The sequence below is a fragment of the Canis lupus genome, chromosome 32 (genome assembly GCF_048164855.1).
Source record: "Canis lupus baileyi chromosome 32, mCanLup2.hap1, whole genome shotgun sequence".
NCBI classification, from domain to species: Eukaryota; Metazoa; Chordata; class Mammalia; order Carnivora; family Canidae; genus Canis; species Canis lupus.
In genome coordinates this window covers 17,232,735-17,521,092 of record NC_132869.1, presented here as the reverse complement: position 1 = coordinate 17,521,092, position 288,358 = coordinate 17,232,735, and the positions used below count along the sequence as shown (strand labels likewise).

Here is a 288,358-nt window from a genome sequence, read left to right as displayed (position 1 = left end):
ACATTACCTGGATGGATAATAGTGACTCTAACCTAGATGCAATTTTCTATTGTGAAACTCAATCATCCTAGACTGTAAGATTCTACCTCCCAGCACCTAGAGTAGAAGACAGACCAGGTGGAATGTTCTTTTCAGAAGGACAGGACAAGGTACAAGAGTTCATAGAGAACAGTGATCTGGGTCAGACCCCCAGGGATTCTGTGGAATTAGGTTCCCACCTGCATAGCTTCTTCTGTGAACCAAATCCAGCCTGTGTTCACACCAGTTCCAGAAAGCTGTCCCTCATGTCACCGGATCAAAGAACTGGCTTATTCTTAGGCCAGAGGAGCAAAATCAGATTGGGAACTAACTCTGAAACACATTGCACGTAGCCTGGATTCCCTTGTCATGGTAGGCCTGGAATTTCTCTTGTGCCCCAGACATTTAGTTTGTTTTTTAGCTCTTGTTATCAGAAGATCTTTGATAAAGTACTATATCAGACTTCCTTGCTCATTTTTCTCATAGTTATGTAGTGCCTTTCTGACATAGTTAAGTATTTGTGGTTAGTGTTCTTAGACTTCACAAACATAGAAAACAGCTCTTAATTTTTAGGGCACAAAGTCAGTGAATGGCTAAAGTCTCCATAATTATTTGCAAGTAATTTTGGATATGCATATTTTTCTAGGGGGAAGAACCAATGTTCTTAGTCAGATTCTCAAAGCAGTCATTGACCCAGAACATATCATAAATCACTGATCTAGGGAAAGCTTTCTTAACTTTGATGGCTGATTAGTGACTGATAGAGAACAGAATTCAATTATAATGAGAGAGAGAACAGAGAGTGAGAAGGTAGGAGGTGATCTCTCAGCAAAAGAGGTGATTCTCTTTTGCAAGATTCTCTTTGCAAGATCCCTTGTGTATGAGTAGTATAATCATGGACTTGACTCAAATGGGATGCATTTTGGTTTTTATGTTTGTGTCCTGGCTTCATAAGACTTCATTCCTTCATTCTGCATTGAGTTTCTTATGAAAAGATTTGTCCAGAGAAGCACCTCTCTTTGATCACATGTAAAGTGTAATTTCACAGACTTCTCATGGAAGCAAATGAGAGGGTCTTGCATATTAGAACAGTGTTTTATTCTGGCAAGACATGGTTTTTCTTTCACTAAATAAGAGGAACTCCATTGCTGTTACCCAATCTTTGTGTGTAACTAGTAACTAGACAGCAAAGAAGCACAAAGCAAATGAGAACTACCAGAACCCAAATAATCCATCAAAAAGCTATAGAGAAAAGAAATAACTCATAAAACGGAAGAGAATAGCTTAAAACTGTCCTAGATAATAAATTCAGGAAGATTAGAAAATATACTTTAAAAAGATTTGAACACTATGTAAAAAGATATACTCAGAGAAAAAGAAAAAAGAAAAGGTTCCTACTAATTGAAACACATTACCAAAAGTAAAGAAAAAAATCAAAGGATTAAGTCTAAGAAATTTCTCAGAAAATAGAGAAAAAAGACAGAGAGAGGGGAAATGCAAGGAAAGGTAAGAGAGATAGGGAAAGGAAACATCCAGAGAATTCATTCTGGATCAATAAGCTCCCTAGAAAAAAAGAACTGGGAAGATAAAGGGAGGTAAAAAATAAGAAAATAGATTTTCCCAGAGCCAAAATACTGGGATCTTCCAATTGAAGTAGAAGCACTTCAGGTACTGTTTCCAAATAATGGAAAAACATACTTATCTAGAGATAGCCCTGTGAATTCAGAACACCAAGGATAAAAAGGAGACCCCTAAACCTTTCAGAATTTCTCTTAAACATACAAAAAAAAAAATATGACTGACATCACCCTTCTCAAAAAGCAACTTTAGATGCAAGAAGACAATGGAGCAAGCAACTTCGAAGTTTTGAGGAAAATAATGTTCGACCTAGAATTTTATGTCCACTCACGTGGGAAGTCTAATTAGAAACCTCTTCAGATAATAAAGACCCAGAAAATGGCACAGTTGGTTAAGTATCTGACCCTTGGTTTCAGCTCAGGGTGTGATTTCAGGGTCATGAGATCGAGGCCCATGATAGACTCCATGCTCAGAGTGGAGTTGGCTTGGGATTCTCTCTCCCTGTCCCTCTGCCCCTCCCACTCATGCTCTCTTACTCTCTCTCACATAAGTTAATTAAAAAAAAAAAAAAAACCTGCGCATCTTATGACTGGCAAGTTTGAAGTGTCAGATTGGGGAAAGTAGAGAATAAAAGATGGCTAAACAGCCACCAAAGGGTTGCCCCAATTAGATCACAATTCAGTTGGGTGGGACACCACTCCCACCTCTACAGAGGACTGAAAACATGGCTTGTGCTGCTGCTGCTGGCCCTGGACACTGGACCCTCACTTTCTGTCTTAGAATCCACAGAAACTCAACATTGTCCACTGTCACCAACACCACCATCCCACCCAGAGTATGTTTTCCATGCTCCCTGTTTCTTTGAATCCCTTGCTTTTAAATCAGTCCTGAGTAGGGAAATCTGATGGGCAAATCCTAGGTAACTTGTCCATGCAGAGGGGATTAGAGAAATGGGTTGTAGGCATTTTGAGGTTCCAACAGAAGAACTTGAGCTTTGACCTCCAAAGACTCAACCAGTAGAAAATTCTCCGTACATAAAAAGAGAGTTTATATTCTGGGTAAAAAATTTCATAATTTGGCCTTTAAAAAATTAAAGGCCAAATTGCAAACTAATATAAAAAATAAAATTGGAAACTCCAAGAAAATAAATGAACAAAAAGCAAAGGAGCATCATGGTCCCACTGTGGAGCAAAATAGAATACTTGATTTTATGTAATTGATTGAGTATAATGGAATAAAGTCCTTTTAACTTTGATGCTAGAAATTTTCTACCAATGACTCAGAGATCCGGAGGTGAGATCTGGAAGAAAGAATATAATCCTGGTGTGCTCTTTAACACTGCAAGGAACAAAATCTACACAATCAAAATAATGTTAACAGGTTTTCCTTGTTGTTATGTTTCATGTTTATTATCAGTTTGTGAATAAAGCACACTTGCTTGTGGTTGCAACACAAAATGCAAATGTGACACTGGAAATGCCAATGTGTGGGTGACTGAGAGGGGGATGTAGAGAGTAGGAGAGAGGGTGGAGACATAGGTAGGACGCAAATATCCTCCCCTTACAAGCAGAGTATCAAGAAATATGCTGAAATTCAGTGGGACAACAAATAGAGCATTTAAAGCTACAAAGGAAACACTGGGAATTTTTTAAAACAAATTTAACTATCAAATATTGAGAACAGAAGAGAAGGGGGCAGCATAAGTGACTCAGATCCTCATCTTTCATATTTGGAAGTCAGTAGAAAATTTTCTAAATTTAAGAAATTGAGACATGGTGTGACAAGCCTATCTCCAGGGGTATGGTGATTACCTCAGGATGGCTGAAAACTGGCAAGATTTGAGATTGGAGTAAAGATACTGGACTGGAGTAAAGAGACAGAAGACAAGGAGTCCTGTTTTCTATCATTATCTCTTGGATTGTTATTACATGCATATGAAACGTGGATAAATATTAAGTTAAAAGTAAATAAATAAGCATCTTTGATGGAAAAACAACCAAAATGGCATCCATTTATTTCCTTTATTTGATGAGTAGGAAAAAAAATGTGATGTTAAAAGCAGATTAGAAATTATGATTATTTAAAAAACAGCTTATGGTATTTCCCCTTATTTATTTTTGTGAAGCACACAATTAAAGAGCAATGGTTTATTTTAATTTTACTGAAAACTATTGCTACAAAGATGCTGAAGAGTGCAGCCCCAGTGACTTAGCAGTTTAGTGCCGCCTTCAGCTTGGGGTGTTATCCTGGAGACCCCAGATCGAGTCCCATGTCGGGCTCCCTGCGTGGAGCCTGCTTCTCCCTCTGCCTGTGTCTCTGCCTCTCTCTGTGTGTGTCTCTCGTGAATAAATAAATAAAATCTAAAAAAAAAAAAAAGATGCTGAAGAAACATTTTAGATAGGTGATATATGTGAGCTCATTGTAGAAAATAAAACAAGTAATAAGTTTTCAAATTCCTTTTGGCAAGTATAGATTTGTATGGAGCAATTTTCTTTTTCTCTTTCTAGTTTGTTCTCTTTTTCTTTCTTTCTCTCTCATGTTGTTACCTTCTGAATTTCAATTTTAGAAGACACCAGCAAAGATCTACAAAAGAAAATTATATTTTCAAACAGAGAACCTTAGTTTGACAGAAGTTTTTGAATTCCGTAATTAATTCTTGTCTGTAGATCAATGGATTGCATAAATGGCAGATCAACCTTGACAAGACAGAACAAATGCAATCATTAGTGAAATCTTAACAATACAGAACAATTGACTGTGAATTTAGGTCAGTTTGTCTGCCTTGAAACAATTTTCCTTGGCACTGTTTCATACATGATGAATCTTTATTGTGTGCTTGACATCTTTTGTAATAGTTTGTAGACAATTTTAAATAATCTTTGTTTACTTAAAAAATATTTGCTTAAGAGATGTGAATGTGTAGAACACTGAGAGCACGGTTAACCGGAGATTTTAACTCACTGTAGGAAACACAATAGCATATGTATTCTGAGATTCTAGAATAATACTTATGGCTAGAATATGAGGTGGGTGGCAGGATGTGTGGGGTGGAGGACTGGTCTGCTGAAAGTATGGGGGTGGGTGGCATTCTCTTTCCAGGAGACATGAAAATTTGGACTTGGGGTATCTTGCTGAAGAATTGGAGAAGGACAAAAGCCAAGAGGAACCTAAGTGGCGGGGCATCTTTCCCATAGGAACTTTGGATTTGGCAGGCAATGGGCTCGCAGAGAGGATCTTCTTTTTCATATAGAGTGGTGCCTGCCTTTTTTCATCATTAAGAGTCTTCCATCACCTTCCATCTGACTGAACTTCTGTACTGCTTCCTTCTTCCCATGGAGCATTCTTTGTGGCTCTAAGAAAGACACGACAGGCTTAGTCATATTTGATTTCCTGGGAGGCTAGTGGACTTGCAGTTTTCACAGGGTCTCCTTTATGTACAGCAGCGTGGTGATTAGGAAGCCCTCCAGGTATGCCAGGCAGGCATTTACTCTTCTTACCAACCAGAAAACACAAAATGATCTGGTTTTTATAAGCTTCCCAGGAGGCTCGTGCTTATGAGTAAGAGGCTTTCTAGTATTTTCACTTTTACCTAATACTGCCTCTTCACTGTTACATTCAGAATTCCTAATCATTTTTACAAACATTTGAGAAAAAGGTCTGAAGGCAAATTCAAAGCTTGCTGGATGGTGTCAGTGCTACCAGGTTTAATTCTATCACAGTCAGAGGAGCAAGCGTTCCCTTGGGCAGGGAGTCAGACAATCCTCTCGGAAACACAGGCTTGGTACAGAGATGGCTCATCCCACTTGTGAGGAGGGTCATGATTATTACTCGCCACTCTTCACATACCCTTGACCTCCACCTTCTCCCTGACACCTTTTCATCACAGTGGGTGCGAAATGCTAAGAACAGAGTCTTTGGACTTTCTAAATGTGATTCTCGATCTTTCTCTTCACCGCTCCTTATCTGCCCTCTTCCACCCAGTGCCTGCATCTTCATCTTTCCGAGTGCTGAGGCCAGAAGCCGGTGGGCACTTCTTGTCTCTATGTTTTTATCACACACTCTATCCAGTTTGTTCCAAGTCCTATAGACTTTATTTCGAGTTCATCCACGCTCTATGTTTCCATTCCCACAAGTCTAAACACCCATCCACATCTTTTTTTCTGGACAAAATAATTGTACTGGTCTCCCTGATTCCTTTCTTAGACTTTTGTAGTCCATTCTGCACATGGCCATTAAAATGATCTTAAAAAAAAACATAACCTATAGATTTCACCAAGTTACTATTGAGCCTGTAGGAAACACAATAGCATATGTATAAGGTCCAAATTTCTTAACATATTTTATGGGGCTTTTTGACGTGGCTCCTGATTCTATTTTCCAGCCTCCAGAATATGCCCATGCTCCCTCCTGATTCTCATACTCCAGTTACACTGGCCTTCTCCCCATTAGTTGAATGTGGCCAAGCTCTTTTTCACTGTGAGGCCTTACACTGCTGAAAAGTTCCTTCCCATTTCCATCTGAATGACTCTTTCCTACCTTCCAGATCTTCCCTTTAATGCTGCTTCTTAAAAATCCTCTCTCTGATTTCCTTTATAAACTCACATACAAAGTTGCTTCCTCTATAAACAAAAATACCTTGTATTTTTATAGGACAGCACAGCTCTCGGGGTGTGGCAAATGCAAGGCTAGCCTAGCTCTGGCTTTATCTTTGCCTGCTTCTGCCTTTCCCCAGTCCTACTAGCCCATGGCCCTTGCTCTACATTTTGCAGCATGTCTTGGCTTTGTCCTCAAGAATGTCCAATCAAATATCAAATTTTTATATGGCTCCTCAGTTGAATACTCTAAACTCACTCAGAACTACATGTTTGAGGACTCTAATGAAGCACAAATTGGTCCTGGATATACTGAACACAATTCGCTGAAACATGCAAATTTTTTTTTTTTTTTTTTTTTGTAGCTGTGATATGCCAGGTACTGTGCTAAGTATTGGGAATAGAGAAGTGAACGAAGTGGTTTCCTCCTGCATGGAGATCATGCTTGATGAGTGAGGCAGATATTAAGCAAATGCATAAACACACAGACATACATATGCACACATGCATGTATAATAACATACTGGTATAAGTTGTTGTAATTTCTATGGTGAAAGTATTGTGACTGGGGGATCGAAGATTTAAAATTCTCTAGTAACTGTATTAAAGAAGGTAGGAAACAAACTGGTGAAATAAATTTTAATTAAAATATTTTTATTTATCCATATCCAAAATATTACTTTTCAACATGCAATCAATATGGAAAAATAATATTTTCCTTCTTATGTATGAGTCTTCAAAGTCTGCTGTGTATTTTGTACACACTGCATGTCTCAAATCAGACCAGCTGTATTAGAAGAACTCAAAAATCACATATGGCCATGGCTACCCTATTGGATGGAGCAGCCATATAGATTCTCAAAGGCTTATTGGTGCTGACCATGAGCTTGCCCTAATTTTCTCACAAAGGAGTTTTATCACTCAGGTAGGGTATGACTTGACTGCTTGAGTGGCATACTCCTGACAATTTTAATTCCACTTAAGGCTGAAGGTGGTAGGTAAAGCTGATATATAAAATTAGAAGTTTTTGTATGGCTCCACTATGTAGAACTAGAACTGAATTTCAAGGAGGCAGTTTTAAACTCAAAACTTTAAACACGAACTTTCAGGAAACAAATGAGACGCCCTGTCTTGTACTTTTTGTCATGAGACCAACCAAGTAAAGGCTGATGCCCACTTGGTCTAGGATTCAATAATTCAGTGAAGGCTACTATCAGATGATCTCTCAAGTTCCTTTGAATCATGAGATTCTGTAATTGAATTAAACTTGAGATATTCTTCCAACAAAGTATGGTATTTTTTTCTTTTTTGGCTCTTATTTAGAAAGCACTAGAAAATGCTTCTGAAAGCATTTTATTTTCAGAGGAAACAAGCTTTCACCTATAGCTACACATACAGAAAGAATTTAATAATTTAGGCAACCATTCAAATAATTTTAGAGAAATGATGAAAATATTTTGGTAGGGTGAAGTAGAAATCATCTCTTTAACTCCTTGTTTCTTAACTAGAAAGAAAGCCTGATAGTATAACTATTAGTATAAATTAGGCCTAATGAATTTTCACCCTCTATAGCATGTTGGACTCATCTATAATCTTTTTTTTAAGATTTATTTATTTACTTGAAAGAGAGAGAGAGAGAGCAAGCACAAGTGGAAGGGAGGAGGAGAGGGAGGCAGAGAGAGCAGCAGATTCCCCATTGAGCGTGGAGTTGGGTACAAGTCTCTATCTCACACCCCAAGAACACAGCCTGAACCGAAGTCAAGAGCTGGACACTCAACTGACTGAGCCACCCAGGGACCCCTCATCTATAATCTTATTTGACTGAATGATGTGTATTAGTGATGGTGGATTATCTTACAGTGGAATTATAACTGTTCATTTATATATGGTATTACAAATTATAAATCGACAGATTTTCTATACTGTGGAACTCAGTGGGCCTGGGAAATGCTGACTTATTATAGTCACTTCTCCACAAATATTAAATCAATACATTTTGCTTCCTGTTTGTTGGCAAGAATGGCCTTCATGAGTCTGGGCCTGCTTGGGGCTGAATAGTTACCTCCATAATGCTGATAAGACAAAACTCTGCTCAGCCAGACAGCTAGGGATTCTCTCTGTTTTTAACCCGGGAGACAAAAATTAACATTTAAAAATATTAAAGCACTTAATTTTTTAATATATAAACACCTGGGTGGCGCAGTCAGCTAAGCATCTGACTCTTGTTTTTGGCTCAAGATCTCATGGGTGGTGAGATCAAGCCTTGTGATAGACTCTGCCCTCAGCGTGGAGGCTCTGCTTGGAATTCTCTCCCTTTGCCCCTCTTCCTACTCTTGCAGGTAATCACGTGTGTTCGTTCTGTCTCAAATGAATAAATAAATCTTCAGAAACAATAAAAACATATAAAATTGCTTACTAGAGGGGAGGTGGAGGTGTTGAATGAAGTAGGTGACAGGGGTTAAAATAAATAAATAAAAGCATATAAAGATATAAAGTTATCAGAGAGGAGGACAAACCATGAGAGACTCCTAACTCTGGGAAACAAACTAAGGGTTGCAGAAGGGGAGGTGGGTGGGGGGATGGGGTAACTAGATGATGGGCATTAAGGAAGGCACGTGATGTGATGAGCACTGGGTTTTATACTATATGTTGGCAAATTGAATTTAAAGAAAAAGAAATAAAGTCAATAACTTGGAGAAGAGTGAGATAATGTATTTCACAGTAATAAGCATTCATTTTTATTTGCTTTTTAAATAATTAAGGTTAAGGTTGTTTCTAGAAATCTGCAGATTTTTTAAATTTTGGTATTTGTGTTATGATTATTTTCAATGTGTAAATGCTTTCTATGGATCTTCTCTTATTAACCCTATCTACTCCAATCTATCCTCCCTCTGCTCTACACCCCTCATTTATCCCCTGCCTCCTACCCCAAATACACACATTACCCTCACGCATGCCTCATTTGAGCACATCAGCACATACACACACACACACACAAACACACACACACACATGCAGAGCAATAGATGAGTCCACTCTTTTAAGGCTGCAAAGTTGTTCTCTATGTTCCCAGGTGAAGTAAGAGTGCCCTTAGGCCTCATTTATGTCTTCTTGGGCTCTTTCTGTCCTATCTGTTGCCAGATTCCTCTGAAACTAGTTTAAAGCCATTAGTTCTATGCTCAAAGAATAGTTTAGGCCATAGAAGAATGTGCAGAGTGCTAAATGGTATCCTTGTCTTATTTAGAAAGTATTTCACTCAGGTGAAAATGAAAAAAATAGAGAGGTCTTTCCTTTTTTCCTTACTGTTTAACTTACCTATTTAGTGAACATTATTTCTGAATGCACGCTTCACCCCAGCCCTGTACAGGAGGGTAAGCCCATTCCATACTTACTTAGTTCACAAGTAAGCAGAGGGACGCATTCATCAAAACACTGGCTTTTCTACCATGTGACAAATTAGGTAATGACAAGTGTGTGAGCTATCATGGCGTGGGCATGATGGGGAGGGAGTGACAAGCTCTGCCCACCTCTCTGAAGAGATGGTATTTGGGCCAGGCCTTCAAGAATGCTGTGCACTTCTGGCACGTGGCAGGGGGTGGGGGAGCTGCAGCCCAGCCAGAGAGAACAAAGTAGAGAAAGCACAGGGCAAGTGTGGGGAGCAACAGGTGGTGTGAAGTGACTGGCTAGTTGGGAGTCAAGGCCACAAAGCCAAGAGTGGTCATGTTATGAAGAGCCTAAGGGCTGGAACTGCCCTGGAGACTTTCATCCCTCTCTCTTAACCTTTGGAATGTTTTTCCAAAGGTCGAAAGATGGAGACTAGAGAGTCTTCCAGAATACTAGATTGGAAAATATGAAAAACAATCAGGCTACATTTTGCTGGTGGTGGCAGCAGGCAGGGGTGGCTTCTTGCTCCTCCACCACTTCCTTCTTCTTCTCTAAAATAGCAAGAATGCATCTTTTTGTAATAATTTTGCGAACAATAGTGCATAGAATGCCTAGACATAGGGAAATTCGGGTACCACTCTGTACTAGTTTTCTATTCAAAAACAAAATGCCGTTATCTCATAGACATGAAATGTTAATGAGCTGTGTTTCTGTGCCCACTGGGAGCCACCCATGGGCCAGTGCTGCTGTGGAGAGTGCTAGAGATTACTGAGTAGAATGTCAGAATTCAAGTGACCTCAAAGCCCCATTGTGACCAAATGGCCCTTTGCATGAATGGGGATGTTCACACTGTGGCCTGTGACCACAGAAAAGGGAGCTGATACACCATCTCTAGACGATTATGTAGTTTTTCACCAGACTACTCCTGAAATGAGGCTGAGGATCCCATGGGAAACCAGAAAAATCAAATGTTAAATCTGTGGCCTCCCCAGGTTGTAACATCTGAAAAGCCACCACGATGGAAAGTGACTGATTAATCTTGTCGACTCTGGTGAGCTGGTACTCAGATGTTAAGAGCCAAGACCACATTAGTATGACAGTCAGACTAGACTAATCAGGGTAGCCAAGTTATTTTGTGCATATAGACACAACCTGGATTCCAACAATAAATAGTATCTTGGCCTGACTTTTGATAAGGCACTTTCTGTATATAGGGTTAATTTGAACCCTTTCTTGCTAACCTAAGCACCCTACTCCTTCAGCCTCTAAAGGGCCAGGGTAGCCAGCATCCAGACTTGCAAGCTCGCAGCTACAAACATTTTTCTGAGTTCATAAAAGGCCATCCCAGGATCACCTTCATGCATTTCAGAAAGGGATGTAAGAGATCAATGAATTGAATTTTGGCAAACTTAAGCTTCTTATACTTAAACTAATTTCTCCAAAATCTGTCTCAACTTCTCTCCACCGTATCTGTAGTTGGATATTTCATTTTTGGTCCCTACCTCAACCCCTCCACTCATCCACAAAGTTTGTTACTTTCTGTTCACTCAGACTTTTCTCCCTTTCTTAAAAAGTCAGCTTTTTCTCTTACCTAAACCCTTATCCTGGTAGCTCTTGTGGCTCTGCCTTGTTTTTCCTATTATCTACAACTCTTTCCCCCACAATCTCAAGAAAACACAAATAACTCACCTTATTTCATTTTCATTGTAGTAAGTATTTCTTGAGTGCCTACTGTATGTCAGTGTTGTGTGCTGTGAAGAATATCAAGGGAGGTTAGAGTCCCTGCCCTGAAGACCTGACAATTTTTTTTTCCCTTTAAAAAATTTTTTTTAATTTATTTTTTTATTGGTGTTCAATTTACTAACATACAGAATAACACCCAGTGCCCGTCACCCATTCACTCCCACCCCCCGCCCTCCTCCCCTTCTACCACCCCTAGTTCGTTTCCCAGAAGACCTGACAATTTAAACAAGGAATTGGTGAAGTGGACAAGTATAACAGTAAGGTGTGGCAAAGTATGTGCCAAGCAAAGTTGAAACCCTGTGTTTGGGGGACCTTATGGAAAATGGGACCATGACTGGAGATAAGAGACTCCACAGGGGCTGCATTTGACCCCCGTCTGATGGTGCCAATGGTGAATAATCTTTGATTTCTGATTGTTTTCAGTACTTGTGCAGTATCTGGTACTGCAGCACTTAATTAACACGATGCATTTAATAATGTGACAGTCTTTTAAAATATATAATTTTTTTCATGCCTAATTTTGTCACCTATGGTGGATCTGGTCTCCCTGGCAGAGAGTAAACCCCCTTGGTGCCAGCTCTTCTATTCCTCAGGGACATAGCACGGGCTTAATTAACCTTGGCTGGGTCATGATGACCCATGATGGGTCAATAGATTGGTTACTTCAAACAATCTGACATTAAGAACCCAAGACCTCCTTTAAATCAGGGCCTGGTGTTTAGAATCATAGTGCACCGCCTGATACATTTCGAAACGCTACAGCCCTCTTTAAAGCTGTACTCCACTAGAGTCTGCCTAATGCTCCCAAAGGACTCTCTATAGAGAAGCTTCTTTAGAGACACCGAGATCTTTGAAACTAAATTTAGAACCAAAGTAACCTGATGTTGGTGGCCACTTATCAACCTTGTCCAGAGCACAGCTAGCTCTGCTCTGTGGTCTGGTATGATTGAAGGGGAGGAGCCTGCAGAGGAAGTGGGCAAAGCCCACATGGGAAATCTGAGCAGTCTCTGCAGCCTCCAATTCCAGACCAAAGCAAAAGTTTATCACAGAGGCATTTTTCTTTATTTCATGAACTTGGTATTCGGTCAATACTTGTTCTGTTACATGGTAAGCTATTTATGGACTCAGGGAACTCTGGCTTCTTGACTGATGCCATTTCCTAGGGGTTGTTATAGCCAATCTTCTTGCCTGATAGAATTGTTGGAAAGGATGGATGAATTGTTCATGAGCAATCCCAAACATTAGACAGTCTGTACTGTAGTCACCTCACCCCGATGTCAGGATCACATTCATCTCAAACTGGATGCAGTATCCTTCCAGGTGGCTTCTTGCCTGGACCACCTCCCTTAACCTTCAGAAGTCAGCAAAGCCAGATCTTGGCTTATCAGACATCAGCGTGTGATGATTCCTTCTGCCTTCCCACCTCATACAACGGAACAGAAGGGAAGGCTGGCCACTTGAATTTCTCTTCATCACAGTGTTTTCAAGATTTCAGTTATCACTCTCATGCAGCAGTGCCCTTTGGATCCAGGAAGCCTTGCTGTCTAAGGACTTGATTTTCTGGACTGCTAGCTTGTGTTCAAGGATGTTCCTTTCTCAAGCAGGGCACTAAGCAGTTTTAGGAAACGCTGATACAACTGTAGCAATTTTCCCCAATTTGTTCCTGACAAAGAACTCTCCTCAAAATTGAGTTGGCTTCTTTTCTTTTGTTCGAAAATGCTGGTAAACACAATTAGCCTCATTAACCTCAGTTTCTGTTTCATAACTGAAAATTAGCCTACAATCACTGGTTTGCTGGAAAGCACAGTTGTAATTAGTCTTTAACAGACTGATATGAAAAATCTGCCTCTTCTTTAATTTCTTTGACATCTCCATGCATTTGAAAACACGTCTGAACTCTCTCATAGTGGCACTGGGGATGGAAGTAAAAATAAATCAGGGATTTAAATCAAGGATCCCAAGCTGAGACGTTAAAACCAATATTCTTGCACATGGAAATTGGATACGAGGAGGCATTTGTTGAGGAGGAGATGACGAGAAGATAGATCCTATGAAGTCTATTCCCAATACCGCTTCTGACATGTTCAAAGAAAGGGCCAGTATGCTGATGAATCTGTCATCCGTAGGCAAAATCAAATGATTATTGGCAAAAAAAGATAGGGGAAAAATTAGTTGCTGTCTTGGCACACGTGAAGAATCATGATATCAACTCTCAAAAACTATATTGTTGACCAGGTTTACAATGCCCCCTTTTGTGGGCAAAAAAGTCACATTTCATGAGCAGTCTTGGAACTTGTTCATCTTTCAGTCCAACACCTGAAGGCTGGACTTCCGGGCCTTGTGATCAGACAGCTGGGATTATGAGTCTCATCGAGAAACTCTATGGCCATCATCCTTCAGTGGACAGGAGCCTACAGAAAGTGTCCAAAAGGATGAGGAAGTTCATTTCCTTTTGATCAACCTGCAATTTGCTGAGGTAAAGGGAAAGTAATTTGAAGTAGTTCAACCAGGTCTGTCTCTGGGCCTGAGTTAAAACAGGATGTGATCCGGGGAGCCTGGCTGCGATGGACATCCATTTGGTAGAGCCCATCAACCTGGATTAGTCCCTGAGGTAGCAAATCAAACGCATATACTGATGTGTGCTCTTCTGGGTTGCTGGCTTTGGGGATGGCATGATGGAGATGAATGCTTCAGTGCTCAGGAATCTGAGGCCAGTGGGATCTGGTGTGTGTGTGTGTGTGTGTGTGTAGGGGTAGGTGATATAGGGCACATCCTTAGGCTGAAGCATGAATGACTCCAAATGAGGCTCATTGTGTAAGGTGCCCTGAAGTAGAAGATGGGAGATCTATGAGTGGCAAACATCTTTTCCTTTATTGGCCTCAGTTGACTTTTGGTGGAATGAGGAGTTAGGAGGTTATAACCCCTAAGACCCATCTAGTTCTGGCACCCTTTGAGTGGATACTAGGCAAAGTCATAATCTCCAGCCTGCACAAACAAGTATTAGATTCCTTAATATAGACATAATTCTTTTCTTTGTCTCTTCACCTGCTCCCCAAACTACTTTATTGTCTTAACCTCCACTAAATGTTCTTAATTCCTGACTTGTTTTTCTGTGGACTTCAACAGTGCCCCCTGGCAGGCACATGCTCAAAGACCCTGAATTGTGCTCCGCACCCATGTGGGCCCTGGCTGGAGGGCTATGAAATGGAGCCCAGCTGTTCTATCTGAGTGCCCAAACTGCAAATGAGAAATCTTATAATTCAAATTGAAGTTCTCCTGTGTCACCCCCTGCACTTCTTATAGAGTCCCATAATACCGAAATAAAATAGTCACTAAGTCAGGAAATAATCCAGGGCAGTAAAGTAGCTTTTATTAGGCACCTAAGGCATCAGATGCAAATAAAGTAATGAGAGAGGAAATTAATATTATTTTCTCTGTGCTTGTTGGAGAAGGCATGTGTGACACTTGACTGAGTAGCAATATCTCTGAAACATCTTCCTTATTCTCTTCGGCATTGTTTATGCAAGAGTCTCTGGCTGTGCAATAAGCAGGCTCAAATGGTCATGTGGTTGGGCAAGATAACTGGGTCTAATTACTGAGAGTCCCTGACAGAAGTGTCTGAGTTGAGAAATCCATCTGAAGAATTCCCAGGTATGTACTTTTTAGGAACCGCTGTATTCCAAAGAATGACACCGAGACTCCTACTTGCAGGGATGTGTTTGTGCTTGGCTGTCCCTTACCCTGTCTCACTTTCTCTAGCCTCACAGCCATATGCTTTGTCTGTTTCATTTTCTATTCATTTCAAACAGGCATCATGTATCCCACAGAAAGAGTAAGATTAGGGGTGGTTATTTTGACAAGACATTTGGGAATAGGCACCTCCCTCTTCCTTTGGCATTCATTTCTTGCATGTTTCTTTTGGGTAATTAAATATGGAAAGGTCACCTAGCATCCTGGCAAGTACAGGAAATGGGAGGGGGGACATGAAGTAAAAGCCAACAATCAATATGAGAAAGTCAACACTGTGTTTTTGTTTTTCTTCCAGTTTCTCCAGAAAGGGATTAGTGAGGTATTGATTATTCATATGCCACCTACTTCCCCAAAGATTTTTGAGGCAGTCCAATGTGAGAGCATCTCAGTAACACCTGCATGCTCCTAAATTTAATTTCTTGGCAAAATAACAAAAAGCCAATGCAGAAATATGATTTGTGTGCTTCTAAGTTCCAGTGGAATAAAAAATTTGTCTCAGGGAAAACATCTGTATTCACTTGTTCCAGTTCTTTGTTCCACCATCCAGTCACGTTATCTTCATTTCAAGAAAATATTTGCTTCCCTGTCCTGCTCAGATGTACGTGTCAAAACATGTGCAGCTACAAGATTTGGAGCTTTCCATTTCTTGCACCTTCTTGGCCCAACCCAGCAAGAAGGGCGAACTATATCCCACAGCCCCCAGCATCTAAGGGGGCTTGTGTCAGAATGAACCCTCTTTCAACAGAGCTACTTCTCTAGAGGATTGCCACCCCCTCTGGATCAGTTCTGATAGTTGACATTACAATTGTGACCATTTGGAAATTCTGAGCTCTACTCATAAAACTGGGTTGTCACTACTGTGAACCTATCCCAGGCTTTCTCAGTCCCTGGTTTTCTTTGTGCTATTCCTTTGGCCCGAAATTCTCCCTATTTACACTACCTGTCACAATCCTCCTCATTTTTCATGGCTTGAAAGACTGCTATTTCATGAAGGCTTTGGTATCAATTGTCATGATAAACCTGAGTAACAAGTAATCAAACTGTAATAGCAAACTACAGTAAACACTGATTGATCCCCACAAGTCCATAGGTCAATTGTATGATTCTTATGGTCTCAGTTGGGTTCATCCATGTAACTGCAGACAGCTGTGTGATGACAGAAAGGTATGTTAATCTTGGCTGGGCTTTCTCACATATGAGGTTGACTGGCTGTGAGGAGGCCTAGGGTAGCCTTAGTTGGGACAACTGTGCTTTCCTCCACATGGTCTCTCATCCTTCAGAAGGTTGGCTTGGGCCTGGTCTCATGACAGTGTCGGGGGCTGAGAGACAGAGGCAATGTGCAAATTCCCCTGAGGCTTAGGCTCAGAACTGGCAAATCATCATTTCTGCTGCTTTCTGTTGGCTAGCTCAAGCCACAAGCCCAACTCAGTTTGAAGGAGTGGGGAACTAGATTCTATCCCTTATAGAAGAAACTGCAAAATCACATTGTAATGGGCATGGAGAGGAAGAATGAATAATTGGAAATTTTTTTTCAGTCATTCGACCACAACTTTTCTGATCACCTGGCTTGAAGTGATTTTGATTTATTCTTATCATTTGGATAGCAATTGGAAAATAGAATATTATTTGGTCACTTGCTTTGTCTTCCTTTATGACCCTTAAAGTGAGAAATCATGTCTCATTCATTCTTTAGGCTTCAAGTTGCTTCGTTCGCTGACTTGCCCCTCTTAAGCATTATGCATATTTAAACATAGAAACAGTCTACAAATAAAGCAAGATAGAAAACATAAGCACACAGAATTTTCAGTCTGGAATGACCTCGAAAGTTCATGCTGTCATTCTGTCCGGTAATAGTATATAAGCTGCTCTAAATAGAAAGCTGATAGAAAAATGGTCTCAACATGTAGAGAAGCCCCTCAACTAATCAATGCCTGTTGCAAACATCTGTGTACCCTAATATTCCAGGTTTACATTTCCTACTTCTCAGCAGAGAAAGAATGGCTACTTTCTCATTTTCATCCTAGCCTTTACTGTCTGCCTTCTTCCTCTCACTATGATTCAGCTACATACTTCATTAACAACAATGATATCCACTCATCATTCCAAGTTGAAAGCCTAAGTGTCAAGCAGTGCCTTGCACCTAATGGGTAATCAATAACTGCTGTCAATGGAAGAGATTCCTTCCACCTTTGTGTTTCAAGGTCCCACCTAATCAAGGGTTCTCCATGAGAACTATTATATGATCCTGCAGGAAATTCTGGCTTCTCTGATGTCTTTCTTGACTTCCTTCCTGAAATATGGCTCCCGAGAGAGTCAGTACACCTCAGACCTTCAGCGAATACTAAGTCTCCATCTGCTTGAATCTTCCAACCAGCCTTTTGGCAAGAGTTGGATTTTTCAGAAAACAAGCCCAATCCAGTTGGGGATGGGGGTGATGGTGGCAAGGAGTGAACTCTGCTCTGAAGAGAAAGGGAAGATTGAGTGCTGTATTGATTCCTTCATCTTAAGTGCTCTCCACTCTGCAGAATGGAATTCAATTAATATTTCAGATTTTTAATGAAACTTGTTCTCACCATGACTTTTCCTGTCACCATTGATTTGAGTTCTAGGTTTGTAGACCTCAGTATTAAAGGTCTTTTATAATCTGTATATACTCTCATAGTTTTCCTGTTTGGGTTTGCTTCCTCAGCCAAATCACTGACAAATAAAAGCCTGTTTTTTCTTTCACTTTAGGAACAGTTTTTAAAGAAAGCCTTTTTAAGTATACAATTCTGTACCTTTTATTGTTAGTTATAGGTTAGTATGTTAAACCTCGGTTTATAATACAATGTATCTTTCAGATTCTCTCTGACCCATTTTCTTTGAATCTGTTCCTGTGATGGTTAATTTTATGTGTCAGCTTGACTGGATCTCAGGGTGCCCAGATATTTGGCTGAAGATTATTCTGGGTGTGTCTGTGAGAGTGTTTCCAGATGAGATTAGCATTTCACTCTATAGGCTAAGGCAGATTGTCCTCCTTAGTCCTGGTAGACATTATCCAACCTGAATTCTCTCTCTCTTTCTCTCTCTCTCTGCCCGACTGCTTGAGCTGAAACTTCAGTCTTTTGCCTTCAGACTGAGACACCATTGGTGCTCCTGGTTCTCAGGCCTTTGGACTCAGATTGGAGTTTATATCACCAGCTTTCTTTCCTATGTCCCCAAATCATGGACAGCAAGTTGTGGGACTTCCCAGCCTCCACAATTGTGTGAGCTAGTTTCTTACAATAAATCTCTTTATATACATCCAATTAGTTCTGTTTCTCTGGAGAATCCTGACTAATATAGTCCATTATCGTGATATGACTATGGCTTTTTTAAACTTAGGACAACCTGATATCTGGTTCCCTCTGGCCATTTAGCCTCAACTGCCAGCATTTCTCAATCAACAGAGGTCAACAGAAGTAATCAAATTGACAGCCCCCTCTGCCCTTTTACCTTTCAGGATGGTCTGCTATTCTTTATGACTTTCAAGATTCTATCTTTACTGATTTCCTTGAAATTTGGTCTTCCTTATCAGAGGAGGACAGCTTTTCACTTTTGCCTTTCAAAAAGAAAGAAGAAAAAGAAGGAAGGAAGGAAGGAAGGAAGGAAGGAAGGAAGGAAGGAAGGAAAGAAAGGAAGAAAGAAAGAAAGAAAGAAAAGAAAAGGAAAGGAAAGAAAAAAGAAAGAAAAGAAAAGAAGAAAAGAAAAGGAAAGAAAAGAAAGAAAAGAAAAGAAAAGAAAGAAAAGAAAAGAAAAGAAAAGAAAAGAAAAGAAAAGAAAAGAAAAGAAAAGAAAAGAAAAGAAAAGAAAAACTTTCCAAAATCATTTCTTTCTTTTCCATAGTCAGGGTCTTTTTGAAATTTTATATAGTACTCTCTTAAAACAGGCTAGAAATGGTTACCAGACTTTCAATTTAGAGTAATAAATTATTGGCCAAAATCTTCCCAAGTGTTTGTTTCAAAATGTTTTAAAATGAAATCTCAAAGGTAACTTTAATGTAACTTTTTACTTTGTAATTATTTATTCCTTATATTCTCTCAGAGATTTCAAATAATAATAGATTTCTCTTTTCTTTGTTTGTCTTTATCCTTTAAGAGAAACCTCTATTCTTCAGGCAGTTAAAACAACATTGATCGAGCGACTGCTAGATAACTGGTGCTTGTACGGGGGACTGAGGATCCAAATGTTCTCAGGCTGTGCAAGGAATATATATTTTTTTTTTTTGCAAGGAATATTTTGTGTGTCTTCCCACCAAAAGCCTGACCAGGAGCCTGATCAGGATCCTGAGGAGACTGACTAGGAATGCTGGGTAGGCCTTTCCTTCTTTCGTTTTGCTCCCTCTGATTCCAAATGATGTTTTGGGCACTTGATGTTCATCTAGTTACTGAGTAAGATATTGAACAGATTTCCTTCTTGTTAGGATGCAATTTTAAATGGAAATATTTCTGTTTTTTAAATTATTTCTGCCACTTTTGAATACTAGGCTGTGGTCATTCCAAACCTTAGGTCTCATCACATTCCAGGTAGTATAATCCTTATACCATCAACTATTTATGCCTCCTTACATTTTCTGGCTGTACTTTTTCCCCTCCTAAAGTGTATTCCTATTTCCTATCTGCCAGCCTTTCCCATGAATGCTCAGATACAGAATTTCTTTCAGTTTTCTGTAATCTCAGTTTCTAACACCAATAAATAATCTACCTATCACTCTAAGGACTTACGAACTTCCCCTTCTTATCAACTTGACATATTTTTAATTTTTGTCTTTAGTTTTTACATATCGTTGCTTCAGTTCTCTGATGTGACTTCTTTGCATCCAGTTCTACACACTAGCTACCTAATTTTTGCTTTTCAAACCCTCACTTTTCCTTTCTTGTTCTTTGCAGAGGCTCCTCCCGCCCCAGGCTCTTGCTCCAATGCTTACTTCTCTGGCCTTTCTCACCAGGGGTCTGCTGTCTGCTTAGCTGCTTGGCTCATAGCTTTTCTTGGAATCCATTCATTTACCTCTGTGTCCTTACCTCCTCCTTCTCTTGCCTATGCTCACTAAATTTCTCTTACCTAATTGTGCAAAACAGAATTTCCAGAAATTGGAAAGTCTCTTTACCCACCCCACCCCAACCTCAGTCTCCATCACCATTCACCATGGTGAAACAGCAGGATCTCACGAGAGGTTGATTTAGTTGGACAATACTGTGAGCAATTTTGGCAATGCCTTATGGCCTCTCCCAGGCACAGTGTCCCCTTCATGCTTCTCATCCTCTCTTTATTGGTTACTGGAAACCTCTCTACCATGCAAAGAGATTTGGTTAACATTTTATTTTGACAGTTTCAACTTACAGAAAAGTTGCAATAATAGTAGAAAAACTTCCCATGTACTCTTGACTCAGAGCGCCATTCAAGTTTTGATAAATGTCTCATCAACATCCCTTATAGCAGAAGGTCCACATGAAGTGCATCCACTGAGCCAGTTGTCAGTATCCCCAGTCTTTTAATCTGGAATGTTCCTTAGTCTTCCCTAATCCCCATGACCTTGACATTCTTAAGACTGTAGTCCAGTCGCTTTATAGAATTTTCCTCAGTGTAGGTTCTGTAGTGTTTCCTCATGATCTTATGGAGGGGATATCATAGATGCTGTGATAAATGCATTGTGGGTTGATATTTTGAGACTATGTAAAATCCTATTTCTCATCCAATTTTTGCCCACAAGTTTTAGAATCCTTTGGTGTATTTTTTGCCTGAATTGATTATTACTGTGATGGAAATTGCAGGTATTCAATAATACCATTCCTTCTACATTCATTAGTTGATTTCTTATCCTAAAAAAATTTTCCTTTTCAGCTCATTAATTTATTCATTCATTTATTTATATCGGTGTGGGCTCAAGGCTTCCTATTTTATTCAATATGTTGTAATGCACTCTCATAATATCTATTTTGATGCTCAAATTGTCCAAGTTTGGTCAATGGAAGCCCTGTATATGGGAGCTTTTGGCATGTCTCCATCACTGCCCTATCATTTCCTCGGTTTCGGTTATTAAAAAGATGTCCTGGACTCATCTTGTTCTTTGCCTGACCCAACCCTGGAAAACCAGTCATTTATATATATATATGTATATATGTGTAAGTGTGTATATATATGTGTGTGTGTGTATACCTATGTGTGTATACATACACGTATTTATTCTCCTTCTAACTATATTGAAAACTATGGGTGCTCATTGATACTTCTTATTTTTTTAAAGATTTATTTATTTATTTATTTATTTATTTATTTATTTATTTGGGAGAGAGAGGATGCAATCTGGGGGAAGGGCCAAGGGAGAAGGAGAGAATCTTCAAGAAGACTCCCCACTGAGCAGGGAGCCTGATATGGGGCTGAGGCTCTGAGATCATGACCTGAGCTGAAATCCAGCATCGGACACTTAACCTGAGCCACCCAGGTTCTCCCTCACTGATACTCCTGATTCCAGTACAACACCACAGGGTTTATTCTAGCTTCCCATCTTTCTATACTTATACTTCCTTTCCCTGACAGTGAGAAGGTTGGCACCCTGTATTTCTATTCCCCTGCATGTAACCAATCTCCTGACCTCACCTGGCTACTGCGCTCCTGGTACAAGCCCAGCCTCTTCCTGGGCCTGGCCTCCTTCAGATCACCTACATATTTGTGACTGCCTTAGTGTCTTTTTGTTAAAGGAAATAAATAAACCAAGAAATATCTATTTAAAAAGGGAAGGCAAAGAGTGGAAGCACAGTGCTAAGAGTTTTTATCCAAACCATGTTTGTTATTGCCATCTCTCATTGAAATTTGGCAATTACTTCTTTACCACTTATGAACTAATCAGAAATAATTTAAAAATATATCTTTGACTTTTTTGCTCTAATATTTATATTTGTTGACAACATGTGCTGTTGCTACCAACAGTTACTAGCCAATTGTCTTTGAGAATAGATGGGAATATAAGATACCCAGTTTTGAGCTGTGAAGAGAATAATTTCTATTTTGATCCAAATGGGTTGTTAGGATGTACAAACAAGGATCCTCAAAATCTTGGTGGCTTAACATAGCAAAAGCTTAGTTCTTTTTCGTGCAATATGCCCAAAGAAGGTAGACAGATGGAGATCTCAGAGACCTAACCTGATGGAAGCTTTATTTCTAAATGTGTTCCTGTGATTTCCAGAGTTATAGGAAGAGATTGTGATCAATTGCACACTGGCTTTAAAGTTTCTACCAGGATGTGAAGGATAGCATTTCTGCTCACATTTCACTGGCCAAAGCAAATCATATGACCATTACTTCCCAGGAGATGGGGAATTCCTGCCATGTGTCTTGAGAAAAGAGAGTATGAAATATTCAGAGACAAGCACTAATGATTCTCATAGTGTCCTTGGACAAGGGACATCAAGGCCAGCACTGTGACTTTGGCTCTGCCTTTTATTACCAGTTTTACCTTGTATTGTTTCCATTTCTTTATCTGTAAGGAAGGAAAAGTTAGCCTATGTGGTTATTACAAAAGAATACTAAAAATGCTTTACAAACTGTAAATACTTTAAGAAGCATGAGAGCATCATGGCTACTCTAATAAATGTTCCTGGATGGCAGATAAGTTCCCTGGGAACTTCCATATTCCAGGTGCTGAGGAGGATAACCTTCTGATCTCGTTGTAAAAGTAATAGGCACTTGGTGTTGAACATTTGCTAATACAAAAACACATAAATAAGAAAATACAAATACCCGTTATTTCAAAACAGAGCATTATTTACCTTTTGGTATTCAACTTCCCCTTTATTTTCTGTGTATAGTTTAAGTAGTTGAAATAATGCACCATATTTGGCATTATTACATCAGTGTGCATTTATTTTCAAATTATAATTTGAACTTTATATTCAATATTTTTCTATATTTTTACTTAAACATTAAACTTTTTCATAATTATGAATTTCTTTGAAATAGTGTTTTTTGAAGCCCACATAATATTTTGTAATTAAACATTTATCTACTGTTGGGCGTTTAGACTGTTTTCACACACATGATATTCATGTTTACTTAACTCTGCCAAAGATGAAAGATTTCCTTGCCTCCACACTGTACCCATTCTGTATTTCAGATTCATTCCTCATCCCCCTCTGCTCTGCTCCACATTACAGGCCCCCAGGTCAGTTGGCTGCCGGCTGAACTTACCTGGTGGAAGACACTAACAGAAGGCTGCAGAGCAGGGTAAGAAAGATGCCCAGCTGTTTCTTCCCTTTACTCTGTCTTGGATGTTTTCTCTGGCAGTAGCCATGTCTCCTCCTTGACTCTGGCTCTCACCAGATAAGATTCCCTGGACATGACCCAACCTCTTACTCCGGTAACACTCCCTTCTCCCTTTGTCTCTCTTGCCTGGGTGTGATACTGGCTTCCTGCTGTTGCTCATCTCTCGTTATCTCCTGGTTGATACTTAGCTGCTCCATCACTTGGGTTACCAATTCCCTGCATTAAATTCTCTCTGAAGAATGGCTGCCTAGGAAGACCACTGGGGCCTGAAATGGAGAACAGTTGGAAGGAGTGAGGGAAATGGACCAAGGGATGGACACTGAGTATTGACGTTGGTGATTTTTTAAATTTTTAAAAAGACTTATTTAATTATTTAGAAAGAGAGAGCAAGTGTGGTGGAGAGGGGCAGAAGAAGAGGGAGAGAGGGAATCTCAAGCAGATTCCCCACTGAGCAGGGAGCCGGATGTCCCTGAGATCATGACCCGAGTCCAAATCAAGTGTTGGACACTTAACTGATTGAACCACCCAGGTGCCCTGGAGATGTTCTATTAGTTAAGCTGGATGATGAGTAGAAGTGCATTCATGTTATGATTACCATCTGAACGAAGTTAAAATGTATACTTGGGCAGCCCGGGTAGCTCAGCGGTTTAGCACTGTCTTCGGCCCAGGGCATGATCCTGGAGACTTGGGATCAAGTCCCACGTCAGGCTCCCTGCATGGAGCCTGCTTCTCCCTCTGCCTGTGTCTCTGCCTCTCTCTCTTTTAAATAAATAAATAAATAAATAAATAAATAAATAAATAAATAAATCTAACTATCTTTAAAAAATATGTATGCTTACATATGTGATATACTTAGTAGAATAAATAAAATGTACATATAAAATATACATTGAATATATAAGACATATAATATGGAAAATGGAAATACTTCTAAAGCTCAGTTCATAATTGGCCAAACCTTAATTTTGAAGGAATAAAGATTTTAAAATGTGTTTCCCTTACTCTGTATCCATTATTGCTGGTGCAGAAAACCATGCATAGCTATAAATATCCAGGTTTTTTCTGCTCTAACATGAAAACTCTTTATAGAATGATTGCTGTGAAAAGTCTCCTTCTTCTTACTGCTGTGATGGGAGGTTACTGTAAATTTTCTTATCTTCTTGATGAGAAGGCTCATCATTTGTGAGGCTCTTTCTTACGACTCAAAGGTCCTGATTCCACAGCCCTTTCCCGTGTCACAACATCAAGCCTACCACCAGGCCACAGCAGCTGTGGATGAAATGCATTCACTTACTATCTCACTGGGCTTTGGCTGTTTAATGTTAAATTCCCACTCCACGTGAACACCCTATGCAAGATGTAGTCGGGGTCACTCCATCAATCACTCCCTATTGACTGCTATTCTGCACCCTTTTTCTATAGTCTAAATGTCCATCTTCCGTCCTCTCATCTAGTCATTTTTAGGAAGAAGGTGACTCTTGATGTTCCCCAAAATGAGAATATCGGCAGAGCTTCTGCTCTTATACACCATGGGTTCCTCATTTGTAGTGTTTATTTTATTAACTCCTACACATGCATATCTGCGCTTTTATTTATATCAGCCACAATTTGGAAGTCAGGTCAGGTTCTACTGTTAGTCGTGGCCAGCGACTCTCTGATTTTTGTGGCCAGATATCCCTCAAAATGTGGCGCCTTTCCAATGTCCCTGAGAATAGCCCTTCCCCAGGGGTTCACCTCTTGCTGCTTGTTTTTCTTATAGTATTTGCAGTGATCATGCAGGGAATCATAATAGCTAGCGAGAGCTGATTGTTAAATACTCAGGAATTTTGCAAGTCACTTGTGAAACAATTGGTAGCATAAAATAAATCATTGTGGGAATGTTTACACCATGGAAATTGGCAAATGCTACGTAAATCAGGGCTTCTTTTCCTCCCCCTGCCCAAGAAAGCCAATTTACTAGCATATGACCACATTTGGGTCATTAAAGTGAGAATAATGAAAATAAAGACATACTTTGTGAACATAGGTAATCAGGAAATTTTTATTATTGAGTATACTCAGATAATGTTCTCTAGGAAGTTTCAGAAAAGGGACGACTGGGTGGATCAGCAGTTGAGCATCTGCTTCGGCTCTGGGTGTGATCCTGGAGTCCTGGGATCGAGTCCCACATTGGGCTCCCTGTATGGAGCCTGCCTCTCACTCTGCCTATGTCTCTGTCACTCTCTCTGTGTCTCTCATGAATAAATAAATAAAATCTTAAAAAAAAAAGAGAGAAATTTCAGAAAAAAATCACCCAAACAGGTAAACAAAGAATTTTCTAAAGTAAATAAAAAATGCTAAATATAAAAGAGTTGATAAATTAGACTTTATCGAAATTTAAAAATTATTTTGAAATACTGTTAAGAAAACGAAAAGATAAGCCACAGACTAGAGAGTATATTCACAACATGGCAAAGGGCTTGTGTCTAGAATATATAGAAATTTCTGTAAATAACAAATAATAAAAAGACAATTTGATAATGAAGTGAGGAAAATATTTGAATAGACACTTCTCAAAAGAAATATGCTAGTGGCCAATAATCACATGAAAAAAGGCTTAGCATCATTATCATTAGGAAAATGAAAAATAAAACCACAATGAAATGCCATTTCACATCGACTAGAATGGCTTAAGTCAAATAGTATATCTAGGATAGGAACAACCAGACTCTGCTGGTGGAAATGAAAAATGTCATACCACTTTGGAAAACTATTTAGCAGTTCCTTATAATGTTAAACATACACCTACCCTTGATCTTGCCATTCTACTCTTACCCAAGAGAAGGGAAAACATACCCACAAAAACACTTGCATAAGAATCTCTAGCTGCTCTATTCATAATAACCTCAATCTGGAAACTACCCAAATATCCATCAACAGGAGAAGGACTATACAAATTGTAGTACATATATATAATGGAACACAACTCAACAATAAAAATGAGCAAATTATTTACACATGCAACAACATGGATGAGTATTCAAAACTTATTAAGTAAAAGAATTGAACACTAAAGACCATGTACGGTAAGTTTCTATTGATATGAAGTTCAAGATCAGAGAAAACTAACCTTTGTAATCAGAACAGTGGTTACCATTCAGGGGACGGAAATGGCTGGGAATAATCAGAAAGAGACACAGGCCGCTCTCCGGGATGATGAAGATATTCTACACCTTGATTAAGGAAGTGGTTACACAGGTATATGCATTTATCAGAACTCCTTATCTGCATGTTAATCCAACCCAGTAAAAAGAAGAAGAACAGAAAAAAAATTGCCCCCAATATCGCAACTTAAAGAACACAACCAAAATGAGACTTTCATCAAGTCTCAGGACAATGAAGTAATTTTCTCTGGTTTTAGTGATGGAAGATATATATCATGAGATGATATCACAGAGTATCAGACCATAAGACAAAAAGAACAGAGAGCAGAAAGCAATTTAACCTTACACCGTTACACATTTAGCATGAGATCACATGAAAACTCTTCCACCGATCATTTTATTTCATTTTATTTCAGCTGATGGTACGTCAGGAGTAGTAGTTTCATTGCTGGCCTTTAAAAAAAATTGTTTGGCCTGTTTACTCATATTGGTGGAAATAATACATCTAATAAATCATCACAGCCTCCCACGCTCCTTGGCGGGGGTAAGTTGCTGACTGATGGCGTGGCCGCCGGCTTGGCAGGCCCTGCACCCACTGGGCCTGCTAATTGCTGCGCAGCCACAGGGTCCGAGGGAGACACCGGAGGGAGGAGTCAGGGAGTCGAGAAGCCTGCCCAGGCATTACACGACGGCAGAGGCAGTAAATCAGCCTTTTTTGAGCTAGACGTGGTTAGTCTACCCTGCCACGCTTGGTCCTGTGGCCACCACCGCGCTCACACAGCAAAGTGGCTTCTAGGAGGAGCACTCAACGGTCAGGGGACACAGTATCCAGTCCTAGACGGGTTCCAGGTTAGCTTTAGTTTTACTATTAAAGGAAGATAAAAAAATAAAATAAATAAAATAAAAAAATAAAGGAAGATCACTCCAGCCCACCCTTCATCTTGGCCGCCACTCTGTAGTGTCCTCCTGGACATTTCTGAGAATTCCTCAGTGGTCCCCGTGTGCCATGGTGTCACCTGTGAGCGGGCTCTCCGACCCTGGCTCACTTTTCTCAGTCCCCTTCGGCCTCTGGGGTCCTGCGACCCGTGAGCACAGCTCAACGCAGTGGTGGTGTCACCGGGTGGACCTTCAACTTAATGGCTCATCAAGCTCTGGAGAAGGCCCGAGGAAAGGCGGGGGGGGGGGGGCAGGTAGCACAGGCTGGAGACGCCCGATCCTGGCGGGGGGCCCCAGGGCGGCTGAGGTCTCAGGGTGGGGCTCCCCATCACCGGGAGTCCTTTCACAGGAGCTCCTTCCTCGGCCTCTGGCTTCCCCATCTTCTCGCTGGGACCCAGTCCCCCCCCCCCCAATCTCATCATGGCCTTACCGTGCAGGACAGTTAACCTTTGCCTTGACAACCCCGTTCCGCACCCTTGTCCCCCTAACAAACACCCCAACGCCTGTCCGTCCTCGCTCATGATTTCCACACACGTGGAAACCGCCCCCCTTCAGGCTGACAAACTGCCTTGGGTTTCCCCAAACAGTATTTGTTCCTTCCCTTCAGCTCTGTTTATTTTAAGCTTCAAATTCGTTTTCCTGCCCTTGGTGCCATTCGGGCTAGACGTTTCTGGAAGCTCAGCCTTCTGTTGATACAGGTACCCACTTACTCCCATGTTGTTACTTGTTTTGTGGTTGTTCTTGTTGTCCTTCCCTTGCTCCCTTCTCTCACAGGGGGTTGGCTTCCTCTAGATGTACTTGGACACTCTTCTCTTTATAAACTAGATACACTTTGCCTGTGTGCTACTGGCTTTCCATTTGTGGTGACCATCAGGTTGGTCTAGGGAGCTGGCCATTGGGGGAACACAGCATAACGCAGGGCTAGATGGACACTGGGGACAATGCAGCCAGTCCGTGCCCTGCCCGCACGTCCTCTGGCCTGGCTGTGGAGTCACCTACTTTCCCAATCTTACGAGCACTGTGGTTAGATGAGCCAGCGGCTGCCTCTGCCCGTTAGGGCCCTCCCTCCAGCCGCGGAGCCCCAAGCGCAGCAACCCTGGGAGCGCTGGCCGCACACAGGAGCCCGCACGTTTGCCTTAAAGGCTTTGCATCTGCCCAGCGGCTTTCACGCGGGCTCCCCTCCCTGGTCCTGATGAGGCCTCCCGTGAAGGACCCACGGCTCTCCTTACTGCCAGGTGGAGCCTCATCTGGTGCTTCCTGAGACTGCTGTTTTCCAAAGGCTGGTGTCTCCTAAAGCGGTTTGGGAATAAGCTTTGCTCCCCCCACCCCCCTCCCCCCCATATAAAATAAGAAGACACCAGGGCCATTTGCTGTTAGCTCCAGCGTCAACTGCCCTTGGTTTTACACTCTGGCAAACTCTTTCTATGAGACTTCTGACCCATAGATGAGTCTGGAGAAGAAAACAAGGTCACTGGTGGCTGCCTGGCTGGCTGCAGGCTGAGGCCAACTATCAACAAACCTGGATTAGCATTTTCAAACAGTCTCCATAAGAAGGATAAGTATTCAGGACAGAAGAAAATCCTACTGGTTGGAGCCCTCTCGGGCTGCCTTTAACGTTCGCCCATGCCTTTGTCCTCCGTTCCAGGTGCTTATTACAATATTTACAAAAAAAAAACTGAGCATGAGCGTCGGGCCTGTGAAGCTCCGAGGTGATGAGGAAGCTCTTTCTTCCACTGTAAGGAATGAGAAACCGGAGCTGAGAATGAAAATCTTCACGAGCATTTTCTACACCAGTGCACCAGAGGAGATGGCAATGGCTCTTCGTTCTATCCTTTAGTTTTATTTATTCCATTTTTAAAAAAAATTTTAAATAACTAGCACTGGGAATTCCAGACATCCAGCTCAGCTTGGGGCAACGTTAAAAGCCCACCGCCAGATCCCCACCAAGATAAGCAGCCCCCACGCTGAGACGTTCCACCATCAACTAGGAGAGATGACTGAAGCTGATGATAGGAAAGAGGAGAGATGCTTTTACAAAAATAACATAATTTGGCTCTCTGAGAAAAGGAAAGGCAAAATGCAGGTTGTGTTCCTTCTTCTCTCCCTGGCTTGCTACCCTGGGTGGAAGCATTAATAGGCTTAGTGCTTATTAAGGTGAAATCAAAATGAGAGAAAGACAGAGAAACTGCAGGAACAATATTCCTAGAGACCTGAAGTTTGAAGCTTTCCAGCTGGCTCATTTCCTTCACGAAAGGCGCTTTGGGGAGTGCTGGAGCCTCTCTCTGCCTTCATTTAGCTTCAAAAGGAAGAAGGAGGGAAGAAGTCGATAGCTAATGTAGAGGGTGTGATCCAAAATGATGGTAACTATTCCATCTTTTCACTTCAGCAAATATTTATTGAATGCTTGTGATGTGCCCAGTGCTGTGCTTCCACCCAGGGTAGCAAATTAAAAGGACTTACTCATAGCTGCCCCTCTTCATGAGATAATTTAATCTCTCTGAGGATGAAGCTGACCTCATCTTGGTGAAAGAAGGACTTCCACTTTGTGGATTGCTGAGACAGCCTTGGATGAGTCAAATGGATCAGATGCTGGCAATAGTTAAAATGTCGTGTTGTAGGTCATTTCTGGGTCTCTGCAGTGGGGTTGCTGTGGAGATTTTAGGATCAACTAAGCTACTCTAATTTGGGAGTTGTTTATCTTTGCCTTCTTTCCCGACATCTTACATCTGAATTGTTTGCATCATACTGACATCACTGATGTGAAACACAAACTAAATGTCTTTCCCGTATTCGACCTCAGTTTCTCCATCCACGTCGTTACAGAATCATCTGGTTCCAAGTCATTCAGTGTCTTGGCAGAAGCTCAGTGCATTTGAAAGCTAGTGGGTGCTTGTTTCAAGTCCTTACGGCTCAGTCCTCCCTGTCTGCCATTCAGGTGTATCTGCTTAGTATCTCAGTGTATTATGTCTATAAAGGTGCCTTATTAGAAAAAAAAATCCCTGGAAATACTCACCAGCATCATAGTCTCTTTTCCAGTAATTTGACATTGTTTTCTGTTTAATGAATACAATGACTTTAGGAATACTGTGCATTTAAATTCAAGTTCAGGACAGACTGACATTGAAAAGATCTTCCCTTTGGAAAAGAATCTGGCTATGTGATACTATAAGCAGTGGGAGGAGGCCATGTTATCGTCGTTGCCTTTTTGAAGCCTAGCAGTGTGTGTGTGTGCATTGGGTGGGGGGAGGTTTGAAAAGTTGGAATGGAAATGACACTAGACATTTTTGCAGAAATTAAGCAATTACTATTTGCTGATATAATGTCAGTTCATAAATGATCCTTTAATTGCATCAAAGCAGATCACTTGGAAATTAAAAAAAAAAAAATAACCCCTTTACTGAGCAAGCAGATGTATTTGTTTAGGTAAAACATCCAGGAGTTACTTAACCCCGCAGCTAACCCAGGCTGCAAAGAGACAGCGCCCCACGTGCCCATCAGCCCTGGGAAGGACTCGGAAACCTCCATCGCCTATGGCCTATGGGTTCTGACAGCAAAGTGAATCACTTCTGGGGAAGACAATGACTTGTTTACTTTTCAGTGAATTGAAAATTGAAGATATTTCATAATAGGATCTGGGAAAATTTGCCAGATGTTTCATTCCACTGTGTTCTGCTGGCAGGTCTACAAGATATAATGCTGAGAAAGGCTAATAAATCAAGGTAGGTATGAAAAGCTTAGGGACAAAATTCATAAAAACTTGAACTGCGGGAGGACACCTTTTCCCTAGCTGCTAGAATATGAAATTTCCTTACTTTTTTTTGGTGCTTCACAGACAAGCTAATATAAACTATAGATCTTACCTTTACTCATTTCTCTCTCCTCTTTTCCTCCTTTCCTTCTTCCCTTCTGTTCCAATTTTGCCAATCTGAGGATTTCTAAACCCAGAGTAGGAAAATATGTCCTCTAAATTACTTGAAGGATGATCACATGAATAAGTAACCACAGCTTTGGCTATTGCTTCAATGGGAGGGCTTTTTCACCTGGCCCAAGGAAAAATAGACTGGGACAAATTTTGAGATGTCTTAAATAACAAACTCATCTTGCCAAGAACAAACACTGAATGGAAAGCTTTTGGCTCATTTTCTTTGTATTCCTCTTCAAGTTTTTGAGGTGCTAATGAACTGTGGCATTAAGTAGAGGAACATCGGTTCAGACTTATTAATGGTCATCTGTTACTTTGGACACAGTCTGCATCATAGTGACTACAGTCCTGTTGTTGGAGATATTTATTTCTGCGTAAACAAAGCATCCTAAAACTTGGTGTCTTAAAACTGTAGGCATCTTGTCTCACATTTCTGCTGGCTGGTCAGAAATTTGCGAGTGGCTTAGCTGGGTGGTCAAACACCGAGTCTCTTGTGAGGTTGCGATCAGGATGTTGACTGGGACTATGGGCAATGAAAGCTTGACTGCAGCTGGAGGATCTGCTTCCAAAATGGTGTACTCACATTGCTGTTGCCAGAAGGTTCAGTTCTTTACAGTGTGGACAGACCTCTCCATAGGCTGCCTGAGGGTTTTCATGACATGGCAGCTGGCTGCTCCCAGAACAAATGTTCCAGGTAGGAGAATGAAAAAGAACAAAAGTAAAGCCACAGGGCCTTCTATGATCTAGTCTCCAAAGTCACTCTGTGTGCTTTATTCTGTTTGTTAGAAAGCTCTAAGGCCAGTCCATACTCAAGGAGAGGGGAATTAGTCTCCGTTTCTGAAAAGGAGGCATATGAATGAATTTGTGGACATATTTTAAAATCATCTCGCTGGTTGAACAGAATTTCTTATTTGTGCAGTTGATAGGAAGTTATCAATAAATATCATGCCAAAAGAAAAAAAAGAACAGAAAGAGAAAGAAAAAGAAAAGTACAACTCTATGCATGTCACTCTTTATTCTGCTCCACCAACTTCCACCCCAAGCTCCATGCCGACCCCTTCTCCCATTGTTACACTACTCAGGGCTTTAACTAGCTTCTCCTAACTCCAGTTGTCGATCTTACAATTGCTGAGATCTCACAACACTGAGGTCTTTCAACATCTTAGGGAAAAGAATCCAGCAGAGGCAGAGGCCTGGGTACCCCTAAAGTCCGGAGTCATAAGGAAGCCACAACTCTATAAATTCAGAGGACAAAGGTGAAGCGATAATGTAAGGAGGAGAGACATTCTCACAGATGTGATCCTTTTTACCTGCCATCTCCTGGAGTTCTGGGAGGCATTGCTAAGGCCTCCCAGAGGATCCCCTCTTCTGATGATGGGAGCAGGTACTCTCACCTGCGAGGGGCCAGCATGTCTGCTTTCTCACTCATCACTCCTCTGTAGCTCCTCTGAGCTTCCGGGGCCCGGTACTTCCGGCCTGCACTAAGCAATAATCACAGCACTAAATCACTCTCTGCCCGTTATTATCCAGAGTTTGCCCATGGACATCTTTATATCCCACCAGGAAGCCTGTTCTGATCAGCTGTTCACCGACTTCCTTTCATACTTAACAACAGGCAAGAAAAGTGGCTTCAGGGACTAGCAGCTCAAGGGACGTAGTCAGTCCTAATGGCCTTATCACTCGGCTACCTGCTTCTCCTTCCCAAAGGGAGCACCAGTTAGTGTATGTGAGCCAGAGAGTCTGGCTGAGCCATCCTATTACTGTTTTATATAAAGCACTTACTGAATTCCTAGAGGAAAGAGGAGTCTCCAAGGGGGATTTGTCTCATTAAACTGCTGCCTGCTTTCCAAGCAGCCAGAGAGGATCTAAAAGGTGATGAGCAGGGAGGCAAGACCTTTGTGGATCTTGGTGATGCTAATGCACTAACCTCTGGGCGTGTGGGCAGTGTCAAGGGGGAGTAACCTCAGAGGAGAAAACCAGAAATGTGCTTTTCTCCTTTGTCCCATTTAATGGAGTTGAAGAAGAAACAAAGACATTTTTATAGAGTGATAAAAATATGCCCAGGATCAAAGCTTCTAGGTTCCCGTACCTAAAAATGCTTTATGACTCCTTTCTTTCTTCTTTCTTTCTTTCTTTCTTTCTTTCTTTCTTTCTTTCTTTCTTTCTTTCTTTCTTTCTTCTTTCTTCTTCTCTTTCTTCCTTTCTTTTTTTTTTTATAAAGAAAACTCTCCTGTCTGCCCTATAGAATTCTCTACTTAGCCTTGATAGATAAAGAAAATGGCTTCTGAAGATGTGAGCTTTTAAAAGCTTGGAGAAGAAAGAACAGAAATTTCTTTAAAAGGCCTCTGGCCATGATGTCTTTTAACTCTAGTTTATAGGAACCATTCACAGGAACCCTCTGGAAAAATGGCTTTTTGCTAAGAAAGCACCACAGAAAACAAACCAACTCCCAGGTTGACGGGATGCTGTCTGCAGGGAACTTGGGGATTGCATTTGCAAAGGTTTCCAGACAAGATTGATGCATCTAGATGCAACGGACTCTGTATGTCAAATCATTAGGGATTTCTTTCCACTGCTGAGGCTAAGACTGCAGAAACAGGAGAAGGAAGCCCTCGGCACGGTGTAGGACAATTAGGACATGATTTCTGAATGCCATTCCACTCCAAAAGGGGCCTGGGAAGCATTTCTTTTTCCCCATCTTTAGCTCTTCAACACAGAGCAGGATGTCCAATTCTCCTCCCTCTTGTATGGGGGGTTTAAATAATGTGTATACGAGGCAACCCAAGAAGGAGTGAGTGTAAGAAACAATGGTAGTTGTAGTGTGTTATGCTTGTGCAGTAGCACCTTCCAATATCTGAGAACCCCTAGGTATCCACTGTGACCTGAGACAGGGCCAGTTGTACATAGAATAAAATGTATACTGACTTTCCATTCCCAGAATATAATTGCTTTATTTGGTGACAGTGCATAGAACCTGTCATTAGGGCTGAAAGCAAATATTTTTTTTAAAGATGTATTTATTTATTTATGAGAGAGAGAGAGAGAGAGAGAGAGAGGCAGAGACACAGGCAGAAGGAGAAGCAGGCTCCATGCTGGGAGCCCGACGTGGGACCCGATCCCAGGACCCCAGCATTGCGCCCTGGGCCAAAGGCAGGCGCCAAACTGCCAAGCCACCCAGGGATCCCCCTGAAAGCAAATATTCTTTTTTTAAAAAAATATATCTATTTTTTATTGGTGTTCAATTTGCCAACATACAGAATAACACCCAGTGCTCATCCCGTCAAGTGCCCCCCTCAGTGCCCGTCACCCATTCACCCCCACCCCCCGCCCTCCTCCCCTTCCACCACCCCTAGTTCGTTTCCCAGAGTTAGGAGTCTTTACGTTCTGTCTCCCTTTCTGATATTTCCCACACATTTCTTCTCCCTTCCCTCCTATTCCCTTTCACTATTATTTATATTCCCCAAATGAATGAGAACATATAATGTTTGTCCTTCTCCGACTGACTTACTTCACTCAGCATAATACCCTCCAGTTCCATCCACATTGAAGCAAATGGTGGGTATTTGTCGTTTCTAATGGCTGAGGAATATTCCATTGTATACATAGACCACATCTTCTTTATCCATTCATCTTTCGATGGACACCGAGGCTCCTTCCACAGTTTGGCTATTGTGGACATTGCTGCTAGAAACATCGGGGCGCAGGTGTCCCGGCGTTTCATTGCATCTGTATCTTTGGGGTAAATCCCCAGCAGTGCAATTGCTGGGTCGTAGGGCAGGTCTATTTTTAACTCTTTGAGGAACCTCCACACAGTTTTCCAGAGCAAATATTCTAATACTCCTTTAGGACATTTGGTTGAACTATTTTCCATCAACCCCTTTGAAATGAGCTGTGGCCATCTGACTTGCTTTGCTCACTAACATGTGGATGGAAATAATTGTGCCACTTTCTGTCGAAGCTTTAAGAGTTATAAAGCACCTCTTCTCTTACCTGCCAAGGTGACTGGCAGTGATCTGGTGATGGCTGCTTCCAAAGTGAGGATGACTTGGAGTAGAGCCCCTGCCAACCCTTGATGCACATAGAGGGAGCGTAAGAAACAAGCTTTTACTGTTATAAGTCACTAAGATAATTGTCTTGTTATCTTAGCATGGCCTCTTCTGTTCTATCTGACTCTCATAGTCTCCTATGGGAAGAGGGGGGCTTCTAGCTTCCGAGAGAAAGAATCTATGGTCCTAGTTCATAAAAACATCTCCACAGATGACTGTAAAAATCCTTCACACTTCCAGCCCAGGAAAATATATATTATCTAAGACCACAGGAAAAAAACAAGTTTCCATAAAAATTGAGCTGTGTATAATTTTACCTTGGAAAGAGAATTCATCAGTTTTTTTTATTGCTTTGTTAAAGTTTACTACTAAACTAATCTGTCTTTCTAGGCCTGTGTGCAACCTAGGATGCAGATGCATTCCCACTTTTTATCTGAATGCATTTTATCCCTTGAACAGAATGAGGGTGGAAGATCATGAGTTAATCATGCTTCAACAGTGATAAAAACCTGGCAGCATTCTTGTCCAGAGCAAAATTATTTTCTTAACGAACTTATACATCTGCCCTCTACAGGATAGACTTTGGGGAAGATCTACCTTAGGACCCTTAAGACTAAACAAAGGGTTATAAGCAGTTGCCTTTCTGAATTTTATTCTCTTCCTATGGCAAGTAAGAAGTATTGTGAGTGAAAGTGTGTGTAATAAGGTTTGGTATATATGAGCTATGATTATGAGGATGATTGATTTAAAAGTAGGGAAAACCCTTGGATATGTGTGGAACTGTTGCGTTCCCTGGGACAGAGCTTAAGGCAGGGTTTAATGCCGACACTTCATCCGGAGGCGTATGATTTCAGGGCATAGGGAGTAGGGCAAGGGAGGCAGGCAGAGCAAGTCAAAGGTGGTGCTTTCTGAGTGGCCCACAGCTCCACAAGAAAACACGGCTGGTTGCTACAAGGGCTCTGCAGACGTCACAAGGAGCCACTGCACCTCAGAACAATCTATTGAGTAGGGGGGTACAGAAGCAGAGTTTTCCTGTTGGCTGCTTTCTGCCTGCTGCCACTTACTGGTCAGATAATGTCTTACTGGGTGTTAATCCCACCAACCTCAGCCCCTGGGCACACGTGCACATGTGCATACCTACAACACACCTTACAACCACGTTGTGTTAGGCCTTCTGAGAAAGGGTCAAACCACCACCTCATGCTGCTTTACCCATGTCCCAAAATGAAGAGGGCCTGAACCTTTGAGAATCCAATAAAGTCTGTATAGGGCACTTGAGTTTCTGCCAGTGGTGAAAGAAAACAGGGTGACAACAGCCAGGGATCTCCAATGAGCAAAATCCAAGACCTTGAGACATGAAGGGCAGAGTAATCTGGAGAGGAGCATAAAGTGAGTCCAGCATTGCATCAATAAACATTGCTATTTAATCGAAAGAAGTATATGTCTACATGGAGATAATGGTGAAAACAGTCGTTGAAAAATTATTATATGTGGACAATTAAATGCTTGTAATTATAGATGGCTGACAACCTGTTTGGGAGGGCTGCGGAAAGCAGCATGGGTAAGGTTTAATGTTGAGATGTTACAGGATGTTTCAGAATGCCTTGAATGCCCAGATTGTTGGAAATCATGAGGCTCCTTTAGCCTACTGCAGCCTTCATGAAGCTGAGATTTGAATCAGTTGTGCAAGAGTGGTCAGTCAGTCCTTTGTGGCAAACTTTTCAAAAACAAAGGTCTAGAAATGACATCATATTGCAACCAAGTAGGGTTTGCCAGCATATAGGCATGCACGTACTCAAAAAACAAACAAAACCAGGGTCATTTGGGTGGCTTAGTTGGTTAAGCTGTGGACTTTTGATTTCAACTGAAGTCTTGATCTCAGGATCGTGAGATCCAGCCCCACGTCAGGCTCCATGCTAGATTATCTCTCTCACTCTCTCTCTGCCCTGCCCCTCCCCTTCCCTCCCTCATGTGAGCTCTCTCTTTGTCTGTCTGTCTATAAAATAAATAAAAACAAAAACAAAACAAAAACAAACAGAACTGAGGCACTAGGTTACTAGTCACTGAAATAATTTGAATTGTAGGTTATGTTTACTTGATACCAAAAATCATCCAAATATCCAAATAGTGGATGTTGTATACACCAACGAACATGTCTTTTGAGAGTGCTTTCCAAGATGCAAGATGATCTGGAAGTAAAGACCTATATGATCATGTGTGTTTGGAAGTGTTACAAGCATTGCCTTGTCTTGGAACACTTAAGTAGCACTAGGCTTTAAGATGTCTTATTATAAAACAGTCTGCTACCATAGCATTCATTCCCCTAATTTCTTTCATCATAGACCACTTTCTTCTGTATGACAAGTATCTACCTTCCAAGGAATGGGAAATCCTTAGAGAACACATAAGCAAACTCTAGACCATTGAGAAAGGTCATGTAATTTGGTAGAAATTCAGGCAGCTAAGAGCCTGAGAAGTGTGCTGTAGGACAACTTTTGACATTAAAGCTCTGTGACTTTAAATCCAAATCACATAACCATGCCTTTCCTCTGTATCTTTGTTTTTCAAATAGAGGTAGAATGCAAGGTAGCAAGTAGCCGGGTAGCATGTTATATGGTCACCAGGGTGACTTGATGAAGGAATGGATGTGAAGGCATTTTGGAAAACGAAGAGGGAAGAAAAAACAAATGAACTGTCCACTTTTCAAATGAATGTTTGATTGGCCTACAATTGATTCAATAAGCACCTCCTTTTTACGGATGAGTCCTATGCTGATCTGAGCAGACTTTGCCTTTTTCAACAGGTTTTCATACAATTCTGCGAATGCTGAGAGACAAGAAGAGAGTGGGTGCCAGGATGAAATGAGGAAGCACTCCTGCCAGCTTCTACCAAAAACTAGGTGCTTAGATCATGTTATCCAAAACCAGTTCTTTGAAGGCACTAAATGCTGAATAAATATCACTAAAATGTGTGTTTAGCTTCTCTGCTTTGGAGGCAGAAAGTGAGTAATAGTTTAGGGTATACTCCATACACATCTCTCTTCTGCATGTTCCTTCTGGGTAAAAATGGAAAGTGTGAATCATCAGCTCCTAGGATGGTAGAGCATGAAGGGACTTTCATTTAGCTCACCTTCTCCATCTCTCCACTTGAGAAGGGAGTAAATTGAGACCAAGAGCTACACAAACTTATCCCCTGTCCAAAGGAGTACTGGTAATGGTACTGGACCCAGTTCCCCTTCATTCTGAGCCAATATTCCTCCACTACAGCACATAACCTCATTTTCTCCTCCCCAGTGATCTGAAAACATTCCCACTAAAGACCACACTAGCCCCTTAAATATAGATGAGCCATGGAGGAAATTTGGTTGGATTACATAAAACCTCCAAAGGGCAGCCGTGCAGCCAAGCAGTCTCTCTACTAGCTCTAGCTTTTCTAGAAGGGGAATGACAGACTGAGCAGAGATGAGCAGAATAAGCTGGGTTCCTAGAAGCAGAGCCTGGCACAGGATAGAGCAGGAGAAGAAGCCTTAGCAAGGATGTGGTCTTGGGTAAGGTCTTGCCTTGGTCTCATTCATGGGAGAAAGGTTCTGGAATGTGTGCTACATAGAACACATGTTTCTTTTTAGGCAGGGAGGTCACCCTCCTATAGCCCATGTACATCAGGTATTGGCTGTAGGCCTCCAGGGAGGGAGTTTATCTTCCCAGGTGAGACAGTTTCTGTCCTCCAGGGGCCGTTCTCCGGGGAAGGGGTAGCTATCTGTGAGTCATTAGCAGCCACCTCTCACAGCAGGTAGGGTCTGAGCACTGGCTGCTTAGGGGGATCAGGGCCCAGCCTACAACATCTGCCGCAGGAGCAGAGTGTGGGTATGGAAGAGAGAAAAGGTTTAACAGTGGGCAGAGAGGAAAAGTCAGGTTTAATGTCATTCCCTTGGAGACCGTATTTGTTCAGACCCATCAAGACTGGGCAGAGCAAGTGAAACCACCAGAGGAACATGGCTTTGCTGTGGTCATGGTCAGAGAGCAAGGACCCTCTCAACTTCACAGTTTCTTTAGGGTTTCTCCCACATTTCATATTCTAATCAAAGAAAGTAAAGAGACAGACAAGTGTGACGATCTCTCTCAATGCATTGGCAGCCCTCCTTGACCCTCGTGCTGCCCAGAGAAGCCATCCAGAACTTCCCCATCTGCAGAGTGGGAGGACAACCATGGCAAACACTCAGGGGATAAACATGGGGTGTGATACTCTCCTGCCTTGATAAATTAGAAAATATTTCTCTCATACCCCTTCTCAGTTCTCTTTGGTATGTGAACTTGTGGTTCCAGGCCCAATGAGTAGGTGGAGATGGCAATATGAATGTATTTGCACAAACAAGTGTCAACACTTCTTTAAAAAGAACAACCCATTCTTATCATACTATGAAGGAAATATTAATTCTTCACTTTGGAGAGTTTGGGCCACAGTGCTCTGTCACAGCATGTTATTGTTGGGAAAGGCTTTAGGACAATTCTTGTCCAATTTCCTCATTTTAAAGTGGGGGAAACTGAGGCAAGAGAAGTGGAAATGATTTCACTAAGTGCACAGAGCTAGCTAATGATAGAAACTGTAAGTGTCATTCTTTAAAAACATACAAACAAACAAAAAACTATTAGGCTTCTACACGATGCCAAAGTGCCCAACCTTCTGCTGGAAGCCAAACATTCCAAGTTGACTAGGACCCAGTGGTCACCCTCTAGGAAAGCACCACATACCATGAACCCTAATGAACACTTTACAGCATGTGCTCATCCTGAAGTCCTCAGGATGCTGGAGAATACCGGCAGGCAGATACAATGAGCTCTGTCTGAGGAATTTGGGGCAAGCCTTTGCAGAGGAGGGGACATTTATGTTGGAACTAAGAGAGAAGGGCCACATTTTGAAACTCAGGAAAGGGAAGAAGAAGGATAAAGAAGGTACCCCTACAAAATAGCCTAAATGAAGGCAGAGAGGGAGAAACGACTGTCATTTTTTTAGGGGATGAGACAAGTGAATCTGCATCACTGTACCCAAGAGCTGGAATGGACTTCAGAGGAGAAATGGTGTGTGAGCCTTGGTTTGGAAACTGGATCTGGAAGAGGAGGGAGGCGAGAAGGGAATGAGTACTAATGAACTCCCAAAGCGAACTTGACTTAGGAGAAGTGATTTCAAGAACAAAGATTAGGGCCTCTTAACTACAAAATCTCTCTCTGACCCTATCCAGTACCCCTTTTCAGTCATGATACCTAAAATTCACTGTTCAGAATTCATTTCTTTGGGTACTGACGATGTCTTAAGCAAGCCCTATGAGAATGTAGTGCTTCTGAGTGAGATGAGTAAAATCAGGTAACACATTTGCCGACAACCAAATGACAGCTAGCTGAACAGAAGATCTGTAGGAACTAAAACAGAGGATGCATCCCTGGGGGAGGAAGCTGGGTGGTAAGAAAGAGGGAAAAGTGTTAAAAGGGGAGGCTTTGCAACTGTGCTAGTGGCTGGCCCTGCCCAACAACAGCAAGTGCAGGCCAGGCAGGAAGTCAAAAGGAACTTTGGCTTCAAGACTGATAGGTGGTGCTCAGGCCCCAGTTCTGAAGGGGAACGCAATATGCTTTCGCCAAGGGTCTTCAGGAATGAGAGCGTGGCTTCCCAATAGTCCACCTTATTTGGTTTGAAGGGACAAAGAGGGAGTGCCACCTCATGGAAGACTCCAGCTTCTCTTCTGCTTCTGGAGAAACATGATGAAGGCAGCCCCAAATCTGGATATTCTTGGACTCTGTTAAGAATCTGCTTGCACATCCCACAAACTGGTACAGACTTTACATTAAACTTGCTTCAGTTTTCTGCAGGGTATGTGTGGCACTTTTCTCCAAATTTGGATTCTATTGGCTGCCCATTCTATAATAGCTGAAATGTCACACAGCTCACGGTGAGACAGCTAAAAAACTAAAAAGTGAACAGGGGGAGCATAGAAAAGAAATGGAAGAGAAAAATCAAACCATCGCAAAGAAGACATCCACATAAAGAAAATACAAAAAATAAGAAGTTGGATGGAAATGTTGTCAGAGGCATGGATAACAGCCCTGAGGGAATTATCATGATAGAATCCTAAGATACAATTTTGAAAAATAAAGTGATAGCAATACAGTGAAAAGTGTGAAAGGCAGACAAAGGCAATCATATGTACATGAAAGTAGATGTCCATTTCATAGGTGTTATGCACTGAATGTTTCAAACTCATATATTGAAGCCCTAACCCCTAGTGTGGCTGTGGTGGAGATGTGTCTCTGAAGGAATAATTAAGGTTAAAAAAATTAGGTCATAAAGGTAGGGCCTTGATCCAATAGGATGTACCCTTACAAGAGGAGACCCCAGAGAGCCCTCACTCTGTCTGCCTGTCTCGCTCTTGCTCGCTCACTCTTGATCCTGTGAGCACACGGTGACAAGGTGGCCATCTGTGAGCCAGGAAGCTGCTCACCAGAACCAGTGATGAGCCACGATGGCTCCCTGAGCTCATACTTTCAGTCTCCTGAACTGTGAGAAACTAATGTCCATTATTTAAGCCACACAGTCTGTGGTATTTTGTTACAGCGACCTAAGTCGACTTACACAACAGGTGAGAAAATTAAGGTGCAAGGAGATTAAGTAGCTTAGCCAAGTTCCTTTAGAAGGTAAGCAGGAGAGCTGATGTTTGAAACCTGCAGTCTCCTTCCAGGATCCGTGTGCTAAACTGCCCTCCTCTACAGCCTTATGGGATACAAAACAAATGGAGTCTTAAAATATTTAAAAATATAATAAAAGAAAGTTTTGTTGAAATGTTAGAAGTAATAGTAAAATATCACATGGCGTTTGCTGTGTGCCAAGCTATACAAAATAGTTTACTGTGCCCACAGAAAACCTGATAAAGTGACCTATATCAAAGTAACTCATGATAAAGGATTTTTAAAAAGGAATCTTACAACACCCAAACAAATCATAAGTATGAGAAAAATACTTGAGTATTTTCTGAGTATGAGTGACCTCGCACCACTCCATGCCAACATTTAATAACAAACTACATTGACCACTCGTGAAAAATCCATATGAAAAATAATTTTGATTGCTTTATTTTATGTTTACCTTAATTTACACTTTTGGCCCAAACATTTGTATATATTATATGAAAATTGCATTTTATGCTAATTCTTTATCTCACTACTGTAAGTAGAATAAAAATCATGTGAAAATCTCAATTATAAAAACATAATATGTGACTTGGCTAAAATACAAAAAATAAATACCTAATACTTCATAAATTATGCATGTACTTTATCACTTATTTAAACATCGAAACACATAAGTAGGAGGAAAAATAATTATGTTCAATTGTCTTTGATATTCGCCAGCTTTTAGCCATATGCAGAAACTATAGTTTTATACATTTTCTAGTTTTGTCATTATAAAGGTATATTTGTCAAAGTAGATAAAAGTAGTATAAAGAGTAGTATAAAAGTAGTATAAAAGTACTATAAAAGTACTATAAAAGTAGATAAAGAGAATTTCATTTAACAGTTAGCATTTATAACACCTAAATGTTTAGGCACTGGTTAAGTGAGTTTTAATTTTTTTAATTTTTAATTTTTTTAGATATTATTTATTTATTCATGAAAGAGAGAGGGATAGGCAGAGGGAGAAGCAGGCTGCATGCAGGAAGCCCGACATGGGACTCGATCCCAGGACTCCTGGATCACACCCTGAGCCAAGGCAGATGCTCAACCACTGAGCCACCCAGGCGTCCCAGTGAGTTTTTATTTTACTGTTACTTCAGACGTCACAAATGTTAGGGCCAAATTGACTAGCATAAATAATAATAATCATGAGGTGCAGAGAAAGAGCAAGACATTAATTTCCCTTATGATTTATATGAGGGATTTGATAAACACTGTTGAAAGTCAAAATAGGAAGTTTTGTAAAAAAAAAAAAAAAAAAAAATCTCAATCTATTCGTGCTATCCATAATCTTCACTTTCAAATTCTAGGCATATTTTAGAAATTAAAAAAAGATAATCTGAAGACCAATATGTTTTGTTTTATTGGCTTTTATCCTGTTAACATTTAGGTAGATTGAACTGAATACATTTTAATAGAATAGCTTGCATAGTAACTTTGCTTTTGTAAAATTTGTCTTCCAACCTTGTTTCTTCAATCTGTATATTTCTTCATCATTCCATCACTGGAATGATGTTCCCTGAAGTTCCCTGACACCTCCATTAAGGGCTATTTCTACTAGAGGTGTCGTCACATGTTTTTTTTTTTTTTTCCTTTGCTCTTTGAACTCTATATTGCTTGATTTTTTTCCCTCACAGGAAGCAAAAATTTTCTCAAAAAAAAAAATCATAAAAGTGCATGTGTCTGTATGTGTTTAGAGCAAATAATGACAATTGTATCAGCTTCATCTACCAAGGCATAGTAATTGTTCTGCGATTTGTTGGATTGGGGTTCCCTGGTTTGATGATATCAGCCTGTGTCATCTTATTTAGATTCCCCATCTGAGCTGATTTGCATCATCCTTGCTGATTTGCATAGCACCATATGCTGCCCCGACTGAATCTTTGCACAGTATGAAATAATTCCTTTTGACAAGATAACCACTATTACAGCAGGTAGGCCAAACTAGGGGAAAACTGTAATCAAATTAAGGAAGCAGTAACTAGACAATTAGGTTTACCCCACCACCAAATGCTGGCATTAATCTGCTCAGGATATCTAGAGAGCATTTGGTTGTGAATGGCTCGAGGGCCACTTAGAACATTACTGCAGTGTGAACATGAGACCTCCTGAAGGTTCTTATTCATAGGCTGTTTAGGCCTTATTGGTGCTTTTATGTCCTGATTTTTGCCATATTTTGAAAAATGAACAGTTTAGTCCATGCCTCAAAACCCAAAGGTATAGCCCCAGGACCAAGAATGCAGCTACAAATTGGCTTTTCTGTTTAGCCCAATGGCCTCACGCATTAGTTTAATAACCATGTTTTTAAATTTTAGTGTCAGGGGTCAGCGTTTAATTATCTGACCGGAAGATAGAGTTGCATACTCTGAAATGTAATCCTTCCTGTCCTACAACCCTGACATCTTCCCTCCACATCCCTTCTGTGCTGTCAACAAGTAAGCTAGAAAATTGCTGCTTTCCCATCTTCCTCAATGTGTGCACTTGCACAGAACAGAAACCCTCAAGCCAAACTGAAGTGTCTGAGTTGAAGAATTTACTCTGGAAATGATGGGATGAGAGACATTAGAGTTCTGTTGGACAACTCTTCTGGGAGTTAGAGAAGCTTCTGTTCTCAAAGGGGCCGAGCCATTTTGTAGGATGCCATGGAGGTGGGAATGCTTTTTAATGTCTCCTGAAGTCTGAAGGACAGAAACTCAAGGGTGTAATTGTGGGGTCTGATGGCTTTTTTATAACCTGGGTCTTTAGGAACAGTCAATTAAGGTTTACCTGCTGGAGCATTTTGCAAAACAAATCAATATCTCATTTATTAAAAATTAAGGACCCATAAGCTTTGAATACAGAAGTGAAAAATCAGGGAAACTATGTAGCAATGAAGGCTTGGAGGACTAAGGGAAAAAAAGCATGGCATACATTTATGATTTTAAATATACCACAAAGTTCAGAATGTTGTCATGCTGCACTGCATGGTATTAGCATAATCAAGTTTGCTTACTTTTAGTTTATGAGCTATGAGTGACAGTTAGGCTTGATTTGTATTTTGTTTCTTCTAGATCACAGGCTCCAGCTCTGAAAGGAGAGGAGTTAAAGAAGGGTCTCACAGAGGCTGGAGAGGGTAAACAAACTAGTGGCCTTCTTTGAAATGGAACAGGAAACAGAAAACATGGCTGAGTGGAGACTATTTTTTTTAAAGATTTTATTTATTGGGATGCCTGGGTGACTCAGCAGTTGAGCCTTTAGCCCAGGGCTTCATCCTGGAGTCCTAAGATTGAGGCCCACACCAGGCTCCCAGCATGGAGCCTGTTTCTCTCTTTGCCTGTGTCTCTGCCTCTCTCTGTATGTGTCTCTCATTAATAAATACATAAAAATCTTTAAAAATTTTTTTTACTTATTTATTTTGTGAGAGAGAGAGTGCTTGAGTAGAGCAAGGGCAGAGGCAGAGGGAGAGAGAGAATCTCAAGTAAACTCCATGCTTAGCATGATGTGGGGCTTGATCTCAGGACCAGGAGATGATGATCTGAGCTAAAATCAAGAGTGAGACTCTTAACTAAGGAGCCATCCAAGCACCCAATGGAGATTTTCTTATTGAACTTGCCACTTGTAAAATTTGAGCGGGTCTCTTCACCCAAAACATCCTCATCCCCAGAAAATAGTTCCTCTCCCCACTTCCATGACATAACTTTAAGAACAACAGGCCATTGGCATTCCAAAAATGCTCTTGCCTGCCCATTCCACAGCTCACAGGTCAGATAATTAAACGTTGACCCCTGATTGGCTCATCCTGTTAGTACCTGTAGCCACAAGTTCTCAAACTTGCTTATTCATTTGAATCACCTGGAGAGTTTCAGAAAACACTAATGCCTTGGCCTCACCCCACAAAAATTGTTAAATAATAGGTATGGGGCACAGGTTGGGCAATGGGTTTCTTAAATTCCTTGAGTAATTCTGATATGCAGCCAAGTTTGAGAACCACTGAAAAGAGTTGGTGCCTCTCAAAATATGGTCCTCAGACCAGCAGTATTAGGATTCCCTGAAGTTTATCTACCACTACCCTTACCAGTTATCTCTAGGCTCTAATTGTCCTCTAACTCTATGAGCTTTGCACTCCACAGAGAAGCAGGCTGATCTTTCATCAACTTTTCTCAAATTATCACCATTGCTTTCCCCCTCAGTGCAAAACATTCAAATGGATTTTCGATAAAAATCCAGACAGAGCATTGTGAACTTTGTCCTCTGTCTTCATCTCTGACCCCCCCTTTCCATACTTCCTCTACTCTAGCCACAGGAGCTCATCTCATCTGTGGGCCTCTGTACTGCCCTTTTTCAACATCCAGAACTCTCTTCCCCCAGAAAATTGCAGGGCTATCTTCCTCTACTCAAGGCTAAATTCAAAGGTCTTGTTCTCAGAGAGGTCTTCCCCGGACCACAGTCTCTGAAGCAAGTTCTCTTCTCAACAATACTCCCAACATTTTGGCCTATCACTATCTGAATTATCCTGTTAATGTTTTTTTTTTTTCCCCCTTTTGTTCCTTTGTGTGTATCACCACCAGAATATAAATCTAAGAGAGCAAATATTTGTCTCTTTTGTTTTTTATATAATGGGCCTTCCATAAATCAAAGAGAATGGTGGCAGGACATATGACCTATGTTATCTCCATTACACTGTTAATTCATTTAGTTTTATAATAGATATAAACAAAGAAAGATGATGAAACTAACTGTGCAGATTAGAAAAATCCATATAAATGGACCAATACTTGAACCATCAGCCATAACCCCAGTGAGCTGGGGTAACGGGTGTTGCAATGGGAATGAATCATGACTACACTCTGCTCTCTTTTTTCAGACCGTGCCTGTACACTGTGCTTTAAGACCATATTCAGGTATATGATGTTTTCCCACATTTCTTGCTACCCAAATGTATCACACTGAATTTGCCACTCCCTCCTTAGTATGATATCCCTATGCTACAGAAGGCACAACTGGTAGGAGTCCTATTATTTCACCTATCATTCTATCTTCATGACAGACTTATACAATTAAATGACAAAAAATCCCAAATAATCTGATTTAAAAATAAGAAGAGGACTTGAATAGACATTTTTCCAAACGTCGTACAAATGACTAACAGGTATATGAAAAGATGCTCAACTAACATCATTAATCATCAGGGAAATGCAAATCAAAACCACAATGAGATATCACCTTACATCTGTTAGAATGCTATTATAAAAAAGATAAGAGATAACAAGTATTAGTAAGAACATGGAGAAAAGAGAGCCCTTGTGTACGTTGATGGGAATGCAAACGGTGCAGCCACTATGGAATATAGTATGGAGGTTCCTTGAAAATTAAAAATAGAACTAGCATATGACCCATCCATTCCACTCCTAGGAAATGAAATCACTATCTTGAAGAGATATCTATACTCCTGTGTTCACTACACCACTATTCACAATAATCAAGACATGAAAACAACTTGTATCTACTGACAGATGAATGGATAAAGAAGATGTGGTGTCTAAATAGACAATGATATATTATTTGGCCATAAAAAGAAGAAACTCCTGACATTTGTGATAGCATGTGACAACATGAGGGCATTATGATAAGTGAAATAAGACAGAGAAAGACAAAAACTATTATGATATTACTTATATGTGGAATCTAAAAAAGCCAAACCCTTAGGAACAGAGAATAGAATTGTTGCCAGGGGCTGGGAATTGGGGGAAATGTGAAGATGTTTGTCAGAGGGTACAAACTTCTAGCTGTAAAATGAATAAGTTCTGGGGATCTGATATACAGCATGGTGACCACAGTTAACAATAGTATATTATATACTTGAAAGTTGCTTAGAGAGTAGATCTTAAATGTTCTCATACACACAAAAAAATAGTAATTATGTGGGGTGATGTATGTGTTCACTAACTTTACTGTGGTAGTTATTTTACAATATATATTTTATCAAATTATCACATTGTACACCTTACACAGTGGTTATATATCAATTATATCTCACTGAAGTTGAGAAAAGTTTAATGATTCTGGGATATTTTGTGTGTTCGACCTACGCAGTGACTAATGGTCTTTTCCTCAGTTTTTATTTTCTTTTCAAAAGATGAACTAACTTTTCATCATGTTATCTGAGAGATTTAGTTTCATACAAGGAGTGGTTAAATTGGCTATTAATATTTTCTCTCCTTCTCTACACATATGTATGTATACAGATACACACCTGTGGTTTCTCAGTATGTCCTCTCTCACCTCGGAAAATTTGATCCGTAAGGTAATTTTTAATCTAAACAGTTTGTACTCTTCTCAGTCCTATAGTTGTTCTTAAATAATACATCTAAATATTATAAGTTTTTTTCTTTAATTTTATGAGAAAGTCGTCTTACAAGGAGGAAGGAGAGAAAAGAAAATACTAAACACAGCACTGCCTCGAGTCCATTAGAATTCACAACACTGTTATTAAAATTTTGCCTCATTAATGGAAACCGAGCTACATTATAATTCAAATTGAAGTTTAAACTGAGATCATCCCAACCAATGGGAGATACGTGATAAAGCAAGTATATTAAAGATGTCAATGGTGGAGTGCCTGGGTGGCTCAGTCAGTTAAATGTCCAACTCTTTATTTGGGCTCGGGTAGTGATCTCGGGGTTGTGAAACGGATCCCTGTGTCAGGCTCTGTGCTGGGTATGGAACCTGCTTAAGATTTTCTCTCTCTCTCTCTCCCTCTGCCCCTCCAACCCCATGCTCTCTAAAAAAAAAAAAGAAAGAAAGAAAGAAAGAAAGAAAGAAAGAAAGAAAGAAAGAAAGAAAGAAGAAAGAAAGAAAGAAAGAAAGAAAGAAAGAAAGAAAGAAAGAAAGAAAGAAAGAAAGAAAGAAAGAAAGAAAGAAAGAAAGAAAGAAAGAAAGAAAGAAAGAAAGAAAGAAAGAATGGAAGGAATGATATAATCTTGCTGGATATGCAGTTGTTCACAGTGAGTCTTCCAAGTTTGTTGTATGCTTAAAATTTTAACATAAAAAGCTGGAAGAAAAAAGAAGAAGGAGGATCAGGAGATGGAAGATTATTTCATCAAATAACTTCTCTTTCCTTATTTCTCCCCTTCATGGAAGTACTATTTATAGTGAAATGCAGTATTCATATCTCTGAAAAATAAAGAAGCAGGACATGATTACAAATGATGCCTCCATTAAGAATTTCCATCTTTTTCATGTTTCAGGTTTAAATTTATGCACTTATGACTCAGGGAAAGAAAGAATGTAGGTGTAGGGGTGCCCCACTCATTTCTAGCCTGAAGCAGGACCACTCTGTGCACACCCCAGGGACCTCTACAAAAGCCTGTACCTGGCTCAGGAGGACCTCCTGCCCCTCCAACTAGGACTGAAACACAAACTATTCACATGGAGAAGGAAGGTAAAGGAGGAAGGAAGGGAATGATTTTGCCACACTCATTTTTTTTACTTTGCTTTTGCTAATTCAGGTGTCAGTAGCTAGCTGTTGTTTCATTTTAACTCGTTCACTAAATATATATATATATTAAATTTTAATATAAATATATATATATATTTGTACTCTTCTCAGTGCTATAGTTGTTCTTAAATAATACATCTAAATATTATAAGTTTTTTCTTTAATTTTATGAGAAAGTCGCCTTACAAAGGAGGAAGGAAAGAAAAAAATATTAAACACAGCATATATACACAAAGGTATATACGTAAATATATATATATATTTTTTTTTTAACAAAGAAAAGAAAAAGGAAAAAAAAAAAAAGAGGATCCCACCTACGTAATGTGCCCATCTCAGGCTCCACCAGCCAGCTGTGAGCACAGCTGTTTGAATATCCAGATCTCAATGGCTGCAAGCCTCTGATGTATGTAACTGCGTACCCCACCCCACCCCACTTCCAGGGTGACCAGTCCCTAATGATTCATTTCTACCACTTTCTAAACTTGTACTCTATGTCATGGAGACTCTGCAGTCCTGCCCTGATGTTTCCAGAGAGAGAGCATTCTGATTGTAGAACACAACACTTGTCTCAGTTGCTGTTGCCTGAATCCTGCAGAAATTGGAAATTAACTGTTCTCTGTGTCAAGGAAACTGGAACAGTACCTGACCCTGAGGGCCGGATATCCTTCTGGGAAGGGGGGGCAGTAATGTTGAGGGTAGAAGACAGGATGTCCTGCGGAAATTCAGCTGGAGTCTCAAAATATCACTGCAATTAGTAATCTAGCTCTTTCCTCTTCTGTAGGCGAGGAATACTCTCCCCACCAGATCAGTGGCCCACAAGTCAGCAGTTCCTCAGAGATACAGGTCTGAGGTGGGAAACTGCTTGTATCACGGTGGTCGTGAGCACCGCTGTTACCTAGCTGACATCTAACATGCTGTGCCAGATGTGCTGAGGGCAGCACTTTCAGAGAAAAGGGCAGAAAATAATTGCATTTTTAGCTTTGAAAAAGAGTAAGGTTCCCAGCATTAGATTACATGAGCAGCCCTCAAGTATTTGGAGTTCTGGTTTTCTATTGTCCATACACTCACACACACACACACACACACACACACACTGGTAGTGAGTAGCTGGATGTGGTAAATTGGAGATGTGGGCAAACTCTCTGATGTACTTTTGATAAGTAGCATCCCAGTTGCCTCCCTATGAATCTGGCTGGCCCATATTTGGCTGAGTACAGGGAAAGTGGATCTACCGTGGATCTGTGCCTGGTCTCCAAGCTTCCCTGACCTCTTGGGGCACCGCACCATCATGGAAATTCAACCACCCTGCTGGAGAAACTGGGTGGAGGGGGGTGGGTCCTACTGAGGCCAGCCTCCCAGCCATTCTGCCAAGGCCCCAGGCAAGCTAGCGAAGCCTCTGCCCCACTTCAGATGAACCCAGTCACTAGCTGAATACCACAGGGTGACCCCAGTAATGCCACCTGATGTGGAGGAGTTGGCCAATCCCTGACCTGTAAACAATGGTTGTTGTTTTAATTCACTAAATTGGGAAATACTCTATAATGCAAGCTATTGATTTCCAGAGCCCTCGATAAGGACCATCACTGCAGGTACCTCTAAGCTGTGTTCAGAAGTAATTTCCTCTCAAGACCTAGATCCTATGCCTTATCTGACCCTCCTCACTAGACTCTTTTCCACTGGATGCAGACCTCTGGGCCCCCCCGAAGTACAGTCCTCATGACACCAATCAGATGTCATTAGATGAAAGTCAACTTAACTCCCACTAGCAATTGTAGGTACAACTACAATATGCACAGAGACACACTCAAAATATTGGAGCCTTATTCTCTGCTCATCCAGGATACCCTGCTAGGATTATTTTACTAGTCAATAATTGCTATTTTAAAGCTTTTTAAAAAAGATTAGTTGATGAAGATCAAACAGGAGAAAAGGTAAATTCTTTTTTCGTACAATTTGAGTTGAAGGAAATATTCAAGGATGGAAAGTGCATGAACAATTATGGTACATTAATCTTTCCTTATTTTTCCTTTGTAACTATTATGTTTTCTCTTCCTCAAGTTCCAATTCCTAAAACCTGTGCTGCATTTCAGGATATAAATCCAAAAGTGTGTGATTAATATTCTCCATTAGAGCTATTTTCCCCCGATTTCTTTTTCTCTTCCTCTGCTAAAATTAGTGTTCCTAGCTGGGATCCGTAGTTAACTCAGTGTGTTGCTCTAGTTCTGAGTCAGACGCTAAGAACACCTTTCAATCTGGTTCCCAGGGTGTTGGCATTGATGTTGTATGCGGAGCATCAATATGATGTTCAGTGATGCATAGTTCTTTTGGTTCTAAGGGCTACATTTGACTGTTTTTAGAACAAGAAACGGACTAATCTTCACCTGCTGACAAAGTGAAAGTGGGTGAGATGCTTCTAGATTCATGGTAGTGATGCTCGTGACCAGTGATCAGCTGAGGTTAGGTGTGGCTTACAGGAAGCAGGAGTTTACTGCATCCTAGATCCTCAAATGGTCTTTTCATTAGATTTGTGCATGAAGAGCCTTTTTCTTAGCTGGCTGAAAGGAAGAAAGATTCAGGATTTTAATGTGTCAAAGTTACCATGCTCCACTTATCAGGGGATCTTTAATTATTTTCTGATCTTCTCACATCCTCTTGCATGGTATTTGTGAAAAGTATAAAAAAAGAAAGTCTAAGAAAGAATTGAATGGGTTAGTTAGGACTTGTTATTTAAAGTTATAGAAAGACTTCAGTGGCTATGTGGGATTTATTATCCAAACTAAGATATTTTAAGAGTGAAAGGAGGCATCACTAATAATTATTCCAGGACAACAGGTATGAACTTGTACTGTTCTAGGCAAACGGGACACAATTTCACCCTTAAAATACCCCAATTCAAATTGACTTAAGCAATAAAGGAGATTCCAGTGGTCCATATAACAAGAACTACAGAGGCTGAGTGGGCTTCAAAACAGCTCAGCCAGTTTCTTCCAATTCCTCCACTCTGCTTCCTAGAGGGTAACTTACCCTTCGACTGTTTCTTCCTGTGGTCATAGGATGAATGTCTGTATAATTGGAGCATCATGCTGCTGCTTTTTACATTAAACAACAAGGAGAGCACTTCTGACTCATCCTTCTAAGCAAGATTTTTGAGGTTTAGACATTTATGTCACATGCCCACCACTATATAAAGACATGGCCGAGGAAATGGAAGGCCTTGATTGGTTTCAACCAATAAGGTCCCACTGTGAATGGGGTCAGCTTCTCACAAGTACTGGATTAATCTGGGGATCAGTGACTTTTGTTCCCATTAAAACCTGAGTAATTTTAAGAAATGAGAGGGGGATGAATACTGACTCAATAACTAGCAAACACTTGCTCTATTGGAAACAAACCTGTAATATAATTGTTTTATGCTGTGATAGTTAAGAGACCTGCCTAGGTGTAAATCCAGGTTTTACCACTTAATAGCCACGTGAATTTGGACAAGTTGTTTAACTTCAATCTCATTTCCCCAACTTGGAAAATGAGATGATAATATTAACTGGCCTTATATGGTTGTTATGGTATTAAATAGATAATGTAAAGGGCTTGTGACATTGTCCAGCTTATAGTAAATGCTTAATAAATACGACTTTCTACTGTAATGGTCATTTAATTGACTCTTGGGTGGGGGTGTTCATGGGAATTTGTAAAGAAACATTAAAGTATCAACAGTGGAGAAATCCATTTACTTGGTTGGAGGGGAAATAATGAAAGCAAAAATAAGAGCTGGAGGAAAGATGAGGGCTGCCTACAGGGGAGAGGAATAATCCAAACAAGCAGATGAGTGAAGTTGGGTTTAAGAAAATTTAAAACGGTTTCTGTCCAAGGTGAGTCTATCATTCTCAAACATTACAAGACTCTCTAAGGAGCCTTTTCCAATGTTTCATGGTCAAGAAATTCTCCCTTACATTCAAAGTAAATCTTTCCAGGTGCCACAGAAGCCCATTTTATGTCTTCACACAGGATAAAACATGGGTAAAGGTTTAACAGACTTGGAGATCGAGGATGAAACTTTAGACATGTTGCAGAGGAAAAGTGACAAGGCTTAGTGACATCTATTTCTTCATGATGGGGAGAAAGGGGTAGTGTCAGATGTAGGCTTGTGATAGTGAGCATGAAAGATGAGGGAGACAACAGTGTTTCTGACACAGAGGGAAAGGGAAGAGGTTGGTTTGCCTGATAAGGAGTTGGATTTATAAATATAAGGTAGTGGTATCACCAGAGCTTTGATAGTAAAATCAAAATGGTGCCAGAATAGTAAAGAAAACGTATCCTCTTCCTCTCTGCCCTCTCCTAGATACGTAGACAGTTAAAAAGACAGGAGAGGGGGAAATGTTGCAACAATGAGAACTTTTAACCATCTGTACACATTCTGGCAAGGTTTACTCATTAAAAAACATCAAAAACAGATATTATCAAGTCCTAGTTTTTGGCGTGTGTGTGTGTGAGGGAAGGATGTTTTAGAGATGGTATATGTAAAAGAAATTATATTTTCTTATGACTGATTTCGACAAAAGACAAACTCGATTATCCAAAATTTGATTGCTTATTATATACAACTGCATTAACTTATATAACTGCATTAAATGTAACTTCTCCAACAGTTAAGTACATTTTCATTATAAAAAGATATCTGTGGTCTCGTAAGTACTTTATTTAACTTGCTATGCACATAGCATCTGGTAATCATTTTGCATCAAAAATAACAGAGTAGAGGTCTACATCTGAAATTTGTACATCGATTTGGGAAAAGAAATATCTAGTATCACTGGTAGAAAATTGAAATCCTAAAGAGGATTGAGTCCCATGAAAAAGAAAGATTAGGAAAAGAATTTGCTTTTCTTCTGTTTTTGCTCTCCCAGCATTCTTATGCCACAAATTATGGAATTTTTTATATTACCTTATCTCCACTATCAAGTAACGTGCAAGTAACGTGCTTTTATTTACAAATAGTAGTTGTTCAAAAGGTGATTGTAAATGAATGAATGAATATATTATACTTGAGAAGATAACTCAGAGTTCTGAATTTGTCCATGAGTTGCATTGAAATATTATGTGTCTTGATGCAAATTTATGGGCACAATAAACTTGCATTTTATATTTTAAAATTATCTGACCCTAATTTATTAATATGTTTAAGAATTTAATTCTTGCTTAACCACTTGACCTACCACCGTCCACTACTCGCAATTACTTAACAACTTAAACTGACACTTAATAAGTATGTAAATGGAAACCACCCTAACGTAATCCAGGTATCTTGCTAAGTGCCAATTATATGCCTCTACCTTCCCTTCAATTTGAATGTGTTAGTAAGAATCTAATTACACTGGTTTATAGCTGATGGAATTACAGAAGGAGAAGATTTCTCTCCTACATACTTATTAGACCTCAATAAGTGTTCCTTTGCAATCTGTTGCTATTCAATTACCAAGTAATAACTGTCTTAATGAATCTAATTGAAATGCTTATTTCAGACTCCTATCACAAAAAATAAAAGAGGCTTTACTTAGAGTGATTCCACTAGATGGGACCTGACTTGTTTATCCAGAAAGAAGTAACTTCACTGAAAGAGCTTCACATTTGTGACAGTTTTTGCAGAGTTTCAAGGACATTCACTTCTTCATCAACCATATAATCATAAAACTAAGCCCCTCCACAAACTTATGCCACTCAAACCCATGCCTACAAGAACACTCGCACAATCATTGGCCCTACATTTTTCCCTCACAATGAGACTTTGGATTAGCTTTCCTCTATGAAGACAGAATAATAATTAAAATTAAAATATCAATAGCTAATATATAGAGAGTATGTCCTGGTGCGGATGCTGCCTAAACACTTTATATATAGAAACTCATTTAATCTCTACAAACTCCCTAAGAGGGGTAGAGACTATTTATATGCCCACTTAATAGATGAAACTAAGGATAGTTTATTTTTTAGGGAAGGACATATCTGTACAGTATATAGGCTAATAAATGGCAAAGATTATGGATCAACCCGGGGTCAACTGACTTCAGCAGTATAAACTCACAAAAGTTACACTTGAAACATGTTAGAGCTTAGTTGATAGAACCTCTTGTTACTTTAGGAAATTGAGGGTTTAGAACTCATGCAGCAAAACCAAAGCAATAAAATAGTTAAAAAACAAAGCATCAAAACGCTTTGAGTTAGATGTTCTAAGTGACACACCTTGCCCCTTTCTTCTGCCTTTTTTTATAACTTTTGTTTGGATCAGCAACTGTTAAATTCATTCATTTCAACATAAGAATTTGTTTGGATTTTGAGTGGATTTGAGTGGCTCCAGTGGTTGAGGGTCTGTCTTTGGCGCAGGGCATGATCCTGGTCCCGGGATCGAGTCCCACATTAGGCTCCCTGAAGGCAGCCTGCTTCTGCCTCTGCCTATGTCTCTGCCTCTCTCTCTGTGTCTCAACAAAATTTTTTTTCTGTTTTATTTTATTTTATTTTTTTAAGATTTTGTATTTATGAGAGAGAGAGAGAGAGAGCAAGAGAGGCAGAGGCACAGGCAGAGGTAGAAGCGGGCTCCATGCAGGGAGCCTGACATGGGACTTAATCCTGGGTCTCCAGGATCCCACCCTGGGCTGAAGGCGGCGTTAAACCGCTGAGCCACCTGGGCTGCCCAACAAAATCTTTTAAAAAGAGAGATAGAATGTATATGAGGACACCCCAAAACATACCACTGTGTTTATTTTCTTAAAGAAATGTAAACTTTATTGGTCAAAAGTGAGCTTAATTCAGACCTGCAGATCACTGATGATTCACAATTTTTCTGCAGATTTAGTATAGCTGCCCCACATATGTACAACCACCTCTGGAGAACCCAGAGCCTGGGAGCTATTGACGTAGGTGTGTTAAGCCCAGAGACTCACTGAAAGTTAAGTTAGCCTCACTGGATGTGCTCTTCTCAGGTCCTGTCCTCACAGTCACGAGACGGGCAGATGCCATGGTCTAGCTCCAGGACATATGCTGTATGGATTTTCTTCTCCAGAAACGATGACATGGTCAGGTAACACCTCTGTGATGGCAAGGATTTCTGGTGCACAGTTTGTCTATGGAATTTACAACAATCTTAGATGCAAAAAGACCTACCTGACAAGAATAAAATCAATGCTTTGTATAAATTATCTGGGTTTACTGAGCCATCACCTCATTACTTACATGGGTGTGGTTTCTATTTGTAATCATCGGTTCCTCTCATCAGTGCCTGGGGGCCTTGCCCCAATTAGGAATAGCCAGAAAGGGAGTCACACAGACCCATCTCTGTCCCTCATTGTCATCTGTGCAACATTCTTCTCATTCTAAGCTGTGATGTTTTTCTGCAGACATCCATGCTGGCTCATGCCAATTCCAGGGGCTTTAGGGCTCCTTTGGAATTCACTAAGGAATTTTTAAGGAGCAAAGGTCCTGATATCTACCCAGTTAACAGTATCAAAACAGAGACTTCTAATAGAGCAATAACTTCTTTTCTATGGAAAGAAAAGAAACATGATAGGAGCAAGTTATTTATCCTCTTGAGAAAGCCCGAGTTCCTCCAGGCAGCCAACCGAATCATTTTGAGTTCCATTTATGTGCCACACAATGTACGTGTTCCCTGGCTTAGGATTTACAGCCTGGAGAACTAGAGCCTATAGTTTTAGGGAAGCTCCCAGGAATGTCCTTAAAATGATGTCCATGGGAAATTTGCAGTGGGGAGCAGTGAACACAGTGTTGTGCAGTGGACTGGGGAGACCCCAAGCTCTGAGACCTAGCCTGTGGGAAATGTGTCCCCGAAGGTACTTGGTTTCATCGTGAGAAAGAATTCAAGGACAGACACAACACAGTGGATGAGCAGTACAGGCAGGAAAGTTTATTAAAACAAAAGTACACTCTTGTGAGAACAGGCAAGCTGGAGAGAGACAGAGCTGCATGGGGGGGGGGGTTGGGTTTCTGTCTTTCATTGACAGTTGTTAACAAGGGGTGGAATATTCATTACTTGAGGTGGGGATTTCGTGGAAGCAAGATTTTTGTGCTTTTTCTTCCTTATTTGGTCAGGGGTTTCCGGCCTTCTTTGTCAGCCATCTTGGTTTATGCGCAGTTTGATCTGGCTTCTTTTGACTTTATTTTGGAGCACTGCCAGGACAGGCCTTTGACTTTCCTGATAGCTGGCCATGACTTCCTCCCTGCTGGCCTCCAGGCATCCTGTCAGAACCTAACTAAGGGCCTCTAAAAACAGGATGGAGAAATGAGAGTTTTACTTAATCCTGCCTATCCTTAACAGAAAAAGCCCAGAACAAAATTTCATGTAGATATACAGTAGGCAGGTCAAGTTCTATGCAGAGAAACTGGCTTATGCAACAAAACTTAAAAACTGTCAAAATTTTTTTAAGTCTAAAATTGATCTGAGGACACAAGACAAGCTCACATTCTCTAAAATCTATCTCCCTTCTATTTCCTCATGTTTTCTGCTTCTAGTTCTTGGAAAATGGGGAGAAAAGCAGGGGAATTGGGTTAAAGAGACAAATAAATAACCTTTGTTCCCCCAGTAATTTTGTTTCTTTCCCCCATCATTGGCCACCCTGTCAAGTTCCAGACTACGACTGAGCTAGAGTTTGGGAAATCTAGGCACAGCATGCTGTGCGACCCTCCATGAAGCCCCACAACACTTCCATTCACCCTTCCACCTAGAGCCTCCTCTCATAAAAGAGACCAAAAAAAGAATAAAAAAAATGAGAAAGTCTATGAAAAACAGAGGGAGAAGCTCTAGGTTGAAAGAGGAAAGGAGAAGGGTAAGGGAGTGAAGATTGGGCGAATTCATAGAAATGATAAACCCAAATCCCCTTCTTGTGCCAGAGGCTCTAGCCAAACTCAATTTTCCATTTTCTGCATGTGTAGGGTTTTCCCACCACTCTTCACTGCTACATGTGTGAATCCTTGTCTCTGCTTTAAGGTCCAGGGCAAACACAGCCACCTCTTCTCTGGCAATTCCTCTAATCTGTTGGCTAGAAACAATTTAGCTCCTGAGATTCCTTGGTCACAGGACAGTAGCACTTTCTAACATGCTCTAGAACCACCTAGACTTGAGGCTCTTCCTCTCACAAGAGAGCACTTAAGGAAAAATGGATAAACTGTACCTACCTTTATATCCTTTTTCCTCCTCCTCCTTTTCCTCCTTCTTTCTCTTCTTTTTGGTTTGTTTCTTCATTCACCATGAAGGCCTAGTTAAAGTGAAAAGCTAAAAGCTCAGTGCCTTTCCACTGGTTTCTCTAGGTGCTTTCACAATGCTCATTGAATGTACATTGAATGAATGAATGTTTGCAAAAGGGTACCCAGGTTGAGGAGCCACCATAATTACCCCACTGTGTCCACTTTAATTGCCATTTATTATGTTTCTTCTTGCCTCCAGTGAGCCTTGCCCAGACTGGGAAGAGAAACAATACTTTGTTCATGTTTGAATCTCTAGGAACTAGAAGACTATCTATGCTTCATAATAGGTCCTCAGTGCATACTTGTTTGAATGAGTGAATAACTAAATTAATGAATGAACAATCCTGGTTTCTAGGCATGATTTAGGGAAATGATGGGAGATAATAAGGTCCCATCCTGAGGCCATTTTGACAAAGGCCTTATATATAAGACTAAGGAGGTTGAGCTTTATTACTTAATCTTTTTGCTACAGGGAATGACTGAAGATTTTGAAGCAACCAAGGAATAATGTAGTGACCAAGCCTATTTACAAAGATCATTCTGATGGTTATGTAAAAGACAAATTGCTGTGGTGCAACTTCTAAGTTATTGTTGATTTCAAAGAGCGACAATGGAAACTTCAGTGAACAAAGAACTTTTTAGTCTCAACACAGATGTGGCTGCCTTAAATCTATTGCCTATTAATGGAAAGAAATACACTTTACCCACCTTCCTATTAATGGAAATAAATATACTTTATTCACTTTATGTGGTCAAAGAGTGTTGTATAGTTTTAGAAGACAACACATCCTTGTGAAACTAGTGTAAACTAAATGTATGCAATTATTTATCATTTCAGTAAAGTATAAGGTCACAAGGGACTCCTAGATTCTTAATGGTAATCAAGACTATTCTCAAACTGAGGGAGAGAAATACTCCTCTTCGACATTTTAACATCACTCTGAGAAAGAGAATTCTTTTATTCCTGTGGACTTTTAAGGTGCTGGACATCAGGTTGCATGATATAGTCAGTCTAAGATTTGAAAGGTTAGATTTGTATGAGCAGATTGTTTCGTTGGTTTCCATCATCTGAGGAGCTTGACCCTGATGGTCACACCTTAACATAGTTTTGGTCAGTCACTTGGTATTTTCTCAGAGTAACCTAAAATGTTTTGGGCTAGAGCTGAGAATAGCTCAGATCCCTCTACTTGTGCTTTTTTGTGCCTCTAAAACCATACTGAACATCTTTTTGTTAACATATTATCATAAATATTGATTACTCACTATGACATATTATATATGGCTATACATTTTTACTGCTCCTTTCATAAAGCAGTGGAGTCTGTTTCTCCCACTCTCTGAATCTGGACTGGCCTTATGAGTTGCTTTGACCAAAAGCAAGTGGCAGACATGATTTTGTGTGATTTCCAGGCCTCTGCTTAAAGAGAACTTATAGCTTCCACTCTCCCTCCCTTGGACTTCTGCCCCTTGAGGCAACTTCGGGCTAGCCTCTCTGAAGATGAGAGAGCCTATATATAGAGAGAAAAACGAGAAAGCCCATGTAGTAATAGAGGTCTAGCCATCCCAGTAATCCTAGCAGAGGCCCAAGATGCACAAGGTCATCTAGTACCAGCTGGCCTCACAGTCAGCTCTACTGACTGATTGCAAACACACCAGTAAGCCCAGATCACCCCATGTGGAGCAGAAGTGAGCTATCCTAACTGAGCCCAACTGCCAACCTATAAAACTGTGAGAAATAAATGGTTATTGTTGTCAGCCAGTAAATTTGGGGGTATTGTGGTAGATAGAATTCTAAAGATGCCTCCCTGCCAAGATTCCCATTCTCTTGTTATTCAATCAAACACTAAAGTAGGTACTGCTGTGAATGGAGTTTTCAAATGTAATTAAAGCCCCAAGTCAACTGACCTTGTGATATGGCCCTGACATGATCATTTAAAATGCTGAAATGAGCACTTTAAAATCAGTCAGTTTTCCTCTGGCTTGTTAGAGAAGGGTATAACATAACATTCAAAGAATGAGAAGGAGTTGTTGAACTCTTGCTGAATCACAAATAGAAGGGGCCATGAGACAAGAAAAATGGGAGCCAGGATCCCTGGGTGGCTCAGCAGTTTAGCACCTGCCTTCGGCCTGGGGTGTGATCCCTGTGTGGAGCCTGCTTCTCCCTCTGCCTGTCTCTCTCTCTCTCTCTCTCTCTCTTTCTCTCTGTCTCTCATGCATAAATAAATAAAATCTTAAAAAAAAAAAAAAAGAAATATGGAAGCCTCTGGAAGTGCAAAGCCTCAGCTGACAACTCACAAGGGGGCTGGGACTCAGTTACGCAACCAAAAGAAATGGAATTCTACAAAGAACCTGAAAGAATTGAAAGCAGATTCTTGCCCAGAACCTCCACATAAGAGCCCAGTTTAGCCACAACCTTGATTTCAGCCTTGTGAGACTCTGAGCAGAGAACCTAGGCCAGCCTTCCCACATTATCTGTGACCTACAGAACCATGTGCTAATAAGTCTCTACCTTTGTACTAATGTGTTATGCAATAATAGAAAATTTATACAAGCAGTTTATTTCATAGTCTTGGATGACAAATGCACTAACATTTTTTACAACACCTGGAAAGGCACAGCACAAACTAGGGGATTTCAATTCTGGCTGCACATGGAAATCTTGTAGAGAGCTCTTTAAAAATACCAGTGCCTAGACCCACCCCAGAGATGCTGACTTAATTGATTTAATTGTTCTGGGATGTAGCCCAGGCATTGGTATGTTTGAAAAGCTCCCCAGGTGATTGATTCTAATATCCAACTAGAATTGAAAACCACTAATACAGAAGAAAATATATATGCACAATTAGATGAGAGAGAGAGGAAGATTTCCAACCCATCAGCTCCCATCCCCCTCCACACTGAGATAACCATCTTAAGAATATACTGGTGACTAATATTCTACTACCAGTTCCAATATGTGGGTTTCTTCCCCATACCCAACAATTCCTGGACACTGGCAGGGGGTCCTACAATTCAGCTCAATTCTCAACATCCTGCTTGAAAGAAGCATCAATTCCAAAGGTTAAGGATTCAGTCTTGCAAGACTGTTCCTTGTCTCTCCACTTCAGATGCCAGTTACAAGTTCAGGTTGTTGCCTGTGCTTCTGACTAACTGGCTACAGATTGGAGTTTCCAACAACCACCCTTCTTTAATATAATTAATTTGTTAGAGTGGGTTACAGAACTCAGAGAGAAACATTTTACTTAGTAGTTTATGAGTTTATTATAAAAGGATTTAACTCCGGAACAGCCAGATGGAGGAGATGCACAGGACAAGGTACAGGGAAAGGATGTGGACTTCCGTGCCTTCTCCAGGCATGCCACTCTCCTTGTATTTCCATGTGTTCACCAACTTGGAAGCTCTCTGAACCCCATCCTTATAGTTTCTTAAGGAAGCTTCATTACATAGGCACAATTGAGTAAATAAATAATCAGCCATTGACAATCAATTCAACCCCTAGCCCCACTCCCCTACCTGGAAATGGGGATGAGGTGGTAGGATGTAAAGATTCAACTCTTCAATCATGGTTGACTCTACTGACCACCAGTCCCCATCCTTAGAATACCGAAGGGCTTTTTTAATGCTGCCTCATTAGTATAACAAACAAAACAAAACAAAAAATCTTTATCTTTTTCATCACTGGACATTCCAAATGTTTTAAGGGCTCTGTGGATGACCAGGAGTTGGATGACCACATATATAATTCTTATTATAAATCATAATATCACAATGACTCTATCACTTAGGGGACTTTCAGCTGGAAGAAATAATATTAGATCAGCAATGGGAGAGCAAGAACACTAATTTCTCCCTAATAGCAAATCCAGATACGGGAGGCTTTAAAGTTGGCTAGTTCAGGAGCTCTATGCAGCCATCAAGGACGTGAGGGCTTTCCATCGCTTTGGTCTGCCATTTTCAGCATGTGCGCTTTCTCTTGGTTTGCCTTTATTTTACCAAGATGGCAGCTGCTGATCCCTGGACCATATGTCATGCCATCATCCAAAGGGCTGAAGTTTTCCCCCCATGTGCTCTCTTTCTATTAGGGAAGGAAACCTTCCCTGAAGCCTTCCCATATTTTCACTGAGGTACTACAGGCCACAATTGGGTTATATATCTATGTCCTTACAGTAAGAAAGAATAGAAAAGATGTATTTGGCATTTTCAGCCATTATAGTGGGAGGTGGCAGGCTCTTCTAGAAAGCTAGAAGCAAAAAAAAAAAAAAAAAAAAAAAAAAAAGCTAGAAGCAGGAGAAAGTGGGTGGATAGTTACTGGGTAAACTATCATGTCAAATCTTTCACAGACCTCCTTATGTTCACATAAAAATACTTACTCATGTTTGGATATATAGATCTACACACATGAATGAAATTATATCACAGATGTTCTTTACTGTGGTCATCTTCTCACATTGTGTTATTGCTGTTATAGTTTTGACTCACTGCTCTTTACCCCAGTAACAAATGTTCACACCTAGTGTTTATCCTTCAATAATTTTCTTAGTACTTAGATTAAGCATAAAAAATGCATACACTTATGTGATGGAGGTGGGGGGTGTCATTTATTTAACAAAACAGGATCTTGTAGTATATTATGGCAATTCTTTCATGTCAGGTACATACAGCCACCTATGTGTCTTGCTAATTAATCTCTAAATGTTACCTATTCGTGCTAACTTTTCCCCACTTTCCCTGAGATTCAACTCTCCAGTTTCTTCAACTTTTATCAAAGAACCCAAATAAGATTGAGTACAGAACTCTCAGCCTCATTCTTTCTTTGTTGTTTGGGGTGTCAGGGCAATAAAGTTATGAAGCCAAGTGTTCTCTAAGTATTTCTCTAGGGTTAACTAGCTATCGTTAACTAACTTTATCTAACTAGCTACTTACATGCAGATAAATTTTCTGGGTCTCCTATCATTAATTTTATCCCTCCTAAGCTTCTGGAAGCTGCATTCTCTCCTACGGAAATGTCAGACTTTGGGATAATGTTTTGCATTTTCAAACATGCCAATTTTCCCATGACTTTTGCTACCCAAATGGTAGAAGTTTCCTGTTGCAGGCTGGAGAGGAATTCATTCTTTCCAGATTCCCTTTCTTCTCTTTCCATGTTTATTCCAACAGAGAGTTTCTTCTTCCCTTCCCTTCCTTCTCTTTCCATGTTTATTCCAACAGAGAGCTTTAAAGTTCAACTGTTCTGCCAAGGATTTCTGTTTTGTTTTTATTGTTGTTTATTTTTAGGAGCTATGGGTTTTCTGTTATTTTTCAGTGAGGTATGAACAAAGCCAAACAGTTGTTTGACAAATTTATATAGGAGTTATGTTATAGATTTCTGTCAAACATAGTTAACTGGGATCTTTTATATGTTTCTTCTAAACAACTCCCTCAATATATTGGTATCTAAGGAGAGAAGAAAAGAAGCAAAAGACCTGATCACTGGAAAAGACATAGAACCATTCAAAAATGATTACAGCAAAACTGTGATTCCTGACCACCTTCAGGCAGAGGGCTTTGTCAGATTGGAGCCTGGCCAGATTCTAATGAAATGTGAACAGGGCCAAGAGGAGTAGGGGTCTCAAAAAGTTGTAAACAATGTATCTTCAGTGTGTCCAGGTCACCTATCTTAGGTAGTGGAGATTTAGACATTAAAATTACTCAACTGGGGTGATTTCATATGCGAAGATGGGGAAAATACTCTTTACTGAGAGATATCTCTTCATTACCTGGTAGTAGGTGACTAATCTAAAATCAAGAGTCAAGTCCAGTTATGTGGCTAATAAAAATGTTTTACATCTGAAGGGTAATTATCTCTATAGTGGCTTCATTCTCCCTTTTGTTTCCTAAGATTATTTTCAGAGAACAAGAAATTGAATTGTTTGGCTGACTGACACTCTCTTCATGTAAGTTAGGACAGTGCAAAAACCTATGAAAAAAGATGATAATACAAGATGACTTATCATCAGGGAAATGCAAATCAAAACCACAGTGAGATATCACCTAACACCTGTCAGAATGGCTAAATTCAAAAAGATAAGAAAAAAATAAGTGTTGGCAAGGATGTGGAGAAAAAGGAGCCTTTCTGCACTGTTGGTAGAAATGCAAGCTGGTGCAGCCACTGTGGAAGACAATATGGAGGCTTCTTAAAAAATTAAAAATAGAATTATCATATGATCCAGTAATTCTACTGCTGGGTATTTACCACCTTGATACAAACAACAACAACAACAACAACAACAACAACAACAACAAAAACAAACAAACAAAAAACAAACCAAAAACACTAATTTAAAAAGATATATGCACTGTTATTTTTACTGCAGCTTTACAATAGCTGAGATATGGAAAAATCCAAGTGTGTATCAATAGACAAATGAATAAAGAAGATGTAGTGTGTGTGTGTGTGTGTGTGTGTGTGTGTGTGTGTATACACTCCTGGAGCAAGTGTCAGAGCTTGGGATCCATTGTGCTAGCTAAAGCTCGAGGTGTCTACCCACATCATACCTTAGGATTTCTTTATTAACTATTTAATAATGCCATACATTTTTATAAGGTTAGATTGTTCGTTTGAAAACATCTGTTTTCAATATTGGTATTGGTAAAAAAAAAAATATATATATATATATACACACAATGGAATATTCCTCAACCATGAAAAAGAATGAAATCTTGCCATTTGGAACAACCTGGATGGAGCTAGAGAGTATTATGCTAAGTGAAATAAGTCAGTCAGGAAAAGACAAATACCATATGATATCACTTAAGAAACAAAACAAATGAACAAAGGAAAAAAGTGAAAAGCAAACGAAACAACCAGACTCTGAAGTACAGAGAACAAACTGGTGGTTGCCAGAGGGGAGGTAGATGAGGAGTATGGGGGGTGGGTGAGTAAGAGCACACTTACCATGATGAGAAATGAGTAAAGTATAGAATTGTTGAATCACTATGTTGTACACTTGAAACTAATATAACATTGTATGTTAATTATTCTTCAGTTAAAAAAAAGAAAAAATATGATGGTATACAGTTATGTGGCAACTTAGAGGCTGAATGAATTCCATTTTGGCCAGCTACACTGGTTAAGATGAGCCAAACACATCTTTAATCTCTGTAGTACACAACTAAGACAGAAGGAGCAAAGTCCCTTCTTCAAAGGGAGAACTTGTTAAATTAAGAAAGTTCATTTTTTCTAACATTTATTTATTTAACTAATCTTTATACTCGAAGTAAGGCTCGAACTCATGACTCCAAGATCAAGATTTGCATGGTCCTCCAACTGAGCTAGCCAGGGACCCCAGATTCATCTTTTAAAAGGTAGGGCAAGGAGAGGAAACGCAGGGACTTTTGGAAGGGGTTGTGGCTTTCCTGACAAGCTTACCAGGCAGGCTGTCAGAGGAGAGGATTTTACTCTACTAATTATTTCTTATTTTCACAAGTTATCATTACCCTAACAATCTCATTGTCCTCAGAGCTACCTCCTCTCTATTGACCAGTTTGCTTGCTTTTTGTTCTGGAAGCCAGGGACAGAAGATAAAGGAGCAAATGGGGCTTTACATGTTTCTATGTCCTTGCCCTTTGAGGCTGACTCAGCTTCTCCATTCTGACTTCCTGCTCTGGGCGCTCAGGCTGCTCAGCTCCTGGTGGTGCCCTGGCTAACCTGCCTCAGTCATGGTTCTGTCCCTTGGAAACCTCTTTTCTGCCTTTCAGTATTTTCCTAAGTTCCATATTTTATCAGTTCAGTCCTAGCATCTCTAACCAAAACAGAAATACAGGCTAGATCCTTTATAAACCAAAGGACATCTAGGTCTATCGTAATCACAGACATCTCCCTTGTAGCTAACTTATACCTTCTGGGAGTTTGTTTTTGGCCGCGGACTTCATCTTTTCTCCACATCAGGTAACTAAGTAAAGTCAGAGGCTGTATCCAAGGGTTTTTTTTTTTTTTTTTATAATCAAACTTAGAGACTTTTCCAAAATATGTGCAAGGGGTACATATCGCTAACATTTCAAAACTATATGTTAGTTTTAATGATTATAGCCAGTTTTCAATACTTTTGTATATTTTTCTAGAGTCCTTTCTATGTGTAAATTTGCATTTAAAATGACTTGAATTCTATTGCTTTCTTCAGTTTAGTATTTTGCTATTTTCGTTAAATAAATTTGTAATAAATATTTATGTTAATTAAGCAAACATTAAGAGTTAAACTGTTTCCACTTCTCTGAAATGTGGGTTGCAAAGGTGATTGGAAATAGTCTCTGAATAAGTCCTGGTGATCTGATGGATTTATTAAGAGACAACCTTCGCCGAAGAGTCCATCATCAAGTCAGATGGAATATTAAGTTTTGACTCAATTTTGTGAGTTGCTGCAGGCATGTGATGACCAACAAACATCCAGTTGCCTAGGCCAGCAAATGGTCTTATTTTTCACTCTGATATGTTACTGAACTTTGGAGCCTAACTCGAATCCCAAATGTTCACTAACACTAGAGACTTTCACATTTGCAAAAGTACTCCAAGGCTTCCATTTCCTTTTTACAGTTTCTAAAGTTGTCCCCAAAACCTGTGGAATCCTTCTTTCAGAATATTTAAAGAATTCTATAATCCTCTTATTTGGAAACCTGATTTTGCAAGTGCTAAGAAGGGGTATATGCTTCTACTATGCTTATTAGCATTAACAGTTGCAAATGTCTCTCCAGACCATGCTGCCTGACCTAGGACAAAGCTCTGGAGCAGTCACTAAATTTGGTCCTTCAACACTTTCTGTGTGCTTACTCTGTGCCTCATGGGGGGGGGGGGGGGGGCAGGCAGCTCAAATCCTCAGGAAACATTCTCCTTGAAATAAAGTCTCACTCCTCTAGCTCCCCCAACCATAAGGAGCAGTCAAAAAATTACAACCATATTTAACTCCCAATATGTAACCCCAGCTCAGTATGAAGCAATTCCAAAATAAGAAATAAAGTGAATTCTCCCCTGAGACTCTGACAGTCCACAGATGTAGATCTGGCAAGATGCCCAGAAACTTAGATGGGTACAATTTGGACATATCAGGTTAGTTTCTTTTAACATTTCTGCATTCATCCTCTTTGGTTGTTTTCAACCTACACTGTGTCGGCTCAATCCATGGATTTTTTTCCAAATAATTGATTTGGCCTGTTTGTTACGATGGCCTAGTGTGTGACTGATTCACTGAATGTTTCATTTTTCACTGGATGTTTGGCACGTATTCCTGGATACTGTAATTATTCTACCTTTTTTATTTTTCCTCATTATACATGAAGCATTGGAGAGAGGCCATCCATTCTGATTGAACGCTGATATTTTTTGTTTGTTTGCTTTGTTTTCAGCCCTTTCCTGGGGGGTGTTGGTTTGTGCACAGGGCACGAGTGTGAGAATATATGAATTAGCCCTGATTTGTGAATTGGCTGTCATCTACATTTCCATAGTTGTCAGCCACGTTGACCTCAATTTCTGTACCTTGAAAACATGAATGACAGATCTTATCCCTTTTCAACAAAAAACATGTTGAGTATTAACTGTATAGGCCTCAAAACCACAGGAAAACCTAAGATGAACCTGTCCACCCAAACCAAGTACTGACCCTCTCTCAGGTATCAAGGGATGGGCTCATGATAGTTTCTAAATAAGGAAAATAAAAACAAAAGCAAACCCATATCCTTTAACTAGATCTGTAATTGGGTGATCAACTGTGACCCCAGCTCACTGTGAAGCACAGGGGTAGATATACAAAATACATATACAAAATGTGTCTTATCTTTTAACCAGAGTCCAATACTCCTTGGAATTGCTATATTTCAGCAGTCTGACCTCTAATAGCTGTGGCAATAACAGCAGTGGCTTTCTGGACCAGTGCTGTCCAAAAATAGTATCTCAGGGGCATTGGCTATATTCCAGGTGCTCAGAAGCCATATATTGGATGCTCATGGATACCATATTGGATAGCATATATGCAGAACATCTCCACCAGCACAGAAACTTCCACTGGGCTGGGTTGCTTGACACTGACAAACCTTTCCTCTCACTAGTATACTAACTAGCCTCAAGTCCATATTTACAGTAGTGTCTTGTGGGTCCATCTCATACAAATGAAGAAAAGTCCTAAGCAACAGTGATATGTAACAAATGCCATGTTTTCATTGTTTCCTTCACCTAGCATAAGAGGCTAAGATAAACCAAAGGGCATGTTACAAGGAGATTTATCAACCAGTAATCAATACCTAATTTTAAAAAGAATTATACTATGGGCCAGGGTCTAGAAATATTCGATTTTCTTTTATATGTGAATTCCAATTGATTCATGGTCTGAATATGCCGGATTTGACCACCCCCCACCCCATCCTCTCACCTCCCCCATTTTTCTGTGAATTAAACATTGATTTTATTATAGGTCCATTTCCTTCTTGTTTATGGTATCTCATCTATTTGATAAAGAATGCAACATTGGCAGAGATTTAAGTATTTTGCATGTTATATATGCAAAAAGGGTATACAACCAATATAGACCCAAGCTGAATGGCTTAAAGTGCATTGTTTATTGTGCCTTATTTTATTGCTAATCTCACATATATCTCACATCTAACAGGGAACAGGCCTCACACACCCATAAAAAGCCTACAAACTAAGCTATTGAAAGAGTAATATTTAAGCATAGCATTCATAAAATACGGAATGGAATTATAGAGTTGACAGATACCATAGAACTGTCAACAAAACGGATGCTGAGCCATCTCTTTTCAAAAATGAGAAAACTAAAATCCAGAGAAGTATAGTGCCACAAAGTTATTTGCTGAGTGATGGAGTTTGGATTAGAACCCAGCTCCTGCATGTGTAGCCACGGCTTTTTTGGACACTTCCTTTGTTTGCTCGGATGAAGAAGATGAGCTGGGAGGGGAAGGCAGAAAAATGGCCACTCTCAGACGGTGGGAAGTGAGGCATCTTGGTGCCTGGCGAACACCTAGGCCATGAAAGGCCCACTATGTTGGATGAGAGACACTCTTTCTTCTTAGCCTACATAGGCATCTAAAGTGCTCCAGGCTTCAAAATTGCCATTTCCCAAAGTAACCTAAATGCCAATCAGAGACTTCTGGAACGAGAGTACAGGTGGTCTGTCCTGGTTAATTTATTTTTTGAGTGTGCCTCTACGATGTCTTCCTTATGGAAAGCTCCAAGTTCTCTGACCCCACTTCTCTCAAATGGCCTCTAAACATTTATCTTGAGGATTCACAGATGTGGTCTTGGGGGTCTGTAAATCCCCTGAAAAGGAAAATGAAATTCAGCTTCCAGTCTGTATCATTCACTAAGTTATCAAAGATGATTGAAAAAAAGCCAAGAAAGATCTGCTATAAAGAGAGAAGAGAAAGATGCACTTTATTTATTTATTTATATTTTGAGAGAGAGAGAGAGCGAGAGAGCAGTAGGGGAGGGGCAGTGGGAAAGTGAGAAGCAGACTCCCCACTGAGCAGGGACCTTGATGGAGGGCTTGATTCCAGGACCCTGGGATCATGACCTGAGCCAAAGGAAGACACTTAACCAACTGGCCACCCCAGGTGCCCCACTTTTTTAGAGGAAAGAAAATTACTAAACCCAGGAAAACTGGCACGATGAACATAAGGTATAGGAAACGCCAATTTAAAAGAAATAGGTAATGAAATTGAAAGAGAAATCAATGGTTAGGAAGCCCAGGAAAAAAACAAGGTTGAAGATACAGTTCATTTTATTGTCTTACTTCATTTGGTTTTTTTTGTTTTTTTTTTTTAAGATTTTATTTATTTATTCATGATAGTCACAGAGAGAGAGAGAGGCAGAGACACAGGCAGAGGGAGAAGCAGGCTCCATGCAGGGAGCTCGATGTGGGATTCGATCCTGGGTCTCCAGGATCGCGCCTGGGCCAAAGGCAGGCGCTAAACCGCTGTGCCACCCAGGGATCCCTTACTTCATTTGTTAATCCCCAAGAGTTATAAATCAACTTCTGCAAGTCAGCGGGATGGGTGAAAACCTTCCACCCTCTTCTCCAGCAACACAAAAGGGTACAGGCTGACTCAGACTTCCTGCACTGATGGGTGGTGGGGCAGGGCTCGGAGTGCCAAGACGGGCTCCATGGCCTGTGGCATCACCTCGCTGCCTACCAGTTGTAGTGGTGGTAGCTATAAAGAGGGGCAAATTGCCTCCCACATTTCTTTTCCTCTCAGGAGAGGATCCTTGCAAACCATCCCTCACATCTACATAGATGAGAGTATGCCATGATAGCAATGAAAAAGGACTCCTGAACACCACTGAACTAACACTGAAATACAGCATTCTAATTAGATGACGCCAGGAAGGAGAACCAGGCCCCAGACAGGAATAGACAAAAAGCTCCTACTTTTGCAGAGCTGCTTGCTGGGGTTCTGGGAGAAAACATGGCCAGGGAGGAGGTACACAGGGGCTTGGGGCAGGAGCAGAAGCTGAAGGGAAGAGCACAGAGATTGCTACGGATACCCGCATGGCCTCCGCAGAAGTGTTGTGACCCCCTCAACACCCACAAGATGCAATGACAGCAGCCACCAACTCACTCCATGCCAAAGGCAGCACCAAATGGGATCATAATTTTGTTTCCCATTTCCATATTTGGGGAAGGTATCCCAATATAGTCTACTCAATTAAAACAGTGGAATTGTGAAATGCCATTTACCAAATTGCAAGAAACGTTCACAGGAACCTGGTTTGTCCGCTGTAACTGGACTAAAATGACATCAAAGTTTTCATGTGGGAATACAAATCACGCATTCTAAAAAATGCCTGCTGAACCAGAAGGGTGGACAAGGCGAGTTGCAGGTACGTCTGCCTGAAGCTCTTGCCCACTAATGCGGGCACAGTCCATCTGGCTTTCTGACTCGTCTCTCAGTTTCTCGAGGCTTCTATCAGTATTAGCTTTCCAAGAAGAGAATGGTGGTGGAACCATGACCAAATAGCAAGTATTCCAGATACGAATATTCTGGTACATTTTAAAAGAAACTCTCAGTGGTGCTGACTGACTGTAAAATATTCTTAAAACATGATAAGCCATAAACCTCTTCAATATCAAGAGGCAGAATATAATGATTTGTATATTTTATTTTGACTTTACATGCGGTGTTAAAAACCCAAAGTACATATTATTTACACATCCACAATACAAGTTTACAAGATATCTATACATGTTAAAGTACTCTATAAAACAGTATAGAGCCACTTCACTTTAGGGTTACTTTTTATGCCGTACCATTAAAAAAGATACAATCTGTGTTTACCTTTGCACAAATGGATAAAGCATTTAAAAATTAAATTAACAGGATAGAGACTAGATTTTATGTTAGAAATTTCAACATAAATACTGATAGAACTCACATTACAAACTACAAGGCAGCACAATGTTACAAAATGTTATCTGGGTTCACATAGAGTTACTGTTCCATTTTCCGCACGCTGGGATTAATATTGGTAAGGTGAATTCAAACACGTTTGTTGGCGGTGGGCTGAGTAGTGTTTACCGTTGGTTGGTTTAATTTATTATTAATCTGTAATATTTTAGTTGCAAAGCTGAAGTGTTTCAAGAACAGAAGTTCTAGTTTTTGAGCTTCCAGAGATCTCAGGGAATCACGTTCTTTATAAAACAATATTCTCAAAGGAAAAGAATAACTGTATCAGTATTCTACAATCTGTATAAAAATGCTCTGGTCTTCTGCAACCCATCCTCCCCCAAGTAATACACATCGTCAGTGTTATCACAAGAAATCAGTTGAACTTATTTGTCTGACTAAGTCAGGAGCGTTCCTCTGCCTTGATACTTTCTAGATTAGGTTCAATAAACCATGGTGTGGTGTGCAGCATTTTAACTGAAACAGTCATCAGGGTTACACATCATCAACTGTAAGTGGCTTCTGCAAAACTACGAATAAATGACTCTATGGTTTCCGCAGGTGTCACATTACCCGAGAAACCTCATTTGACTTCACATTATCACTGTTTCATCCTTAGGAAAGCAGGAGTGGAATGTTTATCATGGCAAAGGATGTAATGCTGCTATTTGGGTGGATTGTTTTACAATTAATTGTTCTAGGTTGTTTTTACGATTTTTTTAAAAGTCTTTTCAGGTGCTGGTTGAAAAACATTTACAACTGGCACTCGGTAAATGATGTGCTATACTGAAAACACTTGACATATTTTAGTACTTCTATCATTCTCATGAATAAGGCACAAAATGCACAGATTCAGGTAAACTCACATGTAATATTTACAGTATATTGTCATTACCTGCATGACTTAGAAGAAAATTCTCATATAACACAACACAGACAGCATGATTGCACCACTGTTCAGTTTTCAGAGACTCTCTCTGTTAGGCCCAATTATAATTCCTTTCACATTTCCTTCTTTTGTCTTCTGGTTTGTTTTGTTCTTTTCTCTTGGGGGTAGGAGGAGTTAAAGGAGGAGAAATTTTACCACATGGGAGAAACCAAACAACATCAAAATAAAACCTTATTAGTGTGTCCAAGGTTAAATACAGTGAGTCAGGCTTGGATTCACAGTGGACAGGTAAATTTTACTACTGAATACTGGTGGATAAATCAAGGATACCTCTTAACATCTCTATCTCCTTAAGCTGGCAAGACTGTAATAGAAGTTTTAATGAATAGCAGCACAAAATTACTTAGAACTCTTACATTCTGGCATTGGGGACCATGGAAGTCAAGTTAATCATTTTGATGGTCAAAAGCCTTGACTTTACTTCTTTTCTCAAAGCTGAACCCAATGGACTGCTGTGGGAAGAAGTTATTGTCTCTTGTTCAGTCATGCTCAATGTAAACAAGTCCATAGCACAAAAAGATGCAATGGGCACCAAAACAAATCTTAGTGGGTACAGAACACACACACTCACACGCACGCACACATGCGCGCGCGCACACACACACACGCACCACAGTTCATTGGTGGCATGAAAAAAATGCCACACTTGAAAAAAATGCTACAGTTTGGGTCAAAGACTGAATTTTTAGCAAATTGTTTGGTAATCTACAAGTTTGTTTCTTTGAGACATTACCATTGTTTTTTGACATTTGTGCAAGAGGCAAGGTGAATGCATACAATTAAAATGTTCACATTTAATGGGAAGACCACACATAATGGTAGTCTAAGTTGAACCCATTTTCAAGTATTTGCTCACAGATTCTTCTGAGTACTGTATCAGCTCTCTATACTGGTAGGGTAGCCCCTGAGAGCTACGCATCTCTTTAGCTTCAAACAAAAGAAATGGAATGACCAGCACCTTCCTTTGTTTTCGGGCAAGTACACAGAAGCTTTGCTGTAGTAGCTACATGTGGCAAGTTCTGATGTTGCCAAAGCGAGAAAGAGTTTCTTTGGCCACTTGGTTCTCTTAAAATACAAGGGAGTGTCTTGTCTGAAGGTACCCTTACAACATCATCCTCTCAACAACATGGACAGGATAAAGCCACACGGAGAAGAGCACACTTGAGGCCTAGTAAGTGTATTTGTTCAGTGGTCTGACAGATGTGGTTTGAGGAACAAATGAAGGCTTTGGTGGCACATCAGGTTTTAAGGACGGTGTCCTCTTTAGTCCCGTCCTAGGAAGGGTGCCATTACTGGTATAGCTGCTCTGTCTGGAGAGGGAAGGCTGCAGATGAACACTCACTGGTGCTCCCTGAATATAGTCCACCTTTGCCCCAGTGGGGGTAGGCACATACCCACCACGGTTCATGCTAGGCTGTCTGGATAACAAAACACCATTTGGTGAGTTTAAGTTTTTAGGCATAGCAGATATAGAGTGCCTCTGGGAGGAATTTTTGTGGTAACCCCTTTGTCTTTCCAGAGAAGTCATTGGGACCCCAGGAGTGGTGGGGACATCCACTCGCTTGGTTGGGCTATTTCTGGGGAGAGTTGAAGGAGGAGAGTATAGGGATGCCTCCCGGTTAGGGACCTTGGGCGGGACCTCAGACATAGGTCCCACAGGATCCAGCATTAGGGTCTGGTGGGCCATCTGGATATCTCCCATGATGGCTTTGGGGTTGCTGTTTGGGTCATTTAAATGCTTCAGGAGATCATTGAGGGTATTTCTGGAATCCACAGAACGCCGGTGATCTCTTTTACTGGATGACTTTGTAAGTGGGTGGTCAATGTTTTGAAGCTTCTTTTCAGCTTTGTGAGCATTGGAGTTTGAGAAAGACGTGTTGTAGTCATGAGTAGCATTAGGAAGAACAATGGCACTGGGGATATGCCCATGACTTAATGGGGAATGGGGTGGTGGACTAGATGGGAAAAACTGTGAGGTTTCTTTCCTTGAAGCCCCATGGCCATGGGCCTTATCTGAGTGGCTCTTCATGGCCTGCAGGGTCTTCTGGTGAAGCACAGGAGTTGACTCAGGCGTGGGGAGAGCAGCCAGTTCGGGAGGTTGGCCTCGATGGTCCATCACCATGGATTTGGTATCTCCATTGGGTGGCAGCTCTTTCCGACTAGTCAGCAGGTTACTGTATAATTTGGGAGAATCGATATTCTGTTGATATTCCTTGACCGGGCTATCAAACAGACCATTCAGTTTGGCAAAACTTCCACTGGAGTCTGTGCACGACTGGGCAGATTCTGCATCCTTATGAATCTTTCTGTTTTTCCGAACAAACATGTCACGATAGCAGTATACTGCCACCCCTGCAATGAACGCACCCAAAACAAAAGCGGCAAAGACACAGGTGATGAGGACGTTCATGTGGACCATCTGGTTGGACTCTCCCGATTGGACTTCCCATCGCACACCTGCAACAGACACGTAGGAAAAGGGTCTGAGTGGGGTGCTTCTTTCAAACCATATTAGCCGGCAAATGGCTTCCATTGAGCCAATACTGCATTCACAATGGTCCATATGCTTAGCTTGGAGGGTCAGGGAAACTCTAAGATTCCATCTATATATTTTTCTTTAATCATGATCGGATCCCCAGAGACATACGATTGCTGCAAATGCCAGGATAACTCTGATCTCCCACCAATCCATATGTGTCTTTTTTCCCTTTTCTCTCTTAAGTAGTTATTATGTAACATTCTAAATTTTAAGAGTTTTCTGGTCTAAAAATTAGAGTTAGAAAGCACATATTTTCTAAATGGCCAATTTAGAAATGTTTTGAAATATTCCGTCTTATGATTTTTCTCCTAATTCATGTATCAGCAACAGCTGGAATTAGGAACATGTATGGATTGGCATAAACATACATTATGCTAAGATAATTATGCTAATATAATTATGCTATCTTCACTACAATAAAGACAGATAATTGGTTCACAAACTAAAAGCATAACAATGACCTGCTTGGTGATTGTTAACTACAAATATGGACTTTCTTGTTTGCTTTGATATATTTTTTTCATTCCATCTTGGAGTGAAGTACTCTTGAATTGTTTGCTATGAAAGAGATCCAGATAGTCTAAAGAAATATAATATGTAGTAGTTAAGCGATATTATCCAACTGTCTTGAGATATTTAAGAAATATTTAAGTTAGACTAGAAGAAGAGTGGATTAGTTTATAGTTATTGGGATTTTTAATGCAACCACAGACATCTAACAGTCAATCAAATAAATGTTAGTTTAAGAGGTATCCAAGTCTGTTACATGCTATAAGCACAGCTATCCCAGGATAAGGTAAGTCAGTAATTTTGAAGGTTCTGTTGCTTTAGGTTAGTACTAAGGCCTTTGAACATTAGTTGTTTTTAATCAGTGTTTGGGATTATGGAATTCAGTGGCATTGGGAAAGACAAAGAAAAGAAAGTAGAAAGAAACGATATTACTAAAGAAAACAAAACAGAAAGAATGATTATAAAATTGTTTACAGTGAAAACATATAAAACTCAAAGCAACACATATAAATCATAAATGACAATGTACTGGCATAAAAACTGATTGGAAACCTGATACCACAGTCTACTAAGCCCTGGAGATTTTTTTTTTCCCAGAGTAATATGTCTAATAAGGTAACTCAACAGGCAGCTGTTTTATAACTGCTTCTATCAAGGGCTGGAAACGATAGTTATGGACAAGGGCTCTGTTACGTTTTATTGCTTGTGACATTCAAGCAGCTCGCTAGCACCTTGCATATCCTTTTCATATTACATTTGGAATCAAAGCTAAACAGAAGGCTGGGAAAGGCTCTTAGACAAAACATCTGATACCAAGATATTTGCAATTAATGAGTTCTGTGTTTTGATGTTGTTGGGGTGGTCCTAGTAATTATCTGACATTGAGCAGGCTCTCAGCACCTTCCAGCAGAAACCAACACAGACTAGATTGTCTGAGTGGCTATCTTATCACCTCCCTTTCTTTCACGGCTTTCCACCTCCTTCATCTGTAAAGGAATGCACTCCAATACAAGCAAGGAAACTGGAGTGACCACAACCAGGGGAGGTGGCATGAGCAACAGCAGGGCTGTTCCAGCCCACTTCTAGGAAACCCTACAGCCACCAGCTCCTCAAAGGTATCAGGAATCAGGTTTCCACTCAGCGAGAGATGAGTTCCCTGGTGAGGCCTTACCCTTTGGGATACCCGATAAAGGATCAGTAAAATCAGAAGTGTTTGGGTCATCTTGAACTACAAATTTCCGGGAGCTCGTCAGTTTAGGCCTCCAGGTATCAATCACTTTAGGTGTAATTTCTGGGATACTTGCCATTGTGGTAACAGATGATGAAGATACCTCCATGTCTGTGGTGGCAAACAGATTTTTATTAACGTGGGTAGTGTTGACAGATTTCTCTGACTGCTCTGTTGCATTTTTAAGTAAAGCTTAAGTCAATTTTATGAGAAAGTCTGTTCGAGGATTTCATAAAAAAACAAAACAAAAAAAACATCCAAAGAGACTACACCAAAACTCTTTCTTGCAAGGGAAAAAGAAAAACTAAAAATTAACCATGAAGACAAATTAAGCAGATTTCAAAATTAGAGACACTCAAAATGCTCCTACCAAAGCTCCTATGGTAAATAATGACCCTCATGGAAAAGGTAATACAAATCCCAAAGACTGACTGCTACTTACTCCATCTCTTTGTGAGACGGCATTATTCTGTTTCCTTTTGTGCATAGTTTAAAAGCGTTTTCGTGGACTGTTGGACATTGTATGTCCTTCACTGAGGAACCTACAGGGTTACTTCATCAGGAAAGACTTGGTTAAATCCTTGTAAGCACTTGATTTTTGTCCCGATAGAGCTTTACCGAGGACCTCCCGTGCATCTGTGCCTTGAGGCCTCGCACTGTCCACGTTAAAGCACTGAAGCAGGGAGGATCCTTGCCTGTGCCTTTCAAAATGCTCAGGGAATTTCTTCTGAAGAATTAGCAGCAACTCATGCAAAAGAAATGGCATTTATAAGCTGCATAGGGATCTTCTGATATGTAAGATCTGCCATCCTTCTCTCCCTTCTGAGGAACCAAACTGCTGTGAGTTTTAGAAGCAGCAATAGGACCACAAGTAACTTAACCTCTTAGCGTATATGCTACTCATTTCCACAAAGTAGATTTTCCCTCGGGATGTAAGCATACGGTTTTAGGTTAAAATTCTGGAGACCCCCATCCAGACCGGTGCAATGGTCGCAGATGAAGACCCCAAAAGAGATACAGACAGATGGGCACGGAGAGCCTATGGAACACCTTCATACGCAGATACCAGCTTCATTCAACGGGAGCCTTTTACACACCACTGAGACCACAACATTCAAAGATTCCCGGGATCACCGCAAACGATTCAAAAAAAGATGTCCAAAATTTAGAAATACACATTTTGGGGAAATGTGTATTTGTTTACTAGGTCGTAGGAAAGGTGAGGAGAGAAGGGGGAAATAATGAAATCCTGCCATCCATTAAGTATAGATGGCCAGAGGGAACATCCACAATGCACAGGGGTGAGAGAGAAGAAAGCTCGGGTGGGCGGGCGTGCAGCTGGAATGCAGTCTATGTGAATCCATTGGGTTTTTCTTACGAGATGTGCCTTGGTCAATGATGAATCGTTAACATGCTACACAGGGGTGGAGTGCTGAGTAAGAAAAAGTCTTTCAGTACCATCAGTGGGATTATGAGTCAAAGCAGAAACATGAAGGGCTGCCAAACTGCGCAAAAGGAGGGGAGAGGGGGCTGAAAATGCTGAACTGAAGGAAAGAAAAGGTTGTTAATTCAAAAAAATTAAAAAAAACTAACCAGATGTTGGACCGCCAAATATTTTGTAATCTGGTGTAGTTGAAGTAGGCAAAATTTCTAAAAGAATTAAAGGAACAAGTAATCAGTAAAAAGTAACCAAAAGAAAGCAAAAATTTATGAATTCCAATTAACTAAAAAAGTCAAAAGAAAAGACTATAAATTAAAAGGTTAACCTACTGGTCAGACTACCTTTCTCTAGATTTTCTACAAAATTGTAAATGGTGAAGGAAAAAAAAAAAAAAAAAAGTAAGATTCTCCTCTAACGTATCCCCATGACCAAACAGCTCAGCTTTTGCGAAGTTTAAGTTAAATGCTAGGTGGTATGTGTCCTGAGTCATTAAAAGGCTGATTGTAAAATAATGTTCACGTGCAAATGTGGTTAAAAAGAACTGTCAGAAGGGAAAGGAAGATCCAGTCTTACCATGGCAGTCCCCTAGGTGGGCCGTGTTGCCGTACTCTGTGTCTTGTTCATATCCTCCAGCGCTGTGGTTATGGAAAGCAAAGAAGTCTTCGGTTAACAGCCTTCATAGGGACACAAGTGACAACCAGAGCAGAACCAAGAACACAGATTAGTAAGAATGGGCAGAGAGACAAAAAAGGACATTTCAACACAGCTTGCTAACAACGAGTATTTCTGTTCAACATCTGGCCCCTAGAATGTTTAAGAGGGGAGAGAGAATTGTTGGTTCTCTCCATTCATTTCCCTTAGGTATTATCCTGTCTACAATCTCCCTTCCTTCTTAATGCTCCAGATTTTCTTTTTTCTTGTTTTTCTTTCTTTCTTTTCTTTTTTTTTTTTTTTTTTACTTTTCCCATAGCTACAAAAAGAAAAGAGGTGAAGAAAAGAACAAAAGTGGTACAACTGGAATTTTTCTAAAATTTCTAGCTTTAGAGACCCCCGAGAAGACAGACGCAGCTCTCAGAAGATCTTGGCTAATGTGACAGAGGATACTTACAGCATCCCTGGGGTCACTCTGCCACAGGCCCCCTGGCTTAACCAGCCACAGTATGGGTCCCGAGATGCAACACAAGACCTGTATAAAACCAAACAGAACGGAACTTGGATTTTCTCATTATCAAAAGTCATGATGCTGCAAGACTCATGGTAAGGAAAGAAATACCAGCTTACTTCTTACAGGATCCGTAACGCTCGCAACGGCTGAGAGGGAGGCGGATGACGCAGCTAGAGAATGCCACGTACACAGCGTGATGGTCTTTATCCAACTGTAAGGAGATGACCCTTCTGTCTTCCTCATTCTCAGCATTGCACCTGTATTTTGGGATACATTTTGAAGCCATATGCTTAATAAGTCGAAATGGACAAGGCAAAGTGGGGTTTGGTTTTGCAATTACTAAGAGCAAAGAGGTCCTGAGAAATATCCTCAGTAGCCAACCAGTTAAGTACATAGTTTGGGAAGTAATAATTCTGCATTTGAACTTCTGCTGCTCTGCACAATTGGTTAATCTTCAGGTTGGACAAAGGGTTTTTTTTAAGATTGCTTTCTTGTTCTGGTGACCCAAGGAGACTGTGTAAAGACCACTTTAGACTACTGGGAAGAAAAAGGACAGTGTTTCAATGCACTTAAATCTTGCTGTGCTAAATGTTTCTGGATCTCTCTTTAGTCTCCTTTGCTCCATTTCTCTCACCTACTTCTTGTTTTTTTTTTTTAAATGGTCTAGTTATCTTTTATATCAGTGGTTGGGAGAATTGTATTGCGTGTATGTGCATACTTGCAACCAACTGTCTGCGGCAGGTAGCAGCCTAAAATAAACCTGTAGGGTATGAGGGGTGGGTGCAAATGTGTTCTCATTGTCCACAGCTGAAAAATGAGGGCTGAATTATTTTTAAATTCATTAACTTTCCACCATCCTAGCCCTGGTGGACTTGGGAAAAACAACAAACTCAGGATTTATTTCACTGAGGGGGGAAAAACCCAAAACACTAATATTGCCAAACCACTGCTAATTTGGGGGGCTAAAAAGAAATTACTAGATGAAATACACACAGGAAACTTTTGAGCAGTGCTGAAAAAAGCATTCTCATAAAATACACCTACTTTGCTTGGTTGTATGCTTCAATCTCTTCCAGTAATACACTGTCATTCAAAGAGAAAGGGCTGGTCTTTGCCAAAACTTTAAGCACCACGCCAGCTTCAGAGCCAACAAAGATGACTGTGTAGTTCTGATGGGGCCCAGCAGTGTGGTCAACAGCGATGGCCGTCAGTCTGTACCTGCCAGAGGAGGTATGTCAAGTCAGAGGCGGGAGGCCCACAGGACGAGAAGGCATTAGATGGGAGTGGGCTGCTGTTACCTGAGTCTTACCTGATCCGAGTCTTTGTGAACCAGGGCTCATCGGCAATGGGTGGTACAGCAGCGTCCATTAGCGGATGGGATTTGATGAATGACAGGGTTTCGTCAGGGAAATCTATGGAGGTTTTATAAGCTTCGGCAAGGCCATGCTTTGCACAACAGCCAGGCCTGAAAGGAAAACAGTGTGATTTTTCCCCCCTCAAAAATGTATCTAAGGAGTAAGCGTCTGCTCTGAAAGAAGAGGCCCAGAAAGAAGGGGGAATGAGCCAAACCAGAGGGGGGGCACAGTTTCCCTGCACTCAGCAGGTTCTCCCCACGCAGGGCTCTGTGTCCTGGCTCCGTCTGCAGAGCTGCCTGGGGGACCCCTTCCTGGAATGGGAGGCTGGCCCCCCTGCTCTCTGAGGATGGACGCCTCCAGTGACCAGAGGGTTTTGTTAAAGACAATAACCAGTTTCTGTCTTTTTTTCTTTACCTTGGCTTGGGTACTTTGTCTTCAGGGACTGCTGTCCAAACAGAATCTGGGGTTTTCTGTTCTTTAAAGCGTCCTTTGAATACTTTTTCAATGTCATCCATGCTAAATGCACACACTGCAGACCCAGGAATGCTGAAAAGGGGGAAAGCATCAGGAAGACCATCGGGCGACAGTAGGCCCGCTCTCGGGTCCCCTCAGCCAGCACAGGACAGCTCGTGAAGTGCCAGAGATCTGTTCTCACCTGTTGAGCTGTGTGGTAAACACCCCGACCACAGTGGGGATGCCATTGATTTGTATGATGTCCGTAATAGACTGCAGAACATCAAAGTAGAAAAACGAATCTCCGGGGACAGAGCAGTTAAGCCGAGCCTTCAGAAATGAAGTCCAGTGTTTCTCCAGGACCCGCTGCGAGCCACCCATGTCATTTTTACATATGCGGGCCACACGGGAATATACAGCCTGCCCAAGGGACAAAAGCGAAGCCACAGGGTTATGCTCATGGAGGGGGGTAAGGGAAACAAAAAGCTGCTATTTAAGGGAGGGACAAAAGACCGCTAAAGATAGGTCTGGCTCAAAAGAATCTAGCAATCTTCTCTCTAGGGATTTGTACGTAGGAATGTAAACTAGATTTACCTGTGAGAAAAGAGGGCCACTTTCCTGTCCTGCCAAACGAGCTCCCCAAGAAGTGGTGGGGTGAATGCAAACCATCCCCACGCTTTGTCTCATACTGGTAATGAAAGATGCCATCCTTAAACTTGGCATAACTAGGCTGTGATGCTTTAAAATTATATGGGCTTTTACTGAAGCACACAAAACTGAATGGGAGCCACTACTTTCCATCCTGCCTTTTGATGCTGAGAAAGAATAAACTATCAACAGATTTCTAAAGTGTTAAAGAAGCATCCATAGCTCAAGGGTGCCTGTAGAACACTCTCCGTAGTGACAGAAAAAAAATGAAACCTTCTCAAGGCCCAAGGCTGCTGTTCTCACTCTGGCCATTGTTCAGGTGTTTTCCAGCAATTATTCTCATGATAAGCAACTCACTTCTCTGCACTTGGCCCTAAGTGCACTGAGTGCTAGAAAACACACAAAGAGTATAACCCTACCAAGGCGGCTCGATTCCATGCAGTACAAGTCCATAATACAAGTCAAGTGTATATACTTGCCTTGCCTAAATTATTATGTTCTACAGCAATTTCTCGAAAGAAGAAATAGACATAGTTTCCATATTCTATGGCATGAAGAAAATGTGGCTCTGAAAGAAAAATTGAAAACAAACTGGTTCCTAAAGGGTAATTCAATTAGCACAAGACCCCGGCTGCTAGGCTAGGCATGACTGACAGGTGTAGCAGAGCTCTGTTGAAGCCAGTGAGAACTCCAACACACCAACGAGCTCAAGGAGTCCCAATATGGGTGTGCTGGAGCTTTAAGGAACCCACGGTCTTTCATGTCAGCTAATGGACTGTAAAAAGCCTACAGGAACTGAACTACAGCAAAGGTCTTTGTTTCAACAGATTTATTCATTAACCTATTTAACTAGGGAAGAAAACTTCCTATACTGAGAATAAAAAAATCTTGGTATCTAGACTCGAAAGGACAAAATGCCTCTAATCAACTCTCGCTATTAACCCTGCAGGATTGGGGTAGATGGGCATGGGCAAGGAACATTATGTGCATTTAGACGTAGGCGAATTGGCACACGGAAATGAGATCTCTCTTTCTGGGGGTCAACCAGGATAAAATTGTAGATGAATCTACTTTCCTGACATGGCGGCTAATCTTCTCTTTCCAATGTCAGAGCAACTTGTTCTTGCTCTAATTAAACAATATAAAGTCATGCACTGAACCTCCTGATGCCATGGCTCCTGTTCCCACTTGGCCATCCCAACCCCCTTGGTGATCCCACAACACTGCTTTTCGAAGGTACCTTTTATCCATTTGGAATCATATTTTATTGTACGAAGGGCAGATCCATCACCCATGCTTCGATAAATAACAGCATCACTGGCCAAGAAGTCAGCCACTGTGGCAGAATATAGCTTCCCATCTGAAACCAGAGTTATAATTTGGGTAAAATAACCATAATTATTCTGTAGTGTGTTATCCCATGTAGTGTGTTATACCCTTTGGAGTGCTTTCACCTGTTATCCCTTTTTATGCAAATAGGCCTAGACCTGAGGCTCATAATCAACCTGTGATAGGTTGCCCCATGGTATTACCTAATTTCACAGATTAAGGATCTAAGTATCACAAAGTTAAGCAACTTATTCAGGGTCATTGACCTCATTAACAGCAGAGCCAAGTGTCAGAACACTTATGCTCACTTTTATTTTATTTTTTTAAGATTTTATTTATTTATTCATGAGAGACACAGGGAGAGAGAGGCAGAGACACAGGCATCAGGAGAAGGCTCCTTGCAGGAAGCCTGATGCGGGACTTGATCCCGGATCCCAGGATCATACCCTGAGACAAAGGCAGATGCTCAACCACTGAGCCACCCAGGCGTCCCTTACGCTCACTTTTAAATCCTCATTTTGGAAATCTTTTTTTCATAGCTCCTGGACTTCGAAACACCTATATCAAGGTAGCTACCCTAGTTATGAGCTTTTTTCTTTCTTTAAATTCCTTTTTACCTTCAATGTCATTAATCATTTATATTCATTACACTAAAGGATCTTACCAGCAAAAAGGGCAACATTGGTTTGTCTGGCATCAAATGGGCATCTTGCCAGGCCACTAATTTCCTCTCCATCATACTCTAAGGTATTCAACTATAAAAGAAAAATAAATAGCTGGTGTCACATCTGTTCAATGTACCTGTTTGAAGGCAATACCGCTTTATTTGTACTGAAATTCTATTTGAAGAATTTTGTCTTTATTCTTCCATAGCATTAGGGATAAATGGGTTATAGCAGAAAGGATTCAACTCTAACAGCATGGCAGCGAAGAAAAAAAGTTGATAAAAAAAGCACACCGTATGAAATATACTCACCCTATAGTATCTGCACATGGGATTGAATGCATTGGTACCACATACAAAAACCATCTCATCATTTCTTGGGACAAATACTTTAATAAAGTTGTGGCATTCATCCTAAAGAAAGTAATCATTAAATTACTATTAGACATTCCATATGCTGACATTGTGAGAGGAAGCCCACATAAAGACTAACTCTGGCAGAGAACTCGTCTGTTTTACTTACTTTATGTTTGCCCTTCATAGCACAGTTTTCTCGGTCCTGTTGTCTTGACCGCCATGTCAGTTTCTGTATTAATCAAGCAAAACCAAAGTTCGATGTTTTAACTGAAAATTTTTGGAGGGGAGGGAGACATTATTCAAATTCCAAGGGAATGCAAATAAGTTTCATTTGCTCACCTTGCTTGGTATTACTTCTGTCTTGGGGACTTCATTTAAGTTTACTGTATAAACTTGATCCCTGTTGGAAACAAGGCAATAAGTCACATCATGTGAATGCATAAAAATGTTAAGCTGCTTCTTCCTATTTTATTTTTACAGATCTGCCTTTATTGTATTTTGGAGATCATTTGGATTTTTCTCTGTCTCCAACAAAGTCAACAAAGGGTACTTTTTCATTAGTGAGACGCTTTTTATCTATCACTGTAGTTATTAGGGAGCAAGGAAAGCTCTTCTCTTCAGGCATGGGTCAAACTGCTACTTGGTATTAGCATAGGCATACTTCTAATATTTGCTCGAATAATTCTAAGTTAAAAAAAGAATAAAGAAAGATTTTTTTTCCCCTCTGCTGCTTTAGGAATAAAGAATGGTGTATGATTTCTTGATGGCAGTAATAAAATAGCACCGCTGAAGGCTTTAGCTCTGTATTTTGTTCGTGGTACACAACACTGACTCTTCTCGGTGAATATTTTTGGCTACTTGCAATTTTTGATCACAATCACATATTAGTTTTTCATGAACTAGACACATTAATGCAAGCACCACAAGAGAAAAGAATTTTAATCTAATAAACCAACGAGAGGAAAATTACCTGCCAGCAATATAAAGTGTGTCTCGAATTTTCAACATCAGCTGAAAGTCCAGCCTGTGCTGGGATTCATTGCCTGAAGGGCGTCCTCTAAAAACCGGATATTGCCTTGAATCTAAAAGTAAAAATGGGCTAAACCATCAGTCAGGATTATGGAGCTGAAGAATCAATATACAGCATTGATTAGCTGTATATACTAGTTGTAGAAGGGTTTTAACTAAATTCCTCTCTTAAGGTCCTGAATATAAATGAATAAAAGACAGTGAACGTTAGCAAATGGTCTTTTTCTTTTACCAGAAAATATATAACCCGTACATGGGTTGCTTGAGAAAAGCAACCAACAAAGCTGTCCCATTTTCTCCAAACACTAAGCAATGACTCTGGATCAATTAATATGCAAAACAGTCTTAAGACATATAAAAAACTCTTTCTAAAAAGCGACACACTTAGAGAATCAAAACCAAAAAAGCTCCCTTCTCAGAAAAGAAGCATGTTCTTTAGATTACTTACAGTGATAATCAACAGTATTGAGGGGTTCATCATCTTCAGGAAAGCTGACTGCCCTCAGCTGGGAAATCATCAGGAGCAGCATGTAGGCACAAAGCAGGAAGAACCTCATGGTGGGGCCAAGATGAAGTCAGAGCAGCCCCTCCTCAGAAGTCCCACTTAGCTACCTGAAAAACGAAGACAATTTGGGGAGATCTCTGGTGTGATAAAACTTTCTCATCTGTAAGTGGTTCAATTTTCACCATGAGCTCTCTCCAGTGCCCCCTCCCACCAGGAGCCCTGGCAGCAGGTGGGGGTGAGGTAGCTCTCAAAACAGGCAAGACTCGGCAACGTGCCAGGCCTGATTAAAGCATCTGGTGAGCATATTGAAGTTTTAGGCACATTTGCAAGAGTTTTTGAGGTAACTATGTATGTCATCACAGCAAGATCACCAGAACCACAAACAGAAACGCTGGCTGCTGACTTGGCAAGAAGATGGGCTAAGTTGGGATTAGAATTTTAATTAAACTCCAATCTGCTTCCCTTCCCCCAGCCTGAAATACATCCAGTACAGCTTGTCTCTGCACCGCCCATCCCCAGCACCCCTCCACCCCTGCCATAAAATGGCCAAGCTGTCTTGCAAAGATCCAGGGAGCTGATGGTCCTTTCACCCCTCATCAGATCTTTGCTAAAGGTATTGCCAAATTCCCAGCATTACTCAAGCCTGAGCCCTAAATTCTTAAGTAGAACAGTTCTCTTAGTTTACTAAGACAAACATGGAAGCAAGGACATGAATGACACTGAATTAGGGTAAAGAGAATTAAAAGAAATGAAATGATTTCACGATCTATCAATTAAGCAGGACAGAACTAAAGCAGCACAGCTGACACCAGACCACTAGGGAAGTCTACCTTTTTACATAAAACCATTTGGACACAAACCAATACTCTAAGTATGCCTGTCCTCTTAGCTTTATTGAACTTTAAAACCATAGGGGTCCTTAGGGACCATCTAGTCCAGCCTCCTCATTTTTCAGATGAGAAAACCATGGGCTGGAAAAATTAAGGGACTTAATGAGTTTCAGGGAGCTATATAGAACATGATCAGGGTACAGACTCACATCAACTGAGTCTCCATCCATGCTCTTTTCATCAACTTAAATGATGAAATTAAGTGACTTTTTTTTTGTTCAAAAATATAGCATTACAAAAAATCTTTTTGGGCTAATGAATATATCCATTATCTTTATTGAAGTTTCACAGGTGTATGCATATGTTAGATTTTTATCAAACTGTACATTTACAACGTGCAATATATTGTATGTCACCATCTCTTCAAAGCCCATAGCATTAATTGCATAATATTATCTCTCAAAAATTAAAAAAAAAACTTCAGTTGTTATTACTTTATTAAAAAAGAAAATTAGGGCTCTGCTGGGCCAATGGGATGGCTGTTTTGAAACTGTAAATGCCCTACTGTGTAACAATACTACCCTGTCCTTGGTCATATGGTCACTTATAGGTACTGTACTGAACAGTTATAGCATTTAAGCTTTATCTCCAGCCTCATCTACCTAAGAACTTTGGGAGATATCATGAGAATCACTTCAAATTCTGGGTGAGTCCAACAACTCAACTGGGTACTTACTGTGCCTCTTTTATCTTCTCAATGTCAAACACACAGATGCACAGGCATGTGAGCTATGCAAGGCTTTCAATGTTTGTCTTTCTAACTAAATAGAAGCCATGTACATGAGAGTGTTTGAATCCTAGCTTTGCAAAAGAGAGAAGGATATTGCAGTATAGTTTTTCTTAATGAAGAATTAATCCAACAGTAAGTTAACACATCAAAAATGGCCCGCAAAAAGCATGGTGGAGTGGGACCTGTGGCAGCATCATTTTGTACTCAAGTCAAAAGAGTGTGGATGTTGGCAGTAGTCTAACTTAGGCTTGGTTGGAACTCCACAATTACTAGCTGATTGACCTGAGGAAGCTTCTTCCATCTCTCTGAACATTCATTTCCTCATTTATAATATGGAGATAATACTACCTTATTCACTGGGTGAAAAGGAAGTAAATGTCCGGCTCCTATAAATTCTGAGCAAAGTTAGTCCTCCTCACCCACTCCTTACTGAACACCATGCACATGACCTTGACCTGAAGAATTTGGACAGAGTCTGGGAAAAAGATGCCCTAAAGTATTAAAGCTATTTGGCCATTTTTTCCCCAGAGAGTTAGTCTAAAATACAAAAGGATTATGAGGTATCTGGATGGCTCAGTCAGCAAAGCATCTGCCTTTGGCTTGGGTCCTGATCCCAGGGTCCTGGGATAGAGGCCTGTGTCGGACCGCTTGCTCACCAGGAACCCTTGCTTCTCCCTCTGCCCCTCCCCCTGCTTGTGCTCTCACCCTCTCAAATAAATAAATAAAAGGGATACTTGGGTGGTTCAGTGGTTGAGGGTCTGCCTTCAGCTCAGGGCGTGATCCTGGAGTCCCTGGATCGAGTTCCACATTGGGCTCCCTGCATGGAGCCTGCTTCTCCCTCTGCCTGTGTCTGCCTCTCTGTCTCTCTGTCTCTCATGAATAAATAAATAAAATTTAATAAATAAATAAATACAATCTTTAAAAAAGATCAAATGCAAAAGGATTATTTTTAGAATAATTTTTACAACTTGAGCCTATTTTTATCAAACCTAGAAAAGAAGGTAAAAAAAATACTGTCAATCCTACCATCCTAACATAAAAACCATAATGATTTGGTTCTAGTCTTTTTGCCACATGCACATATTTTCAATGATGACAAGGTGACCTCTTATAATGTACCACTTCTCCAGCAGAAGCAGAGTCTTCCTGTCTTACTTTTCTACCATTTTTCCTTTTTTTTTTTTTTTTTTTTTTTGCCATTTATACAGACCCTGGAAAGTTGAAGTAGTATAAAAACATGAAATGTTCCCATAAGAACAAAATTCTGCTATGACATCAATCCCAAACTTCATTCTCTGGATGAAAAGTCACTGGGTGTTTCTGCTAGGTGTCAGGGAAAAAAAATCAGGAACACCAATCAATTCTTTTTTTTTTTTTTTTTTTTTTAACACCAATCAATTCTAAAGAAACTTAGAAATATCTGTGTGAAAACAAGAGGCAGGCAGCTCTGTGAATCTCTCTCCACCATGACAGGTAAGTGAATGGTTCACATCATGAGGGCAGAATCTTGATGTCCCAGACAGCAGGACAGGGAGGGGCCCTCACCAGGAAGGGTGTCTTTCACATCTGTGATTCCAGCATTGAGTCTGAGGGTGAAATCACTGCTGACTCACTGGCAAACACCAAGTTGCCGGCTGAGCTATCATTTCCTATAATTCACGCATCTGACACTGCAGAAAGCAATTTCTCCTCATACCCTACCCCCACCCATCTCATCCTCTAAAAATAAAGCCCCACCACTAATTGCTTCCTGTCCCTGCATAAAGCTTTATTTTAAAAATTACTTTCAGATTTGCCATAGAAATTATAAATGGAAGTATTTACTGTAAAATATATACCAAAGTAAGAGACTGAGTTGGGAAGGGAAGGATCTAGAAATTCCTGAGAGAAACAAACTAGGGAGATTTATTTGCATAGAAGCCCCTCAGACTATCTGGGTTTGACCTTATTTAAGGAAATATCTCAGAATTCCAGGGCTCGGTAAAATCATGAGACTAGTTATGCTGAAGAAGAACAAGTCAAGAGGCAGGACAAAATGTTGGAAAAGAATACAGACCTTGGGATTTGAAAAGTCTGGTTCAAACTTGCTTGTGCCATTTACTGGCTCTGGGATCTTGCTTAGGTGGGCTTAACCTCGCAAAGCCTCCGTTTCCTTAAGTGTAAGTTAGGAAAATTGCCGTTACTACCTTAAAGGCTCTTCTGAGGATTAAAGGAGACAACCTATGTAAAACACCTAACATAGAAGAATTTGGCTCATAATAAATCGCTTGTAAATTTTAGTAGGTATTATTATGACTATTACTGTTACCTCCTATTGGGCAAAAATGACCCCAAAAGGGGAAAGAAATGCTCACTCTTTTATCTCGTACAACTATTTACAAACCACTTATGTTTGCCATCATCGCAATGACAGGAGTGTTCTGAGAGGGTAAAGGTACAGCTTCAGATGGGGATGCTTCTGAGAAGGAGGGAACCACCTTCCTCATGCCTAAATGAGATTTCTCCTTCCAGCCAGAGAACAGGGGATACTGAGTAAGTATATTTTGTCAGTTTTTGGTATTATATATAGGCATCTCCTACGTATTTCCAATGTTAAAGCCTAAATATAATGAGGGAAGCTCTTGAAAGCAGTTCAGAGCCGCCAAGACAGCAAGGCTCTGAGTCGCAGAATCCTTGAGAAGGGAGGGTGCCAGGAAATGAGCTCCAGACTTAGCACTTGAGTTCATATTATGGGGTTTGCTGATTCTTTCTAAAGATTTATTTACTTGAGAGAGAGAGACACACACACACACACACACACAGAGAGAGAGAGAGAGAGAGAGAGAGAGAGAGAGAGAGAGAGAGAGAGAAGTAGAGAGGGGGAGGGGCAGAGGGAGAGAATTTTCTAACAGACTCCCCGCTGAGCATGGAACCCAATGTGGGGCTTGATCTCACCACCCTGTGATCATGACCCGAGCTGAAACCAAGAGGTGGATGCTTAACCAACTGATCCACCCGGGTGCCCCAGGATTTGCTGTCAAACTACCTAAAGATGAGAGTATAGCTAGGTAGAAAAGCTGGATTTTTAGCAGTATCAAGTTTAGGGCCACTCAGGAGTCCCAGTAAATATCTGCAGGCTTTCTTTTGGACCTCTGAAGATCTATACACTAAGGAGAGGAGGCAACATGAGGTAGACCAAACTGCACAAAAACTCCAATGTGGTCTCCAAAAATCTAAGTTCTGGACTGAATAGATGTAATCTCTTCCCACTCCAGCTCCTTGAATAAAAGATAAGGTGAGTCCTCTCTAGAGGAAAATAGTATTATCTGGAGACTGTAATTTTTTAATACAAAATGCTTAATTTTTTAATTAAGTAATTTACAGCAATTGCTAGACTTTCCAGGAACTAAGACTAAGAGAGAAAGGAAGACAACAGAAATAGGCCCACAGGTAACCCAGATATTAGAGTTATGGGATGTAGATTTAAAAAAATAATTATTTTGTCCAAGAGAATATATGACAAGATGGAGAATTTCACCAGAAAACTGGACTCTATTAAAAAAGAATTAAATGGAAATTCTACCACAGAAAAAGCACAATCATTAAAGCATCTAAATAGATGTGTCTAGCAGCATATTTCTTGTAGCTGAAGAAAGGATTAATGAATTAGAAGATGGCTTAATAGAAACTATCAGACAGATACATGCAGAACAAAGGTGTTGGGAAAAGCAGATGAGAGAGAAAGAGACACCTAGGATCTTAGGAAAACATCTAATGTCAAAGTGGCAGTGAGCGAAGACAGAGTAGATGGAAGCAACATTTGATGAGACAATGGCTGCATTCTTTTTCAAAACTGGCCAAAAATCATAAATCTCACATTCAAGAAACAAGAACTTCTAAATACAAAGAAAAACACAAACACATCAAAGTCGAGATGCTGAACCAAAGACAAAAAAAGTGTTAAAAGCTAAAAGATATTATACCTTCAAAAAAGCAAGACTACTACTAACAGCTGACTTATCAATAGAAATGATGGAATCCAACAGACCATAGAATGACATTTTTACAGTCCTGAAAGAAAGTAAATTCTCAGGCTAGAGTTCTATTACTAGCACAAATATCCTTAAAAAATGAAGGCAAAATAAAGACGTTTTAGACCGACAAAAGCCGAGAGATTTATTGTTAGCAAATCCTCCAGACTAAAAGAAATATTGAAATGGAGTTCTTTAAGTAGGATAATGTACAGGGTTGGTTAATAGAAATTCCTTTTATAGTTATAGAATAGTGGTCAAATTTGAAATTAATAAATCCCAGATAAATAAATTGGTATAGAGTCTATGTCTCCCTGAAAATTTTATTAGTGCAAAGGAAAAGAGACTTCAGAAATGGAGTAGGCATACTTGAGCCCCAGTCCAAAGAACCCAGATAGATACCATGCTGATTTTATTTTTTTATTTTTTAAAGATTTTATTTATTTATTCATGACACACACACACACACAGTCAGAGACACAGGCAGAGGGAGAAGCAGGCTCCATGCAGGGAGCCTGATGTAGGACTTGATCCCGGGACCCCAGGATCATGCCTTGGGCTGAAGGCAGGTGCTAAACCACTGAGCCACCCGGGTTGCCCACCATACTGATTTTAAAGCTCTGCCCTGGCTATCTTCTGTAGATTCCACTTCTTGAAGAGGAGCTTTTCAGACTCACATACTGCATATACCTCGGGATCTGAAAGTGGAGTTGGTTCCTCCCACTTTCCCAATTACTCTTCCTCATCTGAGAACTTCATGCTCTTCAAAAAAACAAACAACAAACAAAACAGAAAAACAACGCCCCTCCCCCCCAAAAAAACCGAAACCTTTCTATTTGGGGTTTTGCCTTTCCTCCTCCTTTTCAGCTGATAACTTCCTAGTCACCTTTTCTAAGATAAACTTTTCAAAGACTTTAGTAGCCCTGGTCTATACTTCCACTCTGGCACTTGTCATCAGCTTTAGCTTCTTCACCTCAAAACTCATAAAGTCAAGCACTGCATGCTCGACTCTCAGTCTCTTGTCCTTCCATCTTTCTTGTCTGGCCACTTTCACCCTGACTGCTCCTTCTCATCAGAGCCATCAGTCTCCCAACTGATCTTTCTTCTAATTAATTAGCCTTCCTCAATCTTGACATTATCACTTTATCCATCTTAGATGTAACAGTCATTAGTCAATCATTTCAATAATACTTCAGCCTGTATTCTAGACTTCATCCTTTGTATCCTTATCAGACTTTCTTGAAAACTTCTTACCTTAGATGAATTCAACCCTTCACCTTCTGCACCTGCCCCAGAGCAGCTGAACACCAGTGAAGACAACCATATCCTGGGACAACTGGGTAGTAACATCACAGAATTCTTGGTCACTGACTACAAGCACCACTATGATCGGAGGGGATGCTATGTTTCTCTACCAGGTTTGCCCACTCCCCAAATGAATAAGTTTAAGCTTTCCTTATTCTCTTCAAAGCCCTCATCTGATCCTTCCTGCTCTACTACATTCTTTCCTGCTATCCCATAGCTACTTCACTAAGAAATTCCTCAATCCCCCACCCCCTTCCCATTACCAGTGAGATCCATTGGCTGCATCCTCATCTAGCTTTTCTTCCTCCTGTTTTAAGAGGAGTTTTCACTCCCCAAGTCCTCTCTATGTTCTTTAAACCCAACCCTTTCTGTCTTTCCTGGAATAGAAAAAGCATGGATTATGTTTTTCTCTTTCTGGTAGAGTCTCTAACTTTTTATTGACTAAATACTATCCTTCAGCACTTAACTTGTCTAAGCTTCTCTCATCTCAAAAAAAAAAAAAAAAAAGTAAAAAGCTCCTGTGACCCCAGATCCTTCTCCAGCCACCACCTGCTTTTCTTTCCATTCAGATGCTTAAAGTTCTGTATTCTCACTGTTATCATTTCCTCACCTCCCACTCATTCTTCTACTTCCTCTGTTCTAGCTCCTCTCTCAATAACACCTTTCAGTAAAGACATGAGGACCTCCAGGTAGCTAAATGCAATGGATACTTCCAGCCCTGTCTCATATGATTGCCCAGTAGCTTTAGACACAGTTGACTGTTCACAGCTCATTAAAATACCATTCCCTGCCTTCCCTTATACCATATTCTTCTGACCTCTTACTTATTCTGTCCCTTGTCTCTCAAACGTGTCTAAATGCAGTAAAGCAAAAAAAAAAAAAAAAAAAAAAAATGCAGTAAAGCATTATCATTTCAGAATATAAATCGTATCATATAGTCTCACAATCTCCCAGTAACTTTCTATTGCTCTTTGGAGAAAGCCCTGGTGTTTGTAATGGGGCCATTAAGATTTTCTGTGTTCTGAGTCCTGTCTCCATCTCCCGTCTTATTTGAGCCTGTCTCCTTTACACATGCTTCTACCATGCTGGCCCTGTGTCTGGCCAAGGACTGTGTCATTCAACCTACTTCCATCAAGCCTTTGTTCCTATTTAGACTCTGGATGTCCCTTCTTGTCTCCCATCCTTGGCCTAGTTAAGTCTTCCTAATTTTTTTAGAGCCTAGGGAAGATCCTTCTCAGTGCTTTGGGATAAGCATGTCTCACAGTTGTCTATACTTGAGACAACCGTGAATGAACAGCAAATGAAGGAAGAAACAAAACTAATCATGTGCCCTGAATCACCACAATCACCACAAGTCCTGCTGAATCTCTCAGGGCAAGATTAGCATTTCAGACTCCGGTCTAATCTAGATTTATTTAATACTGTTAAATAAACAAACGACGACTATAAAAAAGGGCAGCAGACCCAGGGAACCCCAAATAGAATTAGTTGAGTATGCTGTGAACTAAAGGAAAGAATAGGGGTGGAACCAGTGCTGTAGCTTAAGGGGCACCATTCATTCTATAGTCTATTACATTCCAGGGGGCAATGTTTACTTTGTAGTCCATGAGAATGATGGCCCCTGGAGTTACAGGTCTGCCACCTAACAAGCCCACAGAACGGAATGGAAAGGGAGCAATGGGTTTTAGGTAGATTGAAAAAACAGCAGAGAGAAGCAAATTAATTGTTATTTTTTGGAACCTACCAAGACTCAGAAGGTTGTAATTGAAGATCAATTACAAAAAGGTTATGTTTTAATAGCATTAATATGTATGGATTCTAGGCAGTATGTTCTGTGTAGGGCTGTAGATTTTAATAGGTGCTCAACATCAGTATTTAATCAGAGTGATATGATAACCAGGCTGACAACATAGCCTTTTAAGTGTAAGAAGGTGAGAGGAAGAGATGATATACCAGTACTAGTATCAGAAGACCCTTAAGCAGAGCTGAGGTGGGTATTCTGGGCCCTTCTGAAGAGCTACCATGGGTTGCTCCCTGCATCCAAGCTCATCAGTGACTCCTGACTGATGGAATCTCTTGGAATAGCACCAACGGTCTTGTTTAAGGAATCTCTACTGCAATGTCACCCACCCCCACCCAATCCTCTCCTGCACATGGCCTTGGAAACCAGGTGCCATGTAAGAACAAATACATCCTCTCCTTACTCTGGGCCAGGAAGAGGTGGCTGAAAGGCCTTTGAATCTGAGACCCTTCTGCCCTCTGGGAACTTGGGTGCCCAGGTAAGAGGAAGAGGCTTCAAAAGCATTGTCATGTTAATGACATTTTATAATCAACCACCTAAAACACTGCCCATGGCTTGTTGAGGAAATAGCAAGTCAGCTCTCTGACTCACCCTCCACAAGGCTGAATTTCTGCGGACACATCAGAATCTGGAAGGATATGCATCTTCAAGGAGTAGGGAAGAACCCTTGTGGGGACCTGGGGACTTGGAACAAAGGATATATCGGGGATTCTCCTCCCACTGACACTGGCAGCAGGAGAGGAAAGGGAACAGGAAGCAGGAGATCTGGGATCACAGACTTGCTGCGTGATCATGGACAAGTCTCTGGATTGAGTTTCCTTGTGTAATAAAAGGGGGTTGGGGACTGGAAGTGTAAGAACACTTCTTTCCCTACGAGTCTATGATCTTCTGAGGGCAGGATGAGAGTTAACTGTTTCTCCTCCCTACTCAAATAAACATCCCCATTGTCCACAGGTTCTTTCCCCTCAATATGTGAGCATCTCAAATGACTCCCATCACAGACACATAGTATTTCCCCTAATCCTGAGGGAGCCTCTGCTATCTCCCTCTCTCTCACCTCCTCTACCAAGTTTCCCTCAAGAGAAGTCTGAGCCCATTGTCTCCATTTTCTCACTTTGTATTAAATTTTTAACCCATGTCAGTCTAACTTCAACTCTTGCCCATCAACCACTGAATTACCAAACTGAACTCAACTCTCATCCTAAACCATCTTTCATCTCCCCAAGGTATTTAATCATGCTGGTCCTCCTCTCAGCTCTTGAATGTCACTTCTGGCTTTCAGTAGTTACCTCCTTACTTGTCCAGCTACTCCTTTTCAGCAAACTTCTCCAGCTTGTCCCAACATACTCACTCTTTGATGTGATTCTTCAGGGTTCCCCTTGGCTCTTTGGAGATTCACCCACACTACACCCACCCTTGACACTACCATCACTTAATTGATGAATGTCAAATCCACGTGTCTAGCACAGACCACATTCCTCAGCTGTGGAGCCAGCTGTCCAATTCTCCATCAGATATTTTGACCTCAGTTAAATATAAGCACTTTAAACTCAGAAGGTGCAAACCTGAACTTCATACACTTTGCCTTAACTTGTCCTCCTGCTAAATTCCATACAGAGCACAGGCTCTGGGTTTAAGTGCTTGGCTTCTTCTTTTTTTAAAAAAAGATTTTATTTATTTATTCATGAGAGACACAGAGAGAGAGAGAGGCAGAGACACAGGCAGAGGGAGAAGCAGGCTCCATGCAGGGAGCCTGATGCAGGACTCGACCCCAGCTCTCCAGGATCACACCCTCCTGGGCTGAAGGCAGCGCTAAACCACAGAGCCACCCAGGCTGCCCTAGCGCCTGGGTTCTAATTCACACACTATCACTTACTAACCATGTGACCTTGGATATAATACTTCATCTCTCAAAGTCACAATTTTTCTCGCCTAAAATGAGGATAATTGCAGCACTTACGTCATTACAATGATTCAGTGAAATGATGTATGCAACACATATAGCCAAACCCCGGTAAGGATCCAATAGTTACAGCTACTATTATTATTGTTGTCATTATTGATAATTTTTAATAACCTACTCAGTCACTTAAGCCTTAAACCTGAGAGTCATCCTAGATCTCTCCCTCTCTTTCATCTTCTCCAATCTGTTAGCACGCACTATTGATTTTTCCCTTTATTGTTCTAGAATACACTCTTAACTGGTTTTTGCTCTCCTACACTTAAGTTCATTCTCCAAAAGTCACTAGATTGATCTTTCCAAAGCGCAAACAGTATCATGTTACTTTCTTGTCTAAAAACAACTTAATGTCCTAAAGGTTTGTATGGTAAAATCCAAATTCATTTTCAGGGTTTACAAGTTCACCACATTCTGATTCTCACCAGCTTCTGTTTCACCTACCAATACTTCCCTACCTTGATCCCAAAGCAGTGTCTCCTGTGAATGATTCTGTCTACTTACCAACTCAGAATGTCCCTGGTTTTGCCTTTTTCCTATTCCTCCCTTCAATCCCAAATTCCTCGCCTTTGGCCACACTGCTCTCCTAAGGATGCCTCATCATAGTCACTACAACATAAACACTTCTATTACGGAACTTAGATAATAGTACTTACTTGTTTTCACCTCTTCTCTATTAAACTAGGATGCTGGAAATAGAGAGTAGATCTTAGTCATCCTCTATCCCAGCATCAAGCACAGGTCCTGTCAACTAGGAGGTCTTCAGTCATTATTTAATGAATCTAGGAAGAGGTAGATATACGAACGAGGTTGTACATGTAACAGGACTTAGCTACGGCGCAAGTACCACAAGAACATGTCTATACCATTGCCTCAAACACCTACAGTCTCAAGTCTACAACTGTTCTCCAATGCCATTGGCACACAACACTCATTAGCCCCCAATCCATGAGTTTCCAGGTGCTACAAAACCAAGAGGTTCTTCACAAATGGCAATAGATGTCTCTCTTCACAGTTACCCATCATTAACAAATTGCTCTTTGATCCAGGAGTGATGGGCAATACGGGCCAAAGGAGTAAGTGATTTCTGTCACCCCCTCAACTGAATTCCTGTTCATTTTGCAGCTTTCCCAGAACAAAGGAAAGGAAAGCAGAGCTGTTCCTGAGATTAAAGAATAGGGTATATGGGACTGGCAGGAAGCCTACTTGACTCCTCACTACACAACAACAACAACAAAATAAAATAAAAATCAGACAGCCATTAGACAGAGATCCTGCAATGGGTAATTCTTTTCTTTGGCTGATAGCCTTTTTTTGCCAGTTAAAAGTAAGTAGTCCTAAAGCATAACTAAGCCAGAAATCAGCACAAATACTTTTCTAAGATCTCTCCTTTGGGCTAGATTCTGAAAGGAGAAAACAGGAAGGTGGCAGTAGATGGCACAGGAGGGAGGCACAGGCATGCTGCAGGGTAAGGAAGCCTTATATGTTCTTTATTAATGCCTTTATAATCGATGTCTTCCCCAAAGTCGGGCCAGTTTTGTTTAATTTCATTTAACATGTATGAGGAAAGCTGGCTATTTTTAAAGTTTTCTGAAAATTAAAGCAGTTCTTATGTAAGATTTTCAGTTTAAATATGAATTGTTTTAAAGCAAAGCGCACCAATATCTCCATCAGTAATGCTTCTGGTCAAATATTAATAATTCAAAAAAGAATTGAACTTAAAAGGAATTGAGCAGGAAGAGACATAAGACAGACTCTAACCTGTCTTTGCCAAATCCTAAGCAAATCAGAAACAGGGATCTCAGAATCTGACCCCTGATAAGAACCATGGCTCCGGGAAGCAAAATTCTAGTGACAACTTGTCTACGTGTTTTGCTGATCCGCCCTAACTCAAATTGGGTAACTTTTTAAAGGTAGATTGTCCTAGAAACAACCCTGATTTAACGTGAAAATAACCCCAGAAACTAATGAGTGGATAAGTCCTGTATCTAAGCCGAGAGGATCTGCTATCCAGGCAGATGAGAAACACATCAACTTCTTAAGAGATGAAGATGAGGACTAGCTTTGTGAAAATATAAAACCTAGGGACCTTCTATGATTGAGAAAGAAAAAAAAATAGATAGCAGAAGATTGCTGTGACAGATACTAACACTACAGTGTGTTCTTTTTTCGGGGAGGACTGTAGGGCTTTCAAGCCTAACTTGGTGACGAGAGAAATTAAAAGCCTTTTCTTTTGTTATCTCGTCCATACACAGAGTCCCAGCTTGGACCTGGGTGCTCCCTGAGGGCATCCAGGAAAGGAACCATTCTAGACAAAAGAAGAGCTCAGGGTTCCAAGAGACGACTGAGATGCCAAAGGACCCAGCCTGTCTTTGGAACGTTGGCTTATTTTACCAGATGACCTGCTGGGGCTGCCATATGGCCTGCGCATGACATTCTGTTCGGGATAATAGGGCCTGGGTCCATGCCTGGCTCTGCTCTCTGGGCTGGGATGACAGAAGTAGAGCATGTTTGTTCTGATTCTGCTGACTTGTCTGATACCATCACTATGGAGTCTTAGCTTTTAACATCCTCCATGGCACCTTTTTCAGGTTTTCAAAAACATGAACATTACCCAGGCAAGGAAAGACTACTAAGGATGAGCTGCTGCTACTATTCCTGGAAGAGAAGAAGCAGATAAATGAAGGAATTTGTGATCCAAGAGTGGTAAAGCCAGTGCAGAACCTAGATGTCACAAGAGTCCAGTGATCTATGTCCCCCATCACCGCCAACAACAATAGCAATTGCTCTACGTTAAGGAGTTCGCATCTTCATGTTTTATATGCTGCAAACCGCCTCACCAGGGACCTCCAGGCAATGTCATGACTTAAAATGGTGCCCAAGGGTTTACAGGAGGGTTAAACTTTAACAACCCAGAGAAAGAGAAGTGGCCTTTTTTTTTTTTTACATTTTAAAAACCAAAAATTCCTGGTTCAAGTCCTAGGATTCTGAGCTGCCAAAAACACAGCCTTTGAATTTGCCTTCTGTATCTGTAATGGTTGCTTGTCTGTGGCAGATGTGGTGATGGATTATAATGGTTCAGAAGGACCTAAGGCATCACCATTATCCACATTCCATTAGAAAATTCACTTCCACTTATTTTTTAAAATGCCTTTCCCTGGTGAAGAGTGCATGGCCTCTGTACTATCGTTGCAACTTCCTATGAGGTTATAATTATTTCAAAATAATTTTTAAAAAAGTTTGTCCTACTGATAGAAATGAGAGCCCTGGTGAGTTATGTTAGGCTCAACAGTCCTGGATTAAAAAAGAAGGTGTAAGCAAGAGTGAGAATGAATGGCCAGAGTGAATTTCCTTTTTTTTTTTCCTTAAGGATTTATTTATTTGACAGAGAGAGAGAGAGAGAGAGAGAGAGAGAGAGAGAATGTGCACAAGTAGATGGAGTGACAGGCAGAGAAAAAAGGAGAAGCAGGCTCCCTGCTGAGCAGAGAGCCTGATACGGGGCTGGATCCCAGGATCCTAGGATTCCAGGACAACGACCTGAGCCAAAGGCAGGTGCTTAACAGACTGAGCCACCCAGGCGCCCCTGGCCCGAGTGAATTTCATGGCTGGCAAAACCTCTGGGAGGGCCCAGCCGGGGTCTGAGTTATCTTACCTGAGACTCACCTGTAGACCTCTGTCTGCACTCTGCATCTGATCTATGAGTTTTTGAAACATCTAGGTCCACAGAGGCAAACTGGGAGGGTAGGTCAATCATGCCACTTCCTGATTCTTACTAAGTCAACTCAACACCCAGAGGGTATGAGAAAAGCAGGGTCTTTTCTTCTACGAAGGGTAGGGCCTGCCTGAAGTGCCGGGCAAAGCAGCACCGGGATGGAGAATCTGGACCCTGGAGCCACAATGTCCACGTAGGAGTCCCAGCTTTGCCACTTAACTAGCCGTTTGCTCTTGAGCCACGAGGTTAACTACCCGCTGCACCTGAGTTTCTCTGAGGATTGAATGAGTTATTAAGAGAGCGTAGAGAATTCATGATCGGGTGAGTAGCAGGAAGATTGTGCAAGGCTAAAGGCACAACCTTGGAGGAAGGGTTGTGTGCTTCTAGAGCTAGCGCTGGAGAGAATTATGCTTCACACGTTATATTACCCTTATCTACATTTATTCTTGCCTCACCATATGAATCACTTCAGGGGGTACTAAGCTTACCCCCCCATCCCCCCGACATCAAACACACCTGGAGACACCAGGGAGTTAAGAAATCTGGATTCTATCTCTGATTCAGCTTCAGCTAGCTGGGAGGCCATGAGAAAGCCAATGCACCTCCCCTGGCTTCGGCTTCCTCCTCAGTATCATGAGACAGTTGGGCTAGAATGTCCGTGATCTTAAAGGCCTCCTTCAAGTCATTAGTTTATGATTCTGAACGTGGGGTCTGGTTTGAGAGAGGCTCTTTACCAAAAGCAAAATGATTCTTAATTCACACTTCTGAATTTTTCCTATAGCATTGATGTTGCCTAGGATACAAAGTGCAAGTACTCCCTCTGAACTCTGAGACTGAGGAGCGCTGTGATCGCTGCCTCTGATCCCGAACACCAAACCACAAACGGGCTTTCCAGTACGAACTGATGTGTTGAACGCAGAATGAGGCTCCACTGGCACTTATGGATGTGGATCTGGCATTCTTTTTTTTTTTTTTTTAGATTTTATTTATTCATTCATGAAAGACACAGAGAGAGGAAGGCAGAGACATAGGCAGAGGGAGAAGCAGCCTCCAGGCAGGGAGCCCAGCCGGATGTGGGACTCGATCCTGGGACTGTGGATCACGTCCTGAGCCAGGGGCAGGTGCTCAACCGCTGAGCCCCCCCCAGGCGTCCTCGGATCTGGCATTCTGGTGGACTCCCAGATGAATGGCAGAGGGTCCATTTTTCCCCCTCCCAATCGAGTAGCTTTGGGAAATGCTACTTGATGTGCTGCCTCTAGCTTCCCTGGATCTGGAGATCAGATGGAGCAAGCCCTCCCACCAGTAAACAGATCACTTTCAATTTCTTCTTTACATTTTATCATATGCTTGTTGGAAGCTCAGCTCACATACACCAGGGACCTCTGGGTTTCTTCATCTTTCTCTGTTCCCACATGTACTCTGTAGCTGACAGAGGTATTCCATGCACTTCTGTGTGTGACAGCAGCCCCCAGCTCTCAGGGATAGTCATACTATACCGGGGGCTGGGCAATGAGCTTTTCCCCTTTTATAGTGTTTTATGCTTTTAAGGCAAATATGCCTTATCTATTTTGGTCCTTAAAGGTTTAGGACAGAAATAATTATCTCTACTGAATTTCTCATCAGCTTCATGAGGACAGAAGTTACTACTATTCTCGACTTCATTTTTTTTTAAGGGGGGGTTGGGAGGGGCAGAGGGAAAGGGAGAGAATCTCAAGCAGACTTCCCGCTGAGCATGGACCCCCCCCACCCGACCCCCCCCCCGATGTGGGACTTGATATCACAACTCTGAGATCATGACCTGAGCTGAAACCAAGAGTCAGATGCCTAACCAACTGAGCCATCCAGGCACCCCTCTGGACTTTATCTTTACAACTACCATGGTGTCTGGTAGCAGATACCTACTTTGAGAATATTTGCTTTGAGTTAGTGAATGGATCTCTACTTACAACTGAGAAGTTAAAGAACTGCTTGAGGTAAGGCTGTGAAAAAGAGGCTTCTGGATCATCTATCTCCAGGTCTGCTGCTGTTTCCAATACCTCAACGGCTAATCTCGGAGAAGCTCAAGATGGATTTGCATAGACAAAAATAAAACCTATGTTTCACGGCAACATTTGGCAGTGACCTTACAAATACAAGGCCTAAGAGAGACCGGGGGCAGCATGTGGATGATGATGCTTCTCTTAGCACCCCCACATTTTGAGTGTATGGATTCACCTACTTCTCAAAACAAATCTGCTTCTCCTCCCTGCCTTTGTCTGTGCTGTGCCTACCTTCTGGAATGTTGTTCTTCTTTTTCTTTTTTTGAATGTCCTTCTTGTCCTTTTTCTTCCTTGATATGGTTAACTTTTAATCAGAAATCACGCCCCACCAAGAACTTCTCTTTCCTCACCTCTGCCACCGAAATCTGAGCTCACCTTTGTCAGAGCACATACCACACAGTATTCTATCTCTTCATTTTCTCAACTTCCTTTCTCTTCCCCAGCCCCACACTATAAGTTCTTGAGTACAGGGACTGTCTTTTTAGGAATAAATTCCTAAAAAGTGGTTGGTATACAGGTAATAGTTGTTTGTTGAATGCATTGTTGTGTGCAACCCTATATCTTATTAAGAGGGAAAAAAAATTTGAAAAATCTCCATAGAGCACTTTTCCCACTGATGATGAACCAGTAGCAATAGGTTATCCATATGCACCAGTAATGAATACAGGCCGACGTGAAATCATGCGGTGGCACGTGTGGAAGGCAGTCTCCCTTGTGGCTGCTGATGCAACCATAGTAAGACATGGGCTTCTGCTAATGTTGCAATTGTAGGGATAGATGCACAGAAGTTACACTGCCCCAGTGTTATTGTCTGGCCCATTTCCTACAATGACCAGGGCCTTGGACCTGGGGCCCTGGATTCAATCCCAGCCAAAGGAAGTGGAAGTACCCTGGGAAGGTATAGAAAAAAGAGTGTTGCTGCACACATGCAGACAGGCTGAATTTCATGGAAAAAAGATTGAAGGGAATTAGCCTAATTAGCTTTGGAGGGAAAAATGTGATTGGATTTCCTTTTCACCATTTACCCTTATTACAGGCTTGCAACTCCTTGGTAAAAAGCAGTATAAAACTAGGGAAGGTAGAGGGTTTGGGGTCTTTTGTACAAAGGATACAGGGACAAAGTGTTATTCTCATTATTCTTACAATAAAAAGAAGTAAAAAAAAACTCTATAAAGAACTTTACCAGGACTTGGGGGAAAGAAAACAAAAGGGACTTCTAGATGTTCTTCCTAGGTTGTGTCTATTCCAAGCTGAGGAGAGAGGGAAGGCTGCCTCTTTCATGTTGCACACACTGAAGGTTCCAGAGAGTCTTCAGGGTAGTGGGAAGTCAAGTAGAGGCGCCCATGAACACAGGCACAGTGCTCACCCCATGGGGGTGGGGACACTGCTCTCAAAGGCACTCTAATCAAAAGTTCCCAGGCCCTAAGCTCCATCTCAGGTGAGTCGCTAACACCTTCTCTGCTTCCTGTGTCTCTCTGCAGCACCCCAATTTTCCAAGGCATAGGAGGAAAGACAGAGTGCTGTGGAGCATCTGGGGGCTGGGCAGCAGGGCTCCACAGCCTCTGTGGACTCGCGTGGCCTCCCACGCTCTCGAGCCAGGCCTGTTGCCTCTTCTGAGGTGAGATCCGGGAGCACTGCTGCTGACTGCCTTGCCACGGTTTTTTAAAGGGACAAGTGAGAAAATGGAAGTAAAAATACTTTGTAAATCGTAAAGGTGCTATACAAGTGTGAACAAGTAGTATTATCATCAGTGCTTTATTTAGTTGCAGTTTGCATGAGCACGATACACTGACATCGCTTATGCTTTTGCTCAAATACGTATCAATATTCCTCATTCCACAGATGTGGCTGCTCCACGACTTGCCAGCCTGCTGGGCCTCCTGCCCTTTGCTCCTGCTGTTCTCTGAACCTGGAAGGTCTTCTGAGTGAGGCTGCTCTGACTGGCAAGTTCTCAATCGTCCCTGATGGCCCATCACCAGCTTGGGCCCTCTTCTCTTTCTCTCTCGGGTTTCCTTTCACAACACCCCATCCATTTCAAGTAGGGATTTGCCATGGTGGGTAGCACTGGCCACCTGCTTGCTTGCCTTTCTGATTAGACTGTGAGTTCCTGGAAGACAGGATCTATGACTCATTAGTGGAAACGCGCTCACAGGCCGGTACATGATGTTTCCCGCGTGTGCTCCACTAATGTTGATAACATACTCATTTGGTTTACATGCGACACACCTGGAGTTCTGTGGAATCTGCACGTGCTGGAGGCTGGAGAAATAGAGGTGATAATGATCATGACGAGCCACGGATGAATGCTGAGGAGGCATGAGGCACTGTGCTAAGTACTCCCTAGGATGCTAGTGCTATTTTATTTTACCAAATTTGCAGATGAGCAAATAAAAGAGGCAATCTGCCTTCAGTCCCCAAACTAAAGAGCGGGGCTTAAGTCAGTTTGACTCCAATGTCTGTGGTCTAAATCACTTCACCAGAAAAAGATAATGCAGAAGAAATGGAAAAGAGAGGAGAAAAGAGGGATTTGTCATTTACAAAGGAAAGAACATCCTATTTTTAGCTTGACTTTATTATTGATGTTTTAAGAGATAAATAGCACTATTTCCCTTACATCCTTTCTTTTAATCTAAAGACCTAGGAAGTAATGGAAGCAGACAAATAAAGTTTCTATGAAACAATAAAATAATGAGAGAGGACTTTGATGCAGAAGAAAGCCAAGATCCTGCCCCGCCCCCCCGCCCCAAGTCTTGGGAATTGGCTTCCACCCTTTCCTCCTATCTCCACCCTTGAAATGGTCAGAGACCTCTTCCCTACCATCCTTGACACAACAGCAAAGTCTTTAAATTGTTTCCAGGGATGACAGGGCAGGGGTGCAGCAGGGACCCACCCCCAGGGCCAGGGAATCTCCTTGTTCAGATGCTCCTGTGTAGACACAAATTAGTGTGGAAGGCCTGACAGGCTTGTTCCTCAGTCCTTCAAAGCTAAAGAAAGGCTCGCTTGATAACCCTTTCCATTAAATGTCTGGCAGGCCAGAAAGAGTAGATGTGAGGTACGTCTCCATCTCTAGAAAGCTTGTCTACTTTTTTTTTTTTTTTACTTCCTGTCTTCTGGGACCAATAAAAGAACAGCAAAGAGGAAGTTCTCACCTACACCCCATCTCGGCCCCATTAAATGATGGGATAAAGGCTGTCATTGTGTGGAACTCAAGGAAAGAGCAATGGGATCATGGTCCATCTTTTTACTGCTCCTGAGAATAAACACCCTCATACAATTCAATGAGGAAACAAGCTTTCAGAATATTCTGGCTCCATCACCCACTGGCTGTATGATCTTGGAAAAATTACCTCACCCTGTATCTGTAAAAAATAAAATATAATGTCACCTGTCTTAAAGGACTGATCTGAGGGTTATGGGCTTAATATACAGCAAACCTTTAAAACTGTGCCTGGTGAATAAGTGCAGTAAGTATTAGCTGTTAGTATAGTTATTGCTGTTAGTATTATTATTAGCATCACTCTGTTATCCCTCTGCTTTGTCCCCTGCCCTATGATAATCTAACCTTTTCTGAGATAAACTCTAGATTATAGTTCCAAATTCTCTCTTGTAATACTCTTTGGAAGAAGAGACAAAGAAACTGACTTCAAATCATTTCCCTTTTCAGGGCACTAGTAATAGAAATACCTAAGTCAACCACTCAGCAATCATGCAGGATTCTCATAAAGATGGCTGTTGGCACATTAGAAGTTAAGCATTTGCCAGTATAAATGCACCAAATATACTTAATGTCATTATTAGATGCATCACACGTTCAAACTCATCTCCAATATCTATCTTAAAAGAAAAGAGTCTTGACAACAAATGATTAATAGCAGACGCCTAGCAGAGAACTGGCTTCCTGAAGAAGTCTGGATAATGGAAGGAATAGATTACCAGTACCAGAAAAGTGTCCAAGAGATGCTGGACTGAATTATTTGAGGGAAAGGTAAATGAGGTCAATGGAAAACTCACTCGTGATACATTCTGGAAAGCAGAGGTGGAGGTTAGTGCTACAACACATCCCAGTCTGATATGATTCAAGTATCTAGATGTTCTGACTCTCAAAGGGCTAGAAATTCCATATAGCAATTTAAAAACAAGGTACCCAAATATTTTTATACTGTTCCCATTTAGAAGTGGATCTATATATGCTCCCCTTGAACCTAGGATGTAACTACTGGAATAATGGAATACCCTGGAAGTAATGTATCAGTTTCTGGCCCAGAATGTAACAAATAGGCAGCTTCCACTTCCTGATTCTTTGGATACTTGATGTTGAACCAGCCACCATTGCATGAGGAAGCTCAAGCTGCTCATGGAGAAGGCTTTAGGAAGAGGTCCCTGTAGAGAGGAACTCAGGCCAGTCCTAGCTGAACTCTCTGCTCATGAGAACACTGGCCCCCATGTGAGTGGGCCATTTCAGAACTGGATCCTACAGCTCCTGGCTGAGCCATCCTAGATAATACTATGTGGAGCAGAATGTCTGCCAAAATGTAGATTCGTGAATCAAATAAGTGATTTTTTAAAAAAATAAATACTGTGTCCAATGTGGGACTGGAACTCATGACCCCAAGATCAAGAGGAGCATGCTCCTCTGACTGAGCCACCCTTGATTGTTTTTGTTTTAAACATCTGGCTTTGGGATTCCTGGGTGGCGCAGCGGTTTAGCGCCTGCCTTTGGCCCAGGGCGCTATCCTGGAGACCCGGGATCGAATCCCACGTCGGGTTCTCGGTGCATGGAGCCTGCTTCTCCCTCTGCCTATGTCTCTCTCTCTCTCTCTCTCTCTCTCTGTGTGTGTGACTATCATAAAAAAAAAATCTGGCTTTGACACGGTTTCTAATGCAGCTATATAACTTATATATTCCATGTTAAGGGAGGAATCCCTTCCTGGATCCTTTCTATGTATTCTTTCTATCATCAAATATTGTTTTCTTTGCCTTCTCCTCTTAAGCCAGCCAAGGACTGAAATTAGCTGTCATTAATATTGCAGAAGATATTGCTGGATCTGTTGCAGAAACAGAGGGAGCTTTGGGTCAGAATGCAGATGCCATGACAATTCCCTAGGAGGAGTTTTCAGATTGTTTTTCTATGAGTCAAACAGTATAAAACTTGTTCTAAGATATTTGGTACCAATGTCCCAAGATAATGTCTTCTTGTTACTTTTTGTAAGATTTTACTAATTTGAGAGAGAGAGAAACAGAGAGAGTGAGCTCAAGCAGGGGAAGGGGCAGAGGGAGAGAATCTCAATCAGACTTCATGCTGAGCACAGAGCTTGACTTGGGGCTCAACCCTGAGATCATGACCTGAGCTGGAATCAAGAGTGGGACACTTTACCAACTGAGCCACCCAGCTGCCCCTTATTATTAATCAGAGAAAAGCAAATTATATCCATGAGGTACAATCTCAAATTAGCTTCTCATTGATCAATATATTTATTGTACATGGCAAGGTAACAGTACAACCATTTAGAAAACAATTTGACAATGTGCAATACACACATTCCCATCCATATACATTAGCAATACTAACCTTTGATTCACTAATTTTACCACTAATGATTTATCCTAGGCAAATAATCTAAAGTAAGAAGAAAAAAAAAGGAACCGTATCAGAGGAAGATACTCATTTTAGCCTGGTGTAAAAAATTGGAAGCAGGCTAAATTTCTACACGTGGAGAAGAAATTAAAATAAAAGCATATTATGTCACCCTCGTGGAATATTATGTAACCATTAAGATGATAATAAGGAAAACTAGTAATCCTCAGTTTATGATGTAATACTAAATGGGGAAAAAAATCCGAATATAAAACTGTCATTCTACTGACTACAAGTTTATTAAGGTAGAGATACATATAAACACACATTAAAATGGAAAATATTAAAAACAAGTTATTTTATATAATAGTTTACATTAGATTTTTTCCCCATAAAAAGAAAACTTTGTATTTTTTTAATATTTAAAGAAGTGGGATGGAGAGATGATCCATTAAAAAAATTAAAATTACCTTCCAACTCAATTAAGCAGAGAATTTTCTTGGTCAAGATGGTTGTGGTTGCCCTTCTGTGGAATGAAACCAAGAACTAATACTTGGAGCCCAAGAAAAATAACTTATTTTAGATGGTGACTTCATAGACAATAAGTATCTCTATCATTTTGTATCATATTTATATTCTGGATATTCAGTGAGAAAAATGGAGGTAATTCAGAAATTGCAGTTAAATGAGCACATTATATTTTTGGCTTTCTTTCTCTCCCCTTCCAACCTTCTACTTTTCCCTTCTTAGATGTTCAGAATATAAAGTGCTAAAATAAAACCAGCAACAACAGTTTCTATTTTTAGAGTGAACTTTAATCCAATTTTCACAAAAATCCATGACAATTCAAAATCACTGCTCTTCTCTTGGTGCTAGTAATACAGTGATTGTCTTTTGCATTAAAATGTAAGAATCACAGTCACATATGAGAAAGGAAACTTGGCTTAGACTTCTTTGTGGTCAAATGTATACCAGCTAAAGCAAATGGAAAGCTGATCGCAATTGTGCATTTGGATATTTAATGCCAACACCACTTTTACCCCAATGGCTCAAATATTGGCATTAAAGTCTCCTTTCTTGACTCTAAAAACAAGCTCAGGAGAGTGGAGGAGGAGGGCCTGGCCTATTCAAATCCCCAAATTCCACTTCCAGCCATGTGAGCAGAGTGGCAGGAAATAAGGATGCTCCGTCTGCCAGCTTTCTGTCCACTGCTCCAGTCATCACCCTCCTTCACCATGGTCCAAATAAGTGACAATCTAAGCATTACATTAACTTTGATTTGAATGTGTAGCAAAACATTAAGTACATGTTTTTATAAACTAATTTCCAAGCAGAACTGTTTATATTCTACCTTTGACATTAAATGGCTGCTGGAACACTGAATCTATTTCAGAATTTGGTCACATTGAGCCATTTTTCTTAGTCATAAAATAAATACCACAGCAGATAAGGATAATTCTGTCCTGCCACTGGTTGTTAGAGCAACAAGAAGTCAGACTTGGGCTCTCTCTGTGGCCCTTTTCAAATCAGCCCATTCAATACTAATGCAAATGTAAACACATCATTCTGCCAACCACTGCAGCCTAAGGAATCTCTTGGGAGCTAAAATGTGAACTCCCCTCTGGTTCCAAGGCTTCTAGGCTAAGCACCCTAATGCCACAATAAAACAGGCAGAAGTCAAGATGTTCTCCACCAGGAAAAAATAAAGTTAAGTAAGGTTGAATTAAATTTAAATAAATAAATAAATAAATAAATAAATAAATAAATAAATAAATAAACAAACCAACCTCTAAACTGGATAACTTTTAGGAGGCCCAAAGACAGGAAAGTAGAGAGAGAATAGTAGTGCTCTTGAAAGTAGAAAAATTACCACTCTCTTTCTTTCTCTCACATACAGACACAAACACCCTAAGCTATTCAAGTTGCTTAAAATAATCTACATTAACACCTCCTGATCAGGGTCAAAGTAAAAATTGCTTAATATTTAAGTGATGAAATCCATAGCACTAAGCATCAAGGCTTTGATCTTAATTGGCTCCTGCTACTGTGACTTACACTGGAGTTGTTTGTGGACTTTTAACACTACAGACAGGCTCCCCATCTCTTCGCTCAAACAGCATGCTTATAAAGTGGAGAGGCCCACTTGATGAGGCAAATGTTCAGGTGGGTGATTAGGGACACTTTGAGCATCAAATTTTCTTGTGATCTAAAATTTGCTAAAGTAGAAGGTGGCTTCAGGCAGAACTGAAGGTGTATCTAAAAATGATGGCTGCTGAATCTCAGTTAATTTAGAGGGTTTCTTTTTCTCCTTTGAAATGTCTTTATTCATCGCAATTTGCCAATGACCTCAACTTGATAAAAATACATGAAATCTGTGCTTGCCATGAAAAAGCTGTAAGTTTTAATACAGAATTTGCAACTGTGCTCTCAGAGGTGTCAGAACGCCTGAACCAGAAAAGATCTTGGTTCTCACACTGAGTGGATGCAGATTTAATGGTGGTACCTTATTTTTTTATACTTTGGAGATGCTGGGTCTCTGTAGATATCTGGACCACTGTGGTACAGTGGTACCTTCCTCAAAGTTCATAGCGAGTGTAAGACTACATTGAATACATCTTGAGCTGGCATTCACTTGGTGTCACATTGTGGAGTCTGTTTTTTTTTTTTTTTTTTTAAAGATTTTATTTATTCATTCATGAAAAACACAGGGGGAGAGAGAGAGAGAGAGGCAGAGACACAGGCAGAGGGAGAAGCAGGCTCCACGCAGGGAGCCCAATGTGGGACTCGATCCTGGGTCTCCAGGATCAGGCCCTGGACTGAAGGCAGCGCTAAACCCCTGAGCCACCCAGGCTGCCCTGTGGAGTCTGTTTTAATTGGTCACTGCCCATGCCAAAAGGCTGGCTAAATATTTCGATTATCACTTTGCAACATTCCAAACTTCTTGGATTATAAATTAGAAAATCCTCAAAGATACCAATATTTATATATTAGAATTTTACGGTCTTAGATGTAGATTTCTTTGTAAGCGTGGCACAGTACTGGAGTGAGTTAAGTCTCCTCTGAGATGTTAGCATAAAAATCTGTAGAGGAAAGGACAGATCCAAATGAAATGGGCAGAATCATGCCAGTGCTCAATGTATTTGATTTTATGTTGTGAGACCACCAAATAGCATATAGGCCTAGTCTAGAGGTCAAAAGGTTTCAAAACGAGCCCTGATTTCAACCTTTTTTTCTTTTGGTCCCATAATCCCCATTTCTTAATATCAAGTTTTGAGAGTGTGATCATTACAGTTATCATCCAAGTACAGGCCTGGCATAATTTTATACTAGTATCTAGCCTACTGAAGTGTGAGGACTGCCAGCAGTGACCCTGAGGACATGTCTATTCCGCCTTAGTTTACAACTGAGAGAACCAACGCCCAGGGAAATTAAGTGGCTGGTTGAGTATATGATGCAGTCGGAACTCAGACCCAAAGCCTGGGACTCTTTACAGTTCATGTCTGTCTACTCAGATCAATACAAAACAAATGCCATTGGTGAAAAGAGCCATCAGGAGAAGCCAGTGCAAAAGGAAAAGGTAAAGGTCCTTATTAAAAAATTTTTAAGAATTTTAAGACAGCTACAGTGGAGCATTCTAGGCATGCTCACTAAGCATGCTAAGTGTCACTGCAGAGGTAACAGACCCAGAGAAATGACCTGGGTGCCATTATTTCATTACTTACTGGACTTTGACTCTTGGAAGGCAAGGAAGAAGAAAGGCTCTTTGAACACAGAAAATGCTCAAGAATTACCTGTCACATGGATAAGTGAATGAATGACTATGTAAATGAGTGAAAGAATGCACCCAGGAAATTACTACTAAGATTCAGAGGCAGGTTGAGTTAATGTAGTAAGTCATCATGAATACTTGGTCCATTATTTAAGTATCACAATTCATAATCTGAATACACTGCACAACATAATAAACCTTCCCAGCCCCAACACAAATAAGTTGCCAGAACTATGTCCAGCATGTGAGTGGCAATGTGCACATATGGTAGCATTATTGTGCTATTAGTGCTCAAGAAATGCCAACCTCTTACCAGAACTGTTTAGTATTTTTTCTCTTTCTGCATTTAGAAGTAGCCATCCAGATATATTTTATGAAACCCATCCAAGTGCAAAATCAACAAGCCCTTCAGATATGAATATTTCATACATTCCCAGGCATCCTTGATTTAATAACAATAGTAATAATAATAGAACTACTACAATTTATTGAGTTTTTATTATGTCAGATATCATGCCAAGTGCTTTGAATATATTTCCTCCTGAAGAAGACCTCATGACATCTCAATGAGGTAGATATATTACCCTGATTTTCCAGTGAGGAAAACCAGGCCCTGAGAGAGGTTGAGTGGTAGAATCAGAATTTGACCTTAGGACTATTTGGATTCCTGGAGACTCACTATTCTTTGAAAGGAAAATAGTGCAAGTTGGACATACTGAGAATAGCAGAGCAGGAGCTATTGCTTGACTTGAAAGAATGAGACTTTTATTTGATAAGGCCTGAGTGAAGTTTCACTTTGGTGAACAGAAACGAAAATCTAGGTGGTTAATTTTCAGTTTACTACAAAGACCGATGAGTTGTACAAAGACAGGTAAAGGAGGAGCCTCCTTGCCCACATTTTATGGGGCCTTAGGACTGATTTACTGCATTACTATACCAGGAAAAGACGTTAACAGTGTAACAGTACAGAGTAAAAGGCGGCTCAGAGCCAGGCTAAGATTTCCACTCAGGTGGTTTGTAGTATGTTTCATTAAAAGACAAGAGAATTTTTTTTTTAATAGTGCATAACTTTCCTCAGTAGATACAGATTTACAATGCGTAATAGAAACCTGGAAAGCATTAACTTTAGAGATTCAGGGGTTAATGGTTTTTTGAAGTAGGAATCATAAGAAAATGTGAGTTTATAATCATGAAATGTCTCAGAATTGAAGAAAATATAGTTAGTGTTTCTGTCTCTACCTCTCAGGAGATAAAAGTGCCTTCATAATTATGGCTTCTATTTATTATGATGTTTCAAAGTGTTAATCTGGCAGGAGTATCTTATTTCTTATTTAAAACAAGCTACAGAAAATTAAGGAAAAATGTGGAGTGTAGCAAAAGCAAATTCATTTCATATATATTCTTGTCCACATTTTGTAGCATTGTCCTCCAGTGTCATATCTTTAATAGCTTTAATTGCCTGATTAAATAAAAAGTCCGGTTTAGGTATGCAAAATTTTTAAATAATGGCAGAAAAATATTTCTGGCCAAACACCAAAGTTCTATAACTGAGCTCACTCATGAATAAGTCTATGTAATACACACTGTGCGTATCTAGTATGCATATATAATAATGTGATACATACAAATGATTTGTAGCACAATGATGATTTTGTTTATGTATCCAATGGTAAGACAGTCTCCCCCATCTAAGTCCATTGGGGTGGTCCCATTCCCCTCCCAAGACTGCTTTCGGATTTAGCCATGAGCAGGTGTCATGACTCTATACACAGAGACCAAGGAGAAATGTGTTACTAGGAAAGGTTTTTTAGACTCTTGATCTGCTGGATACTCACTTGGAAGGTGCGTTTTACTGGAAATATGAAAAGAGTTAGCAAGGGACAGGATGGCAGGCTGAGAATGGCAGAGGACACAGAAAGCACCCGAATCTTTGATGACATTGTTGAACCAAAGAATTTACCAACCCTGGAGCTATCCCATCTCAGGACTTCTTTTTATTTGGCTTAACATACATGTTCTCATTGTCGAAATAACTTTGAGTTTTCTGTTACTTGTAGCCAACCCCAACATGACTGACACCTATTATGTTCTAAGAACTATTCTGGCCAATTTCCGAAATGCATCATCTCTAATTGATTTCACATCTCTAAGCTAAGGGATATTTTCTCCATTTAACAGAGAAGGAAACAAAGACTTGGAGAAACTAATCACATGCATCCAGTTAGCAGGTAGGACAGGATTCCAACCTTGGTTTGCTTAAATTTGAAAGTTATCATTTTAAAATCTCTGTATGTGGAGCGCCTGGGTGGCTCGCTCAGTTAAGCATCTGACTTTTGATTTCAGCTCAGGTTATGACCTCAGGGTTGTGATATCAAACCTGTTTGAGATTCTTTGTCCGTCTCTCTCTGGCCCTCTCCCCCCAACCCCTGCCTAAAAAAAAAAAAAAAAAAAAGAGAGAGCTTCTAAAATCTCTGTGTTTCTGTACCGTATGGTGGTATTGCATTTTTATATATGTCCACACTTACATACATGCCTATGCTAAAGGCATTATCTGTGGTAGCCCGTCATTTATCACATTTTTCAGTCTTTGAAATGTTAAATATAAACATGTTTAACGTAAAACATTAAAAAGCGTGAGGCATGCAAGATTGAGGGAATATGCTTTAAACAAAGCAAATGGCAAGAACTGGAAAAAGCAATCATCACCAGGTTTCGTTTTCCATGGGGATTACTTATTTTCCTTCTCATGGGTCAGATAATTCAAGCTGTGTTCTTGCGGCTGGCTGAGACATTGACATCGTGCCGGATGTCATCTGCATTAAATACTTATCAACCTGCCTGGGTACCATTAATAAGTACGAGTGTTGTAAGGGAGATATGTGTCTCTAAAGGAAATACCGAATCAAAGATGGCAAATTTGCTGCGTAGAGGCTACCATGAACCTTCCCTTTTCATAGAAGGCTTCTGTAATCAATCAAGGCATTCCTTTTCTCCCTGACCTTGGATGTAGATCCACAAATTTCTACAACACTAGCTGCAGCCGCTACCAATCAGTCAGGTTTGGCTCTCTACTTGGAAACTCATTTGCCCTGTGTGTCCTATATGTTCCACGGGGGATGGCTCTTCAGGGACACAACTGAAATTACAGGGAAATTGTGCAATGCTAGCTTATCAACCCCTGAGAGCTGAATGAAGTGAAATTACTGCTAACTGAAAATATTATCTATGTATTTTTGAAAATTGAGTCTAAAAACTATATTAGCGGCAATGAAGTTTTAAGTGATCCCGAAAGAAAAGGGCAAAGTGTTGTAAAATATAAATGGCAATAATAAACTTGAAAGTTGGACTATTTGTGTGCCTGTCCCTTCTTTTCACATAGCTATATGCACATTCATGAAGTGAACTTAAATTTTTAAAGATCACCACTGGATTTGAGCCTACCACCTAGCTAATTAAAATATGAAAATAAATATAGCATTTGGAATTGTACTCCTAGAAAGAATCTTGGAGATTGTCCAGACTCTTTCTGCTGCCCATCCCCACCTCACTTTGTTCTAGTGACAGATATAAGGGCAGCAAGGCCAGTGCATTGAGATCTGCTAACTCAATTAAAACACCTTCCTTTTAGTCCTTCAAAATGACTCTCTGGTCCCCCAAATTCTCCTCCTTTACTCAGTCACCCTATAAAAGGCAACTGGATTCAGGGATTCTGTACATGCAGTTAATCAGATAAAGGATATTCATCCTCAAATAAATGAAAGATACAAAATAGAGGACATGAAGATCAGCATGGTTAATTTTTATTCTGTTACTACTATAATGATTATTTTTAAGAGCCCCCAGTTGATTATTCTAAAAGGAACAGGGCCCTCCTGAGCACTTATGTGCTAGGACTTTATTGTTTCTTCCACTGATTGAACCAAGGAGGTGTTATAGTGAGTGGCTGGGTTGTGGGCTTGGAAGTCAGGCAGGCTTGGGCATGGATTCTGACTCTGCCACTGCATGCTCCTAATGAGGTGCTGACCTGTGGCGGAGGGAACAATGTCCCCACCTCTCCCCAAAGATGTCCACACCCCAATTCCTGGAACCTGTGGAGAGGCTTCTTTACCTGGCAGGAGAGACTTCATATAAGTGATTAAGTAAAAGATCTTAAAATAGAGAGATTTTCCTGGATCACATAGGTGGGCCCAATGTCATCATAAGGGTCCTTAAATGATGGAAGGAGGAAGCAAGCATCCAAGGAGATGTGATGATAGAAGCAAAGTCAGGGCTGGCTGGCTTGGAGGAGAAGGGACCACCAGTGGAAGAAAGGAAGGCAGCTTCTGGAAGCTTCCAGAAGCTGGAAAAGACAGGGAAATGGCTTCTCTCTTAGGGCTTCCAGAGGGAACATAGCCCTGCTAACACTTGGACTTTAGCCCAGTGAAACCCATTTGGGTCTTCCTACGTCCAGAACTGTGAGGTAATACAGTTGCGTTGGTTTAGGCTTCTAAATCTGTGATAATTTGTTACAACAGCAATAGGAAACAAACTGATGCTCCTGAGCATGTGTCCTCATCTATAAAATGGGAATAAAAAAGTATGTGCCCCAAGGGGCTGACACGATGATTATATTAAGAGAATATAAATAAAACACTTTAGTGCCTGGAAGAGATTCAAAACTCAATGAATGTTCACTGTCATTATGCATATGATCTCATCCTTTAGACTAGGGATTTATATATTGCTAATTATAATAAATGGCGATTCCATAAAATGTAATTCATCTTATCATAATAGTTCCATATATCTGAGCAGCACTTATCTGGCTTTTAGGAAGCACGTTCACTTCTGTTGTCTCATGTGATGCTTATTATAACTGTGACTCCACAGATAAGGAGACTGAGGGTCCGAGGGGACACTCAGAGAGTACTCTGTTGGCCAAAGTTGGAATCCAGGTCATCTGATTCCGAATACCGTATCCTCCCAAATTCATCGATGAGTGTGTCTTATGGAAATATACAGGCACGGTATATGCAGAATCTTAATAGGAAACAAAAATGATAAAGCCAAATGATGATGGGGCTATTCATCGCACACCAGACCATTTCCCCTATGATCTCACGGTGAAGTTTCCTGTCCAGGCCTCCAGTCCCCCTGCTCCTCCAAGTGCAGCCCGAGTACTCTCTCTAATGCATCTAGTCAATTGTGCAAAGCACAGGGGAAAAAATTCCATCCTGACCGCAGCAGGCAATCACCTTATGCCCTGAAGCATGAAGTTTGATTACCCTTATCTCAGTTTATCATTAAATCAGAAACTGTTGCTATGAATACTGGCCTAGGACTCCATTTATGAAATGATATAGGCCAGTCAGCAGAAATAAGTGAGTACCCTTTTTCTTTCTTAATTTCTGCTCACTGTGAAGATTTTTTTTTTTTTTTTTTGAACAAGGGGCGGGGGGAGCCTCTTTAGCTTTGAGCAGATTTTTACTACTTTCTTCAATTTCATGAGCTAGCCGGGATTCCTCTGGCTCATCACCATTCTTGCCATGCTGTAGGCAAAAGGTTTCGGATACCTAGTGGCCTGCCAACACTAGCCTTGAAGTCTACACCTTGTTTGGGTGGGGATCTGCCCTCTGGCCATACCAGAACATCGTTTATCAAAGCATGGTCAAGGGACTGCAGGGTGTAAGTCACTTGAGATGTTTGTTGAAAATGCAGATTCTGAACCCAGCAGAACAGAGCTACTAGTGCTGGGACCCTGGGAATCTGCATTTTAGCCCTACATGCTACTAATGAATTCTATAGTTGAAGGACCACTGATAGAGATCAAAGATGTGGGAGGAATGGTCTGGGAGTGTGCCTGGATTTTCCAGGTGCTATTTGGCTTTTCATCAGCCCACGGGGCAACCAGCACAGAACTCATGCCAATCATCTCTATTTGCCTTCAATACAACCAACAGCAGAAGGCAGATTTCTGACGCCATGAATCTGAAATGGCTGACATCAGGGGCAGGGTTATGTTACTAAGCATCAAGGTCTGGGGTAACTCTCCAGGCCACTGGACCTCTTCTGCCAAACTCCCCTTTCCAGTCTGGCTGAATCTGTGGCGAGTGTTGTGCATGTGCATGAGGGTAGAGGATAGCTGGTGGTGAAACTGGCTTCAAGGGCTATAGATCAGTGAAAGAGATATATGATAAAATCCCATGTGAAGACAGCATAGTATAAGGGCTAAAAATAAGGGCTCCGGAGCCAGACTACATTTACTTTTGTTCAACAGACACTGAGGTATAGATGGCACTCACTAGCTGCCAAGCACTATTCTAAGTGCTGTTCAAATATTAATTCGTTTGCATCGCACTATAACCCTTCTGAGTGGGTGCTACCATCATGGTCCAGCTTTTCTGTGGTGAAACTGAGGCTCAGAGAGGTAATTTGTAATTTGCTCAACATCACGGTCCATGAATCACACTGCCTGGACTCATACCTCAACGGCCTGGCTCCAGAGAGTTCATGTTCAAGAGCCTGCCATGCCATTTCTCATGCGTCCAAGTCCCCTGCTTTGACCCTGGGAAAGCTGCTCAACCTCCCAACCCTCTATGTCTCCCTGTATAAACTGTGGATATTATTAATAATAGTATCTACCTCAAAGAATGCTAACCAGCTCCCTTGATGTACGCATCGAGAAAGAGTATCACACAGTAAGCACTCAGTAAGCGCTAGCTCTCGGTTCCCGATCAGTCCTACACGCTCAGGGGCAGCCTGAGGATTAAATTAGATAACATATTTAAAGTGTTAGGCACAGTGCCATGGCACACAGTAAGTGCTAGCTGTTATTATTAGCTGAGTTCAGCCAGGCCAGTTTATTTTAGGTCCTGTCTGGAAGGCAACTGTGCTTTATGCAGGGAGAGGCCGCCGGTCCTTCAAAATAAATAAATAACTGGGTGGGAGCCAGACTAATTATTAGACTGAACAGGTTCTCTGCTTTAGGTCACTGGAATATTCCTGAAAAGTTCCCGATATTGAATTTGTGTATGCTTAATCCTTTTTCCCCATTGACCTATTTTATAACTTCTGATTGATATTTCATTGGCACAGATTCTTCAGACTTAAGTCTTTTCTCAGACTGTCATGTAACTATTAACTTGTAAAAGACTTAAATATACCAAGGAAAATTGAACCACTGGAGCACTTCTTGGCAAAGTAATTGGCTTAATCATTCCCTAATGTAATTGTTTTCATTTTATTTTTCCTTTATTATGTGTTCTAATAAGCATGCTTATACTACACTGAACGTCCCGTCTTTCCTTCCACGAAGCTTATCACCTCCACTATTAAACTTAACCGTGGTTAAGTGGCTTGATTGCAATTTCTGTTAGTTCAAGGGGTGTATGATGGCTTGGCAACCCTCATACCCAACAGCCTAACTTGCAGCAGTAGGGTTGGACATGGGAAGGAGGTGGGGAGGTGGGGGTTGTGGGGATCCACTGATAGGGGCTGAGTTTATCCTGAAAGCTCAGACCCAGAAAGTATAGCTGAAGTCCCCAGGGTATCTCCAGGATGGAATTTTCCAAAAGGAAGTATTAGTAACTTCCCAAGTTGTTTACTGCTACTTTTTCACTTTATTAGGAAAAAACTGTCAGTGCCAATCCCACCTTTTGCAGAGCTTACCAGGCAGTGACAGGCTATATCTGCAATGTAATAAAATGCTAAACTCAACCCGCACGTTTACTAAGATGTTTGCTGCATGTTGCTCACTCTGCTACCTTTCGGAGATGAACAGGCCATCCAGCCTCAGAACCTACAGTCCAGCTCCTATCATTCTAACAGTTTTGACAAGTTTCTGTTCTTCTGCTTCCTCTCTCCACATTCCCTTCTCCCCTCTCCAAACCCTGCCATAATCCTTATCACAGAGTCTATGTCTAGAGTTCTTTCAAGTTAAAAAAGATGAAACCAGTGAAGCAGGACCCTTCTGGTATGGTTCTCCAAACAACCCCGTGGGGGGAACCCATCTTACTGGGTAATTTGAGGCAAATCATGTCATCCCTTCCGATGTTCTGGCACGACACCAAACCAGCTGGCAGCTGACATGGGGTTTTTAGCTCTGATCACGAAGCAATCGCCCCAAGATTGATCCCATTCATTCTGATGGCTTAAGGACGGGGCTATCTGCTGAATGGCTAGAGTAGACGAGAGATACTCAACAAATATTTGTGGATTGCACGGCAAACTGCCTCTTCACACCTGAAATGCAAGTCTGTCCTAGGTTAGGACTCAAATGTGGACAACTGACCGTGACCCATCCCCATCCCCACCCCAGGGCCTTTGCCTAAGCTGTTCTCTATGCGTGGAATGCCCTCCCTCTCACCACCTCCCCCACTGCCCCTCACAGTCCACCTGTCCAAATCCTACCTAGTTCAAGGACCAGCTCAAATATCAGCGGCTCCACAAAGCCCTCCCTGACTACCCTAGCCAGAAATAACTTCTCACTCCTCTCAATTTCCATAGGTCTGGGTGTATGTTTTCTGGTACTTAAAACGGTTGCCATTTTATCTTGGCTATGTGTTTACCTTGTCTTTTCTACACCACTCAGTAAGACCCTTGAGCTCTGGAACTCTGTGTCAGTTCCTCTTTGAACCATTTCCCCCACCCTGCACCTAGTCGTGCAGAGCACACACTTGGGAAAAGTTGCCTGAATGAACAAATGGTTACCCCAGCAATGACAGAAACAGAAACAACTGCAACATTCTTTATTCCTTCTTCTGCCTCTCCTCCTTCTCCTCTTTCTTCTGTAGCTTTTAAAATATATTTACTTGATCCACCAATTACCCCGGGGAGGAGGTTTGGGGACTAACTGATGGATGTAGACAACTCTGCAGACCAAAAAAGCTTCCAGAGACCCCTATGATGACAAGTGATGCCTAGGCCAACGTAGATGCTGGGGAGCCGGAGTCTCTGGTCTGTTGACAGCCGGCTCCTGGGAATGGAAGTGTTATTTTCCCAAAGAGCTTCATCTGCTCTGGTTCATATGTGCCAGTTCCTCGTCTGAGTAGAAACTCCTGACTTTATTTTTAAATACAGACTCCAATAATAGGCTAAGTAATTGCAGATCTTCCCGAGGCCTTATTATACATGTACCAACATATTGGCCTTCTTAAAACCCATATTTCTTTCCGGTAAATATATGTTGAACACCTGAAATTTCAGCATTCTATGTAGTGGTGGCATGTGTTTGTTTTTTCCCCCTCCCCTAGGAATCCTGAATAAAAAAGGGACAACAAAAGAAATGCTGATGCACGAGAGCGACAATTTCTCAACAATGTGTCTGATTACTCGTATAGGTAAAAGGATTCTCCTGCAACCGTAAGTAAGAAAAATGTGTATTACAATATAATACATAGTCAAACTTCAATAATACACTTTCTATCCTGGTGCCACTAATGCTTGAACAGCTGCAGCTCTCACTGTCTTTGCTGATGGGGCCCATAAATACTCCAGGGAAATGGGACAAGGATACATAATGGATCTTCACCTGCCAAGATCAGGGAAATGAATGTCAATCGCACCCTGGATGCAGACGCACTTTTTGGTGGAGAGTGATGAATATTGCCATTTGTCCTATGCCACTGTAATCTTGGACAGGAAAGCCTACCATGGAGAAAAATGGTGGGAGAAGAGGCTGTTCTGGGACACTTGAAAAGAAGAGTGTGTCATAATTATTTGGCCACCAGGAATAAAAGCGAGAGAAGTGTATAACAATATGATTTAGTTTAGAGAAAGGTTAAAATTTAAGAGGGTACCCACACTGTACATATCATTTCATTCGGTATAAAATTTTCCCTCAAAAAAGGACTCCTTCTTTGAAAACCAAATGTCAGAAATATCAGGGAAGCACACAATTATAGGGCAGTTTATGTTACCAGAAACAAGTCTGGGTGGTGATTAAAGGGTGTGGGCTGACGTGTTAAGCAGACCTGGGTTCAAATTCCGACTCTACCCCCTCCCTGCTGTACCATCTCAGGAACATGACCTGACTCCTCAGACCTCTGAGCTTCCTTTTTAGATAAAGCAGCGAAAATATCAGAGCCCACCTTGTGCAGCTGATTAAAGGTTACGTGATATAATTACTATCAAGAGTAACAATAAGTGCTAGGTGTTGTGTGGTCGCTACTGTCTTCACCCTCTTCCCCTTCCTCCTCCATCATCATCATCTTCGTCATATCGTCCCAGCTGCTTTGGGGCTGATTTCCTTAGGAAACGTGAGGGAAAGAAGCAAGAAGACTATCTCCCACCCAAATACGAGGCGGTCGCCCCCTCTCCCATCAAGCTCCAAAAGCAGTACTTCTAATCATAAGTTTTCTTTTTAAAGCTTTCACCTTAACTGAACAAAGGTATCCACCTAACTCATGTCATTCTCTTTTTATCAAGCAATGACAACTGTAACAGATACCTTCTTAGTTCAAAAAAAAAAAATCCCCCTCCTACAAAAAGAGTGATGGAAAGCATTGCGTACTATTAGACACAAGTCCCAGAGCACACATCATACGTTCTCTGCGAAAAAGGAGGAGGCAATGACACGGTCAGTTCTCCAAAGAATTTAGGCAAGGTCTTTTTCTGTTTTCAGCCATTTGGAATCACAGGCTAAAGACTACTTCATTCTTTTCTTCCCCTTTTCAAAAAGACTGCATTCCGAACGTCTGGGATGGGTGGTGTCTGAATGGCTTCTTCCAATTGTGCCATTCTGGTGGCTTCACCGCATCAAGCCTCCCGAGGCGTTCGTGTGGGTCGTGTAAGGCTGTGGCAAGTCCCCTCGGGGTGGAGCACGCCACTGCAAGGCGGCAGGGCCTTTGTGCAGGTGGACCCCCGGAGCTGGAGCTGGATGAGGGGCCCAGCACAGGTTGCCAAACAATGGAAACTTTCCCGTTCTGGGTGTTAACTTTAGTTACCACAGCCAGACAATGCTGCCAGTGGTGTGGAAGAAAAAATTGCTGTAGCCAGCTGTGCCGTTCACAGTCGGATGGATTCTGTGTAGCTCCAAATGGTGATGGAGCCAACCGCCTGTTGTAGCCAAGGACAGGATGATGGATGATCTACACACTGTGTCCAAGTGGAGAGAATGGCAGAAGTTCACTTCGGGGTTGTTAAAATGCTAATCTGGGCGAGTTAACAAAAGCTTAATAGAAACGAAAAAGTTTGAGAAATAAGTACACCTCATGTGGTATCTATGTGGACCACTGATTTGATCGCCCTTGGTAACATAAACGGTTGCTTTTCAGAGTAGAAACGTTTCCTTGTTTTCCCGGTGGCTGAATGGAAGCGGCTCCAGTGATTAGCTGCACCCCCACTGCTGGCGGGGCCTGAGGAGGAGAAGTCAGCCCAACAATAGCCACCTCGGCGGAAGAAGGTTACGGCGTGGCTTAACATAGTTATAGGACTTTTATCTCTCCGTGTGTCCTGGGAGTAAATCTAGACACACTTTTTCTCCCCCAAGCTAGAGGTTGGCAGCTGTTCATGAAATGAGCAGAAACCTAAGATACAGGCTTGGGTGGATTTTAATGCTAAGTCTCTGTTCACAGGAGTTCCCCAGTTCTCACCACAGCTTCAATTCCTGAATTACACTAAGAGTAGATTGAATTCTTAGTGTTCGCAATTCAGGATTCAACGACATGCTTCAAAAAAAAAGGGTGCATATTTACATAACGCGTAAAGTGATCCATTTTGCCACACTCTGGTTCTTTGCATTCTTCTTAAGTTGAACATACAACAGAAGCACGTCTGCCTCACCTGGTGTTGGAACGTTATTGGCTGGCATAGCTTCCTGCAAACGACAGGTACTCAATAAATACGGCCTGGCTGGCACCCCCCAAGTGCCTCTTGCTTCCTCTAGAATGAATCTAGAATGTGCAGGCTGAAAGTCTATTAACTGAAATAAAAGGGAATATTTTATCCTGTACCCTGTGAGGGAAAGAGTTCGCCTCCTACGGTTACACCAATAAAGGTTAGGCATTCAGCCAGGCTCTTAACTCTGCGTAAAATGCATCAGAATGGTGAAAAATGACCCTCTTTCAGATGCATTTTTCACTCTTTGTATCTTAGTGAAACTCACATGCAGGAACAATGACTAAGCTAATTACCAGCGTTTATTATGATGGAGCAGCAAGAAGCGAAGAACTTCTCCAGGTTCAGTAAGTCCTTAACAATTATGAGTAAATTGTGAATCAAAGCTCTGATTGCTGCTTACTTGCCTGTGTGCCTTTCCAGCAAGAGAAACCACCAGAGGAGGATGCAGGGGCCCATTCACCCAGAGCACAGATATTGGACAGATCCTTCCTGAGCAGCAAGCAGCCAGTGAACTGAAGTCCATGGATTTCTGAGTTGCGCTCACTCTAAGGACTAGCAGGTTTACGTCACGGCCATCTTTCAGATTCATCAAACCAGGGGAGACATGACCAGATGGTGCTATTAGTGAGCACCAAAAAATGGAAGAAAGGGAGGGGGGAGAAAGAGAGAGAGAGAGAGAAGCAAAAGGGCAGAATGCTCACAGATCTAAATCAAACTCAAGTTAACCAGCTGTTTGTGATGAAGAAGTCACAATATTCCTGGCAAACTGTCCTGCATCACAGAAATGTTCCTCAAAATAGGTCAGCTCCGTAGCACCTCCAGTAGAAGCAAACACAGGTAGCAATATTCTGAAGGATCCAATAGGAAATAGTAACTGGTTGTTAATCTAACTAAACGTGCCAGGGGAAGAAAAACGGTCTGCTAACAACACAGTGTGGAAATCTTAGGGTTATTTATTTAACTGCCGTGCTGAGAGCACATTCTAGGGACCCAAGTCAGAGCACAGACAACAACTATAAAAAACAAAACCCAGCTATGGCTGGGCTATAGTTTATTTACCTTAAGACGTTTTAAGTTCATGAGAACACAGGCCCAAATCTCAGAGCTTACTTGGCAATTTCTATTTATCTAAGTCGGGTAAATGTTTGTGTAATATTTGCCAGCCTCACCGAATATGCCTGTCACTCACTACATTAAGCAGGACTACGCGCAACTTAATTTTCCGAGTTAGACACCTAAGAGAGCAATAGGATTTCTTAACAACTTGAATAAACCAGCATCAGAATCTACCATCTATGAAACCAAAACGACAGCAGAGTCCTCACCTTGAGGCAGGATCTTTCTCAACTCTACAAGGACAAAAACCTGGAAAGATTTCTCCAAACAAGAATTTTTCCTAGGCCGAGGGACAAGAGAGACCCAGCCGGCCAGCTGAGAAAAATGTTAAACCTCCCTCTAGGACTTTAGCCTCGAAATAAACAAGAGGATCCACTTTACTGCTCCAAACACCAAGCAGAGGGAAGGACAGTCCTTAAAGAGTACCTGGACTTGTCACTGCAGACTTAAAATCCTCAGTAGCCAGAAGTTCTTGGGAAAATCACTCTAGACATTTTTTTTTCCCCCCTCAATTAACTGGAAACACTACCGCTGTTCTTAGGAGAAAACAGGCGCCCACAGTGGCGGACACCAGGTCCAATTACTGTTTACCAAGTCTATATGTCTATAATAACGATCCACTGTCCCTGTGGGGTGTGAAAGCCACCCAGCTGGGGCCGGGGAGGCTGTGGGATGCTGGAACTTGGCTGGCTGATGGGTCACCTCACAACACCTAGTCCTAAGCCTGAGCTCCTCTAATGCTGTGATTAATACTGCCACTTGGTCCCCCTCTAGCTCCACGACATTCAGCTCTTTCCAAGTTCAGGATTTCAACGATCTCCTGACAGCGGCGCTCCCGAGAGTCGACTTGGCAGAAACGTCTCAAACCCGGTTCGCATCCACGCCAAGCGCTTCATGACCTTTCGGTTCAACCCAGGCCTTTCCTCCACCACGGAGGGGGCCGTCAGCCCTCCGGGACCCCCCAGGCGGCGGCGGCCGTTCCCGCGCACCAGGCGCACCCCTGGTCGCTGTCACGACGGGAAGTGAAAGTTCCCCTACCTCCTGCTCGCCATGCCCTGCGGCGGCTCCCTCCGGGCCGCGGGGCGCCTCTGGCCGCCGGGGAAGGGGCTCCTGCGAGGCCGCCTCTTCCTTAGCACTTTCCGCGCAGAAGTGATGGGGAGACCGGGACGTAGCGCACCTCCGCGCCGCGCCCTGCCCGCCCGGCCGCCAGCCCGTCCAGGGCGCTTCCGTGGACCATTTGCAGCCGCGGAACAAAGCGCGGAAAGTTGCGGGGGAGCGCGGCCCGCGGGAGAACCCGGGGCGCCGGGGGGGGGGTTCGGGGGCGGCTCCGGCCGGCAGGGGGAGGGGGCGGGGGCGGGGGCGGGGGCGGGCGGGCCGCGGCCGCCGCGGGGCTGGAGCCCGGGGCAGAGGCGCCCGAGCGCGCCCCCGCCCCCGTCCCCGTCCCCGCCCCCGTCCCCGCGCGCGGCCGCGGGCTGCCCCAGCGGGGGGCGCACCGACAGGCAGCGGCGGCCGCGGCTCTGCGCGCCCCCTTCGGGCGTCGGGCGTCGGGCGCGGGCGCGGGCGCGGGCGGAGGCTCCCTGCCTGGCGGGCGCGGGCGACCCCGACGGTCCCGGCGTGCGCTCCGGGGCGGCGGGCTCGGTCGGCCTGGGCGGGCTCCCGCTGCAGCCGCCGAGCCCCAGCCCTCCCGCGGCGCGGCTCCCACCGACGGTGCGCGGGAGAGCGCGGAGCCGCCTGTGCCTGGCAAGAAACTTTTACTTGCCCCCTCCGTCCGCCGTTTTTTCCATCATTATTTTCTCCGGGCTGGGGGTGCACAGTGGCGGGGGCCTCCCAGCGGCCCACGTGCCCCTCCCCCTGCGCCTCCAGCGGTGCCGGTTTCGACGGGTCCCCAAGCCTGTCGGGCCCGCGGCGCGCCCCCCGCTCGGCGGACGGACAGAGCTGCTTGGAAGAGAAATCGACTCTCCAGTGACAACACGCAGCACGGGCGGCGCACACGCACACGCACACGCACACACACGCGCACACACCGGCTGCCGCTCAGGCTCCGAGGGTCCGGGGCCGAGCCCCACCGGGCGCCCAGGGCATCGGCGGATTAGGAGCGGGTCTTACCTCATGGGGGGCGGGGGCGGCTGGCAAAAAGAGGAAAAAGCAACAACAACAACGACCCCAGCTCGTCACGCGCAGGGAAAAAGAAAAAGAGAATAAAGAAAGAAAAATCCCTCTTGCTCGTTAGGTCTCGGCTTCCTCCATACGATCCTGACAGTCGCCGCCACCAGGGCCCGCGGCAGCGCCGGCAGCGGCGGCGGGACGGAGCGGGAGCAAAACAAATCGAGGCCGGGCAAATGGTGTAATTCGATCCATCTCCAAGTCAACCCATCAGGCGAGCCGGAGCCGGTTCCCTCCCCGCACCGGGCGGCTCGCGGCGCGGGGCCCACCCCCGGGCACGGACGGCAGGCGGCGCGGGGCCCACCCCCGGGCACGGACGGCAGGCGGCGCGGGCGGCCCGCGCGCTCCCGCTGCTGCTCCCGCTCCCGCTGCTGCTCCCGCTGCTGCTCCCGCTCCCGCTGCCGCTCCCGCTCCCGCTCCCGCTCCCCCCGCGCCGAGCGCCGCCTGGAGGCCCCCAGCCCGGCGCCGCGGCCCCGCTGACCCCTCGGCGGCCTCCGCGCCCCCCTCCCCGCGGCGCTCGCGGCGCGCCCTCCCTCTCCCCACCTCCGAGGGCCGCTCCTTCCAGCAACTCCCGGAGCCTCGGTCCTCCAGCCCGCGGCGGCCGCAGCAGCCTGCGAGGCAGCCTTCTCGCTTCCTCCCTCCTTCCCTCCTCCTCGCCTTCCCTCACTTTTTTCAGAGCTTTCCTCCAGACGTGCGGAGGACAAACCATCGCAGCCCGGAGGAGCTGCAGGCGCAGTTGCTCTGCGAAAGTTCGGCCTTGGTTTCCTAACCTGAGACCTGTTTTCCAAGCGCATCCTTTACGAACCCGCCCCCGTATTACCTTTCTGGTCCCCCGGCCCCCTCCCAACGTCTCTTTATAACCGCCAAGCAAAACAGCTGGGGAGAAGCAATCAAACATTGCTTTATCTTTATAAAATACAGAAATTGCCTACTAAAAATCCCATTTCTCCTTTGAATGAAAGCCATTCAGTACAGTATAATTTTGCAGGCTAATGAGCCGGTTTTACAGGCAAGTGTTTCGTGTAATATGTTGTGGGAGAAATGAAAATGTCCTTGAAGTGACATCATTTAAAATTGACTGTCACAAATGAAAGAAAGAAAAGGCCATATATTCCAAAACAAGAGGATTTTAATCCAAACTTCGTTTCCAAGAACGGGGGCTGTGTTTTATTAATTTCCAGTTGAATTATGAATCACTGAGGGCTCTAAATGGCTGGAATGAACCATGATATCCCTATTTAAAAAAAATAAAGAAAAGGAAGAAAAAAGAAAGAAAGAAAGAAAGAAAGAAAGAAAGAAAGAAAGAAAGAAAGAAAGAAAGAAAAAGAGAGCTTTCTCGCCAAACTTTTAATTTTCATTTGAGTATGGTTAATTACCGTGAAAGAGAGAAGAAGGGGGCAGAGAAAGGATTTTCCTTTCCTCAGTGGTTCCTGCTTTCTCCCCAGCACAAAGTTACATGTTTACATTTAGGTAAAATACCCTGTTCTGAGTTGTTTCCGCAACTTCCACGACAGGCTTGAAAAGGAACTCAAAAAAGACACCCCAAGGAACTGCGGCAGGACTCATCCGGAGAACTGTTTTCTCACTAGTTAACACTTTGTTACCAAAAGGAAGAAGGAGGGAGGAGGAGGGAGATTCTTTTAAAATATAAACTCTCTTCCTGCTGTTCTTCCTATTCGAAGAAAGGGGTAGGGGGCGGAAAGAACAGCTTTGGCAACGCAGCTCTGTGATTTTTCTGTTGTTGTTAAGGCTTTTGTTGGCTGGCTGGCTGGTGTTTTCTGGTTGTGCTGGGCTCTGACATCATTGCAAGTTACTTGGCAGTCAGGGCCCTTCCCCAGCCAACTTCTGACCCAGAAAGCTGTGCCTGTTTTACTGGCATCCAGTCATTCCGTATTTTCTCCATCAAGGGAGCAAGCCCCGCTGCAGGCAGAGGGCTCTATGCACTGAATGAAGATGCAAGGGGGTGACCAGTGGCTTGATGAGAATCAAATTGCCACCCACCTGGAGGCAGAAGGCTTAGGAGTTGTCCCGTCTGCAGTAGCAGCAAGTGGTGGTGGTGGTGGTGGTGTGTGTGTGTGTTGTTGGGGGGGGGGGAGTTTAATTCTTTAGATTCTTGAATTCTTTGCTGTAATTCCATGATGGCCAACTTTACAGAGCACCACCCATGGGAGTGCAGTTTATCGGGCACTGTGTTCTTAAATCCAGGATTAAAAACAAAAAACAAAAAACTTTTAGGCTGCAGAAGGATGTACTTACTAATAGGTCATTTCGAACCAAGGACTTGACGTGTTTGCAGTCTAAATACTAGTCTAGACCTCTGAGCCAATCCCGATGTTTGGTTCACTGGGAGAGAGAAGTAGAGAAGTGGACAATCCCTGCACATGGACAGAAAGACACCCATTATATTTTGTTTGGTATCAAAACATTACTCTTAGGGCTTTATCATTCCCTTGCTTCCCAGAATCTGATGGTCAGGAAAATGATACTCTTTTAATTCGGAATTTAGTGGCAAGAAGTCTAAGGAAAGTACACACTCTCTGCAGTTTGTTAGCATTTGGTTCTTTCAGTTGATTTCAAAAGTTGATCAAAAGTTGATTACTTTGAAACTTTCGGCCCTGTTTACTTCTCTAGGCTGACACTCCATCCCACTTTACACTTTAGGCTCTATAGCGTCGAGTGGCCACTGGCAGTTCCCCACCGCGTCACACTGATTCATGTCTCCTGTCTTCACTTGTGTCTCTGCTTTTAAGGGTTCTCTTTCCCCCATTATTTCAGGTACTTTAATTCTGGCTTTTCTTCACTTTTACCAAAAATTTTCTCTAGGTGTCATAATTTCCCTCCTCTCACTAGCCCCAGGATGGGTGTAAGCACCTCTTTTCTGTGCTCTCCCAGCAAGTTCATCTATGTAATTCACCACATTAAAGGGAAAATGTCTGCTTAGGATGTCTTCTCTACTGGTTGCTTCCTTTTTTTTTTTTTTTAAAAAAAAGATTTTATTTATTTATCCATGAGAGATACACAGAAAGGCAGAGACATAGGCAGAGGGAGAAGCAGGCTCCCTACAGGGATCAGGACCTGAGCCAAAGGCAGATGCTCAACCACTGAGCCACCCAGGCAACCCTCCTACTGGGTGCTTCTTATCTGCAGGGATCTCGCCTTTTTATCTCAACAGCTCCAGTGCCTAGCACAGTGTGTGGCATTTAGGGGGCACTCGATAAATCCTTGTGAAACAGGACAGATAGTGGAGCCTACAACTTTCTCGCACAAGTTTATGTGCTAAACCAGAGAGTATAGTCATCTCTGGATTCTGTATTCCTCCAGAGTAGAGATTTATTCACTTGTATCCCCAGAGCAAGTGTAGTACCCTAGTAAGGATGTTGATTGAATGAGTGAATAAGGAAGGAAGGAGAAGAGAAGAGAATGGAAGGGAAGGGAAGGGAAGGGAAGGGAAGGGAAGAGAAGAGAGGAGAAGAGAAAGAAAGGAAAAAGGGCAGCCCAGGTTGCTCAGTGGTTTAGCTCTGCCTTCAGCCCAGGTTGTGATCCTGGAGACCCAGGATCGAGTCCCACGTCGGGCTCCCTGCATGGAGCCTGCTTCTCCCTCTGCCTGTGTCTCTGCCTCTCTCTCTCTCTCTCTGTGTCTCTCATGAATAAATAAATAAACTTTTAAAAAAGAAAAAGAAAGAAGGAAGGAAGATATCTGGCTCTTTTCACACTCAGAAAGAATACCTAAAGGACTCACTGCTGTAGATTGTCAATGATTATGCTTTAGTGTTATCTGCATACATCTCCCATTAGTGGTAAGTAGTAACTTAATTCACAGTCGTTTGTTTGACTGTTTTCTTTAGGAGTAAAGCTCAGAATTTAATTTCTATGTTTCATTTCCAATCTAGTTTTCAGAATAACAGCTCTCTGAAAATTATAGAGAATCTGTGTGTGTGACAGTAAATAAAAGTATATCAATCATTAAAGAGTACAACTCATTAACTATTACATCACAAAGCATTAGTGCTTAATATGTGCCAAACTCTATCCTTAGCATTTTACAAATATTAACTCATAACAATTTTATGAGGTAAGTACTATTATTATCTTCATTTTATAGAAGAGGAAATTGAAGCTTATAGAGTTCAAGTGACTTGCCTAAGACCACACACAGGTAGTAACTAAGTAGGGTCTGAACTTAACCTCTTGTTTAGTTTTAACAGTGGTTAATGGTGAGGTCACAGTTAATAGCAGTAGCTAATGGTGCAGGCTTTAAAACATTAGACAACCTAGCTTCAGGTCCAGGCTCCTCCTCTCTTGGGATCAAATTTATTTGACTACACTGTGCTTCAGTCTTCTCATCTGTGAAACAGGGGTGATAACAATATTTCAAATGGGTCTTATGAAGACTGAATATGATAATGCATGTAAAGTGTTTAGCATCTTACCTGGAACACATCAAGCACTGAATAAGTATTAGCCAATGTTCTTACACGTGCCTTGAAGGCAGTGCAATCTTGGAATCCTGCAGAATTGAATGGGAGACTTAATCCAACCTCACATTAAATGTGAGACGTAGGGCAAAAGCACTTGGTGTACAATAGGTTTTCGATAGCTTTTTGTTCCATTCTATCTCCTTCATTCCCCCATCTCTGTCTGCGTATCTGTTAATTCAGATACACACACTACTCACTATCCAGTTGATAGGAAATAACATTTTTGCATGAATTTTAATGAATAATACAGTTTAGGATCTAGAATTTCATGTTCCAAAATAAAAAGAAAGGTATTGAAATTTCAAAGGCAGCTACAGCTTCTGTGATTACTTTAATTTCGAATGCACATATAGTATTCCTTGCATTCGCACATTATAGAAAGTGCTTTTGTGGCAAGGGATTGCTTTCAAAACTAATCTAAGCTCTCCATGACATGATAAATCATTAATAATATAGACCCAAATCTCGGCATCTGCATGGGCACAGCTGGCCTCCTTGTGTCAACAGTCTGCATATGAAAGTGACTCTGCCAAGATATTTCACTTTAATGAAAAATATTTATCACGGTAAATCTTAAACCTCAAGATTTTACTGACATAATTCATTTCTATTATTATGTACTATGATAAGATACCACCACAGCTATGCTTATGTTTGGAATGATAAAAATGTGCCTTTTTAGTCATTTTGATTACTATTCCTTTGCATGAACCATTTTTGCTATACAGTCTAAGTAAAGGGAATGCACTGTGCATTTATGGAAATAATAAATCAGTTACTTATCTAATTTTTCCAATGACCCCACAGATGCCCACTGTGTGGAAGGGCACTGAGTGCTTAAGTCAAATAAAATCAGACTCTTTTTTTGGTACCAACAGAAAGATGAATGGTAAGCAGCCCTTAATAATACTAGCTCTTCTGAAAACAGGCAAGAGATCGTTTGAAACAGCAGAGGCAAAATAAACTTTTTAGAGGGAGGTTCAAACAAAAGGATGATAACTTAGTCAAAGTTGCTTACTTGTATAATATGTACTTTGAGAAGGAGTGCTTAGGATGTGAGGATGCTAGCTTACATCTCTGCAGATATAGGGAAACTGAGGCTCTGTGTAAATTCCTCAGAGTCTTCTCTTCCACAAATTTACAGTAATCAACCCCTTGACCTTGAGGAATTGGGGCTGAATAATAGCTATTAAATGTTAGAATCTCTTCACAAAAATGCAAGATAATATAAATAATCAAAAGTGGTAGAGAATTAGAACATTTTATGTTTTTTAAAGTATATGCTTTTTAATTTTTTAACACAGGTATCAAATATATTTTTTAAAGATTTTTTATTAAAAAAATAAAAAAAATAAAGATTTTTTATTTAGAGAGAGAGAGAGCATGCACACTAGATGGGGGAGGGGCAGAGGGGGAGGGAGAAGCAGACCCCTGCTGAGCAGGGAGCCCAATGCAGGGCTCAATCCTAAGACCCTGAGATCATGACCTGAGCTGAAGGCAGATGCTTAACTCACTGAGCCACCCAGGCGCTCCAATTTGTGCTTTTGAAATAAACCTCACTTTTTCTCCTTCGTATCCACTCCACCCTTGCTTACTATTATTATTGTTTGTTTGTTTTTGCCTCAGCCAATGTTAAAATTCAAATCAACAAAGGGAGAAGAAACTGAGTACTTATTACATCCTAGATACTGATGAGCTACAATGGAATCCACTTAATTTTTACCATAACTCTTAGAGACAGGAATCATTTAGGAATGAAGAAACCCAAGTTTGTTTGAGCTAACCATCTTGTCAGGGTATCCAGTCTCATAGATGATGGAGTCTAGAGTCTACCACAGATCTGTTTGGCTCTCAGGCCTAATTTGCTTTCTAAGAAACCATGCTGTAAAAAAATGAAAAAAGCACCCATTTGGAAAACAATGTGTCTTGGATAACACAGGCAATAAAAATATTTGAAACCCACAACTACACTCTCAAAGATAGGTTAAAAATGTGGGCTTCAATTTCTAATTCTTGGATAGTTGTTGCTTGTTGCATACAAACTAGTATTAGGAACTGTGTGATAGGGTTTATAGCATACTTTAACCTTCTCTACATTATATGCATACTATTCCCCGTATACCTCTTCTGGATCACTTATAAATAATAATTAAAACAACTATTTAACAGCATGCAAATTTATATTAAAAATAATCCCCACTGGGTAAGCTACAAATGTTTCAATTAATGGTTAGGGGCATATGATGGCAACTTAAGCAAAAAAGAAAAAAAAAATCCTAATCCCTAAATCTTACATATATTAGAGCTGTTCATTAGAACTACAGAGTCAATTCATTGTTGGAAACCACTTAGTGCCACCTACTGGTTAAAAAAAGAAGAAGAATAGGATTCTGGGTAATTTTCATCTTTCCAAACAAGGCATGCAAGGATACATTTTCTCTTTCCTTTGCCTTCGCAGGAGGATGTTTTCTATTGTGGACATTTGATTAATATCGAACATATTAGAGTCATTTAAAAATGACAGTGGTAATGTGCAAGGGAGTGAAGGGTAATATGTGTATGGGGGGCAGGAAAAAGTTGACATTCTGGAATAAAAATCAATAGCAAACACTGTTCACATTCTGCTGTAATTACAGGAGTTGTCTAAAATCCCAAATGCCTTATTATAATAAACTGTGATGAAGTGGCAAGGGCCAGCAGCACAAGGGGAGATACCTTTGGCTAACAACTGTTTAAATCTGAGTCTGGGATATGGTGTCATTGAGTCAGCAATGACACAAACGAGGTAATAGGAGGTAATGGTCTCTCCATCAGCCCCAGCTACTGGAGTTTCACTTATGTCCTACAAGGAGGCTCAGGAGAAATTTGCTGTTTGTCTAACCTTTTGTTGGTTCCACAAAGTGGTCTCCCCAGATCTCTCTGGCCTTCGAAACCAGAAGCCATCATCAGTAGCCAGCAAGTAAAAACAGTTAAGGATCATAAATTTTTACAACAGAATTTTCTTACTGGGATGGTCCTAGCAACCAAGTTGGATTTAAACATTGTCCAATTTACTGTAGTTGAGCATGAGCTCCTCCATGGCTGTCTTCTAAAAGTTTGAATTGTGGTATGTGCTGAAGAAAATCACTTCCAATTTATATTCCTAAGGACACCTTTAAAAAAGGGCCTCAGAGTTTGTCACTGTCTGAATTTGTATTTCAATTATAAAGCTAAGAGAAGAAACTGTTTGGCTGGAGCCTTTCTGGAAAACCCAGAAAAGGTCCAGAAGGACTGGTTAGAGGCTTTTAACAGTATCACACACCCATTAAATTAGAATCTTTCCATGTTACAATTGTATTCAATAGTTGACTTTTCAAATCTTACTGCATCTTGATCCACACACAACATGGCGTGTGTGTGTATGTGTGTGTGTGTGTGTGTTTCTTCCAAGAATTCCTGTTTAAAGTATTTGTGAATTCTTTTGCTATATTAAAATCTTTGGAATTGTGCTCATAAACTACCCCCAATGTTTTCTGAATTTCTGGGTCATAATTACATAATAAACAGATTCATTTCTCATCACAAATTTTAATTAAGAATTCCAGTTAAGCAATTATTTGCTAATGAATAATACCTACTCAGTACCAAAGCATACTACTAAATATGTTTACTCAAAAGTATGTTTTCCAAAGATATTTTCCATGGGTCAGTTCATTTTTAAGTCATCAACCTTATATTTAAAATAAGAGGAAAACGTTTATCTCTGATGTTGTTGAGATGTGTGAGGGTTCAGAAGACAAGGAGAGTAGCTGGAATAAATTAATATTAAACGTTAATCAACTAAGATTGCAGCTCTTCGAAAATATAAAGATCCCTAAATTCTGTGATTTATCTTTGTTAGATCATTTGGTGAGGCTACCCGATTGCCTATTCAATGGCCAGACTTTTGCCTAGGAAAAGAGTAGCGGAGGCAATTATTTGCCCCATGTGTATTTATTGTGCTTTTGAAAAAACTACCTCAGGCTACTGATTCCTCCAATATGCTCTTAGTTCCCATGTAATAAGGGAATAATCAATTTTCTTGCTTTTATTTGCCAGCTCTTATGTTGCTGAACGAAAAACATAAAAAAAAAAATGAACAAATTAGTCATCCATTTTGATAGCAGGTAAGTGTGCAGCTTATAGAAGGGGTGTATTTATGGGAATTTCAAACAAATTAAGTTAAACCACTGGGTTGAGACAGACTACCTGTAAAAATGTTTCCATTAAGAGACAGTGAGTTCCAAGGGAACAGAAGACCTTCCATATCAAAGCAGGACATTGCAAAATCCAATCAAGGTGACAATAAGAGATCTCCCAGATAAGAATGTAACTAATGTGGAAGACGGCAGGATCATTCACTCATTCATCCTTGCATACGTTCATTTCACCATTTGTTATTAATAGCAGCAATCTGCTTTGTGTAAAGCACTGTGCAGAGATAAATGAGATATACCTTGCGTTTAGACAGCAACTTAGAGTTTGAAAAGCAGCTTTATCAGTCAGTGTCCTGGCAGGGAACAGATGGCACATTCAACTTGTGTAATTTGAGGTGCCTTTAATAAAGGAATTATTTGTAAAGGTGTGGGTAGAGGGCAGGGAAAGCACACAGAGAGGTACCTTAGCACCTGACTACCCATAGGACATAAGGAGCCAGAGGAAGGAGCAACTAGTAGAAGCTAGAGATAATGTGGGGAAGACCCCCTTGCTTAGAAGTCAATTTCTAGAGGCACAGAGTAGAGAAAAAGGAGAGGCTAGATGTGATGGAATAAATGGAAACCTGTTATTTATTTTTATTTTGATTCTTACAGAATAGTAGGTGGTAGAAATCTTAATTTTGCAAATGCAAAAACTGAAACTAGATTTATTTATCATAACTTAGAGCAGAATCAGACCTTGAACTTGAATCTTCTGAATCTAAATCTGGTGCTTATCAACCTATCTTCTACTTCTCTACCCTTTGGACTTCCTTATTACACGTACTATATTGAATCATTAACACGATTTATCACTTAGTGGACTGAGCTTCTTGAGAGGGAGAACTAGGTCATTGTATTTAGTGTACAAAATTGCTGCTGGATAGGAATCCCGGAGATCTCTGATGGATAGAATGGAGAGAGCATGCAACCTAACTGGAGAGAAAGATGTATGAGGCTAACATCATACATAGCAGAATGCTGCAAATGCTAAATCCAAGAGTAGAGGGAGAATGCTCTAAATAGACAGAAAAAGGAGGAATAGCTAACAGTGTGTATTGTAAAAACTTTATGATGTAGGGTCATATGAGCTGAGCCAAGCACATTGAAAGACAAGTGTCAAAGGTAGAGGACTATAACCAACTGACTGTGGGCCGAGGGGACAGGAGGGGCAGGAGACAGTGGGAGGGCATGGTATAGTTGAGCATGATTGGCATTCCTGGAGGCAAGTAGAGATGTGGTTGGAAGGACAAGATAGGATCATAGCATGGAATTTCTGAATTGGCACTTGCTGGAATTAGAACGTTTTTCTCAGGGTGTTTAGAAGCCATAGATTTTTAAAGAAAAGATGATCCTAATCTAGGCAATGCTTTTGAGAGACCGTGCTCAAGTCAAAGGGTAAAAGAGCTTAGAGAAGCGAGAGTTTCAGAGTAAGGATGCTAGTGTAGGGGTCAGGGCAGAAGATGGCTTCAGTGGTTGCCGGAATCAGTATATACCAGAGGCCAATGCTTGACTATCCATGTGAGATATGTGAGATCTTTCCAAGTTTTCCTAGTGTGGCCAAATTTAAGAAAAGTTGTATTATTATAAGAGACACAGGGAGTGAAGCAGGTTTGCGGAGGGGATAGCTGAGTTTGGCTTTGGAGAAGTGGAGCTTAAAGTGCTGGCATGGTATCCTTGCAGCAGCAAATTAGAAATTGCTATTATAATTATAGTTAGTGGACAGGGGAAACTTTCTATGTTCTGGAGGAACAGCAAAATCTAAATGAGCTAAATACAAAGAATAAAGTAAGAAGAAATTTCATTTTTATCAAACTACCCAGGTTAGCCTGTATGCCCTCCTAAGTCTCACATGCTCAGAGATGCTCAGGTGAGAAACTTTAATCCTTCCCATTCCTGGACTGTTTCCTCCAACATGGAAAATGTACACTGGAGAATTACAGAATGATTTCCATTTCTCTGCCAAGTCCATACAAACATAGGAATAGCAGACCTGGCAATTCATCATGCTTTATCTAATACCTTTTGGGCCCGCTGTTCAGTGATATCTTTTCCACCTGACACTTTTATAGAAAATGCTGATGCATTCTTTTAAAACTTTTTGTGAACCTATTCAATATCATTATTTTAGAATGCTAAGGGAAATTTGATGTTTCTTAAAGTGATGTAGATGAGAAAAGTATCCAACAATTAATTAATTAATTTAAGCCATTATCACTCTATGTCATATTGGATAATTAGAATCTGATTATCAGTATTTGCTACTGAAGCCTAAATCAACTCAGAGAAATACAGTTCAGTGGTTTCTTCTCTCAATTATCTTAAACAATGTGAACATCGCCATTTTACTTAATTTGAAATGTTAACATGAAATATAATATGGATCGTTTCAGAGTAAGAAATCACATCTTGACAGCCTGATGATAAAATGCTATAACAAAAATTAGATCAGTGCCACTTCTCTTTACAAAAATGTGGGAAAAATAGAATATGACTTTAAATCCTTCAACCTTAGGTTTTTCTACTTATTTAAAAAAAAGAAAGTGAGTGTGGGGACCATGAATATCACGGTATTATTTAATAGTTGGAGTGAGCTTCAAAGTAACTTCTGACAAGACAGCTAATAATGTAATAGTTATAGGATTTGATCAGTTTCTTCATTTATGTTATATAGATTAAAAACATATAGTGTTCTCACCCAGTACCTATGGGAAATAGGAGGGAAAAGGGGGTGGAGGTAGAAAAAAAAGTAGAGTGACAAAATGAAAGAAAAGGAAAGCAAATGAGAAACCTAATTAAATTTAACAGCACATTTCCAAGGAAAAGATAAAGTCTTCTGCAACATCTGCAGGTTCAATTTCTGAAGTGTAGGTACTCACATTGGCAGGAACTTACTTTTTTTCCCCTTTTTGTTTTATTATTTGCCATTAATGGAAGGAGAAATAAAATAGATATAAGTATTTGTTAATTTCATGCAACCCATTTCAAATTACACAGAATGTCATGGAATGTAAGCTTAATTACACAAGCAACCTTTGTATTAAAAACATCACTTTATTACCCTCTATAAACATTTTATGAATCCGTTTAGTTTACAGTTAAATTAAGAGGAAATGAAAGGCAAGGATAAACTACAAAGGATTCCTTCTTCATCTTTTAAACTGACTTCATTAGAACCATAATTTAGTTCTAGGTATATCTGAGCAACCCGAGCGTAGAGATAGGACAAATCTACACTTGTATTATTCAGTCAAATGTTGAAAAAAGTAGTGTTTGGCTTTTGATGAATATTTAATATGCCAGAGAGCTCTCAAGATTCCACTTTAGCAGTGAGATCTGGAGCAGTTTTCAGCAGAGACTGAATTGCTGATCTGGCCCCCTGAGCTCCCTTTCCACTTTTTCTTCCTCTGATATTCCTTAAGTTGTAGAGAAGTAGAAAAATACAACACCCTGTTGCCCAAACGGTCTCCTATGTGTATTGTATAAATGAAGACCATTAGGAAAAGTACCCTGGGACTGAGAAACTCCCCGCTCTGGAGAAGTAGCCTGTTGTTGGCTTGAGGCCACAGGAGTATGACTACCCAGCAAAGATTTTTGACTCCCTGGTAATGGCCTTAAGCCTTGAGAGCTTAACAGAAATCCAACATTTTTCATACTGCAACATGAAATTTGGACCCAATTTGAGCAATCTGGACCCATCTTTGCCTCTTAATCAGCATGAGTCAATGTGGGACAAGAACACAGGGCTTTCACAGAGGACTGGTCTTAGTTTTTTCTGCAATTCAGAGGACTGAGAAAAGCACTGGTTGGGATGGTCTGGTGTGATCAGCTGGAGATTCTCTGGTTAAAGTGGAAAATGGTGAACTTCTGGGCAAAAAATCAGGAAAGAATTCTAGAACCTCTGTCAAAAATTGTTAAAATAATTAAATCATATATTTTATTATTTTTCAATTACTTTATTAGGGTAGGTGCACAGGTTTTTTGTTTGTTTTGTTTTGTTTTTCTGCTTAGCTTTGGTTTCCTAACAATTCCAAATTTCAGTTTCCTCTTTTGCAACGTTGACATATTTATTAAGAGGTTATTGTTAGGAGTAAAGTAATCAACATTTGTGAAAACATTATATAGGTTTTATAGAGTAAAACTGTAAAATCTTATATTAAGGTTAGATATTACCCAAGTTCAGTGGCCAATCTGTTGGCCAGATAAGAATCACTTGGATGTTTGTTAAACCTTATGTGTCATACCTGCTTCCTCTCTTCCTTCCCCGTTATGATCCATCCCTCTAGTGTCCTTCTCTTCTCTCTCATTGAGTAATCATTACTTTAGTGATCCACTGTTATACTGTGTCTTGTAAGTTCTTCAGAGTAATAAAAAGGGTGAAAGTAGCTGCCTTTAGCAGGAAGTGCTAGAAAGCCATATTTGTATCCCTAGTGCTTAGAACAGTTATCTGGCTAAATATATATTTATTGAATGGACAGTTTAAATGATAACACAGAGATTACTACCAGAAAGGTGAACATATTTCTACTACGGTTGTACATCTTTTAAAAACTTTAAATATACCTTAACTATAGCTCTGAAAGAAAAAAACAGAATAGGATAAATTCTTCAACATGATCAAAATACAAGCCATTCATATCAAAATTCAACAAGTTCCTAGTGGTAAAATGCAAGAATTCCTCTTTTAAAAAAATCCATGGATATCAGTCATCAAGTTCTTCTATAATATACCATAATTTTGAATGTGCTGGCCAAAGCAGTAAGTCAAGAAAGTAAAATATAGTCATAAATATTAGAAAGAAGGAGACAAACATTGTAAAGGTTTTAGAAAGAATAAGAGAGCTTACTAAGCTTAGTAATTTATAAAATGATGCAAAAATCACTAGTCTTCCCATATACCAAATACCACACAAATATTATTGCAGCATATAATGGAAAAATATCACATTCACAAAGGCAAATGAAACATAGATAGATTACCTGAGGATAAACTTGGAAAGAAATGTGCTGGATTTCTATTAAGAAGACTGTAATGCTCTTCAGAGGAATGTAAAGGAAGATGATTAAATGAAGAACCAGATTTTATTCTTACATCAGAAATCTCGACAAATATGTCTATTAACTCTAAATTAATCTTGAAATACAGTATACCTGTAATTAAATTTCCAGTACTTTATTTTGTGGGTGTTGGGTGTGTTGAACATTGCTTTAAAAAACATTTAGAATCATCATACATGACTAATCTACATAGTTCAGGATATAGAAGGTAACTCTTTTCTGCTTGAGCAATAATATGTATGCTAAAGCTACAGCAACTAAAACAATGCTGTGGTGATGCAGGAGGAAGCATCCAAGTAAACAGAACAGAGTACAAGTATAGACACAAATTTTTATATAAAATTAAATTCATGAATATGCAAATTAAAATATAAATATGGTAGCATTTCAAGTAACAGGGAAAGGATACATTATTAAATAAGCAGATTGAAGCAACTGGTGATCCATTTTAGAAAAAGAAAAAAGCTAGAATCCCGTTTCATATTTCATTGTCTGCCAAAAAATAAATTTCTAATAGATCATATATCTAAATTTTAAGAAGAGATTATAAAAATGTATAAGTGATTATTTCCACAAACCTAAGATAGTTTCTAAATATGACACAAAACTAAAGATCAGAGGATAAGAGACTGATACTTTTCCTAAAAAAAATTAAAATTTATATGCAGTAAAAAAACACAATAAAACTTAACACCAACTAGAAACCATCTGTAATATGAAAACAAAAGGATTATTATTTCTTTCTAAATAATAGCTGTACTAAGATGTAATGCACATACTACAAAGCTCACTCTTTTATAGTGTACAATTTAGTGGTTTTTAGTATATTGATAGAGTTGTGCATCCATCACCACAATCAAATTCCTGTATGTTCTCATTACCCCCAAAAGAAACCCTGTACCCATCAGCAGTCACTCCTTATCCCTTCCTTCCCCTGACCCCGGTAGCCATTAATCTACTTTTTTGTCTCTGTAGATTTGCATATTCTGGACATTTCATACATATGGAAATACAATATGAGGCCTTTTGTATCTATCTTTTCCCACTTAGCTTAAAGTTTTCGAGATTCATCCATGTTGTATCATGCATCAGTACTTTATTCTTTTTATGGCTGAATAATTTTCTTTTGTATGGATATACCACATTTTGTTTATCACTCATCAGTTGATGGACATTTGAGTTGTTTCTATTTCTTGGCTATTATGAATAATAGTGCTATGGAAATTTATATACAAGATTTTGCATGGATACATGTTTTCATTTTTGGGGGTGTGTACCTAGGAGTGGGCTTGCTATGATAACACTGTCTTTAATTTATTAAAGGACTACCAAACTGTTTTACCCTTTGGCTGCATAATTTATATTCCTATTAGCAATGTATTAGAATCCTAATTTTTTTATATCCTCATCAACACTTGTTACTGTCTTTTTGATTAAGCCATCTAAGTGCGTGTAAAGTAACATCTCATTGTGGTATTGTTTTGCATTTTTCTAATGACTAAAGGTGCTGAACATCTTTTTATGAGTTTACTGGCCATTTGGATATTTTTTGAGAAATATCTATTTACATTCTTCACCTGTTTAAAAATTGGGTTGTCTTTTTATTAATGAATCATAAGAGGTCTTTATATATTATAGGCAAAAGTCCTTTACCAGATATATGATCTGCAAGTGTCTTCTCTCATTCCATGGGTTATCTTTTTGCTTTCTGGATGGTGTCCCTTGGAGCACAAAAATTTAACATTTTGATAAAACCCAATTTATCTATTTTGTATTTTGTTACTTATGCATTTGGTGTCATATCTAAGAAGCCATTGCCTAATCCAAAATCATGAGGCTTTATTCCTATGTCTTCTTCTAAGAGTATAATAGTTTTAACTTTTACATATAGAGCTATGATCTATTTTGAGCTAATTTTATATGGTGTGAGGTAGGGGTCTAAGTTCATCATTGTGCAGGAAAAAGAATATTATCCTTAATATGTTAAGTGCACTTCAATAAGAAAAACTGCAAATAATAAAATGGAAAAATGATATTGAGCAGATAATTTCAATCAACTAAAAAGCTATCAACTCTAAAAAGTAATCAAAATGCTAATTAAAACAATGAGTTATCATTCATATTCTGTAAGTTTAGCATTACTTAGAGAGACTAGCAGAACCCAATGTTGAGGATGTATGGGGACATACAGTTCCTTGTATTTATTGTTGGGAGCAATTAGGCACCATGTATCTGAATGTAAGATGTACTTTTCTTTCAACCAGAGGATCCATATCTATGAACTAATCCTCTTTTTTGAAGATTTTATTTATTTATTTATCCATGAGAGAGAGAGAGAGAGAGAGAGAGAGAAAGGCAGAGGCATACGCAGAGAGAGAAGCAGGCCCCATGCAGGGAACCCAACATGGGACTTGATGCCGGGTCTCCAGGATCATGCCCTGGGCTGAAAGCGGCGCTAAACCGCTGAGCCACCTGGGCTGCCCAAACTAATTCTTTTTTTTTTTTTTTCCAAACTAATTCTTTAAAAAAGAGTTAGGCTACTGCACATACTTAGGACTATCTATGGTAGCAATAAATTTCAAACAACCTAAATATCTATCATTAGAGGAATATTTAAATAATGGTGTATTCGGTGAAATACTATACAGCTATTAAAAGTGATGGGACATTACTTTCTACTACATACTAAAAGATAAAGATAGACTATAGAGCAGTTTATTTCATATGATTTCATGTTTTAAAAACAAAATTCAAAAATAAATTAAAAAAACTAAAAAAAATTCAAATAAGGCATGTGTGTATATATAAATAAAAATGTTAAAAATGGTTTTAAAACAGGTAATTTTCTTTCTTCCTTACATTTCCATGGACTATCAGAAATTTTTCTCTTTTTATCAAGAAGGAATTAATCTTATTAGCAAAAAAAAACTTAATTTTTTAAGCAAAATCTAAAGCCTTGTAAAACTTTTAATATGTTCTGATATATGATGCATATACACACATAAGCCTACCCCATCTTTCCTTCTTTCCAAAAAAGAGAGGGAGAGAAAATTGGGCCATTGTTTAGTATCGGACCCAAATGTTATTTACATCTCCATTAGTGATGTAATTCCCTCCCAGAATTATCTAGGTAATTGTATTAATTTTCCACTTTCATTTTTAATTTCAAAAGGTAGGAGTCATCTTTCATAGGCTTCATTTTTCCCTGCACGAAATTTCTGGAAATGGTCACAAAGTGAGTTGCCTCATGATGGGTTCTTTTCTCTTTTTCCATAGGAGCAGTAATATATGTGAAAGTTCACATAGCTGATCAAAATGTATCATATTGTTGATATTATGACATAACTAATAACGTTAGCCTATGTCAAACATTCAAATATGCAAATATGCCCTTACTTTAAATAAGAAAATTATATTTCACGTCCTATACAAAGAAGCGTGCATTTACTTTAAATAAGAAAATTATATTTCACGTCCTATACAAAGAAGCGTGAAAATATTTTTATTGATGATACACAAGGAACCCCAAAACTGAAAAACAAAAGGATAGCCTATAAAATACAACTCTACCATGGCATAAATTACAGTTAGCTAAAGCTAATGGGCTAGCTGGAGCAAACATTAACCACTTGACTAACAATGCATATACTTGCTTTAGAATGTAGAAATTCTTTTGGAGAATGTTTCAACAGACTGTCTTTTTCAAAAAAGTTGTACATGAAAATTTGAAATAAGAATGTTTTATTAGCAATAAATTCATGGACTGTATTCAAAACCTTTCCATTTCTCCTTTTCTTTAAATGCACACACAAATTGTATCATAATCAATTTTGGAGAGACTGACAATCATTCTGCTATAAGAAGGGGATTAGGAAGTAAGAATATATTGAACTGTGTGTTCTTGCTTTTCCTCTGTTCTCTTTTCTCCCCCAAATATTTCCCTCCCTTTGCTACTGAATTGATGCTAAATGCAAGAGGTCAATTGAAACTATTTGTTTAGGCCTGACTTGGATGGATAGTCACTATTCTCTGTTGTCAGTAGCTTATGTTTTCATGATTCAGGTTTGGGTCTTTTTTAGAGGTAATCTGGTGTAGTGGAAAGAACACTGCACAGAGACAAATAAAGCCACTTTTATGTACCAATTCTATTCCTTATAGTTGTTGGAAAAATTATGCTAACGTTTTAATTTCTTCATGTATTAAAATAGCAATAGTAATATCAATCTTCATAGGGTTGTTAAACATCTAAATGAGACAGCACTGGCAAAGCACTTAGCATAATGCTTGGCACACAGTAGGCTGGCAATAAATATTAGGTCTTGTGTTATTTTACCTAAATCCTATGATTAGATGGAAATTTGTTTCAGAGAGAAAATAACAGGTGCTAAGTGAACAGTGTTGAATAAAGGAAGTGAAATAAAGGTCTTTGAAAAGCTGGCACAGGCTTACCCTTTACATCTTCATGAGGCTGGGCACAGAGTAGATGTTCAATAAATTACATAGATAGGATAAAAAAAGCAATTTAGGGATTACTCTTTTTTCCTGTTCTCCCTCTTTTATAATCATAGTTGCTTCCCTTTTGCCTGCCTCTGCTCTCACAGCCACTTTAAATTTAAGTTTATTATACAGTGGAGAATGTCAGAACTACTACTTCGGCAGTGGTGGTAGGCTAAAGCAGAGCCTGGAAAACCATACCATTAGGGACCTAGATAGTGTCTGGTTCATAGGAGCAAGTAGGTGTAATATATTGTGCCAATTCTGCTAGACAGTGATTGCATGGGATAGTGCATCACTGAAGATGCTGTGGCTGCACGAGGACACGTGGGGAAGAGTTCTGACTGATGAGTTATGCCGGCGATGGGTACAACAATATGGACCAGACACCTCTGCACCACCTATTTCTATGTCGTATATGGGAATCAGCCACACCAGAGGAAAAACAGAGGAAGGGAAAAAGTAACAGGTGATTTCCACACAGGAAGAGAACAATCAAGTTTATAAATGTTTCTCATTTAGTAGATTCACATTTTTAGGTCCCATCTACATCAAAAAATTTTTAATTCCCCTCTTGAGAAGTTTTCCTTGCTAGGAAGATTTTAGTAGCCTTACATTGGGGAAGTCTTAAGAGAGTTTTATTTTTATTGCTAGAGGTTTTGCCATAGAGGCAAAAAGCATTTATAAAATTTTGTTCTTGCCATTGTAGTTTGACCATTTGGTCTATTAAATAATATCTAGGCTTGCACAGGCCCTCGTTTTCTCATTTCCTTGTCTATTCCTTTGGTTACATAGGGACAGAACATCTAAAATAGCTTACATTTATATGTTTATTGACCAAGCCCCCACTTTGCCGTAAGCACTGTTCAAATATTAAATTTCATAGATTATGCAAAATACCTGTAATCCCAAAGGGATCTTGCCAAACTCATATTTTAATAATTGAAAATGTCTATTAAAGTGCACATAGTTCCTCCAAGCATACATTAAAGATCAAGGGATTTCTGATAAAAGATACTCAAAATTGAACAGATTCTAAAGATCATCCATGGTCAAGTTTTCTATTTTCCTGGTGGAAAAACTGATGCCTAGGGGAGTTAGCGATCCTTTGGTCTTAGTGAGTTAGGTAAGCACCATGTTGAAATGGCTCTTGACACTCAGTCATAACATTTTCTACCAAACGTCACTACCCCTGGGGAGAGTTGTGTTAGAAGTAAGATGATAAGGGTGTGTATTCAAGATGATGTTAGGAGGCTTACAGAATAGAAGGAGTAGGTGGATTGAGATGGAAAAGCGAGGAAGGCTTAAACAGCAACAGAATTGAATTAATTAGGGATAATCTTAAATCAGCAGACCTCACTATGGGAAGAGAGATTTTGATAGAGACTAATGGACAATTGAGAAACAATGAGCTAAAGAAGTTTTGGGGTCTGAATCCTAACCAATGTGGTTTATTGGAGTATTATCTGAAAACAAATGCAAAGTTTGGAGTAAAAATACAATCAACCGTGGAATCCAATGACTATCTGTCAATAACCAATGAGTTAGGAAAACAAACACCACAATGTTTGCTAGTGAGAGAAAAGAAGAGGCAAGAGTCAAGGTGGCAGCCAACCATCGTGCCCTGGACCCTGGCTGTCCTTTTTTTTTTTTTTTTTTTTAAATTTTTATTTATTTATGATAGGCACACAGTGAGAGAGAGAGAGAGAGGCAGAGACACAGGCAGAGGGAGAAGCAGGCTCCATGCACCGGGAGCCCGATGTGGGATTCGATCCCGGGTCTCCAGGATCGCGCCCTGGGCCAAAGGCAGGCGCTAAACCGCTGCGCCACCCAGGGATCCCCTGTCCTGAGAAGTTCTTACGGGGAGTTCAGAGAGGCAAGTGAGGCAGGACTGGCTCTTTTCAGGAGAGCAGGGTAACTGCTAACCCTCAGATTGCAGAACTGGATACCCTGTACACAGATTGCCTTCCTGTGCTTCTCTGCTCTGAAAATGAGGAGAGATATTCAGGTCCCTACACCCTGTTTCCTTGTTTCTAGCAAGTTCACAGATATGCATTGCCCTTGCCTTTCCTGCACAAGCGGGGAGAGGGTGCAGTTGACATATCCTAGTGCATTCTTTAAAACCTGAGCCTGGTGTGAGAGTGAAAGGAAGAATAAAGACATCCTTTTCTCTATGTGATTATCTGATAATCTTACAAAAGCTTATCGGATGCTTATGAAACAAGCATACTATTACATAATAATAGGGGCCTGGGTAGGACTTACATGATGATGATGATTACAATGATGATGATAATAATAATAATAGTGGTTTCCATTTATTGAGTCCCTACTGTGTCAAGTACTTAATTGGATCCTTTACAAATATTAATCTTTATAATAAACCTATGAAGTAAGAATTATTATCACCAGTAATGTATGTGTATCCATATAATGAACAAGCAGTCTCTAGGGCAGTGGCTCAAATGTCAGGTCTATCCCTACCTGTGTGACTAGAGAAAGTAACTGAACTCTTGGGAATCTCAGTTTCTTATGTGCAAAATGGGAGTATTAATTCCCACACAGCAGGGTTATTGCTGAAGTGCCTTTCACAGAACTTGGCCTCCAAGAAGCCACAGAGCAGATGTCAGATTCTTTCCACTGCCTTCATCCTTTCTGTTCACCTTGGCAGCAAGAGAAGTCACTAGGAGCTTTTGCCAAGTTTTCTCGCCACAGAGAACCCCTCTTGCTTCCCCTCCCTAAGCTCCCCCCCATCCCAGGCCCCATCCCTGCTTCTAAAAATAGCTGAGAGCTTTAGTCCTGACAGCAATGTCTAAATTGTGTTGTTCAGGCTGAGAGAAACCCCTGGAAGTCTCTCCTCCCTCTTGAACTTAGCGGGAGACCTTGTTCCTCAAGAGACTTTCAGAATTTCAGTGTTACACAACGTGGACTTCTAGGGATGGATGGAGAATGCAGAACATCCTACCAACACTTGGAGTAGATAAATATAACCTGGCGAATTTGAAGCCTGAGCCATCTAAAGAGACTTTGGATTGAAAACAAGTTTTTAGGTTCCCAGTAAAAACCTGGAAAAGGTGGAGTTCAGATCATCCTCTTAACACATCATCAACTGACATCAAGGAAGCATGTTGGAGGTGAGTGAAGAGAAGACTTCTCTTGTGCTAAGGGTAAATATATTTCCTAGGGGGTAGTGAAGAAAATTAAGCAGCAGAGGTGTGCATGCACATTTGTAAATATGTATGTGTTTTTCTTCTTGCAACAAATGTTTGCAAATATGTACTAAAATGAGCAAGGACCTGATTGTAACAACGCATTACTGAAACCCACGCTTACTGGATATGCTCATGGCTTACTGGTTACAAAAATGTCAGCTTAGTTTATCACAGATCAATAACTCATTACATGCTCCAGAATATACACAATCCAATATGAATCAGCTTGCTGTCACATCCAGCCATTCAAATCCCACACCAATATGGACTTTTAGTCACGTGACCTTCATTTTTCCTTCTTACACTCTACTAGCTTTGGGGATTAAAATGCATTTCATATTTTATTTAGAAAAATAATAAAACTTATGTTTAGCTTTCATTTGGAAAATTTGACAGCTGAAGGGAAGTCAGCAGATGATGATAAAAAATAAAATCTTCATTTAACAAGACCTGTAAGTGTGTGTGTGTGTGTGTGTGTGTGTGTGACACAATGCTTCTCTTTCCTACTTAGAAGTTGTCAGGGCTTTCATAATTCAATTTAGCAAATCTCTTCCAGCTGATTTTAGTAGAGACCATTCTTGGTATCTTGTAGGGAATGAACTGCCTATACCTATACCTATACCTATACCTATACCTATACCTATACCTATACCTATACCTATACCTATACCTATACCAAACTACCCCTATAACTCACTAGTGCCTGAAATATAGCTTCACTGAAGGGAACATAATTTACATGGCTGTGCTAGCAAGGTTCTTAAAGGCAAACGGGAACAAGGAACACATTACCTTTTTCTTCTTTTCTTCATTTGAAAAAGTAGACTTTGGGTTTGGCATCGGTATTACAGATCAGTTTGAGTCCACGGAAGTTTGATGTACGTTTGGACGCAAATGAGGAATTTCATTAAGTGTGCCCACCAAACAAGCATTAGCCACCTAGTGACTAGGCAATCTGCTTGTCTGTGTTACATAGATTTTAAGCCCTGGGGGCATATGTCAGGCACAGTGCTGCCATTCAAGGAATAAATAACCTCCGTCAATATTAACTTAATTTTTGCCTAAGGCAATGCCTTGCTCAAGCCTATCATGTTTGGGGCTCTGGATCCTCTCCCTGTTACTGGCATACATCACTACCATCTCAGTAATTGTAACACACACTCTAATTGGACACAGATGTATTTTAATTACCAACCTTCTCTGCCATGACTTTTCATCTTTGTCACTTTTATATAACAATGATTCTGATTTGAGAAAAGCTGCTGTATTCTTTCTGTGCCCTGCTGCAAAAAATAAACTTGCAGTTGACTGGCCACAACAGACACATGCGTTGATCTTTTCACAGCTGGATTGTTTGTATTCATGTGAGCCTAGGAAAAATATTGCCATTTGTATCAGGTGAGTGAATGCACAGCTCAACCACAGGCCTGTAAACCTCAGGATGGAGATTGATGGCCACAAGCAGGAGGCACAGGCTTCTCCCAAGCAGCTCCTAACTCAGCTTGAAGGGGCATGAGGCAGACAGGAAAGGCCTTTTCCTGGGAAGTATTCTTATTTTGCAATTAGGAAAGGGCAAAATGCTCTCTTCTAAATTTATGGTTTGGTGGGTTGGAGGTGGAGAGGAGGGGTCTCAAGTTCCTAAACTTTTGACCCTGAGACATCCATGGGCCAGACAGGTAGACTGTGAACTCTCTGATATTAAATACAAAATTCGGGGCACATGTACATTTCTGTGTGTACATGCGTGGAAAGAGTCCACAACTTTTCAGATCCTCATGAGCTTCGAACATGTAAAACAGCAATGTACTAGGTCAGTGTTTTTCGAACGTGAGCATGCATCAGCATCATCTGTAGAGGTTGTTAAAACACCGATCCTTGAACCCGAGCCCAAGAGTTTCTGATTCAGTAGGTCTTATGAGCCTTGAGAATTGGCATTTCTCACAATTTTCCAGTGGCTCTAATGAAGTTGGTCTGGGGAACCAAACTAAATGAATTCAAGATTGCCAAACCTATCTGCACACTGGAATCACTCAGGGGAACTTTTTAAAAGGACCAAGTCCTAGTCTCCGCTCCCAGAAATTCTAATATGACTGATCTGGGGAGTCTGGATAACCTCTTTTCTCCAGATTCACCAAAGTTCTCCAAATGATTCCAGTAATATGAGGCAGAGCTGAGGATCACTGCCTTTGAGGAACAGGGGAGTTGTGGTGATAATTGGGGAGGGAATGTATTGAGAGAAAAGATGCCTTTCACTTGCAGTGATTTAGCCTTCTGATTTTTTTCTTTCATCTCAGACGATAAACAATTATATGAGTTTGCTAGGGCTGCTCTACAAAGTGCCACAGACTGGGTGGCTTACACAACAGTAATTTATTGTCTTCAGTTCTGTGAACCAAAAGTCCAAAATCAAGGTGTCTGCAAGGTTAGTTTCTTCTGAGTGCTGGGAGGGAGATTGCCTTCCAGGTGTATCTTCTTGGCTTATAGATGACAGCCTCCGTCCTGTATCTATTCAAATCGTCTTCCCTCTGTACACATGTCCAAATTCTCCCTTCTTATAAGGCTGCCAGTCAAACTGGATTAGGACCCACCCTAATGACCTCGTTTTAAGTTGATTTGCCCTGCAAAGATCCTATGTTCATATAGGTCACATTCTGAGATGCTGGCAGTCAAGACTTAAATAGATGGATTTTGGGAGGAATGGAATTCACCCTGTAACAATAATACTGTTGTTTCTAAAACTGTGAATATCTGGAGATGGGAGAGCGATACTCTACTCCTTTTTTGCAGATTTCCCATTTAAAATGAAGCCTATTCTAATTGTAGAAAATCAATCTTTTGTAAATACTTTCTTTTTAGCTTGTAATTGCAGAGTCCAAACTTCATGCTATGCTTTTGAGACAGAACATTGAGCTACCAGAATGAGGCCCTAGGATCACTGCTAAACAACTAGAAAATAGACAGTCATTGGTATGCAATAGATGGCCCATCCAGCTGACACTATGGGTCATCTCTGCAACAGATCCCAAGAAAATGTGAACACTCTTTCCAGTTCAGCCAGCCAAGAATTTTCTGACAGGTTTACATGACTCTGCTTTATTTTGAGCATTGGAGAATTGGGTATAATGTGTTTTTAATGTAACGTGACAATATTTAAGGTGCTAGACAACCTTGTTTTCACAGCTTAACTCTCTGTGCTGAAGGGATGCTAAGTTTGCAGCATGCTTAGGGATTTTTTTTTTTCAGAGAAAATTGTGTAATCAGCAAGTGGACCTTAGCAAGATCATTACTAGGGCGGCAGAATAGTAATTGTCATGGAAGATGCGGGAAAGCAAAGATGGTAAGTGGGTGCATGTTCAATATTCTGATATGTTCACAGTGGAGGAAGAAAAGCTTCATGGAATAAATAACACTTTCAACCAGCAAAATTAAGGCAAGGGCTGGGGTAGGGGGAGAAATGCATTTCTAATACTACCAATGACTTAGAAAAATGCTTAAATCTGAGCAGAACGCTAGATGGTCATCAACTAAGGGGGAAAAACATGTAAATAAGCTTTCTGAAGAGTTCTGCCTATTAAATACTGTAACTCTTAAATTCTTCAACTGTATTTCAGTTGCTCTGGCCTTCTTGCATTTTCTCAAACATCTTAAGCTCTTTCCCCTCTTAGAGTCTTTGCCTTTGTAGTTGCTTCTCCTAGAAATACTTTTCTTCCGGCTCTTTGTACAGAGAAATCCTTGCTACCTTTTGGGTTGCATTGTAAATATCACCTCTTGAGTGAAGTTTTCTTCTTACCATTCCATCTACATATGTTCCCTCTCCCATTCTTCTTTTCATTCTTCCTTTTCTTTTTTAAAAAAAGATTTTTATTCATTTATTCGAGAAAGAGAGAGAGAGCACAAGCAGGGGGCAGAGGCAAAGGGAGAGGCAGAAGCAGACTCCCCACTGATCAGGGAGCCTGATGGGGTGCTCAATCCCATGATCCTGAGACCATGACCTGAGCCGAAGGCAAATGCTTAACCGACTGATCCACCCAGGTGTCCTCCCATTTTTCTTTTAGAAGAGTTTCACATTGTAATGTTTTCCATTTATTCATTGGCTTTTTTCCCATTACAATGTAAGTTTCATGAAGGCAAGGACTGTACAACCAGCACCTAGCTTCTGGTAGACACTCAATATAGATTTTTTGAATGAATATATGAATGAAGCAGGCTGCTAAACTAAAGGTTTCATGAACATGGACAGCTGACCAATGTTACACAGGAATAGAGACATCTAACCTCTCTCCCATCAGGCATGGTGAATACTTTTTATCATGAGAGTACTACTAATTGTCCTTTAAGTCATTGTATTCTCTTGCAACTATAGACTATAGACTAAAGCTGCTGGTGACAGTGGTAAAGATGGAAGAAGTATTTATACTACCTACTACCTTCAGTAAGCATAGCTACAAATGAGAAAGACCATGTTTCAGCTTTGTTTCAAGCATTTGAGGTGGCACAGTGATTATTATGATGGGCTACATTGGCTTCTATTATTCTATTATTTTTCTATTATTTTTTTAAAATAATAGTTCAGGGGCACCTGGGTAGCTCAGTCAGTTGAGTGTATGACTCTTGGTTTGGGCTCAGGTCATGATCTCATAGGCCCTGAGATAGAGCCCTGTCAGACTCAGCAGGAAGTTTGCTTGAGATCTCTCTGCCCCTCCCCCCATCAAGAACATGCACATGCTCTCTCTCTCAAATAAATTTAAGAAAATAAATAAAAATAATAGTTACAAAGAAAAAAATAGTAACTTCTGCAATAGAGTAAGCTGGGACGCACCACTTTATGAAGTAATCAAAATGAACATAATTAGTGATAAGACATATTGACATCAAGTACCTTCTGATATGATGCTCTGAGATGGGCTTAATATTACTTCTTTGATATTTTTGAAAAAAATGCATAATCTCATTTTAATCATGAGACAACAGAGATAACTCCAAATCAAGGCATATTTTTAACCAATAACTAGTCACTACTCTTTAATATTTTATTTTATTTTAATTTTTATTTATCTATGATAGTCACACACAGAGAGAGAGAAAGGCAGAGACATAGGCAGAGGGAGAAGCAGGCTCCATGCACCGGGAGCCTGACGTGGGATTCGATCCCGGGTCTCCAGGATCGCGCCCTGGGCCAAAGGCAGGCGCCAAACCGCTGCGCCACCCAGGGATCCCTTTAAAAGTGTCAAAGGAGGGTGAAGAACAGTTCCAGATTAGGAGAGACCAAGGACACATGACAGTTAAATGCAGGGTAGATCCTGGATTGACTCTTGAACCAGAAGTAGGATGTTAGTGGGACAATCACTGAAATTCAAATAAAGTCTACAGATTAGTTAATACTGTTGTATCACTGTCAATTTCCTGGTTTGGATTATTGTTCTGTAGTTCTATAAAATGTTAACAAGTGGTGGTGAGGGAAAGTTGGGCAAAAGGTATGATAGAACTTTGTGTATATTTTTGTAACTTTTTTACTAAAGTATAATTAGCACAATGTCATATTAGTTTCAGGTGTACAATATAATGATTCAACAATTCTATACATTTCTCAGTGCTCATCAAGATAAGTGTATTCTTAGCTCTTTTTATCTTTTCCACCCACTTCCCCTACCCCCATTTCTCTTCTGGCAAACACCAGTTTGTTCTCTGTATTTAGGAGTCTGGGTTTTTTGTTTGTTTCTCTCTCTCTCTCTCTCTCTCTCTTTAATTTGCTCATTTGTTATATTTCTTAAATTGTACCTATGAGTGAAATCATATATTATTTGTTTTTCTTTCAGTGACTTTTTCACTTAGCGTTATACCCTCTAGATTCATCCATGTTGGAAATGGCAAAATTTCATTCCCTTTTATCTCTCAGTAATATTCACACATACATATATATGAATATTATCTGTATATATAAAACACACCTTCATGTATATGTCTTCTTTATTCATCTATAGATGGACAATTGGGTTGCTTCCATATATTTTTGTAACTTTTTAAAGTTTAAAATTATTACAAAATGAAATGTTAAAAAACCACAGAACAGCATAGTTTATAAAAATATAATAAAGATGTTTCAATTTTGAAAAACAAACTAAAACATAGCCTACCAAAGGGAGTCTAGAACAATGTTTCCTTATAAGTTGGTATCTCTAAGTTTGGTGCCACTGAGAACCACTGTGTGGTGCCGAAGGTTGTTTAGTGGATTCTGAAGGTACAATGCTTGGTTATTATTGTGTCTCGTAGAGGAGGAACCAAGAAAAAAACTTGTGGGATGAAGAGTTTATCTCTGCACATATGAATGAAAATAGACAGTCTTTGATTCACCGCTCCCCCATTCTTGGGAAAATGAGGAATTCCTTGTGGAGAATGTGGATAAAGTCTGGAATCAAGAAATGAAGTGGACACTAATTGTCTGTGTAACAACTATAATCTCTCTTAAGATTGGTGGTTCCTCTGTTCTCCATCTATCATGAAAGACTCCTTCAAATTCTGTATCTGCCCTCTTTTTACCATACATACCACACCTGAAACAGGCCAAGAGAAAGTTCACAATAAGCCACTCTGGGAACAATGACTTCTCAAAGCCACAAGGGAGAATCACCTAGGTTTTGAAGCTTCTGAGCTTTGCAGTAGATGCAAGTTGTTCCCTAGTGTAGCCGGCCTATAGCTTCATATGTGGGCAAAATGCCATGCCTCCAGATGGGCGGCACAGGGTGGAATTTTCAGAGGGAGTCAGTGCCTCTATCCATGTGACAGTAGCACTCCACTTAACAGAGGAGCAGAAGTATATGGCCATGAAGGAGCTTTGTAACAGCAGAACCAGCCTGCCCAGGCAGTATGTTTCAGGGAAACACTTTGCTCTAAATGCCTGCTTTCTCTGCCCCCCTAGCAAATATCCTGCTGCCCAGGAAACCCCTGCAGAGCTGTGAACAGGAAAGGGATGATGATGAGCAAATTCATGCATACAGAAAAGCTGTGGGCCCCAGTGAGCTCATTTCATCAGAGTACTGTGGAAGCTGATGATTTGAGGAAAGGCAAGCTAACAAGGAGAAGGGGCAGGAATGGAGTCAGGACCTTGCTCTGAAACATGCAGTCCCACTCATTTCCCAAATAAGTGGGGAGTGTGGCTGCAGATAGTGGCCAGAGAAAATTAAGCTTCTTCGAGGCCAAATCTCTCCCTCTGCTAGAGCTAGAGCTTTTAGGCTGACTGGGGCTCTTTACTAAAGCTCTGACGGGAGGCCCTTCTTCATTTTACCCACTGCCCAGGGCAAGCCCTTATGCTGTGGTATCAGGGGAAAGAGACTGCAGAAAGCAAACCAGGGTCTACTTATTTTCTAGCGTTCTTTTCTATCACTAAAAGCTGACTTCACATGGCCAGGACCCCTACTCTAATATAAAACCAAATGGCCCAACGAGGCACAAACAAAATTCTCTGGGAATTGCCATCTGATTGGCACAATTTCACATGTGTTCCTTCATGAAGAAACCAAACCAACTTTTACTATAGAATTGAATTACATGCTGAAACTGCCTCCCTATAGCAATTTGCAGGATTTCAGCCTTTTCTGAACAGGCTATTAGAACCTAGAGATATTCCAACTACCCACATAAAAATGAAATTCAAATGAATGACTAAGATTGATTTTTTACATTTAAAAAATCTGAAGGTAAGTGTAATTGTTGAGTTTGAGTGTGAACAAATATCACTGATACACTTTGCTGTGTAAAGTCTAAGCTATTATCTACCATGGCTTTCCCAACCCTCCCTTTCCTGGGCGGGCCTCTGAGCAATAGTAAATGCCTTAAACTCGCCATGATTCAAATGGCTTATCTATGACTCAAAATGGTTTTCCACTGTTTTTGCCGACTTGCACAATGAGCCAAGACTCATTTCCTCTGCCTCCTCAGAAACCCCCCTCTTTTATCCAACCAAACCATGTACGTGATATATCTGCATAATTGAAGTGTATTGGTTACATGTGGGGAGACAGTCTGGTCAGGAGTATTAGCTAAAGAGTATGACCCTCCACAGATTTTAAGGCTCTCAGCAAACACCTGGTCAGTTTCTCATTGTTCACTGAGGAGACTGAGCACAGTCTGGTGAGGCTGCCAGGTTACATTATGAAATGGTTGACTCAAAACTAGAAAATAAGTCTTCTTCCAGGTTGTCTACTTAAAATTTTGTTTCTTCATGTACGTCCCTCTCTCATTCCCAGTGTGAATCATAGAATGCCAAGGTTGGAAATTACATGAAAACTGTCTTAACCTACCCATTCAACCGATCTTGTCATTCTCTCTACAAAATCCTTACCCAATCTTTACCCATCCTATGTTTGTTTGTTTGTTTATTTATTTATTTCCCATCCTATGTTTAAATACCTGCTGTGACAAGGAATGTACTACCTCCATGCTTTTAGTAAATAATTGCGGAATTAATGAATACATAATTTTAATCCAGCGCCTATGTGATTGCCCTTTTAATATTTGAAGATGAATCATCTTTTGTTTAGACTGAGCATTCATGTTCGCTTTAGTAATTCTCAGATTTTATCTTGGTTTTCAACCACTTCTTCACCTGGACTTTTCCTAGTGAATCTACCTTTAATGCAGTGCCCGACAGTTAATTATGATGCTTGCAAGGAGAACAGGACTCTCCATTACCTTATTTTAGCACTAAATACAGTATTAATGCACCCTATCATTACTTTACTTTTCTGTAAAGCCATATCACGTTGTTGATTCTTTGAATTTAGTGTATATTCAAAATGTACTTTCTGTATATTCTAATTCTCTGGCAACATTTACTCCCTTGGCTTTACTTACGATATACATGCTGACAATCAAACATGTACCTCATTCAATGAGCTTAGAACTCATTCATGAGCTCCAAATTCTTACATCCAACTGTACCTTGGTCATCTGTGCTTGAATAAGCTATAGAAATGTCAAATTCTGCAGGACTCAAGTTTGAATCATTTTGTCTCCTTAAACTGCTGTTCCCCTAATATTTTCATTTCACTGAACGACACAATCTAAGCAGATACTCCAGCCAGAAATGTGGCTCTTGCATCTCATATCCAATAACTTAGTACATCCAGTTGTTTCAACCTCAAATATTGTCCTACTTGTCTCCATTCTTAACTGTTACTAGCTATTAGGTTGTCTTGCCTGGGATTCTCCTACATATGACTATTTTCCACATGGTTCCAGATTGGTACTTCAAAGACTCATATTTGATCATGTTACTTTTCTGCTTAAAAATGTTCAATGATCAGGGACCTGGGTGGCTCAGTCAGTTAAGCAGCTGCCTTCAGCTCAGGTCATGATCTCAGGTCCTGGGACTGAGCCCCACACTTGGCTCTCTGCTCAGTGGGGATTCTGCTTCTCCCTTTTTCTTTGCCTGCCACTCCACTTACTTGTTTTTTTCCTCTCTCTCTCAAATAAATAAATAAATAAATAAATAAATAAATAAATAAAATCTCTAAAAAAAAAAAAAAACCCACAAACAACAAACAAACAAAACCCTGTTCAATGGGTTCCCACTGCCTTTCAAGTAAAATCTAAACACTTCATGTGGCTAAAACCATGATCTGGATTTTGCTACATTCTCCAAATCTTTGAATAAACCATGCTATATACTGCTCCCTTCTGAAACATTCCACAACTCTGCCTTACTCAGCTAATTCCCAATCAATCCTCTTTGAGGTAGGTTTTTTTGAAGAATCCTACACCACTGAATTACATGGTTTTTTCTTCTACACAATGAAGTTGGTTAGATGTCTAACCCTTCGTGTCTTCATTGACGCACTTTAAGAAAGTTTCAGAAGGTTGGAACTTACTAAAATGACCTTTCTAAAATGTCTAAATGCTGAAAGACTTTTCCTTTTGTCCCCAATTTATGATTAACTTTTTAATTTACTTGTGAATCACTGCAAATGATTTTGTAATATGGCATTCTCCTGGGAACAAGTTAGCTTATAAATGACGCAAAGTCCACTTAATATATCTTGCCATGTGCAGGAATGCATCAACCTCTTTTTCCATCCAAATAGTGGCTGAGATTAAGTATCTACATTTTTATTTAAATAAATAAGTAACATCCAATATTTTTATTTCTATTCCTCCCTGTAAATCCAGACCCACTTGCTTTCAGGTGGACTCTATGTCAGTAATCATACACTGCTCCACTGGCCCATTTCTCAGATATGCTTTTTTTTTTTTTTTTGGTCAGGCTGTGTTTCCTAATCATTACGAGTTCTCCCAGCAGTGTGGAGTGGAGTCTCAAAGAGATGTAGAGCTAACCCAGGAATGTGGCACATCTTCCTGGGGTCCATTTACTCACAGGTTGTATTAGACTCCTCATGTGGTCAGCCCCAGATCCTCTGGGCCTCACCTGTCTCTAGGGTCCTTGGTCACATGTTTTGCCATAACTGTTGTGGTTTGAGATTCTTGCTAGGGATCTCAAAACCCTCCTATCACTTCTGGGCTCAAACAAAGCACAACCTCAATTATGGGAGATATGACTTGCTCCATGGCTTGTCGAAAGGGCTATATGGTCCAATTCAATATTCAGGGGAGTTAATTCCATGTGGGGCAAATTTTAATAAATAGGGAAGGGGATCAGTAAAGAAATTCCTCCAGTCCCCGCCCCATGCTGCCCCACCCTGTCCAATGGACTGTTCAGCAACACAGTAGTCCCTATATGGCCTTTAAAAAGACTTCTGGCCAGACCAGGCAATCACTCTTTTGATACAAGTAATGGCTACCTTGGTGATGTCCTCCCATGTTCACTCTCTCTCCTTCTCTGCCTCACTCCTTTTCTCCTTCCCACCTGCTTCTTTGGAATTTCACTAACCAATGAGGTGTTTGCATGAAAGTGCTTGCCTCAGGCTCTGTTTCCTAGGGATGTGAGAAAATTTATTGGATAATATTGCAAAAAAAATTCTTGATAAAACAGGATTCTCTAACTATAGTTAATGCTTAAAACGGACCCCTCATGATATTCAACTAGACCCCTTGTAAGACAGGTTTGTTCTCAATTGCTGTTAGAAATTCTTTAGGAAAAACATTTGAGAAGGACTGGAAAAAAGTGCAAGTTTTTCAACATACTTCTTGATCTTGAATTTTGGTCCACTCTGTCTTCCCCACTTCCTTCTTTTGTGACAAAATAATCATATCCCTTTGTTTAGTACTGTTGTTTTTTAAAGATTTTACTTATTCATGAGAGACAAAGAAAGAGAGGCAGAGACATAGACAGAGGGATAAGCAGGCTCCCTGAGGGGAGCCCAATGTGGGACTTGGTCCCAGGACCCCAGGATCACGACCTGAGCCAAAGGCAGACGCTCAACCACTGAGTCACCCAGGTACCCCTGTTTTGTTTCGTTTTTTAATAAGTTTCATTATGTCTCTGATATTTGGCATTGAGCCTGGCATACAGAATCTAATTAGTGAATATTTTAAAAGTCAATTTATAAGTGAATGAATGAGTGAATAAATGGGTGGATGGAATAGCTTTCTCTTCCCTACCATAATGATTAGATTGAATTGAAGTTGTAAAAATCTGCCAATACCATTTTTAAAAAATGGAATTCCTATATTAAAAGGTCCTATAATTTGTTAAATATTTAACTTTCAATTATAATTGGATAACTGCCAGCATAGTAATCTTTGACAAGCTACATTCATTCGTTTATTCAACAAGTAATTATCAAGACCCTGGTATGTGCCAGGCATTACTACAGACTCTAGGAAACAAAGCAGTGTACCACACAGTCAAGCACTCCTGCATTCCTAGAGCTTATGTTCTAACTCATGTCTATGTGGTTTATTTTTTTTTAAGATTTTATTTACTTATTCATGACAGAGAGAGAGAGAGAGAGAGAGAGAGAGGCAGAGACACAGGCAGAGGGAGAAGCAGGCTCCATGCAGGGAGCCCGATGTGGGACTCGATCCTAGTACTCCAGGATCACACCCTGAGTCGAAGGCAGACGTTTAACCACTGAGCCACCCAGGCGTCCTATCTCTGTGCTTTAATACTAACTGTAAAATGAGTATTTGGACCTTGATTTTAAAAAGAAAAAATAGTATGGATTATATAGTATTATATACTATTACAATATAATTATATAATATATAACTTGGTATAGTATATATTATATAATACAGTATTATAATATATGACAGTATTATATTACTATAATATGAATATAAATATCTCCATAGTTTTTAAGGTTCTACCAAGGTCCTACTAAACATGTAGTCCACACTTAGTAAATGCCAGTAGTTGTTACTGTTCTTCTTCTTCTTTTTTTTTTAAATTAGGCTGGGGAATGTTCCATAAAACTGCATAGCTCACATGAAGATAATGCAAGCTTGACCACCCTATAAGTGCAGGCAATATTTGATGTGGCCTTTGGAAGGCATCAGCATATTTTAGGGAGAGGGGAATGAAACCTATGATGCTTTTCTTTTGGCTAAAACTGCTTAGATGTGAAGACCATTGTGTCTGCCATTCTGAAGATGACTCCATGTCAATCGATACAAAACATATCCATTCCTTTAAAGAATCCTGCCTTTTTATCATCTGTCTTCAGTATCTCTTAGATTTTGCTATTACTAGGTATTAAACTTTATGAATGTTACTAAGTGCATGTTGCTAGAAAAAAATAAAATTAGTTACACATTACCAGAACTGAACTGAATGAAGACACATTTCATTTTCTTCGTGCAGTCAATATTTCATTCAGTCATGGCCTCAGTGCCTGGACTCCCAGAGAGGAATGAATCACTCATGTTTCAGTACAACCACACTAATACTTAGGAACGTAAGGCTAATAGTAGTAATACTTAACTATTTTGAGTGTGCCCAGACATATGATTTCTGCTGATAAAAACAGGGCAAATATCAATACAAACCAAATAAAATGTTCATGGATGATTTTTTTTTCTGAAAATAATGTAGGCAAGTTAAACTAAAACTTTTATCACATTCAGATGAACAGTAGGTACTAAATACAAAAAGTATTATGCTTTCCAGGTCGCAAAATTTCCAATGCAACATACACTTAAGGGTTTTGAGATTTTCATAAACTACTAGCTTTTTTATTTTCAGAACTTGGACCTCACTGCTTTTAGGTTCAGGTCTTGACATAAAAATATGCACACACACTAATCATTTCTCTTCATGGTCTGCTGTTTGGAGTTTCGATGCAGCCATGGGAATTAAACCTGAGCGAATTCACTGTGTTCAGGAAATCAATCAACAGCCTTTATATGCTTAGCATTAGTGTTGAGCAAGCTCTTTTGCTGATGAAATCTATCCCCTTCCTTCAAGTGGTGTTTGTGTGGTGTCCAGGGTTTCTATCTTCATTTCTCCCAGTGGACATATGTGAGGAGAGTTTTACGTACCACTCAGGCCAAATGACTCACATCAAAAAATGATTTAATTTTCAGCCTAACTAGGATATTGTTATTTGGCAGAGCTGTGCTATTTTTATAGTACAGTATCGGTTGATGTACAAAAGTTCATGGTCTTTTGCTTATAGGGAACGCTATGGGTAAGCCATTCTGGTAAAGAACCATCCCAGACTTGGTTTGTAGGATGAGTAAACCAAGTAAACCAAACCTGGAAATGGGAGAATAAAGAAGGAAGTCAGTCCTGGAAGTTACCAATTCGTGACATATTTTAGTTAGTGATTCGAAGAATGATTTAGAATGATGTGAGTACTGCAGACATAACTGACACAAAAGTGGCCTTGTTTGGGTCAGATTATGGTACTTCTGTATCCTGAAGTACTAACTGATTGAAAAGAGACCTAACAGCTAACTTTACTCTTTAGGGGTTTATATATATTCCCTAAATCACACCTTACTCAGTGACATTTAGTAAGATTAATGTTATGGAGCTGAAACTTGGCTTCTATAAAAATTGAATACTATTTGAGACAACTAGGCCATTAGATCTAAAAGCTTTTTCTTAGAGGGTAATTTTTATGATAAATATATTTTTTAGCTGATCAAATGGGAAATTTTGTCAACAGCAACCACATCCCCATGATAATCTCTCCTTTAGGTGAAGAATACTAACATAATTTGTGATAACAACAATAAACCCACCTTTCATTTTATAATGCTTTGCAGTTACTAATCATTTAATTTTAACTTTATATCAACACTGTTTAGAAGATATTACTATCTAAGGATTGAGGAGGACAAATATCATGTGCAATATACAGTGAGTGAGCAGTAAAGGTTGGTCTGAAGTAGGCATTCATTCATCCATTTACTTATTCGTTCATTTTTTTTTCTTTTTTTACTATGGCAAATAATGGGTAACATTTGTCTTAACAAATCTCAAGATACAGTGTCGTTAAGAACGATGTTATATAGCAGATTTTCAGAACTCTTTCAACTTGCATGACTTGAAACTCCACCCATTGATCACCAACTGCCCATTTCACTCTCCCACCAACCCCTGACAACCACCACTCTACTTTCTGTTCTTAGGAGTTTGGGGTTGCTTTAGATGCTTCATATCTATTGAATAATGCATTATTTGTCCTTCTGTGACTGGCTTATTTCACTCACTTTAATATCCTCAAGGTTTCTCATGTTGTGTAGCCTGTGTCAGATTTTCCTTCCTTTTTAAAAGCAGATTAATACTCCATTATATGTGTATACCATATTATCTTTACCAACTCATCTGGGTTTTAGGTTGTTTTCACCTCTTGGCTTTGTGAATAATGCTGCAATAAACATGGGAATGCAAGTATCTCTTTGAGAAACAGATGTCAATTCTTTTGGATAAATAGCCACAAGTGGGATTGCTGGATCATATGATCATTCTATTTTTAATTTTTTCCAGCAACTTCCATATTATTCTCCATAGATGCTCACCATTTGACATTCCTACCAACGGTGTACAGAAGTTCCAGTTTCTCCCCATCCTCGCCAACATTTATTATTTTGTTTATTTTATAATGGCCATCTTGGCACATGTGAGGTAAAGCTCATTGTGATTTTGATTGGCATTTCCTTGATAATTAGTAATGTTGACCATGTTTTCATACATCAGGTGGCAATTTGTATGTCTTCTTTGGAGAGATGTCTATTCAAGTTCTTTGTCCATTTTTTAATCAGGATATTTTTGTTTTGTTTTGTTTTGTTTTGTTTTTTGCTATTGAGTCATGGGAGTTCCTTATATAGTTAGATATTAATCACTTATCAGATGGATGGTTTGCATATATTTTCTCTTCTATTAAAACATCCAGTAACCATATACACTGAATCATTTAAGAAATTGGTAAGGCATCATCTTGCCAATAAACATCTGACTTTTTGATATGTTCAAGTGATTACATTTATGTCATTGGCCTCATTCTTTTAAGGATAAGGACAGATAGCCTTTCAATTTATGCATATTATCTGGAAGGAGAAATATATTAATCAATTAGTATCCACAATTTCATATAAAAATGAATTATTTATTACATTTCTATCGTGCTCTTCAGTTCAGAGCAGAATTCATAAATTATGTGACACCAAATGTAAGAATTCTAGTGGTTGAAGGGGATCAATTCAGTTGAAGAACATGAGATATACCCAGGAGAACAGGTTTGGGGACATAGGGATGCATTTCAGGGAGCACCTCTGACTTATAAGAAGTATGAAGAGTATGAAGATTCTGGACATACGCTAGTTGCTGTCATGGGCGGGTGATGAAAAGGGCAACAGAGGCAAAATTTTGCCATTTTGTCATGGGAAAGAGGAAGCTAGTTCTCATAATCTTACCTGGACAGCAGGTAAGCGTAAATAGGGGGGGCCTACTCACACTCTGGTGTTTTGTCTTCAGGTTGTTATGCAGTTGCTTGAGGCAATTCCATGATGGGGATTACCTGGTGATTCTTAGACCCTTGAGCCTTGGCATAAACTTAACTGGATTCATTAATGCTTTAAGGCCTACTTCTGCCATTTAAGAGCTTGTAGATATGATACAATCTAGGAAACCACTCAGACTTAAACCATCTATATCCCCAGTTTTCTTCTCTGTGGAAACCAGGATTGACATGAGGACCAAATGAGCCTAAGACTGGGAAAATTATTTAATATCTGTAGAATGTTAGAGATATATTATTAGTGATTGCTATAATTGTTTTTCCTTCAGATATCTTATCATTTACAAACCTTGTCATGGGAAAAATGATTTTAACTTTTATCAATTTCCAAAATTTGCCCTGTGAACCACTTGAGGAGAAGATAGGGAAGTTGTAGAACAGAAAAGAATGACCAGGTGTTGCCTTTCTGGCAAGTGTGAGCATCAGAAGACACTGAAGGTGCCTGAAGAACCAGAGCAGAGCTACAGGGAAAACAGGATCTTTTTTCTTTTCTCCCATGAAAATGTGAGAGACTCACTTGGAAGAATGTAAAAACTAAGGCCAAAGTATTCTCTGTCTTTCTTAGCCAGAATATATAGAGTATAAATACCGTGGTTTTAGATCTCAGAGTCATCCTCATGACGATGTAACCCATCCCTTTATTTTATATATAAAGCACCTACCCAGTTGCCTGAAGAGGACAATGAACTCCCTCACAGTCACACAGCCCTAAGTGATAGAGTTTAGGGTCTTCTCATTCTCAATTCAATGTTTTTCATTTCACAAAAATGGAATTTATATTAAAAAACACATATCTATAGCAAGTTAGTCAAGACACTTTTATTTGCAGCAGCAATAAATATACAGTCTATTACATTGGACTGACTTTTAATATCAAATTCTTATTTTTCAAGAATCTATAAGTAAAAGTATAGATTCACCTTCTCAGACGACCAGAGTTCATTAAGATTTTATAATATACCTTAGTAATAGTTAAAATCTGGAGATAGACATAATGGCCTTTATTCCTGGCTCTAATACTCAGTAGCCTCATGACCTTGGGACCTTAATTTTACCTCCTGGTGCCACAGTTGGCCCACCTATGAATGGGCCTAATAATAGCAGCTATCACACAATAACATTATTGTGAGGATTAAATAAACTATTAAAATGAGGAAAATAGAAAAGATTCAATAAATAGACATTATAACAGCAGTCATGACTAAAAGGAAAGAGAAAGTGTACTTCACCATGCCCATCAGCAACGCTTTGCTACTTACTAGCTGTGTGTTCTTTGGCAAACCTCTTAATTTACAACGGCTCCTTTTCCCTAGTTGTGGGAATGTGGGCAATGGTAGTATCACTGTATTGATGTGAAGATCCAATGAAATAATTTAGATAGCACTTTCTAATATATAATATACCCATAAGAAAAGATAAAGAAAGACAAGAAGGGTGGGATGAAGGGAAGAAGGGAGGAAGGACGGAAGGAATATGAAGATATTAGAAAATCATAAAGCATTTTTGACTGTCAGAGGCTAAGAAAGGGACTGCTGTCAATCTGTGGCTGAAAAGTTGCTTTACCTTCTTGCCACAGCTCAGCCACTGACGTATTGTTTGATGCTGGGAAATCATTTAATCTCTAGATTATGATCTCAGTGGGTGTATATAATTTGTACTCTTCTGCCCTGTATCATTGCATTAGATAAGATGACCTTGAGGTCCCCTTCAGCTCTAATTTTCTATGATAAAATTATGTTCCTGTGCCAGTGGTGCCTCTCCAATAAAAAGAAAATAGTAAAACCTTAGGCTAGTGATTGTGTCAAATGCTTTGAGATTTGCAGGAGAAAATTAATGTTCACAGGGTGGTTCTCATTGAGAAAAGATACTCCCCATTTTCACACTCCCTTTTTCTATTGAGGCTTTTAATTTAGTGGAATTATAATGCTTCTTTACTGCTCTACAGCTTTCAAACATGGTGTGCTTTTGTGAAAAGTCTTTAATCATCTAATTTCTTACATTCTCTGTGTAAAAGCTACATCACGAGGATTGCTGGCAATTTAAACTTTCCTTTTTATGTCATTTCTTGGTTTTCAGGACCTATAGCTACATAGATACAGATGTCGTTCACAATGAACAAAACACTGAATATTTTTAGTGTGAATCAACTGTAAAAGGTATCTTGTTCAGTTATCTCATTTAAGAATTGAAGATCCTGGGGCTCAGAGAGAGAAGGCATCTAAAACAAGGTCACACAGGAATAGACTCTAGTAAATGGCATTTTCTAAAGATGGTTGTAACATTATTTCCCATTCCCATATGCTTGTCTGTAATGTGTTTTTTTTTCCTACTCTTCCATTAAGATTTAGAGGCTAATCCCTTTTTCCTTGAATATGCCTAACCAATAGAATGTGGCCTGAGGGACCTTAGTAGCTTATGCCTGGGCCTCTTGGGATGCTTTCCCTTAGAATTCATCCCCCAGGTTGTAAGAAGCCCAAGCCACATGGAGAGGCCATGCATAGGCAATATAGTCAGATTCTTAGCCCCAAACCAGAAGCTACTGTTAGCCAAGAGTGTCAGTTTTCTTGTATGGTCAGCTCAGTAGAAACAAAAGTCCCAGCCACCATCTGTGACCCCATGAGACATCCCAAGAGAGAACTCCTTATGAGCCCAGCCTACCAACAGAACCATAAGATAATACTTGTTTCAAGATAGGCCGGCCTAGAGGGGCTTCCCCCAACCAAGCTTTGGGGTCTTAAGCAGCAAAAGATAAACCTAAGAGTACCTCTCCATTTCATTGGCTCTTACATTCCACACTACTTCCTTCTGATTCTACACTACTTCTCACACTATTTGGGATTAGCAGATAATATAATTAGTACCCAGGTCTTAACTGTTGCATGGAACTGAAGATGAGAGCCAATTTGAGTTTGACTGGGGGAACAACTTAATGTCAGAATTCTTTAAGTTGCACAAATTATAACTTCCCACCTTTTTCTTGTATGGAAAATTTGCCTTGGTTTTTCACATCGCCCATATTGAACTAGCTATCTCTAAAAGTATGAGACCTCATCAAGTTTAATATGAAAGGAGTCAAGCATGGAAGTACTTTTTAAAGATACAGTTGCAGAAACAGCTATTTGCCACTCAATATCTAAGTTCCTCATCTTCTCTGGTAACAGAATCCTAATTCATTCATTGTGTCTGGACCCACTTAGTACACTGTATTTCTCAGCTACTTTTGCTACTGGGAAGAGTTGTGTGACTAAATTTTGGCCAATGAGGCATAGGCAGAAATGTTATATGTGATTTTCCAAAACGTTGCTTCAGAGTTGACATAGCCAGGAGGTAAGATCTTTTCATTCCCCTTTTGCTTCTTTCTTCTTCTGTACCAGAACTAGACATGATGGGTAGAGTTCCAGCACCTAGCTTGGACAATGAGGTGATATGGAGAATAGAAGTCACATCTGGCAGGGTCTCACCAGGAAAACAAGGCCACATTTTGTTAATGCTGATGGAATTCAAAACAGGGAATTGGTTTCATGGGTATTGGAAGAGTGGAGAAGCCAAACAGAATGGTGAGAAGACTTAGAAACTACTAATAGTAGATAGCCACCACCAGTGCAATGTTGGAAGATAAAAGAAGGAGGTAATGTTCCTGGAATCTAGAGTGCAGAGTCACCCAACACAAACTGTAACTGTGGAACTGTCCTGCTGGAACTAGAACCCCAAAGAGACACAGCTGCTCCAGAGGGGCAGCCCAAGGCAGAAGAGCTTCATCCTTCTGCCTGTCTCATGAACTCTGGCCAATGCTTCCTAGTGGCTAACTGCAGCTTGGAGCCAGTAATCTCAGGAATCAGGGAGATACCAGCCGCAGGAGCTAGCTTCCCTATAGTACAGGGCAGATCAAGGAAAATGGTTAAAAAATGACTCTGAGGGCAAATGAGCCCAGGACTACCACAGAAGCCACTGCGGGCATGATCAAAGAGAAAGCTAGAGGGAGGGGGAGCCCTGATGATCATGGAATTGCTGTATTAGAAAAATGCCAGCCATCTATAAGTTGTTATTTTAGATTTTCTATTACATACAGCAAAACACAATACTAATTGATATTATTGCCTCTTAGGGAGGGGAGTACATTAGTTTATTAAGGCTACCATAACAAAATACCACAGACTGGAGCACTTAAACAATGGAGATTTCTTTTCCCACATTTCGAGAGGCTGAAAGTCCAAGATCAAGGTGTTAGCACCTTTGGTCTCTCCTTGGCTCACATACTTCTCTGTCTGTGTGCACATGCACACCTAGTGTTTCTCTGTGCGCTCGAATGCAGTCAGATTGGATTAAGACCCATCCCAATGGCCTCATTTTAACTTAATTACCTCTTTAAAGGCCTTTTTATCAGTCATATTCTGAGGTACTGGGGCTTACAGCTTCAACACATGAATTTTTGGAGGAGACACAATTCAAGCAATAACATAGGTTAAGAGGAAAAATCAGGATATTGGAGAATTGAGTCAATTTAAATTATATATGCTAAGTAGGAAATAACAATGTTGGGCAGCCCTAGTGGCTCAGCGGTTTAGCTCTGCCTTCAGCTCAGGGCCTGATCCTGGAGACCCAGGATCAAGTCCCACGTCGGGCTCCCTGCATGGAACCTGCTTCCCCCTCTGCCTGTGTCTCTGCCTCTCTCTCGGTGTCTCTCATGAATAAATAAAATCTTAAAAAAAACCTGAATATTTGTTTAAAAAAAAAGAAAGAAAATAAAGTGTTGACAATGCCAAAAAGCAAATAATTTAAGAAACATTTTTAAGTGGCTTTATAATACTGTGGTCACTCCTTAATCTTGCTTTGTGTTTCGCATTGTTGACAGACTGTTATGTAACTCAGTCTGCTTTATTTGCTCACGTGGAGGCCCACCATTAGTTATCACTTAGATCATTGAGCCAGGAGGTCTTCCAAGAGACCTAGGATTTGGCAGGTGCTAATTATTCACTAACCCCTCAAATAACAGGAATTCCCACTTCTGCTGGGGAAAGGATGCAGATGCTCATGAATTCTCAATAAAGGGGCAGCTGCAAAAAAACCCTGTTGCTTCCATAGTTTGCTCCTATAATTAGCTCCACCTTAATCCTCATGTACACACTACCTTCTGAGACTACAAAAGCCCAGCCTTGTCCAGCTGCCATTCCTCCCCTCTAAGCTTGCTTTTGGCTGGACCATACTGCTTCTAAAGATAATAATTAAGTGTTTTGGCTTAAAGGGCAGAATCCAGAAAGTGATCTTGAGTGGTGATAAACAGAATCCTGACCCCTCCAACCACTATGGTTACAAACAGGGTAAGAGAAAGCAGAGGCAGTTAGAATGTCGGTGAAGGGGGCAGAAGTGACCTTGTCGGTGGGAATTTCAAGTTACCTTCTTAATCAAAGAACAATTAATGGATGATGTTTTCGACCTGAGCCAAGCTTTCTCAAAGCTGTACTTTATTCCAGTTGAATTACGGGTTTAACATGGCCCCAATGACTTCCCATGGCAATGGCGATGGTGGCTGAAGGATGGGATGGATACTCTGTTCACAGTCCACGTTTTTCCTTCCAACCCTTTCTTGCCACTCTCCCTCCTACCAGCAGAACAAGCCAGGCCCCAGGATATTTCACTGATCTGAAAATTACCCTCAAACTGATGTTTGAAGTAGGCACTGAGTCCTTATTTGGACATGCTTTTGCTACCAACAGCATATTTTCCCCACTTCACATTACACTGGTTGGAACCAATGGGCCTCTGGGGTGGCTTCAGTCAGGATGGGTCCTGGGAGCCAGCGCCAGTGTCGTGTGGAAGGAAGGGGATGGCCCACACAGGCCACACAGAACGAGGGGAGACCTGCAGAGAGCGTCCTGGGGCAAACTTAGATGCAAGTGCCTGAAGGACAAGATGCAAAGAACCAGATGGGAAGCAACGAGACAAAAAGCAGAGGTGTTAAGCCACAGAAAAGCCAGCCTGCGAAAGCGCTGTCCATCGGGGGGAACCGCCTGAAGACCCAGCAAGGAACGAAGGGGAGCATCCTTCACATCTCCCACGGAAACCTGTCTGCGGCCCGTGTGCAAGTCTCCCCATGTGGGCAGAAGAGCCTTTCTGCAGGCATCAAGCTAGTTGGGAAATTCACTCCTTGGTTTCTTTTCATTATCTTTCTTCCCCCAGTTATCCTGGTGCTAATCCACCACCATCACCACCACCCCCTGCGCCCAGCCCCAGGGCCCTGAACCACTTCCTTCTCCTACCCCACAGCAAGTTCCTGAGCAGAACTGGCTTTGCCCCATAGGATGGGCTGGCGTTCAGCTGATTATGCTTACAACGTAGCCACCGCATCAAAACACCAAGCTTTCCCTGCAAACCTCATCCCCGGATTGAACGTGACATATCCCACTGAATGCTTTCTGGACCAGCCCAGTCGTTGTGTGACAGGCGTGTAGGCAGCGTTCCCAGTCACGGATTCTGGTAGACAGCCATCTGAAAGCAGGGGTTAAGCTGGAGAGGGAAAAGGGGAGGGGGGGTGTTCTCAGCTCGTGTTGATTTCTGTCAGATTTCAGTTGAGGTTTGTGAAGAGATAATTGTGTTATATTTTCTCATCCTTCACAGCCTGGTGGTTCCTGTATAATTATATATGCCTGAGCTTAATATTATTTCAGAAAGAAGAAAAGTATACAACAGATTTTTAGCCTCGGGCTTTTTATGATTGGGTACAGATTTTACTCTTGCAAATAATTTAGTTCTTTTTTCCCTTTGCAAAGACTAATTGTAGGGACGTGGCTCAAGTGGATAGCTGGCCAGTGGGGGATTTTTTGGGGCTGAGGGAAGATTGCCAGGCTATGGGCATATGTTATTCAGGACCCGATGAAACGCACAGAAGTGGTCCTCCCGTGTTTTCGACAGCAACCAGGGAGATGACGGATCTTTCTGCCTCTGGCATCAGAAGCTAAAGGAGTTGGCTTGCAATGAAAATCCCATTTGAAAAAGTTCCTTGTCTTTCTGATAACCCAGCCGATTTGTTAAAATTGTAGGAGCATTTCGGAATGTCATTTAATTTTTGCCACTTACATTATTAATATGATTAAATATTATTAGGCCGTATTTATTATGTTGCACTGAATTATTCTGATAATTATTAATACATTGCCTAGAGTGGAAAAATAAAAAGAAGCAATTCAGGTTGAGTGAGATTTTCATATTGATGTTATATAATTATCATTATTTAACCAGAAAGAGAAGCTGATGCAATTAGGAAAATAAAACATAGTCCAAACGTTTTTATTGATATCATTAATACACGTGCTTAGGACTGCCAATGAACAATTTAAAACAACTTGGTGATAGAATAAATTACATCAGTAAAATAATTATTTCAAGTTAATTAAAATATTATTGGCATATATTTTTCTTAAAACTCAGGACTTAACCCTGTGTTCTTCAACTATTTGCATTACTTTCAGGGTTCAGTCTCTATAAAGTTGACTTCTACATAGGACTTTGTTTTGGTTTTGCCTTCTTTTTCATAAACTTTTGTGGTCTGTAGCTAAGAAAGCAGTGGGCATTCCCTATAATACTGCACTTTCTAAGGGTCCATTTTTGATATGTAAAATGGGAATGATCGGGAAAGTAATTTCTCACTACTGTTGGACTCTGCCTGGTGTGATTAGTTAAAGCATATAAAATGCTTTGCAGCATAGCATAGCAGTTGAGTTCAGACTCCAGCCAAGCTACCTAGCTTTGAATCCTGGCTTTGTGTGTAACCTTTGGGCAGTCACTTAACCTCTCTGTGCTTTGGTTCCTTCCTGTGTAAAAGAGAGATGAATATATCATGTAGGGATATTATAAGGATTATATGTGATCATAGTATCACATAGGGATGGTAAAGGTCTTCTATGAATCCACATAGGTAATGTTTTCTATGTTTATTAGCAGACACCTTGTATGCAGTCAATGCTCAATAAATAATAGCAGTTGTTATTCTTACAAACATACCTACACACGCCTGTCCTCGAAGCAGAACATGGCAACTTTCTGTTCTGCTGTAAGCATTGGTATCGTATTCCTCCCTGTCAGTCAAGCTCTTTCTCTCTTGCTTGCCCTTTTATCGACCCAGTTACCAAGCCTTATAGCTGCTTCTTTCACATCTCTTTGCTTCCATTTTATTGCTACCACCACCAGGTTTTCAAACTTAAAATATTGTAATAGCTTCTGAACTGCTATTCCTGCCTCCAATTTCTCCCATTCCAATCCATCGTTTGTGGTAGTAAAAGACATGTTTTTCCTGCTCACTTACTACTTGGATTCCCACTACCTGGATTCCTTATTTTGTCAACCTAAACTTTCCATCTCTGGGCCCCAAATATGTTATTTCCTTTCATTACCCAGTGCTCCAGCAGGCTGATTTATTTCTCATGCTCTCAAAAAACTACAGGCATGATCACTTTTCTCTTTGTCTGAGGTCCCCCTACCAATTCAAACCCTACCTGCTTTTCTGCTTAAGTTTCTCTTTCTATCCATCAGTTATTTCTCATTATGCCAGTTCCTGTAGGTTTCATCTAAATCTTGTATACATTTGCCATAGGAACAAATATTGTATGACATTATTTTATAATTTGACCTGTATCCACATTTTGTATACACTCTGGAGAGCATTGGCCACTTCGGACAGCTCTCTTGTATACCCTCCATTGCCTAGGATGGTGACAAGCAAAATGGTAGGTATTTCAGAAATTCTTAGAGTGACTATCGTATCTAGCCCAAACTACTCAGTTTCATTTCTCAACTCAATTCAGCATCATTTTCTGGTTCTTATGCACTGCGTATAATGAGATTTGCTTTGAGTTATCAACACTGCAGGGAAATGTTTAAATTAGAAGGGGAAAACCCGCCACCAATTTCTTTGAAAATGAAATAAAAACACAAAGATATTTTTTCTATATTCTATTATCAAAATAAAATCTAAATCCAAAGCTATCATCTCAACAATACCATTGTTTTCTCAAGAATGTAAACTTGGTTTACAGAATGTACTTATTGAAAGTAATTAAATGGAAACCAAAACCCTTCTAAAACACTACTGTGTAGTATTTCTCGCTATAAAAAATGGGATTGGCTAACACTTAGTAACTAACACAGCAGGAGGAAAAAGCTGATACCCACAAGAAAATCAGCGGACTTGGGAATTTAATTCAGCCCTTTAAAAATGAGTGAGAAAGGAGAAAGGCAAGTATGTTTCATAAGTGTTAAAGTGTGTCTTTACATATAGGAAGGAGACACTGGAGCTTGCTTTTGTTCTTCAAGCTTCAGGTCCTTAACTGTATTAATCCTTTAGATGATTTTTCTTGTGCACATCATGGGAACAGAAAATCTACTAAGCATCATTTTTTTTAAAGATTTTATTTATTTATTCATGAGAGAGAGAGAGAGAGAGAGAGAGGGAGAGAGAGAGAGAGAGAGGCAGAGACACAAGCAGGCTCCATGCAGGGAGCGTGACATGGGACTCGATCCCAGGTCTCCAGGGTCAGGCCCTGGGCTGAAGGTGGTGCTAAACCTCTGAGCCACCCAGGTTGCCCTACTAAGCATTATTTCAAGGGAGTCCACAGTGGTGGGGAGACATCATTAAAGCAGTGCTTCTCCATTTCTCATTGGCTTTCTGTGGCAAATTGGCCCCAGGAGTCTTCACATTGATTTTTTTGGTCAGTCATACCAATAACCAAGCAAGGACAGACACAAGAAAATCCTACCCTTCTCAGTTGAGATACTTTGTAAGCTATAGTGGTTTCTCAGGTGATGTACCACATTCTGGGTGGTAAGGTTAGCACATGTGTATATAAAACAAATGAAGACTTCACAGCTCACAGAGTAGTATGATTAGTGTTCACAATGCAACATAATGAATATTTGTAACAGTGTTAATGAAGGTTAATGGAGCCTAGAGAAGGGATTGACTAATGCTTTTATTTATTCTTGGGTGTTTAAGATGGGGATTGTATTCTAGGAATGCTTCACATGAGGATGACATTTGAAAAAGATCTTGAAAGATACGCAGAATTCCTCCAGCCGTAGGAATGCCAGGGATATCTCAGGCAGGGCAACATGCCCCAAGGTGCAGAATGAGTGAAAGAACTCAATGTTCTTAGAGAGCTGGACAAGCATGGGGACTAATGCCAACTTACTGGCTAGCATAAGCCAGGTAGTTGTCTCACAAAGTTCCTGAACTTAGAGTTACCTATGATAACAATACAAACCCCATTCTCTGGAAGAAGAGAAGGTGGTAACAGCTATAAAATGTTAGAGCTGGGATTCAAGTCCAGGTCAGACTTTAGGGCGGTTTGTTCTATACCACATAGAATGGGATGTGATGAAGCAAAGATGGAAGTGTTGCTCCGCAAAGGAAGAAGGAAATTTCTTTCTCTGAAATAACTGAGAAGGAAAGGACAGATGTGTAAGAGAAGGAAATTGATGGAGGAATTGACAGATACATATGAAGAGACAGGCTAGGTCATCTTTTGATAGTAAAAGGAACAAAGCCAGGGTAGGAGAGGAATAAGAGTTTTGAATAGTAGCTATGGGGAGTGGGAAAGGGTGCCTTTGGATTGTCAAGGAAGGCATGGCAGATGGCTAAGGGGATGAGAAGCTTTGGAATTCTGGGATGGGAAACCAAATGACGACTATCCTCATTTAGCCATTCATTTATGTGAGTAACAGTTAACAGACATGCACCATATGCCAGGCACCAGGCCAGGAACCGACGATGCAGAGAAAAATAAGAAAAGGATCCTGTCCTTAGGGGCTTACAGCTGATCAAGAGGATACAGACATATATGCAACTCCATGCAAGACTAGTCACAGATGCTAAGATCAAGGTACACATGTGAAAAACGAGAGGAGGATGCTCAAAGGAAGAGGTGAGGATTCCATTTGTGTGGAAGGAATGAGTTCCAGGATGGAATTCAAAAGATGGTGCTTATAAAATGTCCTTCTCCTGAGGAGCTCTGTGTCAAAATAGTCACAGATGAAATGGCCCAATGGTCCTTCCCAGCTTATTTTCAAACTACACAGCAAAATAAAAGAAAAATAGAAATTCATGGTTTAAAAAAAGAAGAAAATGTGGATGAAGCCTAAGGCACCAAAGTGATGACTGTGGGTCTGTTTTGGTATTCCTTGTATTTCCTAACTTTTCTGTAAGTTTGGATTAAAACAAATTAAAAAGTGGTGGAGAATAAAAAGAGGAACCTTACACTAAGAACCAAGCTGTAAATTATTTCCTGCCAGTAGATGTAAGATGGGAGAATGTCCAATTAGAAGAGGCTATGGGGGCTCAGTCAGTTAAAAAAGTCTGACTCTTGGTTTTGGCTCAGGTCATGATCTCAAAGTTGTAAGATGGAGCCCCAGGACAGGCTCTGTGCTCAGCAGGGAGTCTGCTTGAGATTCTCTCTCTCTCCCTTTGCCCCTCCCCTGGCTCACACACGTACTCTCTCTCTAAAATAAACTAACTAACTAACTAACTAACTAACTAACTAACTAACTTTAAAAAATAGAAGAGGCTATGATAGCATGTAGACAAGACAGTCTCAGGGAACTGCAGGCAGCAGCATTCATTCTTGGAAAGATTAGAACTTTCCTCCAAATGCGGAAGTGGGGAGAGATGAAGCTACAGTGGCAGAGAAAGGCCAGTCATGGTCAGGAAAAAGAAGCTATTCGTTAAGTCAAAGAACAATGATAATGAGGTGTTGGAAGAGACTGTTCCTTCCCAATCTGCAGAGGGTCTCGCTCAGTAGGTTCAAATAAGCTTTTGGTTTCTTGTGGTGGAGCATGCAGAGAGAGCTGGATGGAAGGCAGGATGGCATTTATCTCATTGATTTTGTAATTTCTGAGATTAATGAAACCAGAGCAAGCCACTAGAAGCAGAACATAGCCCATATATTACCCAGCTCTTTATACATAAGATGTTGGAATAGTATATATGTTATAAACAGTGGAGTAGGAATTAGTTGACCAAGAGCTGGAATAGGTCAGACTTCATTTTAGTCTTAACATTCTCCCATGTTAGGTCAACTAGATGTTTATAGTATGACACAGAACAAACTGATTCAAGTCATTTCAGAGCCATTAATACTGGGTATTGTTTTTTAGATTACTGTTTTAACTGAGTATATTCCAAACTTTAAGGTACATCAAAGGGGAAATAAAGTCAGTGTCAGTATCAGAGTCAGTATCAGTGATGCTTTTGAGTAATCTTGGAGATAAAGAAATACTCCACAGTCGCACTTCTAAAGCATCTACTTTTTCAAAACAAATTTTATAGAAATTATAATTACTTCTAGTTGTTTAAGATGATTTTAAAACAAAGAATTACAATTTTTAAAATGTAAGAATAGAGACAGAGAATAAGCAAATGGGAATAAATAGAAAAGGAAAAACTTTCCTCATCATAGAGCCTGCCCCAGCCCCCCCCAGTCCCCAAGACCTTGGACACCTCCCTCAGTGTCACGGTTTATGGAGCTGTCTGGTCTCTCCTGGGGACCAGTCTGAGGAATTAGGCATCTTCATGTGGCTCTCTATGAAGCGTGAGGCCTGATGTGCTAGAGAATGCTTATAGCTTCACACAAAATTAGACTATGTTGTGCTTGAATAGTGTTTTTAAATACCCTCAGTGTTCTGTATAGCTATTTAGTGTTTCAGCAAACCAAAACTTCAGAATGACAAGTCCATTAATGATGATGGTGATTGTTCCAGTTAGTCTCACTTTGTAACAAACCACTCCAAAATTCAATAATGTAAAATGACTGATTATGCTCATAGATTCTGGGGGACAGGAATTTGAACATGGCACAGTGGGGATGGGTTGGCTATGCTCCATGATTTTCAGTGCTTTAGCAGGAAGACCTGAAAGCTGGGAATGACTAGACAGCTGAGTGCCAGAATCATCTGGAAGCTTCTTCACTCCCATGTTAGACAGTCAGGCCATGATGATTCTAATGCTAAGCCCAGTTAGGAGTGTTGATTAGGGTTCCTATGAGTGCTCCATGTGACTTGGGCTCTTTCCAGCATAGCAGCCTCAGGATAGTTGAACATCCTGCATGGCAGCTTATTTAGGACCATGTAAGAGCAATGAAAGGGCCATGATAGTTATAATAATTTAGAAAGCACTTTTCTTTCAAATACATAAAGTGCATTCACACTGAGAAGCTTCATTTGCTGTTCATATGATGAAGACACATTGCCTAGATGTTGAGACTGGGGTGCAAGAGCCAAAGGAGCAGGAAATTCTCACAGGTGGGGCATAATGGAGATAATTTATTTATATTTTGATTAACTCTAAGCAGAAAAAGATTCTATAAGCAGAAAAATTCAGCCCTGTACTCTGAACACTAAGAGCATATATACTTATGGTCTGTGTCTCTATCTTGCTCTCCCTACACAGTTCTGGTTTCCAAAAGATGCCACAAACCCCTAGGACTCACCTTGCTTAAAAGCATCCTCTTAGCTGTAGCCTCCCCAATTCTCCCCCTGAATGAAAATAAAGGAGTTGGTGACTAAGCATGGGATTATCCCTTAAATGTCCCAATTTTGCCCCAGCCAGGTTGGTGCTAAATATAATTCCTAATACAATTATTCAATGAGGGTAAAATAGGGATTTTGCTCAGGGCACTGGCTTTGTCATTAAATATAGAGACATGTCTGGGCCCAACTTCCTGAAGCAGGAAGACAGTTCTATTTCTTGTTTTTTCTCAGAGCATTCTTATGACACTGTGAAAACTCAAACGCTATTAGAGCAGGACTTGTGAGTAGGAATTTGTACACAAGCATTTTTGTAACTTCAGAAAAACCCATCACACAAAATTTCCCTTAACTATCAGCTGAAAATTTTACCATGGATGTTTTGGAAATCTGAATTTTCATGTTGCTGGGGCCATCCATGTATTATTGACAAGCACCGAGTTTTAGAACAGCAATATCTTATCATCTAGGAATTGGAACACATGGCCTAACAATAGGAAAAACCCAGGAACTCTGAGTTTGTTCTGGATACTCCTGGCTGTAGTGTTGCCAAACTTAATTCTCTAAGGTTGTTTTTTCATCTGTAAAAATGTGAGTGCCACACTGATCTAATGCTGGCTTGTTCTTATCAGCTATACTCTAAGTGTAAACATTTCTTTAAAAGAGCCCCGAATGTATTTACCTTAGGCAGTGTCTGCCCACACCCTCTCTCTAACCATGATCTTGCTCTTTACCCTCCTGACGTTCTGTCTTCCTGAAAAAGTCAGAGGATCAGAGAAAGACTGGAAAGGATGTGCAGTCCCTTGTTTTTTTAAAAGACAAAAACATGAATAAAGAGGGGCAGGTGCCTGGGTGGCTCAGTTGGTTAAGCATCTGACTCTCAATTTTGGCTGGTCACGATCTCATGTGAGATGGTGGCCTTCATTGGACTCAGTGCTTGGCATGGAGCCTGCTTAAGATTCTCTCTCTCCCTCTCCCTCTGCCTCTTCCCCCTCCCTCTCTAAAAACAAAAAAGGAAAACACGAATAAAGATAGGTAAGGGGAGAAAAGTCAGGAAGGATGGAAAGTGAAGACAGAGAGCAATAGGCTATAACACTCAAGAGTATTAGGAGATGACCTAAATCTGCAAAGAAAAGAACGAAGAATAGTTTTCTTTTGACCCTTCCTTCTTCCTGTTCAAGGGCTGAGAATACCAAGAATCATTCATAATTATAATTTAATAAAAAAATAACAATTCCAGCAAGTCAACACCTATTTGCTATGGCTAGCGGGGATATTTGACAGAGAAAGACATTACATTATGAAGCATAAAGTGCTCTTGAAATGAGAGATGACAGAGGAGGTTCTAGGTGACACTCTGCTTGGGAATTTTGCCCTACTTCCCCCACCTCCCATTAAAGCTCGTGAAATGGATACAATCTGAGTTCTGTAACTGCCATGGATGTTGAGGTCATCCACTGAGCCTGCCCAGTATTTGCATCTGTCTTTCCAATTAATGCAGATGCTGTAAACAGTATAAAGAGTTGATGGGTAGGACTCAACTCTAACGATGAGTTTTGAACAAATACAAAGAGAATGCTTGAAAACTGTGCAAGTAGATGTTGAGTGCTGCTCCTAGAAAGTGGCTAACCACCACAGCTGGCGTGTTCATTGAAGAGAACAAGTCAGGTGCATAACGGGTACAAAGGAAAGGGGAAGCCAAAGGAGGACCAAAGAAGAGATCTCATTCCTCCTGAGGAAGTGCCTTCACAGCGATGCTAAATGATCTGCCCAGGGTCACATCCAGTGAGAAGGGGCTGTTATGTGATACAAATTATAATTAGGCCTACAAATGTGTCCCACTTATTTTTGAACATTTGATAGCTATAATCCATGATAAATGGATCAGCTCCCGTCACAGTACAGATTTGAGTCTAAATAATTATTGTATTATTTTTTCAAGATAGGAAGACTTCTTAAGTGGAATCATCACTATCTGGAACTTTGCCTGGCTCATGTAGTAGGAGCTCACTAAATATTCCATGGACAGAATTTAGTTATTATAAGGTGAGGAATCTTCAAAAATAACCAATCAGAGCAAATTCATCTGTCGTTGTGCCTGCGTTTCTAAAGCATAAGGTTGGCACCTTATAATGTAAAACAAATGTCACCATTTTATGTGTGTGTGTATATAGGCAGAAATAAGTATAAATTAATAATATCTATAGTAGATATAACCCTATGGGTTGAACATTGTTTTGATATGAGGCTCTATTAATATATCCACCGTCATTTGTCTTCAGATTTGGTCAGACTGACTTCTGGATTTTTTTTTATTCATAAGATGAATATCTACTCAATTATGATGAAAAAGTCTGACACAGCAAAATACAGAGAGACCCAGAAGTCAAAAGATTCAAGGTCTGATACAAGTGCTGCTAGCAGTCTACACATCCATGAGCAACTACTCTGCATTTCTGGAGCTGGATTTCTACATCACCAAACAAGAGAGATGAGCCAGGTGACTTTAAGGGTCATATCCATGTGCCCAGATTATCTACATAACAGTTGCATTTTCACTCTTTTTCTCTCTTCTCCCATGTAAACCACGAGAATATCTTGGAAGTTCCAGCACTTCAGTTTTCTAATTACATTACACAGCCTGCCTTGAACTCAAAGAAGCACTGAGATCTTTTGATTTTGATTCCAGAATCCTGGTGAAGAACTATGATGACTGTATTCTAGGTACTCCCTTCCTATGACACTAAGCTTCCCAGGTTTTTATTTCTGGACACCAGAAAGCCTAGCACCAGTTTACATATAAATGTCTTTTTTCAAAGCTCCCAACTCCATTGCTACTGTGGAAACAAAACAAAGCATCATCTGTTACTTCAAAGATCAATCCAAGATTAATTCAGGATCAGGAAATAAGGTGATTCAGTTCTAGTGACATTGAATTGAGTCAGAATAAACAGTTTACTGGCCAAAAGGAGTAAAAGATTTCGCTTTCTGGTTGGAACAAAGTAATTTTCCATTGCTGAATACAGTTGGACTTTTTCACAGTGACCAATGTTCTTGGAGTACTCTTTCTGGAAATTGCTCATGTTTGGGTACTCTTTCAGGGCTCCCACTGCCCACAAAATTAAAGGAACTGATGTTTATTGAGCACCAATGTTATACCAGATGGTATTAAATGCCTTATGTATGTTGTTTCATATGGTCATCTGAATTGCTTTAACATATGAGTATTTTACTCTGATTTTCAATGACTTCTGTAGTATGGTCTCAGCTTAGCTTTTGAGACTACTTCTCCCCAATATGTAGCATAGGGTTATTTTATACTAAAAGAACTATATGCTATTCCCAAAATATTTGATTTGCCATATCTTTAACTTTTATCATCCCATATGAGTCAATTGTGTGTGTGTGTTTGTGTGAACAATAACTACTTACTTTGAACTCCTTCTCTCCTACAACCTACCCCTTCAATTTAGGTGAAATGCCATGTGTTTAAAAAAAGTCTTTTGTACTCTACTCAACTCAAAATTGGTATATAGTGGTACTCAAAATATATATACTGAGTTGAATTAAGTTCACGTATTCTGTGTTTGAAATAGAAGTTTAAAAGAAATTGACTCCGAGAAGTGAGGTATATATGTATACACACAGAATGCCTAATGAGGCAAGTTATTGCTGAAATGTATGCGGACATATTTAGGGCTCAAAAAGAGACAGAGGAAGATAAATTCTGAAAAGGATGTGCAAAGAGTGATGAGCTAATAACAGAACTTTCTGGTCTTCCTGATTTTACAACACTGTCATTAGTAGATAAAACTGAGATGAATGCTATTTCATAAAGACTTGGCTAATTTTAGGTTTCAGTAGTGCATTCAAAGAGGATGGCAGAAACACAGAAATGGATTTACCACTGCCATTCTGCTGCTACTTGTCCTACTGCTTTTGGAGATGGTACTCAAAGACTGTGAGGAGACAACACAAACATACACAGGACTCTGCCAGAGAGCATGTGCACGCAGAGTGGTGGTGGCAATACTCCTGCTCCAACACTGCTTCTCTTTTGTATGCATAGCTTTGGAAACATTGCAACCTGTCACGTTCCCAAACACTGCAGACACACACTGATACACTCGAACATACAACCTTACTAGCTGTACTTGGGCTTCCAAGGGGAGGCAAATCAGAAATATACTTTGCATTTGCACGCCATGCTGGAAGTCTGCAGTGACTGGCTTGGAATGGGCTTCAGGTCAACTCATTGCCTGTGTTAGGAATACCAGAAAAGAAATGAAGACGCAACTGAGCACTTTTTGTGGAAGTCATCCAGGCTGACTGTCTGACTGGAACAAGAAGTATGTCTGAATAACAAAGTTCTGTATTAGCATCATTTAAATTTTTTTTTTCTTTATTTTAGGGATATGGGTTCTAATTCTACTCCTGTCCGCACTTTTGCATTTGGAGCAAAATCTCTCTGTAACTAGGCAACGTGGTTTCGCTTTGAACAAAAGGACTCCAGCATCACCTTCTGGGGACACAAGCTGGCCATTCTTCTTCTTGGACGCACAAACATTATTACCTTCAAAGTCCCCATTTTCCCACACAGCCAGTGCTTCAGTTCCTCTGTTCACTTCCTAGAATGTGCTTTTCACGAATACTGTTTTTCTCTCTGAGTTTCTCCCTTCAGGAGAGAATGTGAGAAGCCAGCTCCTCATGCAGTTTCCATAGCTTCACCCCTCACCCAGAAAATCTTAAGGATTGTAGATTTAGCAGGGCAGCGCCAAGGTGTCAAAACCAAAATGGATTTTAAAAATCTTAAATCAGCCTGGCAGGCAGAGATTATTACATCACCAGCATTTTCATCATCATCAAGTTTTATTTCATTTTTGTTACAGTAGAAATTCCAAGATGAATAAGTATGTAAGAAAAGAGCATTTAAATAGGCCATCTTAGGAACAAACAGTTCAATCTTTGTATCCATCTCTCATGACACAGCTTCCAGGGGAAGTGCCTTATTGGAAATTCCATGGCGGAGGGGGTAGGGAAGAGGACCATCAGGTAAATGTTCTCCAAAGAGATGTGCAATGACACAAGGGGGGTCTAAAGCTGATTATGAAAGAAAATCTCATTTTCTTTTACTTAGCTTTCTAAGGAAATTAAGTGAATACAAAAAAGAACTAATATCTGTGACTCAGAGTTCAAAACTGACTGGCTCTCTTTTGCTCTAAGAAGACATTTGGCAAATGTGACTGTTTCTTTATTCAAAACCTAACTGTATTAACAGATGAAAGCAGCAGACTAGGCTTGCTTTTCAAATTACTTAAATTTGTGTATGAAAACATGGGTTCTCCTGAACTGTCCAAACAAGTATAAAGAAATATAGTGAAAAATCAACTCTTCAAGATCTTCAGAAAGTTTGTGAGTCACTCAGAATGCAGAAAAATATCACTTGTCATATCAAAACTGGGTCTTAAATAAACTACATCTTTTTATTGAAGAGGCACTTGTATATGGCAAAAATTCAAATATTACCAAAAACAATCCACCAAAAAGTAAGTTTTCTCCATACTCTAGTAACTGAGTCCACTTCCTTAGAGCAACTCCTGTTATAAGTGACTTGCTTATCCATACAAAAATAGGTAAATGGTACCTATGCAAGCATCTGTGTCTCCATGTGTCTATTATTTTTGCCTACATATCACAAACACTTTTCTAGATGTTGTTCTTCTTATTTTTTAATCTTAGAACATACCAAAGTTCTCTCTCTCTCTCTCCACTTACAGATCTAGCCCATTTTAAAGAAGACGATGAATTGTTACATTATGCCAATTTCCATAATTTATTTAATTTGGCCTCCTATTCATTCATATTTAGATTATTTCCACTTCTGTATCACAAGTTTTCACAAGTGTTTTATGCCCCTTACATGAAGCATGACTTCAGGTAATTTAGTTAATCTATTTCTCATTTCTTTATTTGTTAATTGGGGACAACAGTAGTACTTATATATGACAAATACTTTTTTTTTTTTAAGATTCATTCATTTATTTGAGAGAGACAGGGGGAGAGAGCCCATGCATGAAACTGGGGGAGGGACAGAGGGAAAGAATCTCAACCAGACTCTCTACTGTGCACTGAGGGCAAAGTCTGACGTGGGGCTTGATCCTAGGACTCTGAGATCAGGATCCAAGCCAGAAATCACGAATCAGGCATTCAACTGACTGAGCCACCCATCTATGGCAAATACTTTTGATTGCCTTTCCAACAACTATTCTTTCTTTTTTAAGTTTTAGAATCCTGACTTTGTCTTCTTGGCCACACAATATGCTCAGGTAAGTTGAGTCCTTCCCCTAGTCCTAGGGATGAAAAAAAATTATTTGTTTCAGCAAGATTAGCAATTATATTCCCCTTTGTTAGGGATTAGTTTAAATCCAGGCACAAAACCTGTGATAAAATTAATTGTTTAAGAGTATAACTCTTATTATATTGAGCTATGTTCCCTCTAAACCTCCTCTGAACCTGTTAAAACTCTCAGCAAAGTAGGTTTAAGGAAACATACCTCAACATAATAAAGGCCATATATGAAAAACCCACAGCTAACATCATACTCAATGGTGAAAACCTGAGAGCTTTTCCTTTAAAATCAGGAACACGACAAGGATGTGTCCACATTCACTACTACTATTCAACATAGTGCTGGAAGTCCTATCTGCAGCAATCAGATAATAAGAAGAGATGAAAGGCATCCAAATCAGTAATGAAGAAGTAAAACTCACTATTTGCAGATGACATGATACTACTGTATATAGAAAACCTTAAAGACTCCTCTAAAACCATTAGACCTGATAAATGAGTTCAAGTAAAGTCACAGTATACAAAATTAATATGCAAAAATCTGTTGCATTTCTTTACATAAGTATAAAGAAGTAGCAGAAAGAGAAATTAAGAAAACAGTCATCTGCATCAAAAATAATAAAATACCTAGAAAAAATTTTAAAGAGGTGAAAGACCTGTAATCTAAAACCTATAAAACATTGATGAAAGAAACTGAAGATAATGCAAATGGAAAAATATTCCATGCTCATGGATTAGAAGAATCAATATTGTTAAAATGTCCATACTCCCCAAAGCAATCTAGATATTTAATTCAATCTCTATCAAAATACCTGCCACATTTTTCACAGAACTAGAACAAATAATACTAAAATTTGTATAGAACCCCAAAAGACCACAAATAGCAAAAGCAATCATGAGAAAGATGAAGATTTAAAAATATTCTACAAAGCTGTAGCAATCAGAACAATATGGTATTACACACAAAAGTAGACACAAAGATTAATGGAACAGAATGGAGAGTCCAGAAATAAACCCATGCATATATATTGACCTATGACAAAGGAGGCAAGATTATACCATGGAGGAAAGATTATCTCTTCAACAAATGGTTCTGAGAAAACTGGACCACTTTCTTACACCATGCATAAAAATAAACTCACATTGGATTAAAGATGTAAGTGTGAGAACCTGAAACCATGAAACTACTAGAAGAAAATGCAGGGAGTAATTTCTTTGATATTGGCCATAGAAATCTTTTTCTAGCTATGTATCCTCAGGCAAGAGAAACAAAAGTAAAATTAAACTAGTAGACTACACTATATAAAAAGCTTTTGCATAGCAAAGGCAATCATTGACAAAATGACAAGGCAACCTACTGAATGGGAGAAGATATTTTCAAATGATATATCTATTAAGGGGTTAATATCCAAAGTATATAAAGAATGTATACAACTCAACACCAAAAATCCCAAATACTCCAATTAAAAATAGGGAGAGGACCTGAAAGGACATTTTTCCAAAGGAGACATATAAATGGCCAACAGACGTGGGAAAAGATGTTCAACATCACTAATAATCAGGGAAATGCAAATGGAAACCACAATGAGATATTAACTTACACTGTCAGAAGGACTAAAATAAAAAAGATAAGAAATAACAAGTGTTGGCAAGGATGTAGAGAAAAAGGAATCTTTGTGTACTGTTGGGAATGCAAATTGGTTCAGCCACTGTGGAAAACAGTGGAGTTTCCTTTAAAAATTGAAAATAGGATTATCATATGATCCAATAATTCCACTACTGGGTATTTACCCAAAGAAATGAAAACACTAATTTCTAAAGATATATGTACCCATATGTTTATTAACAGCATTATTTATAATAGCCAAGATATTGTATGCTAATTGTATTTCAATAAAAAAATTGAAATCCATATTCAAATTTTATTTAAAACAAAATAAAATTTAATGTAATTAAAAAAAAAGAGAGAGTATAACTCTGAAGTCAGCTGCCTGGATAAGAATCCTAGGTCCAGAATTTATTAGCAGTGTAATCTTTGGCAAGTTACTTAAACACCCCTTGATCCTCAGGGATACTAAAGTACCTACTGTATAAAGGATATTGTGGAGATTAAATGGGTGAATTGGTATAAAGAACTCAGAGCATTCCTTGATGTTAAGTCTTGATAAATGCTACTATTAATATTATCTGTCTGATGAAATGTCTTCTATAAAGATGTATGCTCCTAATCAAAGAGACAGACTAAGAAGACATTGGCTTACCTCTTGCTTCTGATGCTACCATGTAATGTGTGAGACTGTGATGATCAGAGCTGCTGTAGCCATCTTGTTACTGTCAGCAGGCCAAGAGAATTGCTCAGGCATCAACCAGAATCTGCTGCACCAGATTATTTGGTGGATTATTTACATCCAAACCTCTTATTTAATTAATTTCTAAATTGTTTAGCCCACATTTCAGTGGGCATTTTGTCACTTGCAGCTAATAGCACTCCCTAATTGATATAATAGTTATAGGTGTTTGTGTGGATTAAATAAATTGATACTATATGTAAAGAACTTAGACTGATACTTGGTCTATGATGAATGTTCAATAAGTAATTGTTATCATTATTACTCTTATAACATTTAAGTATTATATAATTACATATTTTACATAAATTCGTACAAAACCAACTTCCGGTCTCAGAGCATGTGGATTTCACACTTTAATATGTACCATAAAGTTATCCTTTAGAGAAGTACATCAAAATAAAAAGGCAGTATCTTATTTTTTTAAATTGATACATTTTTAATTGTATGTACATTTTCAAAAGTGAGGTTAAGCATCTTTCTTATAGGTCATTTTGTACTGCTTTTTTCTGTGATCTATGTAATCATGATCTTCACCCTTTCCTTTATTGAATTTCAAGAACTTTATATACATAAAGGAAATTATCCTTTTGTCATAGGATACAAATATTAATTTGTCATTAAATTTTTTTGTTATGCAAAAACTTAATTCTGATTCAAATTAATAAGACATCATTTTCTTGCTTACAAAAACCCTTTCCACTCCAAGTTTGTAAACAAAATAAAACAAAAATAAGGACAAAAACCTGTAATCCTATATATTTTTCTAATACTTTATTTTCTTTATTTTTTAACATTTGATTGGTGGATCCATTAGTATTTGGTAACAGATGTAGCTTTATTCTTTTGCAGATGGCTGGCCACTTTCCCAATACCATTTTATTGAGCAATTCCTGTTTCTCCATTGATTTTAGCATTACATTTATTATATACTAAATTTTCTACATATATTTAGAACTGGACTCTCTGTCCTCTCTTACTGTTCTATTTGTATATAATGTGCAAACACCAATTGCTTAATGTCGAAATACATTTATATAGCAACTGAGTTATCCTCACTTATTATTTCTATTTTTCTGAGCTTTTCTGGGTATTCCCATGGGTTCATTTTTCCACAAAGACTTTCCCATCTGTTTTTCTAATTTAAAATATTCCACTGATATTTTACTTTGGATTCTATCAAATTCATTAATTGGAAAACTGACATCTTAACAATATTGAGACCTTCTCTTCAAGGATAAGGTACGCCTTTTTTATTCCAAAATAGTTTCTTTATAAAAATCATGCTGATTTCTTGTTCAGCTTATTGCCAACTATTTTTTGGTTGTTATTTAAAATGTTATCTTTTCTTCCATTATATACTTTAAACTGTTGGGTGTATAAATCTGGGGAAATTGAATAATAGTCCCTATGCTTTCTTAAACAGAATATGCCCAATATAATTTAACTTTTTTCTTTTAACATAACTTGCTAAAATTATGTAGACTACTGTGACTAATGTGATAAACTATAACTATGTAAAATATCATAATAGATGCTAGAAGATGATGGATAAAATTTTTATAGGTAAAGGTGTATATATTGCATAACCTGACATCAAAATCAGACAAAGATAGTTTTGTCCAGTGTTATTAATGAATCTCATTGTTAAAATTAAAAAATAAATTCTTGAAATTTAAATTCAGGAGTCTTCTATCATTTCGTTAATTCTAAGCTATATATTTTTTTTACATTTTCATGTCTTTGAAGATGAAAAGCACATTATAATTCATATGTATATCTTACATAGTAATGTTTCTTTTTCCTGTTGAAAATTTCTTTACCATAATTGATGATATCTAAGACTTGAGAAAATACATTATAGCCATGTAGGTTTCCTACCCTCCCACTTCAGGAAAGCAAGGATGGTTTAGTATACTTATTATTATGATCAATTTTAACTGTTGTTCAAAGAATAAAATGCATGAATTTATTGAGAGATGTTGAAAGATTTGGATAAGATCTAACATCTGATTTTTTTAAAGTAACATATTAGATAAATAATAATACTTCACTACCATCATAAGAATATCTTAAGCCAATTACCACCATCATTCTTATAAGACAGTACATACAAATTTTACATTAAAGTTATTAAGAAAAAATGAAGTCCTTCTATCATTGCATGGAATAAATTTTTCTATCAATCTAGCTTAAGTTTTGTTGGATTAAAAAATGGTATAAAAGTGCAAAGGAGGAGAATATGCATTGTTTTAAGGTATATTCTTACTCTTTCTAAATTAAATTTTAAAGTAAATTCAATTAAATTTAAAAATGCAAAAATCAATAAATTCCTTATACTCTTGTAACCATGTAGTCTGAAAGTGGAATAAATATTGTTCATGGCAACAGAAATAATTCTGAAAACCTAGGAAAAAACTTAGAATGAGTGGGAACAAATTGAAGAAATTCAAAAAACTGCTAAAGACATAAAAGCAACTTAAAGACATAAGGAATCATATTACTTCTTTATATAAAAATCCCAAGTATGTCACATATGCAGTTTTAAGGCACTTAGAACCTACAAATGTTTAACAATTTCCTATTCTTTATTCTGATTTTAGGGCTTAAAAGCTTACTACTCAGCTGACTCATTATCATTTATCTGTGCTCACCATTTTTGTCTATTAATGTTAGCAATACTTTTTTGCTTCTCTCTTTTGCCTTTCACTAGAGGAAGACAAATCAAACTGTGCAATTTCACCAATGCTCTGATCTACTACAGAGATTGCACACATCATATTCCTCAGAGTAGCATTTTTAGGATAGCTCTAACATTGGATACAATGGGTGACCTAGAGAGAACCCTTTGTTGGATGACATGTGTTCAACATGGTAGTCTGACATCCTCTAGGATTATAGGTATTACACAGGGCATTCTTTGTGCCTTAATCATCATAGCTGTTTGCTTTTTTTTCTCTTTTGTCACTTGTTATTCTCCATTGTCAGAGTGTCTACTGGTTTCCATGCCTGTTCTGCTTCTAATTGATGTCACCATGCTGATCACCATCCTTCTCCTCTGCATGTTTCATAGTTTTTTGCAAAAGGCAGGCTTAGTATTTCATCAAAGGGCCCTTCCCATCCACGTGGCAGCTTTTATCAGCTGCATTTTGGTGCTGTGCTGCTTCTTTGCTGCTAAAAAGTTTCATGTATTTTTCCAGCTATTTATGAGTTTGAAGGCTTTCTGGAAGTCTGGCTATTCTAGAAAGCTGAATTCTGGATAGTAAAAGCTTCCATGGAATTGTCTTTACAGATAAGAAAAAATGCAACTTTTACTATAAATAGAATGAATGTGTTCATTGGTATCTGGACTTAATTAAGAATAATTTTAAAATGAAAATCCCAAGAATGTATAGGAAGGGCATGGAGGCTAATCTTTTCTAGCAAGAATTATCTGTCAGCCGATCATGCTGGCCACTTTGTACAGTCAGTTCTCATTGTTTAAGGTATTCATGTTCTATAAAATCACCACAACACTTGACGGGATGAGCACTGGGTGTTATTCTGTATGTTGGCAAATTGAACACCAATAAAAAATAAATTTATTATTAAAAAAAAAATCACCACAACCATTGGAGAATATGGAACCACTGCTCCTATGGGAAATATAGGGTTAGGTTCCTGTAAGCCTCTGTCACAACATTTTTGTCAACTAATCAATACATAGCTTTGTTATACGGGTGTTTTTATCTAAAAGCACCTTATTCAATATATATTGTTCATTGATTTATTGACATGGAACTCATGGCAAACAGGACTCTAGCTTAAGCCTGAGTGAAGCTTATCTAACACATGCATTTTCTCCAAAAGGCACATCATACTCTTCTTGCAGTTAGAAACATCAGACCAGCACTTCAACACTACGCTTGGACATTTGGAAGACAATTTGTGAAGCAGTGAAATTACCAACAAAAAGCAAAAATAAATAAATAAGTAAATAAATTATCCAAAACTATGGCACTAAATAGACCATGGAAGGACAACTTTTACAAAATGAGAGGTGAAACAAGAAGGCAGAGCATAGTCTCCTTTGACTTCAACTGTGAACGTCTGTCAGGCAACTCAAATTTTTTACCAGTTCTTGTATGTCCATAAATGACCAGGAGAGTGCCATGAGCATTGATTTTGGAGTTACAAATAAATTTTGGCAAGTAGGTTAATTCACAATTACTGAATCCATGAATAACAAGAATAATTTGTATTTGGAATTTCATTTAATATTTTAAAAACTATCAAGGATAAATCTTGGTATCCTCAACTTACAGAAGCTTCATAGTAGAGAAGTTTCAAGAATATGTTAATAACCCGTGGTGCTTTTATTTAATTATAATACCCTAATAATTCTTCCCATGACAGTTTTCCAAATGTGAATAATGACCTTCTAATTCATTTTCTTTGAAGAAACTTGAATATATTTGCAATATTTAAATTGGATGCATGCTCATCTAAAAACAATAAAATAGTGATCTATGTCATTTTCTTGGGCTTCTTCTAATCTTTGTAAGTATTTACAGCAATAATACACATGCACACATTACTCCTGACTTTCTTTTTGGAAGAGTTTAAAAATATAATTATGGAAAGGCAAGAATTATGACCAGAGTTCTTAACTCAGGCTTCACATGAGAATCACTTGAGAAGTTAAATAAGGATATATGAATGCCAAATCCTAACCTGGGTCAATTAATGAAAATCTCTGTGGGTGAGACCCAAGCATCTATAATGTATTAAAAAACATTCAGGGGCACCTGAGTGGCTCAGTTGGTTAAGCATCTGCCTTTGGCTCAGGTCATGATCCTGAGGTCCTAGGATCAAGCCCTGTATCAGACTCTCTGCTTAGTGGAGAGCCTGCTTCCCCCTCTTCCTCTTTCTGCCTGCTTGTGTGCTCTCTCTCTGTCAAATAAATAAAATCTAAACAAAACAAAACCCCCAAAATATTCCAGATTATTTGAACGTGTGGCCAGATTGAGATCCATTGACTTGCAGGGGATGCAGAAACCAGGCAAGCCTGTTTACTTCATTTTCTTCAATGAGGAGTCCCGAAAGGTATGGAAAAAAGGATAAAAATCCATGATAGAATCATAGAACTGGCTGAACAGTGGTGTAAATGATAATCTAACACCACTGAATTAAATGGAAAGAAGAACCTTTGGAATTTGGAATCAAAAGATTATCATGATCCCTCCTTTTTTCCTCACCTTAGATTATGACCTATATATGGGTCTTTGGTAGAAGTTTTACAATCACATCAAAAAAATGGAAGAGAAGATTCCATATCACTGTAAATTCCCGAGGCAGGGACTATACCTATTTTGCTTGCCACTGAATCTCCAGAGCCCAGCACAGTGTCTGGAAAAAAAATGTATGTCTCATTAAATATGTATTGAATATATTAGTAATGCTTCGCATTGTTCTGAGAATGAGTGAGGCAGGGATCTTGAATCTTTGATTAATTCTCCATTTATTTATTCACGGGTGGCATCTCTTCTACATGTATGCATGCCTTGTGTGTGTCTATTCACTGTGCAATATATATTTACACAAAAGAAACCATATACACTTAAAAGAAACCAAGAAACTCGTAATATTGCTGCATAGACAAGGCCCATAAAATATTAGTAATCCTTATTAAATAATTATTTTAACAGCACCACACTGAATCACGAAGATAAGTATTGCTGTTGGGAGTATTTGGGCAAAGCTTTACAGAGGCATTGGGTCTCCTGGGGAACCTGCAGGCTCTGTGTAGAAAAGAGCAAGTCAGTCAAAGGAACATTCAACACATGGAGGAGATGCCAGTGGCATCAGCTCTATTCTCTACTTTACTATGAAGGCCTTGCCATGAAGGAGTTAGCATTTTCTCAGGGTTCGGGAAGAGTGCATAAGTGGGTTCTAGCGAACGAGCACCAGCAGTCAATTTTCTCTGCTTTTTGTGATTTTTATTTTCAACGTATATTTGAAGAGTCTCTATTATTTCCTGAGGAGTCAAGTTTCTTTTTATGTGCAGATTCCATCGCACATTAAGCATGCTTACATGAAGATAGCTTCAGGTTACAGTTCTATTTGAAGTTTTTCTATGTAAAGAGCGATTCAGCCTTGATTTAAGAAAATTTCTCATTATCTTGCATTTTCCTTGTAAACTGATCTTCCCTCAATTATACCTTGCCAGGTGTATGGGCATGTTTATCTGCTAAGAAGACAGAATTATTTTTGCCATCCCCTTTCCTAGCCAAGGAGATCTGGAAGTAATAAGAATGCTTGAAGAGCATGTCTCTCAATGTTCCTGAGTGCTTGGCACCACAAACTCCAAGTCCAAGGAGTAGTAGGCTCTTGTACATTTCACTATTTAAATAATTTGGTTGCTGCCATTGAGTGGTGAATTGATTTAAAACCAGCTTTACTGTAGTTGGACTGTGGGCCCCTCAATAATACTTCCATGCACCAATGGGGAACAATGGTATGGGTGTGTATCTAATTCTGAGGCAAAGCAGAGACCAAAATGATCAATCCCTTAAATAAATGAGACACCAATGAGCCAAATGTACACCAAGCCAGTCCTTGAATCTTTGTTTGAACCTTGAGATGTGTGGGATACAAGCTACACGTGAAGACTTTGTTATTATTATTACTTTAGGTAATAGTGGGTGCCACAGGAGGACAGCCTGCATTTGAGGCGGATCTAGGAAGGCCTCTGTGTATGTATGACTCAAAAGCACTAAGTATTATCTAGCTATCTAATTTCACAGTTCCATCTTTAGCACTCCCTGGAAAGTGGAGAGGGGTGGGAGTTCTTAAAGAAGAGGATAAAGGTAAGTGGAGGGTTGGGAGGGGCACTTGGGGAATTCCAGAGCCTAGCACAGACTTCAAAGTCCTATTCCTGTTAATCTCATAATGTCCTTGAACTCCTCCACAGACAGCTGCACTTGTTAGTAAAACTCTTCTTAACCCTTCATGTACCAGTCCCCTGCAAACTCAGAAAACCACACAAAGCCCAGGTGGCATACCTTGCGAAAATGATGGATTTTGTTTTCTGTTTGTCTTTCTCATCTTTCTCATCATCTCAGCATTACCTGAGTGAAACCTCCTACATGCAAAGTGCTATTTAAAGAGAGTAGGGAATTTCAAATTTAAGAATTATTTCCTGACTACCAGGAGTTATAGTTTCCCAGTGAAAATGGGGCAGTATATGTATAGCAAAAAATGATTCAGAAAATAAGGTTATGACCATTAGAGGTAGGACAAGATCACCACCAATGCAGGAAACTAGGGAAGTGTTCCAATATTTAAGCAGGCCATTCCTGAGGAACACACAAATTTCCCATTGCCCAAGGTGTGTTCAGGCAGCAGCAAGATGCAGTGATTGCAAAGTGCGAGGGAGTGACTGGTCCAGCTGGGATGAAGGAAGGTTCACATGGGGTGGCTGATAAAGCTGAACAGGGAGGTTGGGGCCTAACTGTGTAGAGTGGTGAAGTCTCTCTCATTGAGAAGCACATAATAGAGAGGATACTTTAGGAAAACGATTGCCTTGTTGGTATGCAGTATTGTTTGAAGACAGGAGAAGATAGGGAACACAGTGCTGTTCAGGGGGTATGAATGATAATCCTATATATTTGTATAGAGCTTTACCTTTTATGAAGTGCTTCCAAATTTAACTCTCTTAGTATAATAAAGAGGGGAAGCTGGGGGTCTGAAAATTTCATGGCTTTCTTGGCAAAACCGAACTCAAATATAACTTTGATGTGAAGTTATACACCAGGGATTTCTTCCAATTTCCCATAGCCCCTACTGTTCCAATTGGTGCTCAAATCTGTGAACTGAGGTAGTGGCTGCGGGAAAAGGAAGTAGAGGTGGATACAAATGAGGTTGTAAAAAAAGGGTCCCCCAGGTCTTGGTGACTGATATGCAGGACCTGGCTTATGGGGCAAGAGAACAATCTAGACTCAACTACTGACTTTCATTAAGCCCTTATCGAACATTTCACTTTTCTGAATTCCTAGCATACGTTGTCTAAAGCACATATCATTCAGTTTATTCCTTACTAATATGTTCTCTAATCGTTTTTTGAATGTTGGTCTCTTATCTCCAAGTCTAAGTTTACCCAAACATGAGACATGACTTTGTTTATTTTCTTTGTATTCCCTGTATCGATTAGACCATTACTGAGAAAATACAAAGAGATTTATTAAATAATGCTCTATCATGTGTGTGAAATACAATTTCTTTAGGTAATAATCGAGCCAAACATGTACATCACAGAAAGGAAGTGGCATACAGAGTAACAATACTAATCAAGAGATGGATTGGTAAAATGTTGACATGTTATGATTTTTCCAAATCTAAGACACTAATGTTTGGACACTACTTATTTGTCACTATCTAAGAATTTCATTTCCCAGAGGTACTGAGGGTGAAGATTAGCTTTTTTTTTTTTTTCCCGTTATATAAGGCTGTGTTGTAACATAGCTTGGATTATAGTCATTGATTCATTTAGCAACCATTAATGGGTGCGCCCTATGAAATATGTCCTGTCCCATGGAAATGAACGAACACCCTGAAACTCTAGCCCTTCATGGGGTTTGAGGGATGGGTTTCTCTGGGACTAGATAGCAAGGCAAGGAGTTCTAAACTGAAGCAATTGGAAACGCTACTTTCAATAGTATATCAGAAAAAGTTTAGGACACAGAGGGTACAAAATTGCTGAGAGGAACATCAGAAAGCATGCCAAATCTAGCAAGGAACATGGCTAGAATATCAGATAGCAGAATCAGGAGGTCTGATCTAGAAGAAGAGCCACCACAGATGAACCAGACCAAAAACAGGGGCAGAGCATGGAAAGATCCTGAGTAATTGCCTTACTTGAGAACATTCCTGAGGTGTCAAGATTCATAATGCAAAAGTAGTTTAACTCTGGTTAAGGCCTCAATCAGATTAGTCATGAGTGGATTAGGAATCAGACAGGATAATTTCCACTGGAAGAAGCTCTTTGAAGACAGGATCTTTGTTTATTTCATGTTTGCATTCATGTCCCAATTACTCCATTCTGATTTTTTGATGGTCCCTAGTTTACAGCAGAGGAAAAGGAAAATGGACTGTTACCTCCTCATGTTATTAATATAAAGCTTTGTCTGAAAATTATTAATAAGATCATAAACAAAAAACAGCAAGCAGACAATTATTAACACATCCTCTAGCAAGCAGTAAACAAAGAACAGATGCAAACATTACTGTTCCAGTGAATCAACAACACGGTAAAATCAGTATTAGCTTCCAGATACTTTTAAAGTTCCTTCTTATAACATGTCAGCAAATTTGAATGTCATTTTCATGTTTTCCAGAGGGAAGTATGATCTAAGCAGACTTGAGATAGAGCAGAGTAAGAGAAATATCACCCTGAATCGACATTTCAGGTTGGCACGGCCCTAAGCTTGCAGTTTGGTGAATTAATTAATTCCTCAGGCCTCATTTTCCTAATCTGTACAGTGAAGAAAAAAATGACTGTTTTATACCTGTGTTCCAATGTTATTGTAAAGATAAAATAAGTTAATAAATGTGAATTTGGAAATGAAGGCTTCCTGTGGTACAACTACCATATAAATGCATGGTACCTGAATCAATTGAGAGAGAAATCAGCAATTGATTACTGAGTTGGGAGTCAGCTATGTGTATGTGTGTGTGTGTGTGTGTGTGTGTGTGTGTATGTGTATGTGTGTATGTGTGTGTATAATAATATATGTGGGCAAGTATACATATATGTATATATATAATACACATTAATATTTATATTGAGCATCTCCTATGTGCTAGGTAGCATATTTTCAAATTTGAAGTCAGCAAATACCACTCAGCTGTGAGTTCCCACAGAGCCAGAGTCATCTCTTGGAGGAGATGTTACCATGCTTTTTGCATTCCAAGCCCGTTCCCCAGGTGATTCTGTTATCTTCATCTATGGATTGATATGTGGACATGTTGTATGAAGTTAGGTGTAGCAAGGCATTCATGGGCTAGGTCTCTAGAGTAAAGGCAAACCTAAAAACCAAAGCCTGAAAAATAGAGAACCTTCAACGAATACAATTCCAATCAGGAAACCGGTGTCTACTCCTGAATCCCTACTTAACTAGCAGTGTAACCTGGCCCAAGTCAGTTAACTCAATGCTCGAAGTCTCTGCAAGATGACTGGGAAGAGAAAATTTCACCATGCCTGTAAGTGTTTAGCACGTTACTGACACATCACAGGTGCTCGGTAACTGCTGTCTGTCGGTGGTGATGGTTGAGAAAGGACACCAGGGGTCAATAACATGGTTTCCAAACTCTATTTTATTACCTGGCGATGGTAAACAGCAATGCTTCACAAGAAATACTTTCAGAGCATCCTATACTTTTTTCATGTACAATATTTTTTCAGCCAAGACTGAGCTGGTGGGGAAATAAGTTTTAAGAACACACTACTAGCCTTCACTGATTCATTATGGAAATTGCCTACAGGAACTATTTTGTAGCAACATTTTTGAAAAGTTGTAGGCATTTGGCTTCTATGAAAGTGAACTGCCATCTGTTGGTCCTGCAGGCATTTGCACGAGAGTTGTAGCCCTTTCTTTTGATGACTTGTGGCTGGCGCCCCCCTCCCCTTTTTTTTTTCTTCTATTTTTGTGAAGGTCTCAGAGGGAAGTCCCTTCCTGTGCAGGCCACCTTGATTAGTGTTGGATAGTTGTTCTCCTGTCAGCTGATAATGTTCCAATGGCTTGTGCAGTTCAGTTTTGAATGACTCAGTGTCATCTGTGTCAGGCATTTATTTTTAGTACATTTTGCCCCATAGATACATCTCTGAGATGTGTCTCTTCCATCTGTCTATCTGGCTCAATGCTTCTGTTTAAGTGACACATAAAGCTTTGTGTCCAATTCTTTATACCTAAGCCTTTCCATAGCCCTTCTCTTCCTTATACCATCAAGATAGCCGCACAGAGCTACTGGAATGACTGTTTATTCACATTAGCAAATGGGTTCCTCATGGTCATGACTTCAATATTATAAGTACATGTTAAAAATAGGCTCATTGAAAGTATACAGACACACATGCATGTATGCACACATACACATTTTCATGCAGAAATAGATGTGTATTAATTTATAAGTACACATGTGGAAGTATTTTATAGATATAATGTATCATCAATATTATATTATCATGTTAAAACAGGCACATAAAACGTATTTACTTTTATTTATACAGAAATATATTTTCGCATATAAATATAAACAGATAATATGTTTTGATCATCAATTTTACATTCTTCTTTTGATTTCTGTTAGGTTTTATATTCCTAAAATTGCCCAGAATATGAATACATGTATATGCAGAAAGGAGTATTTTAACTACTATCCCTTTGTCACTGCTTTAGAATGAAATGTTAAATCTACTTTTGTAGTTATGTTATACTTTAGAGAGTGTTCTGCTGCTTCTCAGTTGTGCTATATAAGAAGCCATGGCCATTTTACAATATGTAGAATAATTTAGGCTATTTGGATCCATTGCATAATTTGCCTCCATGAAGGCTGTCAGGGCTGATTTCCTTTGTCCACAATTGGGCGTGCTCAGTGTGAATTCTGATCTAGGAAAACTCCATTTAGTAGAACTTCAAAGATTAGAAATGTATGAATTTAATTTCATCTGCTATTGACCAGGCTGATTTAAGAATTAATATGTCCCTATTTTCTCCTCTTTCTTTTTTATCCATATGCTTTGTCACTAAAAAAATCAATATGCCCATTTTAATTTGGAAATACTACATATTTTTGCATGACATTTGCACATGCAAAAAATACTCAATACCTCTTAAGTATATCCTCCTTAACTTATCAGGCATTTCATCTGTCAGCCTGAAAAATAAAGACCTTCAATGAATACAATTCCAATCAGGTAATCTTGCTAGTTCAAAATGAGCTTCAATAGCCCTTGACAGACCCCAGCAGAACTAGCTCACTGTGTGAAAACAAACCACACAATTCTGTTTTTATATACACATTGGTATATGTTGACAGACTATTAAATTGTTTTAATAGGACCTACTTAGGAAAGTGTATATCTTGGTAGTTAAAACCTACTACATTGTAAAGTACACTTTATATGCAAAATATTGCTCTCATAGGAAAATTGTAATTACAATGTTTAGACTTCAAAGCCAAACTATGTTGCTTTGTCTTGTCTTTGGAAAACCTATACTAAGCTAAAACTGTACCTGTCATTGAATCAGCAGTGACGAGGAAAAAAAAAAGAATCACCTGGGGATTTAGTGGAATATGGAGGGTGTAGGTTGCTGCACAATTAACCACAGTTCTGCTTGATTATTTTTGGTCACAGCTGCAGTCTAGATGAAACATAAATGCCGACCTTTTTTCGTCTCTGAAAATCCTGTTCTTCCATGAAATTTGTTTACCACAGCTTTCTCTCAGAGAAGATGGCGGATAGTGATACATTTTTCAGTTAGTGACAGATTTTGCCAAAGGGGACACGTTTGCCTAGTGAATAAGTAAATCCAGTCCTACTCACACAAGCAGTTATTTCCTTTCATTCTTATCCTGAAGTTGAACTCCCTGGCTGCTTTTGTCATCATATCCCAGAAAGTGAAGGCATGGTCCTAAGTATGAATATGGATCAGTATATCCTCAGCCCTTTGGGCTTAGAGAGAAATACTGTGACTCAGAATTATGCTGCCCACCAAACATTTCCAGTTTAGCAACAGGAATTTGATTTACTTCTTTTCACTCTGAAAATCATGAAAATACTACCAGATTTTCTCTTTCCCCCAAATGATTCTACTAACGTTCAGAAGTGTCTTTTTCTGATTCACAAATGGAGATAGTTCCAAATGTCTTCAGTCAGTTCTCATGTCTTGGTGGGCATTATAAACTCAAACATCCTTCTTGAGACATCCTGGCACATCTCTCTCATCCACTCTGCCACTGCCTGGGAGCCAATCTGCAGGTAAGTTAGGCTATGTAAAGAGAAGATGGGAGAGAAGGCCAGGGAGTGAGCAAGGCAAAGAGCAACTCTGGAAGATGTTATGGTTTTCTAGATGTTCTGTGTATTACACATGGTAGCACTGCCCTGGTGTCTTCAGAGAGGGAGAAGCAGTCCCTTAAGTTGGAAATTGTTTTGCAGTGATGACAATAGCAACAACCCAATAGATGAGAAGAGAAAGGAGAAGATGAAAGGGAGATGCTCATTATCCACAACTTGACTGTTTTCTTAAAGCTGTTTCCAATAAGGGGCTAAGGCAGCACATAATTTGGCCAACTTCCTTTTTCCTTCTTGTTTGGATTATCAAAGCTGCAAGCAATGAAACAGATTTGGAACCCAACCAGGCCTCTGATAGAGTCCCAGCACCCACATGCTTACTTCACTGTGGACAGGCTGATCTCAACATCTTCACCAGAGTGGATGTTCTTCTGTTGTTTTGGAACAGATGTGTTTGCCCTTTTAGAGACACATGGATCAGCACGTTGTGTCCCTGAAACATCTCCAATATGCTAATTTTAGTCCCTCTTCTAATATCTGTAAGCTTCATTTGGTCACTCAAGACTAATCCAGGCCTTCAAAAAGAAACACCTACAGTTGATGGGAACAGGATAGGCCCAAAGAGCCACTTGAGTTGTTTCCATGACCCACCAGTATAAACTATTTGAGGTGAAAGAGCTCTCCTTACTGTGAATAGAAAGCTAGAATTAATTCCATCAAACTGTATAGTTGACATGGTCCACTTTTATCATTATTAAATGCTTTTACTTAAATGATATGACATTATCCATGACATAATGATTTTTAATGCCAACTGGGTATTGTGTATGCATTTAACATCTGTATATCATTTTCACCCATTATCAACCATGCATTGACTCAGGATTCACAATATGCTAGAAACTGATAAATTGTTTAAAAGTTTATGATATTTGCAGGAATAAATACTAAGAAGGAGGATAAAGCACGGTACAAACATTTTGATTTTTTAATGTATTCACTACTTCACAGCAAATAAAATAGAAAGGCTGGAGTGAGACTTGGCCTAGATAATTTTTAAAAGCCCTCCCACCCTCCTCCCAGGGATATTCAGGGATGAGGGTAGTCTAGACCAGGGGGGGATTAACTGACTGTCGTCAAAGACATGCTATCCAGTCCCTTATGACCAGTATCACCATCTCCTGGAGGTTTGTTCTGAATACAGAATCCCAGGCCTCATGATAGATCAACTGAATCAGAATCTGCATTTTAATAAGTTCCCTGGGGGATTGGCAAGTGCATAGAAGTTTGAGAAGACCTACTGTACCACACCACACACTACAACAGCTAGATCCCATATTTGAAGATTATAACTGAGCCTTACTACCTTCCTCCTTCAAACCTGCCTCGGAGGCTCTGCTGGAGGCACTGAGAAACTGCACTGTACAGGCAAGACATATTTTCCTCTTTTTGTCAGATTGTCCAGAGCAGTGCGAATGCAGGCTCTAGATATTCCAAGTGGCAGAAGGAGCCAAGTCCACTCACAATAATAAGACCAGAATATGTTTTTCATCAGAGAAGCAGAAGTCACATGTGCAAAGTAATAGATTTAAGCCTCTGCGCTATGCACGGTGCATTCATCACACACTGTCTTCTTGCCAATACAAGTGTGATGACCATAGAATAAGACATGACACCTGTTTGACTCAGTAGAGACTCACACAATTCCAACCTTCTTTATCTGGTACATGTGGGGTATCCTTCCTGGTAGCTGGACTATGCAACCATGCCCACTTCTGTTCCTGTTTCTGCCTCTGTCTCCTTATTTCCCACTCCATCTCTATGTCACAATCTATCTAGCTACTCTGCCATTTTCCAAGCATTAGCTGAGGTGGTTCACAGCCAAAGCACAGGATAAAATCATACATCACCCAACCCCTCTTGCCTTCCTACCTTGTGCTTGCTCTCGTGGAATGGCCTTCTCCACTGTGACTGCAAATCCAGCCCCATCTCCCGGAGAGGCCGGTCCATTCTCTTTCTGCTGTACTACATGGTCCCCTTTGCTCTTCAGTCTCTCCCTCCCTCTCTCTCTCTCAGACTCCTGGATGAACCGTGCCAGGACCTCTGAAACCTTGTGCCTCCCCTCAGATTGCTGCATTGCTTTTATCTAGATATGTACATGCCTTGCCTCTCCAACCAGATACAGAAGCCTTTGAGGGTAAGGCCTGTGGCTTTGGATGCTCAAAAAGCTGTGCACTCTGCTGTCCTCGCAGTGAGTCCTCAGCAGCTATGTATTTGGGGTTTGTGTGTGTGTGTGTGTGTGTGTGTGTACGTGAATGTGTTTCTCTGTTTTTGTCACAGGGTGAAGAATAGTAGAAAAAGCACTGAGTTCTGAGTCAAAAAATCACAGCATTCTCTAATGACCTTTGTCAAGATATTTCAACTCTGCACCCCAGTTTACTCATGTGTAAAAGGAGGGATTGCACTAGTCATCTCTACATTTCTTTTCAGCTCAGACTTGCTCTATTTCTGTTACTATCCTCAGATAAAATCTCTACTGGCACTGACTGCTTTAAAATCCACTGTAATAGGCACATGCCATATCTGTGCATAGAACAATAATGTCCATCAATTTGCCTCTAAGATACAAAAAAAAAAAAAATCTGATCCTGTCATCATCACCAAGATAGATAGGCTGACTCCATGAAGAAGGTTGGGGAAACAGATCATGATTAATTCGGCAAACATTTATTGAGTACCTCTATGTGCCAGACACTGGGCTGAGCCTTGGGGACACGGTCCTTGAGGCTAGGGGAGAAGCAAACAAAGAAGCCAACAACTGCAGAAGAGCATGCTCTCTTCTACCTTAGAGGTACACATAGCAACACCAGACAGTAGGAGGGCTGGGGATTACTAAAGAAGTGATGGTTCTGGTGAGTTTTCTATAGAGTGAACCATACCAGTGGGCAGGGTTGGGGAGCACAGTGTCTCATGTCTCATGGCAGAGGGAGTGCTAGTTACAGACCTCAAAAGGGGGGAAATAAAAGAAGTTCAGTGTGGTTGAAAGGCAAGAAAGCATAAAGGCAGATATGGCTGAAGAAGAGCAGAACACAGTAGTCCTGTCCACCTAGCTTCCTGGCTAAAGAATGGGAGTTTAGGTTGGACAAACCAGGGGAATTCCCTCTTCCTCAAAAAGAAGCTGCAAATACCCCAAACTCCCGGCCAAGTAAGTACTCTTTGGAAGAATCCAACCAGCCCAGGTCTAAGCCTTGCCATGATAAGGATTCTGTTAACCTTAGCCCATACCAGTTACTCTCATAAGCTCGAGGCAGAAATTATTAACTAGAAATTTTGGAAAAGGGAGAGAGAGAGCAGAGAGAGATTGAAACACAGAAAGACACAAATAGAGACACAGAGAAGGGGGAGACATTCCTAAGGATACAGGAACAGCAAATAACAGACCCAGGATTCACAGAGATCCTCTGCCAACAAATTCAATTTTCACTCCTTTTTAGCCTCCAATTTTGAAAAGTTTCCATGTGTTTTTAAAAATCTGCTTAAAGCCATGATATTTCTATAAGTGGCTCTTGCTTCCTGCTGTCCTTGCTGCTCACCAAGGCCACTCTTTATTTCACCCTGGTCCCCAAGCTGCATAAACATGTGGGAAGGGGATAAGGAAGGGGTGGAGGCTACAGCTGCCCTCAGGGCCAGAAGCAGCTGTGGGGACCTGGTGAAACTCCTCCCCCCTCCCACTCTGCTCCATCTAAGTTGGCTTTGAAAAGGCAGACCATTGGGAACCAGGTTTTTATCACTAGTGACTTCCTTTCCCAAGAAATGTGAGCCCTGTGGATATGAAGAATAATTGGTGAAGTACTTTGAGATTTCTTGAATATAAAGGACTGTGTAGGTGTGTAACATTATTATTACCACTTTCTGTTCAAGAAGTGATCTTTAGAAAAAAAAAAAAACGGTATGTAATTTTCAGCTTTTCTCCCAGACTGGCCTATAGCCATATTTAACATTAATATCATATTCTTTTGGGTGCACATAATTAGGATGTTTTTTATGAATAGTTAACTCTTGACTTGGGGAGTGTATTACATAACATCATCTTTGCTCCATTACTAAGCAGCGAGGAGGCAGAGGTAGCCAACCCTGATGGCCTTCAGTCATAAAAGAGAGGAGAAAATATCTGCAATATATCAACTAAGGCTGCTTGCTAAGACATCATTTGAAAAGATACCATGAATATATACAATTCTTTTAAATTAATAAACAACTTCCTTTATAGTGATCCTTTAGGTACATTGGAAGCCTTTTCATGGGGTACCAGAATCATCAATTTCACTAGAGTACAAGACATTTCTTTGAGCTCCCTCCAGGCTTAGATAATTTCACAAGTTCACTCTAAGGTGGGAGTTGGACAGGATCTCAAGGATTGCTCTAAAACCATAGCAAGCTTTTAAAGATAACAGACATATTTGTATCTTAACAACAGTCCTGATTCTTTATATATCCTCTTCTTGAGACACCTTGGTTCATCCCATCTGCAGGGATTTCCCTGCAGATGGTGAGATGACTTGAACATGGGAATCTTGCCTCAGTCCCAGCCTGTTTGTTCCTCACACTATGAATTATCCTTGGTGTCCAATACTTCTTAAAAGAAAAATTACACATATTTTAAAAATAGACTTTATTTTTTAGAAGAGTTTTAGATGTGCATAAAAATGTAAAAGATTGTTACAGAGACTTTGCATATATCTCTGAACCTAATTTTCCCTGTTATTAACAGCTTACGTTCATATGATATTCTGTTATATTAATAAATCAATACTGACATATATAATTAACTAAGGCCCATAGTTTATTTAGATCACCTTAGTGTTTACCTAATGAACTTTTTCTGTTTCAAGATCCTGTCTAGGACACTACATCACATTTAGTTGTCATGTCTCCTCAAGCTTCTCTTGGCTATGGCAGTTTCTCAGACTGTTTTTGATGACCTTGACAGTTGTGAGGAGTGCTCCTCAGGTATCTTGAAGAATGTCCCACTATTGGGATTTATATAATGTATTTTTCATGATAATACTGGAGCTATGGGTTCTTGGGAGAAGACCACATGGATAGAGTGCCATTTTCATCACATCATATCAAAGGCATAAACTATCAACATGATTTATGGTTGTTGGTGTTGGCATTGATCACCTGGCTGAGGCAGTACTTGTCATGTTTCTCCACTGTAAAGTAACTCTTCCTCCCCATGCCCCTTTCCATTCTGTCTTCTTTGGACGGAAGTCACTATGTGTAGCCCATACCTAAGGATTGGGAGTTATGCACCCCCTTCTTGAGGGTGGTTCACCTCCATAAATTACTTGGAACTTCCCTATGTGGGGAGATTTGACTTTTATTCCCCATTTATGAATGTGTTCAATAATTTACTTATGACAATATGTGTTCATGGATATTTATTTTATATTTTGGCTTACAATCTAATATCACTTTGCTATTCAGATTGTTCCCACTTTGGCCATTGGGAGCTCTTTCAGTTGGCTTCTGTGCCCCTTTTACATATTCCTATCAATATGTTGGCTTTTACGTTTTTTGTACTTTTTAAAACATTTTTATTTATTTGTTCATAAGAGACACAGAGAGAAAGGCAGAGATATAGGCAGAGGGAGAAGCAGGCTCCCTGTGGGGAGCCTGATGTGGGACTCAATCCCGTCCTGAGCAGAAGGCAGATGCTCAACCACTAAGCCACCCAGGTGTCCCTTTTGTACTTGTTTTTAGCACATCCTTATTTTCTGGCACTATAAGATGCTCCAGGTTCATCTTGTATACATGCTTTTCATTGGTGGAAAAAATCTGGTCACCAGAGGTTGTGGTCCCTTTAAAGAGATTTGCCCTCAACCTTTGAATGAGCCAGCAAGTAGATGTAGTTGAAAACCCCGCACTGACTGGTACCTTGTGGAAACAGAGTTGCATCCTCCTAACTGAGAAAGTGGCCCAGGCTTCAGGTGTCATTGTGCATGGATGTGAGGGAGGAAGGCACAGACATGAAGGTGACCGGACAGAAAAATATCAGAAAGAGATTGCAGCCTAGGGCCATGTCTCTTCCCGAGACCAAGTTCTATTTTCTCAAGCTCAGAGGACTGATCATTCGCAGCTGAGAGCAACCACATAGCCAACCTGATCCATCTGCTCACAGAACATTTGAGTTGAGGCAGCCAGTTTTTAAAGACATTTGGGGGAAATCTTTGGTTTAGACAGGAGCGAGAAACAGGGAGAGCAGAGAGAAGCATCTCCCTGGTGTCATGTGCCAACCGAAATTAACAACTAATGAAAGCAGATTGTATTTAGCAGATTTTAATATAAATTAGGTTAATGGTGACACATTTGAAATAGTGCACTGAAAAATCAGTCTGTAATAACAAGCTAACAGATGTTGGCATTTTTATTATTAATTATACATTTCATTATCATCTGATTATTGTCAAACATCATCATACAGAAAAAAATCGTATAAATGATTCATACACATTTGTTACGTTGTTAAGGGGTGTTAGTGTCTGTTTTATTAATGCAATGACGAGTATTCTAGTATCATTCCAAAAATCTTAAGTTTAATTAAGACTATTGAGGCATACACAATGTGTAACAATAATCTTTATCTGTGCTAGTCATTGGAGGATCTCAAAGAATTTCACATCCTTATTTGTTTTACTCACCCTTCTAGCTTCCTCAGTGTAAGGCCTATAGTGAGGAGGTTAAGGTTCTCAGGGAATATTACTGAACAAATATAATGGCATCATCACATACCATATTATTATTTCTCAAAAAGATCCCCGAGAGAAGCCATTATGAACCTGCTGTTCTGGAGTCTGGGGAACTGAGAAATTGGGTGTTTGTCTTAGATAAGCAAAATGAAATTAAGAAATGGGTAGCATAAATAGCCAGTCACCAGACCAATACAATTTTAGTTGTTTTTTTTTTTTTTCAGATACTCTTGTTCAAATCTGCTTATACAATATAGATCCTACAGATTGTCTGTCTGTGGCAGCAGCATAAGCTTTTGACTTGGATATTATTCTGGTTATGGTTTGCTGAATACTTCAGACAGACACCATAATAAAGTCTTGTGATGCATGCTTTCTTCTGGGACTTGTATTAAGCAAGTAGCTTCTTAGCTTTGTTGGAGTGTGGGTCATTGATGAAGACAGCCAAGCATGGTGTAGAAGCACCAGATGTTCCCTCTGTAAAGAACTGGTGATGGAGCTGGAGACACTTGGCAGAAAGGACAGCTTATATCTGACTAGTGGGCAAATACCCTTTTTGCATGATTTAAAGGTTCTAAAAACCCTCCTGAAAATATCTTCTCCCAAAAGCTTATCATAGCATCATACCTCTTTCCAACCTGATCTGTGATTCTCAATGTGAAAGTCATTCCCCTTGGAAAACTGGTAAAATGCTAGTGATAGAAAGTGATTGTGAAATGCTCCCATTTCTTAAACATAGAGGAAGGCTCATGAGTTCTCTGCCATTGAGACACAAGGGAAAAAAGTATGTCCTGTATTAGTCCAGTGATTTACCTGGGAGCACTACCCTGGCTCTTAGAACATAGAGCAGTGGATGGGCCAGCCAAGCAGCTGCCCATGACCCAAATCCACACGGGGTGATGGGGAATTAACAGAGATAACACAAGATTCAAAATATCACATCAATCAGAACCTCTCAGGGAGAATGCTGTTTGGGGTAGAAAGGAGTATTTTATTTTTTTATTTTATTTTATTTTATTTTATTTTATTTTATTTTATTTTATTTATTTTATTTTGAAAGGAGTATTTTATTAGCTGCTAGGGTATAAGTCAAAGTCTTCTGGAGTGTGCTCTGGCAACAATAGGTGGCATCTACATTGGCTTTCTAGAGGATGTGCTCAGATCAAAATGGACCTTTTGTTTCTCTGAGAAAATGTAAGAAAATTGTGTCCAGAGCTCAGTTGCTGAGAATCATTAATGGGATCTGAGCTTGTCACTGCTGAGCTCCCTTCTCTGCCCTTCTCTCAATAGCACTGAACTCACTTCTACTTCAGGCTCAACCACTATTTCAAGAACACTGAGTTAACTGGGCATCAATTTATCAGCCTGCTGAGTTTGTCCGCACATCTCAGCCCAGCCTACAATAGCCACGGGCAGGTATGGAAATAATAATGAAAAATACTTAGGGAAACCTCTAAGGGGGGATCAGCTAGCAACATTGAGAAGAGATTTGTATATGCATCAGGTAGGGCTCAAGGCCCCTCTGCACTGCAGGTCCCAGTGCTACGGCAGTGCTGCAGTAACTGAAGCCAGTATGTGGCTTTTCCTCACTGACCCTGTACAGTGCTGCCTGCAGGGACTGCTAAAACTGCACTGGGGTGACCTTTTCTTGGTCACAAGATGTTCTTGATGTTAGAGGCATGGAATCATGTAAGGAAGTAAGAGAAGAGGACTGACCAGAAGGCATCACCTGGGGTTTGGGTAATTGCAGAAGCAGGGAGCTCTCAGAGTGTACTGTAGCCAAGGAGGGCAGGTTCAGCTTGATGAGAAATCTGGGGTAGGTAAATTCAGGGGATGGCTCTAATCTATGTTGAAAAGGAGAGAGAGAGAGAGAGAGAGAGAGAGAGAGAAAGCCTTGTGAACAGTCTGCACCGGTTTCATAATTCTGCTCATGCTTGGCTTTAATAAGAGTTTACCAGGGACAAAGAGGTGCATTCATTTCTCTTTGGGTGTTATGCTAGTTCATTCTTGATCAACATTAATCTTCAAGAGTATAATTCAAGTTTTAAAAACTGCCTGTAGTTCAGAAAAGAGGAAATTCTATCTGTGGCATTCTTTATTCTATTACTATTTTAATTTTTCATAATTTAATAACTTTTTGTAAATGTAAAAAGTTGTGCAACCATCACCACAATCCAGTTTTAGAATATTTCCATCACCTCTGAAAGTTTCTTGTGCCTGTTTGTAGTCAATCCTGCTCCCCCTCTGCATCAGCTTTGAGAGCAAAAGCAATACATGCAGGGTGAATATTCAAGACTGCCTCTGTGAAAACAATCATGTGCTTGAGGCTCCTAAATAGAATGATCATCCTTAGTAATAAGATTTTTCTAACATTTAAGTTTTTAAAATTTTTACTTTTTGGTCAGGGGCAGTCTTTATGAATACTGACAACCAGGAGAGAGTTCCTGACTCATGTGTATTTAGTTAAAATGTACATAACATCTGTCATGCATGCCCGTTGATGTGGTTGCCTGGTTGTCAAAAATCAGATCTGAAATTTTGGCTGTATGTTTTGATGCCCTGGTATAGGATATTTTCCAACATCAACAACAAATTCTCTGATTCCCCAGACACCAACTGCATGCTCAACAATTCAATTTTTACACCACATGCCCAGTGTTAGCATAGACCTCAAAGCTTAAGGGTTCAGTCCCACAAGACTATCCCCCACTTCAGATGCTGGGTTTAAGTCCTGGGACTCCTGTACTTTTGACTGACTGGCTATAAATCAAGGGTTCCCATGTCCTCTTCCTCAGATTCTATAATTTGCTAAATAGCTCACAGAACTTAGGAATACACTTTACTTTCTTTTCCTACTTCATTATAGAGGACATTTTAAAGGATACTAAGGATAGCCAGATGAAGAAGTACATAGGGTAAGGTCCTAAAGAGTCTCAAGGGCAGGAGCTTCTGTTCTCTGCAGCTGGTGTACACTACCTTTCCAGCACATGGCTGTGTTCACTAACCTGGAAGCTCTTGGAACTGCATCATTTAAGGTTTGTAATGTCTTGTTATGTGGATATGGTTGATTAAATCACTCGCCACCAGTGATTGACTCAATCTCCAGCCCCCTTCTCTCTCTGGAGGTTGAGGGGAGGCTGAAAATTCCAAGTTTCTAATCAAGGCTTGATCTTTCTAGTGACCAGTCTCCATCTGAAGCTATACAGGGGCTACCAAGAGTGACCTTATTAGAACAAAATATACTCCTATAACCTTTATCACTCAGGGAATTCCAAGAGTTTTCAGAGCTCTGTTCCCATACCTGGGACTACTTGAGAAAGTCCAGTTCACAGGTTATATCTCTAGATTCTGACCTAGTTGATCTTAGTGGAGTCTGGATGATTTTACTTATTTTTTATTTTTTAAAGATTGTATTTATTTATTTATGAGGGGCAGAGAGAGAGAGAGAGGCAGAGGCATAGGCAGAGGGACAAATAGGCTCCCTGCGAGGAGCCCAATGCAGGACTCGATCCTAGGACCCTAGGAGCACAACCTGAGCCAAAGGCAGATGCCCAACCACTGAGCCACCCAGGCATCCATGTCTGGATGATTTCAAAAGTGGTATACATGAGTCTAAGGTATAGCTGAATTTGATAATCACTGTTAAATATCTGTTAATCACCTACACGCTTAGCAGGGGCTATACTGAACCTTTTACGGCAATTACAAAGGGAAATAAAACTTACTCCAATACCTCAGGGGTTTTATAATCTAGACTTAGGATCAGATAAATGAGTGCATATATTATAAAACAAAGAAATGTGATAAGGTGTGTTATCATTTTATGAAGACATAATAAAGAAACCATTGCTTTTGGCTACAGGGAATAGAGAGGGCTCTAAAGAGGTGGAGGACTGTGGTCTGGGCTTTGAAACATGAGTCTAACTGTTATATGTAGAGAATGTGGTATAGGCATTACAGTCTCAGTATATGACTTATCCTCAAATTTCATTGACAACTCTGATGTCTTATTATTATGGAATGAACAATAACCTTCCTTTTCTTGCCTTCTTTATTCTAGAAGGAAAAATAAACTTTCCATTGAAAATGCTACGTATACATTTATGTATTTAGCAAAGATCCTTTATTCCTTACTTTACAAAGAATTTGAGATTAACATCGCAAAAATCGGTGAGGACCAAAATAAATACATCCCGTGTTCTGGTACACCTCACTCTGGCAAACAAAGTACTTGGTATGTGCTTGACACATTTCAAATGAAGAGTCAACCCATGGTCTGGGAAGGAAAGTGTGCTAAGATAGACCTGTGGAATAACACCTGTTCTGATGTTAATACTAATTTAATACTAATTTGCAGGACTGTTTATTTCATAAGTGAAGGGTGTTTGTATCTCAAGTCTGTGTGTTCTAAATTTTCCATAAAATGGTATAATCATTTCCTAAAGGAAAGTTTTAGAGGTTTATAGCATCTGGCCTTTGTTAGGGAGTAGAGAAGACAGTCCACATAGGACTTATCATGGAGGAACAGAGTCTAATTGCTCAAAGGTCATGGCACTGAGATGATAAGGTAGAGGAGTTCAAGGTAGCTCCAAGCTATTAACAGAACTCTGGTGTTCACTGTACCATTTAAAGAGTCAGTGATTTATTCCATTCATTTGTTAATTATCTTTGTGATTCTAATGACTAGAAGATGTCATCTTCACTGATAAGAGAATTTCTAAAGTGAGGGTCCTAGATGAAAATCACACGTAAAAACACATCCCTCTGGTGGAATCTTCTAAGTGAAGGGATTTCACTTATCATATATATGATGTCGTTGAAGACATCTTCTGGTGGGAATTACAATCTAAATTTGGCAATTACTATTAGAGACTTTTGTTTTAAAGAAGTCACATATAAAATATTAAAATCAAAAGGGAACTTCTGATTCATCCAGGATGGAGTAGCCCAATTATACCAAGATCTTACCTTTTAATATCTTTTTTTTTTTTAAACATTTTTTTTTATTTATTTATGATAGGCACACAGTGAGAGAGAGAGAGGCAGAGACACAGGCAGAGGGAGAAGCAGGCTCCATGCACCGGGAGCCCGATGTGGGATTCGATCCCGGGTCTCCAGGATCGCGCCCTGGGCCAAAGGCAGGCGCCAAACCGCTGCGCCACCCAGGGATCCCAAGATCTTACCTTTTACAACTAAAAAAAAACCCTGGACATCATACAACAACAAATATAAGTAGGTTCTGAAAGAGGCAAACTGTATAGGGACATCAGGATTTAAGGAATGATGAGGTGGTGAGTTCCCTGGATTTCTTTATTGTGCCCATATATTCCTTGTAAGGGGATTCAGAAGCCAATAGGCACAGACTTAAAAAGTGCCATAAAAGACATGTTCCCCCAGACAAAATACCAGGAACAGGGTGACCTAAAAAAAGAAAACTTTTTGACAATACCTGCCATACTCCTGTCAAACACCCATAGAAAACCTGTACCATCACTTCCTATGAGCTTTCAATAGGGAAAGTGGATAACTAATCTATCACTCCATACACCACATCTGGAGAAGTGAGCAGTGCTCTGATCCCTTTGCCTAGTGGTGTTGATGGGCAAGAAGCTGATCTTCTATTTCCTACCCAGCAGACAGAAGCAGTGCTTCAATTTCTCCTAGCGGTAGGGTAGTCAGCAAGGTCTAGCAGTGACTTGGCCCTCCATACCAACCCAGTAACAATGAGACTGAACAAGGTTAGTTGATACTCTAGTCTCCCTCCCTTCCCCACATGTGGTATATCATGTGATGCAGGAGGTAACTGAGCCTCCATTCCTGCCACCCACCCAAAATCAATGAGAGTTTGAGGAAGGACTGGTGGCACTCTGCATCCTCTCCTCCCCTCCTATGGTGGCAAGGGGCCCAGTAAGGAGGTGAACTTCTGCTCTTACCCTGCAGCAATAAAGTGTTGTGAATCAACCCTCCTTCCCTGGTTGGACCAGTGTGGTGATCTTCCACCCAACTCAAGACAATGAGGGAGTATAAATTGGTGTTCCACTTTTGTCAGGAAGGTGGTTAGTAGCATCAAAAGGGGAGCTGAATGTCTATCTACAACAAAGAAATATGAGTAAGTGCCCTACTTTTGCTGGTGTTGTATTGGTGTGGTCTAGCAGGAAGCTAATCATATACACCAAACTGACCTTCATTATATGTGCCAACTGTGGTTGGGAGGGAGACTGCCTGCCAAAAAAGGAGATTAAATAGGATCCAGAGTCTCGTACTATAATATCCCAAAATGTTCCAGATACAATAGTAAAATCTCTAATCATATCAAGAACCAGGAAAATCACAACATGAATGAGAAAAGATAACCTAAAGACATCAAAACCAAGATGAATCAAGTGTTGGAATTATCTGATGAGAACTTTAAAGCAAAAAAAAAAAAAAAAAAAAAAAAAAAGAACTTTAAAGCAGCCATAATAAAAATGTTTTAATAAGTAATTACAAATTACCTTGTAACAAATGAAAAAAAGGAATATAAGCAAAGAAGGAGAATTTATAAAAAAATGGTAATTACAGAAATAAAAAATGTAATAATAAAAATAAAAACTGGGTGAATGAGTTTGATAGAGAGTGGAAATGACACAGAATAGAATCAATGAACCTGAGGACAGATCAATATAATTTACCTACTGTGAACAACAGAGGGAAAATAGACTGGAAAAATTAACTGAGTCTTGAGGGATCTGTGGGACAATAACAAAGTAGCATTTGTATCTTCAGAACTCAGACGGAAAAGAGAGAGAGCATGTTACTGAAAAGTATTCAATTTAATAATAGCTGAAAACTCCGTAGATTTGACAAATGACATAAATCTACAGATTAAAGAAGTTGAGCAAATCCCGAATAGGATAAGCCTACCAAAGTTCATATCAAGACACATTATAATTCAATTTCTGAAAACTAAACAAAAGAAAAAAAATGTGAAAGCAGCCTTAGAAAAATTAACTTATAGGAAACACCAATTTGAATGACAGCATATTTCTTATCTGAAGCCATAGAAGCCAGAAGAAGTGCCACATAATTTTCAAGTAGTGAAAGAGAGAACTATCAACTATCATCCAGTGAGATTACCCTTTAACAATAAAAGGGAAATAAAGGCATTCTCAGATTAAAAGAAAACAAGGAAAATCTGTTACTAGAAAACATATCCTTAAAGAATGGCTGAAGAGTAAATATGGCTAAAGAAAGTAAATAAGATTGGAAAGAACGTTAGAATGGGTGAAAATAGGAGTAAATATAATCGAGTATCTTCTCATTCTTTTCTTAAATATTATTTGATGGCTGAAGCAAAGATTATAAAACCATCTACTGTGCTGTTCAATATATGTAGAGGACATAATTAAGACAATTGTGTTTAAAGTGGGGAGGGTAAAAGAACCTAAATGGAATTAGGGTTTCTACACTTCTCTGTGATAAGTTATGTATGTATATTATATTAAGTAAAGGAAATTAAGAAAGCTATAGATAATAATACACTCATAAGAATTATAAATAAATCAAGTTAGAATCCTAAAAATATGTTGAAATAACTCACAGTAAAACACGAAAAAAGAACAGAGTAATGAGAAATAGTGGAAGCAGAAAACAACAAAATGACAAACTTAAGCCCTAACATGCCAATCATTATCTTAAATGTAAATGGTCTAAATACACCTGACAATAAAGATTGGCAGAGCTGATAAAGGAAAAAAAAAAAAGCATGGTTTAATTATATGCTGTCTACTAGAAATTCACTTCAAATTCAAGGGTATACGAATGTTGAAAGTAAAAGGATGGAAAAAATATACCATGCAAACAGTAACCGAAAAAAAAAAACATAAGTGGCTATATTAATATCAGTTAAATAGAATTCACAGTAAAGAAAAATTACGAGACACAGAGGGATCAATTCATTGGGAAGTCAAAATGATCTTAAATATGTACCTATCAAATAAAAGAGTCTCAAATGAACCAAAAGCTGGCAGAGCTGAAAAGCAAAATAGACATACAATTATGGCTGGAGGCCTCAACATGCCCTTTGCAGCAACTGATAGGACTACTAGACAGAAAATCAGCAAGGCTATACAACACCTGAACAACAAAAACAATCAATATGATCTAACCAACACAGCATATTCTATTCCAGAATAGCAAATTACACCTTTTTAATAAGTTCCCATGGTACATACTCCCTAAGATAGACTATCCTGTGCCATAAAACAAACCTCAACAAATTCAAAAGAATCTAAGTCATACTATGTTCTCTGACCATACTAGAAGAAACAAAAAGAAAATAGGAAAAATCTTGAAATACTTGAAAATTAAGCAACCACTTCTAAATAAGCCGTGGTCAAAGAGGAAGTCTCAAAAGAAATTTTTTAAAAATATAGAGCTAAATAATAATGGAAATACAACATATCAAAATATGTGGGATGCAGTCAAAGCCAGTGGTAAGAGGAAATTTTATAGCACTGAATGCTTATATTAGAAATGACAAAATGTAAAAAATCAATAACCTAAATTCCTATCTCAAGAAACTAAGAGCAAAAGAAAGCAAAATAAGTCCAAAGCAAGCAAGAGAAAGAAAATAATAAAGAGCATAAATCAATGAAATTGGAAAGAAGAAAATGATAGGACAAAAATCAATGAAACAAAAATACAGCTATTTGGAAAAAATCAATAAAATTGATAAATCTTTAGCAAGACTGATGAAGGATAAAAAAGAAAGAAGACAGGGGATATCACTTCAGATCTTACCACCAGAATAATTAAGAAATATGTATTAGTTCCTATGACTACTGTAACAAATTACCACAAACATGGTACTTTAAAACAACACATTTATTCTCTCACAGTTCTGGAGATCAGAATTCCAAAATCATTTTCATTAAGTCTCCCTCTGGAGGGTCTAGGGAGGGATCTATTTCTTTGCCATTTTCAGCTTCTGGCTTTTCATTTTTTGTACTCCTGGCTCATGGGATCTTCTTCTATCTTAAAAGCCAGAAGCTTAATTTCTTGGTTCAGTCACCACATTGCCTTCTCCATTTTTAGCCAAATCTCCCTCAGCCTCCATCTTATAAGGACACATTTGATTGCATTTATGGCCCACCTCTATAATCCAGGATAATCTCCCCATTTCAAGATACTTAAATTACATCAGCAAAGCCTCTTGTTGCCATATAAGGTAACATTTACAGATTCCAGGAATTAGAATCTGGATATCTTTGAAGGCCATTATTCAGCCTACTACAGAATCTAACAAATAACTTTATATTTATAAATTCTACAATCTAGAGTAAATGGATTTCAAAAATCATAAACTACCCAAATTCAACCAAAATGAAATAGAAAACCTGAACAGTCTTGAAATCATTAAAGACATTTAATGCTTAATTAAAAATCACCTGAAAAAGAAATTTTCAGGCCCAGAAGTCATCACTGAAGAATTATACCAAACATTTAAGGAATTAACACCAATCTTATATAATCTCTTCTAGATAATAAAGAGGAAACATATCGTAACTTATTTATAGGCTAAAATTATCCTGATACCAAAATCAGACAAAGTACAAAAAATTACAGTCTAATATTTGTCATGAACTTCGATGCAAAATCCTCAAAAACTTTTAGCAAATCAAATTCCATAATACATAAATAGAATTGTACACCATTCCAGGTGGGATTTAATCCAAGTATGAAAGCCTGGTAAAGCATTCAAAAAATCAATCAATGTAATACATTATACCAACAGAATAAAAGAGAAAAAAAATCACATGATCATAAGAAGTTAATACAGAAGAAGCATTTGCCAAACTCTAAACTCTATTTATGATTTTAAAAACCTAGCAAAGTAGAAATAGAGGAAGACTTGATTTATTTTATTATTATTATTTTTAAAGATCTTATTTATTTATTCACGAGAGACACACAGAGAGAGAGGCAGAGACACAGGCAGAGGGAGAAGCAGGCTCCATGCAGGGAGCCCGATGTGGGACTCGATCCCGGTCTCCAGGATCACAACCCTGGCTGAAGGCGGCGCTAAACCACTGAGCAACCCGGGCTGCCCCTAGAAGGAGACTTGATTCAAAAGATCTGCAGAAAGCCAATAATTGGTATCATACATAATGGTGAAAGGCTGAATATTGTCCTAAGACTTGGAACCAAGCAGGAATGCCCACTTTTATTACTCTTTCAACATAAAACTGGCATTCCTAGTCACTGCAGCAAGCAAGGAAAAGAAAGAAAAGACATATCAACTGGAAAGGAAGAAATAAAACTGTTTCTATTTGCAGATAACATGATTGTCAAAATGGAAAATCTCAAAGAATCTACATTGCAAACTCCTAGAACTAATGAGTTCATCAAGGTCATTGGATACAAGAACAATACCTTATTTCAACGTAACTAACAATGAATATGTAAAACTGAAAATTAAAAACACAGTATCATGAAATTCACTCCTAAAAAATAAAATACTTAGATAAAATTAACAAAATATGTATAGGATCTATATGATGAAAATTAAAATACTGATGTAAGAAATTAAAGGAAATTTAAAAAATCAAGAGATACACCATGTTCATGAATGGAAGTCTCATTGTAGTAAAAATATCAATTGTCTTCTCCAAATTCACCCATTGATTTAATGCAGTTCCTACCTGGATCCTGGGATTTTTTTTTTGTATTCATAGACAAGCTCATTGTAAAGTTTGTATGGATGAGTGCAAGCTTTAGATTAGCTGAAACAAACTCAAGAAAGAATAATAAAGTAGGAGGAACCACTCACTCCAAAATTAGAGCCTAGTAGATAGTGGAGAAATCAGCCCACCCAATTTCATGATTTATTATATACGTACAATAATCAAGAGTGTACAGTATTAGTGGAGGAATGTATACACAGATAAATGACACAAAATACAGAACTTAGAAATAGACCCAAACAGATTGCCCCATTGATTTTTGACAAAGATATAGAAAAGCAATTCAACAGAGGAAGGATTGCCTTTCCAACAAATGGTGCTGGAGTATAAGTAAAAAATAGATAGGATCTTGATCTGAACCTCACAGCTTATTAAAAAACTGGCTCAATATGAATCACAGACTTAAATGTAAAATTAAAACTATAAACCTTTTAGGAAAAAAAAAGAGAACATCTTCAGAATTGAGGGCTATGCAAAAAATTTATAGACCTGACATTAAAAGTATAATCCATAAAATAAAAAATACATCAAATATCTTCAAAATTAAAAACTTTTGCTCTGCAAAAGAGCATATTAAGAGGATGAAAAGATAGGTTATGGATTGAGAGAAAGGATTTGCAAACCTCATATCTGACAAGAAACTAGGATCTAGGGTATTTTAGAAACCACCAAAACTAAATAGTAAAAATCAAATAATCCAATTAGGAAATGAGGAGAATTTATTGAAGACTACACATAGATGGCTAATAAGCACATCAAAATATGCTCAACATCAGTAGTTATTAGGGAAATGCAAATTAAAACCACAATAGATATTACTGCACATCTAACAGAATGGCTAAAATAAAAAAACAGTGACAACACTGAAAGCTGATGAGAATGAGAGAAACTGAATCACATACATAGTTGATGAGAATGTAAAATGATACAGCTACTCTAGAAAATAGTTTGGTAGTTTCTTAGAAAAAGGAAACATTTGACTACCATACAGCCTGGCAATTACAATATTGAGCATTTAACTTTGAGAAATGAAAACTTACATTCACACAGAAACCTGTACACAAATGTTCATAATAGCTTTATTTTATAATAATAGTTTTATAATAGTTTTATTTATAATAGCCAAAAACTAGAAACAACCCAGATGGGTGAATGGTTAAACTGTGGTACACGCACAGCATGTAATCAAAAGTGTGTGATATTAGAGGATGAGTAAGCTAACAGAATAGGATAGCATGTAACACTATTCAGCAAAAGAAAGTGGGTTTAAATTATTGATACATGCAACAATGTGGATGAATCTTCAGGTAACTATTCTGGGTGAAAAAAGGCAATCCCAGTAGGTTACATACTGTGTAAGTTCATTTATACAACATCCTTGAAATGATAAAAATTATAGGATTGGAGAACAGGTGAGTGGTTGCTGGGAGTTAGGGGCCAAGGGAAGGGAGAGGATTTGGTGTGGTTATAGAAGGGAAATAGGAAGGATCCCTGTGGTGATGGAACCATACTCTACCTTGACTGTAAAATGTCAATATCCTGGTGTGATATTGCGCCATAGTTTTGTAAGATATTACCATTGGAGGAAACTGGGTAAAGTGTACAGAGGATCTCTCTGGACTAGTTCTAAGAATTGGATTTGAATCTAAAATTATTTCAAAGTGAAACATTTAATTTAAAAAAATCAAATGGAGGTGAGAGGAGGGTTAACCATTTATTGAGCATTTCCTATGAGGCAGACACATAGCTGAATGCTTTTCACGTATTACAGCATATATCCTCACAGTATCTCTGGGAGGTATGGATCATTGTCCCATTTCACAGATGGGAAACTGTAGTGGCTTAAAGATGAGAATTAAATTTATTTAACGAACATAATTGATAGAGGCAGAGCTAGAATTTTAACCCTGATCAAACTTAAAAGTTAGAACACAGGTCAATTTGATCAATTAATTGTTTCATTTACCTATTTCCACGTCACCATGATTTTTGCTTATTGGGTACATTATATACTCTTGGTAGTGTTCCTTTTAACAGTCTGATCTCAAAGCAGCATTTGCTATAACCAGATCTGAGAATGATTGTGTCAAAGACAAAGATGAATTTATTTTTGTTTCTTTACTTCCCCCCGCTATCTTCAACCCACATCACCAGAGCAGGAGGAGGTTGGGAGTAATTGCCAAGCTAGTCAGTGGCACCACCTATAACAGCTGTCTCACTAATCACCCTCAGCATACCAAACAGGAAAACTTGGCTGTGGCAATAAGGTAGGCTCTCCTTCTACCAGCTTCTCTGCAGAATTGCACTTTTTGGTAAGTAACTGTCTTTCTTGTTTCATATGATGTCCCTACTATAAACGTTCCTTTATGCCTCCCATCCTGTCAAATGATTTTAAGCATTAGGAAATTAAATTATGAACATCCCTCAAACACAAAATTGCATGCATTGTGGAACATCTCCATCAGCCAAAGCATTGATATTTTTTGGTAGATAATTCAAGGCTGACTCCCAGTTACTTGGTTTATGCCCACCTTCATGAACAAGAAGGCTCATAATGCATTTCCAAAATTAAAAGAGTATAAAATGGGCATGACGTGAGACACCTGGGTGGCTCAGTGGTTAAGCATCTGCTTTCGGCTCAAGTTGTGATCCTGGGGTCCTGGGATCAAGTCCTCCATGAGGCTCCCTACAGGGAGCCTGCTTCTCCCTCTTCCTGTGTTTCTGCCTCTCTCTGTGTGTCTCTCATGAATAAATAAATAATTTTTAAAAAAAATGGACATGATGTATATAGAAGGGCAGTTCAGGAAAACATAACAGTAACAGTAGCAGCTGCCACAACAAAAACCCACTATCTTCATACTGCTCAGGTGCTTTCTTTAATTCATCTTTCTTGGTTTCTTGGTCAAATGAAAACATTGAAAACTCTCCCCGCCCCCCGCCTTTTTTTTTTTATTTTTTATTTGGATGAGAAAGGAAGGGTATTATTGAAGAGTCTCCATTTCTCCAAGTCTCTGGGAAGTTGCCAACGATAGTAATTTAGAAAGTCCACATTCAGGGTTTCTGGCCACTTTTATTAAAAGGAGGACTTCTGGGTTGGACTACCATTGACATGCCCATTAGAGGGTAGCCACATGCTCAGAGAACTCCCATTCTTTTACGTTACAGATCATAGCATCAGTACATTTAGGAAACCCCATGGCTGCTCTTCTGTCCCCAGGTTTCGATAGGGAAGTAGCCTTAGAATCCTGATTGCATATAGAGCCAGCGAGGCTGGGGCAGCCCTTTCCACCATGCCCTCAGAGTTCCTGGGTGAGCGACACACATACATTCCTAGGGCCTGAATCTTACCCAACAACCTGACTGGAGCAGTCTTCTGGCCTAGGAACTCTGGCTGCCTGGAAGGAGCTTTTCTCATGGGTACGGAAAGCAGTTCTGTATGCTCAATGATCGAAGCACAAGTTATATATGTAAAAAGTCTACTAATGCTCAGTCTCCCTCTTCTCTCTCTCTCTCTCTCCCTCTCTTCCTTCCTTTGCTCTTCCTCTCTTCCCTTTAATCCCCTCTCTTGGCTTTTCAGAATCTCTTGCATCTTCAAGCCCAGAGAATCTTTAGTTAGTGTTATGTCTTAACTAGCAGTCTCCAAAGTGAAGTATAGTTGCCTCAGAGCTATGAAAATTATTATTATTAGAGTGTAAGAGGAAAATACATGAAATTATATTTGCCTCTAGTTCGTTGCATCCTTTTTTAAATTCCATTTTTATAAATGTATAAAATTTAGTAGTACACAGTCATGCATGTAATTTATAAGTAAATAAACATTCATATTTTTGTATGTATTCTCAATAGATATTTTACTAATCAAGACACAAACATCAAAACTATGGAGCGCGCCCATCTAAACCATGCTTGGCAGATGACTGCCTATCTTTTTAGGGAGAGAGATTTTTGCAACCTTCAGTACTGACTAGTCTAAATATTTTATCGCTGTGTTTGTGCGTTCACTCACTTTAATCACTTAAAATTATTATAGCATATAACAATTAGGCCATAAGCTAGGTAAATGGCTTTGGCTTAGAATTATTTTTCCTCCCCATGAGCAAGATATTTCCCCAAAGAGTCTTTGGGATAAAAATGATTTGTCAACTAGAATCTTAGGCCCATTTGATCTCTTCTGAACACAAAAAAACAATTCAACTTTCTCTCTCACACACACACAAAATCAGTGAAATGATGACAATAATATTTAACCTGCAAGGCTGTTATAAAAACGAAATGACATAACATTCATTAATGTAGCATGTTGTTAATTGGAACAGTTTAATAATGTAGCAGCAGTTTGATTCTCAGAAATAGTAATTCCCTCTTCCAGTCTATGCTAAATAACCTCATTTTCTTTAATATCTCTTCAAAATATATTTCATTCATTTATGACTTGATGGCTGAAAGTGGATGCCTCGCTCTGCTGGAGCCACATGGAGGTAAAAATCTCTTCCCAGACCAATATGTCAAACCTCATTTAACGTATCTGAGAAATAGGAATTTGTCCTGCATTTTCTTTCTATAATGGCACTTCATTGCTTACTCACATTTATCTCATGGTTAGTTATGTGTCCTAAGTGTTTTTCCACTATATTTATGCTTAGCCATCCTATATTTGTGTTACTGGATTCGTGTTCTTTGGAGGATGACTTGGCATTTGCCATATTACAATTCAGCTTTGTTGGTGAAATAATTTTCTAATATTTCAAGAACACTTTCTATTTTTCTCCATATCTAGAATTTTGGTAGCCCCATCTAACTTAATATTATGTACAAATTTGATGAATACATTTGTAGGTTTTTCATAAAGATGATAAAAAATTACATCGTCCCTACTAGAAAGTGTTTGATAGGGCTTCCCAGGTCAATGCCATTAATAACTCCTTTTATCTTCTTTCCTTAGGCTAAAAGAAATGTGCAAAGCGGTGGAATAGTAAGTCCAATAATACGGGTAAATACCCAGAGCCATGAGGACATGCAGGTATAGTTCCTAACACAGTTTTGGGAGATCAAGGAAGTCTTCTAAGACCCTGTGACATCGGCACAGAGACAGATGGGGAAAAAAAAGTGGGGGGTGGGGGTGGCGGCAAGAAGAATATGCCCTAACAGTTGCAAAGGTCTGAATGTGAGAGTGCCAGACCATATTTCTGGGTACTGACAGCTGCTCTGGATGGCACAGGGGACTAGGCATCCTAGTGAGAGATTGGCATGTCTAGGTCCTGAAGGACTTTGTCAACCAGAGTAAGGATGGACTTTGAGGTCACTGGGAAGATATGAAAAGACTTTTAAAGCAGGATCCTGATGTCTTCAGATTGTTTTGTAGAAAAATTAAAAAAAATTATTCTCCCTTCAGTGTGAAGAACGCATTATAGAGAGGACCAAATTTAAAGCAGAGGGATAGTACAGCTACCTATATGTATATTTTATCTGCCTTTCTGGGCTCCCAGTACTCTGAAATATGTGTGTTTCTTGTTTCCCTTCAACCACCTTGATAATATGTTATAGCATAACCCCTTGATAATACGTTATGGAGGCATCATATCTGTGCCATCTCCCTTGTTGGTCATGGTTACCGCTGTGTTACAGAGTTCAGAACACTGAACTCATCTGGACTACATGGCTTTGCAAAATTCTGTTTTGTATCTTGCATACTTTTTGTATCAAAGAGGCTTTCATTATTTAAGCCACTGCTACTCATTCACTTCATGATGCACTCTAATATACTCCTAAGAATGATTGTTCTATTGGCTGGCACATCAGTTAGGATACGTTAGCTATCAGAAAGCACTATTTTGCTCTGGTTTCCTTATATGTAAAATAAGGATGATAATTTTACCTATACAGTGAGGTTACTATGAGGATTAAATTTATTAAAGTGTACAAACTAGTTGCCCAGCAGAAATAAACACTCAGTAAATCCTAAGTATTGGGTTGTGATTATTATAATTATTTTAGCTACAGATAAGTGCCAGAGTATCAGAGAGTTCACAAGCCCCAGATGGCCTTACCAGTGATGACCATTGCAAGCCTATGAAAGCTCAGATTCCCAGCCTTGGTGGAACAAACCTTAAGGTATAATTTATTCTCCAGAACTCCCCAGGGGATCAGGGTGGGGTTGGGACTTTGCCTGAACTTACCCCTACTGAACTTCCCCTCTGTCTTCCTGCCTCCACCTTTGCTAGATTCCCCCAAACCCTTCTTAAGTAAGTCACTCACACTCACATGCTTATTTTAGGGTTAGCTTCTCCAGACCCTCCTGAGACAGGTATGCAGAGCAAGGAGAAAGAAAGTGGAGAGGGGCATTAAAGTGCCAAGGACACTAAGGATGAACTGAGCTCCTCCAGACTTGGGCTGGTTCTCCAGTAGCTTCTGTACTGCTTTGTTGGGCTAGGCTGAATTTCCTGGCTTCACTATCCTCCTCTTTCACATTCAGGACAGAAGCAACATGAGAGGAAAACCTCATGGAAAACAAGTAGAATCCAGCCTTGTTGGGAGACAAGGAATTTGCACTTTGGTTATTCTTACTCTCAAGTTTTGAGATTCTGTGCAAATGAGGGTAGCTGAATCAGTAATCACTCCCATATTTTCAATGGCTGGGTTTGGCCTGCATAGATTCAAGAGGCTTGCTGGTCTAAAGCTCCCACAAAAGGTTTTGGTCAGGAAGTCATTTATAACCTCAACCACCAGCAATTTACCCTGATGATTCTTGGGTGAATTTCTATCCTGTTGAATAAGCTCTGTCAGTGGTGCCACTAGGAATTTCTACCTCATTATCAGAACCCTCTGGGTTACTACCCCATCTGTCAAGGACGCAGCAGCTCCCTGCTTCACAGTTTCTGGAAATGAGAGGTCGGGTTAAAGTGTTATGCTTGAAGACTAATAATTTCTCAGTTTTCATAAACATTTTTTTTACGTTGCAAAGTGCGTTCATATGTGCTTCCTTGGTAGCTCTTCATAACAATAGTGTGAAGAAGGTAGACTTGATTGAATTGTGTCCACTTGACAGGTGAGAAAACTGAAACAAAGTAAGGTCAAGTGAGGTCCTCAGAGCCACAGAAAGGGAAGCTCTAGATCTGAGAGCTCAACTGAATGAGGATTTCCTTGATTGTGAGTTCTGTGCAGAGGGGGTTGGGATGGGGAGCATGGGATAAGATGGTGGCCACCTCTCAGTTCTCCAAGGCACGGAAGCATCTAAGAGCAGCATGTGGAAGTGAGACAAACTGCCTATGAACTCAGACACCCTGGGGCCCCACAGAAAATTGCCCACAGCCCCAGGCTGGCTTTATCTGACACAAGTGATTTCTTTGCACAGATTTAGACTTCCTTGCCAAGGAAGATCTAAAGTGAGTCATTATTGTTGATTCACTGGGCTTATGTATTTAGCTAATTCAGCTAAAATAAAGATTCTATCCTGGGAGAAGAGTTTGGACATGTAGAGCTTATAATCACCACATTTCTGTCTCTGGTTGTGACCATGGCTTATGACATTGGGTTTTCCTTTTGTTCTATTTAGCAAAAAGTTAGGGACAAGTATCTGTGACATGAGTCAGTAGTGCAGATTTTAGCTGCTGGGATTCTCACTTGTTGTTGTAAGTACGTACCAAGCACACATGCACCTGTATTCACCCAAGGGAGACTTCAGAAAATGGACTGGAACAGGCTAGGTTAGTTCTAGGATATTTTCTTACCATTGGCTGTGAACTAATGAGGATATAAGAGCCCGTCTATGTGATTTGCTATGCCCATTGTGTGCACCACACAGGTGTCCTTTCACACAAACCTGGGTGTTACTCATTGCCTTCCCTTCCCTTCTGTTAGGTCCTTCCTACCATATACAGTCAGGATTCCATATTGTCAAGAGCTGGGACACAGGATGGCATGTAGTAGGACACTCAGGCTGGGTGTCTCTTTCTAGGAATGGTCACTAGTCATCTGGCCTGAGATCATGCTAGAATTTGGTCTGCCCCAGCTTACCCTGGCCACATGGGAAAGGTAGATAGATATTCCTCTGAACCCCTCTAAATCCAAGGTCAAAAATATACCCACAGTGAAATAATATTTGTACAAATAGAAGACAATTAAAAAAAAAGGAAGCACAACGACTCAGCTGCAACAACCACCCCCTAATTTATTGCCTGTATACCCTCTAGATCATGGTGTGCTGACAGCATGATGAAGTAGGGAAGATGGATACACTGAGTGTCAGCACAGCTGGCTGATTTGCTTTTTAAAAATAACCCAGGACTGGATCAATAAGTAACCAGAGGCTGCATGTTCATCTTGATTTTCAAAGTTTAAATATTAGTTATTCTTGCCCCTGTGCCCTAAAATTACAAGAATCTCTATTGCCTTGACATTGAGAACAAAGTGGGCTGAGTGCTGAGGTTCTCACCCCCCCCCTCAGGGACCCTCCCTCTGAGGTACACCCACACAAGTTGGTAGAACCCTTGCAAAAGGACACACTCTGTTACAGAGTTCAAAACACCAATTCACATGCCCAGGGCAGGTGCATACTAGTCACAATCCTTGTGTGGTGGTCTTTAGGAAGTTAGAGCAGTCTTAGATTGCATTAATAGATGCTTAGTGTCTGGGCAAAGGGAAGGAGTGTCACCACACTGTGATCTGCCAACACCTCAAGTGTTGAGCTCAGATCTGGGTGCCATATTGTAACCCCTTGGTTTCACTGTCACTCTCACCCCTTTTCTGAAACATGTTGTTCCCTTACTCACATCCTGTATTGATCAGTAGATATGACGTGAATGGGGAAACAAAATAAAATAATAAAATCTGGGCTTTGGAAGGTCCTCAAAGGAAATCCGTGTCCATGACCTTTGTATTTCCCAGGCCATCAAAACTGACACAGAGTCGCTAATCTTATGTTTTTCTAAGTAAGGATGTTATAACAAATACAAACAAAAACTCCCTTCACTTTCAACATCAATTCATTTTAAAACGCATTTTAATGCCCCAAGTCCAGATTACAGAGCAGTACTATAAGCCAGAGTTTATCGGATGTTAGGACAAGCTTATTAAAAACAGATTCCTGGACCTCACCCCCAGAGATGCAGATGCATAAGGTTGGGGGCCTGGATTCTACATTAATAACAAGTTCCCAGGTCATGCTGATATTACTGGTCTGTAGGCCACATGTTAGGGAGAAGAGACATCGCTGTAAAGAAAATAAAATTCTCCTGCTTGGAACTCACTGTCCTGTGCTTACACTTATTTTGTCCAGGGCCAAAGAACACTTCTCATACACAGGCTATTGTCTGCAGACCCACTAACCCAGTATAACTGTTCACCTGATGCCACATTCCTCCCACTACACATCAAAGCACATATCACCCATGGGTTTGAACAATCCCACCTTCCAGCACATAGCTTTGAAGGCTCTCAAGCAAAGGCTTGAAGATGGATAGATGGATAGAAGGCTTTCCTTCAACAGCTCTCCAACACACTCACTGAATTAGTAGCTTAATTTCTTCCAAAGGGGGGAAGTGAGAAAAAACAAAAAACAAAAAACAGGAGGGAGGGCACTAGAGGCAGGGAAGTAGTGTTTGTTGGCCTACATGGTGACTAAGACAGGTCTTTCTTTAGTGGTTTGACTGTTTCTGCCAGAGTTTCACTGCCTTGGAAAGTACCTGCTGCACAGAACTACCTGTAGTTGGGTCTTGAGGAATGTGCACTTATCTACTGAGTTTCCCTCAACCCTCCTTTTCTCAAAAGGGCCTCAGCTCACAGCTCTTCTGGTCCTTGGGTCACTTCCAGAAAGGCCACCTTTTCTCCATTCAGGAAGTGACCCAATTGCACAGAGATATTTGTATTACATCAGACTCTATTCTATTAGACATGCTCAAATGCATTGTCTCTTTGAATCTTCTTATCAACCCTAAGAAAAAGCTATTATTAGCTCTATTTTTTTAGATGAAGAAACTGGTATTTATGCTCAGTAAACTTGTTCAATGTTACCCAGGAGGTGACTCTATATCACAGCAGTCATCCTGCTCTGGCTGTACCATACACTTATTTTTAAGATTATTCTCATTCAGCTGTGTTCCTCTTTCTACTCTTTCCAACACAGAGAGGTGCCAAAGGTCAAACGTGAAGCTAAATGCAGAGTGGAGATTAACTTTACTATCTCTATAAGAAAAAACACCCCAAATCCCTCTAGCTACATCACAGAAAAGCCACCCAATTAATTCAGTGACGAGATCAGCCACATTGATCGGTTGAAGAGTCAAGTGAACAATACCACTCATTGATTGAATGTTTTATTTTTCAGAGGCTTGTGTAGACATAGCACAGGAAGTCTCTTCTGAAAGTGTTACCATGGCACCAACCAATTGGTTTGCTTGTCCAGCCTCCTCTGTTTCCCCAGGCAGTCTTTTTAGAGACTCAGTCAGAGGTCTGCTTGCCTCGGTCAAGATCTGAGCACCTCTCCTTGGACTGGATGGCTTTTCGAACAAATGGGCTTGTCTTCCAGGATAGTCTTATTTCAATTACTAAGAACCTATTGACTTTACGTTTAGAAATTGCTATGCTCCTTTTTTTTTTATTAGTAATCTAAGCACTGAAAGAGGGCCTATAGTATTATCCCCATCTTACAGACAGATGGGGCACGAAAGCCTAGAGAGGGTTAGGTCACCCAGCAAGCTAGATTGGACCCAAAATTGTTTCTCCCAATTTGAATATTCTCTGAACCGTCTTCTGCCTTCAAGGGGATAAATCAATGAAGATGCATTAACCTTGAGAATCAACTCAATTAGGGAAGAACAGACAGGAATTAGAAGAGACATCTTATCAGGACCATACCAAATGGATGCCTAGTGAAAACTCAATTGGAGGAAATGAATTCAAATGAAAATGAGATGTTAAAAGTACCTAATAGTTACACAGCATCTAGCCCTTACTTTGTGCCGGGCACTATTCTAAGTGTTCACAAAAATTAACTCATTTGGTCTCTTGTTTGGCCCTAGGAGTCAGGTTATCACCCCACTTTACAGATGGCAAACTGAGTCTTCACAGGATAATTTACCCTTGGTCAACAGAACTGGGATCTAGACCAAGTAATTTAACTTTGCAGGGTATGCATAGGCCCTATGCTAAATCTTAAAGAAAGAACATTCTACAATATTTCCTTATTGTACTGGGAAGAAAATCCATGACAAAACCAAACCAAACATATAAACCTGGACATTTCCTTCTTTCCTCAAAGCCTATTTCTGTTACCATGTCATTTTCAAAGCAAATAAAATTTTGTCTATAGCAGCTCTGACAAATAATATAAATTTTTACCAACCCCTCCCTTAAGAGGATATATGTCCCCACACTATACATAGCAATACTTTGTCCCATAGCAACTGTTTTCATGGTCCCCTTAGACCCTTTATTTTTTTATCATCCCATAATCAACTTCTGATTTTCTCAGCCAGTTTCCTACAAGCATCCAAGCAACAGACCGAAGTCTAAAAGGTGATAAATTCTTCTAATCGTCTCCTACAGACTTTAGGTAACCTTGGAGGGGACTTTGGAGAAACAGTAATAAACTCCAGCTTCTGAGAGGAATCCTGAACCCAACTAACAATGAGATCAAGGTAGAGCGATATCTTTGGCAGGCGACTCACTTGAGCTCAGAGAAGGCAACAGCTCACGCTTGCTAATGTTCACGCCTGGGAGCTAAGTTTGCTGCTGCAAGTCTTGGCCCTGGGCTAATATGTGACTAGAAATTCAGGTGTAAAAAAGCATGTATGCCAAAATCAGCTGTTTCTTAGCAGTTGAGTTGAAGCAGCTGAGGGAATCTAAAATAATACTTCTCAACATATGTGCTGTGCTGTCTAAAAGTCATAGAACTGTTGAGAGAAGATGAGAAGGCTGGGGCTTGAATCCCATAAAGGGGGAAGGAAGGGAGGTTTAGGAAGAAAAGTGTACAATCGACACTGTGTGTCCAGTCTTCTATTTTCGACATTGACTTTTCCACCTTGGACATCAGGAGTTCCAGCAAATAAAAAGCACACATCCAAACTCTGTCTTACCCAAATCTCTCATGCATGCATCATTTACCTACCTAAATATCTACAAAATTAAACTACACCCTCTCCAGACCTATCCACAATTTTGTCTTCAGATTCAGCTCTTTGGAGATCAATGATAAGTAGTCCCACAATCCACACACTCCTATTTTTTTAAGCATCTACACTGTGCCATAGCCAAGTAGAGTACTGCAAGTAGAGATTTTTTAAGTCAAGGTCCAGTTACTTGAGAAGATCACAGTTGAAAGAGGGTAAGAAGTGAGTAAATGATTAATTCAAATATGACATAATCATTCTCTAATGTGCACAGAAGACTATAGGTGCTCCAACATGGATATAGCTAATTTACAGGAAGGCTTCAAGGTATAGGTGATATATAAATATCTGAATTGAGCCTTAACATGTGTTAGGAGTTTATCAGACACTCAGAAGAAAAATACAGTCTTCAGTAATTGCCTATTGCATGTCATTGTATATATTTTGATTTAAAATGCAAAGCTCACATCCATTTCGGATTTTGACAATCCATCTGAAATGGTTTTCATCTTTTTGCTTTATTAATGCAAATGCTTTCACAAAGAGAAAATTTCTGCCCAGGCCTTACTGAGTGTTAAATAAAATAGAATTTCCCTCTTATGTATGGCACACTTCCTTTTCCTTTTATTATCATCATTTGGATTGATGTAGTAATAAAAGATCCTGAAACCAAGTATTCAAATATATTAGAATTCATGCCCCTTGGGTCTTTCTTATCTGTTTTCTTTGATAAGACTATTTTTTGGAATAGGTGGGGAGAAAAAAAAGTTAAAATTTACTCATTTTTGAAAAATAAATACATAAGCAGACACTTTTGTAAGCATTTAAGTTGATGTGTATATAAATGAAGTCTTAATTTTTATAATTATAACTATGAAGAAGCTGTCATGATAAGATCATGGAAATTGGCATGCATTGGGTTGAAGGAAGCTTTCCTAGTATGCTCCTGGGATTCACCCTGAGTTCCAAACACTTCAGGTTTATTCTTTAACAGATTGTGGTTGACACATAATAGGGCATTGAAAAATATATCTATTGAATGTATCTATTGAACAAATATGAATAACAACAATGGCCAGGGCAGCCCTGGTGGCTCAGCGGTTTAGCACTCCCTTCAATCCAGGGCATGATCCTGGAGACCCGGGATCGAGTCCCATGTCAGCCTCCCTGGATGGAGCCTGCTTCTCCCTCTGCCTGTGTCTCTGCCTCTCTCTCTCTCTCTCTCTCTCTCTCTCTGTGTGTGTCTTTCTCATGAATAAATGAATAAAATCTTAAAAAAAAAAAAAACAATGGCCAAATACTGGCAAACAATGGCTGTATTATCTCACTGCATCATTAGATCAAATCCATAAGATAGTTACTACCAATCCCATTTTACACACATGAGAAGACCGAGGCTCCAAGGATTAGGTAAATTGTTAATGTCACACATCCTAAATGTCAGAGTCTAAGTTCCAATTCAGGATGATCTGATGACTTTTTTCTTTTTTTTTTTTTAAGGATTTATTTATTTAATTTGGAGAGAGAGTGCAAGTGAGGGGAGAGGCAGAGAGAGAGAGTGAGAGAGAGAATCTCAAGCAGACTCCCCACTGATCCAGGAGCCTGCCATGGGGGCTCCATCTTGGACCCTGAGATCATGACCTGAGCAGAAATGAAGAGTAGATGCTCAACCAACTGAACCACCTTGGTGCCCCAGGGTGGCCTGCCAATGACTGGATGTCCTGTACTGTGCTAGATCCTGGACCCACATAGACTAAGGGCAGGAAATCTCAAGGACTGGCATGATATGACGGAGTTCATACATGCACAAAGATGCTCAACAAGATCAGGGGAGGTATGAAGACACCTGTAGAAGACACTGGGAAGGGAGGAGAGGCTCTTCAGTGGACCCTCTGATTTAGTTTTCTGGCTGGTACAGGATTTAAAGTAACTTAGACAGGAACCTCTATTCTCTAAGAGGACACCCAGAGGCTGAAGAGAAAGAAAGATTTGAACTGCAAAGAATTAAATCAGGTTGTTAACTTTAAAAAGGCATTTGGGGGGATCCCTGAGTGGCTCAGTGGTTTGGTGCCTGCCTTTGGCCCAGGGCGCGATCCTGGAGTCCCGGGATTGAGTCCTGCGTTGGGCTCCCAGCATGGAGCCTGTTTCTCCCTCCTCCTGTGTCTCTGCCCCTCTCTCTCTCTCTCTCTCTCTCTATGTCTATCATAAATAAATAAATCTTTTATTTTTATTTTTTTAAATAAATCTTTAAAAAAAATAAATTAAAAGGCATTTGGCACTTGGTGGGACAAACTCTAGCAATGCTGACCCATCTGAACCATCTGAATTGTTATGTATTGCCTGCCATGACCAGAGGGAGGTAAATATAACTCGGCTACAAGGAGGTGCTTGCAAACAAGGGCACGCTGCTTTTTGATCATCCAGAGAGGTGCCAGGGAAATGGTTTGGGGACATACTTCATCACCATGTTATAAAGCAGGGTTTTGTGTACATGTGTGCCTCCCCGATTCAATCTCCACTTGTTCACGTTTCTTAAAGAGTCTTTCAGTCCTCCATCCATGAACCATTTGATGTTTTTTTTTTTTTAATTTTTTTTAAACTTTTATTTATTTATGATAGGCACACAGTGAGAGAGAGAGAGAAGCAGAGACACAGGCAGAGGGAGAAGCAGGCTCCATGCACCGGGAGCCCGACGTGGGATTCGATCCCGGGTCTCCAGGACCGCACCCTGGGCCAAAGGCAGGCGCCAAACCGCTGCGCCACCCAGGGATCCCCCATTTGACGTTTTTTAAGGAATTTTAACTGGAAGTGAAAAGTAACTGTCGCCTAATACTAATTGTTCTGAGTTCAAATATTCTTCCCAAACATTAACATTCAAAATAAAAAATAACACTTAAAGAACGCTTAACAGTCTTGATACATTGCATGTCTAGATATTTCTCTTATTTGCAATTTATTCTGTAAGCACCGTGATGGCAAAGGCTATACGTTACCCATCTTAGTATCTCACAGTAAACTGAGCACTACCTAATATTTTTGTATTATGAATGTATTTTTGCTGCTCAATAGAGCAATAGAGCTCTATAGAAGCGTAAGCTCCTGAGAGAAGAGACTTAGTCTTGGTCACTGCTATGTATCCCCAACATCTGGAGGGGTGCCTGATAGGTACAGGAGCTCAACCAACAGCTGGTGATGAATTAATAACATATTAATTAAAACAGTGCTAGAAATTAGTAGGAGCTTAAAACATTTCCTAATGAATGAATAAATGAAGTTTAAAAACCTCCCGTCTTGGGCAGCCCGGGTGACTCAGCGGTTTAGCACCGCCTTGAGCCCAGGGCCTGTATTTTTGAGTCAATAAAGACATGGCTCCCACAGAGAAGAAAAAAACAAAACAAAACAAAACAAAAAACTTCCCGTCTCCTTAGAACAGAACGAGTTCAGATGAAATCTGCTTATTTTGCAGGTATGCATGTGTATGGGGGAGAGGTCTTTGTCAGTCTGTGCTGGTATTTAGCTCTGTTATGCAGATGTACATTTTAAATGTTCCTTAGATTTTAGAATAATCAGCAGCATTGTTTCTTCCAAAAATAATGGAAAATAAATAATCTGTAGTTTTAGGTTCCATGTAGCTCAAAATTTACTGCCATGAAACAACGTTATCTATGTTTCTCATAAACACATTCACATCAGTACTATTGTTGAGATCTTTATAACTCCAAGATCTAGAAAAGAAGTTATAAAAGTTCTGAATTTGTAACAAGTTGGCAAGAGAACGATGGTGATGGTTTGATATTACTTCACTTAAAAGAAGCTACTAGTTGTCAATCTCAATTATCTGGACTAAAATGAAAAAGTGAAAAAAAAAAAGAAAAAGAAAAAAAGCCTTTGCTTTGTCAAAGCAGCCTTTACTAAAAAGTTTGAGTATTAAAGCCCACAGGCCTTCACCTTCACCTCACCTTCACCTTCACCTCGCTCTAGGACACAGGGCTAACCAACAGATTCCAAATCCAAGCACAAGTGCAAGGGGCAAACGAGAAGGGCTTGGAGGCTACTGGAGATAGTGAGAAACAATATGAGAGCCAGATAGCTAGAGGAAAGACATAATATCCTTGAAAAGGAACACAAGGTGTCCACAAGCTTAGCCCTCCTAGAATCATTTTGGATAAGAGCTTTTTACAGCACAGAAGTTTTTAAAGGCATTACTCTCCTATGCAGAAATTCATCATGACCCAAAGGAATAAATATATTGAATTTTCTCTGTGTAGGTAAGGCAAGGGACTGATGGTTGTATTGTACATGTATTTTATTTTCAAAATGCTTATTTTCTTAGGAGAAATTTCTGTCTTAGTGAGCCTTAGTGAGCACTGAGGTTTGGTCACCATAATTCAGTTCACTTTCAGTTCTTTAAAGGAATCTATTACAAACTCAAACATGTAAAGGGAAAATGGGACAGCCACAGGATTGGCATAAAAGGTAGTGTTTCAGTATAAAATCTGTAGTCAGTATACCATTCTCTAAAGAACATTCTATTCCATTCTATTCCATTCTCAACTTTCACCTTAGTGACTCCTAAGGGATGAATTCTCCTCCGTCAGAAACTAATGCTTTTCCTAGCACTCTAGGACTGTAACATTTGCAATAATCCTATGCATCTCAACTGTCTATAAAAACTGTTCTATGTTAAGATTTGCTTTCCTACATAATGTCCCATTTTTCCTTTATTTAATTAATATATGCTTGTTCTAGAAAATACAGATCCCACAGAAAAATATACTAAAAAATTCCTCATATTACATCAGCCTAATGATAAGCATGTTGTGTACTTCATATACATAGACATGCACACGCATGTTTATAATATTGTGTATAAAGTTCCGTATTTTGGCTTTTCACTTCTTATTTTAGCTTATTTTTTCCACATCACTCAAAATTGATTAAAAAACATTTTAACACATATGATTTTTTTGGTCATAAAAATATACCATTGACATTGTTGAATCATTCCTTTCCTGTTAGATATTTAGGATGTAAAAAAGGCAAGATATTTTGCAGCTGAAATGCAGAGAAGTACAAAGGCTCTGGTATCTTTGAAAGTCTGAAGCAAAGTTCTAGATGCCCGTATGTGTATATACGCATGCGTGTAGGAAGGTTTGAGGTGGTAGGCTAATCTGCATGCAGCCTTGGCACAGGTGCCTTTGCTGTTGCTTCCACTGTGATGGGGTTTCACATGCCTCCACTCAGGTGTTGCATACATTAGGAATGATGAGAGAACCTCAGTCATCTGCGTGCCATTTGCCATGCGCCACATAAAGACATATGTTCTGAACACATCTAGCTGTTTTAAAATCTTTTTAACTGCCATATAACATAAAGTCATTCTTTAAATAACTTAAGCCACTTTGAAGTGAGCTATATGAGTATCTGTTTCCTTTCCCTGTCCTGCTTTCTTTCATTCTGCACTCAACATTGGAAACAATCATATTAGGCATTTCTACAGTTTATTAACTATATTCTTCCACAGTAGAAAAATAAGTAAATGCTGAGAAAATTTCTTCTTTAATATTTCAGCACACAGTATTACTATTAAGAGTTTGGAAGAAAAATGGTATCAAGAATAAATTACTATACTATGAACGAGTAAGATAATATATCTCAGAAGGAAGCAGATTATGGCAAGTATTTATTTAAAAGAGGGGAAACTATAAATGTACATTGTAGTGGGGATGTAGCTTGGGCCTCAGCCTGTTAGTCTCTGCTGCTGAGGTTCAGACATGTCTGCAAATTTTTATCACGCTGATAGCAAAGACATAAAAAATGTTTACTCATATGGAACCTAAAGTTTTTCTTGAGGGTGGGGGATGTGCTTAAAGGTAAAGCCACTGTTGGAATGTGTTTTGAACTTACACAGTGGCCCAGTGGAAGTCTAGGAAGGGAAGGTTGGGGGGGTGGACGTGGCACTAAGTATTTTCCAAGGAAGAACCCATCCCAAGAAGGAGAGACTCAGTTGAGAAACTCTTATGTAGGAAAGTCTTAGGTGTAGGTGAGGAACAGAAAGCCTACCTACGACATGGTGCCTGTGACTCAAATTAGTCTCTGTCCAAGTATCCTGGAAACATGGTCAAGTCCTGGGGAAGGAGAGGGCTAGAAGGAAAATCTGAAAGAACCTACACTGTCTAACTCATTGGGATTCAAGCCACACTCTTCAGGACCCCTCTCTAACCATGGAAGAAATCCATTCTCTTTACTGTATTGCAGGCTAGGGAACAGTGTGGATATTTTCAAAGGAGACACCAGGAGATAATGATCAGACCAGATAGGCCAGCAAGACAAGGCCATTATGCAGAAGGGAGCATATGTGCAGTTCCTGGTAGCTATTGCAAAAGGCAGTGCTGTTGCTAAAGCAGTAGGGGCAATAGCAGGCAGGAGGGGCAGAAGGGGGGCACGGCTGCTGTCCCTGGTGGAACCTCAGATAAGTACTGATGCTGTGAAAGCTGCTCCGGAGATATGGGAGGCATCATCTGGGAACTCCCAGGAGGATTTGGGAAGGGGGAAATATACAGAGTACTAGAGTTCCTGTGCCCAGAGGGAGGGGATGGAGCCAGGTTAATTGGGTTACAGGTGGTAAAATTTAGTTAAGTCTCATGATTTACATATCACATACATATGCCATTTTAGTGCAGAAACACTTCCATTTTAAATAAGTTTCAGAAGCAGTGAATTTCAAAGATCTCCTTTGGGGTCAATTAAGATCTGCATATATACCTTCAAATATTTAAGGGAGTTGTTCCTCTCAATAGAGGGGCAGCTCAACCTAATGCATACTCAAGTAGGAAGAGACTGATAAACTGGCCTCTGCAAAGAGCTTCAGTTTTCTGCTTCTAAATGGATGAATCCAGATTTGTACTTTATATCAAGCTCTGTATACATAGGAACATGATGGTAAATATAAACTAGTAAATTATGCCCAAAATGGATATCTCACAGCATGGTTTATTTTCTTTTGGAGTACGATATACCATCCCTCCATCTATACCTGCTTATTTCATTCATTTAAAGTTTTATTTATTAAGCTCTATGTAATGGACGGTGTGGATAATAGAGATGCATAAGGTAAAGCCACTAATCTTATTGCTGCTCCATTCTTCGCTTTGTTACACAATCTGAGTCAGCACAAGTAGTGTGACTACTTAACATTTCAAGGTCTGACATCAGTGAAAATTCACAATACCATGTTAAACTATTGCATTTAGTGTTTATGTGAATCTGATGGCTATAGGAGGAATACATCAAATCCTTAACTATTTCTCTAGTTTTTCTTTTAAAAGCATGGACCAGAATAAAATATATGAATACAAACTCACCAAAAGCAGGGTGTTCTGTAATGGTTCTAGAAGTAAATGTGTTTATGATTATTTTCACACAATTTATAGTTTTTCCTTTAGGAAATTACTAGGGATTACAATGGAATTCAAAAGGAAAAGGATTCAACATACAAATGTTCATTTAGTTGTACCAGAAACACACAAGCTACTGACAGTATGGTTAAGAAATATATACATCAGATAAGTAAAACATTGTTTTTTTTTTAAGTATTCAACAAAATTGAGACATTTTGTTGAATAGGGAACCAGAGAAAATCTTATCTGAGTTAAATACACTTAGGCTTTGTAAATAATATACATTACAGGTAATAAGTATGTGTGTGTGTGTGTATATATATAAGTGTGTGTGTGTGTATATATATGTGTGTATATATATATATATATATATATATATATATATATATATATATAGGAATTGTGAAGAGAATAATGGAGAAAAATCCCAAAAGTGGTCTCTTTCCTTCCAGATAATAGCCAGTAACTTTGCAATTTTAATGGAAGTCTAGAAAATCAGATATTGTAGAACTGTCTTCACTTTCCAGTAGAAGTAAGGAGGGAGGGACTTCATATTTTATTGCTGAAATCTGTGGGTGGGTGGAAATTCCTCTACAAGTAAAACTAATCCTACCTAGTACATATAATTAGTCTAATTCTTGGTCATTACCAGGTCATTTAGATTAGTCTAGGAAAGATAATTGCTAGTGATAGAGCAGAAGGAAGGGAAATTTATGAATCAATAATCTATGGATTAAAGGTTTCTACATCTTTTAAATCATTGAAGAAAGTAAATTACGACGATGCCCCTTTAAGAAAATGGAAGAGAATCCAAGTCTACTCCCATTTGGCACACAAATGAGCCATTCCATAATAATATTATCTTGACTGTGAAAAGAACAGAATCTTTGTTTACACATAAGCTGGAAAACTTTTAAATAAAAATCTTGAGAACGGAGACCATAGTACCCTCTCTGAGGCCAAATTATGACCTCAGTTATATCAAAGACAGTACAAAGAGCCCCAATAAGAGATAAGAAAGGGACAAAGAGAAGAGAGGAAAACAAAGTCGCCAGAGAAATGTTTGGCAGAAGCCCAGCATAAGCCTGACATATTCTCCTGAGGCCTCCTGCTTGTCTGCAGAGCCACCACTCATCTTCCACCAGCTTCTCTGGCCTGAAAGAAATGCCAGTGAACCCCTCCCAATGCTTTATCAATACCAAATGTGTCAAGATAAATAGACCCATCCAAAACCCATATTGCATGGTTCTCCAAAGAAGCTTCTTCTCATAAGAATAAGATTTCTCATTTGCAAGATTCACAAAATTGGGAACTATATATATATATTTTTAAGATTTTATTTATTTATTCATGAGAGAGCAGAGAGAGACAGAGAGAGAGAGGCAGAGACACAGGCAGAGGAAGAAGCAGGCTCCATGCAGAGAGCCCGTTGTGGGCCTCGATCCCGGGTCTCCAGGATCACGTCCTGCGCTGAAGGCAGCGCTAAACCGCTGAGCCACCCAGGCTGCCTGGGAACTATATTGTAATGAAGCCTGTACTATTCAATGAAAATATTTTCTTTTTTTTAAAAGAAAATATTTTCTTAAACACATTGGCACTTTCCCCTGGAAACCAATAATTCTCTACTTCTTAACATGTGTGTTTGTTTAAATACAAGAGAAGCATATATTTACTTATACTAAATAGAGAAACATAGTAAATAGAGTAAATACAACCACTGCTTGGTATAGTCGATGTGTAGAAAAGGACAAAGATTCAGACATTCCTTATTGCAATCGACTGCTGCCACTAACTTGTTTTGTCACCTTAGGACAGTACCTTAACCTTTCTGAGCCTCAGCTTCTAGAACTATAAATTGAGAGAGCAGGACATTTTTAAGGTTGTTCGTTAGTTTGACGATCTGTGATCTATCCATGCCAGTCAACTCCAAAATGGCATGCTGGAAAGACCATTTTGGGAGTCAATTAAAGGATGTGGTAGTGACTAAAGGAGGCATATATGATTTTCATATTTAAAATAAAATAAAAAGGTCTTACTTTCCTCAAGTCAACAAAACATATTCCAAGACCCTTGACCTCATCTTCACCAAAAACATTTGATGTGATCCTTAGCACTTGATTTAAAGAATTCTGAGTCTTAGAATTGTACATATTTTAGCTCCAGATGGTACAACATAGATCTTTTCCATTGACTCTCAGATTTTATTTATTTTTATTTTTATTTTTTTAAATTTTTTTATTTATTTATGATAGTCACAGAGAGAGAGAGAGAGAGGCAGAGACACAGGCAGAGGGAGAAGCAGGCTCCATGCACCGGGAGCCCGACGTGGGATTCGATCCCGGGTCTCCAGGATCACGCCCTGGGCCAAAGGCAGGCGCCAAACCGCTGCGCCACCCAGGGATCCCAGACTCTCAGATTTTAAAGATGGGAAAACAGAGGTCATGGTACAACTCAGTAGCAAGAATAGTATCAGAGCCCAGATCCCACACTCTATGCTTAGTGATCTTTCCATTGCCGGAATCTACCTTCAGAAGTTTGAGTTAGACATATGATTCATTACTAGGCCTTGGGAATTCCAGTGAGGATCACCAGCAGCCTTTTGTTTCAATAGTTCACATGTTCAAGGGTAGGTAAGAGGTTAGTCAAATAAATGGATACCACATCATTATCTAACCAAGAAATCATTCTTTTTTTTTTTTTTTTTTGCGACAGCGGCGATAGCACCACTCCCTCAAGAAATTACATTCTTCTCCAATTGACTCATTTCAATTGGAGAAGGACAAACATTATATGTTCTCATTCATTTGGGGAATATAAATAATAGTGAAAGGGAATAGAAGGGAAGGGAGAAGAAATGGGTAGGAAATATCAGAAAGAGAGACAGAACATAAAGACTCCTAACTCAGGATCCCTGGGTGGCGCAGCGGTTTGGCGCCTGCCTTTGGCCCAGGGCGCGATCCTGGAGACCCGGGATCGAATCCCACGTTGGGCTCCTGGTGCATGGAGCCTGCTTCTCCCTCTGCCTATGTCTCTGTCTCTGTCTCTGTCTCTCTCTGTGACTATCATAAATAAATAAATTAATTAATTAAAAAAAAAGACTCCTAACTCTGAAAAACAAACTAGGGGTGGTGGAAGGGGAGGAGGGCGGGGAGTAGGGGTGAATGGGTGACGGGCACTGAGGGGGGCACTCGACGGGGTGAGCACTGGGTGTTATTCTGTATGTTGGCAAATTGAACACCAATAAAAAATAAATTTATTATTAAAAAAAAAGAAATTACATTCTTGATCACATTCAAACCACAATCATGGGGACACTGGGTTTCCTTGAAACATCTGCAGATAAAGGAAGCAAAAATCACAGTAGATGTGAAGGCAGCCTCCAACGTAGCCTGCTTCTTGATATTTGTGCCCTTGTGTAGTTCCCCGACACACTGTATTAGAGTTGGCCTGTGTGACCAACAGAATACAGCAGAAGGGATGGTATGCCATCACCTCTACTCCTAAGAAGTTAAGTAGCTCAAGATTTTCTAGGCTCTATTGTTCTCTCAAGGTCATGTTTTTATGTGACCAGATGGGTTCTAAATCTTTCTAGGAATTACGTCCTATAATAACAATTATATGTTGATCATTTCTTTTGTAAAGCTTTAGTGCAAAAACTTATATGTGCACAAAATTTCTCATTTCTTCATTTGTCAAAAATCAAATTAATTTGGTTCCTGTTACCAGACAGGTGAGAAATCTAACCTCAGTTATCACTGAAGCTTCCTCCTCTCCATCTTTTAGCATCTGCCCATGGTCTTATTCATTGCCAGAGCAATGGAGAGGGCCTCTGGCCTTCTGTTTCTACCCTGACCCTTTTCATTCTTATTGTATGATACCGTAGCACAATTTTTCAGGCCCAAGCTGGGCCATGTACTTGCAGTGATGGGAGGAAAACCAAGAAGAGAACAAACACTATACAATATCTCAACAAATCATCCAGTGGCAGGCAGTCAGAGAACAAATTAAATGTTAGGAAAAACAGAAAAGAAGTAAGCAACATGGTACCAGCCTTTGGGTTTCTTAAACACTCAACGGGAAATGCAAAGTGCAGAAACAATAAACCAAGGAATAACAAAGTAGGGCATTTTAAAATGTACCATTTCAATTGCAAAGGCTGAAGAAATCAACAGAAGGAAATGACCAGAGTGGAGTGGGTTGAATAATAATAATAATAATAATAATAATAATAATATATATATATATATATATATATATATATATAAAAATCCCTCACATTTGTATGTATATGTTATGAGGGACTTTCCCCACATTTATAATTTCATTTGAGATCCTCTTTAAAATGAGGTTGGCAGGACAGGAGTTAACAGCTTAATTTTACAGATGAGGAAACTGGGACTCAGCTAGCTTTGTGGCTTGTTCAGTGTCACAGAGCTGATTAGTAGAGAAACAGAAAACTGAGCTCAGCTCTCTTTCTACCTAGTCCTTTCTCTGGCTCCTCTTCCACGTCCATTGTGAATTGGTCCCTGAAGGTAAGTTTAAAAGCAGGTTGGAGTTCTCTACATGGACAAAGAAAAGAGGCATCCAAGAGTGGCATGGAGTGCAGGTGGCCATGGGAGAGCATGAAAATATATAAGAAGGAAATGATCAAGTAGGTAGATGGTTCTGGATATAAAATAGAAAAACCAGGGTGTGAAATGCTGAAAGAATGCCAAGTGGTGACTAAGGGAACCATTGATCTTAGATGGAAAATTCTCCCCTCCCACCCCCTGACTAAGAAATTTATCTCCTACATCTCTTCAAACTGAAGAAACATAAAGAAAACACCAGTATCTTCATGCAGTATATCATCCAGTGCATGCATACAATCTCTCTTGGGCCATTTCTAAATCTTAGTCATAGTGAGTGACATCATTCCTTGTTCTCTGCGTCCTGTATCTAAAGCTTATATTCTGGTCTGGACCACACAGACAGAGGTGAAGTCTTTAAGGAGGGCATCATATCCACTTGCCATCATGCCTCTATAATTCTTAGCAATATTTGATATTGCCACCCACACTGACCCCAGATAAAATAGTGCAAGAGATTTCAGGGAGGCGTTACTCGAGCAAGCTTCTTCCTTAGAGTACAAAGATAGGGATGGAGTTCAGGAGATGATGTATCGTATCTCTGAGTGGAATAAGACAGGTTTCTAAAGGAACAATAGGATGGAGATCCAATTTAGGATTAAGGTGCCAGATGTGTACAGTGAACTGTTAAAGGGTTGTGATGCCGTTTAATCTTTTCATAAATATTTTGTGTGGCCTGAAGCTTTGGTATTGAGAATCTACACTGATTTCTGTGCTTACAAATAAGAAAGCTATTAGCAAATGAAAATAAAAAAAACCTACCAATATGCAATTTCACCCCATACCCCTCGCTCTCTATATTGTTATCTATTTTAATAAGCAACAGTATTTTGGCAAATGAAAATTCTCAAAATCCTCAATCACGCCCTTATCCCAAAGCCTGGACTTAGTTCGAAAGCTTTATGGCTCTGACTCAGTAGAGCTGGTTATCCTCTTTAATTGGATTGATGGCGACAATTGTAATTACCTTAGATGAGATTGCCTGTAATGTAATTATGCTTCCTTCATCAGCCTGAGCTGGACTTGTGGAATCCATACAGAAGATGCCTCCAATTACTGAGAGGTTAAGGAGAGCATCATATTGCTTCACAAATCATGTTTGTTACTATATAGAATTTTTAAAATTATGTAGGAAGCTGAAGAAATTAGTCCTCTAAAGCAGCTTTTCTGATCTAAAGATGTTCCTGCATAAGCTATAATGTATAGTGAGATGGCTACATTCCAGAATTGTACTCTTATTTGAATAAAAAGCATATTTTAAGGATGTGACATAGAGTACCAAGAGTAAACTGTATTTTCTCACTGTTTTGTTACGCCTGTTTATAGTGATTGCATCTTAAAAGATGCTTTAAAAAAAAAACACAATACATAGTAAAGTTTAACTTGATTTTTTGTGTGATTGAAAAGTTATAATTTCTAAAACGAACATAATAAATAACAGGAGGTAATTTTAAAATACTAGTCTTTATGATAGATGGAGCTATAATTAAGGAGCCAGCTGCTCTACTACAATAATGCCTCTCTCTATTTTCCAATTAACACATGGAGAACTTTAAAATTTTTCAATTGGAAGCCCAGCCTCTAAACAGGACAAGTCTGCCAAACGTACTGCAAACACATGTAGTTTAGGAGAAATGGCACATACTGGAAATCCACCCCAATCTTATTAACTTTAGCATTGCTCTCATTAAAAATAGAGCTGCTTATGGGTTTTTCCTTCTGAAGCATATGAAACATAGAACTTGGAAATGTGCCCTTTTGAAAAACTTATTCCTGTATTCACAAACCAGATGGTGCACATCAAATGCATCCTGATTTCCTAATGAAATAAAAAAAAGGATTCCTATTGTGTTCTTTAATAAGATTAACGCATCCTCAATTGCTACTTTTGACAGATACTCCTGGAAAGTTAAACAACTTGGCTAATGCTGTCCTGCTGGACCTGGACAGGAAGGCCTCGGCTGAGCTGAAGAGCTGGGGCTATGCTGAGGGGCACTCTGCTTTTAATTTTTCCAAAGTAGGCTCTAGTAGAGGTGCAAGCCCTGCCACAGCTGCTGCTCACAAAGAAACCTTCTGTCTCTAAAACATCAGAGACGAAGAGTCTGCTGTCTCATAAAAAGAGCTAATCAAGCAAAAAAAAAAAAAAAAAAAAAAGAGAGAGAGAGAAAGAGAAACAGAGACAGAGACAGAGATTCTCTCCCCCCTCCTCTTCCCTCTGGTTTGAGGGAAGTACTGCTTAGTCTAGCCATCAAATCATATTTTAAGGGTGGTCTCATCACTAACACCAATAAATAACAAACTAATTTTAGTTTTATTATTAGGCTCCATTTGAATGTTACACTCAAGACTTTGAAACACTGTACAGTAAAGTACAGTAAGTAAAATGTATTCAAAGCGATAAAATTGTACTGGATTTTTCAAGGCATTAGAGAAGAGTATAATGTTGCTTACCTTGGAGAAGGTTGGCTTGTGTGGTCAAAAATCTGAAAAAAGAAAAGATAAATGGATTAATTTTCTATGACTTCTGATGTTTGCCACTATGATACCACATTAAACATAGCTGTGGTATGTCTATTAATTTAGTAAATCCACACATTGTTTTCTCTTGCTTGAAGTAATAGAATGGTTTAAGCCAAGTTGGATTCTAACCTGAATCCAGTTGCTGTGTTTAATTCCACTATTAAGTTAGGAATAAGTTTGGCCAAGGAAAAGCATCCACCCATATAGACTTGAATAAACAAAACAAAACAAAAATCCTGTGGCAATCAAGACATTGTAGTTGTAAACATTATTATTTTCTTTAAACAACTTGAAGATCTCTGGACCAGTATGTCTTATTTTATCTCCCTCCACAGAAAAGAAATTTTTTTCTTTGTGCTGAAACACCCTGTGTTTCATGAAATGCAACATCGTATCTCATTTTTCTTCGTGAACTGCTCTAATTTAACAGCTGGGCTGGAAGAGCACACATTATCAACAGGTTCAGTCATATAACACCCCAAACTTGGAAATAACAAGTTGGAAGCTTCACATCCTACAAAATAAATCAGTTGCTCTATCAATTCTATAACTAAGAGTTTGAAAATTGAAGGGAGGCATTTTGAACAGCACTGTGCAAAAGCTGTTGCTGAGTTAGGTGTTCAGTTAAGCTGAACATCATGTCATGTTCCTAGTCTCCTTTGCAAAAGCATTTACTTTATGTTTTAAATGTGCATATCTTCTAACTTGGGCGAGAAAGACTTAATTTAAAACAACACCACTACCACTAAGTGATGCTATGGTTAATCAATACTTCAAGATTTGAAAAAAAGTTTTCCCCAAATGTCAAACAACTCCCTGGAATCTGGGAGCTTTTCCTCCCTTTCAGGTTTAAGTTTGCTTCTCTTCTTCGTGTATTGCCATTAAAAACAAAAAAAAAAAAAAAGAAAAAAACCTATTTAACAAACGGTACCAAATCCATCTAAAGGTTAGCACTCTTTTTATTTTAGTGCTCTTTCTTAATGGGCAAAAATTGATTGATTAGTTCACCTAGAACATTCTCAGCCTTAGGGCAGAAACAGTGCTCTGTATACAATCATGGACTGGATTTTAAAAGAAAAAGAAAATCAACATTTAAGAATACAGTGAAGTTCAAAAACAGAAGGAAATAGAAAAGGTTCTGAAAGCATATTAAAACTCTTGTATTTATTTAAAATCTAATGAATGTGTTTTAAGTTGTATTGAATTATCTATCATGTGTGTACTGGCTTTTCATCTTAGTTGGAAATGTACTTACACTTAAAAGTCCAATTCATCTGGATAGTTTATATAGTGAACATCAGAGTCATCTTATTTTCCACAAATGCCATACACTTTTTGAGAAAAATATTAAGGCAATTATTTTTCCCAATAAATCCACAGCCTCTATTACTTCTCTTTCCCTCCACCACCATTACCCTTCCACACTAACTTTGAAACTACTTTCAGGAAGAGGATTCTCTAAGTGGAAAGTTTGTTGACCTTTCAGAAAAGACAAGAGGTGAAAGAGAAGCAGCTAATTCCTTGCCACTGGCAAATGAAGTGAGAGGAACTATTTGAACCTGAGTAATATTCTCTTCTGCTCTGATCTTATCTCTGACCCTCTTCTACCATTTATTGCTTGGGTATCTGGAAGTACCATGCCCCCAGCACAATGATTTATACTTAGGAGAAAGTGGTTTTTAAATTTAAGTGTACATGCAAATTCCTTGGGGGTACTTCTTAAAAATGCAGATTCCTAAGCTCCAGCTCAGCTCAACTAAATCTGAATGTCTAAAGGGTCAGTGCCCAAGAATATTCATTTTCAATAAGCTTTCCAGGCACCAATGATTAGGTGGTCATTTTGAGAAATACAGACTTAGGAAGATGGGAAAAGTGATCTTGGATTGTGCCAACTGCCAAGCCTAGGATAGATAAGGTGAATTAAATTGATACTCACAGAGTAAAAAATCTAGTGCTTTTAGAATGCATTTGAAATTGTGACCATCAACTTACTATATATACACTGCTATATATGTAAGATGTTATATAGGGACCTAATGGTAACCTGAAATAAAAAATCTATAATAGATACATAAAAAATAAAGAGAAAGAAATGCAAGCCTAACCCTAAAGAAGGCCATCAAACCACAAGGGAAGAGAGCCAGAGGAGAAGAAAGGAACAGAGAAGAAGTACAAAAACAAACAGAAAACAATTTTAAAAATGGCAGTAAGTACATACTTATCAACCACTTTAACTACTTTAAATGTAAATGGACCAAATGCTCCAAATGAAGGACAAGCTAACTGAATGGATTAAAAAAAAAAAAAAAGAAACAAAAAACAAGACCCATCTGTATGCTGCCTACAAGAGACTTACTTTAGACCTAAAGGAGTGTACAGACTGAAAGTGAAGGGATGAAAACTATATCATGTAAATGGAAGCCAAAAAAACCCAAAAACCAAAAACCAAAACAAAATAAAACCCCAAAAATCCCTAGGGTAATATATCAGACAAAATAGACTTTATTTTTTTTTAAAGATTTTATTTATTTTTTCATGAGAGACACACAGAGAGAGAGAGAGAGAGAGAGAGAGAGGCAGAGACACAAGCAGAGGGAGAAAGAGGGAGAAGCAGGCTCCATGCAGGGAGCCCGACGTGGGACTCGAACCCAGGTCTCCAGGATCCCACTCCGGGCTGAAGGCGGCACTAAACCACTGAGCCACCAGAGCTGCCCCAAAATAGACTTTAAAACAAAGATATAGCAAGAGACAAAAAAGGGCATTACATGTTAATAAAGAGATCAGTCCAACAAGAGGATATAGCAATTGTAAATACCTATGCACCCAACATAGGAACATCTAAATACACAAAGAAAATAGTAACAGACATAAAAAGAGAAATCAACAATAGAGGAGGAGGGGCAACAATAATACAATATTAGTAGGGGACTTTAACACCTCACTTATATCAATAGATAGGTAAATAAGGAAACTGGTTTTAAATGCCACATTAGACTAGATGGTCCTAATAGGTCCATACAGAACATTGCATCCAAAAACAACAGAATACACATTCTTTTCAAATACACATGATTCATTCTCCAGGATACTCCATATATTGTGCTGCAAAACAAGTCTCAATAAATTTAAGAAGACTGAAATCATATCAAGCATCTTTTCTGAACATGATGATGCAAAACTCGAAATTGATTACAAAAAAATAACTAAGATGCAAACACATGAAAGTCAAACAACGTGATACTAAGCAAAGAAATCAAACAGGAAATAAAAAATACATGAAGACAAAAGAAAAGAAAACACAATGGTGCAAAATCTTTAGGATACAGCAAAAGTAATTCTTAGAGGGAAGTTTATAGGTACCTCAGGAAACAAGAAACATCTCAAATAAATAACTTAACCTTACACCTAAAGGAGCTAGAAAAATAACAAGCAAAATCCAAAACTAGTGGAAGGAAAGAAATGATAAAAATTAGAGCAGAAATAAATGAAAAGATGACAAAATAATAGAAAAGACCAATGAAACCAAGAGCTGATTCTTGAAAAAATAAACCACATTGATAAATCCTTAGCCAGACTCCTGAAGGAAAAAAGAGAGAGGACTCAAATAAGATCAGAAATGAAGGAGGAGCAATAACAACTAACACCACAGAAACACAATGAATTATAAGAGAATAATATTATGAAAAATTGTATACCAACAAATTGAACAACCTAGAAGAAGTGGATAAATGTCTAGATGCATACAATCTTCTAAAACTAAATCAGGAAGAAATAGGATATTTGAACAGATCAGTTACTAGCGATGAATTGGCAATCAAAAAATTCTCAACAAACCAAAGACTAGGACCAGATGGCTTCACAGGTGAATTCTACTGAACATTTAAAGAAGAGTTAACACTTATTCTCTCAAAGTAGTCCAAAAAAATAGGAGAGGAAGGAAAACTTCCAAATTAATTCTGTAAGGACAGCATCATCCTGACACCAAAACCAGAGAAAGACATTACACAAAAAAGAAAACTACAGGCTGATATCTCTGATGAACAGAGATGCAAAAATCCTCAACAAAATATTAGCAAACTGAATTCAATACATTAAAAAAATAATTCACCACCATTGAGTGGGATTTATTCCAGGGATGCAAGGACAGTTTGATACTTGCAAATCAATTAATGTGATACATCACATGAACACAAAGAAGGATAAAAGTGTTATGATCATCTCAACAGATCATTTGACAAGATACAACACCTGTTCATGATAAAAGCTCACAACAAAATAGGTTTAGAAGGAACAAACCTTAACATAATAAAGGCCACATATGAAAAACCACAATGAACATTGTACTCAGTGTTGAAAACTGAAAGCATTTCCTATAAGATTGGGAACAAGACAAGGACGTCCAGTCTCACCATTTTTATTCAACATAGTACTGGAAGTCCTAGTTACAGCAATCAGATAATAATAATAATAATAATAATAATAATAATAATAAGAAGAAGAAGAAGAAGAAGAAGAAGAAGAAGAAGAAGAAGAAGGAAAAGAAGAAGAAGAAGAAAAAGAAGAAGTATGAGGAGGAGGAGGAGAGGAAAAGAAGAAAAAGAGATGGAAAGAAAGAAAGAGAAAGAAAGAGTGAGTATCAAAACTGGTAAGGAAGAAGTACTATTGTCACTATTTGCAGATAACATGATACTATATACAGAAAACCCTAAAGACTCCACCAAAAAACTATTAGAACTGTTAAACAAATTCAGTTAGGTTGAGTGATACAAAATTAATACATAGAAATCTGTTAGGGCAGCCCCGGTGGCTCAGCAGTTTGGCGCCGCCTTAGGCACAGGGCATGATCCTGGAGACCCAGGATCAAGTCCCGCGTTGGGCTCCCTGCATGGAGCTTGCTTCTCCCCCTACCTGTGCCTCTCTCTCTCTATCTCTCTCTCTCTCTCTGCCTTTCATGATTAAATAAATAAAATCTTAAAAAAAAAGAAATACGTTACATTTATAAACACTAATAATGAAGTAGCAGAAAAAAGAAACTAAGAAAGTAATCTCATGCACCAATGCACCAGAAAGACTCAAATACCAAGGAATAAGTTTTACCAAAGAGGTAAAAGACCTATATTCTGAAAACTATAAGATATAGATGAAAGAAATTCAAAATAATATAAATAAACAGATGGACATACTGAGCTCGTGGATTGGAAGAATTAATATTGTTAAAAATGTCTTACTACCCAAAGCAATCTATAGATTCAGTGCAATCCCTATCAAAATAACAATGGCATTTTTCACAGAACTAAAACAATTAATTCTAAAATGGGTTTGGAACAACAAAAGACCTTAAATAGCCAAAGCAATCTTGAGAAAGAAAAACAAAGGAGGAGGTATCACAAGCCCAGATTTCAAGATATACTATAAAGCTACAATAATCAAAATAGTATGATCCTGGCATGGATACAGATGCATAGACAATGGAATGAGACAGCCCAGAAATAAATCCACACCATATGGTCAATTAAATTACAACAAAAGAGGCATAAATATGTGATGCGGAAAAGAGTATTTTCAATAAACGATGTTGGGAAAACTGGGCAGCTACATACAAAAGAATGAAACTGGACTATTTTTTTACCCCACATACAAAATTAAATAGATTAAAATAGATCAAAGACCTACATGTAAGACCTGAAACCATAATACTTCTACAAGAAAACATAGGGAGTAACTCTTGGACATTGGCCTTAGCAACATATTTATGGATAGGTTTCCTTGGGCAAGGGACACTAAAGCAAAAAATACTATTGGGATTATACCAAAATAAAAAGCATTTGCATAGTAAAGGAAACAATCAACAAAACAAAAAGCAAAAAAGCAACCCAGTGAATGGGAGAAGAGGTTTGCAAGTGATATATCTAATAAGGGTTAATATCCTAAATATATAAAGAACTTATACACTTCCCCAACTCAACACCAAAAAAATCAAGCAATCCAATTTAAAAATGGGCAGAGAACCTAAATAGAAATCTGTCCAGAGAAAACATTGAGATGGCCAACAGACCCGTGAAAAGATGTGCTCAACATCACTAACCATTAGGGAAATGCAAATCAGCCCACACCAGTCAGAATGGCTAGTATCAAAAAAATAAGAAATAACAAGTATTGGTGAGGATGTGGAGAAAAGAGAACCCTTGTGTACTACTGGTGGGAAATGGTACAATCACTGTGGAAAACAGTGGAAAACAGTATGGGGGGTTCCTCAAAATATTAAGAATTACCACATGACCCAGTAATTTTACTACTCGGCATATATCCAAAGAAAACAAGAACACTGATTCAAAAAGACATGCAGCCCTGTGTTGTATCATTATCTACAATGGCAAGATATGGAAGCAACTCAAATGTCCATCAATAGATTAATGGATAATGAAAACGGGTATATATACACAATGGAATATTAGCCATAAGAAGGAATGAGGGTCTTGCCATTTGTGACAACATGGATTGATCTAGAGGATCTTATACTAAGTGAAGTAATTCAGATATAGAAAGTTAAATATCAAATGATTTCACTTATATGTGGTATCTAAAAAATAAAACAAACAGCAAAAAGCAAACAGACTCTTAAGTATAAAGAAGAAACTGATGGTTGACAGAGGGAAAGAAATGGAGGGATAGGTGAAATAAATAAAGGAGATTAAGAGGTACAAATTTCTAGTTATAAAATAAATATGTCCTGGAGATGAAAAGTACAGCACAGGGAATACAGTCAATAATATTTTAATAACATTGTATGGTAACAGATAGTTTCCACATTTACTGTGGTGAGCATTGAGTAATGTATAGAATTGCTGAATCAATATGCTGTACACCTAAAACTAATATAACATTGTATGTCAATTATACTTCAATAAAAATGATTGACATTAACCAAGATATGATTAAAGTGCAAAAACAAAAAAATAATGTATGGTGTTAGAGTCAAAACAGTGGTTACCTGGGTAGTGGGAAGGGATATCTAGAAGTAGCACTGATGAGGGAATTTCTAAGTTGGTTAAAAAGGTGTCTTCAGTTTGAGAAAATTCATTAAGCTGATTATTTGTAATATTCTCTTCTGTGTAAATATTATATTTGGATAAAATAATTCTTTAATGTGAAAAAAAACTGATGCCCCATCTCAGAATACATATGTAATGAATTTTAAGTTTGAAAAAAATAGTTTTTAATATCTAAGTACAACTTGTACATTATTTGCAGATGTTTTTCCTTTTCCTTTATGATTTCCAAACAGATACCTGACCTGTCTTCAGCATTATTTTGTTTTGGTAGTGTGTAAATCACTGAAAAAGGAGTAAGTATATGGAAAGTGGACTCCAATTAATGTGGACCTTATTCACAGTTTATCTCTAAGTCATACAATCCTTGAAGTTTATAGCTGGAAGGACTTCAGAAAAAAAATTAGTCCAATCTTTTCATTTTTTTTCAGGTGAAGAAGCTTTAATGCAGAGGGATTAACTAACATTAGGATTATTTTATAAATGGGATGATGTTCATGAAAGATTAATGGAAAATTTTAGCTGTGATCTTAAATAATTCCCAGGTGTCTGCTTAATTTTTACCCCTTCTCAGTTCAGATGGAAATATCCATAAAAAGACCTATGTAAGTAAATACAATTAATCATAATCAATCATGTACTGTCTTGGATTTGCTTAGAACTAAAATACTGAAATGGACACATGGCATCCTGCTGGTTCTAATTTTCCATCAATTCATGAAACACTTCATGCTTTGCTTGTGACAACACAAACCCTTCAGCTTCCTATTATAATTAATGTTATGAAAGGCACTGACATGCCCATAGATGGTGCCATGAAGTTCCTGAGTGTGGAATAGCCCTTTCTGATACATATAGTTTACATAAATGATTATAAACAAATTATTATCACTTTCTTTGCATTGGCCTCAAGACATCACTTCCTTTATCTATAAATGTTAGATTCAGACTAGTTGATATAAAGAATCTAACAGAATGATACAATTAAGCTAAAACAAAAGGACTAGTATAAAGATGCCAACTTTTAATTTAAAACATATGTACAAATGTCTGAAAAATGATTATCTCTCCTATCACCATCATTTCACTAAAAAGGAAAATTTTAACACTAAAAGCATAGGAAACACAAATTTCAAAATAAAGACCACTCTTCAGCTGAAATAAAAATTTAGTAAAATACTACACTGTCCTTATGTTTTCCGTATTGCTGTAGATTCATAATAACTTGGTCACTGACCAGCAGCAATCTCTGAAATACTTTTTGGGATCCACTGCTCTAAAGTTCATCTACAAAGAACTTAAGGGCTGCATTTCCCTAAGTGTATTTGATACAACACTCATTCCCTGAGATGCTTCCAAATAAAGGATTTCCTGGTTTTATTTATTTATTTATTTATTTATTTATTTATTTATTTATTTATTTATTTATATTTTTTTAATTTACTTATGATAGGCACACAGTGAGAGAGAGAGAGAGAGGCAGAGACACAGGCAGAGGGAGAAGCAGGCTCCATGCACCGGGAGCCCGACGTGGGATTCGATCCCGGGTCTCCAGGATCGCGCCCTGGGCCAAAGGCAGGCGCTAAACCGCTGCGCCACCCAGGGATCCCGATTTCCTGGTTTTAGAACAAAAGGGTGCAGTGGAGGTGGTAAGTGGTTCACAGTATAATCCCTTTTCAGAAATTCTTAGTGAAAATATTACAGATTCAGGGTTTCTCTCTCTCTCTTAAAAAAGATTGATTTGAGAGAGTGTATGAGAAAGTGCAGTAGGGAGGGGCAGAAGGCGAAGGAAAGAGTATTTTTATTTATTTATTTATTTTTTATTTTTTTGGAAAGAGAGTATTAATCAGATTTTGCTCTGAGCATGGAGCCCAACGCAGGGCTTGATCTCATAACCCTGAGATCACAACCCTGAAAGCACAACCTGAGCTGAAACCAAGAGTCCAACACTTAACTGATTGTGCCCTGCAGGCACCTCCAGAGTTCTCTCGAAATAAGGCAAAATGTTAAGTTTATTTCATCTCTCATTTAAAAATTTATTTATCCCAGCAGATAATTTTTGTACACAGCAAATGTAATGTTCTGTTTAGCACACTCTCAGAAACTACTCTATGATTTCCCTAAATCAGCTCCACATCCTGAAATCCCAGCTATAGCTAGCCAGCCCACCATTCTCCCATTCCCTAATGGTAACTTTGGAGGAATCTTTGACCTACACTCAAGAAATACTAGTTAAGCGACGTGGAAGTGAGCCAACGCTGCAGGTGGCAGGACACAAGGACAGTCCAAAATCAAGCCCTGGAGGAGGGTAGGTCTTCATAAGGGAGATGGTATCCTCCCAACCCCCATAGGGCAAGCCATGTCTTTCGGGTCTTTTTCCTTGTAATTTTGGGAAGTTCAGCTGTGTGTGTAAGGAGACCAAAAGAACAGTGGCTTAATTAAACAAGATAACTTCTATTTTCCTCTGATATGTACAATACATCGTCATGCACTCTGCTTCTCAAAGTGCAGCCCCAAGGAAGGAGGGAGCATCAGCATCACCTGGAACTTGTTAGAGATGCAAATTTTTGACTCTCCCCTTACTTGCTCAATCAGAGGCTTGCCAGGCCTTCTGGGTGATTCTGATACTAAATTTTAAGAACCTCTGGCCTAGAGGTACCTGATCCAAGCCTGGAATGAGGACTCTGTTTCAAGGGGTCTTCCAGGATCCCAGGATCCTTCTCTCTTGATGCTTCACTCACTATACCCCAAGATGATTCCTTTGCACACATGAACCCAAATGACTTGCTACCTACCATGTATGTTCAGTCACAATGCCTATGCTGTCTTCCTCAGGAAACATTTTCCAAACTAGGCACCTCTTCTGAGTTCTTCTGTTATGGGTCTGGTTCAGGCAGCTCCACCTGAACTGCTGCAATGGCCTCCTAGTTGCCTCTGAGCTACTCACTGATTCCCTTCAGCTGGAGTCTACCCCCACCCAACTGGCAAAATTATCCTTTTTTTTTTTTTTAATGTGACATTTGTCTCTAACTAGACTGTCATCTGTTTCCCATGGCAAAGCTTCAACTCTACAATGAAGGTGGCACTTATCTTTCTTCTGAGTTCTCCCTCAACCCTTCACCTGGACACCTTCTCAATCCTAGTGACCTTAAACACAGTTTCCAGATCTGACCACATTCCTTTGCCCTGCATGCCTTTCCACATGCTCTTCCCCTTGTTTACAATCCCTGTGTTAGGACTTCTCTACACACACACACACACACACACACACACCCTCAGACACACTTTTTCCAATCATATTTTCCACCTTATAAACACCTGTTCCTTCCTCGAAATCTAACTTACACACCATGCCTGTGGTGTCTTTTTCAACTTCCCCAGGCGTGGTTCCTTGCTTCCTATGCTCTCATTGTAGGGATTCCTACCTATTCTAGAATACTCAACAAATTGTATTATGATATTCTGTGTACAAATCTACCTCCCACATTAGATGGAAAACTTTTTGGAAATAGGCACTGCACTTATTCAATAAACATTACATGCCCAATTTGTGTCAGTAAATTCATATCTTAAACTGTAGAGCTTAGCACAGCGTCAGTGGAGGAGGGTAGGTCTATCCAATGGATACCCAATAATGGTAGATTCAAAGCATAAATGAATGAATGTCTTTTACAAATTCTCTCAAGGATGTAATGGTTGTAACAACTATTTACAATATACCTGTGGGTGTCCCTGAGAGACACATGTAAGTGTCTTAGTTGTTAGTAATGTGTTGAAGTTTGGTAATTCCAAAAATGGGAAAGTATTTTCAACATACTGGACTTTAAAGAGCAAAAGAAGGAGAAGGAGAGGAATGAGAAGCAAAATCCCCAGGGATCAGGGCGAAAGAAGTGAAATTTCTGCACTCAAAGCAAGGAATGTGCTTTTATCATGGAAGATGGGGCAAAATGAGTCCTGTAATGATTTCAGCTCTACAGAGAAACGAATATTATCCTTCCAAGTTTGTAAGATTTAATGGCACCTGTCCCACTTACTGAGCAGGAGACAGTGAATTGTGTTGTCTATGCACTGATGAATTTAAATCTCCTCAGGCATAGTTGACTGTGATGCCATTTCACCCTGATATTGTTTCTTTCAATTTTTGAAAGGAAAATATCCTAATGTTTGAAGCTTTTCTTCTGATTATTTAAAAAATGAAAGACTTTCCAGGCAATTGTCCAAATTCAAGAGCTTAAATTAAAATGCTCATTTTCAGAATTTGTCATGTAACTCCCTGTTTGGATTGAGGATATAGATCCTCTCTTGACTAATCATGGGGGAAAGAGGAATGAATGCTTCTGAAATTCTGGACCAAGTTAGAATCAAGGACACTTAGCAGAGACAAGTGGTACTGCTGTGGCTCTCAGGAAGAGGCATAAGGGTAAGCCAATCTTTTCATGATCTGTCCTGTGCCAAGCCCTAGCTTATTGTTTATTCCATCAGTGAATGCATTCTGGAAGGTTATGTTCATTATAATACTTTGTCACTAATCTGATAAGAAAAAAGAATTAATATGATTGCCAACATTGTTACTTTTCATAATGAACCAAGCAATATATATGCAATTTCAATGCATAATCATTGGATGTATAAAGTATTATGGACTATATTTACAATTTGTTCATCAATTACGAAGCTACTATACAATGAAAATAAAAAATGCTACAATCTTTTCAGGATTCTCATGAAGGGCCCTTCTAGATGCAAATTTTTATTTATGTAATTTTCATAGGATGCAATTTGACGTAGTCTCCATCTCCTAAGCAGAGGATTTGTTGTAAATACTCTATTTAGTTTGGAAGTACCATACAGTTAAATGACTAATCACAGAAACTCAGTCCATGATCATTGACAAAAATGGCCACACTTATAGTGGAAATTAACACAGAGGTAAATGGATCTGTTTCCTACCCACACCTAGGAAATCACTCATAGCAAAATGGCCCAACAATGACTACAAGTTTGTGAAGAGGTACAATTAATCTGTGCAGTCTAAGTCAGAAAAAAAATGCATATCTTAGGTCCTATTTTTCTCACTCCAAGTATGCTGGATGCAAAGAAGGGGAATTGGTCCACAACAAAAGGGCAAGATATTCTCTCAATATGTTTGGGTGAGATGTGGGAACTCTTTTTCACATTTTTCTTACCCACTAACCCTTCTCTTATGGCCTACCAAATACAAAGATTGATTTTTAAAGAAATGTATTTAAGAAACAGTGATAGTATTTTCCCAGCCCCCCTTACCTTGATTTCAGAAATAACATCTATTTCACATTAGGGACTTACATTATGGCTAGAAGACTCAGAAAATATCACCAAGAATGCTAGAGAGTGAGTAACAATTGCTCCCCCTGGATTTTACTCTTACCCCTGTGAAGTTTATTATTTAATACTGACAAGTGTTGGGGTCTTTCGGCATATGTTTACTATAGTTAGTTCTCTTATAGTACTATAGTTAGTGGCTCTTTCAAAAAAGTTACTCTCCCCAAGTTCCCTCTCTCCTACCACATTTCTTAACAGTGTCAATAGATAATCTTGCTCCTTCAGACCCAGAGACACTAGAAGTCAATACATGGGAACTCTCACAACATCCTTAAACTTCTCTGTACACTTCCACATCCCATTCTCCATCTACACATTTATGTGTCTTTACCCTCTCTCCCCTCCTTCTGTCCTTATACAATGAAAGAGGTATTTCTCCTATAGTCTAAAGCTTTCAAATTTTAGTGCATCTTTCCCATCAATAACTCAAATCAAAAACCAAATGAAAACTTTCTATCAACCTTTCTACTCCTTAGAAATCAAACTTCTTCCAATCCTTATCCTATGTTAGCGAGACCATAAAAAGACCCTCCAACAAACCGTTTCTCCTGGTATTCATGTCCTTGTTTAGTTCCCTCTCTTTGAGCTGAGCGGGACTTGCAACTTACTTTTTGGCCGAAAGAATGCAAGAACGTGACATCATATAGTTTTTTATAAGATTTTATTTATTTATTCGTGAGAGACACAGAAAGAGGCAGAAACATAGGCAGAGGGAGAAGACAGCTCTCTGCAGGGAGCCCGTGCAGGACTCCATCCCAGGACCCTGGGATCACGACCTGAGCCGAAGGCAGATGCTCAACTACTGAGCCACCCAGGTGCCCCCCATCATATAACTTTTGAGGTTAGGTCAAAAGAACTTTTGCACTCTCCACCTGGATCTCCTATAACACTTGCTCTTGAAGAAGCTAGGTGCCATATAAGTAGTCCAACCAACCTAGAGATTACTGCACTATTAGAAAACCCAAACTGGCTATGTGGAGAGGTAGAGTGGAGATAAAAACAAACAATGCCCATCCCGGCCCGCCTTAGTTCCTATCATCCTCGATGAGGCACCTGCCATGTGAGTGAAGCAGTTCTCTTAGATATGTAGCCCAATAGAACCTTCAGATAATCGCAGTCCCAGTCATGATCTGACTGCAACTGTAGGAGAGATCCTGTATTTGTTTCCTAGGAATGCTGTAACAAAGTACCACAGACTGGGTAGCTTAAAAACAGCAGAAATCTATTCTCTCACAGTTCTGAAGGCTAGAAGTCTAAAACTAGGTGTCAGCAAGTCCATGCTCCCTCTGAGACACTGGAAAGAATCCTTCCTTTCCTGTTTTTTTTTTTTTTTTTTTTTTGATGGTGGCCATCAATCCTTGGCATTTCTTGGACTACAGCTGCATGGATCCAATTTCTGCCTCTGTCATCCAGGCATTGTCCCTGTGTGTTTCTTTCCTCTTCCTATAAGAGGGTCAGTCATATTGGATTAAGAGTGCACCCTACTCCAAGATGACCTCATCTTAACTGTATCTATGAAGACCTTACTTCTAAACAAGGTCACATTTTGAGGTACTGGGGATTAGGATTTCAACATATGTTTTCGAGGGACACCATTCAAACCATAAAAGACCCAAGTGTAGATCCCCAGCTGAACCCAGTCAATGCACAAAACCATGAGAGATAACAACACATGATGGTTTTATGCCACTAAGTTTTAGGGTGGTCTGTCCCATAGCAATGGATAATCAAAATACCATTTTTTATGGAAATCATTTCAACTAACTGCAATCTGGCTTCTACCAACACATTCTATTTGACAAAGTCACCAGTGACCTCCTTGGTGTTAAATCTAATGGACAGAAGGGTGACATAGCTTATACATCTACCTCCCTTCCCCCCTGAAGTCCATTAAATTGACCAAAGAAATTTATATGTAAGAATAAATTTGTCGAATCTTTAAAAAAACAAAGAGAAGGTGACATCAGCAGGCAGAAATTTGAATCTATTTTTAAAGACTGAAAGCAGATAGAATTGGAAAGAAGATGCAAAAACACAGCCAGGGAACCCACTGCTCAAGGGGGCAAGAAGAGGGCCACTGAAATGGTGACATTGTGGCCTCCTCAGAGCCCAGGGAAGAGCCCAGGTTCTGAGTTGCAGGATCAGAAGGCTTTGTTGGGGTTGGAATTGGTGTTGCCTCCTCTATTATCACCCTCTTCGTGCAGAACAGACATGCTCCTTCACCTACAGTAGATACAAAAGTAAAGTGGGACCTTTCCTGGGGGCAGGGGAAGGGGTGCCTACCCTGGGGATTAGAATCAGAGGGGCAAGCAGCAGTGTCCTCAATAAAGGCCGATTTCCACAAACAGGGAGAGAACCAATTAGAGAGGGGTCCAATAGCTCAGCACAGGGGCAAGAGACAAGAATGTCCACTTACCCCCACTTACCCTTTCTTGCCACCACAACCCAGCTGGGTGTGGTGCCCTCTGCTGTCCAGCCACCCTCATACCCTAAAGGAAACTTGCCCTGTGGGGAGAGTCATGTGATTAAGTCAGCCTATCCACTCACAATATCATGTCACTACTGATGGTGTGGAGCTGTTCACAATAAGAGACACCTTTAAGTCCATATTTCCCAATGTGGGCAGTATTGACATTAGGGTCCAGACAGTTCTTTGTCATGGGATCTGTCCCCTGTGCATTTAGGATGTAGGGCAGGTGACATTCTTATCCTCTACCCACAAGATGCCATAAGTATGCCTCCACCCCCCCCACTCCCTGAGTTGTGACAACCCAAAATGTCTGCAGACATTGTCAAATCTCCCCCTTTGAGAAATGATTCATGAGTTACAGACCCCCTCTCTGGCTTGCTGCTAATTACTAGGAGACTATAAAACTCCATCCTCTAGAAAATACTGGTCAGGTCTAATTGTAACCGACTTCTCAGCTCTGACTCCCACTCTCTGAATTCTTCCAGGAACTTGACTTTCCTTCACAGACAGAGCCCCAACAGAGGCAGAGACTTGCAGACAACATCCAGATGTTGGCCTTCACATAGCACTTGCAAATGCCTATGAGGGAAGCTTTCTGCATTCTCAAATTCATGATTTGTGGTTTCAAATACGTGCTGTACTTGTGCTAACTCAAAACTTCTCCCCACGTAAAGACCTTATCAAGCCAGAGGAGTGTGGTTTACAAAAGAGGAAAGGTAGGAGTGCATGGTTGAAAGGCAGGGATTCGACTCTCAAGAAGTGAAGTCAATGGAGGGAGCAAATTATTCTCTGAAGGATTGGAGTACAAAAGAAAACAGGCTAAAATTCTGCCCCTGGACCATAGACTTTGCTGGAGTTTCATTTATAAGTTAATTGCTCCTCTTTGAAAAGGAAATGTCCCCAGGAAAGCCTCACCCACTTTGCTTGGGGGAGAGAACTTCAGACCCCAGGTGCCACCAGAGATGAAAGGTAGGGTGGGAGGAACTCATGGAAAGTGAGACAAGAAACTTCATTGGGGTTGTGGCTGGAGTCTTTTGGGGGCTCCTTCTCCCAGGCCAACTCTCACTAAGGGGAAAGGGAATGTGTGTTGGGGGAACGGGCAGAAGTAGGGTAAAGAGGCCCCTTTAGCTCAGTCTTTCAACAGGTGGTGGGGGAATTTCCTCATTAGTTAGGCATCCAGTTATCTTTCTTTAATACTTTCCTACGGAAGTAGATGCACACATGTAACCTCCCAACAGCTCTTTACAGAGGGAACACATCTGTCCAAGGGAATCCATGTTGCCAACTCAACTCTCATTTAGCTACAACAGCAAGTCCACTGCCATGCATATGGAAAAGGGGAAAGTGATCCAGGCATTTTATAATTTACCAACATGTCAAAGTGGTATCTCATTTAAAAAAAATTGTTATTGCAGTGGTCAGCAAACTCTGAGCCCACCATCTATGTTTGTAAATAAAGTTTTATCAGAACACAGCCACGTTCATATCATCTTTGACTGCTTACAACGGCAGAATAGATTAGTTGTGACAGAGACCATATGACCCAAAAAGTCTAAAGTATTTACTATCTTGCTCTTTACATAAAGAGTTTGCCAACCCAGCTCCAGAGTACTAAAGGCAGAATTGTTTTTAATATTCCATTCATTTGCCTGCTTTTCTCCTCTGTGCTTTAGCTGTACTTAAATAGAACGTGAAGTTTTCAATATAAGACTGATAGTCTTTGTAAAAGATATATTCAGATTTCTTCACTTTTAAAAAAAGATTTTTTAGTTTAGAGAGAGAGTTGGAGAGAGAGAGCCCATGTGAGCATGCTCAGGAGACAGGCAGAGAGAGAGAGAAAGAGAAAGAATCTGAAGCAGGCTCTATACCCAGTGTGGAGCCCCCACACAGGGCTTGATCTCATGATTAAGATCATGACCTGAGTGGAAACCAAGAGTCCCCTGCCTAACTGACTGCACTACTTCACTTTAAACAAATAGTGCTTTTCAGAAAGGTCTGGCGTGCTGCCGTCTGGTCTAGCATAGATGCACAAGTCTGCAGGGATATAAGGTGGAATGAAGAAAGATGAGACAAGGACTGTTTGGATGGTAGGAGCAAACACAGGTGATGATGGTTCTACTTTGCAAACTCAAGACAAAGTCAGGTGACTTGGGGACAGGGCAAGATGGTAGAAGCATTGTTTCTGAGGGCCCATCTCCACTCCCAGTCATCCTGTTTTCTTCCAGTCCTGCTCCTTTCATGGGCCCGAGGTTCCTCTAGTGACAGGAAGGGGCGTCCTCCCCTGGTTGCCCATGCAGGAACACCACAGCCCTGTCTTCCTGTCTGTTGATCTTATTTTGTGATTGCCCTCTGCTCTTCCCTTCCTCACCCTCAAACCCAGATCCCCTGGAGACTTCTACCTCCAGCCCAGTCCTCTGGCAGCTTTCCCAGCCCACTGGAAGTACCCTGGGGAGTGAGAACATAAACACAGGCAGGTCTTGTAAAAAACCTGTCAAATTTCATTTTGAAAATCTCTCCCTGCATTTAAATAACAGTTCTAGAACAAAACAAGTAGCAAAACAGAGTTTTCTTTGCAAATTGATGGCTACAGGGTTGGGGGGCGGGGGGGCTTGTGAATGCATCTGTTCTGTAGGAATTTTTGTTGAAGAAAATTCGTTTAATTCAGTGGAGCATTGTTACTATGAGCCAGCTGCTGGGGCATACGGGAAGCTTGGCTCATAGAACTCTCATTTAAAATGGTGTTGGTTTAAAAGTAGTTTAATCTTCCCGAAGTAAAATCTTGTTTATACAGTGACTGGACATCAGAACATTTGGATAATACGACCACCTTGTATTTATTTGCATTTGTGTAGTATTTCACAACATATATAGCACTTTCATAGACACAACCCTATTTGGTCTTCCCAGCCAATCTGGGAGGTGGGTAAAATGCTATTCCTTTGGAAAAGTAAGTAAATGAAGGCTCAGTGAGGTTCACTGCCTTGTTAACCAAGGCTACACTGTGGTAGAAGAGCATACTAAGACTTTCATCTCTGAATTCTTGGAATTTCCTCTAGCACTCTTGGTGTGTTTTCTAAATTAGACACTGGTTTTCATCTCATCATGAGCCCCTGTCATTTCTTGCAACAGGCCTCTGAATTCTTATGCCCACTAAGCATTGTCTATATACTAAATAAAGGACATATCAGGCACCTCTAAAGAAGCCATGATAAATAGCATATAATTAATTCACTTAAAAGGTACTTTTTGTCATTTTTACACACAATATTAAAAGTGTCTTTAAAAAAAAAAAACTGTAGAAAGAGCTGCTCATTTAAAAAAGGCTGAGAAACAGTAAACAGGTTTACTGAAGTGGATACTGCCGGGTTTCAGGGAACCAAAGGAAGCTTGGATGGGGATGTAATCCTGAACCAATGGTCTCCTTGGTCCCATTTTTTTGGTCAAAAAGTCAATTCATTATAATAACTCAAATGAGAGTGGTTGTATGCCTGAAATTTAGGGGTGTAGTCTGGAGCAAGATAAATCCTGAGCAAGTTTCTGAACTTTTATCAACTTGAGCTTCTGCCCATATAAAATAGTACTTACTTTACAAGTTTGCTGTAGGGATGGACTGGGATTATTAATTTTTATGAATTACTTAACACAATGCATACCACATAGTAATTGACGGATAAATTTTTGTTATCATTATAAATAGTATTGTTGATATAAATCACATATTTTTGGCCTCTCCTCTACCTCAGTCAGTACTTTCCCATTTCTGTGAAAAGATGCTTCACAGCTGACAGGTTGGATTCTTGCCGAAACCTGTTATAGGAAAGGTGGTCTGTCTTTCTCTTATTTCTTGCCACATAGTGTTCTTGCCTCTATTAAGCTAGCAACAAGCCCCAGGCAATATTACCTTTTCAAGATGAGGACACACTCCCACATCGGGGCTGTCAGAGGGAATTTGGGGCATGCGAGCCATTTAAATGAATCAGACCTGACAAATCCGATTTACAGATTAAAATAATGTTGTGATATTTACCAAAAGTATATATATAGCAAGTTAAGACACCTCCGACAGGCAGACATTGATTGCCTATTTTAATCAGCTGGTATAATTTAGCTACCACCAGAAGCAAAATGCTTAGGAAAGGTAAATCTGATCATAAATAATTCCCATTTTGATGCATTTAAAAACAAAGTAAGACCTTTGTTCCCAGTTTGCTACAAGGTGACACGTCTACTACATGATGTGAGGCCACATCAGGTTTCATTTGGGTGTTGGGAGAAGATCTGACTTGACATAAACAGCTGCCAAACAAAGCGTTAAAGCAATTTCACCAGGCGCCAGTGTATTAAGAGACGGAGTGACAATGGAGACCCACTGCCTGCATATATTCACTAAATCTCTGACACTTCTGGGACTTTATCAATATTACTTCATCAATACCCCCAACATTTTCTAGCAGAATCAAGAATCATAGCCTTGAAAGAGACCTCACAAAGTTACTTCATCAAGAAACCCTGGAGCAACGTTATTGCTTAAGAGAAGCATGAACTGGCTTTCAAGACTTATTTGTTGAATGAATGAAAAAAATTCTCCTCACCTCTCAACCCCAGAAGGCTGCTTAGCCCTGGGGGTAAGAGAGGAGCTGAAGAGTCTGGAGCAGAGCCAAGGGTTTAAAGCCCTATCCACTTAACTTATTATTTATACCCTGCCTGCTTCTAAAAGAGATTTGAGGCAGCTTACAACAAAAGATACCAGCAATAAAGAGCTTTATCCTCAGTCATCCCTTGTAGGGTTTTATCATCACTTTCATGATCATCAGAAATGAGTATTAAGTGGCTATTTGCATGGGATGCTATGCCAAGGGCTGAATAAATCAGGCAGAGGCAGGCTCTGACCTCCATAAATTTCCATCCGTTCGGTTTGTGTTCATTCATTCTTTTGATAAACATTTATTTAACATGTTCTCCATGCAAGTGCTGTTAGGCAGTGTGGGGGTGGCAAAAATGAATTACACACAGATAGGTACTGCCCTGACCTCAACTTTACAGACCAGTGTAGGGGCCTTGAGCAAGGGTGTGTGATAGTGATATATGTCTGAACAAAACACAAACATGCCTTAAATTAACTCTTCTATGTCAGGCAGAAGGGATCAGTGATGTGAGCAAGTTGCAGAGAAGTGTAGTCCAAGGAGGTCAGAGGAGACTGCATCTACTCATTTTGTGTCCTAAAGAGACAACACTAGCTGAAGTAGCTCAGGCTGCTGGCAAAGCTGTGATGGAGAACTCAGCCTTCCCTGATAGCTCTTTGTCCTCCTGGTACTCTCTGACTCCTCTTTCCCTTCCCATCTGGATACCCTAAACCCTAGTGCTGTCTCAGCTGCCTAGCTTCCCAGAAGACTGGTATGTCATCTTAGTGACATGTTCTTGGATACAAATGTACATTTCTGTAGGATTCTGCTCTCTGTTGGCTATCACCAACAACAGGGATACAGAGCCCTTATCTCCACCAAGGTAAAAATAATTGGCCATTGTTTGTTGCCAAGCCATGCCTAGAAGTATCTGATTTTAAAAGATGACCAGGCCTGGGCATAAAGGAAGTAATCATGACAAAATACATGGCTCCTAGAAGCCTGTTGTTGACATGAGAGTTTTCTGGGTGTCCTCACACCAAGATTCAAACAACTTCCAGAGAAAACATCCCTGAAGGGTCTTACCAGCAGAAGATCTGCTAGCTCCTAAGCTAGATTGTAAGGTGGAGAAAAAATTTCTTTAGCTATAGTCCTTCATGCCGTGGAGCAGTAGTTTTTAAACTTTAGTTTTTATAAGAATCTCCAGGGAAGCTTGAAACAATTCAGATTCCAAGGCTCCGTCCTTAAAAACTCCTTTTCTTCAGGAGGTCTGGAGCCGGTCCTGGAGTTTGAATTTTTTTTATTTTTTTTATTTTTTTTTAATTTTTTTTTTTTTTGGAGTTTGAATTTTTAATAAGTGTCCCAACAGCCTCTAAGGAATGGTCTTAGGGCCACCCTTGAGCTATACTGCCAAAGGGACATACATTCTAGGAGAAGGTCTAGAAGGCGGGTGTCTATCTTATTCATAAATGAACTCCTAGCACTTGAAGAGTATATAGCTCAGATTATACACACTCAACAAATATGTATTGATTTAATTAATGAATGGAGACCTGCCCTGTCTCCTGGCACCCTATGTGAGTAGAAGGCTTGGTAATATTTTTTAGTGAATGACAGCTTTGGAAAAGCTACAAAGGTAATGCCGTGGCCGCATAAAGGACTCAGGATTATGTAAATGTAGAATGAGGCAGTTCAGAATTAGTTTTCTGGTTGCAAGGAGTAATCATATGTGGATCTTGACCTACCCCCAAAGATCTGACAGGCTGAGGAGGTGGGGCGCAGTATTGGAAAGGGACCCTTAGAAGCTTAGCCTGCAAATCACTGTTCTGCACAGCATCTCACCATTCACCCTCCCCTCACTAGGATTCTGGAGGAAAGTCCTGAATGAAGAGCTGACTGGCTGATGGAAGGCAGGGCCAGGAATGAGGAGCAGCAAGCAGTTGCGGGGGGGGGGGGGGGGGGGGGGGGGGCAGTAGGGAAAGAGAGCTCCAAGCCACAGGGCACTGCACACGGGGGACACCTGCTCTGACCTATAAGGGACACAGAGCACACTCAGCACCACACCCTTAGAGGCAGCTGCCTCTTCTGCTTAGTGCAGAGTGAAACCCCAAATTGGCTGCTTTGGGCCAAGGCATTTACCCTGTGGCACTTAGCCTATTGTCAGGTTAAATTTATTCTTTTGTCTTCTGACTGACTTTGATAAAAAAAAAAAAAAATAGTGTCAATCTAACTAAGAGGAGAAATCCTACAACTTCTTTCAATGACTCATTGCTGGGCCTTGTAACCCACTGTCAGGGAATTCTCATGCCTCATGTCTGATGTCATTTGGGAGAACAGAGAAAGCAATCCTTACTTCCACTGAACTGCATCATTAGACTTCCTAAGAGCACTATTCACAGTGGGTAGATCTGGGCTCCGGCAGTTGCTCTGAGCAGGACTGGCTGCCTTAGAAATCTTGCTAACATCTATGATGGCTTAGTTGACATTTTGTCTGGCCTATTTTCCTTTTACCCGTGGAAAGAAACAGGATATGGGGCATAGCCTGGTTAAACTGTTAAACTGGACTTCTTCCCAATACCATCATGCTTGAGGAAGCAATTAATGATGGATCCAGAATCTGTTTTTGGACAGTCTGAGAAAATTTTCCAATCGGTATTTTCTTCCTCAGAGTTCAAATGAAGGATTCACCTATGGATTACTGTGTGTGTATTCTATTCCCATGCACAAAGATATGTGAGACCTAGGTTCTGGCTTGAGATGTAACCTTGTATGAGAAGCATAAACTGGGGCACCTGGGTGGCTCAGTGGTTTAGCGCCTGCCTTTGGTCCAGGGAATGATCCTGGAGTCCTGGGATCGAGTCCCACATCGGGCTCCCTGCGTGGAGCCTGTTTCTCCCTCTGTCTGTGTCTCTGCCTCTCTCTGTGTCTCTCATGAATAAATAAATAAAATCTTAAAAAAAAAAAGAAGCATAAACCCCCCAGATCTCATATTCATCTGTAAACGGAGTAGATTCTGCTACTGGCCGTGAAAAAAAAATCCTCTAACGTTTTCTCATCACACTTAAAATTCCAGTTACTTACATCTTTATGATTTGGGGCCCAGCTACTGTTCCCACCTCTCTGTTTCATGCACTGGCCCTCTTTGTTCCTCTAGCACTCCAAGCTTATTCCTGCTTTGGGCCCTCTGCACTTATCTCCTCCCTCAAAATTCTGCTCCCCACAACACCTCCACTTCAGCTTTGAAAGGCTGAATGCTCAGAAATGCTGTTACCACAGATTTTTGCATGGCTGGCTCCTTCGTGTTATTCGGTGCCAGGTTCAAATTTGACCTTTCTGGAGAGGCTTCCGTGGCCATTCAATCTCATTCCCTGATTTAATTTTTTCAAAGCATTTACCATTACCTGGAATTACCTCGTTTATTTGGTACTCTGCTTGTTTGCAAATAGTTCTGCCATAACATGACATACGTGTTCCTAAAAATCGCTGCACCTGTAGTTGTACAATATGAACCACTGGGCTTATGGCAAAAATGAGGTTGTGGGCCAAATACTCAAAAACTTCATCAGTGGCACATTAAAAAAGATGGGAACAATAAAAATGTAACACAGTCTTATTTATGTTATGTGCTCAAGATATTCATATATACCACAATAAATATGTCACCTTATCTTGAAAAACACTTGAGGTTTGCCTGTGTAAGTAGGCAGTAGGGGAGGGCTACGCTATTGTGTGAAATCAGATGGACAGCTGAAACACCAGATGTGGCCTATAACACACTCAGAAAACGGAGGTAGCTGTAGATGGTTGAGGTGGCTGCTCGCCCCCATTTTGCATATTCCTATCCTATGTGACTCAGTTGAACCTGGTGCAGTTTTCTGTGTTCTAATGTTTCTCATAGATGAAATCATGCTTAAGAAAACACAAAATTCACATTGTGCTTAAACTATTCCCTAATATATCGGTAGCACTGGAATAAATTCACATGGTCAACACAAACATTTTAAGAGATCTGATGGTATTTGCATGCTCTGCTCACTGGAATTTAAGCTCCACATGATCAAGGAACTTTCCTGTTTTATTTGTTACAATATTCCTATGTCTAAACAACTTGGTACATAATTGATTTTCAGCTGGTATTTGCTGAATGAATGAGTGCATGAATGAATGAATCTTCCTTCAACTTTCTTCTTTCTGCACCTACCGGCCTGCCCTTTCAAGAGTCACAGTGATCTTCATCAGTGTGGGGTTGCTTTTGGTGAGCGGGCAATAATAAGATGACAGGAATTTCAAAACTGCAGTGTTGGGGCTTATATTCTCTGAAGACAAACACACACACACACACAATCCAAACCACTACAAATCATTATGATGTCTACCTACGTTCTTCTGCTTTTGTAGTCATGGAAGGTCTCTAAAGTTCCTTGTATGCCTTACAAATACCTGATTCTAATTATAGATTGTCTTGAAGACTGTGCAGAACCATGGTTGAGGAAGGTAGAAACACCACACAGAGTCCTATGCTATGTGGAAAGCCTCCTGGAATTCATCCCATCAGGAGCAAAGCAAGCCTCAAGTCTAACCGTCAGCAAGTAAATTTTCTGAGAAATTCGAGCCTCTGTCTCTCTTCTCCATAAAAATATGTCTGAGACCTAAAATCTAATCACTCTTTCACTAAGTCAGAGAACAGAAATAGAAGTGGCTTTGAAAGGTCATCCCAGACAGGTGGGTTATGTCATATTCCTAAAGGGTTTGGAAATTGTTTGAATTTCAGGGAAATTGTCTAGCACTACTAAGTAAAAGGTCAAATCAGAAAGTCCCCAAAGAGCTAAAGAATGCTCTTTCTTCTAAATTTTCTCTGATTTAAATTCTGAACCTAAGAAAATGTGCCTGAAAATGCAAATGTTATGATTGAGTTGCTTTAGTTTATCAGGCAAAATAGGGAATATTTTGTTATGATTCTTTACTTCCTCAGTAACTGCTCAATCTTATGGAGAGTTGAGTGGAGTGGCAAAGTAATTACATGGTGAGTACCATATATTTACGATTATTTATGTTTTCTAGATTGGAGTACAGGGTAATTATTTTTGGTCTTATTAAGTGCAAATTACCAAGTAGTCTTCAGGAACATGTAATTACTATGTACTGTAGTCACATGCCACTTATCAAGCAAAATGAATGCAGTCAAAATTTTATTTAATACAAGCAAAACGATGCATGTGGTTTTAGGAAGCAAAGTACAGGAACCTGCCTTCCTGTCTTGGGAGAACAAACAGAAGCAGTTCTTAACTTAGGGCTCTTCTTCAATGAACAAATCAACATTCTAAAAGGTTGATGCTTGTTAAGAATACAGATGTCTGAAGCCCCAATCTAGACATATAAACAATCCTAGGAGATGAGGTTGGAGAGTCTGGTTTTTAGCAAGTCCTCAAGGTGTTGTATGTGCTCACTGCTTTGAAATGGTACCTGCCTGAGATTCACAAAATACTCTGACCAGCAGTGTTACCTTTACACATAACAGGTGGGGAAAAATGGAGACCTCGGGGGTGTGAATTTTTCTGTTTTTCACTGTTTGACTAGTTTGTATTCTTTTTAGATTGCACTTTGACATGTATCTTTGCTCTCACTTGCAAGGATACAGAAGTGTTATTATACATTGAGCATTCTTTGTGAGTTGTTTTCTATTATACGTAGACTACCTACATTCAATTTAGTTTAGATATTTTAGATCTTAGTGGACATACAAAGACACACACATGGACACAAAATACACAAAATCTAAAGGACAGCAGTATGAAGCCAGAGTGATTTGCCTCATGGTGACATCAAGGGCAGACTTTATTCAAAAGATATTTCCTGAGCACTTACACTATGTGATGTAATTTTACTTTCTATATCCATTTATTCAATAATTCTTTTTTCCTTCATTGATCATTGCAGTGGTTAAGGGCATAGGTTCTGGAGTCAGGGGACTCCAGTCCCACCATTAACTAGTTAGGAAACCATGGGTGGTATGGTCTGAATGTTTGTGTGCCCCCCAAATTCTTATGTTGAAATCCTACCCCTGGGGCACCTGGGTGGCTCAGCTGGCTCTGCTTTCAGCTCAGGTCATGATCTCAGAGTCTTGGGATTGAGCCCCACGGTAGGCTCCCAGCCCAGCAGGGAGTCTGCTTCTCCCTCTCCCTCTCCCTGTGTGCTCTCCCTCTCTCCCTCCCTCTCTCAAATAAATGGAAGAAAGAAAGAAAGAAAGAAAGAAAGAAAGAAAGAAAGAAAGAAAGAAAGAAAGAAAGAGAAGGAAGGAAGGAAGGAAGGAAGGAAGGAAGGAAGGAAGGAAGGGGAGAGAAAACAGAAATCCTACCCCTAAAGGTGATGGTATCAGTTGGCGGGGCCTTTGGGAAGCGATTAGGTCATAAGCAGAGAGCCTTCATGAATGGAATTAGTGCCTTTATTCAAGAGTCCCCACAGAGCTCCTTCCACCATGTGCCCATGCAATTAGAAGTCTATGACTAGACAGAGGGTCCTCACCTGACCATGCCCGCATGCTGACATCAGACATCCAGCCTCTAGAACTGTGCAAAATAAATTTCTACTGTTTGTAAAAGATACCCAGTATGTGGCATTTTGTTATAGCAGCCTGAATGGACAATGACAATAGGCAAGTTTACTTCTCTGGCTCACTTTCTTCATTGTGGATAAGGGGAAATAAAAACGCCTGTCTTAGAAGGTTACTTTGAGGAAAAATAGTATAATGCATGCAAGGTGCTGCTACTATCTATAACAGTCTCAAAAAAAATTCAGCTGTTATTGACATATTAAACATAAAAATACTGCATTCATATAGTTGGCACTTGCATTTGCTTTATTAGGCCTAATCTGAAAAGAAAAATCTATAAGACAATTTGTATACATATCTTTCATCTCTCATTTAAAAAAGTCTAGCCACACTGACAGGCAAGAGTATAACATGCTTTGTCCTTGCAAGGCAGGGAAAAGGTTAACTTTTTGACTTCAAGAGAAGCCAGCTGGAGAAGCAGACTGTCTGCTAATGGTAAGGGAGGGGAAACAAGAACTAATTTTAGCCATCATTCCTCAATCACTGTCCAGTTCCTCTTACACTCCTCCTTGCCTGTCCCCATCCTTTCTGGATTGTGAGGTGGAAGACTGTTCCTCCAGGGCACCTTCAGTCCCAGGAGGGGGGATATAATTCTTTGGCATCCCACTGCCTCTTCTAGTGAATTGGAAATGCTTATGCCCCAGCTTAAAAAAATATCCTAAACATCATAAATACCAGCTTTCTATCACTTATAAGTTATGTCTGTCTCAGAAATCCTCATGCAACCATGTGCCTTTCCTGCCATCTTTTGTAAAGTTACTTGTTCAAAAATATGAAGTATTACTGTAGAAAAATTTGAGAAACTCCAGAAACACATTAACTCAGTCTTATAGTAAACAAGGATGAAGAAAGCAAAGATTAATGATGATTGTTAGGGTGAGCACACATACTTATATGAGTTTGTTCAACCTTGTTGCTGAAGTGAAAATATCAAGGGAAAAGGAGAGAAAATTATGCAACTAAATATTATACTTCATGGGCCTTTCTACCATAAAGATTGTAATATATATATATACATATGCATATACATATATGTGAAATGCAAACATTTTTTACTTACTAACATGTATAATTAAGGCACAAGTTCTTGCTGGGGAATAGACGCATAAACAGAAACACAATTAATGCTTCTGCTGACACCAGGTTTCTTCTGTGGGTAAGAGCAAGCATTCCACATGTGCATAAATACTGAGATGTATTTCTGTAAGTACACAAACATACATGCACAGAAAATATGATCCCAGGCAATGAGAACTCAGAAACAAAAGGGAGCATCTAACTCCTCAGATCTGAGAATCACAGGGGGCATGTTTTGTGCTGGATTGATAAGCAGTGGAAAAAAGGCTTAGATGACATAGTCTGGACACAGAGAGAATGAAGGGTTAGTCCTTTTCACTAAGTTGGAGAAATCCCTGTCTGAAAGTATCCTGCCAGTGCTAGCCCAGGAGGAAGGAGAGAATGTTTGAATAAAAGAATCCTTAGAATCACAAAGAGGAAAACTATAAGAAATATTGAACTCTAGGGAAAAAAAAACTAAGGATCCCTAGAGGGGAGGTGTGTGGGGAAGGGGTAACTGGGTGATGGGCATTAAGGAGGGCACCTGATGTAGTAAGAAAGCAAGGGGAGGGGGGTTATATGCAACTGATGAATACTAAATTCTACCCCTGAAACTCATAATACAGCATAGGTTAAATACATTATATTTAAATAAAGAACTAAGGGATTCCTGGGTGGCTCAGTGGTTGAGCCTCTGCCTTCGGCTCTGGGCATGATCCTGGAGTCCCTGGACCAGGTCCCACATTGAGGTCCCTGCATGGAGCCTGCTTCTTCCTCTGCCTATGTCTCTGCCTCTCCCTCTCTGTGTCTCTCATGAATAAATACATAAAGTCTTTAAAATAAATATATAAAGAACTGAAAAAAAAAAAAAAGAAAAGAAGGCTTAGAATCACAAGTCTTCTAATTGGATCCTAGATTTGCCTATAGAACCAATGTCCCAGTGACCTCTGGCTCAGGAGCTGGCTGATTCACTGCTGTCAAGTTGCCTCTGAGCCTAATGATGGGCTGGGCTCAGACAGGGGAGTCCTTATTTGAGGCTATGTGAGGATGTCAGCACACCCAAGTTCTGAGACAAATTGATCAAAGAGGGGCTGCTGATCAGACCACCTTGCCCTACTTCCTGCTACCCTCATCAACATCTTTGTTCTGATCTACAGCTAAGGGCTTGCCTTGGCACAGGGTCCTGCCTGAACCCCTATCTGCAGGTATTTGCCCCTTGGCCTCCTTTACCTGTGATGAGAAGATATGCTAAGTTCAGCTGCATTTGGACCATGGTTTCGACACCTCATTTTAGTTTTTCTTTACTTCAGTTCTCTATCTCCATTACTCTGCATTCTAAAGGGTAAAATTCCAAGCTAAATGCTAAACATTAAAAAAAGGTGGGTTTCTGCTAAAGTTGAAATAAGCACAGATAATAAATTGACTCCTGAAAGTCTTTTTTAAAAAATAAATCATGGTTAATTGGTAATGCTTTCAGAAACTAATAGTTTAAAGGAATAGTATGAATCATTTTGTCACATAAAAATTTTGTGATGAAAATATTTCATTTGGGTAAATCCAGAATTTTTCCATCATGGCACCTTATCAAGCAAGACTGGAAAAACTGTAAGATAGAAAAGATGGTATTTATTTGTTTAAATAATACAGAGTGCCTATAATATGTTCCTTTCTATTATTTTTTAAGCCTGTGTGTTCCTTATTCAGCTTATATACTTACAAAGGTGAAGTTACACAATGTTTACTGATTCCTTTATGAGATCTCCTGGATGCCACCTCAGAGCCCTTACTGCTAGAGTCTGCATCTTGTACTACCCAGCCTCTAGCCACTTGCACCTCCCTATGTCTTCTAGCTTGGATTGCTTTAGCCCACCCCACATCAGGGCTTTGCTAACACTTCAGCTAAGATAGTCTTGACTCTCTTAATATTCTTTCTACTCTCTCCCTGCCCAGCTGCTTTACAATACTCTCTATCTAAGAAAACCTATGTGTTGGGAGACAGCTATGCATACTCTGATCCTCTTTCAGTACCCTCAAAAGAATCAAGAGATAGAATGGAATAGATTACTACATAATTGATACAATTAATTTGTTTCAATGAATGAAATGAAAGTTGTGTCCGCAGTGCCCTTGTTTCCATCAGCTCAGTGACCTTATCACCAGATCCAGTTTCATTTCATAGGTTTAGCTTAGCAAACTCTGTCTGAAAGTCCTTTCATTCAATAAACATTCTGGCATCGTATTTTTAATGTTATATTTGCATGTCAGTAACCTAAGAATTTTTTGGATATTACAGTTTGAACCACGGTTTAGCCAAAACTAAAAATGATCAGTCATTTCCAGGGTAGATCAATGCATTCAGATCCAAATAATATCAAACAAAAACTACTCTGAATGTTGACCATTCCTACTAATGTGGAAAGAACCCTGAGGATGAGATCAGTCTCTATCCAGAAGAACTAAGGTATTACTCAATAATTGTTTCATTGTACATCAGCCTGCAAGATTCAATAAGGTTCTTGCTTAATGATTAAGATAATTAGCAAGCACAGAGCTCTAATGTGTGCTAGGCAGGCACAGTACAGGCTTCATGTGCATCATCTGGACAGGTACTATTCTTCTTCTTCTTTTTTTTTTAAGATTTTATTTATTTATTCATGAGAGACACAGAGAGACAGGCAGAGACATAGGCAGAGGGAGAAGCAGGTTCCCTGTAGAGAGCCTGATACGTGACTTGATCCCAGGACCCCAGGATCAGGACCTGAGCCAAAAGCAGATGCTCAACCACTGAGCCACCCAGGTGCCCCAATTATTCTTATTAAAGATAATGAGTCCAGGGTTCCAAATATGTTAAGACTTCCTGAAAAAGCAAAAGTACATATTCTTTGTTTATGTTTTTCTTGTATTGGAAGAAATAGCTATGGGTGCCTGTTCTCTGTGTGTGAATACATGCAATTTGATGCTTAAGGCGTCACCAGAGAACTGCGTTTCTGATCTCAGCTATCTAGGAAAGCAGGAGAAATGGTGGTAGATATCCTTCAGACAGGAGAATGGTGGCAAAGATGGACTCATAAAAGAAGGGTTAAGCAAGGTCTATCATGGACTCTCTGATCAATCTAAAATCAAACCTTTTGTTTCAAAACACTAACAATCTAAGTAAAATAATTATAAATGTACAAAGTATTTTCCCCATGCTTTTTGTGTATACTTTGTCACAATATTAAGTTTAAAAAGTAGCAAAAATGAGAGTACCCAAATCATTTATTTCTGAAAATAATCAAGGCTTAAAGTGTTTTTTTTTTAAATTAAACATGACCTATAAACCTCATTTGATACATATATTTTGGTCAGTGGAAAGTAGTAACTATCACAGACACATTTTAAGAAAATTTTGGATCTAGTTGTTCCCTGGAGATGACCACTAATCTTGAGATTATTGTACTAACCCTATGGCCTTTACTTTCAGAAACATATATTGCCACATGATCGAGGAGGTGTTTCTTACGCTGAAATTTTCAACCTCATCTAGAGTCAAAGTGATGCTGTTCTAAACTGATGACAATGTGTAATTTGGTTTCTGTTTCTATAATACTTCGAACTAAATATTGGATAGGAAACTCAGCTCCAAGCAGAAAATAATAGGTTTTATTTTTCAAGGACTTTTTGCCAGAAGAATAAATCATGTTTTTGTTAGCTCCTGGTAAGGATGAACTACAGGATGTACATGTCTACACACACACACACACACACACACACGTATAATCTCAGATGCTCAATTTTCAGACCCCATATTTTCGTAATTTAAACAACATTTGGGCAATTTCCTATTCCTTACCAAAAATGATCTTACAAAACTTTAGTATTTGTGGTTCCTGTGAACATTACCCATTGAGGCCAATGGAACTCTAAATATGCCTATACCACAGCTGTTAAGTGAAACTATTTAACAGAGTATTTTCTGCAATGCTTTTTCAGGAAACCATTCCAGCCACAAAACAGTTCTCAGCATTAGATATTTAGCTTTCTTAAACCCAGATTAAAGATCAGTGATGGTTTTGGGATGCTTTTAAATCACTCTGTAATTGTAAATGGTTAATCAAATTCATTAATCAGAATTCAAAGACCTACACTTTGACTTAATGTACTGTTTCTGAACTTGAGAATTCTCTAATCAGACAGCAGAGTATCTGTAATTGGCATTCTCAAGGTCAGTGGACATGGCCACCACTTGTATAAATTCCAGGGACATTAACCTCTGAAAATATCCTTTGTTTTATTTTCAAATGCTTTTGTCCAAATTGAGCTCTGAGATTTTTTTTCTCTTCCAGTTACAGAGTAAGGATAGCTATGTTTCTTAATATTGGTCTCAAATATATTTAAATGAGTAGGCTAAAGAGTGATTTTCCATGAGAAATGAACTTATGACCTTGTCAATTAAAAAAAAAAAGTCATGGTGAATGTACAAGATAAAGATGTGAGGCATAGCTTGCAGACAGGCAAGAGAGGAACAGTGATGGGAGGGAATTTAGATGAAGTTTGCTGTTTTGTACCATTTTGGATTGTACATGGTCCAAAATTTATGTCAGCTTTTGGATCTGTTCATAGAGCTGAAAACTCCCCAGCCCTAGATGTCTATTTGGCAGAGCATAGAAGCGTCTGCACCTTGGTGACTCCTTTCAGAGTAGTTTTTACATATTGAGCCTTTCCCCAAGCAGCAGGCCACTATATCACCATGGTTTCTTCCACCAACTAAATCATTAGGTTGGACCTTACTGGGTCTTTTGGCTATAGCTTCATCATTCAGGTGCTGTCTGGGCAGAGCTCTAAAGCACCCCAATTTGTCCTGCATCAAGGGATAAGTCTCCTGGACTCAGAATTGAACTGAGTGTGCCTTTGGTGGTGGCAGCAGGATGTCACTGACTAGATGAGGCCAGAGCTGCAGCAACAGGGTAATGAGGCACTGGGCTACCAGCAGAGACTGAGAAAAGAGGAAATTATTAAATTAGAGGTCCAATCCTTTATGATGCACAGAGTCTTAGGGAAACCTCAGGAATCAAGTGGTAACTTCTTTTTTTTTTTTTTTTCAGCCTAAGATATGTTAAAAAATAGAGAAAAGCCAAAATGAGATTTCACCATTCATTGACTATTTAAATATTTACATTTAAACAAAATAATAACAAAACACTAAACAGGAAAAATCCATATAATTGTACTGTTCACAACGCAATTATAGGATTTATAACAAATATATCATAGAACTCAGAATAAGCAGTGTGATTGATAACGGATCACAATTTAAGTTGAAGTCTGAACTCCTTTTAACACAGTCAATACCACCCTGCCCCAGCTGTATGTATTATCTCACTTTAAGATGACATCCAGGGGAAAGGGGAAGGGCCCCATGGCCCACCTGCATAGGGGTGGGGCATGCAACATGGAGCCAGCCATAGGCTTTATGAGTACACAGTTCTCCACATTCCTCAGTCAAGAGACACAATTATTGTGTCTCCTCGATTCCAAGGTGGTGGCCTGCTTACGTACTCTTGTAAAAGTGGAGGTAATTGATCCTGCTACAAGGCAATTGTGTTTTGGGGGGTCCTCAAGTATCAAGGACCTGTTTGGAACCTACAAGGTGTCTTAGAGTGGTGTCTGGTCCTCTGAGGGGAGTTGCTGCATGGTTCTCTCAAGTGGCTAGACTCAAACACGTGGTCTCCAATCACAGTAGGTGTCCTGGTCATTCAGGATCCACTGAACCACTTCAGGTTTATATCACCTTGTATGAAAAGCCTATCAGAAATGGCTACATGCACTGTAGGCCAGAGGGCTCTCTTGAAATGCTCTCCTTTGCATAAGATCTATAGAACCTTGCATGATCCTGGGGGTAGCAAGGTAGAAAAGGAGAGCCACTAATGGATACTGATTTTCCCATCAGTCAGGTGGAATAGAGTTGCAGGATCAGAATCAGATATAATTTAATTTTAAACAATAGGGTTATTCTTACACAGCCAACGTGATGGTTAAAGATGTATAGTTATTACGAAGCTACATAGTTTTTCTTTAAAGGAAACCTTATTTGGAAGCCCAAGGCGAAAAGAGGTAAAAATCAAAGCTTTTCAAATTGAAACAGGTCATGAGAAGGCCTGAAATCCTGTGTTCCTGTTTCCCCAAACAGTGCCTAACAGGCTTTAGAGATGCCTTGGGAATCCATGATGTCATCTAGAGTTCCATGGAGCACAGTCTGAACACTTATGTCACACTCAGCGAAGTGTGAAGAACTGGTGATGGTGACAATGACAACATTACTAATGAGGAGAACAGATTGCTCTGTGGTTTAAAGGGCACTTTTATGTATGTTATATCACTTAATATCTGTAACACCTGAAGTAGATATACTATATATCCTAATTCTTAAGATGAAGCAAACTGCTCTGGGCACAGCACCAGTACGTCCAGTGCCTATTTTTTGTCGGTATCTTTTAATTTGGGAAAACACATCAAAATACAAAAAGAGTGCTGAGGACACATGAAAAGCACTCATGTTCTTAAAACTTGAAATGAACAAATATTAACTTTTGTCACCTGAGATGTCATTTTTAATGAAATATAAAGTTACTGATAAATAGTTCTCCTATGTTTCCCTCCCCAGTCTCATGTTTTATCCTCAGAGGAACCAGTATAATTCAGATAATATAGGGCAGATTCTTGTTTTATGTATAAGTGATACAAAGATTTATTTTATTAATTTTAATTTTTAAAGATCATACTCCGTGGTAAACTTGCATTGTCATTCAACATTAAATTATTTTACTGCTAATTAATAGTATCACATAATTTTCTTCCACTATAATTTATATGGGCTCTCTCATAATGATGGGCATTTGGGTGGTTTCTGACTGTACACTGTTAAAAAACATTGCTACAGAGATGAACACAGCCATAACTGAAATAGTTTCTCTAGAGGAGACAATATTAGTTTATGGGGTATGAGCATAGTAAGTCTTACGAGATATTGCGACCTTGGTCTCAAAGCTACTTTCCCACCAGCATTATATGAAAGTTTGGATATACCTGTGTTCTCATCAAAATTGGAATTGGCCTGTTTTTTAAATTTTAAAAATCTAACAGAGGTTAAATATATTACCACACTATTGTTTTAATTGGCATCTATCTCCATTAGAGAAGTTGAACATTTTTTCATATGATTATTGGCCATGTAGGCTTCCACTTCTATGCGTCACCTGTTTAAAAGGCTTATCAGGGAAAGGAATATGTATTTCTCCTGATACACATTTCTTCTCAAACAAACAAAAACATCTTCAGTTCTCTTTCAGAGCTCAAATTCTTGTCAGTACTAACCCACTCCTCTTTACCGAACACTACCACGTGATAGGCACTGTATGAAATACTTTACGTGCAGCTCATAATGACCCTGGGGGATGTATTTATTACTATCACTTTCCAGATGTGGAGATTCAGGTTTGGGAAGGTTAAATGACTTGGTCATGGTCATACAGTTGCAGGTAGTGCAGTCCAGATTTGAGCCAGGTGTCTGCTCTCAAATAGGCACTCACTTAGTATTAAAGCAAAATGACCTGTCTTAAAAGCTCTTGAGAAAGCCTCTGTGCTTTCTTTCAACTTGGAAAAACCCAGGCACATGCTTTCTGTCCCTGCTCACATGAGAGCTTGACTTGGTCTCTGAATCCTTGATGCAAGCACACTTTGCAATTTACTAATACATAGACTAGGCCAAAACACACTCTGTTCAAGCAAACACACTCTAACTTTACCTCTTCATTGTCTCTTCCTTTTCCCCATCAACTACTTCATACCTTTCCATTCATTGACTGCTGGTGAGAAGAGATCTCTTTTGAGGTCACTTCCAGCCTTAAGATCTGTGACTTTCTAGGTTTTCAGGAGGTAGAAGATATTCCCAATGTCTTTAGATCTCTCTCTTATTCAGTACAGCCTGAGTTGGGCCCTTCACGAGGTTAGCACAGCAGGTGGAAGCCTAAACAGAGATCTAAAGACTTAGGAATGTCTTCTGTCTCTTGGGAACCCAGAAACTCACAGATTTTAAAGCTGGAAGTGACCTCAAAAGATCACTCCATCCAGTCATCTGCCTTTGTCAGATGTCAGACATTATCTCAATTTTGGTGATGAAGTAACTGGGACTCTGAGATTACATGACAAATCCAAGGTCATATGTTGAGGAAGTCACTACAGAGGCCTAAAGCCCTGGTTTAATAAGCTGTGGCTTTTATTACACATTAGAGTATTTCACTGGGGCTTTGTTTAAAAATATTTAAACTTTATAACTTAGTTGAAAGCTAATATATATATATGTATATGTATATGTATATTTTATACATATATTATATATGTAGTGACAAGGTTGATAGCCAAGAGAGAAATGCTGAACTGGAGGAAGAGAAGTTCTCAAAGAGAAGTGGAGCAATAAAGAAGACAAATTTTGCTCACTTCCTGCTCTGCACTGGATAAAATTTATTTTGCATTTCCATTGGTACTTTTCTGATTTTGCAATGATGGAGGTAGGGAAAAAAGGAAAAGAAGGGAGCAGTACATAATACACTACACATTTATTGTCTCATTAAATTCTCCCCCCACCAAAATTTATGAAGTAGGAACAGGTTCCCTACCTTTTATCTTAAAGAACTTATAGTCAGATGGTTCCCAGACTCAGAATTGTTCAGATTTTAAAAAGGGAATACATGTATCATAAATTACAAAACATTTCCAATAGCATCTGGGATAACATCCTGTAATCAAATACATTTGTATTTATTCAGCCAAAATATGAATATTCTCATTAAATGGGATTAAATGAAGACTATAAATAGCCTCATATCAGTTCAAGTAAGGTTTTGGAGCCAACCAAGTTCAGATCAGGTCAGATTTTGACATCAAATGAGTTATTTAAAAAAGCTCTGTTTTGCGAGATTTCTGGAATTTGAAATTGCAGATAAGGGACTGGGGATCTACATTAATATCCTGTACTATTATCATATCACAAATGAAGAAATAGAGGCTTAGAGTTTGACTAATTGCCTAAGTTCCCACAGTTCCATGCCAGAAGTGGGATGGGAAACCAAAGCTCTCAACACCACACTATCTTCTCAATCCTTCCAAGGAGGGTGTTTTCTCTGTGAAAGAGATGGAAAGCAATCTTACAAGAACACAGGCGGGCTAATACCTGTGCTTTCTATTTTTAACATAGTCCAGGAGGGTTTGCACAGCATTATGTACATGGTACACAAACTAAAGGCATCTGGACAAATGAATGCCAAGACTTACAAATGAGCACAAGGGAGATGGTTTGGAGATGCACAGAGGTAGGAGCTGGCTTCTCTGAATTCATAATCAAAATGGTGGTCAGAACCACTCAAAGGTGATATGACAAAGGAAATATTGATCATGGATTTATATTCTCAAAAAGGAGAGGCTTCTACCTCTCAACTCTTGTCTTTGTCAGGGAGGGTGAAGGAAGACGGAAGTTCCTTACCTACTGCCACAAGACACTGGTTAAAGAATCGTCATTGGGAAAGGTGCACATTGCGTGGATCTTTATGATGGTAAATAATCTATGCAAATATGACACTTTTGTTAATTCCATAAATGTTGGTTAAGCATTCTACATATCATTATGGTTCTAGAACCTACTGGGAATACCAAAATAAGTAAAACTTGTTTAATGTTCTCATAATGTCCTCAAGAGGAAGAGATAAGGCACACAAATACCTAATTTTAATGCAAAAGCAGAAGAAAACAATAAATAAAAGTGCTGTGGGAGTTAAAAGTATGGTCATCTGAACACAAAATTCAAGAAGGGCTTTGGAGATGATAGAGAAGAAGGAATACATAGCACTGAAGATGAATAGAAGTAGGGAGGAAGGTGTTTTAGATAGGCAAGACATAATAAATCGAGGCTACTTGGCATTTTGTTTTCTTGGATTCCTAATTAGGAAAGTAGCTATATGCCTATGCATATATTTTCATGCCTATATTTGTAATCCATATTTTTGTAATCTTTATTTTTAATCTCTTATATAATCTCCATTATGTAACCCTTATTTATTTCCCTAATTCTTAAATTTTTTTCTTTAATTTTTAATGGTCTTCAAGACTTTGTAATTCAATGCTTTTTAGTAAATTTATAAAATGGTGCAACAATCATCACAATTCAGTTTTAGAACATTTCCATCATCTATTGATTTTTATTTGAGCCTAGTTATAGTCAGTTCCTGCTCCTACCCCTAGCTGAGGCAATTGCTGATCTGCTCTCCATAAATTTTTCCTTTCTAAAAACATGAAACAAATGACTCATACATTGTGTCATCTTTTGCATCTGGCATTTGTCACTTAAAGCTTCTGAGGTTCTCTCGTGTTATAACAAGTATCAGCAGTTCATTCTTTTGTTGTTGAATCATATCTCACTACATGGATATACCACATTATGCTTATATATTCACCGGCTGATGAACATTTGTATAGTTTCTAATTGTTGGCTATTGGGAGTAATACTGTGAATATTCTCAAGTTCCTGTTTGGATATACGTTTCGATTTTGCTTGGATTATTAAATCTATTAAAATTGCTTGGTTTATGGAAACTTTATATTTAAGTTTTTAAGAAACTGCCAAATTGTTTCTAAAGCAGCTGTTATCATTTTACATTTCTACTAGCAAGCCACCAGGATTGCTAACACTTGGCATTGTCTATCCTTTTTATTATAATCATTCTAGTGTGTAACTCATTGTGATTTAAATTTGCATTTTCTGAATGATTAATGATATTGATCACCCTCTCATGTGCTTATTGGTCTTTTTGGATATGTCTAGACAATTTTTATCAAATGTATAATTTGCATATATTTTTCCCAGTCTTTGGCATAGCTTTTCATTTTCTTAAACGTATCTTTTGAAACACAAGAGTTATTAATTTTAATAAATACAATTTATCTTTTTTATGAATCTTGCTTTTAGTGTTGAATCCAAGAATACTTTGATTAATCTAAGGTCATGTAGAATTTCTATGTTTCCTTCTAGAAGTTTTATAGTTTGAGTTCTTCCATTTAGGTCTATGATGCATTTTAAGTTAGATTTTTAGAATGGTGTGATGTAAGGATCTAAGTTTATTTTAATTTTTTTTTTTTGCAAATGGATACCAAATTATTCAAGTACTGATTGTTAAGACTATGCTTTCTCTTTTGAATTACTTTTGTACTGTTGAAAATCAATTGTTCATATGCGTGGGTATATTTCTGGACTTTCTACTTCCCATTGATTGTATTGTATACTTTTATGCTAATATTACACTATGTTGATAATTGTAACTTTATAATATACCTTCAAATAAGGTAGTATCAGTCCTCTAACTTTGTTCTTTTTTAAAATATTACAATGGCTATTCTTTTTGACTTTTAGAATTTAGATCCTTTGAATTTTAGAATCAGTTTATCAATCTCTGTTTAAAAAGCCTTCCAGACTTACTACAAGAAAAAAAAAAGAGGCCTGTTGGGATTTTGAAAGGGATTGTGGTAAATCTATAGATCAATTTGGGAACAATTGGTATTGTAAAAATGTTCTATTCAATCTTCAAATCCATAGAAATAAAATATTTCTCCATCTACTTATATCTTTAAATTTCTAAGCAAATTCATATAGTTTTTATTGTATAAACCTTGTACTTCTTTTGTTAAATTTATTCCTAACTGATTTTATTATTTTTATGCTACTGCAAATGAAATTATTTCATAAATTTAATATTTAGTTTTATCTTTGCTAGTATATAAATAAAATTGATTTTTATTTAGTGGTTTTGTATCCTGTGATCTTGTCAAGCTTGTTTACTCATTCCAGAATTTTTAAAAGAATTTATTTATTTACTCATTAGAGACACAGAGAGAGGCAGAGAAATATGCAAAGGGATAAGCAGGCTCCCTGTGGGCCCCCCCCCCCGACTCAATCAAAGGACCCAGGGATCAGGACCTGAACCAAAGGCAGACACTCAACCGACTGAGCCACCCAGGTGTCCCACCATTCTAGAATATTTTATTCTTGGTTAGAGCACCTAATACAATGTCAAATGGAAGTAGCATAAATGGTATCTTTGACTTAGTCCAAATTTTAGGGGGAAAACATTTAGTCTTTCATTATGAAGGATAAATCAGCTATAGGTTTCCATAAATGTCATTTATCATATTGAGTGCATTTTCTTCTATTCCTAGTTTGTTCAGTTTTTATTTTTAATTAGTATTGGATTTTGTCCATGACTTTTCTGAGTCTAGTGAAATCATCATATAGTTTTTATCCTTTAAGACTAAAGGAGAGACTTTAAGACTAATATGAGATAGTGTGTTAATTTATTTTTTAGTGTTGAGTAAACATACTTACCTAAGATAAATTTAACTTAGTCATGATTTTAATCTTTTTTATATATTTTGCAGAATTCAGTTACTTTTGTTAATGGATTTTACATCTATGTATGCTCTTCTTTGTGTCTGGTAATATTTCTTGTCTTAAAGATATTTTATCTGCTTTTATTTTTTTTTAAAGATTTTATTTATTTATTCATGACAGACACACACACACAGAGAGAGAGAGAGAGGCAGAGAGAGAGGCAGAGACATAGGCAGAGGGAGAAGCAGGCTCCATGCAGGGAGCCCGATGTGGGACTCGATCCTGGGTCCCCAAGATCACGCCCTGGGCTGAAGGCAGGCACTAAACCACTGAGCCACCGGGGCTGCCCTTTATCTGCTTTTAATACAGCCACTCCAGCTCTGTTACTTTTACTGTTTCCATGGTTATCTTTTCCATCCTTTTCTTTCAACCATTTGTCTTCAAATCTAACATGTGCCTTTTGTATACAGCATGTAATTCCTTTTTTATCGAGTCTGATTATCTCTGCCTTTTGAGTGAGGTGTTTAGTCTCTTCATAATTAACTGCAGTTATTGATATGATTGTTTTTAGACTTGTCATTTTGCTATTTGTTTTCTGTTTGTCTCATGTCCTTCTGTTCCTCTATTTTTCCCTAGCTTCTTTATGTTAAATAAATATATTCTTGATGTACTATTTTAATTACTTTGTTGATATATATATATATATATATTTTTTTTTTTAATGGTTGCTCCAGGGATTATAATATGCATATTAACTCATCACAATATACTCCAGAAAAATACTAACCTAGTTCTGGTAAGCTACAGAAACTTCATCCCAACATAAATCCCTCTTTCGTGCTATTTTGTCATATATATCACATCTACATATGTTATAAACCGAAGAACACAGTGTTTTAATTATTGCTTTTACAATCTTACTTATTTTAAAGAAATTAGGGGAAAATAAAAAAAATACATTTATAGAATCTTTCATATTTGCCCACATTTTTTTCTCTTCTTGTCAGTCCTTCAGATCTTTGCTCTTTGCTATCATTTCTTTTAGCCTGTATGACTTTCTTTACTATTTATTGTAAGAAATGTCTTTTAGCAATAAATTATTTTAGTCTTCATTTACCTAGAAATGTCTTTATTTCATCTTCATTTTGAAGACTGGTTTTCCTGGAGAAGGTATATATGATTGGCAAAAGTTTTTTCTTCAGTTTTAGGTATTGTTCCACTGATTTCTGGACTCAATTGTTTCTGATGATAAATCAGCTGTTAATCATCCCTTGCATGTGATGAGTCATTTTGCTCTAGCTGCTTTCAAAATTTTCTCTTCTTTTTCAACGCTATAAACAGTCTATCATGTGTCTAGATGTGAATCACTTGGATTTTGCTAAATGAGACTCATCAATCTTTTCAGACCTGTATATCAATATTTTTATTAAATTTGGGAAATTGTCAATCATCTCTTCAAACTTTTTTTTCCTGTTCTGTATTAGTTTCCTGGGCTGCTGTAACAATATACCACAAACTGGGTGGCTTAAACAACAGAAATGTTTCTCAATTCTGGAGGCTAGAAGTCTAAAATCAAAGTGTTGGCAGTGTTGGTTCCTTCTTAGGGATGTGAAAGAGAAACTGTTCCATGACTATCTCCTATTTTCTGGTAGCATCAGGTTTTCCTTGCTTTTCTTATGTCACCACATTGTTTTCCTTCTGTGCAAGTCATTCTGTGTGTCCAAGTTTTCCCTTTTTTATAAGAATACCAGTCACAGTGCACTAAGGTCCACCCTAATGGTCATCACCAATGACCTCATCTTCATACTCCCCAGTTCCAAATAAGGTCACATCACAGCTAGTGGGAATTAGGACTTCATAGACTTTTTGTAAGACACAATTCAATCTATAACATGCCTCCCTTTGCTCTCTCCTCTCCTCTGGAATACCAATTACATGTATGATGGTATGTTTGATGCTCTTCTATAGGTCTCTGAGGTTCTGTTCATTTTTCTTCAATATTTTTCACTCTGTCCTTTAGACTGGGTATCTCTATTGATTTATCTTTAAGTACACATTTTTTTTCCTTTCTTCCATCTCAAATCTGCTCTTGAGGCCTCTAGTAAACTTTTTAATTTCAGACATTGCAATTTTTGACTCTAAAATTCCCTTTTTATATTTTTAAAAAATATTTTATGTATTTATTTGTGAGAGAGAGAAAGAGAAAGAGAGAGAGAGATCATGAGCAGGAGTGAGGGGTAGAGAGAGGAGCAGACTCCCTGCTGAGCAGTGAGCCCAATGCAAGACTCAATTCTAGGACCCTGGGATCATGACCTAAGCTGAAGGTAGATGCTTAACCAACTGAGCCACCCAGAGGCCCCTTCTTATAATTTTTATCTTTTCATTGAGATTCTCTATTCATTGTTATCATGCTTTGCTTTTTGTTTAGACATATAATCCTTAAATTTGTTAAGTGTTTTAATAAAACCTTTTTTGAGGACTTTGTCAGCAGAATCCAACATCTGGGGATAATCAGAACAGTTTTTATTGACTACCTCCCCCATCCTCCCAGAAGTGGTCAATCTTCCTTGTTTCTTTACACATTTTGGAATTTTTGTTGAATACATTTTATATAATCTATTGTAGTAATTCTAAATTTTGACTTTTGTCTTTTCTCCTGTTGTTTTGTTGTTATTTTGTTTGTGTAGTAATTTGTGTGGACTATTTCTGTGAACTCTGTCTCTCCTGCAAGGTATAGGTTCTGTTGTCCCTACTCAGTGTTTTCATTTGTTTTGTTTTTATTTTTAGGACAACTTCCTAGGTATCATCCCTTTGTCTGAATCACTGAGTGTTCAGGCAAAGATAGGTCAGAAGTTATGCTTAAACACCTTAAGCCGGTAAGGCCTCCACTCTCTGCTAATGGATGTGAGTGTAGGCTTGAGAGCACATTCAAATTTCAGGCCATTCCTAAGCTGATCCTGACTTTTGCTTCCTTCTAGGCTTTCTTATATTTCCCCTGAGAATTTATGCATGTTCCACCAGTCAGGAATCTTTGAATGGCTTGAGCCTGTACCAGTCTTTCCTGAACATCTGCACTTTTATGACAGTCTAGCTCATAGCTTGGCCCAGGCAGGACTGCAACCACAGGCTAGTGGAGCCCCTGGGACTCCATAGTGGAGTCCCTATTAGCTTGATACTAAGCTGACCATTTTAACTGCCAATTACTCCAAAATAGGTGAACATTCTACAGCATGAGAGGCTACTAGCAAGTATCATGTTAATAGTGATGAGGGAGAGATGGAAGAAGCAAACTGACAATAACACCACAAGCTTATATTGTTCTTAAGCTGAAATTCAGTATTTTTAAAGAATAAATGCTCCTTAATATATTGTATGCCTTTGGCTGATTTCCAGACCCCTGAATGGTTGTATCTAACTTTTTTGTCCAGTATGACAGTTGCTTTTTGGGGAGAGAATTCCTCATTCTGTCACACTTGCAGAGAAGCTCTCGTTTCAGGGGGTTTTGTTTCTGTTTTTGTTTTTTATCAGCATTGTGCATTGACTCTTTGCTCTGTCCTTATGATGATATTTTCTCAAATGCTTTTGGTCCTAGCAGTTTGGGAGATAGACTAATTCTGGAGATAGCTGAGCCAAACAAATGGATTCATTTCCAATCTCTTACTTTATCTCTAGAAAATAACAAGCTTTTCAAATACCCTGAGTTTTCCCCATCAATTAGCACTCTCTGGAATGTTATTATCTCCCCTTTTCATACCAGTTTCTGCTCTAAGACTCTGTTCAAGACCATCGTCTTTTATAAAGTCATTCCTAATTACTTCAACCTCCTCCACCTTCCCTTCTCTTTGAACTCTTTGGTTTTTATTTTTGCCATTATTTTTGGAAATTATACAGTCTATCATATATTCTTCTCCTAACTATTCTTTTATGCACTATTCTTTCTTATCTCCCCAGGGAGATCACATTTATTGAAGGTAGAAGCAAAGCTATTATTTTGCATGTCTCAGATTTTACTGAAATCCTAGATAGAACTGGTGCACAATTTAGAGTTGGTAAGTTGAACTGAATATAATCAAGTGAATGGTTGCCTAATTGGTGATCATGTTGTATACTTTTAGAAAAGCTGGAATCATAAAAAGATGTTTTATACTCTTCACATGGTGCAAGTCTCTGCATGCCTAAGTCACCCAACTTTTCAAAGTCTAGATAAAATACCTCCTTCATGAAGCCTTTCCTGATTCTCTCCTTGCTGAATTGGCTGTGTCCTGTACTTTGTAGTGTTTGCCACTCTGTCTGCATCACAGCTCTATGTGTATGCCCTTTTCTCTTAGCTATGAGCATCCACTTCAGGCAAGGATTTATTTCTGTAACCTTATTGGTAGAATGTCCTGGTATACAATTAGCTTGGTACTGGTATACTAAATAATTAAATAATAGATGAGTCTCAATCTTGGCTTTATAAATTATACTCAGCTTATAGAATATAGTGGTTGAATATAGAACGTGTATTTTGTAAAGTCAGAGGAGGTCAGCCCTGGAAAAGAACTTACAGATGACCTAGAATAGTTTATTTTCAGATAGAATCACTGTTGTCTAGTTAAGTAAAATTACTTGATCCAGAGAATTAGTAGCTGAAGTCTCTGGATGGCTGATGAAGTTGTTTCACATGTTTTTACCCAGGCTTCCCTCAGGGATGTAGAATGAAACTG

At 39.6% G+C, this 288,358-nt stretch overlaps 1 protein-coding gene across 12 annotated transcripts; it reads right to left on the bottom strand.

Moving 5' to 3' along the window:
• Nucleotides 1–71,954: 71,954 nt before the first annotated feature.
• Nucleotides 71,955–244,352, bottom strand: SEMA6D (semaphorin 6D). 12 transcript variants are annotated; one of them, XM_072808283.1, is made up of 20 exons: nucleotides 244,202–244,352; nucleotides 244,004–244,035; nucleotides 86,372–86,535; nucleotides 85,865–85,976; nucleotides 85,234–85,294; nucleotides 85,061–85,123; nucleotides 84,850–84,951; nucleotides 84,538–84,628; nucleotides 83,785–83,904; nucleotides 83,024–83,112; nucleotides 82,099–82,316; nucleotides 81,858–81,989; nucleotides 81,398–81,553; nucleotides 81,133–81,306; nucleotides 80,205–80,345; nucleotides 80,032–80,109; nucleotides 79,497–79,597; nucleotides 79,076–79,132; nucleotides 77,426–77,593; nucleotides 71,955–75,662 (listed from the first exon to the last, which is right to left on the bottom strand). In XM_072808283.1, exons 3-20 carry the CDS (start codon nucleotides 86,478–86,480, stop codon nucleotides 74,374–74,376), a joined length of 3,261 nt encoding a protein of 1,086 aa, XP_072664384.1. In that variant the 5' UTR covers nucleotides 86,481–86,535; nucleotides 244,004–244,035; nucleotides 244,202–244,352; the 3' UTR covers nucleotides 71,955–74,373. The 12 variants fall into 12 exon arrangements, with proteins under 12 accessions (XP_072664384.1, XP_072664386.1, XP_072664385.1 ...); XM_072808285.1 differs by lacking the exons at nucleotides 244,004–244,035; nucleotides 244,202–244,352 and adding an exon at nucleotides 127,980–127,999; XM_072808284.1 differs by lacking the exons at nucleotides 244,004–244,035; nucleotides 244,202–244,352 and adding an exon at nucleotides 127,856–127,958.
• Between the last annotated feature and the right edge of the window lie 44,006 nt (nucleotides 244,353–288,358).

Excerpts from the sequence above, each read along its gene's own strand:
- SEMA6D (XM_072808283.1), bottom strand. The coding sequence starts at position 86,480 with ATGAGGTTCTTCCTGCTTTGTGCCTACATGCTGCTCCTGATGATTTCC. Across the intron at positions 85,977-86,371 it reads CAATACTGTTGATTATCACT|ATTCAAGGCAATATCCGGTT; the intron begins GTAAGTAATCTA and ends TTTTACTTTTAG. Across the intron at positions 85,295-85,864 it reads ACACTTTATATTGCTGGCAG|GGATCAAGTTTATACAGTAA; the intron begins GTAATTTTCCTC and ends TGTTTCCAACAG.